Raw genomic sequence first — 280,381 nt, forward strand, 5'->3', positions numbered from 1 at the left:
ATGCCGCAGCGATGGGCAGATGCCCCTTGTGGCAGCTGTGACCGAGCACAGGGGCTGTGTCCTGCCATGGTGTTGGGGACAGGGCTGTTGCCAGGGCCATGGCTAGGAAGCAGACAGAGAGAATTCGTGTTTGTGTACAAAACAGCATGCAAAGGCTCTTTCATATGGTCCGTGACTGTCGTAGCATGGCACGGTCCCTGCTCCTTGTGGTCTGGTCCCGCTGGAGACCTCCAGCCTCTGGAGCTGTCAGTCGAAAGCAGAGGGGTGTATTTGTGGGGGGGGGGGGGGGGGGCTCGGACATGGCAACCAGGAACGAAATGGAAGAGCTGCTGTTCTTTCGGGGAAGCGGTGATGCAGCCCAGCCTCCCCACATCTGCCTGGGGTTCCGCTGGCAGTGAGCTCCCCGTCCACACAGGCTGCCGGGTGCCCCGCTCCTGCCCTGCCTGGGGAGCGACTCTGTCTTGCTTTTGATGAGTTTCCCTCCGTGCCAACTCGATGGGGTGGGAGGGAGTAGCTTGTTCCTGAGCGCTTGCCAATCCTAACAGAGTGAGTGTTTTGCATGGACTTTGGGGCAATCCCAGCTCCTGCTGGGCAGCAGCGTGGTGGGAGGCTGGAGGAGAGCAGGGCTGCGTCCTCCCCGCCGGGGCAGGGCTGGAGGGTGGCAGGCAGCCTTTGCCTGTTGCAGACCCTGGCTATCGGCTCCCCCAAATGCCTTTGCCTCCAAGGGACGTGGGGTTAATTCCTCTTCTTGGACTCTGGCTTGGGATGCCTGTGCTGGCGCAGCAGATCCTGCTGGCTCTGGTGCTGCCCGCTCCGCTCTCGGGGAGTGTAACCCATAGCAGACCAGCAGCTTTCTCAAACCAAAGCACCCTTTGATCTTTCCCTGGGGAGCAAAGCCCAGCCGACAGGGGAAAAGGTGCTTTAAAGGGTACATGTGTATCACTGTCTGGCTGATGTCTCGCCTTTCTGCGGTGGGTATCAAGGGGGATGTTGTGTTGTACGGTCTGTGTCCCTCCCGATGGACAAGTGCATCCCTGCTCCCGCTCTGAGCTGGGGGGACTGTAACTGGCAGCAGTCCCCATCCATCAGGTCCCCACTTTGAGCTGGCCTGTGGCTATAGTAAGAGTTTATGGCATTGCTCTTAATCCGTGTGAGATGCTCACCTGAAAGTTTCTGCTTATTTTGCTTTCACCTTTGTCTTTCCTAGCTGCCTGCTGTTGGAAAGGGTGAGGGGATGTGGCAGCTTGGGCAGCCCCTCAAGGGCTGCAGGGCTGTGCGGTGCACGGGCCACCAGCGCTGTCCCTACCCAGGGACACAGGGCTGCTCCCCCGGCTCTGTTCGCACGGGGGACAGGGTTTCCCCTCCTGCCTGATGTGGTGTGAAGCTTTGCCTTCTTACACGGCATCCATGTCCTTGCACCAGCAAAGGGGTGGCTGAGGGGGCAGCGGGGCGAGCTTGGCCACCGTACTGGTGGGGGTGGGAAGCCCTGCCCTGGGCCAGCTCCCGGCCAGGCTGGCTGCAGGGGTTGGCACAGCTGCGTCTTCCTCCTCCTGTTTGTGCCTTGGCAAATACCCCCCAGCAGTGAATGTGTAACTCTTGCTTCCTTCTCATTAAGGTGCTGATTTGGTGGCAAACTCAATAGTTAAGGGCACAAAACTCTTTCAGTGGCTATGAATTAAAAGCAAGAGCAGCCAAACAAAACCAACCCAAGCTCCCAGGAATTCCTGAATAGTCTGTATTTGTTCTTGGCAAAAGGGGATTTTCTTTCCTTTTCTTTGAAGGCACCTCCTGAAGCTGTTTACTTCCGCACACTTCTTGGCTGTGACCATTTTATGCAAAGAAGTCAAAATCATTAATGTAAAAATTAGTGGTTGCTCATGCTCATGGTCCTCACGCTGAAAATATTGCACAAGATTTGGCTAAAAATGTAATTACTTGAAACTGTATGAGGTAAACTCTTCTTTTGAGAGAAGACAAGCGTGGCTGTTTCTGTAAGGGGTCCTGTGGGGGCTAACGGGGGGGTTTGCATCTCTGGCCATCGGTGCTGATGTCCGGGTGTGTGAAATAAACCCCCTCCTGGGAAGCAGCTGCTGCAAGACCAGGGGACCAAACCTGCAACAAGCATCCTTTGGGTCCTGTGTGTGTCTGGAGGGTTTTACCTTGTCTGATCGAATGGTTCCCTGGGTCTTGTGGCAGCGTTGGGAAAGTGGAACAAGTAACCCAGGTTTTGTCATACTGGGGGTCCCTGCCATTTGGCTCCTTCCTGCAGTGGCAGTGCCCTGACAGCAAAAGGGAGCCTTTTCCAAGTTCTCTTTGTGCTCAGGCACCCTCTCTGCGGCAGGGAAAAGACTCTCAGGAGTCAGAATTGGGAGGGTTCACAGCTCCCCTCCACAGCACCCTTCTCCAGCTCGTGGAGGAAGAGGAGGGTCATCTGCTGGTCCCGGGAACCGTGGCTGCTCACCAGGCTGCTCCTGGACGAGTTCCTGAGAGCAAACCCAGAACTGGAAGTGCTGAAGCACGCTCTTGGCCAAAGGAGAAGCAGCATCCCACCACAAGCTCCTTCTCCATCTGGCCATAAAGGGCAAAAGAACATTTTCTTTCTGTTCGGTGAGAATTTCATTTACATTGTCCTGGCTGTGGAGAGATGCGTTGCTGCAGTAAAACCTGGCTTTGCATGGACTGGGGAGAGGGGCTGGGGACCTCTCCTTCCAGCCCCTGGGTGCTGTGGTTCCTGTCCACAGCCACAGGTGGGTTTTGCAGTGTTCAGCGCCCGCAGGGGCCCGATGGGTGGATGCGGTGCCAGCTCCTGGCCCCGCAGCAGCGAGCCCGGTACGGCTGTTGATACCGTGTGTGTGGCAGTAAGAAGGGATTTGTCCTCAGACGGGCCCTTCTCAGGGCACCAGTGACAGGACACAGGTAATGGGCACAAACTGAAACACAGGGAATTGCACTTAAACACCAAAATTGCTCTTTCACTGGTTGCCCAGAGAGGTGGTGGAGTTTCCAGCCTTGGAGATATTCAAAACTCAAGTAGACACCTACAGCCTGCTATAGCTGGCCCTGCTTGAGCAGGGGCTTGGACTGGGTGATCTCCAGAGGTCCCTGCTACCCTCAGCCATGCTATAATCTTTATTCCCGAAACACTACATGAAGCTGGTTCCTTTGGCTGCCACCATTTAAGGAACATCTTCAGCTGCATCGGATCTCCCTTGCCTTTTGCTCCTCATTTGTTGCCTGAGGCGGGAAGGAGATGAAATGGGGCTCAGCAGCCCAGATCCCGAGTGTCTGCTGGTGTGTGGAGTGGTGGGGTGGAGGTGGCGATGTGATGGGAAACCTTTTTCTTTGTGGTGAGCTGGTGGCTGGACAAAGCGCTGTCTGGAGGAGCCTGGCAAGGGACGGGACTGTCACAGGGTGCCCAGTTCCCTTCAGTGTTGTCCTCTCCCTACAGCAAACCTCCCGCCCCAGCTGTAAGAGCAGAGCAGCTGGAAGAGAAGTGATGGACAATCGAGGCTTCAGTTCTGGTCAGGATGCCCTTAATGGCGCTGGGAATTACACACGTAGTCTCATCCCATTTGCTGCACTCTTTAGCCTTTGAGAGACTCTTTGCAATCTGCTTGACTTGAGTACGCCCAAGTTTTCTTCCAGACTTTCTTCTTTGTCAAAAATTTGCAGCTTCCCCTGTATCTCGCGAGCCTGAGGATGCTCGGCTTTGCTTTAGCTTTCCAGGCAAACCAGGGAAGAGCATCCCTTGGCTAAAAGGTGTTAATTTAGAAAGCAAGGGCCGGGGGGGGGCGGGATGGGACAGTTTTGTAATTAAATGCCTGACCCTGTCCTGCATTCTGGGTGTTAATCATGGTGCTGCTGTGTTGTGAGGGTGACCAGGAGGGCCACGTGCAGGTCATTTTAAGGTAAATCAAAGAGCTGCTCTACAGGCTTGACTTTCTAATACCTAATTTGTCCAAGTGATCCTTAACATTGGGTAATGAGCTGGAAGATTTGTCCAGTGCTTAAGGGCAAACCCCATTAGCTGTGTCATAAATAAAATTTCCCTGGCATCTCTCTCTGTGTCAGACACAGTGATTAGAGCCTTAACTGCTTGGCTGAGGTTGCAGCCTCCAGTTTACAAGCAGAAAACTGTTTCGAGCTGAAACTGGGGTTTCCAGGCTTCTACCTGACAATTGTCCTGGATTTTGCAAGATTTTTCTGAGGGTAAATGATTTCTGCCCAGGTGCTTTCTGCTGCTTTAGCAGCCACAGCTGGAGCAAGGGGAAGCAGTTCCCTCGGCCATGTGCATTAATACAAACGCAGAGGCGAGGTCCTGGCTGGGTGAGAGCAGGTTTCCCGATTAGCTGGTGTGACTGAGGGTGCGGTTCAGATACTTCTTTTGCATCAGTGTCCAGCTCTAGTGAAGGAAAATAATGATTTGCAAATAATGTTCTTTGCTGTGTGTTTTCCCCCAGCAAATCTGCCTTGAATATGAATGCTGAAGCAGACAGCAGTTACGCGGTGGAGACCCGATCCAGGCGGGTGTTTGTCTGAATTTCAGTGATGCTGAAGACTGGCAGCTGCCTTTTGCTGTCTATCACAGGGGAAATCTGCAATAGGCAGCTTAGTGATATGCACATTAAGGTTTGGAGGCTAAAAGCAAAGGCTCTCTGAGCTCGAACAGATGAAAATGGAGTAATGTTGTGATACGGCAGAAAAAGCACCGAGATGCCTCCTCTTGGTGGGGGAGTCTCTATTATCCCTAATGGAGGAAGACTTTCTGCTAAAGCTTTCTCTCCTGATAGCTTTGTGCATTTCCCTGTCCTCCCTGGTTTTTGCTATCGGTATGGCTGTGGACAGAAGCAGGGAGATGCTCCTGGGCTCGGTGGTCACTGGGCTTGTAGCCCACACTGTGCCACAAGAGGGGCTGAGGGCTGTGCTGTGGGAGGGGGCTGTGGCTCCCCCAAGGCTCGCGTGTGCTGTGGGTCCTGGTGTGTGAGCTGTTCCCCTTGGACAGCAAAGGCTTCACCCAAAGGCAGTGTCTGCTGACGCTCTTACCCTATTTATTCCTTTTCCTTCCCGTTTCCATGTTGTTCTCTGCAGTGTCAGGCTAGCGCAGCACCAGGAGAGCCTCTACATGTGGTGGTGGGTCATCTCCCCCTCCGCCCCCCAGGGTGACTGATCCACACCAGTTCCCCACTCCTGGTGGAGGGTTTCTTTTTCCCCAATAATTCATGCTTCTGCCTTGGCTTCTGACTGGGACATTTCATCTCTCTTGCCGTCCCAGGTTGCAGGCTAATGAGAATACGTCCGTGTAATAATAAATGAGCATCAGCAGGGCAGTGAGTAAATGCACTGGCTGTTCTTGCCACGCCACACGTATTTACTGAGATCGGGAGGAAACACGAATATATTTTGGCTGCTAGTGCCAAATAGAGGGGAGGAAGGATATATGAAAGTAAAAGCCTGTAGTTGTTGCTCACATGCATCTACTTTTTACTGCCAAATTAATGTAATCCATTAGCTAATGTAATCCATTATCAATCCAGTGACTGATAATCATCTAGGAAGAGAACAGCACATCCCAGTTTAATGTCAGAGGTACCAAGAAAAAGAAGGAGGGTTTGTATCCTCACCGTGAGCGTGCTCGTGGTGGCTGAGATCCCTTCAACTGAGCTTGTTGCTCAGGCCCAAGGGATGGGATGATCTGAAGCCATTGGGTGGGACTGTGCTAGACCATATGTCTCTATGGTTCTTGGCCCCGTTGGGGTGGGAAGTGCGTCTCCTCTGGGCACGTGGTTGATCTCTGCGGGACTCAGGACCTCGCTCACCTCTGGGTTATGTGCTGACGATGCGCTGGGCTCCGTCCCTCTCACTAACAGGCAGGGTCTCCATCTCTCTCTCGCTTCCAGCGGTGCAGGGTGGCTAGAGATGGTGGAGCCTGGAGGTCTGCATCACGGCGCAGGATCTCTCGGCCGCCGGGAGCCTGGAAGGAGCTACTGTGGACCCTGAGGCGAGGGGCAGGATGGACCTTGTCAAAGGGTGAGTCGGGGCTGTGGTCAGCAGGGGAAGAGACATGCTGGTGTTTGGGGAGGCCAATGCCTGTCCCTCCAAGGTGAGCATTTGGTGTTTGTGATGCCTTTTTCCATTTTCATATTGCAAAGGAAACCTCTGCCTGCGGGGAGAGGCCGTGCCTTGCTGCATGGTGAGCAGTGAATGCCACGACTGAGGGCTTGCAGCCTTTCCCCGCGTTTCATGGTTTCATACAGCCTGACAAATACCTGCCGGTACCACAGCCGGGCACAGCACTGGTGTGTAGTGGTGGGAGCTGTGGGGAGTGCTGCGCAAGCGTTTTATTTTTTAATTGAAGTAATGTGATGTAAACCAGTTGTGACTAAGGAGGGTGTGAGTGACAGGGTTTGAACCAGTAGTAAAAACCTGGTGTGTACCGTCAAGCCCGACGGTTTCACTGCAGCAGTGGTAAAATACGTGTATTTATTCTCAGTCCATGATGTCAGCTTTCCAGAGTGAGTGCTGTGTAAAGAAAAAAAAAAATCTTTCTGGTTCCTTTTATATCTGGTCTTGTTTTTCCCATTAAGTTGCGGGGAGGATTTGCCTTTTCAGGGAGGTTCCTTTGGGAAGCATGGGCTGGGCTGGGCTGTCCTGGAGGCACAGAAGCCCAGTGGCCACCGCTAAATGCTTCCCACCTTTAGGATCTGTGCTGAGATGACTTGAGAGTGATTGTATGGACACCGAGAAAAACACAGCGCACGTGGTGGTCTGTGCTGTGGGCACGGGCGAGGATATGTGGCTGCTGCAGGCAGGAGCACTGCTCCCATCCTGGAGCTGGGGATGGGAGGAAATGGGAGGAAAACTGTTGTCCTTGGGGATTTGATCTTCTGCATGTGGAAATCATTGCCAGCACAAATGTGAAGTTCCAGCGCTGGGAAGAGACAGGATGGGCCAGGTCCGAGGGCAGAGGTGTAGACCCTGCTTGGCTTACCCCTGGAGAGGAAAGCTTTTGAGCCCCCAGCTTGGGGGCAAAAGAAAACCATAGGTAATAAATAGATTTAAGCTGGGGTTGGTCCAACCCCTCTTGGCTCAGTCTTGTTGCTGAGTGTGTGTTCCTGGACTGGTGCTGTGTGCTGAAGGTCCTTGCACAAGGAAGGGTGGGACCCCCAGCTCGTCTCACGTGTGGGACAGGCAAGAGAAAAGGGACTGTTGGAGGCTTCTGTCATCTGCACGTGGCTTAGAAACCTCCAAGCCAAAAGCAGCCAAAGCCCAGGCTCCAGTTGCTGAGCTATCTAGTCTCTTCCCCAAAGCTAACTTTGCCTTTGCAGATACAAAGGCCGGTTTGTCTCCCCAGCCTTGGCAGGGCTCACCATGGCCTAACGTTGTCTTTGTCTGCCACGGGCTCACGGAGCTGCAGATGGGCCGGGGCGAGCAGCCTCTCAATGCTGGGATTGTGTGCAGCCACCCCCACCCCGCCTGGGGGGGGACAGGCAGGGTGTGCTTGCCATGCCCCCCACCACCTTGGGCTGCTCTGGGTCCCCAGCACCCCCACGAGTGGCACAGAGCTGTTGTGCTGAGTCCGGTCCCGCTGCCCGTCTGTCCCTGGTGGTCCCCTTGCTCCTCAGGGGAGCTGTCTCCTGGGTGTCCACCTTCTCAGAGCAGGGAGGAGGATTCATCCAAAGGGTACGTGGTCTAGTCGGGTGGAGGTGCCTTTGCCATGTGCACTTGTGCCACGTGGGTGAGAGAAAGGGGTGCTGGTGGTCCCCACTTTGGAGCTCTGGCCATGGGAGAGAGGGATGGAGCCCCTTGCGGGGGGGTGTGTAGCCCACCATGTGGAGGGACTGACCCTCTGTGCCTCTACTCCCTAACTCCCTGCCCGCCTCTGGGCTCCATTTGTCCATGTCTGTCCTAAAGTGCAGAAGGAGAAGTTGGAAAAAACAACCTGTGAGCGATGAAGGGAGGTGCTGGGATGGGAGCTTGGTGGTGGATGCAGTAACTGCAGACAGTCCGTTCTCCTAAGCCCAGTGTGGGCTGCAGGGTGCCTGGCAGGTTAAACTGAAGGGAGAGATGTGGTGGTGTGATGCTGGGGAGAGCTTCTGAGCAGCTGGCTGTGGAGGACGCGGTCTTTGTTACTGGTGCAAGAAGAGGTTGCATAAAGCTGTGGTGGGAGGTGGGTGCAGCCACGGGCTGATTCCCTCGTCTGGTTCCTGCTGCCCTCCCTCTTTGGGGCTGCTTGTGACCACCTTGGGGCTGGACCTGTTGCCCAGAGGTAAATGGTAGCCAAGCTTGTTCGAACATGTGAGAATAAAGGGGAGAACAGGTTTCTATGGGGTCTCTCCACACCAGGAATCCGGTCCCTTTGTGTTTCCTTCCTGCACATCCCCGCTGCATGGGGACAGCAGGGGGGGTCCGGCAGCCGTCACTGGAGACCTCTGTCCCCTCTTCCATGCTCCCACACTGGAATTTCTGCCCAAACTCTTTCACCGAGAGGTGGGAGACTGCAAGCGCCGACCCTGTCTCTGATCCCCCACGCATCCCCCTGCTCCCTGGCTGGGGTGGGAGGAGAGGAGGGGGCAGCACGGTGGGAAACAGCAGGAGACTGGGGCTGGGTCCCTGCAGGAGCGTGGGTCGGGTCCCTGCGGTGCGTGGGTCGGGCTCCTGCCGGCCCGAGGGACGCGAGAGGGCAGTGCGGCACCGCAGCTCGCCCGACTCCAGCTCCCGCAAGAGTGGGGTGCGTCGCTGGTACCCCCTCACCTGCGCTGCTCCACCTCCCAGCCTGCCCTCACCCCCGGCACCCTCCTGACACCCCACTCTGTGTGCTCTGCCACAGCCCCACATCTTTTTGGGTGGCCAAATACCTATATCAATCTCAGGGAAGAGCCATCTTCTTAAGCAAATTATTATCTTACTCATTATTATAAGGGTTGTCCCCCAGGGAGGAGAGACCTAGTGCTTTTTGAGCATCAGATACAGCTTTTAGCTAAGGGAAAAACGTCACCCAGTGCCTTGTGGTGGCTGCTGCTGTCTCCTGGCAGGGCACCGAGGCTGGAAACCTGCTGCCCCTTGTGCTCTCGGGCATGGCCAGAGATGGTACCGTGGGCCGAGAGGGGATTCCTGAGGGGCTGCTCTTGCTCCTTGGTGCTGTGAAATGTGATGCTCCTGGAACTTTTACTGGGCGCTTCATCCCTGAGTTACAGCTTTGGGAAGGGGGAAAAAATCCCTCTGCAGAAGGTGACAGTTAAGACATCCCAAGCATTGAAGCGGGAGGGACATAAGTATAACTGTGATGCGGTGCTTTCCCCTCTGCTTTGGAAAATGAGCTGTGGGAGAAGAGACAGATGCTTTGCACAAAAACTTGCTCTTTGGCCATGTCAGAAGGCAGCTGCGGTGTCAGCTCTCATCAAGACGACAAGGTGTGATTCTCATCCAGGCTCTTGCTTCAGAGGTGCTGGTCCTGACTGGGTAAGGCAGAGTAGGTGCTAATCCTTTAGAAATGAACAGGAGAGAGAGCCCTAAAGCTCTTTTTTCTTTCCTTTATTATTTTTTTTTTTCCCAGCCCTCGTAATTCTGACCTAGAAGTTCCTCGCTCCATTTGCTGAGCTGGCTTACTTAAAGACTTGACTAATTTCTGGCGGATTAATTATTCAGTGAGTGTGGGGAGGGAGGGTAATGTCTGCTCCTGAACTCTGCAGACAACCGGTCACCTTCCCCAGGAACCCCCTGCGGCAGCGCTCACCCTGGGCTGGGCACATCCTCTGCCCAGGTGTACATCATGATGCATTTCTGTGTGCTGCTCCGGTCCTTTGCTTGTTTTCACTCCATTTAAGCAGGAAACAAAATTCTGGCCTCATGGTTTTCAGTGACATGTTTTCAGCTCACGCTGCTGTTTTGCCTCCTTAGAAGTCCCCGTGACTGATGTCCCCGAGGCCCCGCCATTGCTCAGCCTCCCTGCTCGGGGTGGGCACCTCCACCTTGGCCGGGGCTTGGCCGCAGGGGTCTCCGGAGTCCCCCAGAGAAGGGCTGTCAGCAGGAGATCGGCAGAGATCTGGTGACAGTGCTGGGGCTTGGGGATCCTTGGTCTCTGTCCCCCGGGGGGGGATGCTGCCAGCCCTCCCTGCAGCCGTGCCTCCCTGTCCTGGCCGGGGCTGCTTCGGAGTGAGCGTGCAACAAGCTGCAGTTCGGGTAGTACTTGTTCCTTTAAAGCCACGCTGCTGTGCTCAGGGTAATTCCTCAGATGTGCAACGACAGCAACTATTTCTCAGGTTGCAAATAGCTAAGTGCCCTGGAGAGTGTATAAAGGAATATATTTCCTTGATCTCCACAGGCTCTTGATGCACCGGTGAAAGTGGGTTCCCTGTTTAACGACAAAGCAAGGGTAGGTTGGCAGCTTCTATCCTTTATGTGCTCCTCTGCTTTCCCTGTGCTATTTTGGGAGGAAACTGGTGAAGAGGCTGTCGGCAGCACCGTGGGTCTGTCAGACCTTGCAATTTGTGTTTTGGACCCATTGCTGTGGGTTTATTGGGATGCTTTGCCCCTCGCGGTGGGTGTGGGAAGATGGAGATGCGACTCGCAGCCTTGCTGGACCAGCTGCAGCTCTGACACCAGGAGCCTGGAGCGACCGTGTGTTCCTCGGGAGAGTGATCCCGAGGGGGTTTGCTGCTCTGTGCTCCCCTGCGCGAGGGGTTTAGGCCGGAGGCAGCGTTTGTCCTGGGCACCTTCATACCTGTGACAGGCACAGCTGTGCCAGGAGGAGCCAGGGCCACCAATGGGGTCCTGTAAACCTGCTTTTTAGAAGGCAATACCCCAACCTTTTATTTCCCTGACACATTGTGAACCGGCAGGTTTGCTAGTAGTGACTGTAATGCTTTTTGCCTGTGTTTTAGCAAAATCATTGCAAGAAACAGTAAATGGTTTCATTAATAACCTGCAAATAGCTCTCACCAGCTGAGCCCTGGGGTCTCTCTGCGCGCTCGCTCCTCGGCTGAAGGGAGCTGCCAAAAAGCGCCGGTGTTCAAGCTGACACGTTTGGCGGCTAAATGCCGTGGGCGGAACAGCCGCTGGCTCGCTGGGCTGTGGTCACCAGGCGGCGGAACCGCAGCCCCAAAACGGGCTGTTTTCACAGGCTGTGTGGGCAGAAGGCCCCGCGGTGGGGCAGGCACCGTGGCTTCGGAGAGGACGGTTCTTTGCTGGAGCCGCAGCTGGTGCTTGGGGCAGAGAAGCCCAGGAGTGCTCTGCCTGCAGCAGCTCCCGCCGGGCTTTGCAGGTGCCAGGCGGAGAGACCAGGGGGGATGTTGGTGAAGCCACTGCTGTCACCCTGCTCCAGCTCAAGTGCCACGCATCTGCCCCGTGTCTCCTGCAGGCGCTGCAAGAGCTGGCGTTCCAAGCTGAGTCGTCTTCTTGGGCTGTCCGCAGCCATCTCTGTTTTCCAACTTTGCTCACCGCTGGAGTTTGGAAATCTCTGGACATCCTTGCTTTGATCACAGCAACTATGAATTTTAGCTTTTATTTCTTTCTGAAAGCCCACCTTCAACTGGGTTCTGCCGGGGCTTCTGTGCAACCTCCTGAGCCGTGAGGGGTTCAAAGGGGGGTGAGGAGGGGGTTGGGAGGCAGGTGAGGGGTAGGTGAGAGGCTCAGCTTCACCCTGCAGTGGGAAGCTGGGAAGAGCTGGAGCGGGACAGCAGGGCTGAAATGAGTGAAGGATGGTCCATGAAGCAGGGCCCTGCTGCTGCAACACCTCTGTTGCAGGTCAGCACACAGGGCTGTCATGGAAACTTTTCTGATTTACTGCACAGTTGTGTGTATCTTATAATGCGGATACCGGGCTGCTGGGCTGTGCTGATGGAATTGAGCCCAGCCCTGTGGCAGACCATGGGGACCGACACCGCGGAGCAGCGTTTGGCTGCACAGGGTGTTCCCAGAGCCAGGCTGGGACCTTTCCAGAGAGCAAGGCACCGCGGCAGGCAAGTGTTGGGGGGGAATTGCTTCAAGCAGCTTTATTCTAAGTGCCTGCAGCATGTGGGAAGCAAACCCCGCCAAAGAGGGGTGTTACCCCACGGGTGTCCACACTTGCCGGGGGGAGGATGGAGGAGCTCTGCGGAGATGTGCCAGTTGCCTGCCCTGAGTGTTTTTGAAGGCACCTGGATCTCTGTGGCGTGGAGCCTGGCATAGCATCCGAACCAATGGGTCCCCTCGGGAAGGAGTGGGAATTGGCAGCAGTGAGTCCAGAGAGCAGCATGGCAGTGCCAGGCTGCCCCTTCGTGGCTATCACTGTGGGTCACAGTCAGGACCTGGGAACTCCCAGGCTTCTGTGGTTCACGCTGAACGAGTTTGGGGGTCTCACCTCGGGTTCCTTGCGAAAATTATCTCCAGGTGCATCTTGCTGCATGGATGGGTTTGCTATACAAAAGGACTCTGTGGATACTGATCTGAGCTCTGCTACATGAGCTCTGTCCCTGTGTCTGTTTTCTTTGGCCAGGTCTGACGTTTTCCTGATCAGGCTCCGTTGTGGTGAAGCTGCTGAACACGCTGCGGAGATGTCGGAGCTGAATTGAATGTAGCCAGTGCTGCTGTCTGCAGCGCAGCATGATGGCAGCTTAGAAAGAGGCACTTGCTACACCCTGAATAACGCTGTATTAAACTGTAGCTAGCCCCCAAAAAGTAATAAGATGCTTTAGCGTATGGTGTTCCTGTTGCTGTGACAGCCTGCGTTCCTCCGGTTCCGTTGGCCCTTGGTGAGGGAGCTGGGGTTAATTCCTGCTTCTGTATCAGGAGAAGTACTAGGCAATACTTTAGGTTCTGGCAGTGCCAAGGTGCTGCCACCTTGGGGGGTACTGGCGTGTCCCTCGCTCTTTTTGGGAAAGCAAGTCCCCGTGAGGTGTCGGAGGTCTGCTGCTGCTCCTGGCCCCGGGCTGTTTGTCCCGCTCCAGCAGCCTCGGGAGCCTCTGGATGCTGGTGGGAAACAGTGAGCGATAGCTGCTGAGCATTGTTTTTCTCCTTCCCTCAGAAGCGGGGACCGTCTTTGCTCTCCACAGGCACGGTGCGGCTGGGTCTGCACATTTGCTTTACTGCTAATAGAGCTGCTGCTTTACCCATTGGTTCCTCCATCCCGAAAGGACTCACGAGAGCGACTGCAGCTTTCCCTTTGCTCTACAGAGCCTATTTAGTTTGCACGTATTGCTGCAATCATCGCTGGATTTCATCAGATGAGAGGCGCATCTTTCTTAATAGCCTGTGTAATTTCTTCCAGAGGGACGCATTGCATTAAATCTCTAATCCAGCAGGCTGCTGAGGGAGCACGCTCACACTCCCTGCGTTTGCCATTGATCTCCTACACAGCCCTAACGCCACCCCCGAGGCTTTACCCTTCGGAGTAGCTGGAGCTGGTGCAGTCGGAGCCTTTGGAGGAGAGCCGGGGTGGCAAAGGGCTGTGCTGCTCCTCTGCCTTCTCTCTGTCCTTTGCTGTAACGCCACGTTCGTTGGGTGCCAGGGAAAGCAGGTTCCTCTCCAGGCTGCGTGTACTCGGGTCACATCAGCTGGGGGCTGTGCAGCGTGAAATAAACTGCGCAGGAATTGAAATGTGGCGTTGTGGGGCTGCTGCCGACGGCCCTGTTCCGGCAGGTCGCTTCTGCCTTTGATTTCTTTTCTTCCCCTCCTTAAAAATCCTTCCTTACCCCATTTTCTTGAGTTTCAAGGTTGCTGACTCGTTTGGGGTAGCTTTTTTTTTTTTTTTTTTTATTTTTATAAAAGACCTTTTGGAAATCAGCTGGTGCATTGCTGAGCCTGGCGCTGCCTGCGCTGCTCCCTGGGCAGAGCGGAGCTGGGGCAGGGAGAGGGCTGCGCTGGTCCAGCGCACGCTGCCCCTTCCTCTTTTTGCTGAATTGCCTTTTAAGTCGCTTTCAGCTGCGTGCCCTTGCTTGCCCTGACCTTTTCTTCCTTCCTCTCCCCTGCTTTCTGTCCTTGCAGCCTTCTCTGCGAGGTGGGAGTAATTTGGGAGGAAAGCCTTGTTCGTTTTTCATGCTCAACCACCAGTGCAGCTGTTGACTGTGCTGGAAATTGCCTTTGATGTACATTTACAGAGACAGTGACCTGTAAAAGAGTAAATCAAAGACTTGAAGCGGTTGCCTGGGGTGTACCTTAATATGGTGTAATCTTCCCTTCTGTTCCTCTGCAAATAGTAGGCAGATAAAGACACATCTACAAATCAGGCAGAGTTCAGCCTCAAGATGCAGCTCTTGAGAGAGGGGCTGACGGTGGCTGGGACATCTTCAGCCTTGGGAGGCTGGAAGAAGGTATCTTAAGCCAGGCCTTGCAGAGCTTAGCTCCTGCAGCTTTACTTCTGCATGATTTTGATCAAGAGGATGGTTTGCATCTCTGTTTTATTTATTTTAAACTTTTTTATTTTCGTGTTATCTACCTTTATTTGCATCTTGGTGCTTTGATAAGTTATTAGTTCTCAGCATCTGTGTGCTTGTCTGGCTGGGCTCTTGGGATGCCAGGACATAGTCGAAGGCCAGAAGAGCCCCGTCCCTTATCCTGCTCCAGGGCAGAACTCGCTGCCCACTTCTTAAGGTGATTCAAAGAGATTTGGGCCATGACCAAACCTCACAAGCAGCGGTACCCGGTGCAGCAGCTCAGCCCCACGGAGACGCTTGGTACAGACGCTGACACTCCGGTCCTCTGGGCTGATGAAGTGACTGTAACGTGAAAGCTCTTCAAATTGCCAGAGCTGCCCTATTATCGGTTAATCTTATTCCTGAGCCCTGTGGGGCTTCTTGTGCTGTTACAAGTGCATTCATCCGTGAGGCTTTCACAGGTCTGGCTGCTCTGATGGCAGCTCACAGCTCCGTGTATCTTGGCCAATATTGGCTGCCGGCAGATGTGTGCAGTGAAAACGTGGCCTGTTTGATGTCCTCTGGTACTTCCCACCTTCACTGCTTATTTTAAACTTATCCTGCTCCATGCACTAGATGCAAAGTGACCTTTTAAAGCTGTTTTCCTGGATGCGTGTAAGGTTGTTACCTGGTTATTTTTATTGTTTTCCTCCCCAAAGCATTGTGGAGTGTCTGCTCTGCATCCCTGGGGGTGGCAGGAGAGATCCCAAGCCGTCTGCAGTGTGCTGGGGAGGACATGGGTCGTGCTGGCTCGGTGACTGTCCCTCCTGCAGGGTGAGACGATCCTTCCCCAGTGCATCATTCCTGCTGGCGTGGGGACCAGGAGGTGGCCCTGCTCAGCAGCGTTCCTGCCTGGTCACCCCGTCCCAGCCAGGCAGGAAGATCCTTCACAGCAGCAGCTGGTGGGACACCCTGCTGAAAGCACCAAGCCAAAAACCAACCCTTGACCTCTCCAGCTCTGTTGGTGTTCAGTTCCACTCTGTTGGTGGCCAAATCTCTTGGTGAAGCCAGCAGGGAGTCCCAGGTCCTGGCTTGCCACCATACCACTGTGGTGTCTGGTCCCGCCATGGCCCCATAGCAGAGGAGCACCTGTTTCACTGCAGATGGAGGGAAAATGAATGGCTGGAAAGACACAGCTGAGTTGGAAACATCACCCAGCTTGGGCAGAGCCTGGGGATATCAGCATGAAAAAGTCCCACATTGTTTCTTGCAGCTTGAATGCTGCAGAGCCACGTGGGGTGGCCCGTGGCCATCATGGGTGCTGGTTGCCTGCGCTACGTGGCCCTGCTCTGCAGCAGCTCATGCAAAGAAACCCCAGGGGTTTGCTGAGCATCCCAAAACTGCTGCACCGGGCTTCCCATGGGGATGCTGCCTGGACCCAAGCTGAGGGCAGAGCTCTGGTGGAGATGACCCACATGAGACCACACTGCTCTAGGGCAACCCATCGACCTTTGCTTTTAAACTGTGTCTACACAGGTTCAGTTTTTGCTTTTTATGTGTTGGCAAAGGGTTGCCATGGTCAGACTCCAGGAGCTTTAGGAAGACTGAAGAGAATGATGAAGGCTCCTGACTTTGGTGGGGTTGTGACTTCTTTTGGGGGTTTTGGGAGTGAAGGGTTTCCCCTGCCCAGGCACCAGCTGGCACACTGGTAGATAGAAGGTTGGGGGCTCACAGAGGCGCTTGCTCCTTCCCCTCGAAGTGCAGGCTGAGGTGGGTTTGGGGATCTGACAGCGGATGTGACCATGGTGCGCCAAAAAGGTTGGTTCAGAGGGCAGAGAGCTGCTGCCGGGGAACTGGGGACCAAAGCAGAGGCATCCAGCACAGGGACAGCATGGAGTAAGATGCAATCTTCCTTTTTCTCTTCTTTTTCTTGTTTTCCCTCTTCCTGATGATGAGGTGTCGCAGCTGGGAAACCTCTCCCGTGCCCCCAAAGCAGCGGCAGTCCCTCACACAGATGAGGAGCAGCCCTTTGTGAGGGGAGCTGCTGGGGCCTGGGATAACTGTGCAGCAGAGAAATAGCCTGAGACACCTTCTTGAGCCCCTCCTGGGAGGGAAAGCAGCACCTTGAGTTTTGCCTCCAGGCCTGTAGGAGGGGCCTTATCCCATTTTTAATCATTTGGGGATTGCACAATGCTGAGCTGCACCGCTGAGCTCTGCCTGCCTCTGGCAGCCCAGTGCTGATGACGTCCGAGGCAATTCCCTGGGGACCATGGCCGAAGGACTGGTCTCTGCCCCAGTTAGTCCATTTGCAGTTCTGCAACATCTGAGGTCGAGGGACTCGACCCGAGAAGGAAGAAGGGAGCTTGGGTCTGCTCTTGTGCTGCCATGGTGCTCCCCGTGACCTCCACCTATTGCTTTCGCAAGCATCGGGCGATAAGGGATCCCACGGTCCAGCCCAGGGCGAAGCAGACGCGTCGAATGGGGCTCATCAGTGTTTGGGAGGCCGTGACACAGCTCGGCGACCTGCTGGAGGTGCCAGCAGAGGCCTCCTGGCTACTGCCACTTGCTGCACGGGGTGGTGAAGCTGCTGAACCCCGCAGGTAACGTGCTGCTGTGTCCTGCCCCACGCGCTGAGGTGGGAGGGTGGTGGTGACTCTGCTCGTGCAGAGGTGCACATCGTGGCACTTCAGGGCATGCTCTAGTGCCCAAAATTGTTGGGTTTTTTTTTTTTTTGTGTGTATGGTTGGACTCGATGATCTCAAAGGTCCCTTCCAACCGTGAAGATTCTGTGATTCTCTGTGGCTCAGATAAGGTTCACAGAAATGTGGTGAACAAACCTCTCCATGGTGTATTTTAAGGGTTTTTGCCCTCTTTGGGGTGTTAAGGGATGTGCAGCTTTGGGGGTTGCGTGGTGTTTTAGCTTAAGACAACCCAAGGTATACGTTGATGCACGGCAGCGGTACATGCAGGAGATGTACTGGGAGGCCTGTTCTGTCAGACACCCTTATGATGATGGTTTTTAGATATTTGACATGAAGAACCGTTGACCTCAGTGCCTCGTGCCCCACCATCTCCTCTCCCGTGGTGGCTGGTAACTGCCAAAGAAGCTTCAATTTCCAAATTGCTTTATCTTTTAAGTGACAGTTCTATTTCCTGCCTGCGGGTTGTTTCCCAGCAGTGGCTGTGCAGAGCGCTTGCTGTGAGTTATTTTTCTCACCACGTTGACGTCGGGGGGGTTGGAGGTTCGGGGGGGGCTTTGCTGCTGTGAAGTGTGGCTGCAGAACTGGACCTCCTTCCTCCACGCTGCAGGCAACGTGCTCTGCTTGCTGGCTTCCCCCTCTGCCACCCCCGTGTCACAGCCCAGCTGGATGGACCCCAGTGGGGTGTTTGCAAAAGGTGCTGTTTTGCAGCCTCTTTGGGAGAGGGTGTTGAATTATGGTACAAATCTGGTGGATCCTTGACCTTGGCTGTTTGGCAGAAACACCCTTGGCTAAACCCTGTGACCAATTAGCCCTTAAATGTTTGTGGGGTTTTTTTTTTTGGTTTTTTTGTTTGTTTTTTTTTTTTTTTTTTTTAACGTGCCTTTTTAGACTGCAGTCATCCTGGACATGCAGTAGTTACGCTGCCTTTCCTCGTGGGGTCCAGGCTCTGGCAGGATCCCAGGACACTTTGCACAGGCTGGTGTGGTGTATCCCCACAGCTCCTCAGGGTGCATCTTCATGTCCTGCATCATCTGGAGGGTGCTGGGGAAAGGTCTGGACCCCCACGCCCCCGGACGGAGCCACCTCCTTCCATTGCCCTCCTGTCAGGTCCAGCAGTCGTGTGGCCATGGGATGAGTCAGCTGACTCCATTACTGAGGGAGTGTGGGTGGACCGGGTTGGTTTTTGGTTCCTACCAGACCAGCTCAGCTGACTCATCCCGGGGCTGCATGGCACCTTTCTGCTGATGCTGTTTGGAGTTTGCCGTTCCAAAGGTTACAATTTCTGTTCCCAGGTAAGTGAGTGCCCACAAACCTCCCCAGGGTTTCCTTCCCCTCTCCCAGTAGCGTGGCAGCATCCACTGGTGGCAGCAGCAGCAAGGTGAAGGTAGGGGTAGGGCATCAGCTGGGAAGAGCTGATGTGGGATGCTGGCAGTGTCTTCTTCCCCCTTTTCCTCATCTTTCCCCACCAGCAGAAGCGCTGGTCACGCCGTACAAGGCTGGAGAGTTGGGTTTGGACCATGTATTAACTGCGTGAGCATGAGACGTGTGGCAGAGAGGTCTGGAGGTGGTGAGGCATCCCTGAGGTCCCAGGGCTTGAAGAGCTGCTGTCCGTCCCCTAAGCAGCTCTTTAGTTAGAGATCTTTCATTGCTAACTACGTGGTGAGGATCTGAGCAGGGAAAGCAATGGCTTGGAGCTGTCTGGCGATGGAGGTCATCTCTGGTGAGGAGTCTTGATACTCAACATCTCATTTTGGTGGCGTTGACCATCTGCGTAATTGTCTTTGTTCTGCCCGGTGGGGGCTTTAAATATTTTTGCTTATATTGTGAAGGAGACGATGTGATCTGGTTTGTCAGTCTTTTTATTTTACGGAAATAAGTTGAAGTATTTGTTTTCCCTCGGGTGTTGTTTGGGCTCTGTAGTCTGTTTGGCAGTCCTAGAGGTTTTAATTTTACAACTAGCATTTTGGAAGTTTTAGAGGTTTGTTTTTACTTTGTTTTAATTAAATTGCTATAACCTGGGGGAAATCTTTTTGGCTTAATTTAAATGGAAAGCCTTATGCTGAGTAAATCCAACATCCCCATCTATCTGGTGGTTGTGTTGTTCGGAGCTTTGACATGAAAAGTTAAAATTTGACTGCAGGCTTGAAAGTTTGCAATCATTGACTGCAACAGGCTCGGCCAGCTCTGTGTCGTAAGAGGATTACGTTAATCTATTGTTTGGGAAAGAAGCTGAGGTTTTAATAGACTCTATTTTGATGCAGAAATGGGATAATTACTGGGTGAGAGGAGAAAAGAAAAAGGTTGGAAATAGAAATGTCCTTCCCTGGTGTGTGTGGGTGTCTGTCGTTGGACCCTTGGGCTGCGGCTGCTGGGGATGACTGTGGCTCTCTGGGATGTGTCCCTGGCCCTGGGGAGCCCTGTGATCCCCTGGGGGCTGCAGCACTTGTTTGGGGAATGAGGAGGATGTGAATTCCGATGGGATCTGAGCACCGTCTCCTCCCGGGCAGCACTGGGGCTGAGCAGCATCTCAACCGCGCGGACCCCTGTGTGCTGGGCTGGCTCTGCTGCCCATTCACAAAGGTCCAGGCCAGTTTGGGGCATGAAGCCCTGGGAAGGGGAGCTGCTCAGGACCACGCTGCTGTGTCTCTAGGATCGGTGGATGGACTTCATACAACTTGGAGGGAAGCTCGGGGGCACAGATGAGTAATTTCCCAGAGAGGTTGTTGCATTTATCTGTAATTCCCTTCAAAGCAGGCCACAATGAGTGCTTGAAGGGAGCAGGTCGCAGGCTCATCCTGCTCGTTCTGGTGCTTATGGAGGTGACCTCCCTTGCCTGGTGGTTAATTGCAATTTTGCCACTTCCCTCTCCATCCTGCGGCCACTGCGTGCTGCCTCCTCGCCCTGGTGAGCCCCCGGGAGGGGTGACCCTGCAGCTTGGTGTCAGCTCGGGCGGCATCCATCCATCACAGAGACAGTAGGAAGCTGCAAGCAGAGTGGCTAGGGCAGAGGAAGCAGCAGAGACACGGTGAACAGCCACCGTGGTGTGTTCAGGATCAGGAGGAGCGAGGAAAATACAACACGGAGTGAAAACTGCAGCTGGGATGTCTTTGCACCACAGGTTGGCAGCTGGGCATGACCTTTCCATCCCTTTTCTGCCTCTTCTGGGCTCTCTCTTTCTCCAACCGAACCCCTGCCAAGCCCTGGCACCTTTTGGGAAGGGGGAAGGAGATGTCCATGAGCAGCCTGGGGTGCTCAGGGGTTGTGTGCTGCTAAGGAGACCTGTGTAACAACACCCGGAGGTCTGACGGTGGGGAGAGAGACTGCTTGTGGGGAGCCAGGTGTAGGAGGGGGCTGCTCCTCGTGGGAGATCTGGGCAGACACAAATAGCTGTTTATGGACGCAGGCAGCCGTATTGATCGTAGTCCGGTGACTCTCCCAGCCTGGAGACTGCTTGCTCCGTATTGATTATTATTTTTTTTCTAAAGACTGATGAAGTTTGCTGGGCTGTAATTGCAAGAATTATTCTCCTTTCCATTTTCTGAAATTCTTGATCATGCTAATGCGTTTTCCAATTTTTGCTTAGGTTTTTGCCGGGGCTGGGTTTTAGGGAAAAAAGAAAGAGTGGTGAGTGCTGAGCTGTAGCTGTTTCGAGGCTGGCTGAGGGTGTGGGGATGGCACATGCCCTATTTTTGCCCCACTGGGGCAGAGTCTGGGGGTTTTATGTGAAAGAATCAAGCGAATTTTGGGTGGATTTCCAGTGGTGGGGGGCAGAGCCAAGTTAATCACTTACGGGCACAGTATGGCAGAAGCAGCGCCTCGCACCCATAAAATTTGGAGCCTTGCAGCTCCAAATGTCCTCAAGTTATTCTGCCTTTGTTTCTCCTTTTGCTCTTTCCTCTCATCATGTCGCTGTTGATGTTTTAGACTTTCTTCAGTCCTTTTGAGCTCAACAAACTATTTTTTTCAGGAGGGACCAAGCAATTTTCTCTCTCTGTTTTGCTCTTAGCGAGTATATAAAAGCCCCATGAGTCCTTCAGCTGGCCACGCTGCCGTCTGCTTTTCCCTGCCCTTGGCTTTCCCCTGCAAGCCTGAGCCAGGTTTTTGTGCTGCCATCAAGGAGCGGGCGAGGGGGATGTCCCTGCTGCGGGATGTAATCGTCCCCGTCTGCGCTGTGATTTAACCGCGTGCTGTTGCGTGTGGGGAGAACCTTTGTAAGTGGGATGAAATAACCTGGCAATGCCTGTCCGTCTGGGGGGTTAAAAAGGGAATTGGAGTTGGTGAACATGCGCATCCCGTGCTGCTCTGGGAAGGGGCAGGCACTGGTGGCAGGTGACCGGATCAGCGCTGGCATCTCTGTGGTGGCGACTGCGGCTGCCTCCACGCTGCCGAACTGACTGGCTTTTGGTGGTGGTTGCACCTCTGCTTCCCAGGGGCTTCTCTGCCAAGGCAAATTTTGAGCCAAACTCATGTAAATACAACGCTTTGGGCCCCTGGGCTTCACCCTGCGGGGTGAGGAGTTGGGTGCTGAGGTCCCTGCTTTTGCAGGGCAAAAGTGCATCTTAACTCTTTAATGTGGCAAATGCCCTCCCTCCTCCATGTTCCTGCACGGGAGAGTGGCCCAAATTATGAGAAGAATGTGTCTTTGAAGTTCTCTCCCTACGTAGTTCAGTGCCGTTGCCAAGAATGAGGGTGTTTTAACTGTACCTTGGGCAGCACATCTGGATTTGCTGCTGGAATTAGAAGATTGTGCTAAATGAGTTCTAATGCAGCAATACACCAGGCAAATTAGTAAATTGATGCGACTGGTTTATGCTAGGTATCGGCATTGAGATTTCTATGTAATGCAATATAACTGACAATTAAAGCAAAGTGCCTAGTTAGGCTGAAATTATAGTGCCTCTCCTATACGCTGCTATTTATTACAGCTGTATTAAAATACAGCACTTCCTTAAGGCTTCACGGCTCTGCCAGTAAGTGTGTTAGTCCCAGGGCTGGGCTGTTTTGAGGAGTTGGCCTCCAGAAGCCTCAGGCTATGTTTCTCCAGGGCTGTTGGCTACAGCAAGGACCCGCAGTTTGTTGTGCCACCCTGGCCCCGCGTTTGCACCCAGCACAGGCAGGGATCCCCTGCAGGGACACTGAAAAACCGAAACAAGTCTTATGTTTGGAACTATTAGTCATCTTGAAAAGTTCTCTGACCCCAAACTGGTTTCAGCAGAGATGTGAGTGTCTGTTCTGTTTGATGCTCCTCTGCTCCCTCTTTTCCCCGAGGCTTGTTGATGTTGCAGTGGGTGCACACCAAGGTCGACTGTGAGGCTGACACACCAGAAGGCTGTGCCACCATCCAGCGAGACCTGGACAGGCTGGAGAGCTGGGTGGAGAGAAACATTATGAAGTTCAACAAGGGCAAGTGTAGGGTCCTGCACCTGGGGAGGAATAACCCCACACATCAGTACAGGTTGGGGGTGACCTGCTGGAGAGCAGCTCTGCAGAGAGGCACCCGGGAATCCTGGTGGACAACAGGATGCCCATGAGCCAGCAATGTGCCCTTGTGGCCAAGAAGGCCAATGGTCTCATGGGGTGCATCAAGAAGAGCATGGCCAGCAGGTTGAGGGAGGTCATCCTCCCCCTCTGCTCTGCCCTGGTGAGGCCACAGCTGGAGCACTGGATCCACTTCTGGCCTCCCTGGTTCATGAAGGACGGGGAACTGCTGGAGACGGTACAGCAGAGGGCTACAGAGATGACGAGGGGACTAGAACATCTCTCTGATGAGGACAGGCTGAGGGACTTGGGCCTTTTTAGTCTGGAGAAGAGCAGACTGAGGGGGGATCTGATCAACACCTATAAATACTCAAAGGGTGGGTGTCAGGAGGATGTGGCCAGTCTTTTTTCAGTTGTGCCCAGTGACAGGACAAGAGGGAATGGGCACAAACTGGAACATAGAAAGTTCCACCGAAACATGAGGAGGAACTTCTTTCCTGTGAGGGTGTCAGAGCCCTGGAAGAGGCTGCCCAGAGAGGTGGTGGAGTCTCCTTCTCTGGAGACATTCGAACCCTGCCTGGACACGTTCCTGTGCAACCTGCTCTGGGTGGACCTGCTCTGGCAGGGGGCTGGACCTTGGGCAGAGGTCCCTTCCAACCCCTTATCATTCTGTGATTCTGTGATGGTGCTTTCAGCTGCCTTCCCAGGTGGCCCGGAGAAGCCGGTCCCTGCCCAGCTATCGGCATTAGAAGGCGGCACATGAGAAATCTCCAACCTGACCCAAAGGCCCAGCTGTTCCCTGGGGATTAGGAAGCTGCCCCTCACTCAGTTTTTGGGATCTCAGCCGAATTTTTTCCTTCTGTGGCAGAGGAGGAACTCTGGCCAAAACAGATGGGAACTGGGGTACCAGGACCCACATAGTCCTTTTTTTCTTGGGTTATTTTTTGGTTTGGTATTGTTCCCCCCCCCCCGCCAACTTCCCCTATGAGCAATAGCTCTGAGAAAGCTCTCCTTTGGCCATGGGACATCTCAGGATGAGGAGGCAGAAGTGCCTCCTGCTCCAGGCTCCATCCCTGATGAGCTGCTCAAGCTTTGGAGAAGAGCAGTCCTCCTTTGGCCGGACTCGCTGCTTTTCTACACTCTTCTGCTGTTGTCACTGCTTTAATTTCAAACCTGCTATCTGGGACTCTACATCCTGCTGGACTCCATCCTCTGCATTGCTGGAGGACCTCAAAAGAGGCAGGAGTTGCTACTCTCCAGGTGTCAGCCAGGTGTGGAAAGGGAGCCTTAAAACAGTCAAGGCTTTTTTTCAGGAATGGGGTGGCTACTCCCAGTCTGGCTTAACTCTGTCTTACCCGCTTCTCCCAGATACTGGGATGTCTGGTACTTGTGAGCATCACCTCTGCTATCCTAGGGGAGGGATGAGCTGCTAAAACCAGTGCTGATGGAGGAGCAGGAGTGGGCTCTGCATCACCTAATGTAGATGACGATGAGCTGCTTAGGGATGCAGCTCCCCGAGGAGCCAGGGGCTGGGAGAGCAGTTGTGTTTAACTGGTGTTGAGTGGTCTTGGAGTGGAGGAGTGAGACTGAAGCCCTGGAGAAACAGGCCTCTGGAATTATAAGAGCAGATGGAGAAGCTGTCAGCTCTGAAGAATGCCCTTTTCCCCCTTCCCTGCTCCTGCCTCACCACGCTTGAGAAGTGTCATCAGAATAAAAGCTGCCTGGGGAAGCCACAAAGATGCAGCAAGAGATGGTTTGCTCACCCAGGAGCACAGGGGGTGTGAGGAGTCCCCTGGGGATGGTGCAAGAGCCACCTTCCAGTGCCATCCGGCTTGTCTGGCCGTGCTGGCTGGGCAGGGGACCTGGCAGAGATGTTGTCCTCTGCACTTGGGCAGCCCTAGGACTTGTGAGGTTTGAGGTTGCTGTTATGACTTCTGCCTGAAAAAACCTTGTGGTTGTTTGCCAGCTGGGACTGGTGCCGATTCCCATGTCTGCACTGGCTTCACTGTGTTTGGAGAGTTTTGAAATGCGAAACACTGGTCTCCATGGCCCGAGCGAGCGTAGCTACAGGAATGTGTGAGATGGACCAAGGCAACCACACGGTTGCATTTATGACTTGGGTGGGTTTTGTCTCCAAAATGTCTGCAGACAAAGGTGTGTGAGATGCTTGTACAAAGGTCTCGGTGCTGGCCATGCGTGTAGCAGTGCCCTGCGTTACCCAGCACGGAGTCCCAGCACTCTACGGGTTTTGATTTCTGCTTCAACAGTCTCCTCCGCAGCTCCTCTTAAAAAAATCAGATTGTCTCCTGCAAATTAAACTACTGTTTCACTTATAAAGTGTTTCATTCTACTGTTAAGTGGAAGTGGGAAGCTGACTTTCGCATCACTGAATACATGGCTGCAAACCCCAGCACAGCAGACTGTTAATGTGAAAGGAGAGATATTTCAGCAGTATCTCAGTGGATTGCCTCTGCCGCTTCATAAAAAGCACGAAGCTCCTCTGGGAGACAGACTGGTGTGACAGCCCTGTCCTGGAGGGCTGACCACGTCATTCCTTAGCGGGGAAGGGCCTGAGGTCTCTTCCTTTGCCTCCAAGGAAAGGGGACCGCCTTTCCCTTGCCCCAAGTCACCACAGGAAAACCAGAGACTAAAACGCAGAGGAGAGACGTGGGAGCTTGTGCTGCTTCTGCCCTAGCACTGGTTGTGCTTCCAGCTGGATGGGTCCCCAGTGAGCCTGGTCCAGGGGACTGGGGTGTACTGGGGGGCTGTGGGGCAGCAATCCCCCCTGGAGTATTCACTTTTTGCCCACAGATGAAGGTCTTTATAGAGCTGTCTGAGCTTTCAGGCATTGGTACCTTGAATCCCACGGCCCCCAGCTACCCAGACTTAGGGTTTCATGAAGGCAGAGGTTCCTCCTGCTTGTTTTCCCAGTGCCGTCACTGTTGGGCTCACACAGTGAGCATCGCAGCCTGGCAGGAGGCCTGACTCTCCTATGAGAGCTGTGGCTCTACCTACCCATCCAGAAAGGGATTGCAGAAAAGTGGGGGTCCCTGGCTTGCGGGGGTGTTCCCCAGACAGCCAGGGTACTGTAAGACTGGCTTGCTCCTTGGAGCGTGTGTCTGTCTGTCTGTCTGCCTCATCCTCCTGCTGCTTTTTCTACAGTCTTCCGAATTGCCCTTTTGTCCCCAAACAATTCTGCTTTGCAAATGCCACAGGAGGATCCCTGGGGCAGCGTTTCTGCTCCTCTGCCTTCCCATCAGGTGGTGCGGGAGGAAGAGGAGAAGAGAAGGATTCAAATTAACCCCGCTCATCATCTCCACTGCTCGGGCTGCCCAGCCCAGCCCCTCTCCTGTTGCCTTTGCATAGCTCAGGAGCAGGTAACATCGTCTCCTCCAGGTAACCCCAGCTCCCGGGAGATGTGTGTGCCTTCACCCTGCTGCCTGGGCAGGAGCCGGTTGTGCCCTTCCTCTACGGCAGGGAAACAAGAGTTGTCTGTCCCCTTCTGTCTCCCGCTTGTCCGGTCGCCCCCTCGGCTGCTTTCCCGCTGCCTCCCGCCGGCCCCCTCCGCTCTCCCCGGCGCTCTGACCTCCTTTGACGTGTTGCGTTTCACGGCGGCCGGTAACGGGGAGCCGATGGGAGATAAGGGGGGTGACGGTGTCACCGGCTCACGCCGCGCCGCAGGGAGCCAGCGAGCGGATGCTCTGCTCCTGCCACAAACGAATCGGTTTTAGGAAGCACCCTGGATCCCTCCCCGGCAGCGGTGGAGCCCATCGGAGGGAGAAGGTGGGAGACGAAGGGGGGGGGGGGGGGGGGTGGCCGGGCGGAGCAGCGGGTAGACAGCAGCGTTTTCCCCAGCTGTGAGAGGGAAGCGAGCCCGAGCTCTCCCCTCCTGACGTGTGAACAGGAGGGAGGAGGTGCTGGGGGACCCTGTACCTGCCTGGCGGAGGGGCTGGCGGACGCCCCCGTGGCCACAGGGTCCCCGCGGTGCATCGCCGGCCCCCCTCTTTGTGCGCAGCTTTGTGCCGTTTTGCTGGGATGAATGTCAGCGCCCGGAGCGGGGAGGCAGGGAGCGGAGACGGTTCAAACACGTTAAAAGCCTCCCCCCCCCCCCCAAAAAGAACAGTGGGCAGGGGTGGTGACGATCGCTTGGAGAGCCACAGGCAGCCGGCGGGGGTGGCCAGCCCCCCGGGTGACCGTGGGGCTCACGCTCCGCGGGGCGCACCCGACTGCTACGGGGGTTTAATTCGGAGCGGGAAGCTGAACCGAGAGGAAAAGGCAGAAGATCAGGGAGGAGGGAAGCGGGGCTCGGTGGCGCGCAGCAGCTCCCGGCGGCAGAGGGTCGTCCCCCGGTGCGAGCAGGCTGCTGGCAGTGCACGGCTCCGAGCAGGGAAAGAGCAATGAATTGGGGGTTTTGTTTGGTTTTTAACATGGCATCCACAACGGAGGGAACGAGAGGACGCGAAGGCAGCTCGCTGCTCCGCCGCTCGAGTTAACGCTGCTTTGCTTTGCTGGTTCCTCGAGGGTCTCTTGGGGTGGCTGTGAGTCGCCGTCAGGCACCCCTTCCCCTGGATGTGCTTCACTGACTTAATCTGGCTTTGCTCTGTGGGGCTGTAGTGAGATTTTGGCTTTTTTTTTTTTCTTTTCTTTCTTTCTTTTTTTTTTTTTTTTTTTTTTTAGCCCTTGTTTTTCCTCCGCCCAGCTGGCGTCAGGCACCGGGGATGCAGAGACAAGTGCTCCTGGCTAGGGGAGGTTCGGCAGTAGGATTTCCCTCCAGGTTCGCAGCATCCCTTTATCTGCTGCCTGCTGTGGAAGGGCTTTGTGCCGGAGCTCGGGGAGCAGAGCCCCCAGGTGACCTCTAGCTGGATCAGACTTGCTTTAAATGTCTGTCCCTCTCCCGGCGCTCAGGTGTTCGGTGACAGGCTGGAAAATTATGTTAGGGAGATGCTGCTGGAGGCTAAAGGGTGCCTTCTGCTTTGGAAAACGGGGAGGGAGGAAAACTGGTGAACTCTGAATAGCTGCAAGAAGACGAAGAGGGGATCCTCTCCACCTCCTGTGCTGGTCTCTGTGTGCCGTAAGAACAGACCCTTTGGAAATTCGTCTGAACAGCCGATTTCTCAGGGTTTCTCATCACCTTCTGATCCCGACAGCATCCCCTTGTCTGGACGAGGGCCACCGCAGCCACCCTGGGCCACGTCCCCAGGGGCCAGTTCCTTCACCTGCCAAGCGGCCACTCGCCGTGGGGGCTCGCAGACCTGTGCCATCGCTACTGACAGATCCTTTCCAGTGGACACCATTATTTTTTCCCCCCTCCTCCTTAATTCAGCTCTGCAGCATCGCACTAAATAAGCGTGTAGACGCCAGCCGCTCGTGCTGCAGTTGGCTCGGGGAGGTGTCTTCCTACCCTTGAAATGTGAGGGATTGCTGTGGAGCTGTGGACTGTCCAACGAGTAATTCCTGGCTAAACTCCTCCTGCCTTGTGCTGTCTCTCTCTCTCTCCCACTCGCAGCGCTCCCGTCCTGGCCCCGTGGGCTGATGGAGCGCGCGGGGTGGCGAGCACAGCCGGGGTGTAGCATGCCATGAGCCTGCGGTGGGACCGGCGCCCGGGGACGCAGGTGGGCGCACGCCCGGACGGCGCGGGTGCCATGGCTTCGTTCGGGAAGCTGACGGAGTACTTCAGCCTGAGAAAGTCGAGGACGGAGCTGCGCTCCGGGCGGCGGGGCCGGCGGAGCGGGAGCTGTTGCTGTAGTGTCACCGAGTGCAGGTACGGTGTGGCAGTGACCCGTCTCTCCTGGTGCCTCCATGTGTGCCCGGGGGGCTGCGGGGTGGGAGATGCGGCCCTTGGTGCTTTTGCTTTCCCTTTCCCTCTCCTGGGGCTGGGGAGGGAGCTAGGAGCAAGCCGAGAGCTCTGGAAGTGGCCCCTCCATCCTGGCTGGGGCTCCTGAGCTGTGGGATGTCTCCGGCAGGCTCCGTGCCCCGGTGTCCATCTCCCTGCCCAGGGCACGTCCCAGGTGTCATCTCGGATGTCTGCAGGGTGACCACATGCATGTGTAACTGCTTGTCTCTGTCTTCTGCTTTCTGTGTTGTGCTGTTGCCCTGTCTCCTCGTTACAGTAGTGAGGTTCTTGTGCCACAACGGCCCTTCCTTCCCTCTGCCCCTTGTGCTGCTACGTGAAAAAACCCCGGCTGCCCAGGTGGCAAGAGGTGGCCTCGCAGGTGGAGTTGAAAGCCCGTGCATACGTGTGCTGATGGAGCCTCCTGGCACGCAGCGGCCAGGGAGGGCTGCGAGGGGTGTCTCGGGGACAGGGTGACATGGCGAGGGGACTTCTCTGGGCAGACAGACACACGGTTCATCATCAGCTTGGTTGTGGCATGGCTTGGTAAGGGGGACGTGCTGGGGATAGGTGGCATCGGGCTGACTGGGAGTCCCCTGCGAGTGTGCTGCCATCGGGGTGCTCAGGGTCCTGGTGGGGGGCAGCAGGGCCAGCCCCACTGTAAGGTACATGCATCCTCGTTTTGCAGTGTAAAGACAGTTATTGCAATTAAGAAAATTGCTCTGCGCCCGGGTGGTTTCTTCTTGGATATTACAATCAGCTTGTAGGACATGGCTAACACTTGATGCTGCTCTGGGCTTTGGCGCTGCCCTGGCTCCGTGAGGGCTGGTGGTGGGGCGGAGGAGCAGTGTGTCCCCCCAGATCCTCCCGCTGACCTGCACCCTGTGGCTCCCCCGCTTCTGAAGGGGCGCGGGTCTATGCGGGGACGCAGGGTGGGGAAAAAATAGCACCAAAATACCCACTCGGCTTCTTCTTCGGTTTGTTGACCATCTTGTACTCTGTAAAGGTTATTAAAGTATCTGTGCAGATCACAAAGAAGTTGGAGGTGTGTGCTTGGGCCCCTCCTGCTGCTCCCCGCGCTGCTGCTGAGGCAGTGAGATGTGACGTGCGGTTGCTGTCTCCCCTCTTTGCTCTGGTTACGGGAGACGGTCGCTCTTCCCCGCTCGCCCAAAGCACGGCACGGTTTCTCCAGAAACGCAGAAACATCCGTGGCTGAGCATCGCTCTGCTCTTTCTCGCTGTTGTGGGCACAAAGCAGGTTTTTGCTGTGCTGGTGCGCACCCGATGGGACTGGATGTGAGGAAGGTCAGTTCTATAGGTGCCACTGAGCCTGGCACGTCCCTGGGGTGTACCGGTGTGCAGCCGAGTGCCATGTGGAGAGTGAGCATATGCCACGTCCCAGCCTCTCCCTGGCGTGAGGGAATCAAGGAGGTGCTCCTGGGGCTCTGCACCATATTGATACCCTGTGTGCAGGGTGCTACAGTCCTGGACCTTGTGTTTTGGGGCGAGTTGGGTGTTTTCCCATGTAAAGGGAGGTGTCACGGTGCCTTCCTAAATCTGGGGCATCAGCCACAAAAGTGGCATTGCTGATATGTAGCTCACGGACAAGATTTTCTGGGGGGATGCTAGATATGGACGTGTTCCAGGACAGGAAGGACACGGACCTGGTGGAGCAGGGCCAGAGGAGGCCACAGAGGTGCTGGGAGGGCTGGAGCCCCTCTGCTGGGAGGACAGGCTGAGAGAGTTGGGAGGGTTCAGCCTGGAGAAGAGAAGGCTCCAGGGAGACCTTCGAGCCCCTTCCAGTCCCTCAAGGGGCTCCAGGAGAGATGGGGAGGGACTCTGGATGAGGGAGGGGAGCCCTAGGAGGAGGGGGAAGGGTTTGACACTGAAAGAGGGGAGATTGAGATGAGATGTGGGGAAGAACTTCTTTGGTGTGAGGGTGGTGAGAGCCTGGCCCAGGTTGCCCAGAGAAGCTGTGGCTGCCCCATCCCTGGAGGGGTTCAAGGCCAGGTTGGAGGGGTCTTTGCTCAACCTGGTGTGGTGGGAGGTGTCCCTGCCCAGGGCAGGGGGTGGGACTGGATGGCCTTTAAGGTCCCTTCCAACCCAAACCATTCTGTGATTTTACGTTTGAGTGTGTCCCTTGGTAGGTGTGTGGCGCACTGTGGGTCAGTCGCGGCTGTCAGGGTTGCTGCCTGGCGAAGCTCTGCTCTGTGTGGGGCTGGTGGACATGGATGCGCCAAGCAGAAGTTTCTCCATGTGCTGGGGTGGTCCAGTGTGGCTGAGCTTGAGATGCTGAGAGCTGGGCTCTCCCTGCTCCTTCGTGTGTTTTGCCCGCCGTGCCATGCAGATGCTCCCCAGGGCAGCTCCTCCAGGCTGGCTCTGAGCATGGAGACAGTGTCCCTGGTGCCACCAACTCCCCCAACGACAGGGCTCGAGTGCGCCTGCAGATACTGAGCCCGGTCCCTTGATTGTACGCAGTTGATTATGAAAGTAAAAATAAGTGTTGATTGAAGCAGGGGATGCTTTTGAAATCAGTGTCACTTTTCACCTAAGCTGCTTGAGATTTTGCCTGGTTTTCTCTCCGGTGTCTGTATGTTGAGAAGCCCCATTTGAGACCCCTGACCCAAGCTGAACTGGCTGGTGGCATCCAGAAAGCTGAACGCTTCATGGCTGGGATCCGAAAGCAAACGAAAGGCAGCTGCTGCCAAGTCTGACTCTGTCCTTTCTCTGTGCTTTTTCTAGCCCTGATGAACAACTTTATGGGTTTGTTTCATTTCCTCGTGCTAACATGGGCAAATTAAACGAGGCGATAAGGTGCTCAGACCCCACGTTTCCATGTGTGTGGCGGTACCGGAGATCCTGCATCCCAGGCTCAGCAGCGTGTTGGCCAAAGGACCCGACCGAAGCCCTGTCCTGGCCCTGGCATGCCTCAGAGCAGCCGGGTTCCCACCGCTCTTGCCGAAGCCGTGCAGTCCCCTGGGACCACAGCAGACAAATGTAGGCAGGTCTGCGGTAAAGAGGATGCACTAACTGGAGTTATTAAATTCTAAATATAGTGGTCCCACGCATTCTCACAGGACCGAAGAGATATTAGCAGGTGTGTAGTTACGGTTTTAAGTAATATGCCTGCATTTTTAAACTACGCCTCCAGATAAACCAGTGTGTACGAGGTGGGTTGCTGGATTTGGGAATTTGTGGGCTCAAACTTGTGTGCAGAAGAGGAGCCCAGCAACAGCATCATCTCTCCTCGTGTTCAGGTGCTATTGGCCAAACATGCTGCTTGCAGGAGCTCTTCAGCCTTCGACGTGCCCCATGCTCTGCTGTGACCTGTGGCCCCGAGCCACGTCATGATGCCCCATCCCTGGAGGGGTTCAAGGCCAGGTTGGACGGGGCTTTGAACAACCTGGTCTGGTGGGAGGTGTCCCTGCCCAGGGCAGGGGGTTAGAACAAGATGATCTTTAAGGTCCCTTCCAACCCAACCCATTCCTTGATTCTCTGATTTACACCTTCGCTGTTACATCAGCTGCAGGGTTTTCCAACCCCAAGCCTTGCCAGCCGTGCTCGGCAGGAGGATGGATGCTCTGCTGCCGTGCCATGGCATCGCTGCCCCGTGTTATTAAATCAATTGGACAGTCAGATCGCCGAGGGTTGAGAGGCTCCAGGTGCGAGAAGCTGGGAATCGGAGCGTCCCCAGCATGCACCTTGTACTGGTGCAGTGATTGAGTGTAAATGCACCATCCAGAGCCCATCTCAGCAAAGTGAGTGATTTATTTGCAGTAACTTTTTTCAATCTAGTACGAGCATTGATGGATGAACCCAACGCTCGACCGGCTTCGGAGCCGTACAGCTTTGTGGGGGATGAAGGCCTGGCTCATCACAGGGCTTGATTTCTCTGCAGCGCTGGATGCAGGTGCCCACGGGCAAAAGGTAGAAGGGGCTGGGGGGGAGTCGTGGAGGTTTGCGGGGGTTATTCTTTGTATTATCTTATGGTGCCAGCCTCAAGTTGCTTGTGCCCAGCTCTTTGTGTTGGCAGGAAGGGGAGAGAGGATCCGCTTCTGGCACGGAGGATTAATGAAAGGAAAAGACAGGTTATACAAAATAGCTCATCTATTTAGTTAGCTATTTTTAAACTGAAAGGTCTGGACGACTCATTTTGCATTTCTGCAGCTTTTGAAAAGCGGATGGGAAAAGGGAGGAAGGCTATTGTCTTGCAACTGGGCCGAGAAGACAGCCTTGCTCTGCTGCGTGTGCCAGGGGGGGCTCGGGGTGAGCTGAAGTTGTGGGGAGCGGGCTGGCACCTCTCCAGGCTGCTGGCTTCAGCCACGGCTGCTGGGCAGCGAGCCGGCCTGGCACGGTCCGGGGCTGCCATTCAGGGCACTTACACCAGCTCTGGGCACTGTTGTCACCTGATGGAGTTAACGGTTTCTGGAGAATTTCTCAGCGAGACTCTGGGGGCTGGTCTCTCAGCCTGAATGCGATGCCAGCGAGCACAATCTCCCCAAGAACACCAGTCCTTTCGTGGGATCCGTGACCTGCAGCAGAAACAACTGGGGCTTCATTCAAAATCCCCAATACTGCCCAGAGGTGGCTTTTGGGAGGCATTTTGTGCTCTGGGCAGGAACTTGGAGGCTGTTTGATTTTAGTGTCTTTCTCTGTTGGCCCAGCACTGTTCTGGGATAGATCTGCTCGCCTGGCTTCAGGAGGTTCATGCATGTTCCCTCTTTGGTAGCTCTCACCTCTCCCCTCCTCTGTTGGTCCCCAGAGCCCCATAGGGTCTCTGGAGGGGCTTCGTTGTGCTCACCTGGAGATGACTGCCTGGTTATGGAGAAGGAGACCTTCAGGAAGAGGAAGGGGGGAGATTTGTGCCTGGTTTTGTATCTTGCATCCTTCTCCTGGGGGAGACCTTGAGCCTTGGAGGCAGCAGAACTGCAGACCCCTAAAAAGTTGAGGGTTGAAAAGCCTGTGTCCTCGGTTGACTCCAGGAGAGGGGCTGGGGGGACAGTGGGGCGACCTGTGGTGAAACCCAGGGAAGCTGAGCTTGGGAAACGGGGAGGAGAGGTGCTTGGCTTGTGCTGAACAGGCAGGGTGTTCGCTTTAGGGTTTCAGTGGCTTTTTTTTCTCAATACCTGAATTGGGGATTGTAAATTGGTGATAATTAGCAATTAATTAGATTATGTAAGAATTAAGTTGCATAAAAATTCCAAATTGCCCAGCCTGTTTTGCCAATGTCGTGAGTTAATCTCCAGCTGAAGGGGAGCAGGAGATGCTTCAGCTTTGCAGGGGGAGCAGAGGTGGGTCCAGGAGTCAGGGTCGGAGCTTGTCCCAGCAGGAAATTGAACTGAGGAGCTGCTCTTTGCAACAGGGAGCTGTTACCTCCCCTCCTCTGGGGGTATTTTTCCCACTGATATCCTGATCCATGTTCCTTGCTATGCAGTTTGATGGGCTTCGAGGTGGATGAGTGGGGAGGGGTAGCGGGCGATGTTTTCCTGGCAGGATTGTGCTTGGTTGTTTTTGGGTGTTTAAAAATATCTCCGCAGCTCTGGCAGCATGTCTGTGTTCAAGCACGCAGTTGTGAGGGGGGAAGAGGAGGAAATGGCAATTTTTGGGGCTGGAAAACTGCTCTGAAGGAACAAATCCTGCACAGAGCATGAGACAGATAAAGCTGGGAGCAGGTCTTCCACCTCTGGCTTACGGCACAGCCTCGCAGGAGTCCCCATGGCTGGAGCGGGGCCGCCTTGTGCAGCGTCCCAGGGTGTATCGCAGTGGCACTGAGTCGCCCGATCTCATGTCGGACACCATGCTGGGGACTCAGCCCACTCCTTCCCAGTCCCAATCCAGGGGTTTTTTTAGTTGGTGCTGGCTGTTTTAAACACATGTGGGAGTTGAGAGCCGGTAAGAAGCCAGTCGGGGTGTGCAGAGCACCAGCGGAGCCTCCATCCGTCTGCCATCTGTCTTGTGCACCCACCTGCAGCGTTTATCTCACAAATGTGCACGGACCATTTTCCCCAAGTACAGGATCCTGCGGCTGGAGCTGGGTGAGAGGCTTTTCACACGTGGTAAAACCTGCCCCCAAAGGGGCACCTCTGGGGGACACTGAGGGTCTGACAGTGGCTGACAGTTTGACTGACTTTTCCCGCTTTGTTTTTTGACGTGTTTTGAACAAAACCTTTCTGCTTCCAGTTGGCACATCAATATGGTGAGATGCCTGCATTTTAAAAGAGAAAACAAGTAAGGAACTTGGAAGTGTTTTGGGTTAAGTGAGAAGTTTCCACCTGAAATTAGTCAATAAGGTGTTAGTGGCACTTGTATTTCAAACTTCCCAGTGCTGACACCTTCCTTGCCTGCCGAGAGGCCGGCAGGAAAATGTGTGTGGGTGCATCTATTCCCGTTCTTGCTGCAACAGATCATTGTAACCTATTTAAAAAAGAAAATAAATTAAAAAAATGATGTCCATTGTTACTGCGTGGAAGTGCTCTGGGCCGGTGCCTAACCAGGCTGAGCTGGAAATAGAGTCCTAAATCCAGCGTTAGTGACTCAGACCGTGGCCGGCTTTGCAGAGGTGCCGAGCGCCCATTAATCCCTTTAACTGTAAGAGGCAGCAAACCCTCGGCAGCTTCTCAACTTGGCTGGGGTCATTCGTGTGGCTGTGCAGGAGCGAGAAAGAGCTTTAGGAGCTGGAGCTGAAAACTTCAGCCCCTTTCGGGTGGAGAGATGCTGGGTTGGGGAGCTCGGAGGTGGGTCGTGAGGTGCTCTCAGGATGCCGAGCTGGTTGGATGGCTGTCCTCGCATATGGCTTGTGTGCCATTAGGTGACACTTCTTTGAAATCAGAAGCGCTGCTGCTCTTTCCCTCCTCACCTGGCATCGCCGCTGTGCGGTTGTGGCTGTTGGGGTGACCGGTGCCTTCCCTCTCTTGCATTTACAGCTGCCTCCTTCACCCTCCGCGCTGGTGGTGCATGGTGGGGTGAGGGACCGAGTCTTCCTCCCCTCTCCTCTGCCTGTGCGAGCGCTCCATCGCTCCATCCCCGGCGTCTCACAAAGATGACAAGCCGTCAGACGTAAAGGGTTCTGTTTTGTGAGCAGAGTGGCGGTGCCATGGGAGGAAATGACATTTAGCTTTTGTTGCTTGATTGAGCTGCCTGGGCTTTGTATATTAAACCTAAAAGAGGCTTTTTAGCTTTGCTCTCCCCTGGTGTTTGCATCACTGTGGCTATGATCTAGCGGGAAGGGGCTTGGGCAGCAGTGTGGAGAATAAATTTTGCTCCCCATCAAACCTGTCCTTCAAAGGGGCCTCTCCACCAGGACCTGACACATCCTGGTTCTCCACGGAGGTTTCTGTGCACTGGGGGACACCTGGGTGCCGTTCTGGTTCCAGCACCCAGTAACCTGGCCACAGCCCTGCAGCACTGCTGGTCTCAGGGTGAGCTGTTGTGGGGCCGGGCACCAGTACGTTTGCGGGGGGACAGATGTGGACAGAGCCAGCCATGCCTTGCTTCTCTGGTCCTCTCTGCCTCTTGATGCTCCTCAAAAACCTGCTCTCGTGGCTGTAGGTAGAGCCATGTTTTAACATCTCTCCCACGAAAGCGCACTCATGTGTAGGGCTGGGAGCCGGCTGGGAAAATCAAACTCTCTGGATCTGACAGGCTGGGAAGGCACGTCTGAGCTCTCGGTGTCATCTCTTTGGGTTTTGGGGCCACGTTGTGTCTAAAGCCACGGGATGTGGTTTGCACCCAGTGTCATTCCTTTACGCCTGGCTTCTGGCCTCCTTTTAAAGCTAATCTTTGGGACGGGAGATGAGGTTGAGAGCTGACTATTTTAGCACAAGCTGAAGCTAATCTTTGCCTGGATTAGACAGAAAAAAAATGGATAGTCATCCTTTATTTTGGAATGGTAGTTGGATGGGGTAGCAGGAGGAGGGGGAAGTTATACTGCTATTAAGGGGAATTACTTGTGTAGCATGACTGCAGAAAACTTCTTCAGCAGAAAGCCTTGGCCTGTGAGTCACGGTTGCTAGAAAGACTGTTTGATTCCGAATTCACCCACTGTTTTGGCACTGAGTCACAGCTGGGTGGGTGTGCAGGTAGGAAACAGAGGCACCGGCGATACACACCGGGACTTACGCACGGAGAAGGGGAAGGAAGTGATTTCAGACAGCGGATGTGAATTTTAACAGCTTCTAATAAAAGTGGTGGCTGGCAAGCGGAGGATTTCTGAATGGAGGGTTGTCCCCGGTTGCCCTTCTCAGCCTGCAGACCCCGGGGTGTGGGAGGATGCCAAGCAGCCCAGCTCCTGCCTTGGGTGGCCTGGGGGCTTTTCTCACCCCCCTCGTGGAACAAGCCCTGCTCTCCAGGTGGGAGTGGGTTTTGAGGTGGGCCCTGATGGGCACAGGGGAGCTGGGGGGTGTTGGCTGCCCTGCAAACAGCCGTCAAGATATCGCCCTAGGTCAGCATCGTTTGCCTTTGGAGGTGAAGGGAAGGGGCTCCAGAGGAGGCCACGGAGATGCTGGGAGGGCTGGAGCCCCTCTGCTGGGAGGACAGGCTGAGAGAGTTGGGGGGGGTCAGCCTGGAGAAGAGAAGGCTCCGGGGAGACCTTGGAGCCCCTTCCAGTCCCTCAAGGGGCTCCAGGAAAGCTGGGGAGGGACTCTGGATGAGGGAGGGGAGCCATAGGAGGAGGGGGAAGGGTTTGACACTGAAAGAGGGGAGATGGAGATGAGATGTGGGGAAGAACTTCTTTGGTGTGAGGGTGGTGAGAGCCTGGCCCAGGTTGCCCAGAGAAGCTGTGGCTGCCCCATCCCTGGAGGGGTTCAAGGCCAGATTGGAGGGGGCTTGGAGCAACCTGGTCTGGTGGGAGGTGTTGGGACTGAATGGTTTTAAAGGTCCCTTCTGTGCTGAACCATTCTGTGATTCTATGTGCCTCAAGGAGATGCTGAGCTGAAGGGCACGTGGGGAGCCCATGAGGATGGCGGTGTTGGAGCCCGTGACTGCCTGTGGGGGCAGTGGGCAGAGCCCTGGGGAGCAGAGGGGAGATGCCATTGTGATTTGGAGGGGGCACTGCGTTTCATCTGTCCGTCACCCACAGGCATCCTCAGGACCCTGGTGCAGAAGGCTGAGCAGGGGAGGACCTGTCCTGCAAACAGCCTCCTGGCCTTGGATGCTGAAGGACATCCTAAAAGTGACCAGCTCTGACCTGGCTCCCATGGGAGGGTGGGAAGTTGGAGATGGAGCAACGATGTTCCACACTCCTGTGTTTGGCCAGTGGGATATCTCCTTCCAACCCCTTGCTGGGGGAACAGCCACCCCCAGAGGAGAGGGCTGCTGCTCCCCTGCAGGAGGTGGGCTGAGACGAGGCTCCTGGAGAGATGGAGAGGAAGGGGAGAGGGTTGGGTTGACAAAGGAGACCTTTTCTGAGCCCAGAAAGAAAAATTTCAAAGAGGAAATTAAAAAAGGAGACTTCAGTTTAGAGATTTCAAATGGGAAGACCAGAATACTTTAATAATTAAAAAGCTAAAGTGTTTTTTCTTTTTCCCCCCAAATTCTGTGTTTTGTCCTGTAGGAATAGTTGGCAATTATACAAATTTATGCAAAATAGTTTTAGTTTGCTTTTTTCGGTGGGAAAGAATGCAGGCAGAAATCAGCAGCTCCTCCGGGCTGTGGCAGCCACTCTGGCGAGGGGGGAGCAGACCCCGGCCCCCACCCACGGCAGCCCCTGGGTGCGGGCACAGCCGCCCACAGCACCCATCTGCTTCCAGAGGTGCTGGCTGCTGGGAAGCCACCGCAGCTGGCGTTTGTGCCTGCCGGCTGCTCCTGCTGCCTGCCCTGGGCACGGGATTCGGGTCACCACCTCTCTTACATCCTTCTTTCTTGGCTGCAACTCCATGTTTGTAGAAAAACTGCAAAGCTTCAGAGCATTTTTCTCTTGCTTTAAAGAACAAATAGCTAACATTTAGATAATGGGAGGACTCTGTCCTGCTGCGTGTCACTGAAGTCTCCAGAGATACACCCACAGCTGACACCCCCGAGGTTGCAAGGGGTTGCCACTCGGAACAATAGAAACTCACGGGTTATTTATTCCTGCCACCTTGATGACCTTCCAAAGGCCTAAAAGCTATATCACGCTTATATTCACGAGGAACAGAGGCTGTTTTTGTCTGGGGAAGGTTTGCTGCTGAGGAAATGCTCTGTCTGTTGTCGGCGGGGCTGGACTGCTCGGGGTTTCGTGCCCTGGTGCGGGTGGATGCAGCCTCCTCCTGCACACACCACCCAGCGCTGGTGGGAGAGCGTTAGCAGGGAATGCATGGAGAAAATACATCCAGCCACCACAGCATAAAAGCAATTCACAAAAAAACATGCTTTTAACCCCTTGTGGTGCTGTTTGATGAGATACAAGTGGTGGTGGAGGAGAGGGAGGGGGAGCAGAGCCCAGCACTGGGATGCAGGGAGAGTGGAGATCACCGCGGGGAGAAGGGGTTTTGTCAGGCGGGTGTTGATTCATCCCCCCAGTGTGTGTGTGTGTGTGTGTCTCTGTGTGTGTGTCTGTGTGTGTATCTGTGTGGTGTGTGTGTCTGTGTCTCTGTGTGTGTCTGTGTCTGTGTGTGTGCGCGCTGGGAGGCTCTGAAGCAAGCGGCTGCACTGGCTTTTAATGCTCATCTTTTCCAGAGAGAGGTGGGAAGAGCCGGGAGCTTGTTCAAACTGATGATTTTAGGGTTGTTTTTCCTCTTGAGCAGCAGGTATGAGCTCCCCCTGGCAGAGCCCGTCTCTGCCTTCCTCCGCGGGTGCTGAGCTGAAATTGCTCACAGACACCCTAGCAGCTAAAGCTGTGCCTGGGCTTTTGCTTAGAAACGAGGTGCTTTTGGGCTTTGCATCTCTTGCATCCTGAGGGACAGCCCCGCGGGACGGTTTCTCACCCTCCGTGTGCTGGTGACGTTGTGCAGTGAGGTCCTGGGGCTGGCTGGGACCGAGACCTGAGCCCGGACCCGACGGCTCCTGCCTGGACAGGGCTGCTCTCCTGAGCATCACCCTGCTGCGCGGCCCGGGACTGTGCTTCCTGGTATTTTCAGGCTTTTTGCTCCTTGCTCTTTCCCAAAAGACAGATAAAACCCATTAACCCCCCCCCCCCCCCGAGCCCGGGAGGGCAGAGGCGAGCGCCTCTTGCTGAAAGCTCTGCTGCCAGCTCCTCGCAGCATCCATTACTCCTTCACTGAAAGCTGTTTTTTTAAGGGATGTTACTGTGACACGTCGGAAGCATAAAAATCTGTCTTGTTGAACGGGCTTGTTGTCCATCTGACCATGGTGGTGACCTGCCTCTTGTACTACTGATGTTCTGGTGCTTCAGAGGAAAATGAAAACCAGCCTCAGGCTCTGCATGAAAGGTGGTGCCCAGGAGGGTTTATATCAACAATATGCTGTCCAAGCCTATGATTATAAATATATTTTTTGACCAAAACATATGAAATAATTCTTTTTGCCAGGGGTTAGTAGTCAGAGCTAAGCCGGCTTTGCCATGGTTAGCTACAAGTGCTGGAAAACTTGGTCACGCTGCAGAAGTTATAGGATTTAAAACAAACCCAGCAGCCCTGACAGATGTCTCTGGTGTCTTGATGCTTTCTGTGTTGGAGCACGTAGAGTTCATGCCTGACGGGTCTCCCCCGTGTTTGTCAGGAGCAGCAGTGTCCTTTCCAAGATGATCTCAGCAGCTTTTTGTCTCCCCCATCGCGTGACTTGGATTTTGAAGCAACAGGGGAGACCAGCCCCGTGTCATGAGACTGGGAATGGGATCAGGAGCTGGCGGTGCAGCCAGTGGGCGTCCCTGGGAGGTTCTGGGCTGTGCTGGGGGGGGGGCACAGTGAACGAGTATCGCAGCTCCGGTCCTGCCTCGGTGATTTTGTGGTAGTGCAGGGTTGGTGAGAGGAGGGCGGTGGGTGCTGGAGGTGGCTGCGGTGCTGGGCATCGCACTGGACCCCTTTTGCATCCTCCCTGAAAGCTGTTTGCAGATGTAAAGAAGGCAGTTACATATTTATCTTGCAAGTTAGCCAGCCTTTTCAAATTGGAGCCAGGATGCTTGTCTTCTACGTTGCTTGTGCTTCATTAGCTTTTTGTCTCTAAAATTTTTCAAGGGCAAACAGGTAACGAGTAATCACCATGGAAGAAGAGCGGGAGCCGGGGCTCAGCGCCTGTGGCTCAGCATCTTGTCAACCTGGGAGGTGGGAGGTTTTTGCTCTGTCCCAGCCGGTGGCAGGTCACATAACCCCTTCTCGTCTCTGTTTTTCCCCAGCTTTAAACATCAATACATGGTTAATACTGTTGTGGATCTGAAGGGTTTGTCATTTAAAGCAAGGAACTGCATTGCTCTTCTCAGGGCCAGTTTGTCCTCTGACAATGTGCCCGTTGCACAGCGGCTGCGTCCCAAACACGCTTTGCTGTCCCTCACCTGCCCCGGGGCTGGCCACGTTTCTGAATCAGCGCTGTGTCCCTGGGGCTGGCATCCTGCCCGTGGGCTGAGTTTCAGTGTGCAAGATTTTTAGGTGAGCTTCCTAATTCCCCTAACATACCCTTCTTAGTAAGGTGGGGAGGGCAGCCTCAGCCCTCTTTCTTTTGGAGAGTGGTCCAGGAGCCTTTTGTGTTCCCTGCGGAGCATCCCTGATGCTTTCGCCCGTCACCTTGGCTTGGCAGGTGCCTGCACGGCAGAGCCTGGCTATGGGCATGGGGACCCTGCAGCATTTGCACCGCTGGTCCCTGAGGATGCAGGTCACGCTCTCGAGCTGCCAGGAGGGAGGATGCTCGCCCGCTCCGCTGTCCTGCTGGGATTCATGTGTTCACCTTTGTCTGCCCTCTTTCCACATTTATCAGAGAGAACTCCATGAGCAAGATAAATGTTCACACTCAGTAAGTGTTTCTGCTGTTTTCCCTGGCCCTGGGGACTTTCTGTCTTTGGGCTTTGTTGTTGCCGAGTAGGAGCAACTCCAGCAGGTCTGGGCTGGGCATCGCTGCCAGAGCCCTCCCGAGCGCCCGGCGCCAGCATCGTCCCTGTTAATGGTGTGCAGGTCAGCGCAGCAGGCGGGCAAGAGGGTGCCCAGGGCTCCTTTCCCCTGCGGGACATGGAGGGGATGGTCTTGTGGCATCTCGGGGACAGAGCGTGTCTGTGCGCTGGGGTCCGGTGGGACAGGGTGAGCGGTGAGGCCCCCGCAGTGTGCACGGGGACTGGGGGGGAGTTGGTTTGCTGCCTGCAATGGCAGCCAGAAAAAAGGTCCTTTTAATGAAGAAACCAACATACTTTGAGTAAACGAACAGCAGTGTCTGTCCCTAAAGTGTTTCCTTTTCCCTTTTTAACAGTTGCATTTAAATAAATGCTGAAATGGAAGTGTTGCTTTAAAACACAGCCATGGCGATGGGTTCAGAACCGCTGATGTGAAATGTTGGTATTTTTTTTTAAATTTTAAAAAAGCTTATTTAAATTTTTTGTTTCCCTGACGCAGCATGTGAGGCTGCCGGGGGTGGCTTTGCCTGTTGACCAGTTTGGCTGACGGGATGGTGCCGGGGGTGGGTGCCGGCAGAGCACCGAGTAAAAGCCCGGGGGGCGAGAGGCTGTCGGTGTTGTTGGCACTCACCGGGAGTGACGCTGGCTGTCACACACCAGAGCGCCCAGGGCTCGGCAGGCACCTGCTGCCACGGAAAGGCCTTTTGGCCTTTTCCTGGGAAATTTGGTAATAGACCCCGAGCCCAGCAGCGTGCTGGGAGCAGGGCTGGGTCCCGGGGCATGGCTGGACTGGGAGGGTGCTGGATGTTCTTCCTCCAGGTAGCTCTTCTGAAATGTTTTGCTGGTATGTGGGCTGTGAGACCTCCTCTCCTGCTCCTTCCGGAGACCCCTGGAGCCCGTGTCACCTGTCCTAATGGAAATGTGGTTTTGCAGGGACAGGAGCAATTATTCCCCTGGTGCCAGGGGGTATTTTGTTCAGCGCTCGGGCGATGGCCCCTGCTGGAGAGATGCACTTCAAGCTAGAGAGATGGCAGGAGAGGAAGCTTTTGCAAACCAGCTGGTGGAAATCATGGTATTTACCAGCTCACAGCTGAGCTTGGGAAGGTATTTTTATAGCTTCACATGGTTTGTGGGGTTTTTTTTTTCTCCTTTTCTGAACTTGCGAGCTGAATGCTGGTTTGGTTTTTGTTTTGCTCTGAAACTATTTCACAGCCATATAAAAGATGCTCTGTTTTCCGCTATCACCCTCTGTTCTTCAGAGAACAAGTTACCTTTTAACAGCGTGAAGGTGGTTTTGTGCAGCCTTGGCTTGAATTGTGGGGAGAGAGATGTCGCCCGGCTGAGCAGTCTGCCGCTCCTCTCTCCTGCTGAAACACAGCTCTGCGCGACGTCGTTGCTGCTCGTGATACAAGAACCGGTGCGGGTCTGAGGCTTCTGCGGTGGCTGCTGGACGGTTAACTCGGGTACAGATACTGGGCAGCGAGAAAAGAAGGGGTTTGTTTTTTTTTTTTTGAGTCGTTTTTTGGGTGATTTTCTCTGGCTTTGCAATTCACAGGGTCACTGGAAAAGTACCGGTGACTCACGGGTTTGCTGACAGTTGATAAGGTTTCCAGAGCAAACTGTGGTGATTTGAGCAGGCACGGATGCCCTGTGAAGGCTGCGCTCTCCCTAAATCCTTGGGCTCTGCTTTTTGAGGCCACCCTGTGTTTTACCCAATTGTATCATTTCCTCTCAGGCTCCTGCTCTAGGCTTCCCCACGGCTGTGCCATCCCCTTAACCCTCACTCCCTGCCCTCCGTAGGGCTCTGCCACTACTTTGGGCTGTGGACCACGCTGACTTGTGTCCCAGAGGCTGCTGTCACCTTGTGCTTCTGCCCAGAAGCGGCTTCTAAGGCACTTGCAGCCTCCTCTGCCTCCCCTCCTGCTGCTTCCTTTCCCTGCGAAGCCCCTCTGCAGAACCAGCTGCAGGCAGATGTTTTCTTCTCTCCTGCTGCGATCTGGACAGGGATGGAGGAGAGCGTGGCGCAAACCATGGCTCATATCCGTTTCCCTGTGGCACGCAGCCTCCCTGCAGCACAGCTTGCACCGCCAGGGTGCCGGGGGTGCTGCCGTGCCCCACTGGGGGCTCTGGGAGCACAGGGTACTGGGGTGTCCATCACCCCGCTCTGCTCCAGCTGCTTCCCACAGCAGCAGGCTCTACCTCTCCCCTGGGCATGGGCAGAAAGTGAGGTGAGGCACCGCGGGAATGGCAGCAAAAGATGAAACCTGCACCCTGGAGCTGAGCACCGCAGGGAAACCTCCTCCTGCCCTGCCTTCTGCACTTCTATTTTTGGTTTTTAATCCTTGTTTGCCTTTCGGGGCTGTGAGCTCTTTGGGATACACATTGTCCCCCCTGCGCCTATCAGCTTACACCCAGCTGGGTCTCCGCAAGCTCTTTCAGGGAACGGATGTAGGTGTTTTGTTTATTTTTTTCCAATTTTGCAGGCATTGCTTGTGGTAAGAGGCTGTGCCGGTTCACTGCCTTCGCCCTCCTCCCCGAGCAGCGGCACAGCTGCCCTTGCCCCAGTACCAAAAGAGGGTTGTAGTGGGTAATTGCTTCTCCTGGCTTGTAGCATCTCTCATTTTCCTGAATCCAGCTGAAACCTTTGCCGAGTTTTTAAGGTCAGGTTGCTAAGTTACACCTCCTTGGAGGAGCAGGCTGAGCAGCGTGCTACAGTCAGGAGCAGCCGCCAGTGGAGAAGATCTGGGAGCAGTGGCCCTTTGCAATAACCGGGCTCTCCTGGCCCTCTCCCTTCCATCCTCCGTCAGCCCCAGGCTCGCCTCAGTACCTCATTTAGCTCTTCTTCTCCAAACCTTCAGCTTTATAAACTTCCTTTGCTTGGCAGATTTAGTGAATTGACTGAGGGTGTAGAGGAGCCACCGACAATCACCCGTGAGATGCCATGCAGTCCTGCAGGAGGAGGAGCGGCCGTTTGGCTTCTCCACCTTCTTTTTTTGAATCCTCATTTGCCTTTTGGGGCTGTGAGCTCTTTGGGACACGCGTTGTCCCTGTCAGAGCTTGGAAATGGTGTGTTGGGGTGTATGGCTGTCACCAAGCCGCAGCTCTGGAGCCGGCACGCACCGTCTGGAGCAATTGGTGCCCTGTTCCTCTGCTGCTCTCCCTGGCTTAACCTCCTCTCCTTCCCAAGCAGCCTGGCGCTGGGAAGACTGGGGGGAGCTGGATGAGCACCGTGCATGCCTGGGTTTGTCTGAGAGCTGCTGGGTCTGGATGCCGTTGCAGGGCCAGGGCTTCCCCCTTGCCAGGAACAGGACATCTGCGGAGGGTCACCGTCCTCAGGCACTTTGAGGAGGTGCCTGGGAGGCTTCCTCGTTCCCATCCCTGGGAAATCATGTAAATCAGTCTGGCTTACTGGCGTCCTTTTTGGATTGTGTGAGAAGTGGGTTTGGGGTTATTTTTCCCTCCTGCTTGCTGTCTCTGGTGTGTTGCTGGATTTCTGCTGTGGCTGGCATTGGTGACACCTCCATCCTTACCCTGACTCAGGTGGACGCTGTTCTCTCTTTTTCAAACTGAGACTAAAATAAACCTTCGGGTTGGGCTGGGAGGTGCTCTCTGGAGACCAACTTCTCCCATATCAAAGTAAGCGGGGAGGACAGGCTGGGTGTGCAGTGCTTGCAGGAGGGATGCAGGATCTGGCTTTCCCTGGTTTATCTTGCATTAACCTTTCCTCTGTCCCTCCCTCCCCTTTATCTCTGCTCAGCCCTTTCCCTCTCTTTCCCTGGGGTGCTGGAGGAGCCATCCGGGCAGGACATCGCCATGGGGAAGGCGCCGGACACAGCACGTCTCTTGAAATGGGCTCTGCCTCTTTTTTTTTCGCCTTGTTTTTGGTCACAGTGGCTTTTTTTTTTTTTGTTAGTCCGTTTGCTTTCAGTAAAAGCCTGGGGAAGCAGCAGCCGTGTCCCCCAGGTATCACGGGCTGTGGATGCTGGAGCAGTCTCTGCATGGCCCAACCAGCTTGTGCCCTGTGGTTGTCCCCAGGGCTGGTGGCAGGGGACCTGGCCCTGGGGACTGTGCTCACATTTCCCCATCTGGCCGCAGACTGGGAGTGATGGAGCTGTCACTGGGCTCCTGCCTGAGCTCTCACACACAGCCAGGAGGATTTTTTCCACCCTTGTCAAGACCTGATTATGTGCTCTCCTTTCTACCAAAATGTCAACCAGCAGCTAAATACAGGCTGTAACAGCGTTGATTATGGCTTTTCTAATTGAGCTTTACACTCCATCAGGGATCTTTCCTAATGGGATGTGGCATCCTTGATACCGCCTGGCTGTGGGGACTGCTTGGGAAGCAAATGAGGATGCAGTGTGACTTCCCGGTGGCAGATGTCGGGTCCCGGCTGACAGTTGCTGCCTCCGGAGTCGTACATGAGATGGTAGAACCAGAGAGATGAAGTTTGGCTGGGAATTCGAGTTCGGATTTCAGATAGAAACAGGCTTCTAAGTTGCTTTGCTCTTTCTGATAGAAATCATTGTCTGCAGCTACACAACTTAAAAATTGCTCCTCTAAGGGTGTGAATTCTTCCCTTTTTATACCCCCGTGTGATGTGTGAGTGGCACTGTAGGCACAAAGGGATGTTAGCACTTAAAACGCTAACGTTGTTCTGCAGGTGATGGAGCTGTACACAGGTACGGTTAAAAGCACTGAGATTTACATGGAAGAAAAAAGGAATGTTTTGAACTCCAGCAGAGCCCTGGACTCGTTTATGCAGCACAGCGATGTGTTAAGTTACATCCCTGATGTCTTGTGCCAGTGAAATGTGTTACAATGAGAGGTACATACATTTTACTGAAATAGAATCAACTCAGGATGCTAATTCTGGCTTTGTATCTCCTGGCGCGGCTTGTTTTCGCATCGATGCAAGTGAAGCGTGGGGCTGGGAGTGGGGAGGATGGTGGTGTGCAGCTGGGGCAGTGCTGTCCCTGCAGCTGTCCCTGTCCCCCGAGCGCTCGGTGACAGCTCCATGGAGCAGAGCAGCATTGCCTGGGAATCAAGGGGGCAATTTTTGAACCTACAAGATGAAGTGTGGTCCCTCTCCCTGCCCCCGATGGATGCATCTGGGTAAGATGTCCCGGCAGTGAGCACAGAGGCTGCCTGGTGCCAGTGGTGGCTCCTGCCCTCTCCCTGAGCGCTGCCCGCATCCACTGTGGTGTCCCTGATGCATCCCTGTCCCGCAGGAGCCCCTTGTGATGCCGTCGCTCTGCCCCAGCCCCCCTGTTGCCACTTGCCCATGAATTACACCAGATGCCGGCACCAGTCGGGAGCTGCTGTCACATTTGTAAAGGGAGTGAAAAACGATCATAATAAACGTAGCGGTGACAGGCAGCCGCCGAGGGTCAGGAGCTTTTGCATGATAGACTCTCCCTGTGCGACCTTGAGGGCTGGCTTAGTGGAAAGAGGATAAAATTTAGTGCTGTTCCATGCAGGGAGGCAGAGCTCTCGCCCTGCCCGCCGCACCGGGAGCTCAGCTTGGCGAGATGCTCTGGGATGGGGGGAGGATGCCGGGTCCGAGCTAGAGGGAGGGCAAGGGAAGGGTGTGGAAGCAACCATGGAGAAGGGAAGCTCATTTTGTGAGAGGAGGCTGAAAGAACCTGCCTTAATCAACCTTGAAAAACGCAGGCCGAAGGGGGCTGTCACTGCGGTGTAAGGGAAATTAATCATGGGAGCAAACGCTGGAGAGGGGGAATAATTATTTAAGTTACAGGTTAATGTTGGCACAAGAACAAGTGAGCATAAACCAGCTAAGAATTGAATTTTGGATGGAATTTGGAAGGTTTCATACCATTCGGTATGAGATTCATGAACAGCCTTGTGTGAGGAGGGGCCCTTTGAGCCCCCTTGGGTTGTGCTGGGGAGCTCGGTCGGGCTCAGGTGTGGGCTTTGTGACAGCGGGGAGGGTCTGGACAGCCTTGGGGTGATCCCAGTGGCTTTTGATCCTGGCACAGGGGCAATCCCGCCACGTCTCCTCACACTGCGGCAGTGCTGGGCATCTGCTCCATTTTATCACGTTTCTGGGGTCTTTGCAGCATGGCCTGGGTCAGTGTCACCCCCGAGGATGGCATCTGAGGACCGTCCCTTGAGGGACACTGTGGGGTGAGGCAGGAGAAAGGGGACCTGCTCCTATGCACCACAGTGAGGCCCGGCGTTCTCTGAGGTTTTGGAGGAAGAGGAGAATAGCAGTCACATTTCTAGCACATTGGTGTCATCTTGGTCACTCCTGCAGCTGTGGAGCCTCATTGCCAGACTCAGTTGAATTTTGACCCCATAGAGAACTTGCAGTTGTGTTTCTACATGTTGTGTCATACCTTTGTGGCCTCTACAGTGGCTGCTGAGTGTGTCTGTCTTGGTACTAGGGCTGCACCTAGGGCTGTACCGTCTGTCTAGGGCTACAAAGATGATGAGGGGCCTGGAGCATCTCTCTTATGAGGAGAGGCTGAGGGACTTGGGTCTTTTTAGTCTGGAGAAGAGAAGACTGAGGGGGGATCTGATCAATGCTTATAAATACTTAAAGGGTGGGTGTCAAGAGGACGGGGATGGTTGTTTTTCAGTGGGGCCCAGGGATAGGACAAGAGGTAACGGGCACAAACTTGAATATAAGAAGTTCCACCTAAACACGAGGGGAAACTTCTTTCCTGTGAGGGTGGCAGAGCCCTGGAAGAGGCTGCCCAGAGAGGTGGTGGAGTCTCCTTCTCTGGAGACATTCAAACCCCCTAGACACGTTCCTGTGCAACCTGCTGTATTGGCAGGGGAGTTGGACTAGATGATCTCCAGAGGTCCCTTCCAACCCCATATCATTCTGTCATTCTGTCATTCTGTGGTACAGTCTGGACCTTCCCCATAGAGCGTGTCCCTGGGACCCTGAGTGACCTGGCTCCCACCACAAAAAGCGTTGTGCTGCCTCAGAGGGTGCTCAGTGCTAAGCGGGGTTTTTAACTCTCATAAGAGAATTTTTTAACTTCTCATAAAGAGAATTTGTATCACTTCAGTCTTGAACCCTCTGGTTTGTTTATTTGCTTAATTCTGATTATCCATGAGTGTTGAGGTGGGGTGGGAGTTGGAATGCTTTATCTGCTGTTTATGCTGATTGTGGCTTGCAGCCCAAGATGCAAATCCTAATTAAAATACACCGGTGAAGGTAGAAAGCTTTACTGAAATAGCAAACAAAGGGTGCAGTTTGGTGTTGGGAAGGACTGTGCGCTCTCTGTCCCGTGGCAGCCTTGTGTGTTCCAGAATGGTCCTTGGCTCCAAGAAGCCACCGGCTGAAAGGGACATGTCCTGTGTTTTCTTCCCTCAAGGTCTCTGGACAGAAAGCCGCAGCGCCCGCTCCTGGGGAAGTCCCGGACGCTGCCCAGCATCCCGCAGTCCCCAGTCCTGAGCAGGCTTCCCCTCCTGGACCCCACACCGTACAGGGAGGAGATGCCGGAGCAGAAGCCCTACAAGAAGCACTCAGCCTCTGACTGCCAGAAAGGCTGCACGGTCCCTTCTACCGGTGAGTGCCACGGAGCCGGGGTGAGCTTCCACCCTTTCTGCCCGGGGGCTGCAAGATCCTGGCAAATCTTTCCTGTTTCTCCAGGGGCACAAATAACAAAATAAATCCAACTCCACTCTGTGCAGAGTTTGTCCTGCTTCAAAACCAGCCCTTCTTGATGAGGTTGGTTTTTTTCCCCACCCCTCTCTGAGCTTTTCTTTGAGCCTGTTACTTAAACCTCCCCATCTCTCATATTACGCTGATGAAAAAGCGGAGTCAGCCCCTGGAAGCACCCCCCCGCCCCCGATGCAGGGAGGTGATGCTCAGAGCCTCCTGCCTCTGGGTGATCTGCGTCTCCTGACCACGTATGCCAGGGTGAGCTGCTGCCTCAGCAGCTCTGGCCTCTGCAATGGGCCAAGGTGCCTCTTTCTCTGGCGTGAAGTGACTTTCAGGGCACTTGTCACTGGGCTCCGTTGGGAGCAGCGGCACCGCTGCGCTCCCCCCACGGTCCTGGCCTGGGGTGGGGATTTGCCGTAGCAAATGCTCCCCAGCCCGATAATGTGCATTGGCCTTCAGGGCAGTGGAGCGTTTTTATCCTGTGATTCTACTCTTGTGCTGGTCCTGATGAAATACTAATGTGTTTGGGCCAGCTGCTCTGAACAAGTTTATTGGCAAAACCGTTGATGGCCAAAGTGTTTCAGTGCTTTTGGTGCCAGCGGAGTCATACCGGGGCCATAAAAATGATGGGGAAAGGGATTATTAGCATTGAAACAAAGATAAGGCCTGCAAGCCTGGGCTGACGATCCAGAACTAAATAAAATCCGTATAAAACAGCTCCCTTCAAACAGCACCCTTGGATTTTTTTATTTTTATTTTCTAAAATCTGTCTCACTCATGGTCACATCACTGTGAGCTACCAGCGGAGCGGCTGCCCAAACCCTGGATTAATTTGAACGCTCTGCGGGCTGCGTTTCATTTCCTGGTGCTACTAATTCTCCCAGAAGTCGTGCATGGAGTGGGTCTTGGCACATTGCTGAGCCCGTCCTGCTGCTCTTGTCGCAGCGGTGCTCCAGCACCCGAGTGACTGCTCTCCGCTGTGTGCCAGACCGGTGGCTTTCCCTTCAGCCCATCAAATTGTTAGAGCAGGTCTCGATGTGGGAGGGAGACCATTGGGAAAGCCTTGTGTAGCTGCCTCCTGGGGACACGAGGGAGTGGGACACTTGTGCGTATGTAGGTAATTGCAGGCAACTCCATTGCTTGGAGTCAAAAATGGCTTGCGACGCTCCGTGAGCCCTCAGGGTTTCCTGGGTCATGGTTTGCAAGGACAGACCTGAATAAATGGTGGAGGTCTGGGTAGAGAGCAAACCAAGGCTTTGCAAGCTGGTGAGGGGTCTGGAGCACAAGCCTTGTGAGGAGCGGCTGAGGGAGCTGGGGGTGTTCAGCCTGGAGAAAAGGAGGCTGAGGGGAGACCTTCTCGCTCTCTCCAACTCCCTGAAAGGAGGGTGTAGCCGGGGGGGGGGTCGGTCTCTTCTCCCAAGGAACAGGCGATGGGACTAGAGGAAATGGCCTCAAGTTGCGCCAGGGGAGGTTTAGGATGGATATTAGGAAAAATTTCTTCACAGAAGGGGTTATCAAATATTGGAAGAGGCTGCCCAGGGCAGCAGTGGAGTCACTATCCGTGGAGGGATTTAAAAGCTGGGCAGACGTGGTGCTGAGGGACATGGATTAGTGATGGGTTTTGTCAGGGCTAGATCGATGGTTGGATTTGATGATCTGAAAGGTCCCTTCCAACATAGACCATTCTGTGACTTGTACCTGAGAGAGCATCAGCCTGTGTGCATCTAGAGCACCCTTCAGCCCCCAGCAGGTCCCTGGTTGTTGTGCTGGTGCTTCCAGGAAGCTGTGCTGGAGGTGGAGGGAGGGAGTGGGAGGCTGGTGTAAGACCATGGGATGAAGTCCCAGCGTGAGTCAGGCCCACCCCAAACCTCATCAGCTTCTGCTGCAGACGCCTCCTCCCATGCACCGTGGAGCAGCCGCCCTGGAGCAAACCCTGTACAGAGCCCTCCCTGCACAGCGGGTGGAAGGAAGAGCCCCAGTTGCACGTAAAAGTGTTTAAGATGTTGCTTTATTCATGGCTGGAAGGTGCTGGGGATGCCAAGAAGAGGGAGGAGTATGAAAACCCTTGTAGGCTGGAAGGCTTCCCACAGCCAGAGCCTTGGATGAATGAACGAGTAGTTGTTTTCTGTCCAGATCCTCTCAGGTTCTTTTCCTGGCTCCTTGATACTCAATTAGGAGCTGCTAACTAGCTACTCATTAAGGCTATCAGCATGCTATCATGGAGGGGAAAAAAAAAAAAAAAAAAAAAAGAAAGAAATATGCTTTTCTCAGCATTGCCTGGTTATTGTCTCAGTCTCTCGCAGCCCGATGGCGGGTTGGGCAGTATGTACCGGTAACACATGGCACTACGTTTGAGTAAGAGCTGGGCTGCAGGGTTTCAGGAGGGAGGGAAGATCCTCTCCTTAAAGAACTTGTGAATTTGCTTTGAGCAGGTGCCACCGCTCCCCATTCGAGGGTGGGGGACACACAGCCAGCTGCAGTAGGGGATACATGGCCAAAGCCACCTCAGAAGAGGCTGGCCCACAGGGATGCAAGGCTTTGGCAGGAGCAGGACCATTCCTGGGAGAGGTGGAAAACTCATCTTCAGGGAGACTTCACTGCTCTGCAGGGAAGGAACCGGGCTCTGGCTCGCTACTGACCTTGGGGCCAAAAGCAGAAGAGTCACCATTGAGGTGGGAGAAGCCATCTCCTCCTGCATGGATGAGACATGACATCTTCATTTGACCACCGGGACATGTTCCCCAGCCTTTTGCTTTGTGTCCTGCGGTTCCAGTGTGGCAGCGTCGGAGAAGGGAAGTGCCCTGTCATTCTGTGGGAGGTCACAGGAGATCGTTCTGCTGTGGCACCACAGCTCCTGTGCAGGTACCAAGGTGTCTGGTGGGTAACTGGAGCCCCGTGGATGGCCAGGAGGGCTGAGGGACGGTGAACTGGGTTTCCTGTTGGTCTGGTTTTGTTGTTCCCCCCCAGGTAAGCTGCAATGTGGTGGTGTGCTCAGCTGGGTCAGGCTCCCAGCTCTCCATCCTTTACCCCTCGCCTGGAGCAGCTCTCCTGGGTTAACCCAAAACTCCTGATGGCCGTGAGCCTGGGACAAACCGAGGGGGAAACAACAGCAAACAGAGCTTGGTCAAAAAGGGCAGGGGCAGCTCCTGCCTCGTCCAGACCATTGTCTGTTTGGCATCATGTTTTGCAGCGTGCTGAGAGGCTTCACACACACTGGCAGCGCAGAGAAGTGAGCTGCCTTATGCTTTTCCTTCCTTCTTCTGTGCCCCTGTGAAGTTTTAGGGGTAAGAAACACTTTTTGTTACACTCTTCTTTTCCTTCTGCAGCAGCCAGGGGCTGCTTCTCCACCTTTGGCTGCCTGCCCAGCCTGCCCAGGCAGGTCACTGCCTGCGTTTTACATGTCTGACCCCTTGCAGTTCCCTCTGCCTTGCTCCTGGAAGGAGCAGACCACGCTGGAGCTCTTCACCTGCCTGCCCTCTCCCTCGGCTGCGCACAACATTCTGAGCTCTTCAGAAGCTGGCTCCGCGCCCCAGTGTGAAGCTGGGAAGAAGCTAACTGGTAGCACACTTAGTGTGAGCTTATTAGGAATTATGCCCACGGGAGGAAAAGAAGGAAGCTGAAAGGAAGTGGCTGGATTTGAGCTTAGACCAGGACTCTGGAATTAATTTTCCTAATGCTCACGGGGATGTTTTGGGTGGCCTTCCACAACATCTGGATGGGTGTCAGTCTTTCATCTCTGTAGAACTTAGCGTGGGCACATGGCCCCCTCCTGAAACAGGTTTGTGTGTGAAGATGCCCACCTTGTGCTTTCAGCTGGTTCCTGTGCTCTTCTCCACGGTAATGTGCTGTTGGACAAGGCGGCGGCTCCTGGCTCTGAGACTTCAGCCTGATACCTGGGCAATGTGCCACCCCCTGTGTGAGAGAGGAACAGCCCGTGCATCGGCATTGGTGCAGAGGAACACCTTCTGCGTTGCTCACAGTGGCTGAGCAACCAGCCTGTCGGTGCTGAGAGAGGAAGTACTGGAGAGGCAGCGGGTCTCCGTCCTCGCTGCCCCCTCTGTCCTTTGGTCCATGTCCTCCCCAACGCTTCACATTCACAAGAAAGATTGTGCAGTAATTGTTGTTGCCAAGCCCAAGAAGATGCTTTATCTTTTAGAGGTGCTGATGTTGCTGGGCATAGCTCTGGGTGGCAGAGAGATGAGCAGCTTCAAGGCAGAAGAGCATAAGGATGGTTGGCCTCCAGGCTGTAAGCTTGCTCCTCTCCCTGGTATTTTCTCTCCAGGGACTTCCTGATCTTTCCCTTCTGACTGTTCTGGGCTTGATCATTGATTTATTGTTTGATAGAAATCAGGAATGAGTTCCTTCAGCATGTAGAAAAGCTTTTTGGGGTAGACAAGGTCCTGGCTCCCTCTGTGGTGGCTCCCCATGCCCAGGAAGGAGGTACCATATCCCTTTTTGGAGGGCATCACCTCTCGGGCAGGTCAGGGAGCAGCTCTGCTGCTGGTCCAGCTCCAGGAGTGTGCTGAAGGATGCAGGTACCCCTTGGAGAGAGAAGAGACCAAAAGCAGCAAAATCCATGGGAAACTGGGATCAGTGAGACCAGATGCGGCCTTGTTGGTCTGTGGGGCTTTGAACCACAACTCCTTCATCCTCAGGAGAGGTGTCCAACCCGGAGGAGTGGGTGTAGCGGGTGGCTGTCCTTTCCCTTCTACCACTGCAGCTGGTCTACGTTTGTCACGCAGCCTTGGCCCTCCCTCATCCAGGGCAGCAGAGCAGAGGTGGCTGTGTCTGGGCACACTATGGGGCTGGGGAGGGATGGCCGTGGGGACAGAGGGTGGTGCAGGTGGTGGCTGAGCCATCGCAGGTGAACAGGGGGGTGCTGGGGCTGGTTCCCCCTTCCGTGTGCGATTTTCCTGCCTGCTGGGTGGGTCTCCTCCCAGGCTTGGTGCCTGCGTGGCGGTGTTTCCTGCTGCGTCCCCGGAGCGATGCTATCTGGCGGTGGCAGTCTGGATCTGGGCTCCGATTGACGTGTTTGTGCCTTGAATAATCACAGCTTTCAAACAGCAGTTCCTGTGTTGTATGAGTTGACATTTGGAGAGGAGCAGCAGCAGCTTATTAAATTGAAAGTAGGGGAGGGGAAAAAAAAAAAGAGGCGATGCTAGGTAGTGCTGTGGTCCAGGTTGCCTCTTTGTTCACATTTTTAAGCTCTCTGCCTTTCTCTTCTTCTGGTTTTGATTCGGTGTCTTCAGATCCACTGGCAGGACTTTGCACCCAGAGAACTGTCTTTACACCATAAATAGCTGAGGGAGCTCGGGCAAGAGACACTTTTGTTGAGACACAGAAGATGCGGTCGCCGGTGGCTGCTCTGAGGCTGCAGTGTCCAACCTGTCTCTCATCACGTTCAGCATAAAACCCACAGCCGTGCTGGGTAAAGTGGACTTCACTCCCTTTGTGACTGGTTTTTATCTTAAGACCTTCATTTGCTTTAAGCTCTGGAAGTATTTTACTCCTCAGCCCTGGCACAGCAGGGTCATGGTCATTTCTGCCCGAAGATGCTGGGTTTTGCAGAAATCAGAGATAAATGATCTTGCCTTGGGAAGAGGCTACAGGAGGGAAAGAATTTCTGAAAAAGATCATGTGAGATGCCCTTTTGGGCTGCAATGACTAGTAATTGATCATTTTTACAAGAATTGAGCAAGAGGGTTTTATTGTTTATTTGTTATGGCTATTGAGAAGTGATTTTGGCTCGGGGGTGGGAGGCAGGGCAAACTCCAGATGTAAAGACAAGACTGGCAACAAAAAGCACGCGGCATCCAAGCTGCTCGGAAAAGAGCAGAGTGGTGATATTCTGGAGACATTTCGTATTGTGTTTTGTTATTTTCCCATTTTGAAATATGGTCAGTCCTACCCCGGGAGCTCCAGCTCTGCGCCATCCCTACTGTCCTCTGCTGCCGCCGCTTTCTCTGTGTCAATGAGGTTTGGTCTGGGGGTGCTCCAGCCCCGCAGCACCACGTCTGAGGGTGCTGCTGGCGATGGGCTGACGGTGACCCGAGGGCTGGCTTCTGTCCTCGGTTTGGCTGTTGATTTGCTCTTGGCCATGCCATAAAGGGTTTTCTGGAGGAGGAGGTGGCGGTAAGTCCTTTTGCAATTTGCAACATTTGTGGTGCCTCAGTTTTCCCATTCACAAAGCAAGATTTATTATTGTCACCAGGTACAGAGCGTATAAATACTTAAAGGGTGGGTGTCAAGAGGACAGAGCCAGTCTTTTTTCAGTGGTGCCCAGTGACAGGACAAGAGGGAATGGACATGGGCATAAACTTGAATATAAGAAGTTCCACCTAAACATGAGGAGGAACTTCTTCACTTTGAGAGTGGCAGAGCCCTGGAAGAGGCTGCCCAGAGAGACGGTGGAGTCTCCATCTCTGGAGACATTCCAACCCCACCTGGACACGTTCCTGTGTGACCTGCTCTGGGTGGACCTGCTTTGGCAGGGGGTTGGACTAGATGATCTCCAGAGGTCCCTTCCAACCCCATAGCATTCTGTCATTCTGTGATGTGAATACTCGCGGGAGAGAGGTTTGGTGCAGGTGCATTGATGCCGGCAGCAAGAACTGTGTGTGGTTCTGATTGTTTTACTCCTTCGAAAAACCAAACCAAACCATTTTCTTTTAATGTGGGATGTCTTGTTGGACTCGGGATGATGAAGAACGAGTGAAATTTTTTAATTCTTTATAAATGACCCTTTTAAATGGGATAACCCTGTTAGAGTTAAATAGCAGGAAGTTTTTAAGTATTAGGATTTGGGTCTGCTGATTATCTTGAGTAATACTATTTGTACTGCAGTAGTGCCTGGAGGCCCTGACTCTGGCCAGGTCTTTGTTGTGCTCACTGTATCTGACCAGTTCCTGCCAGGAAGATGCTGGGGGCTGTGGGTACATGAGGCTGGGCAGGGTGGGCACAGGGGCTGTTGCCTGGGACAGGTGGGGACAAGGGGTCCACAGGGGCTTGTGGCAGGGACGTGCCCTCCGGGGAGTGAGTCCTGCAGCACCCATGTCCCCCATGGGCGAGGGGCTCCGGGCTGCCCACCGCCATCCCCACCAGTGGGCTGGAGGGGTAGGACACGGCCCAGGTTTTAACGCTGATGGGATGACATGTCCTTCTGCTCCCCAGGGGAGGCCTGGCGGCTGGAGGACGACTGCACGGACCCCCCCCGGGACGCCCAGCTTGGCACAGCGGTGGAGGATGCCCCATTCAGCTACTTCCGCACCCGCTCCTTCTACATGAGGAAGAGCCTGTCGGTCGACAACCACCTGGGGTCCCTCAGCTATGCTGTCCACCCGGCGGAGACGAAGGCCGAACGTGTCAAGACCAAGCTGCGGCGGCAATTTGTGAGTATCGGGGTGCCTGGCCCCCCCTGCATTCACACGGGCACTGCTTCCCAAAAACACCAACATGTCGCCGAGCTATTTTTACACTCGGCTTTACCAAAACAACAGAAAAAGAGGCCGCTCCAGCCTGGTGGAGCAGATGGCGGCAGCAGCTCGAGTTTTTGCCCACATGGCGGCAGAGCCCCCGGCAGGGATTCTGCCCCCCTGCTCCCCGCCGGGCTCTCGGGGGCGGCTGGTGCTCATCCAGGCGGTGCGCGGGGCAAGTGCCTTGTCTCTGGGTGCTGCTCCCCCAAGCACGAAACAAGGTTGAAAGTGGAAAATGAGGAAAAGGAGTTTTCCTGTCCTTTGCCTCATCTGCACAAGCGACTGGCTCTTTTGGAGGGTTTGCAGACAGGCGCAGCGAGGGGCTGGGGCGAGCGACCAGCCAGCGCTGAGACCCGTTTCTGGCCCTTTGGACCATCCTGGCGGCGGGACAGCGGGGACACGGCAGGGACGTGGCGGGGCTGTGCCGCTGCTGTGGGCAACTGATCAATGTTTAATGGGCTTTGCCTCTTCTCTGTCCCAGAGACACCTGATACAGGGATTCCTATGGCCTTCCTCCTGCCTCGTTACCGGCCTCAGGGTTGTAATGAAGGCTCGGGTGTCGCTGTGCTGAAAAGCAGTTGGTGTTGGTTGGAAATGGGTGAGAACATCAGTACGGTGGGAGCGGAGGGGGCAGTGGATGCCCACACAACCCAAAGCACTGCCGAGAGCTGCCGGCCGAGGCAGCGGTGCCCACGTTGCTGTAGGCTTCAGACAGAATCATCTTTTGAGACCCCTTTGAAGTCAGCGACTGACTTCCCTCCAGCCCGGAGGAGGGGCTGACGCCCCTGCCAGGTGGCACAGACTGGTGTCCCACCTGTGTCATTGCTGTATGGGGTGGTTTGGGAGACTCGCCTTCCCTGCCTGAGCTTGGACAGATTGTTGAATGTAGGCATTCCTTTTCTCCCCGGGAGGACGGTTCTGACCTCGGCAGCACGTTGATGCTTTTCCAGCAGCAGATGCCCTTGGGGTGAATCTGGGGGAGCTGCTCACGACCCGGCTGCTGCCAGTGGCTCCCGTGAACCGTCTCTGGGAGCTGCTGCCTCGGACTTGGGAAGCAGGTGAAAGCCTCAGGGCTGGAGACAAGCAGGCTGAGCGGCTGAAAAACATTGGAGGTGTTTAACATGATGCAGTCCTGCTGTGGGGTAAGGCATGGACATCCCCTTTATCTGTCTTTAGGCCTGGATCTGCAGCCCCCAGCTGTGCCCAGGAGAGTGGGAAGAGGAGGAGGTTGCTGAGATGTTGGGCGCTGTTCCTCTTTCAGAGGTGGTCTTTCAATATCTCTGTGGCACCCGGCACCCACAGCCTCCCTTCTGCAGCGGAGATGGGCGCAGGAGGGTGGAAGGACTTGGGCTCTCAGCCCAACCAGCATCCTGGCGCCTGCAGAGAGGTGGGCTCTGCTCTTCCCCTTCCCTTCTGCCCATGGGGCAATCCCTCTGTCCCCTGCCCGTGGGCCAGCCCGCTGCCTGCTCAGGGCCATGCCAGCAGCTCTCTGTGTTGTTTGCAGCTTTGGCCTTTGACTTCACGGGATTTTGGGGACCTTCTGCTTTCCTTGATGTACCCATGGAGCTGATCGTTGTCTGTCAAAGAACAGACAGGGGTTTTGCAGGGTGGTTTGCTTTTTTTTTTTTTTTTTTACCTTGCTATGTCATTTCTAGTTTGTTTTTGTTTGCATTTTCAGCAGCTAAAAGATGTTGTTGCTGTAGGCTTGGCCATGGGCTGTGACCTTGTGAGACTTCCTGAGAAAAGCAGACTCATCCTACCTGGAAGGGGTGGGAGCAGGGCCCTTCTGCGGGGGCTCAGGGCAGCCAGTCTGCAGGAGGCTGAGCCAGCAGCTCGTTAGCTGGGCTGGTACGGGACCAGTATTCCCCACACAGCTGGACAGCCTGGTTTGTAAATTCAAAGTAAAGGTCTTGCCAAGCTGGGGACGTGATTTCCAAGAACAGGTAGTTAGTGCGGGGCTCCACGTCCTCCCAAGGTTTGGTAATTACTCTCCATCTCTGCGCTGGAGGTGTTGCGGTTCCCCCCGGGATCGTGCTGTGCCCGCTCTGTGACGCCGGCTCTGCCCAGCGCGGCTGGCGGAGAAACTGGTGCCAGGTGAGAGCCGCTCTCCCTGTGTGCGGCAGGGAGAGAATATGATTTGCCTTTTCTGCAGTTGGCTCATCTGGGACCTTTTAGGAAAGTCCATATTTAAAGCTTGATTCATTTTTCCGGGCTGTTGCAGTTACCCAGCTCGTAACGTTAGATTTCTGGCTTTGGTCTTTCCGTGCTGACAGCCAGAGCTGCCTTTGCCTCGCGCTGCAGCTGCTCGGCTTTCTGGGCTGGGAATCGCTGAGGGAGGGGAGAGGGTCCTCATGCAGGGCTTTTGTGGGGGCGGCCGGGCCCCTACCCTGGCAGGGAGGATGAGGATAGGGCAGAGCTATTCCCTGTGTGCATCCTGTACCCTCCAGCAGTCTCGCATCCATTTGATTAGGCTCTGTCTAACGAAGGCTTCGTGTTGGTCGTGGGCATCGAAGCTTCTCCAAGGGAGAATTTATTGTAGCTTGTCTGAAAACATTTGAGGTTTGCCTCCCTGTCCCCCTGGGGCGCTGCCCGTGTTGCCAAGGCATCTTTCTGCTTCCCTGCCGGAGCGGAGGGAACCTGCGAGTCCTGCTCCGGCCCCGGGAGCGGCTGCCCTTCCCGCGCCTGCCGGGGGGAGCTCGCCTGCCTTCCTCCCGCAGTGCCGGGCAGGGCGGATGTCCCCCGGCCACATAGCTGGTGGGATGTGTCTGCGGTCCCACTGCTGGCATGTGATGGATCTGCACGTACAGATTACTTGAATTTGCATAATTTGAATTTTAAATGCATTCCAATTTTTGTGATTGTCAGAACAAGTTTTCTTTCTAATAAGCCTTTCCTTTTAACTCCTCCAAGGCTTGTAATGCTGCCGACGTTTCCGCCTTTGAGAAGGAGGAGCGTTTGATTGCTTCTGACGTGTGTCTCTCACACAGGTCCCCTGCCTTGCCCCAGTGGGCCCAGCATGTCCCTGCTGAGACGGAGGCGGTGGCCAGGGCTGGGGCTGTGCTCCGAGACCTTGCGCGTGTTGCTTTGGGTCACTGGGTGATGGACAAGGGACTGGTTTGGGTTTCATGCCCAGCCAGCTCTGCGCTGCCTCCCAGACGGGCAGCAAGGAGCAGGGATGGGACCTTCTGCAGCGTCCCTTGCCTGGGGGCAGGAGGGCTGGAGTGACGAGGGCTGTGTTCCAGGCTGTGGTGAAACTGCTTGTCTTCATAGGAGCCCTGAGCATTAAAGGCAGAATTAACCCTCTTACACTCAGCATTAGCCCTGTGGAGCATTAAAGGCGGTCACCCAGGACTGAGTCACTGTGTGATGACTGCTGAGACGCTCTGCAGATTGCAGCAGGACTCTGAGTGAGTTTGTGCTCTTTCTTTTTCCCCTGGGAATTTTGAAGTGCTCTGTATCTAGGCCAGTCGTTCTGGTGCTGCCCGCTGATATTTTGATGTTCGAAGGAAGCCCGTGAAGCTGATGGTGCGGATCCTGCTGCTCCCCAGAGAGGAAGAGCACCGGAGTCCCTGCGTGCTGGAGGTGGACGGGTCATTGGGTTGATTTGCAGCAGGTCTCTATTCCGCTCCCCTGAAACGAAACGTTCTCTGTGCTCCAGGCAGAGGTGGCCGGTTTGGAGGAGAGCAGCGGGTGGCATTGCCCTGCCACAGCAGCTGCTCCAGCTCTGCCCTCCCTGGTGCTGCCACAACTGCCTTGATGCTTCTGCTTGCTTTAGTTCCTGCATGTTTCAAGTAGGCGAGAGTCAAAGTTGTGTTGCTTTCCTGGCTGTGTCCTCAGGCACTGATTTATTTATTTTTTAATTAGTATTATTTTTTGTATGGTATTTTTTTCTCTGTTATGAAATGTGTATGCCCTCCAGGAAATATGTGTGCCCTCCACGGAGAAGCTGTGGCTGCCCCATCCCTGGAGGGGTTCAAGGCCAGGTTGGAGGGGGCTTGGAGCAACCTGGTGTGGTGGGAGGTGTCCCTGCCCAGGGCAGGGGGTGGCTCTGGATGGGCTTTAAGGTCCCTTCCAACTCTAACCATTCTGTGATTCTATGAAAGACTTAGAGTCCTGTTTGTCTAGGGAGCTCTTCAGATGAGCTGAGCAGAGGTAATCCTTGCCTTACAAAACCCGTAATGAAGGAGAAAAGGCTGACCGGGATGGGAGAGCCTGGGAAAAGGAGGCAGTGAGGAGACAAACTTGCTTTGTGGCAGAAACCTGTTCAAATCTGGTGCTCGCTGTAGTTACTAACAGTGCCTGGGCTATAGAAGGAGACAGGCTCTGGCTGACATGTACCCATCCAGGTTTTCCTGTTCCTCTGGATTCTGGATTTCAGTCCAGAAACTCCTCCTTTTCCTGATGGACACTGCAGTGGTGTTGGGGAGCTGGAGTGCGCAGGTCTGTGCAGAAGTCACCTTGCCCCAGAGCAGTAGAGGTCCATGGGGTGTGACTATCCCGGTCTGGTGCCAGGCGCGCTGGGCAGAGCCTGGAGCAGAATGGTTTCTGCTTAGTGGGACCCATCCCTGAGCGATCCCCAGGGTGCAGGGACTCACCGTGTCTGCCGGCTCAGGCTGTCACCTCCTGTGTGCAGCCGGTGCCCGAGGCTCTGGTGTGATGCTTATGGTGACAGCCACGTCAGGCTCAGCCCTGCTGTAATCCTACCAGTGCCGGTGAAATCACACTGGTGGTAACACTCTCCTGCCTGCTTTATTTTATTTGATTGTGTTCCGACACCGCTACAAAACCACGTTCTCTCTCTCACCTGATTTCAGAAAATGTTAGCAAACAGCCGGTCGATGCTTGTTTGTGCCTTGTAGTTCAGTGTAACCAAAACAAAGAAAAAAGAGAAGATAAAATGAGAAGCTGGAGGCATACGAGAGGCAGGTCAACTGTGCTTCATGAAGAGGTGGAGGAGTGTGACGAGCATCGTACTGGATCTGCGTACACACTGCCCTCGGGTTTGCAAAGCACAAGTGCAGTGACTGTCTTGAGGAGGTAAAGGCAAAGGTGGATGAAGGACGCACACTGTGTATCATCTAATTGTGCCCAACCCCACCTTGGCGAATTGCTCACTTGCTGACTATTGTTCATTGATGAGTGGTTAAAAAAATAATAATATAGGAACCTGATAAATAATGTGAGACTTGAGCCAGAAGAGCTTATTCACTGGCGAGCAGGCAGCAGAGCAGTCCCCGGGAGCAGGCGCCGAGTGGGAGAGGCTGCCTGTGAATCACTCGGCTTCGCAAATTAGTGCGGGAGGGAACCAACAAAAAACACCAACACCGAAACATACCCAGCTCATTTCTTTGATGACTGTGGTTTTAATTACAACAGCAGCTTGTAGTGTCCCAGCAAGTGCTTCACTGTGTCTCTAGTGAAAGCAGCAAGGGTTTGGGAAGAGGAGTGTGTGCTGTGGGTCTGCTCTTAGCACCCCCATGCAAAGGAAATCACAGATTGTAGTGCTTGGAAGGAAACTTCGTAGAACATTTAGTCCAACCCCCTGCCAGAGCAGGGTCACCCAGAGCAGGTTGGACAGGAACGTGTCCAGGGGAGACTTCACACCGTCTCTGGGCAGCCAGTTCCAGGGCTCTGCCACCTTCACAGTAAAGAAGTTCCTCCTCATGTTGGGATCGAATTTCCCGTGTTCCAGTTTGTGCCCGTTGCCCCTTGTCCTGTCACCGGGCACCACTGAGAAGAGTCTGGCCCCATCCTCTTGCCACCCGCCCTTTAGATATTGCTCAGCATCAATGAGGTCCCCTCTCAGTCTGCTCTTCTCCAGGCTGAACAGCCCCAGGGCTCTCAGCCTTTCCTCAGCCGAGAGATGCTCCAGTCCCTCATCATCTTCATAGCCCTTTGCTGTACCGCCTCCAGCAGTTCCCTGTCCTTGAACTGGGGGGGCCCAGAACTGGACACAGTGCTCCAGATGTGGCCTCACCAGGGCAGGGCAGAGCAGAGGGGGAGGATGACCTCCCTCAACCTGTTGGCCATGCTCTTCTTGATGCACCCCATGAGACCATTGGCCTTCTTGGCCACAAGGGCACATTGCTGGCTCATGGGCACCCTGTTGTCCACCAGGACTCCCAGGTCTTTCTCCTCAGAGCTGCTCTCCAGCAGATCACCCCCAAGCTGTACTGATGCGTGGGGTTATTCCTCCCCAGGTGCAGGACCCTACACTTGCCCTTGTTGAACTTCATAATGTTTCTCTCCACCCAGCTCTCCAGCCCATCCAGGTCTCGCTGGATGGTGGCACAGCCAAGCCAGGTGTCTCTGGCACTTGTCTCCCATCACACCATCCCTGAGCCATGGGGCACAGGCAGGGCAGCGGGGTCCCGGAGCACCAGTGGTTATTTTTCTCAGAATCTGGGTTAGACTGAAGCGTTACACACCCTCTGCTCACCTTGGGCATGGGCTATTTCACACCCAGCTGTGTCTCTGCTGTTGGGATGGGGGAAAAATCCCCCAGTGCAATCTAGGAATTTATTCTGCACCTTGGGCACTTAATATCAAATTTTGGTTACTCTGATGCTTATGAATGTAAATGCCTTTGAGAGCCTGGATGAGACAGGCGTGAGATGAGCAAATAATTATCTTTTTTTTTCCTGTTTCCACTGCTTCTGCTCTGCCTGCTGGCTCTCTGCGCAGTGAAACCTCCTGCCTGGGCTCTGCCAGCCCATGGCACACGGACCACTTGGAAGCAGGATCGTCCCCCTTTTAGCAATTTACCATCCCTTCCTGATGGATAAAGGTTTATTCTGTTCATCCCCTCCCACCCCAAGCATTCCCCAGCGCTTTCCGTGCACGTTGGGCAGCTTCATCCAAATCTGGACAAGGGCTGAGCATCTCAGAGGTGTTGCTACAGCGCTCTGGGGGGAGCAGCTGTGTGGGGAAGGGATGGAGGGATGGTGCAGCCTCACTCAGCCTTCCTGCCAGACCTCCTTCCTTGGCATCGTCTGCATGGAAGGATGGGTCTGGGCACACTGTGATATTTCACTGTACGCTAAACATCTCTGGGTGCGGCAGTGCCCTGCTCCACCAAAGGGCTTTCAATCCCCTGCTCCTGCAGAGGTGACTCTGATGGTTGGGAGGGGGAGTTTTGCTTGGTGTCAGCCGACGTGCTGTGCCGATGCTGTGGGGGAATCTGGAGGTGGGTTTCGGTGAGATGTATAAAGGTGCATTTTGTGTATATTAAATGTTCAAAATGCAGCTCAATCAAAGTCTTGTTTTTCCAGAGTGACATCTATCTGTATGAACATCAGACTAATATTGCTGATATTCCCAAACCGTGCTCGGCTGCTGTTTTGTGCTTACCTTCCTCACCTCCTCGTCCTCTCTGCAGTCAGTGGGGGACTTGTCTGTGAGAACGGGAAAAAGAAAATTAAATCCAAACATCACACAAAGCCAGATGGCCAGAAACCCTGACAGCCTGCTGGGACAGCGCTGGGCCGCGGTGCTTGTAGAGCTGATTCCCTGGAGCTCCATCAGCTTGTGTAGTTCCTGACCCTGGTTTCCCTGTTTCCCTTTCAGGACCGTATATTTGTGGCTGTGTTTCCAAACACGCTGCCGCTGCCGGGTGAGCACTCGGTGGGCGACTGGGCTGGGGTTGGGCTGTTTGCCTGGTGGCAGCTCTGCTCTGCCCTGTCTTCAGCTCCACGCTGGGTCTGTGTGTGTTTAACGGCCCGGCAGCCGCCGAGCAGGGCTGGGCAGAGGTGTGGGGAGTGACCCAGTGGGGACAGCACTAGCGACTGGACACCCAGCGGGGACAATTCACAGCCCCGCAGGAGAGCGAGGGGACAGGGAGCACTACCAGCCAGCGTGATGTCTCACAGCGAGCTGCAAACAGGCAAGAAATAGCGTTTCTTTTTCCTTTTAGAAAATACTGGCTCGGCCATGAATTCTCCTCCCGTTGCAGAGGTGAGCAGGGCACAGCCTGGGACCTGCCTGTGTCACGTTTTGACACCTTTCTGGTGCTCTCAGCTCTCTCGGGGGTGCCCGTGCCTGCCTGCCAGGACAGCTGAAGAAGCTTTTGCCCGCAGTCAGGGGGGGTTTGTGGCCGAAACCATCACGTTAGCATGGAAAGGTTAAAAGCTCCAACAAGGACACTGGCAATAGCAGAGAGGATCGCGGGTGTGAGCAGCGCTCCATCAGCCGAGGTTTAATGGCTTTGCAGAGGGGCAGCTGATGACACCCTCATTGCTCACCTCCGTCGTGTGCAGTATCTGGTCAGTCCGACACGTGACACGTTCCCAAAAGCTTGCGAACGCTCTCCCTCCTGCGCTCTGCAGACCCTCGCTCCCTGGTGGCAGCATTCCTCCCCTCGCAGCTAAAAACCTCGGTGACCCATGAGGTGGGGGTGCAGATGCCAACTGGTTGTATGAAGGGTTCACAGCCCGGTGGGGTGCCCCAGCCTCCACCAGCAAACCCTCTCTGGTCCTGGGGACCCGCGGGCAGAACAGCAGCAGGTGCTCCCTCTCTCGGATGGAAGGGGCAGGAATTCTGGTGTTCGAGAGATTTTCCAGTTCTGTGATGGGAAATTACTCAGTAATTGTCTCTTAAACCTGTTTGTTGATATTTATTTAATGTTTAATATAGGGCAAGCTACACTGCATTTTTAAATCACCTGACCCTGGTTTATTCTTCATTTATTGTAAGCAATGAGAGACCCTCTGTTAGACAGTCTTTCAGGGGTCTGAGAGTACAGTACTTTAAAATAAATAGACAGCAGCTGTGGGCCCCTCTGCTTGAATCTGGGAGGTGTTTATGGCTAAGGGACAGACTTTGGGTTTGCTTTGAATACTGCCATTTTGCAAGTTAGATACTAGTGTGAACTATATATCATTTTCCAGGGCTCTTATAAGAGAGGCTGCCGGCTGGCTTTGGTCCTAACTTGTGCTAAGAAACTCTAGGAAATAACTGCTAGATTCAAAATATAATAACCCAAATTAAAACCTGCTGCAATTTCCCTGCAAAGCCGCAGTGTTTGCTCCCTCTGGTGGCTTTGCATTGGGAAGGAGCAGCCTGGGTTCAGCCCTGTGCGGGGATGAGGATGCTGGTGGAGCGAAGGCTGGCGCGGGAGGTGGTGGTGGGAGCATCCGACGAGCTGGCAGAGAGAAAAGCGGTGACTTTCCATTTTGAGGAGACGTTAGCATTTTGCTTCTGGGCAAGGAGCATCAAGTGCAGAGAAAGCAGTGGGCCTGAGGAGGAGGAAAGCAGAGTCCTTTGCCAACTTCCAATTTTACTCTGCTTCTCCGAGCTAGACTTGCTAAAAAACGTGCACTGTGTCCTTTGGCATTTCAAGTTTGTGTGAAAGAAGAAAAACTACGGTGACTAAAAATAAGTAAGAGATTATTTTGTGTGCTGGAGTACTCCTCCTCAGCGGCAGGACTGGTGGTTCACAACGTGAAATGTTTTCTTGTTAGTGCTGCTGCCCGGGCTGGGATCTCAGCGATACAGGGTGGGCTGGGGGTGCTCTGGGATGCAGCCGGCACTGGTCCAGCTGCCTGGAACAGCAATCACTTCTGGATGGCTCGATCCTGCTGAGCACAGGAAGGCTTCTGCTGGCAGGGACCGGGCCAGTTTCTGGTCAGGGTGAGGAGGTGCCTCTCCCCAGCACAGCTTCTCCACCTGCCTTTGGCTGGTTGTCCCCTCTCAACAGCTGGGTGTGATGGTGACAGTGGCCACACGTCTGCTGCCCAGGTCCTTCCTGGCCTCTGCATCCCATCAGAGAGGTCCTGGCTGCCAGGGTTGTTCCTGTTAGTCCCAAAGCACAGAGTCTGGTGGGTTTTGTCATCCTGATTTCTTTTTCTTCTCACTTCTGTCTCTGGTTTGCCAGCAAGAACGGCTTCGTGATTGTGGGACCCTGGATCCCAGCCTGGTCGCCGCTCAGACGAGGTATAGTAAATGACATCCTCTGCTGACCACAGGGCCTCTTGGTCCACCTGTGGACCTTTTTTATTTCCCTTGGTAGATGTGCTCCTCTGCTCTTCCTCCTTCCTTCCTGTTGTTTTCCCAGATACCAGACAGCAAATCTGGTTGCTGTAGTCTGTCCTCTTGCAGAGCTCACAGTCTGCAGGTCTTTGGGTCTTCTCTGTCTGAGAAAGGCAGGTGCCCCGGGTTCATGAGCAAATGGTGCAGCTCTCTGCAAATGCAATTGGAGAGTGCCAATGAAGGAAGCACATTTACAGCCTGAGGTTTAAATCTTCAGAGTAGGCAAATTCACACAGGGAGGTGTTTGTGCCTCAATAAGCCCTTTTGGACATGGTTGTGGCTTCATACAGATGCAAGAATCTGACAAGTGGATTCAGCTGCAGAACTGGGAGCAATTTAGTGTAGTGGCTGTCTGTAGGTGGCACTTTGTGCTGGATGCCATCAGCTGGGTGCTGTGAAGCCTCACCAGGTGCAGCCTGCCTGGGGAGGCACAGGATAAATCACCGGTGTGCTGTGAAGCTCGCTTTTTCCGTTAGAAGCCGTGGGGCTCCAGCAGATGCTCGGTGGTGTCGGGGTGTGGGTGCAGTAGCAGTTGTGTGCTGCAAGAGGTCTCTGCAGCACTGTGCTTCCGAGCACCGGTACCCACCGCAGAGCAGTAGCTCTGACTTTTCTTCCCCCGTCTCTGGAAGAAGGGCTTCATTTTACCCATCCCTCCCTCCCTGGAGAGGTCGCAATTCTCCTCAGCCTCTGAATCCTCATGGTCTCCCCGCTCCTCCACCACCTGGGAGCCTGGGGAAAACTGCCGGAGTTCCCCAGAGCATTGGGGGGTCTCTGTGTCCGAACGTGGTGGTCACATCTGCTTGTTCACTGTTAACGAGCACTGTTGGGGCTCTGTGCTCGCCCCTGCAGCTCCACCTGGAGCTGAGGCTTGGCTCTTTGCTGCCATTCTCTTTCCAGCGTGAGCCGTGACGGAGAGTGCCAGGACATGATGCCAGTGCCACCCAGAGCTCGTACTGCTGCAGGCACTCAGGGTCCCAGCACCTGATGTAGGGTTTGCTGCCTTTGCTGGACCTCAACTACGGAGCAAGTGACTTTGGGGGACGTGCTTACAGACTAGAAACCATATCTGAATAGAGCTTTTTCTCGCACACAGACTGCCTTCCCTGCTCCTTCGTGCCTGCAGGTTCCATGGGAGCGTGGCAGTGGCAGAGCTGGTCTTCAGCCCCAGCGCTTCCCTGCGCGAGCAGCATCCCTGGCAGTGCGATGTGGCGGGACGACTGTCACCTGCTTCATGACACACTGGGGAGGTGATGTGTCTAATTTGTGTTGCCCCGTGTCTCCTTCCCCCCTCTGTGCATGTGCGTCGGTGCCCACCCTGGTACGTGGGAATGCTCTGGGTAGCACTGATTGAGCTCCTTGGGCAAGGGTGACAGTGGAAGGCAGAAGGTCTGGTGAGGCCATGCCTCCAGCCTTCTGCAGAGGGGCTGGGGAGAGCTCTCTGCCATCACCAGGGTCCTTGGCAGGCTCTCCAGGGTGCTCTCGCTGGCTGAGAGGCTTGCGGTCACGTCTGGAACCTCCCAAGGAGCAGAGCGAAGCAGAGGTTCGGAGAAGGAGGTGGCAGTGACCTCAAAGGGGATGTCGGAGGCTGAAGATTAAGCTGGGCATTTCCGGTGGGAACAAGACGATGTCTGGGGTCGGGTGTCACCTCGCTTTGACGGCAACAACAGCCCTGCTGCTGTTGGGGTGGATGGAAAAAGAAAGGATCCTGAAACCTAAGAGCTGTTTTGCTATTTACTTTGGTTCTGTTTTTACTCCAAGAATAGAAACAAAGACGATGGATTTGCATCACCAGGAGCAACTTGAGGAGGGAGGAGGAAGCGGTGGGGCCTCATTAGCAGCAGGAATGTGCTGGCGAGAGGAGGGCCTCGGTGACAGGGGAGGCGGTTTGACCTGGGGGTTCCTATTAGCATTTTGTTCATTTCTCTTCCCCCCACCACCGTGTTTTATTTTTTTAGTGACTAGTTTGTGAGCTTCAGAAAGCTGAGCCTTATCTCTATGAGGGAGCATTTGCAGAAGCAGAAATAGCCCGGGCTTCAACAGAGAGTCAGGTGCCTTTGGAGGCTGCCCCATTTGCATGGTTGGGTCTTGATCTCCTGGAAAGAAAAGGAGATTTATCTCTTTCTGCACTGACTATTTAGAGGTCTATGCCTGTCACATGTAGAAAGCTGTTTTTCCTCCCTGCTGCTGCTGCGGGCGCATCTCCAGTCATCCTGGTCACACCAGAGGACTAAGAATGGCTGCAGAGGGGTGGCGGTGGGGTGGCCCTATGGCCCACAGCTGTGAGACCTTCAGCCTTGCTGATCTCTCCCTGGAGGAGGAGGAGGGCTGGGCTGAAGAGGGGTGGGATGGATGCCGAATCTGGTTCATGCTCCTTCCCCCTTGGCGAGGATCTTTCCCTTTCAATAGTTGCCCTCTTTGCTTTTGTGGGTGGGTTCCTGTTTCAGTCTTGAAAGTCAACAGCACATCCAGCCCACAGCTCAGCTGTTTCATCTGGTTTCTTGTTCAAACGATCATTTGCTGTTCCTTGTGGCCATACTCTGGTAAGCATCTGTGACACTGGCTGTGGAGCCACAGGTGGTGCAGTGGCTGCTAAGGCGGTAGGACAGCACATTGGCTGCCCAAAAAAGAGAAAAAATAGAGTTCTGGTGCCTGAGGTTCGCTTGAGAGGGGGTTCATTTTGACTTGCAGACCTTTGCTTGGGGTAAAAAGGCACCAACTCCTCTGCATGGAGATGAAGCCTCGTGATGCTCCAGGAGGAGCGCAACAAACCACACAACTTCCCTGCGGGATTTTCCGTTGTTAACCCCGTTCTGGCGCACAGGGAGGATTTGGGGCAGGAAGCAGGACATGCGCTTGAGACTTCCAGTGGGGCTTCAGGTGAATCCAGCCTTTCCCCCAGGCCTCTGCCTGGTCCTCTGTGGAGGGTGTCTGGTCCTGGTGCGCTGTTGTCAAGTGCCTCAGGGTGACAATGTTGGTTGTCGGACACAGCATTCCTAACCTTTCTCCATCGAGCCTGTGAGGATGCACCTTCTCAGGTAGGTGCAGGCCTTTCTGCCATCCTTCCGCCTTCTTCCTGAGGGATGGCACTGGCACCAAAGAGCCATTCGACGTGATGGTGCATGGCCTGATAAATCAGGAAGCTGCTTTGTCACCTGAGAGGCCAAGTGGGGAACACTGCAAGTCTTCAGCTTGAGTGTTGCTGATGAGTGAATTAATTAACTGGAATGTCTTTTGACATTGCCTGTTTCAAGCCCATCCGTTTGGTGGGTCATACCCGAGCTGCCGCTGGCTGCAGCTCAGCACTGCACCCATGGGGGCTGTGTTAGTCGGGCACGTTCTCCTGGGGCTTATACCCTGATTTAACACCTGCAGGGTAGAACGCACTGGTTTTAGTTCCTGACACGTACAGCAGATCAAAGTGTTTTTCTTTGCTACCTGTGGCTGTAGGCACCCGCAGATGGTACAGCTGAGCTTAACCAGCAGCAGTGCCCGACCTCTCTCTGTCCAGTCGTGCATGTGTGGCAGGGTCCTGCTTTCTGGATACCTTTTTATTGCATATGTGTGGGGACTGGGAACGCTGAGCTCTGGCCATCTGTCTGTTTGGGCTAGATTTTCATGGGAATACTTTGAAACTGGGAAGCGGTGAAATAGATACACCCCAGCACGTATGCCCCTGGGGTATCGACGGACCCGTTCATTTTCGGTGGTTGGTTTCAGTTTTACAAGGGTGAGCCTGCTCTTTTCAAGCCTGCAGCACTCGAGACGGTGATACCCGCAGCTTCATGTGGTGTTGGGCTTCATCCCACGCTCCAGGAGCCCTTCCTCGTGGGGGCAGCCCCGGTAGGAAGTTGGGGTGGGCAGCATTTGGTGTGAACAGAGCCCCGCTGGCACTTTTCCTTCCCGCTGGGGCCACTGCAGCTAGATTGCGTTTGTGCTCCTTGTTTTCTTAGGGTTGTTCAGCCTGGAGAAGAGAAGGCTCCGGGGAGACCTTCGAGCCCCTTCCAGTCCCTCAAGGGGCTCCAGGAGAGATGGGGAGGGACTCTTGGTGAGGGAGGGGAGCCCTAGGAGGAAGGGGAAGGGTTTGACACTGAAAGAGGGGAGATGGAGCTGAGATGTGGGGAAGAACTTCTTTGCTGTGAGGGTGGTGAGAGCCTGGCCCAGGTTGCCCAGAGAAGCTGTGGCTGCCCCATCCCTGGAGGGGTTCAAGGCCAGGTTGGAGGGGGCTTGGAGCAACCTGGTGTGGTGGGAGGTGTCCCTGCCCAGGGCAGGGGGTGGCACTGGATGGGCTTTAAGGTCCCTTCTGTGCTGAACCATTCTGTGATTCTATGATTCTGTGTGTGGGCACCATCACGGGACTCGTGTGTCCGAGGAGGACCAAAGCCCAGCAGCCTCCCTTGTGAGAGCATCGGGGAAGCTGCCGCTGCAAGCGGGAGCTCCAAGTGTGCTGCAAATACTTTATTGGAGAAATTAATGACCAAGCTAGGAAAAGGCAAATTTTTCATCCTGGGAAGGAAATAAATGAGTAAGTTACTGTCACAGAGTGGTGGGCAGGCTTCAGTAAAGGGGCCTGGGAGTTCCCTGGGGCAGATGGAAGCCTGGGGGAAAGGAGAGGATGGGATCCAGCCCTGTTCATCCCACGGGAGACCCAGTACAGGGAGCCATAAGCTGGGAAGTGGCTCCTTCCTCTCCAGCTGGAGCAGGGATGAAGTAACCCCTTCCCTGTCCATCCTTTGGCTGGCGGTGATGGGAGAGCCTGGCAGAGGGTGGAGGGGATGAGGCTCTGGTTTGTTTTAAAACAGGGGCGGTCGAGGTCCTGGGCCGCTGTGGGTCGGCGTGGGGCCACGGAAGGCTGTGAGGATGGTGAAGCTCAAAGCCTGGTCTAAATATTTTTAATTACCCTGCATTTGGAGACCTTTTCTAAACAAACCAGCAACAAGCCACCACTTTTTCTGTTGCCAAGGCCTGTGCAGAAAATATTTAGATCAGCGGCAAAGGCAAATAATCTTGGTGTAGGGACGTGAGGGGTTTTATTTTGCAGGTTCTTTTTGCGTAGGCTAGATCTTTATTCATTTTTGGTTTTGTTTAGCATACATAAACTCGGGCCCTGTTAATGCACAGACGTGTCTCCTTTCTCCAGGACCATCCAACGCCCCCATGAGCATTACTCCCCCTTCCCAAAAAGTTATTGTTCCTAGAAAGCAGAGCAGCGCCGCTGGAATGTTAATTGGGGGAAGTGAATAACCACCGCTACCCTCCGCCTAACCTTCCCCAGCCCCCTCTTAACGAGCAAATTGAATTTATTTAGGCATTGAAGGTCCTGTCTCTCCCTCCCCTGGGCAGACTGAAGTGTCCATTGTGCAGCTCCGCATTGGGATTTGCTGCCATTTGTTCAAGGATTTTTTTTTTTTTTTTTTTTAAAGAAAGGCAATTTTTAAAGAGGCGGGGGTGCCCTTTCTCTCTTGCTGTGGGCAGAGGAGATGAGTTGTGGCGCGCAGAGGTGGGCAGGCGAGCGGGTTTGTCACCATCGTAGTTCCCAGAGTGACTCGGGCTTCGGGATGCGTGTGTTTTCCCGTCTCTCCTTGTGGAGCCTGTGGAAGAGACGGAGAACACGAAGTCCAGCCCGTGTCTGTAGCGGGGAGTAAAAGCCACCGAGGGTGCTCAGGGTGCTGCTCCCCACCAGCTCCCCACGCATCCTGGGGCCTCGTGTCCCTTGTCCCGTCTCCGGCTCAGCCCATCCGGTGTGGCACTGGTGGAGAGGAGGGCTGTGGTGGGTCCGCGTCCCATCCTGCTCTGCTGGAGGGAGGTTTTGCTGGTGAGGGAAAGGCTTTGAGGCTGCCCGGGAAAACCCGCTAATGCAGCCGCAGCTGGGGGTCTGCATCTGCGTTTCTCAGTTGCAAGTACTTCATCAAGCGCTGCTCTGACACCTGGTCCCAGCCCCAAGCTGCGGTTTTATGGCTGAGATTACGGTTTCCACAGATGTGCACAGCTGGCCAGGGAGCCCTGGTTGTGGGGCTGGGATGGGGCTGGGGACAGCCCCCCTCATCGGGGCTCGGACAGCCCACACTGTAAAAGCTGTGGGTTTGAAGGGCTCGGGTTTGCCTGCAGACTTGAAGGTGGCTTTGTCCACGCAAGCATGGTTATATTTTGTTTTCCTGGTCACTGGGCTTTGGATTTACTGGTTGAACCATTGGATGGGTTTTGCTGGTGGCTGTAGGGATGCGAGTGTGCCGGGATCTCCATCCCATGCTGGTAACGTCACGACTGTCCCAGGTGTCAGAGCCAGCTGGGCTTGGGCTCCCAACCCTTCACTGTGGGGTGCAAAGGCTTTGCTTGGATTAAACCTCAGAATTTTAAGTACAAACGAGATTGGCTGGTGGAATATCTCTGGTGCTGTTTATTTTGCCATTGAATTTGTCATACAAGGTCTTCACGCTGTTAATTCCTGTCGCTCAGCAGGCTGCTATTGCCGGTCTGGCTGGTTGTCAGCCACGGGTGCAGGGCTCTCGGGGCGGGGGGGTGTACATGGCCAAGAGGGGGGTCCTGGCACTGCCATAAGGTGCTTCTGCCAAGAGGACCAGGGCTGATGCCCTTATAAAATCCTGGAGGCTTCAGAGCTGGTGGTAGTGGAGGGAAGAGGTTATCCCTGTCTGCTTCCTTGCAGAATTAGGAACTGGACATATTTCTTACACATTTTTATTGTCAGTGTTCTGTATTTAGCGTTCCTTGGTTGTCCCAGGATTGACCTGGGAGCCTGACCTAATGTTTGGAGGGAGCCTTGTCTGATGGTCTTGGGGTGGAGATGGGGTGTCAGTGGTGGGCTGGACCCGAGACGTGGGTGCTGCTTCCCAGAGCTGGGCTGGGGACAGAGTGAGCACCAAATATGTCGCTCTGGTGGGATGTGCACCTGATGCGGCTCTGAGGGTCCCACCAGCGATGGTGACTGGTGGGGTGACTTCCCTCTTCCACCAAGATCTCTGTGCAAGAGGAGATGAGAAATCTCCGGGCTGTGTTAAAGCACAAAGCCCCAGGCTAGCAAGGGCAGGGTTTTGCACTGGGCAATGTCTTCGTGAGGACAGGTGAAACTGTCTTGCACACCGTTTCTTGCAGCCTCTGCAGGGTCTCCCTGCTTATCCCCGTATCTTTCTCCCCAGACCTGCTTTGTCAGAGTGGCTAGGGCTGCTGCAGCTCTCAGCGGGGAGGACTGCAGAGGAAGGGTTATTTTCATGCCACAACACAGGCATCGTCACAGGCAGAGTGAAATACCAAACAGACTCACCCTGTGGAAGAGAAGAGGATGGATCCCTTCCCAGCATGGGGCAACTGGAGCACCACGACCATCCCTTCTGGAGCAGGAGGGATGTAGATGCTGTGTTTGGGGTCCAGGGACCGCACTGCAGAGAGGAGAGAGGGCAGGGAAATGGGATGCCATCCTCCCTCTGCTTGAAAATGGTTTTGGCTTCAAAGCCTGATGGGGAGCAGTTTCTTATAGGGCAGGAATGTGTCTCTGGGACTGATTGCTGGAGCCATGGCTTGCACAGAAATAGGTCTTGCAGGCTGACGGGGACTGTCCATCTGCTGCATGGCACCCCAATGGCCCACCTAAAGCCCTGGGTGCAGCCTGGCACCCCAGGGGAGAGGCTGCCTCCACCCCAGTGATGACTCCAGGATCAAAAGCCACCTTTTCCTCATCTGGTTTGATTTTTTTTCTAAAGCTTTCACTTTAGAAGCACATCACCTCCATCCCCCATCACTTCTAGACAAAGGATAACACAGATCAAATCACATGGAATAAATCTGCAGGGTGGTTAAAGTAAAAGAATATAAATTCTGCAGAGATAGCATTGGGGTGAAAACTGAGGGCTTGGTCCTTGGCTGCTGCTGGGTGGTCAGCTGTCTGCTGCGATGCTCTGCGGGATCTTGGGCCCTCAGAAAGCAAATTCCTTGTCTGTTGTCTGCTGAGTTTAGGCAAGTGAGCCCGGCAGTGAGGAGCAGCTCCCAGCTGCTGGTTTGGACTGTGCTGATGCTCAGCCCTGCCTCGCGCTCGGTTCCTGCTCTTTTTGCAGGAGAAATGAAATAATCTGTTCTGCAAAGCAGCACTCTGGCAAGCTTTGAGTAGCTCCTTCTTCCTCTCACAGCTCTCTCCTCTTCCAGATGGCCTGCAGTGCTTTGCACTTATGGGTATTGATTGCTGCCTGCCCCATCTTCTCTCGCTCACCAGCTTCAGTGCATCTTGATGTGTGTGTTCATGATAGGGCAGAAAACACCTATGACATGGCAGAAGGCACGTGCTGGATGTCTGGGAAGGTGCTCCAAGCCTCCTTGGCAGCAACAGCATCTGCAGGACCCTCCTGCGGTAGGTTTGGTGTTCGATGTTAAGTGTAGAATCGTAGAATGGTCTATGTTGGAAGGGATCTTTCAGATCATTGAATCCAACCATCAACCCAACACTGACAAAAACCACCACTAACCCGTGTCCCTCAGCACCATGTCTACCCGGCTTTTAAATCCCTCAAGGGATGGTGACTCCACCACTGCCCTGGGCAGCCTCTTCCAACATTTGATAACCCTTTTCGTGTAGAAATTTTTCCTAATACCCATCCTAAACCTCCCCTGGTGCGGCTTGAGTAATGGCATTAGTGCCTGCATGGGAACCTGCACTCCTTCGCTTTGGTATGCGAGGTGTTCACCGGGGGACCCCTCTGTGACCCTCCAGGTACCGGTGTTACCCCCGTGCTCTGCCCTGGCCAAGGCTCAGGCAGACGGGAGCAATTTCCCATCACTCGGTGCATTTGTTTTGCATAAATTAAAACCTTTGTTTTTCTTTCCCAGCTCCCTGTTTGAGTTGTCTGTGCTACTCGCTGTCCCCCAGCCTCTCCTTTCCACTGGCCCTCACCTCTGCTCACCCTCCCTTGCTTCTCCTCGCTCTCTTCTCCCCTTTGCTGTCCTCTGTGCAGCTGCAGCCTCCCGAAGGGGCTTTGCTGGAGGAGGGAGAGGTGCCGGTTGGTGTTCCCATGTCCGGCAGTAAATGGGAGAGGCGCCGCTGGGCTGCCTGGGTGCGTGGTGGCAGGAGGAGGTGGCAGGTCCTGGCTTTACCCATCCCCTCCTTCCTTTCTCCCTCCAAGGAGGGAGAGCGGCAGCCAAACCAGACTGAATTCTGGGTCTCCCCATGTTGCATTTGGAGACTCTTTGTTGTTCATTTATTGCTGATTTGTATATTCATGATTAAACCCACAGCTGTCCAGTGCCTGGAGGATTTGGAATGAATTAGAATGACAAGAGACATGGTCTTTACAAATAAAGTAATCATTTTTCCCTGCACTTTGCATTCATCCTCTTTCAAAGGTTCTCTGTGTGACGCAGATTTGCTGCACTTTCATGCCGGGACTGTGGGGAGATGTCTGGATCTTGCAGTCCTCTTTATTTCTGTGGCAGACGTGGGTGTGATGACGTGGGAGGAAGGGGCAGTGTGTTAAATGCTCTGATAGTTTTTAATGGTGTCAAAGTCTGCCATTTAAATTGGGACTTTCATGCTAGAGAAGAATTGAAAGGGGAAGATGGGCGTGAAAATCGGTGCCGTGGGCCTCCGTTCCTCTGCAGCGTCCCTGTCGTGGTGCTTGTTGATCAACCTCCCCCCCACAGTCCCGCTTCCCCTCCCGCTGGAGCTTAATCCTCTGCTGATGGCATCCCTGCGTTGCCATGGAAATTGCCATCCAGCTGGTCTGGACTTCACCTCTGCCTGGTGTGGAGAGCTGGAGCTGGATCTGCTGGTGCTGAGCCTTGCTGGGGAAGCGGCCACCGTTCCTGCTGAGTCAGTGGTCGGCACCGTGGTGGCTGGAGGACACCTGCAGCAGCAGGGTCTGGGACGTGGGTGGCATCAGCAGTGTCCCAGTACAGCATGGTATAATTGTGGCTTTGACTTTTTATAGTGTGTCTGAAGTTTATAATTTGTAAGAAGTGGTGGCCTGTGCTGTGGATGGGAGTGTGGATGGTCAGTCACCTGAAGGTCTCTCCCTGGCCACTGTGACCTGGCTTCCATGACCAAGTCCTGCTCGTGGAAGGTCCTCCTGCCACTGTGTGATCCCAGGAGTTGTACCCTACACCCGCACTCCTGTTGCCCTAGTATGCAGTTCTTTTCATAGAATCGTCTAGGTTGGAAGAGACCCTTGGGATCATTGAGTCCAACCATCTACCCTACTCTACAAAGTTCTCCCCTATACCATATCCCCCAACACCACATCTAAACGGCTCTTAAACACATCCAGGGATGGTGACTCAACCCCCTCCCTGGGCAGCCTATTCCAATGCCCGACCACTCTTTCTGTGAAAAATTCTTTCCTAATGTTCAGTCTAAACCTACCCTGTTGGAGCTTGAAGCCATTCCCTCTCGTTCTGTCATTAATTACCTGTGAGAAGAGACCAGCACCAACCTCTCTACAGTGTCCTTTCAAGTAGTTGTAGAGAGTGATGAGGTCTCCCCTCAGCCTCCTCTTCCTCAAACTAAACAGTCCCAGCTCCTTCAACCGCTCTTCATATGATTTGTTTTCCAGGCCCTTCCCCAGCTTCGTTGCCCTCCTCTGCACTCGCTCCAGCACCTCGATATCTCTCTTGGATTGAGGTGCCCAAAACTGGACACAATACTCCAGGTGTGGCCTCACCAGTGCTGAGTACAGGGACACTGTAAACAATACCACAACTCATTGTGAAGCGACCTGAAGTGACTGCAACTTTTTGCTCCTCGCCTTCCTGGAGCTACCAGTGTGAGATATTTGCCCATCAAACTCCTCAGAGATGCCTGAGATGTCTCTCTTGGGTGCTGTGCTGGCTCCTGGTCCCTTCCTGAGGACAGTGACGGGAGTAGATGCTCAGCTCTCCTGGCATGTCAAGAAGGGCATTGGTGGAAGTGGTGGCAGAGGGTAGCTGTAACATGGCCCAAGGTTGTTTGAGAGCTATGTCCCCAGGGCTGTGGGACCTGCCTGGCTATGGAGGGATGGGAGCAGCCTTGGGAAGCGGGGCTGAGGTGGGCTCACGCTTAATGTAAAAGAGGCAATGAGTAAAGCCATAAGTACTTAGGTTAGGATTCCCTCGAGCTGAGGCTTACATGGATGATGGCTGTCTTTGGTCCAGAATACAGGCATGGTTTAATTGGGGATCAGGCTGAGAGGAGGACCATGGTGAGCAGCAGCTCTGTGCCCTCAGGAAAGATGGAGGAGGAGGAGGAGCTGTCTTCTTGACAAGCTGCAAACATTAATCCTCATGACTTGGCCAAGGACAGGCAGGCTGCCAGCAGGTCCTCAGAAGGTTGGTTGGTAGCTCTGACCTCGTTGGATAGTTTTCATAAGCTCCAGTAAGGAACTTTGAACCTCCCTTAACTCCATTGTGAGAGGAAGGCTTGACGGGTTATGGTGGAATTTCTGCGGGTCCTGCTCTTTAGGGATCGCAGTGTCCTGGGACCTCTTTGGGGTGACACATGCTGCGTGGTGGTGGCAGGGGGCTCTTGGACACGGCTTGCAGGAGGTTGGCTGTCAAGCCCAGAGGCCTGTGTGTGAGAGTCCTCACTGGACTGTGAAAGAAGCGCTGACTCCTCAGACACTTTCTTAATTGTGTTGTTCAAAACCCACTCTCATTACATGAATCATTACATGTTTGAAGGTGGCTGCTCAGCTCTGGGTGAAAGCTGAGGGTGCATCAGATGGCATTTCGTATTAAATGCAATATTTGGGTATACCCATCAAAGGCTTCAACCCATGCTGATGTCTTAAATGTCTTCTGATAGTTGGCGTGTCTCGAAAACTTGCTGGTTGTCCAGGCCTTGGTCTGGCAAAGTGTGGCAGCAGGGTGTTGGGTGGGATGGATGCTGGTGCCAGATGGTGCCGCTGGTCTCAGCTTTGCCCCCTCACCTTTCTGGGGCTCAGGGTGGGAAGGCAGCACATCGTAAGGAAAGCTGCATCTCGAGAAACAGGTTGGTGGCTCCCGTGATTTTCTATAGGAAAAAACCCCGTTCACCTGATCTGATTATAAAGTAAAAATGGACTGGGCTGTATGGAGAAGCTGTAAGTCGGGTAGTAGGTAGGACAACCTGGAAAGGGGGTTTATCTCTGTGCCTTGTAATTGAAAAGCCAAACAGATGATGGTTGTGGGTTCATCCAACTGATTTAAATGAAGCCATAAAACATCAACATTTCCCAATGAAAAACTTTTGACAAAGTAGCTGCTGGTCTCCCAGAAGCACAAATACTCTTTGAATTAAATGCAGGGCATGCATTTTGGCAACAGCAGGCTGAGCTAACTTTTTTCTTTCCCTTTAAATACCACACTTGGAAGATAAAAAACTAGAAGAAACATTATTTGGTAGCAGGTCCGTTTCTGGTGGGGGAAGCAGCTGGGGGATGCGGGGTGGTTTTGCCGGGCCGGGGTGTTGGATACGTGTGGGACCAACGCGTGGCTGGGAGGGCTGGGCAGTGGCGAGTCTCTTCATTCCCTTTTTTAAGAAGCACGTGCGTTGTCATTAGAGGCTGGCTCGGTAAACTGTAAACAGAGCAAAGTTTGCTTAATTGCCAATCCAGATGAGATAAAATAGTTTTACAGAGATTTATGGGGACAATAAACTATTCAGGGAAATTTATGACATGTCTCGCTGCAATCAGTGAACCTTTAAGGGGTTTATTGGGTAAGGATATTGTCTGCCATGGACAACCCATGTGTGGTGTTGGAGTAGTTGGACTTGTGCTGTTGGCTTAAAATATTCCAATTTAAGCCATTTATTTGCCAGCTGATGTCTCTTCCCGGAGCCGCTCCATAAACGAGCCTGGCAGAAACTGCACCCTGTGCACAGGGAGAGGGCTGTGGTCAGTAGCCTCCTAATTTTCATCCAAATGAAGAGAGTGAAGAAGCTGAGGGAGGTCATAGAATCATAGAATGGTTCAGGTTGGAAGGGGCCTTAAAGATCATCGAATTCCAACCCCCTGCCGTGGCAGGAACCCACTGCAGAGCACCTTGTGCAGTACAAGGCTGGGGCATCTTCTAGTGTTTGTGAGCTTAAAATTGGGATAAACTGAATTTCTGTGCCCAAGCCATTGTCTTCAGGGTTTCTAATAGTCCAGATGCACACACCTCTTCCTGCCAGCAACTGAATAATGCCGTAAACAAAGTCCTCCCTGTCCTGGGAACAATGGAAAGAGTTGAAAAATGTGGAGGTTGTTGGAGGGCAGGTGAGCATCGTTGTGGGGAGGACCCTGGTGTGAGCATCTCGGGCTGTGTCCGGGGGGCGCAGCTGTAACGAAGAAACGTGGATTCTCTATGCAGGGACCTGGACCAGTCTTGCACAATTTGTAGGAGATCTGAGAGCGCAAGATGGAAAACCACTGACCTTAACTAATATGGGTAAAGTGCATGCCTGTGGGAGAAACCCCACATCTCCATTTACTTTCAGAAAAGTACCACCTAGATATTAAGACTTTTTATAGACTTTGTCTACTAAATAGTCTCAGAAATCTTGAGGTAAAAGCAGGCTGCTTTGGGGTTTTAGGCAGGTTGTGAGTAGCAGAAGCTGCTTCACAGTTAACTTAAATGATCACAGAAAATACCAAACCCTCATGTTCGTAAACAGCATCTCTACTTTGCTAACTCTAAAGTGTGTTTTTCTTTGTAGGTAGCCTCTACCAAAGGCTTAGAAATGCAACTTAATCCTTTTTGTATAATATCCGTGCGGTGTGTCCAGTTATGACCAGGAGGCGTGTGAGGGGAAGGATGGAGCTGCCTGGGCTTTCTGTGGGAAGCAGAGTCATGTCAAACATCGTATGGCCTGTCCAGCCCTGCCATGTCCCCTGGGTGCAGGTCCTTCACAAGCCCTTTGCAAAGTTGGTTAAAACCAAGTAAATAACCTCTCTCCTTCGCCCTCATTAACTGTGGTCAGGGACAACCATGCAAACAGAGTTTTTTCCTCCCCAGCCGTAGCGAGTTTTGCCCTCCCTTAGCTCTCTGTCAGCCCAAGCAGCATTTGGGGTGACTGGGTTGGAGGTGGCTTTGGGATGGGTCTGTGCCCTGGGGTTTTCCCAGCTCCTTCCTCTCTGTCCACCAACACAACTAAGTCCATGTGGGACCTCTAGGCCCTGCTGCAGCCTGGCTACGCAATCTCTCAGCTTCCTCATTTGTGTTTCATGCCCCAGCGAGCGTGAAATAAAATTAATTGCATTGATTCTTGCCTGCAGCTGGAGGAGTTCGGGGGAGTTGTGTTCCTTTCAATCTCTTGCTGCCAGGCTGAGTAGTTGCCCAAATGCAGAGCAGGTACATAAGTCATGGAGATGGACTTAATTTCCAGTTGTGCTCCCAGTCCCCTAACGCAGGCGTGTGCTCTCCAGGTCTCTCTACGCCATTTCAGCTCACTTTTCTTTATGCACATACTGAGTGTCTCAGGAAACCTTTTTCCTCCTCTCCTGGGCTTTTCAAGCAACTGAAAGCAAGGGAAAGCTGGAGCTTCATGCCCTGATGCCCCCAAACTGGGGCAGTCATTTTACATCACGTTGTCATTTCAGCGAGAGGGGGTTTGTGTGGATGAGCCTGTCCCTCTCGCAGCCACTCTCTGCCCAGGGCTCAGCTCTCTGGCTTCCCATCGCCTCTCACTCGGCGTCTCCATCGCAGGGGGGCATGCTCTGTGCCTTTCCCTCTGCTCTCACACCGTGCCCTGTTTGCTTGCTCATCTGTAGCTCTGCAAAATTCTTGGTGCCTGCTCCAAGAAGGATGGCTATATTTGCTTTCCAAGGTGAATAAGACATCTTTAGTTTTCTTCTCTACCAAGCGAGCACAAAATCAATCTACATGAGAATTTTTTCCCTATGGCTTTGTGAGCCTGGTCTCGACCGGTGGCCTGAAACCTGCCTGGAGGGTGCTGCGACGGAGCCACATCCTCTGTGGGGCAGGACTGGGCCAGGATGCTCTGCTCCAGGGGATGCTCCAGTGTGGCTGGAAAGACACTGGGAGCACTGAGGCCAGCAGGCCTGATTTTACTTTAAGGTCTGGGTTTTTTTTTTATTTTTTATTTTTATGGACTTGGCTTGTAAGAGGATTTTCTCTCTTTGCAATAAACAAGGATTGTATGAAATGCCTCCTATCTGGTGGTCTCTGCAGAGAGTTCAGTGTGTGCCTTGTAAGGGAACGTGGTGGTGGTTTGCTTTTCTTGTGTTGTCACGTCTTCCCTCAATTATGGGATAAATATTAATACCACAACCACCCACTGAACAGGCGCTGCCTGCCATGTCTTATCGTCCCATCCCTGGGCTCTTGGAACAACTTTACAACACCCTTAAGTTTAAAACAAGCACACGTGAAAACCAGTCCCTCCGGGTATATTGGAGCTGACCAGCAAATGTGCATTTCATTACCTAAAATATGCTGGTAGACCCAGAAGAGCGAGTGAGCCAAAGGGAAGTGGACCTGGAAAAGGCTTTGGTGCTAGATAAAATAAGAAAAGTTGTTTTTTTTCCACCCCTCCCCTTTCTCGTCTTGATTTCTCCTGCTGTGAATTCCTGGTTAAAGACTTGCATTTCTGAGGGAAGCCCGGTGCCAAGCTGGAGGATGTGTTGCAGCGCAGGCACAGAAATGGCAGGGCAGGAGCGAACCAGCAGACGGTTAGAAGAACGTTGTGTGTTTTATTTTTATTTGTTTTCTTTTTTTTTTCTTAAAGGCGTCGGTGCTTGGATCCGAGTGCCTGGGATGGATAGCTGCTTGGTGTCATCCCCCCACGTGGTTCAGAGTCTCACCAAGGTCCTGCAGTGGGAGTGGAACCACTGCTGGGCTGGTGTCCCGGGGGGACGTGGACAGGGTGTTCCTCCTCCAGTTGGGGTGGTGGGCACAGGAGGGCAGGGACGATGGGGCTGTGTGGAGCCTGCGTGGCTGGGGACCAAGGAGCTTAGCGCTGCCTGGGTCTGGCTTGTCCACCACCACCAGGAATCCACCATTGGGACCTCTGTACATGCATAATCAGCAGAAACAGCTTCAGGGTCAGCCCTGTCCATGTAGAGGGATCTCAGATGAGGGCTGGTAGCACCCACCCCTCCACTTGTACTGCTCGGTACAAATTACAGCCATCAGGGCTCGCCTTTCATCCCTTCTTGGTGGGCTGTGGGCTTGGCAGGAGAAGTGCTTGCCCTTTCCAGTGGGATTTTGAAGGCATCCATTAGGTTGCAGTGTTGATGATATCTTCTTGTGCTTGGAAGGATTTTGTCATCGGAGGCCAAGCCGTGCAGCACAAGGATCCTGTGTTGGCCCTGATGTGCAGGGGAGGCTGGGGGCAGCTGATTGCCATGGGCTTCAAAGAGCCGCGCAGTGAAGAGGTGTGTAAAGAGTTATCTTCTCTTTTTTTGACCAACGTTGTGCTGTTGAATGACTGGCTCGTTGTTAATGTGGAGCAATGATTTTTATTCAGTAATGTCCACATATCCCACTGCTTCCTCTCCAAGAAAAACACAGCAGACTGTCTCACCAGTTCCACCAGACTGGTCTCATGGAGCAAAACCTGGCTGGTAGCTCCATGCAGGGAGTGTTTTTGCATGTGAGAAGATGAGTCACCATCGGTTGCTTGGTCAACAGTAACTGTGTGCATTTTCTCTGTTTTTGGACAGTTTAAAAGAGGTGTACCAACTCTACCCCCTTTTTAGATGAAAAAAGGGTGGGGAAACCATACTTGATCAAATTAAAGAAAGTTTTGCCATTCCAGGTAATATTAAAGAATGATAGCATTTGCACTTGTAAGCTCTAAAGTCAGTTCTTCATCGACCACTTGATGGACTTCTGTCTGCCCTCTGTCCCCAGTTCTTGGGGCTCTGTTGTTGTCCTCACTGCAGTGTCCACACCAGATACTTCATGCTTCACATTTAAGATAGTCTCTTAATATTTCATCTTCCAGGCTAAAAAGGAACAATGTAAGCTGGATGTTAGTCTGAAAGAAAAAAATGCTTTCTCTCTGTTAACAGCCATGGTTGATGCTTGTACTGCAGGCTGGGGAAGCAGCAGCTCCCTCCCTTCATCCCCCCCTTCACCGGCATTTGCCGCGATGCCGGCAGCCTGAAGTGAAGTTGGTGGATGGGTTTTCATCTTATTTTACCAAAGGGCACACTCTCTGAAGTGGCAAATTACCTACTGTGCTGAGTAGTCAGGTCCCTGCAGATGGGATGTTCTCTGTGTTGCAGGGAAAGGTGGGTTTTGGTTGTGATTAAGGACATGAGGACAGGCTGAGAGAGTTGGGGTTGTTCAGCCTGGAGAAGAGAAGGCTCCAGGGAGACCTTTATATGGCCTTTCATTACTTAAAGAGGGCCTGCAGGAAAGATGGGGACAGACTTTTTAGCAGGGCATGTTACAACAGGACAAGGGGTAATGGCTTTAAACTAAAAGAGAGATTTAGACTAGATATAAGGAAAACATTTTTTACAAATTTATGAGGGTGGTGAAGCACTGGCTCAGGTTGCCCAGAGAGGTGGTAGGTTCCCCATCCCTGGAAACATTCACTGGCTGTGAGCAACTTGATCTCGTGGGAGATGTCCCTGCCCAGGGCAGGGCAGTTGGACTAGGTGGCCTTTAAAGGTCCCTTCCAACACAAACCATTCTATGATGAAAAACTGCAGACGAGTGGTGATGGGGGGAGCACCTTGTGAGGGCTTTAGGAGAGGCAAAGCAAAAGCTCCCACCACAGGTGGGTGTGCATGATGGAAGGGTGCAGACAAGCAAGTCAAGTGTCCCAGTCCCTTCCCATCCCTGTGTCCCAGGGCTCCTGGTGCTGCCAGCCTCCCCAGTGGCGGTTTCAGTGCCCCGTCCTTCCACTCGCTGACCTCTCTCTCCTGCTTCCCTTGGGAGTTTCTCAATCACTTCATCATTTAATGCAGGTGCAGAGCATGGGGTGAAGCCTGACCCATATTGCCAGTCTCCCAGGTTGTGCTTGCCGTGCTTGACCCTTCCTCGTCCCTTCTCTGTGCCACCTGATGCGTGCTGCTGACCATGGAGAGGACCTCCTGTCCCCCATAGCCAGGGCTTTCTGCGCGTGTTGGGGCTTTGTATTTTAAGAGAAGGGTATCCAGGACTTTGTCCCTGGTGACAAATGCTCCTCATGGTGACTATCTGCATTACTCTGTGTGTGGTTTTCCTGGGACCAGGGGGAGCAAGGGCTCATCCCAGTGGTGTCTGGCTGATGGGAGTCAGGCAGATTCCTGTTTAAGACAAAAATGTTTTACAGCTGCAATTAGTCCTCGTTCTTCCTCCCTTGCAACCTGGCTGATGCTGTGACACCGTAGCCAGGCCACACACAAGTACCCTGTGTGGGGGTTCCCCTTGCAGCCCCCCCATCTCTGCCAGCCCTCTGCCAGGGCATGGCCACGGGGGCTGGGGAGGGCTGCAGGGACAGGGGTCACGCGTCCCTTCTTCCCCCTTTTTCTCTTAATTTCCCTGTGGTCTTCTCCAGCACCATGCCAGGCTCAGCTGGGTGTGATGCTGGGGCGGGGGGGGCGGGTCAGGATGTACTCAGGGTTTGAGCAACCCCCCAGCTGAAACACTGCGGGTTTGGGGGTGCTCGCTCCGCTCTTCTCTCTCACTGTCAGGGGCAAGTCCATGAAAGGTTGGTGGTGGTCAATCCTGATTCACAGGAGGTGGTGTGTCTTTGTCCAGGGTAGGACAGCAGCCGAGTCCCAACTCAGGGGGCCTAGAAAAATAGCAAATGTCAGTCTCTGAACCGCTGATGGAAAAGCCCGATCCTCAGCCTTTCTGGGTGTGGAGAGGTGGCATCACAGCATCTTCACGTACCCTTTGCAGTTGGTGACAAATTAGCAGTGCCAGCTTGAAAGCAGGTGTTTTGCTTTCCCCTCCGGTGGTCCCTTTCCACTGTTGGGAGCTCTGAGAAACCTAGGGATGTAACCCAAGAGAAGACATTTTGCCACCCTGTTGGCTGCAGGTTGAGTAAGGTGAAGGGGGGAGCAGACAGTGGGAAGTACCACAAGAAGCTGAGTCGTGATAGTGAAGGTTTAAGGGAAAATGAAGAAGCGTTTGGGGAGAGCTGTGGACGTGAGCTGACATTTAAGTAGCAGGGGTCAAGAAAAAGCTTTCCCCAGGGGCAGATGATCCTGTAAGTGCTGCTTCAGGGCTGCGGGAACCCTGTGTGTGAAACACCCAGTGCTTTTGGCCACCACGTGGAGATGCTGAACCAGGTGGGTGGGCATCCTGTGTTGTCCTGTCCTGGGGATTTTGGATTTCTGCTTTCTGGGGAGGCATTTGCTTCGAAGATCCAGTAGGATATGTTGGATCTAGGCCATTGTGTGTCCCGCCGGCCACATCCCCCTTTGAAGCACGTGTGCCCTTGCTGCCGATTGCCATGAAGGCAGGCATCGGTGTGTCCCACTTTTGCTGGCCGCCAGGACCCCGCTGTTGGGGATTGCTAAAGGGCAGGTATGTAGGGAGGGTGCACGGGTTTCGCTTTTTTCCCTTCCCGGGAGGCATCCAGGAGGGGAACCTCCCTGCAGCATCTCAGTGTGAGAAGCAGGGGAAGGGGCTCTTCTCCATGTTAACATGATGCTCCAAGCTTGCCGTGTGCCCCAAGGTCACTGGTGCGCCTGGTCACCTCCCAGCTGGTGCTTCCATCCCGATCTTCCGTGTCTTTGCACTGGTGGCACAGCCAAGGCTCCTCCAGGTCACAGTGACAGCAACCAGGATTTTTTTTGGCTTTCACCTTTGGTGGTGGAGATGCTGAGCAGCAGCAAGACAGAACAGCCCATCCCTGTTATAAGAGCAAGGCCAGCCCTCCTACAGAGTGTGAATCTTTCGAGAGAGACCCTAGTTAAAGCTGTGAGCTTCTTGTGACCTGTGGTTGTCACACAGCACAGGCAGGACAGGCCATGACCTACACCACCATCCTCTGGTGGGAGGAGACTTGCTGAGCTGAAGATTTGCTGGGTCTGGTTTTGAGGTCCCACGCAGCTGCTGCAAATGGTCCAACCCGAATACCGATAGCTGTGCATGAAAAAAGCACCAGGACGTTTTCAGTTGTGTGAGTGGGATGTATTTAATTTGCTTTATTTTTATTTGTAGGCGTCGGACGTGCCCGCTGCTCTCTGTGCTGGAGCTGCCTGCCACACGTGGGGTTCAGCTGCGGTGGCTGAGAACTGTGCCACCGCTGCCAGGCACGTAAACCTGCGGATCAGCACAAGGGACAATAAACTGTTGTTTTGTGGTGGGCTGCGAAGGGTCCCTGATTCAGCACCAGCTGCATTTGTTAAAATGAAGGAGTCTAATCCAGGATGCAAAATTCTTGACAAACGGCTTTTTCACATTTGCCTGCAGGATGCGATAAGGTGGTGATCTGCACACGTTAGCGGGTTTCTTTATTCAGAACGAATTAATTTGACTCATAGTGTACGTCTCAGTATATACCTCAGCCTAAAACCTCCACACTTCTGTATTTAGCGATGTGCACCCTTGTGCAAGTATCAATGATGTTGGTTTTGGGTGGCCCTATGTGTGTCTGGCCATGGCTTGGTCTGGCTTGGCCGGTCCCTGAGCTGCACCAGGGTCAGCAGGAGGTGCTGTGCTCTTTCTTTTCCTTGTAGAATTTTAGGATTTCAAGTGTGGGGGTGTTCAGAAATAGAATTTATGGTTATTTTTTTCCTACTTTTTTACTGTGGAGCAGCTGTGCCAAAACACTTTGGATGGAAGTAGGAGGAAAATGGAGACTGGGTTGCTTCCCCGAATGAACAGTTGGGTGGAGGACAGAGCCTGGGGATGGAGGGTGCCCTGTTCCCTCTTCTGTAGTGGAGCAAAGGAGCTTCATAGAGGAGTTGTGGGACTGAGGGAAGGAGTACAAGTCTGTGAGGCTGAGCAAGGGTCCCCAGCCAGCACCTGGGGCTGGAGGTGCTGGTGCCACAGGCTCGGATCTAGGACCAGGCACCACCTTGATGCAGTTTGTGGAGGTTTTTTGAATGACGTGCACCACAGTGGTGGGAAGAGATTCTGTTAGCCCTGGATTGCTGGTGGAAGCCCTTGCTGTGACTTTGGACATGTTGTACCTGTTTCTTCCCTCACTGTCTTCGCTCCAGTCGTGCTGAGACCAACGTGCACATGTGGGCATAGCCTCTGCAGGTGTGTTCTCATCGGCTGCTTTTCTATGGCCTCTTACCCTTTTCCTGCGTGCACTGGTAGAAGAGGAAAGGTTTAACCCACTAAACCGGTTTGTGCAACAAATGGTCCTTCTTTCTTCTCGTTGTCTCTTTTCATATCCTTCAGCCATCCGGCAAGTCCGTTCCATCTGCCAGCCCATTTTAGGGCGCTGGTCTGGTCTGTGTGCTGGGAGGATGATGGCTACGTTGGAGGAACAACGCTGGTTTCTTTTCTGCACTCCTGCTGCAGCTGATCTCATTAGTTCAGGTCACCACAAGTCGCTATAGATCAACTGGGCTAACGTTGAACTTGGGCTTGTAATCTGGCTACTCATATTGGCTACTCATATCAGCATCCCCCATATATGGCTGTTTTCACAGAATCACAGAATCTTCATGGTTGGAAGGGGCCATTGAGATCATCGAGTCCAACCACACACACACAAAAAAAACCCCACCCAACAATCTCGGGCACCAGAGCATGCCCTGAAGTGCCACCTCTACACACTTCTTAAATACCTCCAGGGATGGTGACCCCACCACCTCCCTGGGCAGGCTGTGCCAGTGCCTGACCACCCTCTCAGTAAAGTCATTCTTCCTAATATCTAATCTAAACCTCCCCTGCCGCAACTTTAGACCATTTCCTCTGCTCCTGTCATTATTCCCTTGGGAGAAGAGGCCAACACCCACCTCTCTACGACCTCCTTTCAGGTAGTTGTAGAGGGCAATGAGGTCTCCCCTCAGCCTCCTCTTCTCCAAACTAAACATGCCCAGTTCCCTCAGCTTCTCCTCATACGATTTGTTCTCTAGACCCCTCACCAGCTTGGTGGCTCTCCTCTGGACACGTTCCAGCATTTCAATGTCCTTCTTGTAGTGAGGGGCCCCTTTTTTACTGGAAAGGCATTTTAGAAGGAGCACAGAGTGTTCCTGTGCTGGTGCACTGACCTCATCTTTCCCAAAGGGGTGGGATGAGCATCATGGCAAAGGGTTAGACTTGCTGAGAGCAAAAGGCCCTCTTCTGCTTGACCCAGAGGTCTTTGAAGCTCAGCTGTGGAGCTTCTGTGCCTCCTGGGATTGCAGCATGGCTGCTCGCATGCTTCTGCATGAATCTTGCCGACTTCAACACGTGGTGCTTGGAGAAGCATGGAAGCTGTGCCTGGGTGACTGAGGAGCAGCCCTTGATAACCCCCTGTGCCAGCTGGGAGTGGTACCAGGTACCCATGTCCACTGAGACACATCCCTTGGTACATTTTAGCTGAGGAGTCCATGGTAATTGAGTCTCATATTCCTCAAGCCAGGCAGGTCACCGATAACATTCAATAGATGAAATCCAGAAAGACGAACAGATTTCCCTGATTTTGCACCCAGGTAGTGACAGACAGGGCTTTGTAGTATAAGTTCTGCAGGTTTTTTGTATCAGGTGATGCTCAGAAGGGCTGTTTTCATCAACTACCTGTCTGAACCCAGAGAGCAGTATAGCCCCGGTGATTGGGGAGGGCTTCTGAAGCCCAGGAGATGCACTAGAAGCAATACCCGAATACACGTGTGCACTTAAATCCAGTTCCAACGCGATACCAAGAGGCTTTTTGAAGGAGAGGGCTGGGCAGGGGCTCAGGCTCAGGACACCGGTCTCATGGACCATGCGTGGCTGGAGCTCTGGTCTACACCATACCCTGTAGGTCTGTTCTTCCTGCAGCATCTCCATTCTCTTCTCCCCAGTCCCACCAAATTTTAGTTATTTTCTATAAGAGCCTTTCTCTAAAGCCTTACTTTAGAGCTTCCCCAAATCTCCTGCTGGGATTAGGAGCCAGTGTTTCCTCTTATGAAAGTAGAAGGGATGCAATTTTCCATGGGCTGAACCACAAAATCTCTGTCCCTGCTCAAGGTGGTGTCTCAGCAATCTCTCCCTGGGTCACTGTTCACAAATGCCACCACTTCTTGGGTTTTAATGCTTTTGCTTCCCATCTGCATCTCCTGCCTTACACTCCTCCTTGCTCTGGATGGAGAAAACGAACCTGTAGGTGCACAAGGAAAGGTGGAGGTCCTGTGGTCTGGCCCGTTGTTCGGGGTTTTCCCCCAGTAAATACGCTGCATTGCGGGTAGTGGGTGCCCTGTTACAAGCTGGGGAGAATGGAGAAGGGATTTCTTCAAGGGATACCTGTGGCCAAGACCAGTCTGTAGCCTCTGTCCCCTGGGCTGTGCTGCCCAGATGTTGTCATCCCTCGTGGGGGAACATGAGCTCAATATCTTGCCTGAGACCACATGTTCAGAGAGACCAGGCTCCGTGTCTCCAGGTGCTCCGGATCCAAGTTTGACTCACAGTCTGTGCTGCCTGGGGGGAGCTCCCTCGGTGAATACAGAGTGGTTTTAATTAATCATCCTCCTGTAGAAGCTGTGTATGTAGCTGCTTATGTTAGCAGGGTGAGTGTGTGAGCGAGGGAACTGCGTCTCCATGGGTGTGTTATCCTACATAAATATCTTTCTATAAATAAATAAACAGATAAAGGGATTGCTGCTACGGGACGTCCCTACAAACGAGCTTTCTCTATGCCTGCGAACCCTCTCATATAAATAACCTCATTCAACAAATCCAGGGCTAAGTGGCCCATCTGGGGACGGGTGTGCTGTGCCTTTGAAGGGAGACTGGGGATGGTGGAGCAGACGGGTTCCTCCAGTGCCTGCAGCCAGGCGTTGATCCCCCTCCTCGCCCCCGGTGTGCTGGGGTGGATGGAGGGTTTATCCACGGGGGCACTGGGCTCCAGTGGTGGCCCTGCCTGTAGTGGCACGATGGCTCAGGCAGATCAAAAGGCCCCAGGCAGATTTTTTTCTCCCAGGCAGATCAGAGCATCATGGAACAGGGAGACAGGGCTTCTGATGTTCTGCTTTGCTACATAAGGAGCTGGTTTGTTGGGCTTTCTGCTCCTGCTGTCCTGGCTCTCCAGGGACATGGCAGTGGCTGTGACTCGGGGTTCAGCAAGCTCCCAACTCCAGTCTGGATGGGGACCCCTGGGCTGCCTGGGGACACTCAGGTGGCTCTGCTCCCAACAGTGGCTGGTGGGTCAGGAGAGAGCCAGCTCACAGGGCCTGAAGGGAAACCCTGTTTGGTTTTGAGAAGCAGAGCTGAACTTGAAGACACAACAGTGTAGGGTTGCTTCAGAAAGGTGAAGTGAAGGTTCTGGAGATGGCAAGGCTGCTTCTGTGGTTCCCCTGCTCCATGCAGGTGTTTGTGCCACTGAAAATGGAAATGATGCCCTTGCCTGGTGCCTGAGGGCAGAGCCCCGGCCCTGAGCCCAGAGAGCTGTGATGTCCTGGTGGCTCCTCCTGAAGGGGCTGAAGATCACTGAGTGGAAGCCAACCAGACTGTTTAACAAAACAAACAAAAAAAAGACTGCATAGAACATGGCCTGCCATGGGTGGTTCTTGGCTGTGCAGGGGAAAGCTGTGATACTCTGGTGAAGGGAGAGAGGGGATTTGGATGAGGAAGAGTGGTAAGAGAAGAGGGAAAAGGGGGAAGAGGCCTGAGAGAGCAGAGTCCCCAGAGCAGGAGGAGGACAGGAGTAGAGAGGGGTAGGGGGCAAGCAGGAGGAGCACACCATGCCTGGGACACCCCCGCAGGGGCTCCCACCACTTCTCTAGTGCCACTTGTCATCGCATCTCGAGTCGGGAGTTTGCAGCTCCAAACTGCCCCATCCCCTCCCGGGCTGGTTTGGTCCCTGCTCAGCGAGAGGAGCTGCCTCAGCAGCTTGGCCCCTTTTTCCATTTCCAGGGGCACAGATGGGACCTCTCGCAACGTGAAGCTCCCCGCAGAGTCGTTCGCGACTCGTGTGTCTGTCTGTACGCTGGGGAGCACTCTTGCCTCTCCATGCACATCCCATGGCAGATGCTGGGAGCGTGTGTGCTGTGCAGCACGCTCAGGAGTCACGGGAGACCTTCCCATCAGTGGTGCAGCTTTTCCTCCTGCCACTCAGGCACTCGGTTAGAAGTGATTTTGTAGACAAGCCGCAATCTCAGTTTGTAACCGTGATTTATCAGTGGCTACGTGGGCCAGAGTTGCTCCATCAAATGCTTTTGCCCAAGTGAGTGTTTTTGTGTCGGGGCAGAGAGAGAAGAGCTGACGGTAAGGCAGGGCGTGAGCTATGCAGCCAGATGCTTGTAGGGCATTTTGAAGATATCTTACCCAGAGCAACTGTTTCATTTCAAGATTCCATGTTTTCAATGGGAACAAGTGAAGACTTGCTTTGGTTTCTCTTCTTTTTGTGGATGAAGCTTTCAGGAACAAAAATGTCCCTTTTTCTTTCACCTTTCTCAAGAGAGAGAGAAAGGAGGGAAGGTTGGGATGACCACTGGTGTGCGCAAGTGGTTGTGGAGCAAAAGTACCTCTTTGGAGGAGCTCATAGACTCATTTCCTTTGCTGGAGCTGCAGTTTCCCCACAACCCTGGTGGTGCTTGGGTGCCTTGACACATCAAAGCTCTTGCTTGTTTTAATGCCTGCCTCTTCCTGAGCTGCCTCTCAGGGCCCTGTTTCAGAGGTAGCTGTCTTCACCCCGGGACGAGTCTGAAACCAGGGTTTTGACTGGTGTGGGCCACCCCTGCCCTGGCTGGCAAAGGGCAAGCACCGGGCTCCGTATCCCCAGGCTGCTCCCAGCCAAGGAGGATGCTCAAGGCTGGTGTTTCTTCTGTGGATGTACTCTTCTGCCTGAAAAAAAAGCAGCAGTGAAGGCAGAAATGCTAAATTAAATCGATCTGTGGTTTATGGCTAATTGATTTGACTTTGCCTGGGCTCGCTGGAGGAACACTCCTTGAGCTGGGAACAGGTCTGGGCTGGGGGACAGTGACCCATGGGCATTGCCACCTCCGCTGTGCCTGAGGAGGCGTGGGGCAGCTGGCTCTGCCCTGGTTACACCGAGGGCATGACACTAAGAGGGCTCTGACCTGCTGGTTGGGGAGCTGGGCTGAAAGCAGCGATCTCAAGCCTGGCATCCAGCATCTGCCACCTGAGGTTGTGGTTATCACCAACCCAAAAATGCTCCCTTGCAGGAGAGCAGGCAGGGAGGGGCAGTTTGCTCTTTGTAATGTGTTTCTGTAATGTGTTATGACCCCAGGGGTCAGTACTGGGTCCAGTCCTCTTCAATATATTCATCAATGACCTGGATGAAGGGATGGAATGTACCTTCAGCAAGTTTGCTGACGATACAAAACTGGGAGGGGTGGCTGACACACCAGAAGGCTGTGCCACCATCCAGCGAGACCTGGACAGGCTGGAGAGTTGGGCAGAGAGGAACACGATGTACTTCAATAATGGCAAGTGTAGGGTGCTGCACTTGGGGAGAAATAACCCCCTGCACCAGGACAGGTTGGGGGCTGACCTGCTGGAGAGCAGCTCTGAGGAAAAAGACCTGGGAGTCCTGGTGGACAATAGGATGCCCATGAGCCAACAATGTGCCCTTGTGGCCAAGAAGGCCAATGGAATCCTGGGGGGCATCAGGAAGAGTGTGGCCAGCAGGTGGAGGGAGGTCATCCTGCCCCTCTGCTCTGCCCTGGGGAGGCCCCATCTGGAGCACTGCATCCAGTTCTGGGCTCCCCAGTTCCAGAAGAACAGGAAACTGCTGGAGAGGGTACAGCAGAGGGCTACAAAGATGATGAGGGGCCTGGAGCATCTCTCTTAAGAGGAGAGGCTGAAGGACTTGGGTCTTCTTAGTCTGGAGAAGAGAAGACTGAGGAGGGGATTTGATCAATGCTGATAAATACTTAAAGGGTGGGTGTCAAGAGGACGGGGCTGCTCTTTTATCAGTGGTGCCCAGTGACAGGACAAGAGGAAATGGGCATAAATTTGAATATAAGAAGTTCCACCTAAACATGAGGAGGAACTTCTTTCCTTTGAGGGTGTCAGAGCCCTGGAAGAGGCTGCCCAGGGAGGTGGTGGAGTCTCCATCTCCGGAGACATTCCAAACCCGCTTGGACACATTCCTGTGCAACCTGCTCTGGGTGGACCTGCTTTGGCAGGGGGTTGGACTGGATGATCTCCAGAGGTCCCTTCCAACCCTATGTGATTCTGTCATTCTAAGCACACGCAGGGGGTGCAAACCCGCATGCTCCTCAGGCAGCGGGGAGAAGGGGGTAAGGTGTTTTTTCCTCTGTCAGTGCCATCCGTGGCAGGAAGGAGCAGCTTCTGAGCCCACCTGCTAATGCCAGCGATGTGGAGGAGCCAAGCGGTTTATGCTGCCCTGAGTCGGACAGGGGTCTGGGGACCTGATGTTCCCCATTCATGGAGTTTTCTGAATGCCGTTCAGCTTTCGGCAGCTATTCTGGGTACCTTTTGAAGAAGATCAGCAACAAGTGTGCACGCCCATGTCTTAAACTAATGCACAGTACGTGGTCTCTGGAGCAGCATCACGGCTGGGCCTGTGCGTAGCTGCGAGTACAAAAGTAGTTTGGTTGTGGCCAAGGAGACAAGAAGCCTCCCCAGTGTTGGCACGGACTGCTGGGGTGCTCTTGGGGGGGCAGCAATGGGCTGAGAGAGGTCTTCTTGGGCGAGGGTCTCCTTGGGCGAGGGTCTCCTTGGGAGAGGTCTCTGGTCTCCTGTACTTCCCGAGACCTGGCAGCCCTTTCTCTGACCACAATATTCACCAATTGCTCTGCATAGAATCATAGAATCATAGAATTGTCTGGGTTGGAAGGGACCTTTCAGATCATCAAGTCCAACCATCAACCCCCCCATTTTGGAGAATATCTAATGACAGAGGTCCTTGGTGGGACCAGAGGCTGAGGGCAGACGGCAGTCCATGGGTCTTGGTGAAATACTGAGGGGATGTTTGGGATACAAAGCTTGCTGGAAGCCCTGAAGAGCTCTAACTGTGATATTTGGAGCTGTCATAAGCTGATCAAAACCAGATTATCTGCATTCATCAGCTATCTTAAAGGGACCTTCTCACTTCTTGGGACATCATTCTGAGGCTGTCACCACCACGTCCTCCTCTGATCCAGGAGGAGGTGGCTCTGAGCTGAGAGGAGTTGGGGTGGGAATGAGCAGCCGTGGGGAGAAGCACTGGTGGTCCCGCTCAGCGCTGCCGCTCAGAGGTGTTCCCGGTGGCCCAAGGGAGCAGCACGGTGTTAAATATCATTTTAATGTGGACAGCATCCCCCTAAATGAAGCAGAACGCAATATGAGATGAATCAAAACTGTGCTAATGGTGGAAAATGTACATGGTTTTTAAAAACTAATATTACTGTGGGACTTGGTCTGTGCGTTACAGGAGACCTTGAAAGGTTGGCCCTTTGCTCAGCCAAAGAAGACGGGAGAAAAACTCCTGGCTGCTGAAATGTCCCCTGTTGAACTTACGGTGGTGGGTCAGAGGAGGGAGGGAGAGGGAGAGCTTTGCCGAAGGGATGCTCAACCCTTGCTACCCTCTGATGGGCAGCGATGGAGAAAAGGGAATGGGGGAGAGGGGAGGGAGAGATCTTCTATCGCCATCATTGTGTGGGATAAGGGGAAAGTCAGACTTTCCCCCTGCTTTAGAGCACCCCCATCCCATGGATTTAAACACTGGGTTTAAAAGGAGAATAAAAAATAATGAGGGCATGGATAGATGGTTTCTTTTTATCTCTACAGCTGAAGAGATAAATGTGACATTAATTATGTGACAGCTTTGAAAATCATTATATATCTCTGTTTTTTTTAAAAGGGGGTTTCAGATTTCTGTCTGGGACTAATAAAGAAGGACAATTTTTAAGAAACTTTAAAGATGATCTGTAGGGAGAGAGTTTGCTGTCTTAATTTTCTTTTCTGTAGATGAAGCTTGTTCAGCTCTCCTGTCTCTTGCCTAGAGTGAGCGTGTCTGTGTGTTTGAAGGAGATGCTGAGAGAGGGAAAACCAGGGCGGCTTGTGAAGTTTAATAGGAGAATATGAGCTTTTGGATGGGGGGGAGGGGGTGTGAGATGGGGCCACGGGAGGGGGAAGCATTGAACTCTGCACCCCTCTGTCCTGAGGAGAGAGGAAATGAGAAGGGTTAGCATCACTGAGTAAGCAGTTTGCATGTTTTTTTCGAGGCCTACAGACATCTGTCTCCTTAGCTTGGTTGCAATAGAGTGGGCAGAGCATCAGGACGGGTGAAGTTAAGGACAGCTTGAAGTGGTGGGTTAGTTGCCATCACTGTCCCGGCTGCAGGCTGGTGGCTCCACTGACCCTGCCCGGGGCTGACCGGAGGAGCTGGAGGTTTTGCTCTGGGCGAAGCCTTGGCAGGGGCTGGTTTCTCCTCGAGGTCTTGGCTGGGCGTTGAGTTGCTTTACTGCTCTGCAAAACAGCCCGTGCTGCTGGCAAGGTCACCCATGGTCTGACCATGCTGGCAAGGTCTGACGCACAGGCCAACACCCGGGAAGGTGCCTGTGGAGCAGAAGGTGGTTCCCAGTTGGAGCTGGGGCTCTGCTGGTCAAGAAACATCTCAAAAGTGGGAGTTTCTCATTGACAAGTGGCTCAGGGATCACTGGCCCGAGACTTTGTGCTTGCAATATCAAATTGAAGGTTTTCTGGTTGGGTGTGTTTCTGGGGTAGAAACAAACCCGAGAAGCCTTATTTGACTTTACCTTCTCGACGGTGGGTTCAACACGATGAGGAGCTGCTGCAGCTTGGGTTTAGCCGGGGTTTCCGTGGGAGAGGGGTTGGAGCAGGCAGCCTGGTGTGAGGGCAGTGATGGCTGGGGGTTAGAGGGGATGCACACTCACTGCCTGAAGTTAAGCGTGTCTTACAGCAGTCTGTTGGTGAGCATAAAGGGATGTGGCAGTAGGACAGGCAGGGGAATTTGCTTGGGATAGAGTAAAGAGGCGGAAAAGGGTGAGTTCAATCCCTATCTGCAGTAAAATCCTCGTGCCAGAGCCAAGCTGGGGCCAGGGCTGTTCTTGGGGAGCCAGTAGCCATGGAGTCTTGGGCACCCTCTGGAAGGAAGCCTTGATCCACAAAGAAGCTGTTTTTAAGTAAATGTCTTGTAAAATTGGAGTCCTTAAAAAGGGATTTCCTGCAGATCACTTGGAGGATGCCATGGCAAGGTCTCTTGTGTCAGTGACTTTTGGTGTCAGGTCAAGGTGGGGTCCTGCAAGTGGGAGAGGAGCAACACCTGCGTGCTTGCTCCTGTTTGCAGAAACCCAGTGGTTTTCCTGCTTTGTGGATCTTTGGGATGCTGACCCAGGCAGGGTGTGCACAGCAGGGATTTTGAAGGAGTAACAGGTGCTTTTTGTACCAAGAAGTGGTTGGAAATTCATGAGTGTTAGATGTCTAGCTGCTGTGAGTGCTGCAAGCATCCCCCATCACCCTGCTGCTTACCTGGCCTCCCCCCCAGCGCTTGGCAGGGGTCTCGGGGCAGTGGCCGCAGGCAAGGGGCTGCCTGCAGCAGAGATGGGCTCCGGGGCTGCAAATACGCCTGCTAGAGAGCAGAAAACCACGCAGTTTGCTGATGCTGAGCGGCTGGTGTATGGGCAGATGAAAGCCATGGGGGCTGTGGCTTTCGTAGTTCATTTGGGCTTTAGAGGCACCTCTTTACCCTGTGTGTTTCTCCCCAGTGGCTGTGCTGGAGATTGGAGCGGTGGCTCAGATGGAGGAAGTAGCCGGTCCGTGCAGCTCTGCTGGGAATTGGTGCCCGTGGCTGGGGAGCTCTGCCCTTGCAGTGGGCGCTGGATCTGCGCGGTGCCGGGACGCACACTGCAGGTCTTGGGGTCTGCAGGCTGAGTATCTGCAGGGCTCAGGCTTGCAGGGCCTGATGCTTCTTAAAAATGAGCTTCCTGCGTGGTATGCCAGAACTTCATTGAGGTTGAGCTTGGTTCCTGCGCTGTATTCTGCTTCCACCACTGCAGGTCCTGCTCTGCAACTGGGACTGGCGGGGGGATGTGGGAGCTCTGACTTTCTCCCACCCAGGGACGTGCCAGGCATCTATGGCCACACACCACAGCTCATCTGCACAGAGTGCCTTTCCCGTGAGCTCTGCCTTGAATGTGTCCTTCTGGCAGGAGCTTCCACTCCTCTTTCTCAGTTTCTCCGTGTGATGGGCATTTCTCCTGGGGGAGTGGGTACCTGGGGTGAGGGGTGGAGAGGGCTCTCCGGTCACTGCTGCTGTGCCCATCAAAAACTGCCTCAGCTGGTGGCGTAGGGGATATTGTGCTTTGCAGTTGCCATTGGGCATGTACAGGGGAAGATGGGGAACACAGAGAGGTGGCAATGAGGGGGACAGCATGGCAATGACAGCCACCACATGGAAAGGCAGCAGGGAAACATCCTCATGAGAAAGGGGGGAGGAGGGAGGCTCCTGCTGGTGTCAGGGCCCTCCCCCTCCCCCTGGCACAAAATAAATTTTGGAAAGACATCCCAGAGAACCATGCTGTTGAGTTCGGGTGGGTTGGGTGTCTACAGTACATGGTGGCTTTGTGATTTTTATAACATTCATCTGCACACTTGCTGATGAAAGGCTAATAACTCCCGTATGGGATCCCTTGAGGGGATTGCATCTTGCTACCAGAGACGGGCTGCAGGGAAAAGCCAGGCGGCTCAGACCCCTTCTGAGGAGGGGGATTTTCTCCTGCCTCACGTGTGGTGGCCAGGAGTCTGACGCAGCCCTTGCCCGTCAGAGCCTGTTGCGTCTTGGCATCTTCCCAAGGCAAGACGATGCCATGGTCCTCCTCCTCCTCCACCCTGATGGATGGTGGCTGGGCCGGCTGGAGGACCTGCCGGTGGCAGAGCGGGATGAGGTCACCCTCGGCGGTGGCCCCTGCTGTGCGGTGGCTGCGTTTGGCAGCAGTGGCCCTGCATAACCCCCACCGCAGGTCCTGCTAATATTTGCTTTATGTCATATCTTTGATAATGTTTCGTGTGTGCCCAGCGAGGCCCAATAACTCAGCCGCGCTGTTCCAGCCAGCATAATTTTAGACCAACAATAACAAAAATAAATCACTCCACACTTTCCATCAAGTATATATTTAGACATTACTGTACATGAACCACCAAGAGAAAACGATGTGTTTATTGGGGGCCAGCCTTGCACCTCCCGGCAGATGCCCCCACGCCGGTGCTCCCTGCGCCCCGCAATGCTCGGTCACGCTGGGCTGCAGACCCCAGGGTCACCCCTGCGGGTGCCTGTCAGCATCTCAGTAAATCGTGGAGATCCCCGTGCCCTCGCCCAGCGTGGGCTTGAACTTGCCCTTGAACACTGGGGCTCAGTTGCGATCAGCAGAGCCCACCCAGAAGGTTTTGGCAAGGGGAAGGGGGGAGGCACGGAGATGCCCCCCACGTGGGGGTGGGAGCCGAACACAGGCTCTCATTTACGCTCGGGAGCAGCGTCCTTTCTCCTCCCAGCTGTTATTTTAAACATGCCAACCTCGGTGACCACCTTTCAGCTCCAAAGTTTTCTGAGAAAATAAAAGCGTGTGAGCCCGCAGGGTCGTTCCTCCCCGCTGCTCTCGGGGAGGCTGCGGGCTGCCCTTCGCCACTGCTCCCAGCCCGTTTGCTGGGGCAGCTCGGGGCAGGACCTGCTGATTTACTTAAAAACCTCAAACGTGGCCCTTGTCGGTGGATCCAGGGGGTGCCTCCTACTATAAAAAGGAGGATGCTGTTGGGTTTGCAGCATCGTAGGGCAGGTGATGTGTAAATGAGCACAGAGATAGATGCACACACTGCTCTTGTACTCGCCTGAGCAAAATGACTGCTCTCAATGTGGCCAACCTGGTCTTTTTTAAAGGATCTGGTTGTGTATTTTTTTTCTCCAGTAGAGCTGGGCATGTGCAGGAGGTGATGGGACCCCTTGAAGCATGGAAACCCCAGTGCTCTAAATCTTCTGTTGGTTTGGGATACGTGGATGGGGGAGTCTGGGAGAGGAGGTAAGACGTGGCCATCCCTGTGGGCAGCAGCTCCGTGGGGAGAAGCTCTTGGCTTGTCTGTGGTAGTGCTTGGGGATGCAGGGACTGAACCTTTCCCAACAGTATCTTTATTTTTATTATTTTTAAGACTCAGTGTGTTATTTCTCCATACAGACAGAGCTGTTCTTTAGTCTCTCTCCCATGCATGGGTCTAGTCCCAGTGCTGACACCAATCCCCTACCCCATCTCTTCTTGTCTAAACCCCTTATTACCAGTTCTTGGTCTGGAAGCGTTTCCGGTCCCCAGTCTTTGGGTTCGTGGTGCTTAACGTGTTTATTTTGAAATAATCTCCAGGTGGTTGCATCCTCTTGCACACGTGGCTGCGATCTCTGTGCCACACCATCTTTCACCCCCTTCCTGTGACGTCAGAGGCTGGAGCATTAATTCGGGGCTGAGCTCTGCTGCTCGGACTCCTTTGAGCTGCCATGAGCCTGGGGGGCTGCAATGGGCCCTTTTGCTCTCCATTGCCCCCCTGCCTTCCCTGCTGGGGCTGAGGAGGGGGAAGCCCCAGCCCTGAGAGCGCTCTCAAGCCACCGTTGTTGATAGTTGTGCCTGTGCTCAGCTCTGTCTGGAGGCAGGACCGGTCCCTTTTTCGCTTCCAGCTGTGTATGGATTAACCCCTGTGTGTCTGGAGGGAATTCCCACTGTTCCCAGCCCAGAAGCTGCAATGTAGAGTGGGCAGAGCGAGGCCTTGGGCTCCTTTCTGGATGCTGTTCCCCGCAGCAGGGTGCCAGCAGGGCTGAGCAAGGGCACAGCTGCCCACAGCTCTATGTGCCCTCTCCTCCTGAGCCCATTCGCACATTGCAGGGCGAGCCAGGGTTTGGCCGGAGTTGACTTCACCCTGCCGCGGTCCTCCGACAACCCTGCAGCTGCCCTCTGGAGCTGGAAAAGCACGGAGGGTCAGGAACAGTGCAGGATGGAATGGCAACAGGATCTGGTTCTGGGGTGTTGCAGTCTAAACTTCTGCCTCCAAACCAGCCCAGTCCCGGGGTGCTGTGCCTGGGGAGGGGGCGGCAGGCCCGTGCTCTGAGGGGACATGGTCTCAGCCAGCTTCACTGGTGGCCTCGGACAGCCGCTTGGTCTCTATGTGCTGGAGAGCCCTGTCTCCAGGCTCAGATGCCAAGCCCATGCGAAGTGCCCAGCTCTCCTCCTGTGTGCGGCCAGCCCTAGAGCTGCTCCACGCTTTGCTTGGGTGGAGCCATGCTGGAGCATGAGTAATAATCCAAACCAAACTAGAACTTGGCTCTTCTGCCTGCAGCAAGTCTTTGACCTGATCTTGCTTTGCCCCATGCAAAGTCTGTTTTCCACTAGGACACCCACCAGAAGAGAACACAGGAGTGGTTCTCGCCATTTTAAGCCCAGGGTTAGATGTTGCAAAACTTTTGAGGATGCTTTCCCCTCCCTGCTGTGCCTTGAACAACCCTGGCAGCCCTGCTGCTCTTGTCCCACGTGGGCACGCAGCGGTGATGAGAGCTGCCAAAGATCTTTTGAGTCAGAATGGTCCTCCTGCTGCATTGCTTCTTAGCGGTGGAGATTGTCACCTGTCTTCACTGACCCCCAATGGGACCTCGCTTTAAAATCTCCTGGGTGTCTGTCCCACCGGAGCATGGGGATGGTGAGGGCAGGGTGGGCCTGGGAGGATAGTGGCTCCCTCAAGGCAGTCGGAGTGCTGCGGGGACAGCAGACCTGCCGCCCAGGCGGGTGTCCTCATGGTGGGTGACCAGCACAAGGAGAACAAATGCGCACCAAGGAGGATTTGCTTGTGGGAGCATCTTTCTCTGAGGTCAGGGCAGAGGTTGCTGCAGGAGCCCAGTGGAGGAGAAGGCTGTGGTCTCCAGAGCACTGAAGAGCCATGCGTGGGGTTGACTTTGTGTCAAAGTGTCTGACCCCTGTTTCCCTTAGGGGCCAGCTGGGACACTCCTGGCACATCATCTGGAGCCAGGAGATGTGTCTGCTGCTGCAGGATTCACCCAGAAGTTAGACCACATAAATGATGGGTTTTTCAAGTATCTCCCCCTCTAGACAGCTCAGTCGGAAGCACTCCAAGGCGCTCTGCTGGTTATAGGGATCATCCATCTTGGCTTCAAGGCCTTGACAAGGTGGACAGAGGCTTTTTCACAGCAGCCTGTGGAAGCCAATGTCAAGGTTTCTTTTGGCATCAGTGAATTTCAGATAAGGACTGCGATTGCTGCTCAGCGCTGTCAACCAAATCTCTTTGCTCCTGAGCCTGAACTTGCCTGCCTTGGACTATAAATGATGCACAGCAGTAAATCACATGCACGTCACGTTTGCTGCCGGGCTTTTCCTGAGCATTTGCAATCAAGTATCATTAAGTCAGCGCAGTTCACAGCCTGCCAGCGGGGAAGCTGGTCAGGTTTGGAAGCAGACTGTGACCTGGGATCTGGCTGTGCAGCTGCTTATGTTCAGTAAATGCTCCACTGAGTAGGTCTTTTCACCTCAGCATCCCTGGATGGGTGGAGCTAATGCCTGGTGGCAGGAGTCCAGGTTGCACATGTGGCCTTGGCCACATCGGAGCATTGCGCTGGAGAAGCTTGGTCGTGCAGGAACGGCAGCAGTCAGCAGAAGACCTGTGGTCTCTGCATCTGGCAGGAAAAGTAGCCCCTGATGCAGCGCAGGGAGCTATCCTGAGATGTCCACTGGTCTCTAAGATGTCCATGGAGCCTACTCTCGCTGCTGCCTTGTTGGCTGGGGCATGGATGATGCTGCATGGTCTACGTGGATGATGCCGAGTGCGTTTGTGTGGCACCGTTGTGGGAGAGCTGGTCTTTGGCTCTGCCCTGCCCAGCTGGGGAGCCTCTGGCTCCATCCCACAATAACGGGCTGACTCCCAGAGTGACCCGTCTCTGTGAACCAACCCAGTGAGCACTGGGCCTGATCCTGGCCCTGATTGTGGGTTAACATCCCAGCGTGACCTCAGACTTGCCTCATCACCACCAACTTGCTGGTGATCTGGACTCTTGCCTGAACTTGGCTGTGTTCTCTGGGTCTGCCCTGCTTCTCGCAGGGGAGAGAAGGTCATGGCCTGCTGGCCATGAGGTCCTCTCAGCTTCTGGCCCTTGCTGCACCCCAGCTGTTCCCACCAAGGCTTGGGAGCAAGTTGGAAGCACTGTTCGGGGTTGGCAGCGGCCTCCTCAGCATCTGCTATAGCGGGAAAGCTGTGAAACCACAGAGCTTTGCAGGGATCACCTTCAAAACACTTCCAGACGCCTCCGGTGTCGTGGGAGAGGAGGTTCTCACGCTGGGTTGTGGTGAGGTCTTCCCATCCGGAGAATGATGTTGCAGGTTTGCTGCGGTGCTTTCTTCCTGCCAGGAGCTGTGCTGGACACTGAGCTGGTCACTGAGCTTGGTCACAGCTGACCAGAGAGCAGCGCAGAGGGGCAGCTGGAGCAGGGTGTTCTCTACCCCAGAAGTGGTCCCACCTCCTCAAGGTGCAAGAGGATGCTAGGCCACCTACAGAAACACATGAGCACCTAAAGGCCACATGGAACAGAATGGCCCCAGGATACCTGCTGGATCCTGCTGGCCTCCTCTGGAGCTGCCCTTGGCTTCAGCTCCTTCTGGGCTCTTGCCTCTCCCCTTGGAAGGGGTGCCCATGCTGGAGCAGGACTGCTGCTGGAGAGGCAGGGACTGATGCTGCTGGATGCAGACCTTGAGTTTTCCGGCTGCTCGAGGTTTTGCAGCTGACAGAGAATCCCACCAGCAGGAGCTGGGATCAGCAGACCCCAGCTGAGCTCTCGGGGCTGCTCACCTTCATCCAAGAGCTCAGGAGCAAGAACCGAAGAGCTGGGAGTCCAGCCAAAAGCAAACGCCGCTGAATCCACAGTGGTGTGGTGGCTTTATGGAAAGAAATGTGTCCTTGCGGGGGGAGCACAGAGGCAGGCAGGGTGCCACACTGCCTGGTGCCTCGGGCATGGCATCCCCTTGGCCGGGTGGCCGCTGTGGGGAAGGGGCCAGCACTGATGGTGCAGCACAGAGGTCTCTCTTCGGGTGTTTGGGGTGCGCGGAGAGGACGAGTTTGCTCCCCACTGCAATGAAGGACCAAACCATCCAGCTCCCTTCCCACCTGCCAAGCCCAGGGCAGGGGGAACTGGTGCCTCCTCCACAGCCGTCGCTTCTCAAAAGAGCAGATAATGAGTGTGCAAACCCAGGACAGCCTGGTGTCTGGTCTGTTTTAAAAATAACCCTCATTGAGCTCTGTTCCCATACTCTCCTTGGGAGAGGAATTTATTACTGATGTGCCTATGAAATTAGTTGAGCATTTTTTGTTCTCCCCCTCATTAATATGAATGTGGCAATGACAAGCAGAAAGGTTTAGTTCCCTCAGGAGGAGAGATCTCACAGGCGTCCTCAGCGAGTCTTTCAGATGGTACGAGCGCTGATCAAGGAGCAGGGCAGAAATAAGTCGCTGTAATTCTGCCTCTGCAGGAGGAAATGAGTTTCTGCCTCTGACGTGACAACATAAACCCCAAACCTCCAGGGATGCCCTTGTGCTGCCGCCCCTCCACATGCACCATAGCGGGGGGGGCTGCATTTTGATATATGTGTAGATCATGGATCTGGGTGCAGAGGGTGTAAATATGTGTGTATTGGTGCATGTATATGTGCACGTACTTGCTTTTTTTTTTTACCCTAGAAACATGAGTTTTTATCTTTTTTGGCAGATCTCAGTAACAGAGAGAGAGGAATCTCTTATTTTTTCAATTTTAGGTTTAAAGAATGCAAGTTCTTAATTTTTAACATTTCTTTCTTCTTGAGCCTGGGTTCTTTGGGTCTTTAAGCAAAACAAAACTAAAGAATAAGGCTTTCCCTCCTGTTCAGTGGTTCATGGTTGTGTTGGGATGGTCGCGCCTGTTGGCTCTTAGGAGTCTTTCTGGTTTCTAAAGCATAGATAACATTTGAATTTCTGCTGTTGGAGGACAAGGAAGTGGAACAAGATGTGTTTAGAGAGCAAAAAGAAATCATGTGTGTTATGCCTTAAAATGTACTCCATTGCCCTGGATTAAGCCAAGAGATAAGGTGGTGGCCATCAAGAGAAACAACTCATCCATGGGAGGGTTTGGCAAGTGAGTTGTCTCTTAGCCAGGCAGTGACTGTCACATTCACATGTGTTTCCTGGTCTGGGGTTTTCACCAAAGACCTGGAAAGTGGTGGCTTTTGGTTTCCAAAGCCACAGAAGAAAGGTTTCCTCCTCGAGCTGCTTCTGTTGATGCTGGACGCAGCAAGCCAGTGGTCGGTGGTGTGAACTGGTGCTCCTGCTCTCCTGACACGTTCAGGCCCAGCCTGGGGCAGACTGCAGCGCATTTATCTCTGGTGTCATTCTGCTTTCCACAGCCTGCTTAGCAGGACATGCACTGGGCTTGGGTTTACTGGGTGTTTTGAGGTCCAGGAGGCTCTTAGCTGAGGAGAGGTGGTATTTCAAGCCTTCTTTGCTTGTTCAAAGATTGTCTGGGGCAGCAGGCAGAGGTGTACTCGCTTGGACAGAGGAGGAGAAGTGTCTCACCTGGCTGTTGGATTGATCAACCCAAAGATGGGCTTATCTGTTCTGCTCTGGACACAGCTGCTCTGTAGCATCCTTTCTGCATCCCTGGGGTTTTCAGTGGTGGTTTTGGAGTTGTCAAGGCACTTGGGGCACCCTGGCTCTTAGCCAGAGTTAACTGCGTGTGGGCAGAAATGGGTGGCCAGGCTGAAGACGCCTTGAGAAAGGAAGCGTAGTCCTATGGCTGAGACAGGGTAGCTCAGGCAAGCTGGGACTGACACTTCTATAAATTTGTTTAGCATTCAGCCCAGTGAGACCCGGATTTTAATTTAGAGCATGTCACCTGGACATCCTCCCCATGCTGAACCCCGCAGAAAAGCAGGGCTCTCAATTCACCCCTCCCTGCTTGGCGGTAACGACTCCTTGTGCCTGTGCCCTCATTAGTCGTGCAGATTTGTACTGCAATTATTTTTGTTGCAGTAGTTCTTGTTCTTAATTAAAGGGGAAACCTGTAATCAAAGCAAAAAGTGTCATAAGCTTTGTTGTTGCTGTTCTCATCTATGACAAGCACCAATGACAGCAAGGCAGCTTCTGGTTCCACTTTCCTCTGGTGGTCAATGAGAAGTGCAGGGAAGTCCTTTGTCCCCCAGGCTCTCCTGCATCTGGGTCACTGGGACCAGCTGGAAACCAGGCACACACCTTTCCCGTGGTGCTCACACGTGCCACATTGGCAAGAGCTACGCATCACCCAGGTGAGAAGGAACCAGCTGTTGGAAGGAGCTGCAGGACATGCAGACGTCTGAGTGGAGATGATATACGTCCTGCTGCCATGTCCTGCAGCACTTAAAGATTTGGGGTTAGAGTGATTGATGAGCTTAATTCAGTCTGGTGTTCCCATCCGGATCTCAGCTGCTGGGTTGCCCCGTGCTAACCACAACGTGAGCTGGTACCCAAAAACGTCTTGCTGTGAAGATGGAGAACCAAATTTATGCAGATAATGAGAGTCTCGCATGTGAAAGCAATGTGTGCTTTGCTGGGCTCTTCGCGCTGCCCATGGGTAAGCAACCAGCCTTTCCTTCATTTGATGGTGCCTCTGATAGGATGGGCGAATGGGAATGAAAATAATTGCTTGGTTATTATTTTTGCACAAACAAAATTTGACTGCTGGGTAGCTGCAAGATAATCAACAAAATTTGGTGGTGGTATAAGGTGTAAATATCTTGCTCTTCCAGATAATGATCTAGAGAGCCCCTCCCTGATTTAGACGCTGGTATCTCTTCAACTCAGCTTATGAGGTACAATGCTTATGTTAATTTTAAAACCGATAAACAGGAACGTTTCATAAATCCTTCTGACTTCAAATACATTCATGCTTTGTGGCAGTGTAGTGGTACCTTTCATCCGAGGAGCTCCGAGCCGTCAGCAAGAATCGAGGCAGCTGGAATCGCTGCCCTCCCTGCTCAAGGAGGCACTTCTGCATCAGGAATGGGTCTGGAGGGGGTCAGCAAACACGGGCAAGGGCCCAGGGACGGGGTCTGTCTTCTCTCTTCAAGTGTATGGATTAACTACTCACGGTTGTCACAGAGTCAGCAAATAGAGCAGATAAAATAATTCCAGATTTGAGCAGAAATTATGAATGCTCTGCTCTAGTTATAGGCTTATCCTCACTGCTCAGAGGTGAAGATGATCAGAAAAAAGGCTCTTGAGGATGCTCTGCTTTCTCCCCAAGTGGGCTGATGCTCGGTGGTTGTCACTGGCTGTGGGAAGGTTTGAAGGCAGTGGTTTGTACCTCCTTAAGCCTCCCTGCGAGGGATGCTGCCTTTGGGTAATTGCATGGAGGTGGATCAGAAGCAGCCCAGCGTGGTCTCCCTGCTGCAGTCTGATGGCTGTTTGGCTCTGAGCAGTTAGTGGTGACTGTGGGGAGACACCCTGAACCTTCTCCTGCTCCGTGGGTGCCAGCACAGCCTTTCTCTTCAAAACAGCTTCCCATCAGAAACTCGTCCATAGGCTTTTAGAATGACCTCATGCACTAGTCTGAAGCAGGATTAGGTTTTGCATTTCTTTTTCATCGCCACTGAGTGTCTGCTCAGATTCCAGGGTTATCAGACAACAGCAGCTATGTTCTCCAAAATGGGACCACATCCCTGTCTTGAACGTTGCAGAAAGTCTGGTATTTCCAGCCTGTTCCCCCTTGGGCAGCAGCTGCCGGGAGCCCCAGAATGAAGTGGGACAGGATGACAGAGGACTGGTAAAAGGGACGGAGCTCTCCTCCTGTAAATTAGTGCTTTGAAACCTGGATGGCCAGGAGATGAGTAATTTCCATTCGTTAGCATTGGGTCTTTATGAAAGCAGGTGATGGGTTTGCTCGCTCCACATGGGGGACAACCGGTGGAGCTGTGGCTCTCCCGGCAGCAGCCCTGAGGACTGGGTGGCCAGGATGTCCCCACAGTGCTGACATCGGGGTTATGCAGTGTCTTCTCCCCACTGCATATCAGCCTGCCGTGGTGGTCACCGCATGGAGGGTCCTCTCCGGTGCCCCGTGCTGTGCTGCACGGGGCTGGCCGCGGCGCAGAGCTCAGGGCTGGGTGGCCGAGCTGCTGCCACCATGGAGGTGACACTGGGTGTCCAGGGGTGACGGGGCATGGCCAGCTGGCTGCTTTGTAAGTAAAGGCAGGGAACCGTGCTGCTCTCTGCTGGGCACCCCGCCTCCTGCCCCCAGTACAGAGCCATCCCAAGGTGACATGGTCCTCAGTGCTGGGATGGAGCAATGCTGCAGCATCCAGGCAGGACCCTGGGGAATTTCAGGCTTATTTTGCATTTTCCAGATACTTTTCAGTGGAGGTTCCCAAAGCACGTTTCAAATAATAGGCAGTTTGTCCTTTTACTGCCCCTTTCAGGCTTGCAAATGCTATTTTCCTTTTCCACAGAAACAATCCTGTGTGCAGAGAAGCCGCTTGGCCTCTGTGAACACACACGGTGCAGCCGAGGCTGGAAGAGGATTTATTTAAGAGTCCCAGTCCTGAGTTCTCCTTTTTGTGCTGTTTCTGCTGGATGGGGGTGTATGGCTCTCCATGAACCATAGCAAAGGCAAAATAGCAGTGGAAATAGATGCTACATGGAAGCACACTGGGTGATGGGTCCCAGCCAAGCTTCAAATCTGCTCCTGGTGTCAGGGTTTATGAATTGCTGTTATTTTGAGAGGTTGCTTTGTACACTTAATAGGTGTGTGATTGATCCTGGTTCCCAGGAGATTGGCTGTTTTCATCAGGTCATTTTTTATTTATAACCTAAAGCAGCTGGAAGTTTCCTCCTGGAGGGAGCGGAAGTCCCTGGAGCCTCATTGCCCGATGGCAGGGATGGGTCCTTCTGCCATCTCCAGCTGGCTGTGAGCTGGCATCGGGGTGAATCCTGGGAGTGGCAGTTCGAGCTGGGGGGCTCCTTCACCCTGGTGTGGGGATGAAGCTGGGGAGAGCCCGGTGCTGGTGAGGGAACCTCTGAGCCTCCTTTGATCTCCCCAGGAGCAGCTCAGGAGAAGGACCTCCAGCTCCTCCAAGCCCGCGGCTCCCCTGCGAGGAGAGGCTGTGCTGGGCTGGAGCCTGCTGTCCCAAAGGAACTCCCCTGCCTCTCTCGGGCCACCCCCTTCCTCACCCATCTCTCAGGTTAAAAATAGTTTTTTGGGGTCTTTCTAATCTGGAAAGCCTCAGGCTGGTGGTAAGAGTTGCTGGGAGAGGGAGGGAGCGATGTGGTTGAGTGCACACGCAGTTCAATTAACCAGCACGCAGTTCAATTAACCGGCACGGTGTAAGACACCAGCAGGCTCCTTGTCCCCCTCTCCGGGCTCAATCAACTCTCTCTTTAATGAGGGCCTGCCTCGTGCCTCGGTCAGCTAATTAAAGAGACCATGCCAGTAAGCCGTGGCACCAGGTTGACGGTGGGGAGCTTTTCTGAGCAGGATGTGAAGGGAAGAGGGATCACGCTGGCAGCAGCTGCTTGGCTGGGGGCCCTGCAAATTCAGCTCGCCCCCACCAAGCTACTGGAAATGGAATATCAGGTTTTAAAATCCGGTTATAAATACGAGCACAGGAGCTGATGCAACCCCGGCAGACGCAAGCGAGGTGTTTAGAAACAGGAGCTGGTTGGCAGGGAGGGCAGAGCTCCCCCTCTCCCCCTGGCCCTGCAACACCAGGTGCCCCCCCCTGCCCTGGCTGCCGGGGGGCTCCTGGCCGCCTTCCACTCCCCTGCCAAGACCGCGTGTGAGGGACAACTCCGGCCTTCAATGGGTGAATTAGCCCGTGTAATTAGCCAGATTCACTCTTGCTTCTCTCCCCCTCTAGTAAGTGTGGGGCTTCCCCTTGTCAGCGTATATATTTATATATAGGTACACTAACGTATGTGCGAGCCGTTGGCTGAGCAGCGGGGTGCCCGCTCAGCTTGGACGATGCTTATGGATGGATTTTGTTGGGTGCTTCTTGTTCCGTGCTTGTCAGGTGCTGAGGGCTGGGGTCAGCACTGCCCAGCTCTTCTGCAGGACCCCAGACCGGCTCGGGAGATGCGATACTTCTCCCAACAAGGCACAAAAACCCGCTCCTCTCCCTCCACCCGATAAGATGCAATATGCAAATAATTCCCGTGGTATTTTTATGAAGATTTCCCCCTGCTCAGAAAGGGTGGTTTTGGTGCTGGGTGTTGTTGCTCAACCCAAGTGCCATTGTCTCCGAGTCTTAAGAACAATCCGGGGGCATCCAGGTTGCCCCAGCCTGCGGTCGTTCAGCCTGGGGGTGGATGTACCCAGACCAGAGCACCTCTGCTCCTGGGGCCTGGTCTGGTCTGAAAATCCCATTACCTTTAATAAAAATAAAGTCCTGGTCTGACTGGGGCAAGTGGGGTCCTCAGTGGATTTAGATGGGATGAGGGCTGTCACCTCTCTCAGTTGATTAAAAGAAATGACTGTAATTTGTTAGGAATAGATCTTTGTTTGGAATTTAGTGAAGAAATTTCCACCTGCCAAAGAATATTTCGGGCTGGTGTAGAAGGCACACGGAAAAGACTCATGAGAATAATCAACTCTATAGGTTTAAAAATCATTTGTTGAGCAGCTTATTAGTGTGATACCTGCGAAGGTCCATGCAGGGCTTTCCCACGCGGCGTTTAGCAGCGGTCGGAAAGGTGTTGGGAAGCGATACCTCATTGAGGCAGGGAGCAAGACCAGTGCTCAGGTGCAGGGGCTGCTGCCTCTTGGCTCTGCGTGCACTGCACCTTCCCATCTCACCTGTTTTCCTCCTCAGCGTATAGTTTTGTTCCTTTACAGCAGATACTCCCTGAGATGAGAATGTGGCACCAGCCCACAGGTCTGCATAAAATAAAGCACAATTCTGGCTGTGGCTCCTGCAGCCCAAAGGCTGCCCCTCGTGCGTGGCACGTGTTTGTCTCGCACAGCGTCCTGCGACTTCACCCCCCAGCATCTGCTTTGGGACGCCTTGGCCAGGTTTGGTTGTGTCTGCGAGGGGCAGAGCTGCTGTTTCTGCAGACCCTGGGGAGGGCAAAGAACCGACGAGGTGTTGGTGCCAGCCCCAAACTCGCTTCCCCTTTAGGGACATTGTTGTTGTCCCCCCAACAGCGCTGCCATTGGGAGCACTGGGGGCAGCATCCCTGCACACCCCCCATCCCCCTGCCCCATCTGCAGGCACTGCCTGCTCCTGGGAGCACCAACGGCTCGCTGGGCTGAAGAAGATTTGCTGGCAGAGGTGAGGCATGTGTGGTCGCTGGTATTTTGAGCCCAGCATCACCTAAATCTCCCCTGAGCCCGGGCAGGAGCCACGGTGCTTAAGCCGCCCGTGCCGGTGTTAGACACATCTCTCCGGTGCCTGCGGCCAGAGGGATGAAGCAGCAAAACCCTCCTCATGTACCCATGTGCAGAGTCCTTTAGGTGTCGCGCTGGAGCGGCGAGTCCCCCTGCGAGCCCTCGGCCTCCTCCTCCTCCTCCTCCTCCTCCTCCTCCTCCTCCTCCTCCTCCTCCTCGCCTCCTGCCTGGCCCTCCGGAGACTTCGGTCACTCTGTCTCCTGGTGTCTGGCTCGGGGCGAGTCACGAGGAGCCTGGCATGCCACGGGGCCACTGCCGGCACCTTGGGAAGGGGCTGGCATGGCTTTAGGCTGCGGGTTGGAAACAGTAAACAGTTTTGGGGATCTGTTGAGCTCACAGGGACTCCTGGGGTGCTGTTCCCCCCAACCCCGGGGGGCTCACACTCTCCGGGAAAAGTATAAATCACTTTCCCTTCGTTAGCCAGCCGGGTGTCTGGTTTCCCTGGGCTCCAAAGCATCCTCCTCGCGGGGCCGTGCTCCGTCTCACATGCCGACGGTTCGCTCAGGGCTCTTGGCCGGCATTGGGGAAAATCTAAGTTTACTGGCGGTGACGCATTGTGGGTAACGTGGTTGGGGCAGAGGGCTGGGAACCCCCAGGGCAGAAAAAAGTACCTCCTGCTGCTTGGTGTCCTGTGCCCTGGTGATCAAGAAGAAATGCAGCTCTGGGGTGGGATGGTGGCTTGGAAGGGGTCAAAACTAGGAGCTATGCCTACTCTGTATCTGCTCCTAACCCTCTCCCCCAGGACGAGCTGTGTCCTCTGCTGGCTCCCTCTCATCCTTGTTTTTTTTAAATCCTGCTGTTGCTTTACCTCTCAGCTTTCCATTCGCTTGCCCTAACTTTTCATTCTCTTGTTCCTTTTGCAGCTTGATTCTTGGTCCTTTCTCTTCCCGCTGCCAGCTCTTCTGTCCACCCCTGGGTCCCCAGATGTCCCCTGGGACCCCAGCCAGTCCCTGGGTCACTCTGCCCCACTGGAGGGGAGAGCCTTGGGCTGGAGGAGAAGCTGGGAGCTCACTGTGGGGTGCTCCTCTGGCTGGGGGGACACGTGGGTCTCTCTCCAGGAGACCCACAGCCCAACGCGGCACCGCTTTGAGCAGAGTTGTCCAGGTGTAAAGTGAACTGTGTTTCTGCTGATGCATTAAATCACATCTTCAGTGCTTCTTCAGGGCCTCTCTGGCCGGAGTGGGACATGTTATGGGCCCAGCCTTGCGTGCCCAGCCTGCACCTTTGTCACGGCTATTTTCGGGCTGGCTCATTTTGTTCCTGCCCTGGCATTTCCAGTGTGAGGGACATCAGAGGCTCCGGAGCGGAGCCGCTGGAGGGGAGGGATTCAGCAGTGGAGCACTTGTGGAAAGATTGGATCATTCAGTTCAAAGGTAGAAGATCCCTCTTCTCTGGAGGCAGTTCAAAAGGCCCAGAATTGCTTCCAAAACTAAGATTATCTGACCTTGGGCATAAGTGTTTTGCCCCTGTGCAATGCTCTGCATTCTGGGAGGGAGGAGGACCCAGCTGGGGTGCTGCTGTGGGGGGCTGACCCTCATACCCCCAACCTCATGGTGGCCTTTGGAGCTATCTGATTGGCAGCAGCCCCGGTGCCAGGTGCCATGCCTCTTCCTTAGGTTCCCCTCCTGCGAGGCAGCTCATGTGTCCCGTTGTCCAGCCGAGGAGTGCGAGAAACACGTGTGGAGGTGGAGAGAGCACGGGGAGGCAGAAGCTGCCACCTCCCGGGGTGGTGAATCCAAGATGCCCCTCTGTGTCAGCAGGGTGGCTGGAGGAGGACACAGCAGGTCTGGCCCCATCACCCTTCGCTCCGGTGATCCCAGTAGGCATCTCTCCTGCTTGCAACCCGCCTGCCTTCTGCCACCTCCCCTCTCCCGATGGACACGGGGTTTGCTGAGCTCTCTCAGCACCAGCATCCCTGGTATCTGCAGCTTGAATTCTGGCCTTGCAAGTCCGATCTCTCTCTCCAGTTGTGGTAGCTTTGTTTCCCCTTGGTTCACACCAGAAGATGGATGTGGGACAGCTGCTTGCTGGGGGAGGCACGTCTAGGTGTGGAAGGGGCAGACAGGTCCTATTTGACTTCCCCTTGTTAGTCTTTGTTGGTCCCTAGAAGGGCCACCATCAGCAGGAGGTGTCAGTGCTTGAGAGGTGATGGATGTGTCATCTGTGAGCCAGGCTGGCTTCAAGGACCTCCTGGATGTCTGTCCCATGGACCACAGCTAATCCCCCGACTGTAGGTCAAGTCTTGCTCCTGCTCGGTGGGATTTTTACCATGGGTTTCAGCAGACAGCAGGGGCTGGGGCTGATGCGGTTAGGAGAGGGAGGAACAGAGCAAGCAAATAATATTTGCAGCTCCTCCGTGGGTCGTTGGCTGCTTGTGAGAAGGAAACTGTTGTGTTGGGGAGCAGGATTGTTCCCAAGGAGAGGAGAGCCCCATGGATTTAAGCCCCTTTCTGTGAGGCAGACTATGGTGAGAGGGGAAAGCAGAGGGGAGGAGAGAAGCCGCATGGAAGCAGCGCAGTGAGGAGCGGTACAACACCTGATGATGTCTAAGGTGCTCCCAGGGCTGGAGCAGGGTCCCTCCCAGTCCGACTGGGTGCGCGAAGCACCACCAGCAGCTGGAACATGGGTGAAACAGAGAAGACATTCCTGTTCCCCTTCCCCAGCAGGCTGGAGGAATGGAAAGAAGCAGATTCGGTGCTGGGGATGCAGGAGTGCAGATGCCTCTCCCCTCTTTTCCTTTCCTCCTCACTTTATAGTGTTTTATGGGGTCAAGCAGGTCCCCCAGTGCCTCTCTGCCAAGGGGGGGCTGTGGGTTCTCCTGTCCTTTGGGAGAGGGGGAGGCCAAGCCCGGCTCACTGGGCTTTTGGGACCTGCGGGCACTCCCAGGGTGCAATGCCTGATCCGTGGGAAATGTGGGGCGGTGGTGGGAGGGGAAGGGGAAAGGAGCAGGAGGAGAAGGGTGTCCCCCCTCGCCCCCCCGGCCCGCCGAGCGTGCAGCAAATTCCTGCCGGCTGGGCTCATGCGAAGGTATTATCCCCGGGATGAGCTCACGCCCGAAACGCGCGGGTTATTCGTGCGATTCCGGGTGCTGGGGGCACCGGTGGCGGATTCCCCGGAGTTATGCGCAGTTGCCATTTCCACGCATTCCTGGGTTAACGGCCGATCGGATTTCGCTGTTCACAACCCCATTGAGCGCTCAGGGCAATGGCTCCCGACGCGGGCAAAGTGGAGCAAAATCCCTTGGCTGTCTGGCTTCTGCCTTCCCAAACCTTGCCTTCTCCCTTCCTCGTCCTTGATCTCCTCCAGACCCTCCCTCCTCTCTCCCATGGAGTTGAACATGTTGCAGGTTCTCCTTCGTCTTCCTCGTTTCTTGTTGAGCTTTAATTTGTGATGCTGGAAGAAGCTTAGTTGAGGTCATCTCTGTGTTATGATGCTCCTGTGCCCTTGCTGGCATGTGGACCAGGCTGGTGATGAGCCACTGCCCCCATCAGTGCCCTTGCTCTGCTCCCATGCAGTGGCCTGCTCAGCGCGAGGCAGAAGAGCAGAGCTGGAGTAGGGTAATTCCCTGATGCCCCTTCATCTTTGTTTTCTCAGCTCACAAGAAGACCTCAGAGAAGGTGGACAGCTGAGGAAGGAGGCTTAGCTATGATCTGCTTATAATTTAGCCTCTAATAGGTCAAGGATGGGTCCAGCTCAGTTAGACCGCAAGTTGGAAGGTCAGGTCATCTCAGCCTCTCCCATGAGAGGGTCTGGGGTGTCTGCACGCAGCTCTGTGCCACCCATGGCAAAGGACGCTCTTCAGAGCTCAGCTCGCTTGGCTCTTTTCCCAGTGAGGAAGGGGCAGGGGAACCAGCAGGGCCATAACTTGCAGAAAAAGAGCTCTTCTGGGGCTGGCGGGTGCCCATGTGCCAGAGAGGCTCTTGTCCGGCACCAGGCTGGGCTGTGTCCCAGCCTGCAGCTCTCCTTGCCAGCCAGGGTGGTGCCCCCCCTGTCTACATCCAGCCACCAGCTCCACAGGAACACCTGGGGAGAGCTCAGTTGCATCCCCCAAAGGGGTGAAGCCAACGTACGTAGATCGATGAGCATCTAATTTAGTAGCAAAGTGTTTGGAGTCTGTTCAATCGCTTTTGAAGATCATGCCAGTTTTGAGAGGGAACATCTGCATGGAAGCTCTTGGCTACGCTGGCATCCACCCTGTAACTTCAGGGGGTGAATTACTGCGACCTCCTAGTGCAGATGACCCTCCGGATCAGTGGCTTGCTCTACCAGCTTTGGAGTGACCGTTGCCAAGCAGGGAGACCATGGAAGTGATGGTGGGGAGACATCACTGCTCAGATTTCCCTGATTCCAGGTCATGGAGTGAGCTGAGTGAGGAAAAATCCTGGTCACCCAAAATGAGCTTCCACCCTCAATCCAAGGGTCTCTGAGACCTGCAGGGAGGAATCACTTATTCCTTGGGGCCATGCAGAGGAGCGCTTGGAAAGAAAACCGTGGGAGGGTTTGACTAGTGGGGACTTTGTGTGCCTTTTCCGCTCTCCAGACTATTGGAGGTGTTGGGTGAGCCCCAGGAGGTGAGTGGGCAGGTGCTCTGCAAGTGGAAGTGCTGGTGAGAGCCGTGAGCGTGTCCCCTCGCTCCCGGTTGCCTCTGCAGGGATGGGAACGCATCCCAGCGCAATAAGGGAGCATTGCTCGTCTGAGCCTGCTTTGGAGGCTCTAAGAATAAGCCTTTTCTGAGAAAAAGAATGCACGCAAGTGATGTTTCTGTGCTGCTGGTTTGTTAGGATGTGAACAAGAGGTGTTTATAACAGCAGCCTCGGAAAAAAAATGCTGAAACTGTGTCAAAGGACTACACTCACAGAGACTGATTTTACTGTTTTTTCATCTTCTGTGCCTTAAAAAGCAAAAGATGGAGCGATGTGAGTAGATGGGAAACGTGGTAGTGGCACTTCAGAAAAATCTCCTGGTGAAAACTGGAATAATCCACCTGTAATTGTGGCAAACACGTGCACTGCCTTCTGCCTCTGCTGCCTTCTGCCTCTGCTGCCTGCACTGCCTGCGCTGCCTGCTGTCTGTGCTGCCTGCTGCCTGTGCTGCCTGTGCTGCCTGCTGCCTGCTGTCTGTGCTGCCTGCTGCCTGCGCTGCCTGCACTGCCTGCTGTCTGTGCTGCCTGCTGCCTGTGCTGCCTGCGCTGCCTGCGCTGCCTGCGCTGCCTGCTGCCTGCGCTGCCTGCTGCCTGTGCTGCCTGTGCTGCCTGCGCTGCCTGCGCTGCCTGCGCTGCCTGCTGCCTGTGCTGCCTGCGCTGCCTGCTGTCTGTGCTGCCTGCTGCCTGTGCTGCCTGTGCTGCCTGCGCTGCCTGCGCTGCCTGCGCTGCCTGCTGCCTGTGCTGCCTGCGCTGCCTGCTGTCTGTGCTGCCTGCTGCCTGCACTGCCTGCACTGCCTGCTGCCTGCACTACCAGCGGCTCAACCCGTGCTGTTTAGATACAGGCATTAGTGTTTTGTGCTGCTCTTCTGAGGGGATTGTCTGGCATGTTATTATATATATATATACACACACACACTAGCTGTGCATTACAGCTGTGTTAATGTTGTTACATGAAGCTTTTTAATTTCCTGCCATTCATTTTTTTTTCTGGGCAACTTCAGGATGCTGTGCGTGAAGTTTCCTTTGTGTGTGTGGGAGGCTGTGGAGAAGGAGAGAGGGAGGGACGTGGACAGGAGATGCTCGGCAAAGCTCCCTTGTCAGGGAGGAAGGCCGGAGGAGACAGGGGTAAGCTGGGCTCCGGCTCGTGTCCAGAGTGATGGAGGGGAGGAAGATGGAAAGAAAACAGAGCCCGGGATCAAACACAGGAGCGCGCGCCGAGCGGTGCCCCTTCAAACCTTCTCCTTGTTCAGCAGGAGGGAGGTGAAGGGTGTTGACATGTTAAGTGGTCGCAATTAGGCCTGGGAGTTAACACCTTATTAAGTGGGACTGGGGGCAGTTGGCACCTCCACGCCGCTGTGGCTGTGAGCTCAGCCAAGACACGGGCGCAGAGAGGCTTGTTCCCAGGCTTTGGGGCCACGCCGTTCATTTTTGACATCAATAAAACTCTTCTGGCTGGCGGGCAAGGCAGCAAACCCTGCCGAGGGCAGGGCGGGAGTCCTTTGGCTGTCGGAGGAGGTGAGGGCTGCAGCCCAGCACTGGCTTCACCGGCACCCAGGTCCCTCCCCAGCACATCCCTCCCTCCGGCCAGCTTCGCCGCGGCACTCCCGGGGCAGGCGCTGCTCTGGCTCAGGTTTTCTGTTGGGGTTGCCAGCACCATTCCCCGACACAGAGGGCTCAGTCCCGTGCCCACCAAAATCTGGGGCAAAGCTCCTGGGGGCTGGGACACGGGGACCTGGGTGGTGTGACCTGTCCTTACCCTGCATGACTCCAGTGGGTAAGGGACTGCGCGTGTGCCAGGCACATGCCTTTGCTTCTCCATCCTCAGATACGATGAAGTTGATGTAGAAGCATCAGGCATCAGAAAATATAGATGTTGTGGGGCTCTTTTTCTCTTCTTGTGCTGTGTTTTCAATTATTTGCAATCAAAAGGCTAGAAAATATGCTTAAAATTTTTTTTTTTTAAAAGATATGAGATGGTTGGGGCATAGGAGGGATGCTGGAGCGTGAGATTTAGAGGAAACATCAAATACCATGAGGCCCGTGGCACAACTGTGTGTGCTGGTCGGGCTGCCCAGAGTTGCTCTGCTCCTGTTTCCTGATTCAGCCCATCTTGGTTTGAACTTTGCTGTGGGAAATTCCCAGCACGCTGCTGGACTTCCTTGGGTTGTTGCCCCGTTTGGAGGGTGAACCCCCCCGGCCGGTCAGAAGGTCCGGGATGAGGACTTCCCCGGTGCAGACTCTTCGTGTGGAGCAGGACGTGGCTCCGTATTTCGGAGCTGGATTCTCCTCCCCAGCCCGGCTGTGCGTCTGCCGAAGGGGCAGGGAGGGACGTTGTGCCCTGTGAAAGGGTGGGGGATGCTGCAGGGCATGGAGTGGCACTGGGGGCTCTGGCTGCACTGCGGGGAACAGGGGCAGGGGATGGGTCTGCAAAGCTAGAGAGTCCTGCCCTGTGTTGCACGGGGCTTTGCCACTTGGGACCTGCACCTGGTGGGTCCTTGTGCAGTGTCGTGAGCCCGTTGCCTGTCCCGGCTTCCCCTGTCCCTGCCATGCCATGGAGGGGACATGGAGGAGCAAGGGTAGTGTGTCTGTAAGCTCCCTGTGGAGAGGAGGTGTGTGAGTCTTCTGTGGTAACACGGACCACAGCTGGTGGGACCATGGGGGATGCTGGAGCATCCCACCGCCAGCCGAGCACTGCGCAGGAGGAGCTGTGCCTGCTGGGATATAGCAAGGAGATGGGATTTTCCTACACAGGGGATGGCTGGTGTTCTTGGATGCAGCCAGGGAATGTTGGTTCGGCTCCCAAGGATGCTTCTAGGCCCCTTCCTTGCAGGTCCCTGCAGGTGAGTGGTGGCACGGCCTGGGTTTGGGGTGAGGTAAGTCCCTGCTTGGGCAACCCGTTGTGTTGGTCTGCTCCACATCGTCCTCTGCCACCACATCGTGCTGGTGACATCTCCACATCATCCTCTGCCCTCTTCCTTGCTTCCTCTCCCTCTTCCCTTCCTTGGTTTGCCGACGTCCATGTGAGCCTGTGACCTCACTGCTGTCACTGTGGCGGAGCAGCATGAGGTCACAGCGCTGCAGATGAGGAGGAGGAGGAGGAGGAGGAGCCTCCTGGCAGGCGTGAAGACGCAGGAGGGGTGGGTGCGCCAGCTGCGAGGGGGGAACCATTTGACTGGATCAGAATGGAGCAACGTCAAAAACGGAGACGGCATTAAAGATAAACTGCTGTAAATGTAATGGTTTTCAATGTTTGCTTTTATGTGACAGCTGCTTTTAAAAGCTGGCGGCTCTCCAGGAGGCGAGGGCCGGGGGTGAGCAGAGCGGCTGGTCCTCCGGCAGCACGGCATGCTCTTCAGAGAGAGAGGCTCTGCAGTGTGGAGAAGATGCATTTTTGTGGTTCCCTGTGTTTTTTGGGGGAAGGGAAGAGGCAACTGGAGCGCAGATCCATGGCTCGGGCGTGCGCTGGGGCAGGCGACCGGCACCGGGAGGGTTTGCGCTGCCTGCGCCGGCGTGGTGCCCGCAGCCTGCGCGCCACGGGCACTGCTACCAGGGCCCCCGGGGGGACTGGGGGGCTGTGACCCCTCTCACCAGTGCTGCTGGCTGACATGAAGCTCCCTAATGCGACGTCGCTCGGCTCCGGCGCTCGCTGTCATCCAGTAAACCTGCAAGCGACGGGACAGGAGAGATGGCTCCATCCCTGTCTCGCCAGGCCGAGGTGCGGAGCCCCGGGGGCCGGGGTAGCCCAGGACATGGGGGTTTTGCTGTAGCCTGAGGTTTTCATGTCTGCTGCTTTGGCACGGGGCTGCGTGAAGGCATCTTTTACCCTGACAGCAAACCCATGGTGACAGCTACCGCGAGGGGTGAGATTAAAACCAGATGCACCCCTCTTTCCCAAACGCCGGCTGAGCCAGAAACAGCCCTCTGGGGACGGATCGTCTGGGAAGAGCTTGGCCGGTCTCCTTGGCCCGTGCTCGGCCCCCGAGCAGGAAGGCAGAGCCCTGCCAGCCCTGCCTGCGCCGGGCAGGAGCGGGCAGCCCGCGGGGCCCTCGCCCGACAGGCAGCATCGCCTGGAGCTCGCGCGCGGCCCCGGCTAACTCAAAAAGACATCTTTAATTAGAAAAAGGCAGCGCGTAGTATGTGTGGCGCCTGCTTTTAAAGGGCTTTGCGTGTTGTCTTCGTTATGGGTGTGAGAATGCAGCTCACTCTCTTTTTCTTTTAGAACAAATTAAGGACACATTTCACCCATCAGGAGACGAAATAAAATATGAGTGGGGAGCAAGCGTGCCTGGCGAGCTCCCTCTCCGAGTCCTGTCTCATGCCTTGAGCCTTCTCCACCGTGCCCATGGTGGACCCTGTGGTGGGCAGGTGCTGCCAGGCTCTTGCCTCCGCTGCCCGCAGGCAGCATTCTGTCCCCTGCCTGCCGTTGCAAGGGACCTTCCCATCTCGCCTGGGCTGCTCCTACACCGGGGTTGTGCCAACCAGCCACGGGTGGTCAGGGGTACACACTGCAGTTTAGGGTCCTGTAGGGTTGGCCTGGGTGGAGATGCCCATGGATGGGGGGGCCGGTGGAGCCTGAAGTCCTCGATGGAGCTTTGATGGGAGGGAAACACTTCGTGGCAGACCAAGGTCTGTAACGTGATGGCATTCTCCTCCTCGGTGCTGGCTGTAAGGATGGGATCCCTTTGTGGGCACCTGCTTTTCCACTGTTGTGGGCTTTTTTTTTTTTTTAAATTTTCTTTTTCTGCTACTTGGTTTGAGCTCCCCAGAGAGGGGACAGGGCGCAGGGTGGAGGGTGAGGTGTGGTTTGGAGGAGGGGATGGGGAATAAATCTGTTCCTGTGAACAGTTTTGATGTTGGTGCTCTGTAGCAAATGGTTCCGACTCGGCTCCGTGTGTTCGGTGGCGGTGGCAGTGCTGGGCTGTGCCGTGCCATGGGGAGCCCTGACTGGGGACACGTGTCTGGCAAAGCATCCTTGGGGCAGCCGTGAAGGGACCCTGGCACCACCATCCCGGTCCTCATTTCCACCACGGAGCAGCAGAACTGTTGAAGCCTGAGAAAAACCCCCCAGTGCAGCCATCCCTCCCCCTTCAGTAATCCTTTCTGTGAGCTGGATTTAGGGATTCACTGTGGCATTAAATGCAAATAACGAAGGAGTGGGGTTTGCACCAAATGGGGGGAGGAAAGCGAGTCTGGGAAAGGAGTTTCTGTGCGGTAACGTAACCGTAGCTCAGAGGGGCCCACGTCTCCGCGGTGTGTGTCTCTCTCTGCGTGCCTCTATTTTCCTCTTAATACTCGTGGACTGCTGGCTTGTAACGTGACGACTTTTCAACGTCAATAATGTATTGAATAACAGTGTAAGAAACTGGGGGAAGCGTTAACTCTTTCCCTTGCTGCAGCTGTGGTCCCGTGGCCAGGGCTGGGGAAGGTAAAAACTCCACCCCTGGGGGGGTCCCTCATCCTTAGATTGCTCCCCCCACCCCAGCCGCAAGGGTGAGAGTGACAGGCACCTTATCCCTCCCTATCTGAGGCTGCTGGTGAGTGCAGGGTAGTGGTTTTCTCTCAAAACAGTTGAATTAACTAGGATTTTATCAATGCAATCCCCTGGAATGAGAAGGCTTTGCTCACTGTTGATATTTGGCACATCTCTGATTTTTTTTTTTCTCCTGTCCTGGTGACGGAGGAGCAGCTTTTAGCACTTCCAGAATGGATGTTCCCCACCTGGGAAGTGCCTCTACCTCTCACCTGTACCTACCCAGCTGGGACCACCTTCCACGTTGAACTGGTGCATGTTCCTGCCTTGTCCTTGTTGACATCTCCTGCTCGCCAGGACAGCGCTTCCCTTTTGGCAATTCCTTGGTGTTGAACGTAATTTTGTCCCCATCATGGAGGCTTCCTCGCTACAGAGCCAGCTCTCCAGCAGCGCTGAGCAATGGCTGATACCAGCAAGCAGCAGTTGTTTTGTAAATTTGTAAGCGCTAACACCAAGGAAAGGGCTGTTACAATAATTAAATCTGTGCTCCTCTGGTTCAGACAGAGCATTTCAGCTTTAGCTTTTGCAGCAGGTACCCCAGCCGGAGGGCAGCTCTGCACGGAGTGGTGCCCCGCGCCCTGCTCATGCTGAAAGTCGCTTTTCATAGCACTACCCACCATCCATGGGTCCGACAGAGACCCATCATGGCCTCTTAACCTGATGAACTTCAACAAAGGCAAGTGTAGGGTGCTGCACTTGGGGAGAAGTAACCCCCTGCACCAGGACAGGTTGGGGGTGACCTGCTGGAGAGCAGCTCTGAGGAAAAAGACCTGGGAGTTCTGGGGGACAATAGGATGCCCATGAGCCAACAATGTGCCCTTGTGGCCAAGAAGGCCAATGGAATCCTGGGGGGCATCAGGAAGAGTGTGGCCAGCAGGTGGAGGGAGGTCATCCTCCCCCTGTGCTCTGCCCTGGGGAGGCCCCATCTGGAGCACTGTGTCCAGTTCTGGGCTCCCCAGTTCCAGAAGAACAGGAAACTGCTGGAGAGGGTACAGCAGAGGGCTACAAAGGTGATGAGGGGCCTGGAGCACCTCTCTTAAGAGGAGAGGCTGAGGGACTTGGGTCTTTTTAGTCTGGAGAAGAGAAGACTGAGGAGGGGATCTGATCAATGCTTATAAATACTTAAAGGGTGGGTGTCAAGAGAACGGGGCCGGTCTTTTTTCAGTGGTGCCCAGTGACAGGACAAGAGGAAATGGGCACAAACTGGAATATAAGAAGTTCCACCTAAACATGAGGAGGAACTTCTTTCCTTTGAGGGTGTCAGAGCCCTGGAAGAGGCTGCCCAGAGAGGTGGTGGAGTCTCCATCTCTGGAGACATTCAAACCCCACCTGGACACGTTCCTGTGCAACCTGCTCTGGGTGGACCTGCTTTGGCAGGGGAGTCAGAGTGGATGATCTCCAGAGGTCCCTTCCAACCCTATGTGATTCTGTGGTGGGAGCGCCATGCCAAGGCCCTGGGCTCGCCCTCTTCCTGCCATCCCCAGAGTCCCTTGGCATGATGGCACCGACGTGCCCACTGACCATGTTGCTTGTCGCTTGCTCCACATGGGAAAACTCAGCTCAGCACCATCCCCTTCCCCCTGCCCAAGCTGGTGCTTTGAAACAGTGGCTTCTGAAACAGGCTTATGGCTTCCAAGCTCCGCTTTAGCAAATCACATGTCTTCCCAGCCAGCTTTTACTTCTTTGAGATTTGCAAAGCACGGTCCCCACCCTGGGGCTGCTGTTGAGGAGGGGGAGCAAGAGAGCAGTTGATGGGCATTGGGCAACCAGCCAAGGTCAACCCGGTCCATCCTTGGTGGTTGGGGCTCCTTGTCACCTTTTCCGGCTTGGGGACAGGGCCAGCATGTCCCCTTGACCCAGTGTTTTGGAGAGTGAGGCTGCTTTCCAATTCTTCTGCCCAGTTGTGTTTCAGTGTGCCCCATGGCATAACGGGATGGCTTGGGATGGTGGGTTCGGGTGTTTGGTGAGAGCAGAGAAGCTGTGCCCCCTCCTGGGACCCTGTCCCATGGCTGCCTGCCCCACCGTGGGACGGAACCCTCGTGTAGATGCTGCGAGGCTGTTGGAAGGCAGTAGACGGGGATGCAGCAGCAGCACTCCTCTGGGCAACACAACCGAAAATCGCTCTGCAGCCTCGGGGTGCAGTTCCTTCCTCTCCTCCTGTGCCCCATTTGCTGTGCTCATGAACACCGTGCTGGGGACGGCTTCCAGGTCATTTTCCATGTTCCTTGGAAAGCCCTACAGCTACTGGTGTGTCCGCTGGGTAACGCAAACCCAACTGGTGTTATTGCTGGAGCGGCACCGTCTCTCCTTTCCCTCACTGTTCTCGGGGAAGTTTCTAAAGCCCTATAAAGATGGAGGCCCTGGCTCCCCACCGGTGGCAGCGTTTCTCCGGCTCCGCTCAGAGCAGCACCAATTTCCATGAGCCAGGAGCAGACAGCCTGTTCCTATGTGCTCACTGCGTGCCCTGGCCCCACGGCATCGCCCCACGGACCCCGCTCGCCTGGGTGCTGCTGCAGGGAGGGGGCTGCAGGGGACGCAGCTGGGAACGGTGTTGGGAACCGGCTGAGTTTAGCTGGTTTCCAGCCAGCATGACTTCGGCTAAGTACTGTGGGGGGACCCCCTCCTCCTGTTTGGCCTCAAGGAGAAGAGGGAATGAATAAAAAAAAAAAAAAAAGAGGAAAATGTTGGTTTTGTTTTGGCTGGGGAGCTGGAGCCACAAGGAATGTCGGGTAAACCGCAGCTCGGGTTACCCCCCCTCCAGCGCACGACGTGACGCCTGGCTGGGCGGCAGAAGGGGCTTCTCTCTCCTCACCCCTCTAATCCTGAGCAGAGAGGGGAGCCCGGCCCTGCCCCGCAGGAGCTCTGCATCTGGAGGGGGTTCTGCCGAGAAGAGGCAGCCCCCAGGCAGGGCAGAGGCTGCTCGCTCTGGGTGCCAAGCGGGGCAGAGGGTTCACTGGGAGCAGAAACCAGTACAGGTGGCACTGGGAGAGCAGTGCTCTCCCCGCTATCTGCTGTGGCACACCCTCCCTAAAATGGCCAGGGCTCTGTTTATACTCTTGCATTTGAGCAATTTGCTTGTGGGTGAAACCTCTCAAAGAAACCAGAGCTACAGGGGAGAGCATTCGGGCAGGAGGGAGATGTTCTCCTTCGATGGATGCAAGTGGGATCTGAACCTCCCGAAGAACGACCCTGGAGTCAGTGGTTCCTGGAGGGAGCCGACGGGTATGCTTTTGGGCACCCTATGCCAGACACCCTGGCCATTGCTAGAGCTTGTACTAGTCAGGACCCTTGGAGATAGCCAAGGTGGGCAGTGGTATCACAGGGGATGGGAACTTCACCTTTGTATGTTATCCCTTGTGATGCAGGCAACTTCACCAGGCCAAATGCTTGGGCACCAGCTCCATGCAGGATCAGTGACAGCTCATGCAGAGCCTCAGATATCCCACTGAGGCTTTTCTGTTGAAGAACCAGTATTTTGGCACGGGATGCAACAAGAAGCCTTTTTTCTAGAGTGTACACTAAATGCGAAGACAATGGGGACCAGGGCAGGGAGACCAGCAGTTTTCCTTGGTCAGGAGCCCTGAGTGCTTGGGGGCAGAGACTGCAGCTGAGGGGCTGTTCCAGTGGCACAAGGGTAGAGGAGGATTGTACAGTGATGCTATAGACTTTTTCCATTGCGATAACCATAATTCAGAGCAGGTCACCAACGGCATATCCCTGGATATAAAGCTGCAGAAGCTGTGCCATCCAGTGCAGCAGAAGCGCCAAATTCATAGATTCATAGATTGGTCCAGGCCGGAAGGGACCTCCAAAGGTCATCTAGTCCGACCTCCCCGCAGTCAGTGGGGACACCCCCAACTAGACCAGGTTGCCCAGGGCCTCGTCGAGCTTCACCTTGAATATCTCAAGGGAAGGGGCCTCAACCACCTCCCTGGGCAACCTGTTCCAGTGTTCCACCACCCTCATGGTAAAGAATTTTTTCCTAATATCCAATCTAAATCTCCCCTTTTCCAACTTAAAACCATTGCCCCTCGTCCTGTCACTGCAGGCCTTTGGAAACAGACCCTCCCCAGCCTTCCCGTAGCCCCCCTCAGGGACTGGAAGGCCGCTATGAGGTCTCCCTGGAGCCTCCTTTTCTCCAGGCTGAACAACCCCAGCTCCCTCAGCCTGTCCTCATAGGAGAGGTGCTCCAGCCCCCTGATCATTTTGGTGGCCCTCCTCTGGACCCGCTCCATCAGGTCCATGTCCTTTCTATATTGAGGGCTCCAGACCTGCACACAGCGCTCCAGGTGAAGTCTCACCAGAGCAGTGTAAAGTGGCAGAATCCCCTCTCTCTTTCATTCTTGTCCTGAGGTACAGCACGGTGTGTGTCCATCCAGGTAGGCTGCAGCAAGGAGAGGGATCTCCTGTGGCAGGTACAGGCTGTCTCCTACACAGTACTTGGCCCTCCGGGGTGTGACACGTTGGATGACACCAGGGACACTCTGTGGGACAGCTAGCTCTTCCACTGTGCGATGCCTTGCTAGAGGGGCATAGGATCTTGTAGAGGGGAACGAGGCCTCATGTGCTGCTGCCCTGCTGCAGGGGAGCAGGCAGGGGGAAGCAGGAGCACAGGCAGGGTCCCAGGAAGGCCCCCTGAGCTGTGGGATGTGGCACCTGCCCTGGGAATGCCCGTCACCTCCCCGCCCCTTGGATGCCGCTGAGAGCTTTTGGAGAATGACAGCAGGGACCTGAAAGCCCCCTTTCAGCAACAGAGAAGTGAATTATGTTATTCTTTGGTCTCCGAAGCCACCGACTTCAGAGAGGACAGCTCGGGAGGAAGGAAGAGCGAGCTGAAACCGGAGCAGGAAGTTCCTGAAACACGAGAGCAGCCTTCATCCCGATGTGCTGAGCCTCTCCTCTCCTCTCCTGACGCTTTTGGCTGAGCACTGAGTGGTGTTAAATCTTAACTGCAAACTCTTTTGGTGTTCAGTTCCTCCCACCTAGTGATAAATCCAGCCGTGGCAGTTCCTGAGCTCCTGACGTGGATCTTCTGAGTTTACCATATCTTCTCGCCTTTGGTTTTGTTGGGTCTATTCTGACTCTTCATCACTGCAGGGACCTCCCTGAGTCTGTTGGCGACGGGCCTGTCCTGCTGCAGGCTGGCTTAAGGTGCAGAGCAGGTTAAAAGCACTCTGAGCTCCTGGTGGTCACAGAGGCCCCAGGGTGCAGTCCCTGCAGGTTTTCTAGGCTCCGTAGGTGCCCTGGCTAAGCCCGTCCCCACAGTGGGAGAGGGGACGCTGCAGGAGGCTGCGTCAGTGTGGCAGACACGGGGCAGCAGCTGGAGGCAGTGGCTGGGGAGACAGCGAGGCGGCAGGGCTTAGTGCCGGGAGCTGGGGCTCAACCTCTGCCGAGCCCTGGGAGGGGACCGCGGGATGTGCTTTGGGGTTTTCCCTATGGAGAGAAGGGGACAGGCTGAGAGAGTTGGGGGGGTCCAGCCTGGAGAAGAGAAGGCTCCGGGGAGACCTTAGAGCCCCCTCCAGTCCCTCAAGGGGCTCCAGGAGAGATGGGGAGGGACTCTGGATGAGGGAGGGGAGCCCTAGGAGGAGGGGGAAGGGTTTGACACTGAAAGAGGGGAGATGGAGATGAGATGTGGGGAAGAACTTCTTTGGTGTGAGGGTGGTGAGAGCCTGGCCCAGGTTGCCCAGAGAAGCTGTGGCTGCCCCATCCCTGGAGGGGTTCAAGGCCAGGTTGGAGGGGGCTTGGAGCAACCTGGTGTGGTGGGAGGTGTCCCTGCCCAGGGCAGGGGGTGGGATTGGGTGGGCTTTTAAGGTCCCTTCCAACCCAAACCATTCCGTGATCCGGACAAAGCCATTCAGCACAGGAGTTTTCTGGGTGGAGAACGCAGTGGCGAGATTTGCCATGCCCAGGCTGCGGACGAGGGCTGTACGGTCCATGGAGATGCGGTGTGGCAGGATGACACCGTGGGCACTGCCCATTTGCTGGCATTGCTGTATGTTGGCACCGGCAGAGAGGTGGCATAAGCTGACCTGGCTCCAGAGCCAGCTGATGCCTCACAGCGTTTCTTGCTGATTCAAGGGCAGGCAGGTGGGGATGACTGGACGGAGAAGATCTGATAAAGATAGCATGGTTTCCAGCCTGGCGGATTAGGCTGGGGCTGGATGTGCTCCGTGTGAGCGCTCCCAAGCATGCGCCTTTCCCAGTATTTCCCATGGCCGGAGCTACTGTTGAGTGACTGTGGAATTAAAGTATCATTTGCAATTTTCTACATTCCAGAGCGGTGTCAGGTTTTGGCGGAGGGCAGGCTCTGTGGGTGCCTGTGTGCTTCACTTGGCCTGCAAGCCCCCGAATGTCTGAGAGGCCACGCACATCGCTGTCATCCTTGCAAACTCCTGCTGGAGTCCTCCTGTCCTCCGACCGGGAAGTGTAGAAGAGCCAAAGTGAAGGCAGGAGGGAGCCCAGCCTCCTGGCTGGTTGGCTGGAAACCCAGTTGCCCCCAGTCTAAAACTCATACCCAAAACAAAAGTTTCACCCCAGCAACATCTCTGCGTTTTCCCAGGATTTTGAATGCTGGGAAGGTTGGAATCCAAATAAATCCCACTGCCCGTGATTTTTCAACATCTCGTGCTCCCCCAGCATCAGGCGGGTGGTTGTCTCCAGAAAGGCTGGCCACAAAACGTAACCGAAATCCCAGTCTAGCCCCCAGTTAACTCCAGCAAAAAGAAAGAAGGAAGTTGTTGTTTCGCAGCAGCTGATCCATCTGCCCCTGTGGGGCCGGGGCCGGCTACGAGAAGGCAGCGGCGCTGTGGCTTTGGGTGCCTGCCTCCGTCTGCACGGCGGGGTTAAACAAATATCAACGCAGGATTCATATGGCAGTGGAGGATCTCAAAGCGGTTTGCAGGCTGTAATGAATTAAGCCTCACTGTGTTGCTGTGGTTGGGTTGGGATGTCGTTCCCAGCCTGTTTTTCTTTTGCAGCGGAGGAAACTGAGGCATGGAAACACGAGGGGTGGGATTTCTCTGTCCAAATAGACACATGGCGATGAGGACGTATGTGTCTGGGCTATATGTCTGGGGTCCCTTCGTTAGATGATGGAGAGAAATGGGCATCACCAGAGTGTCTTTAGCTCGTGGGGAAGGGTGTGTAAAACAGAGGAGAGGGATGGTGTCTTTGCAGATACCCCTGTCTTGCCATTGAATGGAGCAGATGCTTCCATTGCAGACATGGAGAGGAAGATGTGCCTGGCAATATCTCTCAAGTGACATAAGAAATCTGCAAGAGAAATGGAAGTGGAATTTGGCTGTCGTGAACCCTGTGTGTGTTCTCCTTTGGGCCAAGAAGTGTTATGGAGGTAAACTTGCTAAGGGATCTTTATGGGGGTTGCTTCAGCCCATCTTCACTTACTAATCCCAACAGTGCCCACCCAGCCTGTTTCACACGTTCAGCTGCGTAGTGTTCTCCTGGCAGCACTTGAACTGAACAGGACATGGCCTGGAGCCTCAGCTGAAGATGTGCATGGGACCATATTTCTGTTGGTGGAAAAAGTGCTCCTTCATCCTTATGAAGAGTCGATCAAAAGCGAGATTAAATTGCTTTAAGGTGAGCAAATGTTCCTGACTGAACACGAGGGGAGAAAGTCCATCACAGTCCAGTAAAGATGAATGTGTAGGGAGCAGGTGTCTCCTCCACTGGACTAGGGAGACACCTCTAGAGGCCTCCTCCTGATTCTTCACATCCACTGACTTCTGAATGAGACACGACAGATCAGGTGTTGAGTTCCTTCCACAGCATGGTGGGGCAATAGTCAGTATCCCAGCAAGGTCTCCGAGGCTGATTTGGAGATCGAGACATCCTTAATCACCATATTCCTCAGACAGACACCTCTGCTATTTACTTAATCAGCTGCATGGCTTTAAAGCAACTCAGATGGTATCTCCTATGGACTGTTTACCATTGTGGTGTGGCTAGTTCATGGGAGGGATGTTGGGAAGAGTAAGTAGGCCATTTGTGTATTTGTATATATACATATACACAGCAGCGCTTGGAGAAGGAAATAAAGACCAACTGGACTTTCCTCCTGGTGCTCAGATTTGGGAGGTGAGAGAGGTTCTTCAGTGATGTGGTTATTCCACTACTATCCTCCAAAGAGATCCTTCTCATTCATGTCCTCTCCTTGGAGCATCTGCGGAGGCTGCCTCTAACTAGCCTGCCTGCAAGGCAGAGGCAGCTGCCCAGGTCTTCTTTGAAACACTTCCTTCTGGTTAAGGTGCATGGACTCCCAAGGTCTCTTTGTTATCCGAAACACTGGATAACATGGAGATTTTCCTCCGACGATGCCTGCTTGATGTAGATGTTTAGAAAGCCCCTTCACACATAGCATGGTGCCTTGTCAGACGCTGGGAATGTTTTCTTATCCCTTTGGTATGTCATTCATGGCAGGATGATGATTCACTCTGAGGACATGAGCTTTGGTTATCTCCAACCCCTTCCAGCCGCCCAGCTGGGGGGAGCAGCTCCGTTGTGACGCTTCCTTGGTGCATCTCATTAGAGGACCACAAAACCAAGGTCTGACAGGCCAAGGTTCCTCCAAGCAAAGCGGGTGAGCTCATAGCACGGTCGCCAGTGGGTTTGCCCGGTGCTGAGTGCACGTTCCAGGCCCTGACTCATTTCCCACGATGGGAGCATGCAGCCCACTGTCTAACCCCGATCTCACCAGTGTGCCAGAGGTTGGGAGGGGAACGATAGAAGGAAAGGACGTTCTGGATTCCCTCGCTTGGTATTTTTCTCTGCATTCATATTCATTCTCACTGTTTCTATTTTTAAATTGTTTTCTTGTGCAATCCGTGTGGGTATGTGCTGCTATATTTAATGCTTTGCTAGTATCAGATTTTGCTTTTAAGGGCTTTCAAAACAAAAACAATAAAAATCAAATCCTCTTGCAGGAGGTCACTGAGGTGGAATGGCTTTTTCCCAATTGCTGACATGCTTTGGACTCCTCTCTGCTCCCCATACAAACTTCTTCCCCCCCTGCCAAGGAAAAAGACCAAGAGGTCTTTTTCCTCTGTCAGCTGTCCCCATGCCCAGTGATGAAGATAACAAGCGTGTGGTGTGATGTGTGTGGTGCTGTGAGTTTCTAGGGCTGGGCAACTTCCATTAGGTGAAATGTTCTGGAGGGCATGGAGGGTGCTTGTGTGGAGCAGGGTGAGAAGTGTCCGTCCTTAGTCTGCTGCTCTCGCAGGACTTGTGCTTCTGGGCTACCTGACCTTGAGAACTCATTGGTCCCTTAACCTGAAAATGCCTCCTGGTTTTTAATGTCAAGGTTTTGGATCATTGCAGCAAATCTATCTCCAGCTTTTTCCAGACACGGTTGGTTTCTGCTAGAGAAGCTGGTGTGTGCAATGAACGGCTGAACCCACCAGCTGCCCAGCCCACACAGATAGGAAGCCGTTCGCAGTCCCAACTGGAATTGTCCCATCAGGAGTCCCCCAGCTACAGAACTTCTGCATCAAAGCTGGGGCAGAGCCAACCTGGACAGGTCCTGGTGATGGCCTGGCCTGCAAGAATGCCCCCTTGGTGGCCAGATCTCTGAGTGCAGAAGAGCGGTGGTCCCGGCTCCCTGCACTGTCCAGCAGGCACTGTGGAAGCGGCTCTGCTTTTCACTGAATTTTCCAAAGTTGGGTTACATAGGAGCTGAAGCTCCCACTGCTCTGTTTTATTTTTATTAGCCAAACTATTTACCCGGCAGAATTGTTTGCAGAAGCAAAGCACTTTGGTCCCCAAATCGTTGAGCTTCCGGTTTCCATCCGCTCTCAGTAGGACAGCGATCATGTGCTAAAGCCCAATTAATCATTAAGAAGATATTTGAGGTTTAGCAGCTGTGTTATAAGATACAGTTTTTACTGGTTTCGACCTCAGTTAAATATGTTTTTAATAGTGGATGGTATTTAATTAAACATAAAATAACAGAGGCTTATTAAATCTAGAGAGACCTTTCTTAGCAATGGATATTGAATGTTAAGTAAATACCAGTTGGTCATTAGAAGCATATTCAGTGTGGTTTCACAGCTATGTAATAGGCAGGTATCTTATTACCCATCTACCCAGTTTCAATGAATACACTCTTAATAATCAATTGCCATTCATTTAATATATAATAGTAACAGTCCTATTAGAGCTGAATTAGATCCTTGTAGGAGAAAATCAGCGTAACTGGGTGCTTGCTGGTTTTTTGAGCACTTTTTGTTTTGTTTTGAGTTGATGGTTCACTGAGATTAGCATTTACTAGGGTCGCTGAAGATTGGATGACACTGGATTGGATGATGGACAAGTAGGCGTTGCATCGTGTTCATGTTGGGAACTGCCCAGAGCCACCACCACCACCGCAGCCAGCCCGGAGCGGGGCGCAGGGTGACAAAGCGGGGATGCTGGCAGCGCTCGGGGCTGAGCAGAGGTGGCTGCGACCATCCAGGGCAGTGGTGGAGTCACCATCCCCGGAGGTATTTAAAAGCTGGGCAGACGTGGTGCTGAAGGATATGGTTTAGTGATGTTTTTCGTCAGTGTTGGCTTGATGGTTGGAGTGGATGATCTGAAAGGTCCCTTCCAACCCAGACAATTTTATGATTCTATGATCCATCCGGGACGCAGGGGGCTGGCAGAGCTGCGCTGGAGTCTCGGCACGGCAGGGTTGATCGTTGTGGGGTGATGCCGTGAGTCACAGAGTATCCTTTGAGGGCTTCTTGGTCTTTCTCTGAGGCAGAAGTACAGGACAAAGGACTGCAAGGGAGGAGCTGAAGTGCTGCCGCGGGGAAATGCTTTCTTACAGAGGAGGCATTAACCTGCAGAACTCGCTGCCACGCAGTATCTTCAAAGCCAATTCATTAGAGGGTGTCAAAGGAAGATGAGACTCATTTGTTGATGATATGATCAGAAAGAGTGGCTTAGGGCACAGCAGGTGTTTCTAGGGTATATTCATGTTCATGTTTAAGGACAGATAGCAGCTGACCCCGTTTCCCAAGCTGTTTCTCATCTCTCTGCTCCATGAAGTCAGATTCAGGTCCTCTGTTTTTCCAAGTTTCTGTAGCTTTGTCTTGTGTATCAGCTAAGCACTTTCCAGGTTGCAAAGCATGTAGATTGTTGGTGTACATAGACCCTAAGAGGACCTGAGACCCTCCATCCCAGGTTAAAAAGCAGGTTGCTGCAGCAGTTTGGAGTGCAGGAGCCCTTTGAGGTGAAGTATGGTTTATTTTGCAAGGTCTCGCGTGTAGTTGCTGTTTGCACTGGTGATGCCTAACTGGGTGGCAGTTAGGAGCTGTTTTGGGGTGGGAAATTGGGGCTAACATGCTTGGGAAGAGCAAGCAGAGCTTTCTCCTTACCAGGGAGAGATGCAGCAACCCGGCTGCTTGGCAGCTGGGGAGAAGCCGAAGATTTTGGCCCTTGACAAGGGGGATGGGCCCCCTGCCCTGAGACAGAACTTGCTCTGGGAGTTACTGTTTTCCTCCTCCTCAGCCTTCAAAATCCCATTTTGTTCTTCGGGAGGAAGCGATAGACCAGGGCTGTGAACTGGGGGGCAGCGGGGAAGGCATGGGCTTGTGTGTGTGCAGCCAGGGCGGGAGGTACAACTGGGCCACGTCATCCAATTAACATTGTACGTTTAAAATGATAAATACAGAGGTGGCAGCTTTCAAACAGAAAGAAAACGGGTGCTGCAAAGCACATTGCCCATGCTGCAGGTGGGAAGCCTGCCTGTGATGGAGGTTTGAGGGTTTGATTTCTGGTGGGGGGGAAAGCTGGAGCACAGAGCAACTCTTTTCGGGGACTCTGTGGGTAGTCCTATTAGCTTTCTTACAGTAGCACTTCTTTTTTCATTTCTCAGTGCTTCTGCATTTCACAGGCCGTCACTTTTAATTTCTCCCTTGTTAACCTGCACAGCGGTACTGACTCAGCGCGGGAACAATAGAGGCGACGGTGAGGAGCAGCAGTGATTCACGCTGCCTGCTGGATGGGATGAGCCCGTCTTTTCTGCTCGCTTATTAATTTCTTCTAGCGCGTGAGTCAGGCTCTCCTCGCTCCTGGGCAGGAAAGCAGCCGTGGTGAGTTTTAAACGGGGAGCTGGGAAGGGGGCCGCGGGGAGGGTGACCAGTAGGGGCTTCTGCTGGTGGCCACTCTGCTCCCCGGGTGCTGCCAGCGCTGAGCCATCCCATGTGTGTGGAGGGACATTGCCGTGACGGCATCTATTGCATCTCCTGCCAGATCCTGCATAGCTGAGGTCCCCGCGTTCTCTTTTCACCGGCTTGGGCGTCTTGCTGCCTTCCCAAGGACTCTCCTGGACATGGGGGACAAGTTTGCCAGCCAGGCTTGTGGCCAAGCCAGCCGTATGCAGTGTGTGCTGTCCTGCTGCTCGGTCACAGGTTTGGAGGCACAGAGCCAATGCAGCCATCTCGCCCTGCACGTCTCTTTTGGCATGTGGCACAAGGCTGGGAGCCCCTTTCCCCACCCCTGGACCTGTTCCCCACCCCTGACAGCCATCTTCTTGGCTACCGCTTGTGTCCATGTTACCTCTGTGCTCCATGGCTTGGCAAAAGCTATGGGAGCAGTAGGACAGAACTGAGGCCGAGCACGTTCATCACATGTGCAGCAGTGGTTACTGAGTGAGCAAAAACTGTCTGGCAACCTTGTGTCCCGGGCAGGATCCAGGCCTGGATTGCTGCAGGGTCCCTGACCCCCAGGATCAGCCCCAGAACAGCCCCAATTGCAACGTTGCCAATTAATGGCAGTGATGAGTCCCTGAAAACAGCTGGGCTCCATCTTCGCAGTAGGTAAAACCATGAGAGCAGAGGTGGGGAGTGCTCGGGCTGCTGCCTCGGGCTGGACTGTGGCCAGGCAGCTGCAAAGGGGCTGCAGGTTGCCCAGTGAGTCACTAGAAACGCATCTGGGGTGGTGGAAACTAGAAAAGCCAAAGCTTCCCCAGCCTTGCAGGCGTGAGAGTGGTAAGAGGAATGGTGGGAGAGCAGTTGGTGAAGTCCTGGTTGGCTTGGATGGAGCTGCTCAGGTTGGTTCTGATCTTGGAGGACTCGTGTTGAAAATAACCCCATGGCACCTGTGTTGGGCCAGGAGCTGCCATTCTGGGCAGCCCGGCTGCCTTTGGGGCCATCAGAAGGATGGGGACATTGTGGGTGCTGCAGAGATGGCTGGGGCAGGAGGGTTGAGGTCGACTAGCTCCCACTCTCAGCTGGACCATGGTGGTGCAAGTGGGCACCTCCACATGTGCCTGGGCCAGCCTCACCAAAGGGCTCCTTGGGCCATAGGGCGTTTGAACGGCGGCTCCTGAGGAGCATTGGTGATGCTGATACTGGTGGTTTGGCAGCATTGCACAGGGAGATGCAAGTGAAGGCATCAAGATGAGTTTCTCCCCTCTGGCTGGCACTGCTGTGGCAGAGAAATCTCTTCCAGAAGAAGTTGTGGTGTTTGTCCTTGATGTCGGGGTCCTGTGCAGACCCCAGGAGGATGCAGAGACCTATGCTGGACTCTCCTTGCCTGACATGAGGGCAAATTGATTCCCTTCCATGGTCAAAGAGCTGCTTGCTCACCAGGTTGTCCACACAGCCAAGAAATTTCCTTGTTCAGAGTCACCCTTGCTGTTGAGTCAGCCTCCCTTATCCAGAGGCATCACAGACCCTGGGTGAGGGGCATCACAGCCCGGCCCCGCGGGGGTTCACTCTGACTTCCTCTGGTTTTGTTCTCAACTCCCCACAAACAGCCCTGAGTCCGCCCAGCCGCCTTGGCAGCCCCGCCGCGTCCTCCACCCCCGGCCAACCCAGCCATAAAACCCTCTAATCCGAACAGGCTGGGGCAGAGCAGCGCCGCTGCCATCAGGACAACTCTCTGTGTGTGGTTTCCATTTATTGCAGATTTATTTCCTCTGGGTCGCCGTCTCTGTTGTTGCTCACTCCTTGGCTCCGCTTCTTGGGAGCATCCAGCATTTACCTTCTTGCAGAAAGGGGCTTTGGGGACTGTAACTTCATTGTACGTGTCAATTAGGAAAACACCCTCAGGAATTTCCTTTCTGATGCTGCCTGGCTCTACAATAACCTCTGTCTCCGTGTCTGCCGGCTCTCCTGCGCCCGTCCCGCCGATGCAAACCAAAAGGGAGCAGGCTGAGCTCCCCAGACCCTCCAGGCTTCTGTTCCAGCTCCCTCCGAGCACAGAGCCCCATCTCCTTTCCACTTCTCCTGCGCTTCTCACTCCCTCTCCGGGTGCTGGGCTCGGGGTTGTTTTGGAAACCGCTGCAACTCTGGCATGACGTCACCGCGATTTTGTAGTATCTCTGTCTCCATCCTAGTTAGGCGCTTCCTGCTTGCTGGCTCTCGCTCTGGCTCGCCTGGCGTGTCTACGCTCTTTCTTCTCCTCCACAATTCCCCAGGGATTTCTTTTCAACTCTTTTTTTTTTTTTTTTTTTTAATTTTTCCTTCCTCCATCTCTTACACAGCAGTTTTTTTCTTCTCTATTTCTTTTTTTTTCTTGAATTTTTTCTTCTCCCCTCCTCTCCAAAAAGGGCCTTTTTGCCCCAAAACTGCCTTTCCCAGCCATTTTTGTAGCAGGCGGCCAGGCCCGCTCTGCTGTTACCAGAAATCCCAGGGTGCTGGGATGCTCCCGGCCGGCTCCCGAGGGCAGGGGATGGGCAGGGGTGCGAGTGACCCCCCCCGGCTGCAGCAGCGTCACGGTGGCTGTGTGCCAGGTGCCAGGCGGTGGCAGTGGGGCAGGGATGGGTTTGCAGTGGGTATTTTCTGCTGTCCCTCTCTGTGCTGGCGGTGGAGCTTGGGCTGTACCTTCCCTCTCCTCACCCAGCTCAGGTTTTCCTGCACAGCAATTCTTTTGCCTTACCCCGTCAAGCCTTCTGTCCCCACAACCCCAGCCAAGCTTCCTTGTGCTCTGATGTCCCTGTCATCACCCCTCCTGCCCTGGCAGCGCCTGTCCCGCTCCCCTCCCGAGCACCCACATCCCTGTGCCAGCCCAGGGCTCCCGTCCCACCCTGACGACCAGCATCGCTCTCTCCTGTATGGGGAAGAGCATATGCCAGGTTTCATCATGACTCTCTAGTGAGTGTTTGCTGAGCACGAACAAAATAGGATTTATTTCTTTAATTTCTTCCCTCGCAGCAGTTTAAGCGCTGCCTGATGGCAGCCTGACCTCCCCGGGGCCCGCTGAGGGCATGGCCTTTCTCCTGCTGCCCGCGCATCCCTGGGAGCAGTCCCAGAAACTGCACTTTTATACAAAACATAAAACATATACATACATCTATATGAGTATATATATATATATGACCTACCCAGGCCCTGCAGGAACTCTGTGCCTGCCTGTACAGAGTGGGTAAGCGGAGGCACATGGTGTGAGTGCCAGGAGGGTTGTGTGATTGTGCCACTGCTGTGAGACAGACTATTAGTTTTCCATCCCTGGCTGTGGCTTGCCAGGTCGTTTAACCCCCCAAGTATCTTTTTAAGGTTATTTAGATTAAAATTGATTTCGGTCAGTGACTGTCCCTTAACCGTGAATACACGGTGCCCAGTGACGAAGCCCCAGCAAAGATCAGAGGCTTTAATACAAACTCCTGTTAAGGTTTTGGCTGTTGCTGGGGTAAAATGGTGTCTGGATGCAGGAGCTGCTTTATCTCAGTTCAGTCGGTTCTTCCTCTGGCTTTTACCCCATCACCCTGCACAAAGATTTATGCGCCTCTCTCCATCAGTGGATGGTGCTTGGTGGACACCAGTGGCCAGCAATATTTGGGTGCTCTTCACTTGCCACAAGCTTGGGTTGGTCCAGAGGCTCCTGCATCCTCCCTGAGGTGCCTGGAGTCCATCTGCCTCATGTCCCTCATGGAAGCGGGCAGGAGAGCAGCAAGGGACCCGGGTACCTCCTCACAGTGGGACTGCTGCTGCCTCCTGTGGATGGGCAGGACTGGGGTCACTGGGTGCCCCCGCGTGGGACCCTCTTTAGAACACAAACCCTTCCTCAGGTCAGGGGCTGCTGGTAGAGCAGAGGGGAGCTGTGATATTGCCCTGAGCATTAATCTGTCAGGGCTGGTGCTGCTGCTGGGCAGGACTGGGAATCACTGCGGCGATAAGGCAAGGGAAGGGATGGTGAGTTCATTAGCTCGTGCGGGACAGGGAGAACAAAGTTAAAAGGTCATTTATTGCTTATGCAATATGGAGAAGTGTTTGGGGAGAGGAGCTGTAAATCTGTCGTGCCTCAAAAAAGCAGTTTCTATCACTACTGTGGTTTGTGTTGCTTCTGGAGCTATGAATTCCCAGCTTTGCCCTTTGGATGGGGTTTCTGGGCTTTGGTGGCGATCGAACCTGAGAGATCAGAGGTGGAGCAAGCCCTTCATGAGAGCCGCAGTGCTGGTGTCCCTGCCAGCATCAAACACGTCCCCTACTGCCGTCAGCCCCCCCAGGCTGTGCCTCTTTGGGATGCAAAGTGCACCCACATCTTCCCACTGCCAGACAGCACGACTGTGCCTGCCACACATTGTCCTGGGAGTGAGACAAACCCACCAACCAGTAACCATTTGGATGTAGCATTAAAGGATCACTTTATCTTCGCAAACGCAGGGCTCTCCCAAGCTCTGGGCTGGTTCCAGCCATTACCCCGCTGTCAGGGCGGCCACCCCGGCCCCACAGATCTGCCCTGGCTGGGAAGGAGTCAGTGGGGCTGGGGCCACTGGGGTGACACGGGGTCCCAGGGGATACCTGTTCCCTTGTTTTCTAGGGACAGGTTGAGGTCATTTTGCTGCTTTCCCCCCTGGCTGTTTCAGATCGCTATGCTGCTGGTGCATGTGGGATGCTCTTCTCCAGGCAGGAGGAAGCCGGGGCAGATAAACCTGCCTCTGAACAGAGGCATTTCCCTGGAAGTTGCCTCGAGGTTTGTCATTGTCGCTTATTACCCTGGGACAGCCGCGGAGGCCTGTAATTGCAGGGAGAGGCTGTGGGCGGCTTGATGGGAATCTTGGGACAGGCTGCTGCCCTCCCAGCAGGGAGAGCCCCGGGAGGGAGGAGAGGAGGAGGAGGAGAAGGAAGACGAGAAAGAAGGAGAGGGAGAAGATAAGGACGAAGCAGGGGCCCCTGTGCAGCTCTGAGCGTTATGGAGATGGTGAGTGATTTAACACTAGAACTAGGGGGGTACCAATGAGATTAGCTGGGAAAAAGCCAAAATGAATCCAAGGCAGCTATTTTTTTCACATGGCTCGTGAAGACGCTGTGCATCTGGCTGTGATGAAGGCCAGGGGAGGGATGAAGGAGCAGAAATGGGCTCAGCAAGCAGCCTGGGGGGCTGCTGGGCTGTGCTGTGCAGAGGCGACTGGTGCCCAGACCCCTGTGCGCGGGAGGATGTGCCAGGGGAGGGACCGTGCCAGAGGAGGGACTGTTCCAGCGGGCATCGTGGCGGCTGGCCACGGGCCACCATGGCTACCCGCTCCGAGGAGCCACTTGCTAGGCGAGATATTGGTTTGGCCCAACACGTAACCCAGGTTTTGAAGGCTTCCCCATGCCCACTGGTGTGGAGGTGGGCAGGAGCTGGCGGGACGGGGTGAGTGTGAGGACGTGGGTGGGGACCAGGGAGTAGGTGCGACAAGGAAGGGCTGTGGGTGGCGGGAGGAGCGGCGGGGACCTGCCCAGCCCTAGAAGCCCCAGCAGCTTGTAGAGATGTACATTTTGCGCGCAGCATGTATCGCCCACCACCCGAGGGTCCTGCCAGTATGCATCACCTGCCATGGGAGGATGCCCTGCGTGAATGTAAGAGTCGCTTTTTCGCGTGCTTGTCCCCTCGCTCCTGGGTGCTGCCGGGCTTGGCTGCCCTCCCTCGCAGCAGCCCAGCTCGGCTGAAGTTGGCTGGAGTCTTGCCTGAGCCCAGATGGAGTTATCACCATCGCCTTTCTCCCTGGTCTCCACATCTGCGGGGGCACAAGGACCATCACCACACTGTCCCTTGGGTGACAGTGCGCTTCCACAAAGGTCCCCTGAACTGGGGCGGGGGGAGTGTCTCTGGGCGCTTCCATCACCCCACCACCCCACAGGGATTTCTTAAGCTTGTTTGATTACGCATTAAAACTGGTCCCCAGGTCCTGAGTGATGGAGGAGAGGGGTCTGGGGGGCTTCAAAAGGGGCCAGGCCACAGCAAGGTGCGCGGGGTCCAGCTCTGGGCAGGTTGATTTCTGGCTCTGCAGCACCTCAGCGAAACTTGTTTTGAAGGTTTGCAAAAGGGAGATGCTGGAGCTGAGGGGCTCTGCAGAGCCCTGCCTCTGACAGAAAGCATTGTATTTTTATGAAATAAGATGCGGGTATTATACCATCTGTGTTCTTTGCAAGGATTTACCGAGGGTGTATGATGTCATATGTTTTGCTCTTAGTTCCCTGACATATGTTTTGCTCTTAGTTCCCTGAAACTGGTGTTTGAGATGAAGTTGGATGTGGTCTCGGTGGCAGTACGTTTATTTAGAGCTCTGCTGTGCAGCATTTCTCCAGGTTGTGGAGAAGAAATCTCCTTTGCCTGCAGGCAACAGATGCACAGCAGTGTTTGGGGCACCCAGGGAACCCCGCGGTGCCCCGGGCTCTGCAGCCTCAGAGGGCTGGGAGGGGGCTGGGGATGCCCCCGCTGCATTCCCTGAGCGTGGCCGCCACTGTCTTGGGATTTTGTGGCACCTTATGTGGTGTACATGGCTCTGAGCCTGGCCTGTGGAAACAGTTTTCTTGAGGCCCAAAGAGAAGAAAATAAATAAAAAGGCTGTTGCTACTGGTGATACCCCACACCCTCTGTGCGGGTGTTGGGGTCACTGGGGTGTGCTGGTCCCTGCACCCTGGGCGCGGAGGTGCTGCCCTGTCCCTGCTGCACGTGGGGACTGTGTGAGAGTCGTGGGTATTTGAGCACCATATCACATTTCAAAGAAGTTTGGAAGAGCTTCCAAGCACCGAAGGGTTCATGCATTTCTGTTTCTTGGTCTCACACCTCTGGGTGAAGCTCACACATGCCATTACATTGCCTCCAGAAAGGGGTGGAAGGTGGGTGCACCATCATGCACGCTCTTAGTCTCTGTACTGACAGCAGTAGTGCCAGTAAAACAAATTTTTGTTTTCTGTGTTCATTTGATCTGCTGCAATAACAGCCTGTGGGGCTCGCACAGCCCTCCACCTCCCCGGAGCGCTGCGTGAGCATGACGTGTGTCTTCTCACGACCAGTAAATAGCATTTGGGGAGTGAAAAGAAAAACAGAAAGGTTCGTTTGTTATTCTTTGTGATATATGAAAGAGCTGTCAGCTCCCTCCTGAAGTCATGAATCCCCGGGTATTCCTGGGACAGGGCGAAGGAACGCATCCTGCAGTATTTTTTCACTTGGAACAACCATTTGGCTCTTCTGGGTCTGAAAAGTTTTAACTTTGGCTGAGTAACAAATTAATGCAGTCTCTTAGTCACTGTCTGGCTTGGATGGAAACACTTTGCTGACCTGCTTTATCTATGCATCCATCCCGACGGCCAGGACAGGTCTTTGCTGGCTGCTGCCCTCGCTCACCGTGCCGCTTGCCTGCCTCGGTGCCGGCGATGCCCGTGGTGCCAGCGATGCCCGTGGTGCTGGCAATGCCCATTGTGCCGCTCGCCTGCCCCAGCACCGGTGATGCCCATGGTGCCGGTGAGGCCCGTGGTGCCGGCGGCCAGAGGGGAGGGTCGGACGTGGTGCTGCTGGTACCCGTCACGATGTCAGCATAGGAGCAGAAGTGGTTTCTTCAAGAGCAGTTATTTTTTAATTTTTTAAATTATTTTTTATCAGACTGGTAGAACTGGAGGAAATAAGCAATTTCTTCTTCAGGCTTCTGCTTCAGGTGGGTGGCAAAGGGGGGCTCTGTGTGGGTTGATCTGGTAAAAGCTGAGCTCTTGCCCATCTCCTGGCCCCATGCCGTTGGCAGGGGATGCCCATGGCGGGAGGCAAGTGGAGATGCTGGGGTGCTCCTCAACTCTCCGTGTGCCTGTTGCTTCCGAACTGGAGCTTGGAAAGATCCCTGCTGAACTTCATACGTTGTTTGTTTGGGTCAGGCGAGGAACCGGCTCGTGGTGCAGTTTCAAAGGCGACGATGACGCGTTGGTCGGGGCTTGGGAGTGGGCGGACAGACGCGGGGTCGCATCCTCCTTCCCGTCTGCTGCGGCACCAGTGACGGCTGTGAGGAGCTCACAGCACCCGGGGCGCTGGTGGTGCGGCTGCAGAAATCTGTGAAAAGGCAGGGTTTTACCCACCTCGGCTCCAACGCAGGGTGAGGGGGAGCTCAGGCCGCCTGTGAGGGGGGACACCGGTACCCACATGGCTGGGTGCTGCGCACCGGCGCCCGCATCCCTCCCACGCTGGCATCCCCAGGTGCTTCGGGCCAAGAGGAGCCTGCCAGGCTCCAGACCCCACATCCCCATGGAGCTGCCCCTGAACCATCCCCGCTCTGCTGCCGCTCAGGACAGCCCAAGCAAGACGGGCTGGGGAGCCCATCAGAAGCAAAGTTAATTTAAAAAACCCTGATGAAGAGCTGTTTTTCTTGTGCCGGCCAAGAAACGTGACACTGAACAAATAGTAGAAAATAAAACAAAAAATAAAACTCACATTGGATTGAGAAACAGCCTTTTAATTTGCAGAATCTATGAAGTCTGCGTGCAGAAATCTTAATTTCAGATCCGGTCTTTCAGTGCAAATGTCACTTTAAATAGATATTCCTGTGCGCACGTTCTGGTGCCTTTTGCCATGTCGTTAATGAATTGCTCATTCTGTGAGTACATTCTTGTCTCATTTTGTATCCCCATACATTAAATTGATAGTTCGGGGGATTATTGCTCGTTCCAAGATTACATGGGTGGAGTCCCCTTTATATGGCCATGCTGGTATGTAGTGAATTTGAATTGGCGCAGCAGAAAACTTGAAAATTTGGAACAGATAACTGTCTCCTATCTTTATATGGGAACATCAGAGTTTCTAGCTTTATTCTGGGGTTCTTGCCATTCCAAATATAATTTATTCTTTTATATAACTGTTTTCATATGATACACTCTGAAGAGTGGATAATGGTTTGGGGAAGAATATAATCTTCTTTTTTTTTCCCCTCCAAGGCTGTCTTCCCAATTAATGAGATTGAGAACACGTTCCAAAAATCTATTTTTCCCCTCTGGGCTTTTTCTAATGTACTCAATTTATTCTTTAGTGTGTCTTGCACTTCCTTTATGGAGTCTGATGCCTAAATATCTAGTGGTGGTTGGCTGGCTGGAGCCGGTGTAAATCCTTAGCGTGCTGATCCGGGCTCTCGGTGAGCTCGGGCAGCCAGGGCAGGTCTGGCTGTCCCGCTCCCTTTGTGCCCAGGCAGGTGGGCTCGGGGACATGGCAAGGCCCCTCTGGCCACCCCCTGTGCTGACCTGACCCTTGCTGCCCTGGTTTTGGTTTTGCCAGCTGGGGTTGGCTTTACGGGGGAAGATGCTTTGCTTTTAGGGGAATGGAGGGGTGTTCTCGACCCCCTTCTCCGTTTTACCGTCCTGTCTGGAGGAGACGCGGGTGCCCTGGAGGGAACCGGTGCCTCCTTCCCTCAGCCCCAGGGTGACAAGGAGAGGATATTCCTAGAGAAACGTGCGAAGCTCAAGGGGCTTTTTCTACTTAAAGCCTCACCTGTAACATACATAGATAATGTTTTTGTGTGTTTTTCTCTGTTTAAACATTTTTAGGGGTATATCCGTTTCTTACAAACCCATCCAAGTGAGCAGCCCCAGGCGTTCTGCCCTGCTCTGCCCTCTGTGGTGGTTGGCATTGCTTTCTGGAGATGCTCGTTTTCCAGTTTTCCCGGTGCCGGTGGATGCAAATTCAGCCTAAAACCCCTGACTGTGCTGAGCCATCCCAGTGTGGGATTCAGTGTCCCGGGGCTGTTCTCCTGCAGGCTCTCCCAGGGCACTTTGTGCTCCCATTTCCTTCCCCCGGCACTCCTGAGCCCATTTTTGTGCCCTGGGGCAGTGCCGGGTGAGAGGGGCCACCTGGCAGAGCTGCCGGGCACCACAGGGCTGCAGGGAGGAGGATGAGGCTGAAGAGCGGGGCTGGTGTCTCTGGGATCCATAGAGGGACAAGGGCTGCGTGGTGGCAAGGTCCAGAGGAGCATGGACATTAGCATCTGCTCCTGAAAGCCTATAGCATATTAATTTTGGAGAGTCTTATAGCTCCAAAATGGTTTGGCTGATATGCTTCAAACCCTGTTTTTAGAAGAATTGCTTTTGGTTTGAGACTAAACATGAAGTTTTGGGCCTGGAGGAGTTATCTTGAGTTGGTGATGATGGGAAAGGGGTGCTCAGCAGGGACCTGCAAGTGTTATCCTGGGCACTGAAGTCATATCCGTTCTCTGTAAGCATGGGTTTTGCTCCATGAAGTTTCTGTATAGGTATCACCTCCTCACTCAGTGTCTCCGCTCCTCCTGAGTAACATCTTTGCATCCCGTGCACACCTCATGGAGTTCATCCAGGCCAAGTGCGGCGTCCTGCACCTGGGTCGGGGCAACCCCAAGCACAAATCCAGGCTGGGCCAAGAATGGCTGGAGAGCAGCCCTGAGGAGAAGGGCTTGGGGGTGTTGGAGGATGAGAAGCTCAACACACCCCAGTAATGTGCGCTGTCAGCCCAGAAACCCCCCGCACCCTGGGCTGCATCCCCAGCAGCGTGGCCAGCAGGGTGAGGGGGGGGATTCTGCCCCTCTGCTCCGCTCTGGGGAGACACCCCCCCAGTGCTGCCTCCAGCTCTGGGGCCACCAACAGCAGAAGGACATGGAGCAGTTGGAGCGGGGCCAGAGGAGGCCACGGAGATGCTGGGAGGGCTGGAGCCCCTCTGCTGTGAGGACAGGCTGAGAGAGTTGGGGGGTTTCAGCCTGGAGAAGAGAAGGCTCCGGGGAGACCTTGGAGCCCCTTCCAGTCCCTCAAGGGGCTCCAGGAAAGCTGGGGAGGGACTCTTGATGAGGGAGGGGAGCCCTAGGAGGAGAGGGAAGGGTTTGACACTGAAAGAGGGGAGATGGAGATGAGATGTGGGGAAGAACTTCTTTGGTGTGAGGGTGGTGAGAGCCTGGCCCAGGTTGCCCAGAGAAGCTGTGGCTGCCCCGTCCCTGGAGGGGTTCAAGGCCAGGTTGGAGGGGGCTTGGAGCAACCTGGTGTGGTGGGAGGTGTCCCTGCCCAGGGCAGGGGGTGGCACTGGATGGTCTTTAAGGTCCCTTCCAACCCAAACCATTCTGTGATTCTATGATCTGCTCCCTCTCCTGACCAAAACCAAAGAGCACATTGTAGCCTTCTGTGCCCACCCAAAGCCATCAGCTCCCTGGGGACAAGGGGGGCAAGAGTGTGTTTCCTGCTGTGACAGGCCTGCTGCTGGCCACCAAAGAGGAGGAGGATGATGATGAAGAGGCTAACTGTGAGAAGCATCATTATTGTGCAGTGGGCATGTTGTTCTGCGAGTGTCTCCACTCTCCCTCTGAGGTCTCAGTGAAGTTCAGAGCATATCACGGTCGCGTTTGCATCATTGGGTGGTTGATGGGTGCGGAGCCGTCTGCCGGCAGCCAGGTTCCCAGGAGCGTGGGTTTGTATGTACGGAGCTTGACTCAGATGTTTGTAACCTCGGGGAGCCACTTTCTGGGCCAAAAGAATGAGAGACCTGCTCTCCGATGGCGTTTCGAGCTCTGGTTGGGTGCTGTCCCGTGCAAGGGCTGGGTGTTACTCGGTGCCTTGCTGACAGCCTGGTTTCTGTTCCTGCAAGTCCTGCGTGCACGGGGGTCATTAATAGCTCATCAGTGGCTGGGTGACCGGACAGGTTGGCCACATCCCTGTTCTGATCAGATCCTCTTCCTGTTCTCGGTGTGTTACCCAAAGGAGTGGTTTGATGACAGAGGGCCCTTCCCGAGGCTGCTGCTCTGCGGTGGCCCTGGTCCTGCTCGCAGGGACAAAGGCATTGCTACCTGGACAGGGGCTGCGGTGCCCGCACTGTACCGCGGGGAAGAAAACCCCAGGCAGTTGGGGAGCACCCTGCTGTGGGGAAACCTCACACTGTGGTCCACTTGCATCTGGTGGCTTGTCCCTACAGAGGGGACGAGGCTGCTGGAGGAGAAGGGGATGTGCCCACGCATCTCAGTTTTTCAGGCTGAGTGGAGGGGTAACCCCCAGACCCAGTACTGGGGGAGCAGATGAAGGCAGAGGGAGAAGACAAGGGAGGTGCAGAGATCTATCCAAGGAGAGGTGGATTGGCTGGTTGGAGGGCAACTGGGCTTTGGATGGAACCGGCCACACTCAGCCTGCTCCATCAGTGGGGTGGTGGGTGGCGAGCCTGGTCCCTACCAAGGTGCTCCGGGGGAATCAGGACCCTTGGACACCACCTGAAGTTCAAAACACATTTGCCCAGAGAAGCTGTGGCTGCCCCATCCCTGGAGGGGTTCAAGGCCAGGTTGGAGGGGGCTTGGAGCAACCTGGTGTGGTGGGAGGTGTCCCTGCCCAGGGCAGGGGGTGGCACTGGATGGGCTTTAAGGTCCCTTCCAACCTGAATCATTCTATGATTCTGTGATTCTCTCCTGGAGACCCTCATCCTCGTGGTGCCCACCTTGTGGTGCCTCTGGATGCCTCAGGGGAAGGGTCTTTCCCAGCCAGAGCTGCAGCCCTGGCTCCCTGGGAGCATCCTGGGAGGCTGCAGCTGACTGAGCGGAGCATGCGACGGGGCGGGCACCCGCTCGTTAGCTCCGCACACTATAATTAGCTGGGTTGGCGGGCAGAGCTGCTGTCAGGCTGCCTGACACCCAGCCAGGCTGCGGGGCTTGTGATGCAGCATGCAAAGTACATGCTGGAGGACAGGGTGTAATTAACTGCAGGCCCTCGGAGCTGAGAACTAACTACTCGGCTTCCAGCCTTTTTTTTTTTTCTGTTTTTTTTTTCTCTCGGTGATGAAATATATAACTTCACCTATAAACCAGTATAAACATGTATGAGCTGGTATGCCTAGAGATTTTAAAAAAAAAAAGTGTTTGAAAATACCAGGCAGTGCAGGAATGTTAAGATCAATATTACGATCAGGCAGCTGACACCGCCTTAAATGAGGCAAAATTAAAAACCCCAGAGGTTCTAGCCACATGGCGGGCTCCACCGTGCTGCACCCCCCGCGCGTGCTGTGCTCAGGGCTTTAACACTATAAATAGCAGCATTTTCAGCTACACATCTCGGCCCTAATTCTGCAAACGCTTAAGCCCGAGCACAGCTCCTTCCTGGCGTGCTTGAAGTTGCAGTAATAGTTTGCAGGCAGCGATCACAGAAGAGAAGAGCGAAGGTGGAAGGCACCCTGGGTACCCACCTGGATGTCTGCTGCTCCTCCCTCCCACCTCCTGCCCCCTCACCCACCTAATTAAGGGTCTGACTAATGAAAACACGGAGAGAAGGTGCCCCTGCCTGCGTGTGCATGTCACCCTGCCTGTTGCTGTCGAGCTGGTGGAGTTCACAAGCTCCGGTGGTATTGCCAGCAATTTGACAAGTTCTTTCATCCGAGAAGCTGGGATGAGCAGCAAGTGCACGGCTCGGGCTGTGCCAGCCCCCAGCACGGCTCGGGGGGGTCCTTCCAGAAAGAGAAATTTTTTAATGAAGAGGCTGTGCGTGCATGCGTGTGTATATATGCATAAATTAATTTTTACAGGCATGTAGCAGTACAATAGAAGTTGAGAAAACAAAGTTTCCTGGATGAGCTCTGAGCAAAGAAAATTACTTTGAATGCAAAGAAATGCTCTGAAGTCCGGGTCTGCCTGAGGGTGGTGTGAGCTGTGAGGGGGTAGGGGTGAGCAGCCCCCGCAGTGCTGGGAGCATGGCCCCGGGAAGAGGCTTGGCTGGGGCCGGCAAGGGTGGGGGGAGGCTGTGGGGGGGACACTGCCGGGGGTGGGAAGGCGCAGGAAGGCATGGGTGCAGGGGAAGGAAAGATGAGTGCGAATGGACTTGTTTACTGGGGGGTGGTGGCAGATGCTCGTTAGCAGACTTGCTTTTTCTCTGTCCTCGTTACCCTGGCTGCTGAGGAAGACAAAGTCGGTTGCGAGGGTTTGTGCTGCAGCCAGCCCCGTTGTGTGTTTTAATTTCCAAGTGGAAGGAGACGGAGGGAGGAGGGGGGTCCCCAGGTGCTGCTGGGGCTGGTGGGCACCAGGGCTGAGCTGCCATTGCTTGTGGCACTGGGGCTTGGCTCCGTTCTTCCTTGGTCCGACATGCAGGTCTCTGCTCCTCTGTGCAATGCACCTGCAAGGGTGTGTGCTGAGGAGGAGGAGGAAGAGAAAGCAGAACATAATGGTGTTGGGGAGTTTGGCACTGCTGTGGCTTGGCCTGGCCCTCATGAGTACAACCTGTCGGCAGGGCCAGGGTGAGCTGCTGAGAAGTGCTCTGGAGTGAGGGGCCGGTATCGGGGCTGCTGTCCAGGAGAACCCATCTCATCGCTTTCCTGGGGTCAGACGTAAGCTGGCTGAAGATGCAGCCCATTTTGCAAAGAACCGGGTTTAGGTTTGTATTTCAGTCCCTGGGAAAACACCAAGGTCTTCCCTCCTGGGTCCTGGACATGGGGGTGGATGAGCAACCAGAGAAGAGCGTTCAGCCTCTGGTGAGATGAGCTGGTGGAGCGTTGGGTGTCCACCTGCTCAGAGGGCGATGTCCTGGCATGGTGAGGTGGTGGGTTCAGGCTGGTGTCTTGGGCAATGCTGTGATGTCAGGATGGACCAGAGAAACACGGGACCTCTTCCTGGTGGGTCCATGGTACCTCTGGTGGGGAGAGCTGCTGGGAGGACACCATGAGCTCCTCTAGCTCCCAGGTGTGGGCTGAGCAGCTCTGCTGGAGGAAGGTGGGGTGGCTGCAGGGCTTCATTTCTGTTCCCTGGATTACCTGGGAGTACCTTGCATGCATAGCCGTGCATTTCCCTTCTCCTTCCTCCCCAGATGGTCCAAAAGCACTTTTCTCTAGTTTTCGGCATGTTTTTCACCTTCCACCAGATTCAAAGCCCAGCTTGGATGCGCCCCGTGTGCGTGCACGGGGTCAGTGCTGTTTGCAGGCGAGTGCGATAGCTGGGTTAGACTCCCGCTCCAGAGCGGGGCTGGGATGAGCTAGCTGCTGAAGAATGAACATTCGAGCCATTGGCATCCTCCCCTGGCCGGGTCGGGTCTGCGGGGAATCGCCCGCCCCCTCCTCGGAGCCTTTGTAGTTGAGGCAGGAGGAGGCAGGATCAGGACGGGGCTGGCGCGCAGGAATGCTGGCAGCTCACGCGTCCCCCCATGGCCCACCAGTGCTTCCCCTCTGCCGAAATGCCGTCCTCCAAGAGAGCGCGGCCCTTTTCTGATTCCCCACGGCATATGTCCTCCCTCCTTCACTCCCTCCATCCCTCGTGCCAGCCCCTTCCATCTCCATCTGGGCAGGGGGTGCTGCTGCCCCAGCCTTTCCCTTCCCCTGCCACCAGATTTTGTTCTGCCACATGTCCTACCCTTTCTTAATCACTTCAGTTCTCTATTCCTTAATCACCCCTGACCTCAGCACGAAGGCAAGGATCTGCTCTCCAGCAGGGCTTGCCTTTGGAGGTCCCAAAGCTGTCACAGCTGGGTGGCCCGGAACTCCCCTGGGGCGTGAGCTGGTTTGCGGCAGCACTGCCACATGGAAGGCAGGAGCTCTCACCCTGATTCTCAGCTGAGCCAGCTGGTTCATCCAGCCTGAAATTCAGGTTTTAGGATTGAGGGTTCACCTGGCTTCAAATTCAGGTTTTGGGGAGAATTGGGGCTGTGTTAGCCTGGGGTGCTGGCAGTGCCGGGGCAGGGCTGTTTCAGGGGGTGCTGCCTGGGAGCAGGTCGCAATGGCAGGCAGGATGGGTGCCAGAGCCCACGGAGGGGAGGAGACAGGGCTCCCACAGCCCTTTGGGTTCTTGGCCAAGCCCCTGCCAGAGGCTGGTGGCCGAGGGAGAGGTGGCGCATGGTGCACCGAGCCCTGGCGTGCTCCAGGGGGATCGGCCCCTTCTCAGAGGGATGCTGCTAGCCGGGGCAGGGGGGGCGACATCTCCCTCCTCCTCCTTCCAAACAGCCCTCTCGCATCCCAGGCTCTGAATTTTCTTCCCTTTCCGACAGTCAGGCATCAACTCCCAATTACTCATAAATGCAGCACGTTGCAGATAATGCCAAGCTTGACAGAAAGTTGCGCCCGAATGTACCAAGCGCCAGGATCCAGGGACGAGAAGAGGGGGATGGGGGTGAAGCCTCTGTCCCCCCTCCCCATGCCTGGCCCTGGGGGCTGAGCTCCTGCTGCCCATGCCCACATCCCCCGGGACTCTGCCCAGCCCGGCGCGGGGGCCAGCGTGGGGATGCTGTGGCTGGTGGGGCCGGTGCAGAAGTCCCAGCTGCTGACCAGGCAGGGATGGCAGGTTTGCAGCCTGGACCACTCTCAGCCTTGGCCCACCAGTTTGTTTTGCAGAATCCTCTTCTAGCGTGGAAAAATAACTCATCCCTCGGTTTTTATCTCTTTTGTTTGTGTGGGCATTGATTACGCTGGGAGTTACTGAGCCGGATTTTATTGGAATGACTTAGAAAGCTGCCACCTGCAAGCAGCCGCTTGTCTCTGGGGATTATTCTGGTGTAGTTTCTAAATAATTGCATGAAGCTTCTTCAGCCTCACTAATAACTTCTTTCTCCCAGGGACACTGCCCAGAAAAAGATGAGCTGAGATTGCACTTGGCAACATTTAGGAGAGGAAAAAGTACAACAGGATTGATGTCTGCTGGCACGAATAAATAAATAATACAATAGCTCTGCCTTAGCCCCACCGTGAGCATCCTTCTTTCCAACCCCGTGTCTGTTATCTCCCCAGCTTGGCTGAAATTCGGAATTCAGAGCTGTCCTTTAAATTGGTCTCATCTTTTCTGGCTGTGGCGTGTTGTGCTAATTCTTATCAGGGACCAGCAAGGCTGGCTCTGGAGATGAGCTGTCCTAGGGAAGCCTGCCTGGTAGCTTATATGTGTTGTGTAACTTGGGCTTGTTAAATATATGATTTAAATAACTTGCAAAACAGTTTACTTAGTGCCTGAAATGTGAAATTAAGAGAATAATTTCATGCTGGCCCGAATTCTCATAGGTCTGCGAAGGCTTTGTGAAAATTGTGGGTTGTGTTTTAAATAAAGCGACAAGCCCATAACTGTCCTTGGCATTTTGTACCAAATCTGGTGTGTAAAAGCCACGTGTTTTGCAGTGCCAGGTCGTTGCGTGCCTGTCCCTGTGATGGCCCTGCCCTGGCGAGGAGGGTTGGGAAGGGCGGCACTGGGGACGCCACCGGGAAGGCGAGAGGAGCCGGGTGCCTGGGCTGTGGCTCCGGACACTGGTTTTGGTGCCACTGGGCAAGCTGTAGCCATGGCCCAGGTACAGCTGGGTGTTGCTCTACTAGTTTGGGAGGCTGCATTTTTATAACTTTGCAAAGGTGCTTGTTGAGGACCTGGGCATGGGCCCTTATGGCAATTCCTTTATGGCAAATGAAACTACTCTGGCCTCCCAGTTGGTCTTGTTTTAGTGTAAAAGCACTGGGAGAGTGGGGGTCCCGTTGCCTTCCCTTTTCTATTGTAGCATTCCTAAGGCGTTTCCTATGACGTTACACTTTCAACATTGACGTTGCGCTTTTCTGCAAGAGCAGAAGGGCTCTGAGCATCACATGGAGAGGTCCTTTAGTCAAACCCAGGGCAGTGCCAGCCTGGCTCAGGTGTTCTTGCACGGGGAGGGGCAGAGGGTAGCACTGGTAATGACCTTGAGACAGCACTTTCTTAATCGTATTGGCAGGCAATCCCCACTTCTTGGCAGGCTGCATCCTGGCTCCCAGGAGCTGTGGGCTTGGCGTCAGCATCCCCTTCTGCTGCTGCCTCTGCTCGGGTGGTTGTTTCCTCTGGGGAGGAAAGAGATTAAAGATGGTGCCTGGCCCCATTCACAAGGGCAGGGGCTCGGAAGGCACAAGCTGGGGGGTACGAGGTGCTGGGGACACCGCCAGGCTCTAAGGACATCACCTGGGACATCCCAATGTCCCACCTTCCTCCCCTGGCCCTGCTGGCAGTGGGAATGCCAGAGGGATGGAGGGTGTAGCCTGGCAGTGCTGGGGCAGTGGGGGCTGCTCCTGCCCCTCCGGATGCCCCCATGCTGCTGGTCCCTGTGGCCACTCACCTCCCTGTCTCGGGAGGAAAGGGTGGAGATGGGCGCAAGCCTCAGTTGAAGTCTTTGTTTTAAAAATACATGCCGATAAAAATGACTCTCTCCATTATTTCATTAAGGGATTTGAAATGTGCTTCCTAAACCCTGAGTCATCAATGAAGTGAGCAAGCGAGAAGCAGCGCAGCGGGTCCCGCTGGAGGGTGACTCACACTGCGGGGGGGGCTTGGGGCTTGCAAGGGACTCTTTGAACTGGGGGATGCTCCACTCCCTCCCTCCCAGGAAGGCCAGGATCTCCCCAGCATCCTGAGCAGCAGCAGGAGGTCTCTGGGAGCCTCTGGGCCTCCGCGATTCATTTTGGGAGCCGAGGCATCACACTGGAGACCCCCGCTATGCCTTGATGCACGTGAGCCACCCACAGATAATTCTCCTGGAAGCCCAGAGATCAACCAACAGCACTGCATGCATGCAGGCTGGCATTTGCTTTTTGTTGTATACCTGCGTGGATAAAAGCCTTCAGATTCCATATCAGTTCAGGAGGAATTGATCTTTCCCCCAAGAAGGCAGGGGAAAATGCCAGGTCACCCTTTGCTCATTTTTGGGATCTCTGCCTCTTTCAGTCCCCAGGCAAAGGCACAAAAAGAAAAAAGCCAGTCCCAGCTCCCTGTAAGGCCAGGAACCATCCTCTCTTTGCTGGTTTATCTGGTTGGCTTTGTAAAAGCCCTTAGAAATGCTGCTCCATCCCTCCCCCTGGAGCTGGTTCAAACTCTGTTCAAGCTTAGTGCCAGGATGTTTTTCCTGAGATCCAGGCTGCGTGTTGCCTGTACCCAGCTCTGCTTCTTTACATCCCATCCTTCCCTTGACCACTTCTCCATAATCTTCCCCTCCTGCAGATGCCAGCTGAGACTGCAGTACCTGGTGTGGTGGGACAGGGGTGGTGGCTGGTGGCACCATCACAGCCCACACTGCTGCCCCAGGGAAGATGCTTCAGCTGCTGCCCCTTCATGCTCCATGCTCGGTCCTGCCCTCAGCCTCCCATCACCAATTCCTTAAGTGCTTTCTAATTAATACCTTTAAGCCACCAGTAAAGGCCAGCTCCCCTGCTTTGGGGGATCTTCCAAGTGCTGCCCTGAACTTTCCAAGAGCTCCCAGCCAGTCACGTCAGGACGGTGTCGTGCCAGGACGGTGTCGTGCTCCTGCACTTGGCAAATGCCTCGGGCATTTGTCTTAAAATACAGCTACGTCTTATAGTGAAATACTGCACAAAGTCAGGTCAGCCCCAAGGTGCCCTGTCACCTCTTAGGGCATCACTGCCTTCTTGCCTCCCTCCTCCGGCTGATGGCTCTGGGCTGCTTTACGTGCAGTTTTCAAAGCGAAGTGTTGTTTGGTTTATCCTTTACCTGGTTTATTAACCTCCTCCATGGACAGTCCCTGTCAGTGGCTCCTGCTGTGACACCATGTGTGCCTGCGCTCACTTCTCCTTCCACTGTTTCATGAGAATCTTGCTCAGAGATGGTCAAAGACGTCCTTGCCTTGCATCTTGCTGCTGGCCCTGACTACCTTCTCCTGCCCAGGCATCACCTCTGCCAACCTCCAGCAAGCTCTCCTCCCTTCACCAGTGATTCTTGTGGCCAAGTGCTTTCCAGCCAGTCTCCGGGATCCCTCTGGATCCACGGCCACCTTGGTTTTGTGTGTGCTCAGGAGAAAGAAACAGTATGCATGGTGGGACTGAGCTATGTAACTTCATTGGCTTGCTGGGCATGGTCCCCTTCTCTGCTGGGGAGAGAGCAGAGGGGCAAAGGGCTGTGTAGGGGCAATATGGGGAAACAGAGGCATGAAGAGGGAAGAAAGGGATCAAGGCCAGACCTTGGGGTGGTGGTAGAGCCAGGAGCTGATCCACAGCTCCTGACCTTTCTCCAGGCTCGATTCCTTGGACGTGTTGCTATCATTCTGCTTTTCCTCCTCATTTGCTATTTTCTTATTAAGGTTTAAAATTAGCTATTTTGGCTAATCATTGCTGTGATCGCTCCCCATTTTATTGTTTTGTTTTTCCTCTCTGCAAAGTTAGTGCCTCATTGTTTTGTTCCAGATATCTAAAACCTTCTCAGTTTTCCATGACTTTTAAAAAATAGTTGCTTGATAAGCTCAAGGTAACCCCTTCTCTTAGCGTGCTCCTGTAGCTCATCCCACCAGCAGCTTGTGGACTGCACGGGCTTGTGATCCATGGACACACGGAGGGCCGGGATGTGCCCATGATGCTGCTCCCCTGTAGCCGTGGCACGGTGCTAGCACAGAGCACGCAGCTTCACTAGAGCATCTCCACCTCCCTTGTCTGTAAGAGCTGACCTTGCAAGGCATTCTTCTCTTGTTCCCCAGGTTTCCATGAGGTTTTCCCTCGTTAGGGCTTGATTTCAGAGACCTGCACCCCGACCCTAGCAAGAGCTGAGGGGAGGTTAACGCTCGTGGTACCCGTGACCGTGTGAAGGGGCTACTTCAGGTTTTACCATCTACTACACTGCAGATATGGGGGACAGTAATAGTCCCCCCAGCATTTTAGAAAGGTGGAAGAGTGTCAGTGTTGTTCCCTGCCATCAGTTATCAGAAAGGTCAGGTACTGTCTGGAGCTGGCTATGGAGTCACGATCCTCAGCTGGGAAGGGGTCTGACTGTGCGGGATGCAGATTTTCCATGTGTCATTTCAATGGTGTTGAGAAAGCTGTTTGCAAGTGGTTTCTCTTTAGATATCAACAGTTCTCCATGATCCCTGCTAGCACAGATATCAGATAGAACTGAATTTGTTGTGGCTCGTTACCCTTTGCAGTGGGTCTATAGTCTGGGAACTGATACCCTGGGGTTTAGGTGTCAAGTTTAAAGTAAGGAAATAACTCATGGCAATGCTGTTCCTGAGGGAGTGGAGATGTTCCCGGATGTGCTGTGGGCTTGGAGGATGGGTCCCATCACTCAGGGCATTCGCTCCGTGCAGTTACTGCTGTTCTCGTTTCTCTGCTGCTTCAGGAAGCACAGAGCAGTTGAGGAGATCACTCATTCCAATCCCTTGCTTGCAGGGTCACCTACACCGGGTTGTCTTGGACACCCAAGGCCATTCCGGGTTTTGAATGTCTCCAAGGCTAGAGACTCCACCACCTCTCTAGGCAGCCTGTGCAAGCATTTGGCCACCCCATCCTGGTGTCTGGCCATCAGTCCCATGGGACTTTGCCATAGATTCTGTTCTGTCAGAGGAGGGGAAGCAGTGAGGGCAGCTAAAGGGTGCTGCCATCACTGGCCGGTGGGGATCACTCAGAGCTTTTTCATGCCGACATGGCAATCTGCGTATGGGCAGATGAGATCTTCCTACCCCACAGGGCTGCTCCTTGTGCTGTCCCAGCTCTACCCAGGCTGGAGCTTAGGTGTGTGTCCGTGGGATGTGCAAGAGGGTGGCACACATCCAGACCCGTGTACCCCGTGCTGCGGGTTTGGTGGCAGCCTCCCGGTGCCAGTGTCTGGACCAACGCTTCCACACCGGGGAGAGGGTCAGCCACCACTGAACTGCGGCCCCCTCTCGCTGGCTTGGCCAGAGCTCCCGTTTGCAGGGATGCTTTGGTGACAGTGGATCCCTGCCTGTTTAAAATCCAGGGCCCTCCTCTCTCCACTGGCTTTTCAGTCCCAGGGTGGGTGGGAGCACCCGGTGGCTTTGGCCGGTGAGGGGGAGCACGGCGGAGGGCGCCAGGAGAGCTCCTGAGCCCCTGATTAGCATTCGGCCCGGCTGCTTTGGCGTTCCTGCTCGCCATTGCCTGGCAACCACGGAGCAAAACTACAACAGCAGCCCCGGAGCTGAGCGTGCTCCCCGCGAGCGTGCATGCACACCGGCACACGCCTGCTGCCCCTGGGGACAGGGACGGGGCAGGTGGTGTAGCCACCCCACACTGCTGCCCTCCAACCCCCATCCCCACGAAGCGCAAGGGTGAGGACTGTCCCCGAGAGGAGGAGGAGAGGGCTCCGGCGATGCAACAGCTTCGCTGACACCCAGGTTTGGTGGGTCTGTCTGTCTGTCTGTCTGCCCCGGTGCTGCTCGCCGTGAGCATCCCACTGTGTCCGGTGCAGCCTGTCCCTTGGTGGTGGGGACCCTTCTGTGCTCAGCCAGCACGTGGGGCTTCAGAGTGGGGCAGGGGGTCAGCCTCCACCGCAGGTGCCTCCAGGACAGGGCATCTGGGGGAGAACGTTGGGTGTAGTTGGGTGTATCTGGGTGTATAAGACCCCATTGGACATGGGGCATGGCACAGTGGTGCATGGATGCTTTCCATGTGTGTCACACACAAGCCCTGCCTTGCACCCGAAGCGGGGTCTGGGGGTTGCCCGTCATCCCCGGGCCCCCCATAGGGAGGCTCAGGCTGGCTGGGTCTCCCAGGGGACCCTGGCGCTCTGGCAGCCTGGGCTGGGACACTGCCAGGCTTTTACTGGATCGTGCTTGTCGGTGGAGTTGGCAGCACGTGGGAACCTGAGCGTGCATCGGGCTGGCTCTGCTTCAAGCTTGCATGTGCTTGGGGTCTGGTGTCGTTTTTGGCAGAAGAACTTTGTGGTCCTGACCCCAGGGAGTGGCTGTGGGCCTCGGGCTCAATCCCCTGCCCTATCAGAGGGTCTCTGCAGGCGGTGGTGGCTCGGTCCCTCTGCCAACCCTGCACTTTGTTCTCTTCCCAACTGGGAAGGCTCGAGAGGACACGAGTCCCCTCCTGACACGAGGTGCCATGCTTCTGCAAGTGATGGGAGAGACAGACGTGCCCAAATACATTGGATTCAGACCTAACACATCCCCACACCTCTGCCTCGACTCTTTTATCTTTACATCCCTGGCCACTGTGGGCTCTGCCTATTGTGGGTTTGGTGGCTGGAGCCAGCCCACACAGACCCACCAGGCAGCAAAAAGCATAGGCATGGCTTTTGATGCTCACCAGCATCTTCATCAATGGTACTTGCTTGGCAAAGGGTTAAAGAAATTAATCTGTCTTTTGTGTCTTGCAGAGCCTGGGGTCAGCAGACAAGAAGGACTTTTACCAGCCAAAGTAAGTGCCAGTAGCCGTGGTGAGTAATTGCATGGAAATTCCCGGTTGGTCCATATTCCCGAGCAGCTCTGTGGCTTGCTAAGATTAGACATGTCAACGTACAAGAATAGCTGCTGCAATTACACAAGTGAGCATAACAGTGGAAGGGCTGTCAATCATTTTGGCTTCAGGACATATGCAAATCGTTAAATCAGGTCAGGAGGAATCACGACAGCTTGGCTGAGCCTGAGGGACAGAGCCAGGACCTGGTGGCCGGGCAGTGGGGGATGCAGGGCTGACCTTTCCCACCTCGGCTTCCTCTGCTCTGGGTTTGCACGGCTGAGCTGCTCTGCGGAATTGAAGGGGTTCGTTCTGTGTCACAACAGGCTGATCTTGAAGCACGTCTTCCACAGCCTGCGCTTTGACATTGATGCCTGTCGTTTTCCACCCGTTGTGTTTTGTAAAGCACGGGATGAGGGGAAGGGAAGAGGCTTCTCTGGAGCTACCATATTCACGAACATGAACAAAGGATCTGCAGATCACCCCAGCAGCATAAGCGGTTGGCTACTGAGCACGTGCCCTTGGCCATGGCTCTGAGCTGGCTGCCACCATCCATAAGTGAGCGAGAGCACTTAGAGCTGCCAACCTCTGGGACCCCTATCAAAACGCAAGCAGAGCTTGCGCTTACAGGGCGGTTACGTGCACCGGCATTTGCAGAGCCTCTTGCACCTTCGAGACAAGAGGGTTGTCTCTCTGCTGGAATACCATCAGTATTTGGATAAGGGCAAATTATTAAAAGCCGTGCTGAGAGGTTTGGCTCTGGCCCTGACCACTGAGCAGCCACGCATTTTGCTGCTGAGCGGGTTGCACGTGGGACCTTGTGTTGCTCCTCCTCTGTCTGGGGAAGTGAACATCTTTATGTTAGCGCCTTTTTTCTTCTGAAAAAAGTGAGTTTGAAGTTGTGGAACAGTGCTCTGACCTGCAGCATTGTCAGAGGAGTGTGGTTTCGGAAGGTTCAGAAGGAATTGGGTTGAGGAAACGTCTCCTCCAAAACTCACTGTCCTTCCACACTTGCTCTTTCTTTGCTGCTTTCCAAAACGTTCCTGCAGAGCTGCTTCCCAGTGCTGCCCGAGCAGGCAGTGAGCACCAAGGCAGCATCCTTGGTCTGAGTTACTCTCAGCATCATGTCCGAGGCACCCCGGGCTGTGTCACACAGCACCTGACAGAGCTGCCAGCTCGCTCTCTGTGTGTCAGGTGCAAGCCTGCTCTTCAGTTACCTGCTGGCTCCTCTTCCTTTATCCCACCAAAGGTTTTTAAAACTCAGCAGTAGTCTCCTAGGTCCATGCTGAAAAGACTGGTTTCAGGGAGCTCCTCCGTCCACTCCCCCCAAGGCAGTGCTGGTCACCGGCTTCCCAACACCGCTGGCAGCTAAATACCTCTGAAAATACAGCCAGAGCCTTTCCCCAGGCTGTTTAATCCCGCATAGCTTTCTGGGAGGTCAGAGGGATATCCCAGGAGGATATGGAGTTATTGTGGACACAACGACAAGAACACACGTTTGGCAAAGGACTTACAACCGAGCTTTTGTGACCTCTACCAACAGTTGTCCAAGATTTCGTTGGTTCTTACTGAGCACTGCTGTGTGCTGATGTGCAGCCTGTGTTTTGACAAGCAGCTTAAAAGGGATTGAAGCATCTCTGGTGTCCTTGTTACAGCTGAAGCTTTTGTGGGGCTTGAAGTAAGTGATATGGAGGAAATATGTAAAGAGCTCATAGTCTTTGGTTTCCCTGCAGGGTGGTTTTGGCCGTAGGTAGCAATAATTATAGTGCTGCTTTTATAGCTCATCTCATCAGAGAAATGAGGGATGTTTCTCTGCCTGAAGTGCGAGAACATGGGCTTCCCGTCTCACTGAAGTTGAAGAGCAGTTGGGTCAGTGTGGTAGGTGCTGGTGCAGAAGGTCTCATAGATACGGGGTGTCTCATCGGTGCTCTCTGATTCTCCTGTGCCACGAGGCTACGGGACCTCCATGGTTTGGCCAAGCAGCTTGTGATATCAGCTGTGGCTAATGATAATATTATGACTTTGGTTAACGCCCACCCTATTGACATTCCCCAGTGGCTGTTTTGGGGTTGTAAGTGGTAGAGTTTGTGGCCGTAATGTTCCCTGGTACCGCTGTCTCCCTGCGATTTGGCTTTTTGATCACCGGCTGCTGCCAGCACCGTTGCTCTCGCTGCTGCAGCCCATCTGCAAGGCTGGGCCAGGCGCCCTCAGCCTCTGGCAGGGCTGGAGCTCGTCTTCCTCAGTAAAGAAAGATCCCTGGCGGCTGCCAGAGCTCTGGTGGACCTGCCGAGGGCTCGGGAGAGCTCAGCACTTCTGCAGCACCTCCACAGACGTGTTCCCCCAGCCCTGGGCAAGGCGGCAGCGAGCAGCCGGAGTGTGGGAAGCAGCTGGTTCCTGGAGCTGAGCTGAGCCATGGTGGGTCATGAACACATCTGTGCAGCAAGGCTGGTGATCTGAGAGAAGTCTAGCAGCGGATGGCTGGCCCTCCAGCTCCCATGAGCCAGAGCAAACTTGACTGTGCCTCTGCTTTTCATTTTCTGCGCTTCAGAGGCACAGCTCACCCTGCCAGCCAAACCCCTGCACTGCGGGAGCAGGGTCAGAGCATCCCTGCGCTCGGGTCAGTGAGTTTGGGCTCTCACAGGAAATGTAGGTTATAGAGGAAGAAAAAGGACACAGGCACTAGAAATCTGAGCAGTGGGTTTTATCACTGCTTGTCCTGGGAGTGAATCTTGCTCTGTTCCAGCCATATTCAGAAGCTTTCTCTGATCACGTGTCCTCCTATTCCCTGGCCATCAGGTACTCCTCCTTCTGTCACCCTGAGTGACTCCTTCCTTTGTTGCCTCTTCCCTTCAGAAATGGAAATGCTTGTCATTATGTTCCCTCACCCTGTAGTTAGCATTGGTCCATCTCAGCCAGCAGTAGGGTGTTTCCTCATTGCCCGAAATAGTCCAGTGCTCATCAAGGGTATGGAGAGGTGCCTGCCTTCACCCACCAGCCTTTGATGGCCTTTACATTCATCTCTTCCCCTCTGCCCAGTCCATCCAAGAGGTTGTAAAGTACAGATCTCCTGCTGGGTTGCCTCAGATGTAGTGTGGCCAGCACAGAGGAAAGCGCAGTGAAGGTGGACCTCTGCTGCGGGAAGTCAGAGGTACCTGGGATGGAGCCACAAGAGCTGAAATGATGTTGCTGCCTACTCTGGGGGAGACAGTTTTACTTCCAAGGGTTTCAGTGAAGGTGGTTACAGACGTACCTGCAGGAGTTGGCCCGTGTCAGGAGTTGTGACTCCCGGCTTTTTGTGTGTCTGGGAGGTAGCATTCCCTCTTTCCACATTAAATAGAAGGATGCTGCTTGGGTCAAGAAGGCTGAAGCGTTAATGTTTTAAAAAATTACATTACCTGAGACCTGTATGGGCTAGAGACAACCTTAGGAAGAATAGGCAAAGAGCTCCTGTAGCAGAAATTCCTGAGAGGAGCCTGGCATAGGGGAAATGGCCATGAGTCCAGCAGTGAGCCCACATCTGCATGGGTTTCCTCACCTACAGCAGCTGCTTCAGCCTTGTGCTGTGTCCCATTTCAACAGGTACAGATGCCTTCCTTGTGCTGAGTTTCCAAAGCAGGTTGGTCAGATGTCAGAATGCTATATCCTAACTTAATATTTCTCATCTGGTGCAGCTTGGGCATGTCCCTGCCCCATGGCAGCCCTGCCTGCAGCCCCGCTCTGGGGTCTGGCCAGCATCTGTAGGGACCAGGGAAGAAACACCCCATGGGCCAAGTCCAGCCCCTGAGCTGCTTGCTCCTGTGTCATCCCGATTTTGGAAGCTGCTAATGCAGCTGCAATGTTGTGGGTATTTCTGGGCCTCCAGAGGTTCTTCTACATTTCTGACAGAGGGCCCTTGACTGCTTTGTCAAGGCAGCCTCCTGAGCAAGGACCTGCTCGCTGAAGACCCAGGGACACCGTGCTCAGAGACAAGAATAGGCTCTCCTGGGACTGGTGTTTTTTACTTAATAACTCTCCTGGCAGGGCTGGTTGGAAGTGTCTTGACAGGAACCGAGAAAGGCTGGTGTGTTTGCTAATTCCCAGGGGCATTTATTTGCTTTTCAGTGTCAGGCACTGACTGGAACTCAGTTTCTTCGAACCCAGAAAGAAATTTTGGTAGTAATAATAACAATCATAAAACCCCTAGCAAATGTGGACTGAAATACCTGGGTTTAATTAGAGTGTCACTGATTTGTTGCGGGAGCTGCTTGCGCTCCCTCCCTGTGCTGTCTCCTCTGCGGAGAGCAGAGCTCATCTGTCAAGAGAGTCGTCACTCGGGAGTAGTTAATATTTGCCAGGCACTTTGAGGTGTCAGGAGAGACACTGCTGCAGTGACACAAAATGCTCTCCATTGATCCGCTTGTTCAGCCCCTTGGGGTGATGTGACCATGCTGAAGAGACCTGATGTCTCGGGGCCCACGTCTTGCTCTGGAAGAATCCCACAGCCCCGTAGCACCCAACTGGGTACTACATATAGGGCTACAGCTTGATATATCCTCACTAGATAAAGGGGGGGTGTGTAGAAAACAGGCGCCTCATGGCTCTGTCTCCGTTTTGGATGAAAGACCGTGCTTAAGCCTCAGACCTGTAAACACAGGAGCAACCTTTGAAACCACCTTACATAAAGCAGCAGCACATGTTTGTTTTGCCTTGCAGTCTTCATTACGCCAAGACGGCTCTGGAGCTTATTTGTTGTCACCCTGCTTTTAAGGGAGAACATTTCATCTCTTAGATGCGTGCAAGCACTTAGATGAAAGTGAGCGTTTCATTGCTGAATCATTATCTTGTAAAACCGTGGTGTTTTTAAGCATCTAGAAATCCGTATTTACATCTTGGAAGCATTAAGGGCCATCATAATAAGGTAGATGTGTTCCAAAGCTGGGTGTTCATTTCATTGCCTCCTTAACTCAGACATTATTGTTATAGTAATGATAATAATAACACCCATATATACTACATTTGACTTCTTTTGCGGTGGCTGGGAGTCATTCAGCTGGGATGATCTTCAAGTAGCTCAGGATCACCTGCAAAGTGCCAAGCAGTGGGAGGAGGGCACACCGAGAAAGTGGGGAGTAGGAGACAGTGCAGATGATGGGAGGGAAGCGGTGGGGTAGGAGAAGCAATGCTGAGTCTACCTTTCTCTACTGGAGCCGTGGGATACCCAATGCTACAAAAAACTGCCCCAAAACTACCTTCACAGGGTTGGAGAAGGCTTCTCCCAGCTTTGGCTGTAGGAAAGGATGAAATGCCATCACCAGTGTCTCTGGTGGCAGTGGGATGGCAGAGTGGGGGGTGGAAGGGAGGTGCTGCGGTCTGTGGGGTGGGTGCCCCTCAGACGGGTGCAGGTTGGCAGCTGAAAGGGAGCAGAGCCCTCCAGAAGAGACCACGAGCATGGGCTCAACCTTCCAACCCCAAATCCTGGCTCAGCCAGTTTGCAGGGGAGTCAGGGAGTTAACTCCTCCACACACGATGAAATTAAGTAAAGAAGATGAGGATGCTGGTCAGGGTACCCTAGCAGCGGGGGCTGGGCCATTGAAACTTTATAGCAAGCTTAAAAAAATATTTCCCCTGGGGTTTGGACAGTGGATTTAGAGCCTGGGTTCCAGGCAGGTGGAGGGGCTTTAAGCCTCTCTGAGTGCTGGGAAAGGAAGGGAAGCCTGAAAAGGTACTTTGGAGAAATGTGGTGGTTCAAGAAATGCCAGTGTGGGGATGGAGAGCAGAGCTGGGCCACAGAAGAAGGGGAGCGGAGGGTCGGCAGAAACGGGTAAGAGTGGTGGGAGGCAGCTGACGGCGTGGCAGAGGGTTGCCGTGGACGTTTGTAGCGGGTGCAGGACACCGGCTGGTGCTCCAGCCTTTGAACAGTTCTGCAGCTTTCCTTCTGGCCTTCAGAAGGTCTCCCCTGCCCTGTGGTGTGGCCCTTTCCCAGTAATGCCCAGAGCCCAGAAAGGCTTCAGGAGATGTGGCTGCTCTGGGGAGGGGGTTGTCCTGGGGGGCTGGTGCTGCTCCTTGCCCCGGTGCTGTCTGGGGGGAGGTGGGTGCTGCAGTCCCTCCAGCCCGGGCAGCTTCCCAAAAGGTGCAAGTCTATCACTTTGGGGCTTTGCAGTGGGGCAGGAGGAGAGTCTACAGCATCTTGGGAATGGTTTTGTCCTCCCAATAAAATTTTTCCAGCCCCTTTTAGCTCTGTGGCTGTGGAGGGAACAGGACGCAGCCTTGGCGAGAGCAGCGCTGGCAGAGATCGGTTGGAAGCTCACAGACCGAGGAGGCAGCAGTCCCGCTGAGTCACCCTGGGACCTCTGGGCTACCTGCCCAGGCTAGCTACCTGCTCTTTGCTTTTGAAGCTGGGAGGACTGGTGCCAGTGGGTGCCCAGTGATGCCCCGTGGTGAGGGCTGGCTGTCCTGCTGCTGCCCCCCTCCCCAGGCAGCCCGGGAGGGCAGCACCAGGTTACCTGCCCGATAGCTCCTGCCAAAGACCACCGGTTTTGTAAAGCGTGAATGAATACAATTTATTCATTTTCTTTTTTATGGCTTGTTGTGTGGAAGTGCTTACCCTGGGCCCCTATGGCTGGTGGGACTGGAGGACCATGGTGGGGTGCTCTACACCCAGATTTATGAGGATGGAGATGCCCTTTCCCCCCCCGTGCATGGATGGCACCAGGACCCTTCATACCCAGAGTTAAATATCTTGGCCTGAGGGAGATCGGGACAAGGAGCCACTTGGTTTCAGTGGTCCCTTGAGCCCAGGGGACAGGAGGAGGGGTTGTTGGGGCTAGTTGAACCCACACTGCCCTGCTCTGGGTGCCCAGGCCAGGGGACCACTGGGCTACCCCCTTGCAGCATGCTTGCTCTCTGGCTGCGAACGGTCCTCCCAGACCTGATGGTAGAACAAAGTTTTGATTTTTGTTGTTTCTGTGCAGCTTTTAATGTGTTAAATGAGGTTGCAATGTAGGCTCTTACTGTGCCGGTTGTCATAGAAACTTGAAGGGCTTTTTTCTCCTATCCCCCCAGCCCCTTTCTTTAAACCAAAGCTGGTTTGGGTTTTTTGCCCCACCTTGTAATTTCAGTTCCAGTCCAATTAAAAACCTGCCTGGCCCTGATTCCCCATCTCTAGCACTGTCACGTAAGAACTTGGTGTCTTTATGCTATTCTTTCTCTTGTCTCGACCAAAGGCTGCTTGTTTCCGTGAACCAAGCACTTTCCTGGTAGTGCTGGGTGGGCTTCTGTCTCCACGGAGCCCTACCAAGGTTGGGGCTGGTCCTCAGCCCATGTCCCTCTGCGGTGCCTCTAGCTGGGAGAAGATCCCCTCGCTCACCATGGGGTTCCTCTCCCTGCTGCTGCTTCTGAAACCAGGGAGATGAGGGGACATGGCTGCTTGGTGCCTGCTCACTGGAGGCCTCCAGTCCTTTGGTGGAGATATTGAAATGGCATCTGCTTGCCCCACTGGTGTGAACCCAGGGCTGCCTTCCCTTCTCACAGGATGGGAGGACAACACTGCCAGCTCAGAGCCAAGACCGGCACAGAAGCCACCTATGCACCAGCTGCAGCCCTTCCGCATTTGCTGTGCTCTGCATTAATCATGAAAAGGGAATCGAGCGTAGGAAGATGGGCATTTTTTAACAAATTAACCAAGGCTGCATTCTCCCCTAAGCAAGAGAGCAAAGCGTTTGCTGCAGTGAGTCAACACAGAGATGCTTTTGGCATGGGAGGTAACTCTCCCACCCACAGCAGCCATCACTCCCGCAGCCAGGTATGAGAAGGGAGAAGTGGGTCAAGGTGATTCCCGAGGTGTTTGGCCAGCACGCTCTGCTGGTGTTGCTCCAAGAGCTGTGAGAGGTCCTTTCCCACATGCTCTGCTCCTGACGGGGAGGCACAAGACCTGACGGGGGCTCCTCACAGCTTGCAGGACTTCTAGCTCTGCACATCCTCTTTGAGGAGCTAGCACCCATCTTTGCTGCTCAGTGCCTCACCAGCTCCAAGGCTGGTGCTATCTATCTCCTGAGTCGCCCATCTTCACTGTGGTGTGTGGCAGGGGCTGGCGTGGGAGCTCCAGTTGTCTGCTGGGATTCACTTCTGTGGGATTTAGGTATGAAAGGGACTATTAGATCACGCAATTTGGCCCCTCATGTGCTGTAGGGATATAAATGCTGCCCATGTGCTCCTCAGTGAGCTGAAGAGGTTGTGTTTGCCCTCTCAGAGGTACATAACCCTCTGAGCATCTCCAAGAGGTATCTGATCCTGACCCGAAACTCGTTGGAGCTTGTTGAGTTTCAGCTCCCGGTCCCTGGCTCTCTGTGTGTCTCGCTGGATGAGTGGTTGGCACCGCTCTGGTTTGGGGGGGCAGGGGTGGCAGAATCGTTGTCAATAAATTCAATACAGCTCCCATCTTTTGCAGCAGGATATTTTCTCCAGTCCTCGCATCAATTTTGTGACTCATCCCTCCAGCCTCTCTGCTTTTTAGTGTCCCCTTTTAAACGCGGGCATCTTAATTGCGGGCATGTTTCTGTGCTGGTCTCAGCAGCGCAATACTCTCCCCCCAGAACTGCATCAGCTCTTTTCATCCCAGCATCACATTAGAGCCTTGTGTTGGGTTGGTCACCCGTGGTGACCCTTGAGGCTTTCTGGAGGCTCTCTCTTGTCTGGGATACAGTCCCTGTTCATAAATATGGCCTGAAATCCCTCTCGGTAGGTGTGTCATTCTGCACTGGGCTGCATTAACATATACAGTGTTTGAATGGGCTCAACATTACCAAGCAACCCACATTTCACTCTCTCCTCATCAATATTTACTGTTACATCAATCTTCCTGTCATCTACTAATTTTTTTGAGCGAGGATTTTGTATTTTCTTCTCGATCATCGATGAAAATATCGACTGGCATGCTCCCCATGGAGCCTTGCTAACGATTCCCCATTGACGACTTCTGTTTGAGACCTGTCAGACGGCTCTTAATCTGTTTAACGTGCTTTATTGATACTGTATAGTACTGTCTTCTAAAATCAGAATGTCAAGAAGCACTTAGCGCTCCGCCTGCACAGCCGTAACAGAGACGCTGCCTTTTTCAGCTCAGCCTGTACTCGCTAGTGACATCGGGCTCATTTGACAAGATCTCTTTTCCACAAAGATACACCAACTGACTTTAATTATAACTTACATCCTTTAATTATTTCTTAATTTTATTCCAGATGAGGCCTGTCTTCTGGGTCAGGCTGACCATTTAGTAGTTAAGTTGGTCATCTTCACTGCTGGGTGTGGATGTTGCTGTGAAGGAGCCATTTACCATCTGGATGAGGCAGCCCAAACTTTGCTCAAAACAGGCAGCAGAGCCCAGAAAACTCTCCCCGGCGCTGGGTACACGTTATCTGTGCTGGCTCGTTAGTGCTGTTTGGTCACCTTAGATGTAGGTGAAGATACCGATGGTTTGGGAAAGCTTCATCTCTCCTAGGAAGTACTTTATTCTCCTTGTTTGCCCAAACACAGAGTAAGTCTCTGTTGACTATGTTTGCTTTTTCTGCATCATTATGAGCGCTGCTACAGCCTCTGCTTAAACATGGTCCTATTGCTGCTTACAAAGGGACCCATTGCTAGGGTTTGTTTGGCTCCCACCAGTAGATTTTGCCCGTCCAGCCATGTATTTTCCCCTTCTTTACTTTCCGTTATCAGTTTTCTACACGTAATTTTTCATTTGTATTGATCACCCTTCATTATATATCCCATTTCCACTCTGGGCCTTCAATTAGCAAAAGGAATTTTTAAGCGTGTTGCTCATTTTCCTAACTATGAAATGAGGACTTTACAGACATTCGGTGAACTCCCATTAAAGATCTCCTCTTTTTTCACTCTACTTTTTCAAAGTCTTTCTTGACAGTCAGGTTTATCCTGTCTCCCAGGATGTGAAAATAGCCATTTTGCAGTACTGAGGGTGCGCAGTGCTGCCTGCTCCCCTCTTCTCGTTGGTCCATGGGGATTGCTGCCAGCCTGGGCTGCTTCTCCGGGCATCCAGCATCTGCTCAGCTTTGTTTTTTGCTTTTGTCGCCTGCTGTGCATTAACCCCTGCGTTGTAAAGTTACCAACTGTAGTGTTCAGAAATGCATGTGGTATTTTACTGCTGGCTGTGAGTCTTCTAGCATGCGACTTCCAAACCCAAATCCTTCAAAATTCAGTATTTTTTCTTTCTATCCACTGAGAACATATATTTAAGGTTCGTAGAATCACAGAATGGTTTGGGTTGGAAGGGACCCTAAAGCCCTGGGGACACCTCCCACCAGACCAGGTTGCTCCAAGCCCCGTCCAACCTGGCCTTGAACCCCTCCAGGGATGGGGCAGCCACAGCTTCTCTGGGCAACCTGGGCCAGGCTCTCACCACCCTCACAGCAAAGAAGTTCTTCCCCACATCTCACCTCCATCTCCCCTCTGTCAGTGTCAAACCCTTCCCCCTCCTCCTAGGGCTCCCCTCCCTGATCCAGAGTCCCTCCCCAGCTTTTCTGGAGCCCCTTGAGGGACTGGAAGGGGCTCTAAGGTCTCCCCGGAGCCTTCTCTTCTCCAGGCTGAACCCCCCCAACTCTCTCAGCCTGTCCTCCCAGCAGAGGGGCTCCAGCCCTCCCAGCATCTCCGTGGCCTCCTCTGGCCCCGCTCCAACAGCTCCAGGGTTGAGCTCCTGCAGTCCTGTGCTGGCTCAGGTAGGATGTACCGTGCCTCTTCCCAGTCTCCTTGGTGGGATGGTAAATCTGTATTTCTTCAAGCACTGACTGCTAAAAAGTCTGTAATTCTAAAGAAAAAAATAGAATGGCATGTATTGTGAGTGTACAGTGCCCTCCTCTTCCTTCCCTGCCACCCCTCCTACACAGAGACTTCTGATCACGGAAATCATTGTAGCAGGTTTCATAGTGTTGAGTGTGTTAAATTTCTGCTCGTGAGTGAAAATTTCCCGTTCCTCATGCTCCTTTCTCAACCTCGCTGCCTCACATCGTCTCAAGACCTTGCTGCTTTGCCCATCAGCACAGCACAAGTGAGATCTCTCATAGTCTTCCCTGGAACAACCACAGGTGAATCTGGCTTTTTCTTCAAATACTCAGTCCTGGTATTTTCTCTCCATGATTTCACCTGCGGTGCCAGACAGACAGCTGGGCCACAGAACCATCAGCAGCTACATCACCCTGCACCCTCTTCAGAAGCTTATCCTCACCTAAGACCACCTTCGCTGTGGCCAGTCTGGCTGCTATCTGAGCTCTTGGCTGTGTGGCACGACCGGAGGTTGCCTTGTGCTCGCCTGCCCACGATGCTGTTCTGTAGAAGAGCGTTGCGTTGTTCTGAGCCCACTGTCAGGCAGCACCTCCTAGCAGCATCTCCTGGGATGGCCCTTTCCAACATCCTTCCAAACCTATCCACGCTCTTCCCAACTCCCCATTGTCTCCAACACGGTTGTCTCCAGCAGGGACTGTGTCCACAGCACAGTGTGGTGGCTCTGCAGCCCTTCTCCGAGCCGCCTGAGCTCCCCAGAAGCAAAAATTGCTGGCAGTGGTGGAAATGACAGTATTAGCCTTGAGAGCAATCGGGCAGGTCCCTGAGAGCTGCAGCACTGGAGCTTCTCCTCTGGCTCTTTGCTCTGGGAGGGATAATCAGGCTGAATACACTGATTTACTTGGGCTGTACTGAGCAGACTGTGGAGAGACATGTAGATAGCGCTACTTTGCTCAGGGAACAGTGTGTCTAAGGACATTAAAGGAGGAAAATGCATTGTCTTTACTGCATCCTGACAAAGCAGTTCACACAGAGGTGAGAACTACGGCTTTGAGCTTTCCTGCAGGTTTCTGGCATTAACAAAGATGGGATTCAGAGCAGCGTGGTGTCTCCCAGGAGATGTACAGCGGGAAGGAATGAGGGTGCTGGTACTTGGTTGTCTCTTCAGACTTGGGACATCATGTAAAAGGGCACCACCTCCACTGTCACCATCTAATTTATGGGGAAATGAATTTTTCCTCCAGAAGTGCCGCATCTCTCCGTGGACTGCACAGGGAGCCTGGGCAGCCAGCTCAGGTCTCTGCTGTCAGCCTGATGGCTTCCAACACCTCCAGAAGGTGCAGCTGAAGGTAGGATGAGCCTATAATAACTACTGAAGAAATACTGGATAATGGTATTTATACCTAATTAAAGACTTGACTGAATCAAGCTGTGGGCAGGTTGACTTTGAGGAGACTGGGGCATTTTACTGAGTGGTTGTAGGAGATCTGCTAAACCCCCAGCCACAAGAAAACACCTTCTTGCCCCACAGTAAATGGAAATGCATGCAGTGCTTTGAGGAAACAGGCTGGAGAAGGAGGCAAAAGCAACCTGAGTGCCCACAAAATCCCATTTTTACATTTAAAAATAGGAAAGCCAAGCCTTCCAAAAAGCTTGAATGCCTCCAGAAAACCTCTGGAGCTGACAGTGCTCAAGCAGGGGCTGTTACAGGTTTTTCTTTGCAGTATGAGGTAGGAAGGAAAAAGCACCCAGGGAGGGAAAGCTCAGCTGCATTCACTCTCCCCCTCAGATGTCAGAGATGCTTTGTTTTCCAGAATTGCTTATTATTCATACAGCTCTCTCATTAGACAGCTGAAATACAGCTCCAGCCTGGGGCTTGTCATGGCCCAGGCCCTACCATGGAGCCGGACAGCGTCTTGGTTTTCCACCCCATGGGAAGTCCCACTGGAGCCAGCAGGATGGTACTTGGTGCCTGCCTTCAGGCACCAGTGCTGGGGTAGTTGGGTCATCTTTTCCCACTGCGTTCCGCTTTTCTCCCTCTTTTAATCAAAGGTTTTGTCCTTTGGCCATGATTTTAGGTCACCATCTAGCAGATGTGTGGGCTTACCAATCCTTGTTTCCTGAGGGTCCTTCAGCTCTTGGTAGCAATCTTCTCGAAGAAGGTACGCACAAGGAGCTGCTTTCTCCCAATATTGCCCTTGTTCCCAGTTGTTTCCAGTAAGCCCCTCTTCCTGCATGGGGGCCAGCTTGCCAAGCCTGGTTGTGCCGGACCCCTCTTCTGCAATGTGGCTGCTTGGCTTTGCCATTTCCATACCAACAGGACAGCTCTGAGGATGAGGAGAGCTCTGCTTCTGGGCTTTTATTGAGCTTCTGTGTCCCCTCGCCTCTCCCTAGCTGGTGAGTGTTGCTGGAAGCTCTGGTTTGAACCAGAAACTAGTTTCAGACTTCTAACCAGTTTCTAACCATCTCAGTGTGGTTTCTAACCATCTTGTTTTTACTGGCTTTACAAGTGATGAAGCCAATCTCTGAAAGCAGGGGAGGAGGCAGCGTGGCTGCTGCTGAAGACGTTGGTCCTGCTCCATTGAGAGCATCCTGGGGTGTCCCACCTTGGGATTTTGTTGGCTGGCTGGAGCCACCAGTGCTGTCACCAGGAGGGACCACGTGCATCCCGGCTCACTTCGCTGCAGTCATCAGCGAGTCCAGCGTAATGGATCCCACCTCCTGCCACTGGCGCGGAGCTCCGTCCTGGGGGATCTTCCAACCACAAGCCCCTGCTGGCCTGAGCAGTGGGGATGCTGGAGGGGTATCAGCCCCAGCGAATGTGAAACCCCAAATATTTGTACACAAAGACCATGCTGAAATCCCCGTCCTGGTCCAGACATCAGAGGTGTCATTTTTGATTTCCCAAACACAGAGAGAGCCCTTTCAGCCCTGGCCTGCTCAGACACTGCAGCTTTAATGTCCAAGCACCCAGCGTGTTTCCATTCCCCTCAAATGCATCAATCAGGTCTGGGTGAGGCTCTGAAAGAGCCAGTTTGTTAAACAAACACACTTAGTGTAAAAAGTTTATTCCAGTTAATTAGGACTTCATTGCAATGGAAACAAATTACCCAGCTGTCATCTGCCAAGGCAAACAGCAACGGGGGAGAGGGGGTCCTGGCCAGGCGGGAGACAAACAGCCATCTCAGGCAACCTTATTTATGGCCTTTTTATGTATTTCTGTATTTATTTGGACATTCCTGAGCTGGAGAGCTGGGTTATGGCCGAGCCGCATGCCCCAGCACTTGCACGGCATAGGCTGTCACCAGCAGCAGGTTATTGGCCTGCGGGGCTCCTGGGACAGAGCCGTGGGGACCCAGGGGCTGGTGTCTGTGTCCATATGCACATCCTTTCGAGCTTCTCTGGAGCTCTTGCTTCTGAGACGGAGGTGCAAGTGATGGGCAGGTCAGGGCGAGCTGGTGGTCCCCAGTGGAGGTGGAGATGGGGGACGCAGGGGTCCCCGAACGGAGCAGTGGGGTGGGGAGGCACTGGGGAGGGCTGGGGGCTGGCGGGAGCTTTGTCCAATCCAGGGATCCCCACACTGCCCTGGTTCCCTGCCCTCGCAGTGGGGTGCCCTGTGTCTGCATCGCCCCTGGATACAAGTCCCCATCCCCGTTACAGCCTTATTCTCCCCTCCCAGCCCAGGTAATTCACTTTGAGGCAGGAGAGGTGTAAACACTGCCTGATGTGGCTCCCACTCATTTCCAACTCATTTTATTTAAGCAAACACCCTATCAACACCCTTTTTTTCCTCCTAGAGCTTTTATTGAAAAAGATGAAGAAAGGGAGGCTGGGAGGCAGGCAGGGAGCATAGCTGGCAGGAGCTGAGGCCGTGCCATTCCGCGGGAGCTGGGCAGGACAGTGCTGGCTCCCAGCACATGAAAGTGACAGATAAACCCACGGGATTAGCAGCGTGTATCGTGTCAGGAGAGCAGCATCCCCTTCCTGCAGCATTAGTCACCCGAGCCCGACGCCGGGGCGGGGGAGGCCAGTGCAAGTCATCAAATTACCTCCTCCCGCCTGCTCCCGTCCCCCTGCTCCCAGGTGGCCTGTCCTTGCTTCGTGTCCATCCAGCTCTGCCCTTCAGAACCAGAGGGACAGGCAGGGGACTTCGGCCCTGGGGATGGCTGGGTGCAAGCAGCACATCTCCACTTGGCTGCGGAGATGGTCCCTCCTGTTGTAGCCAGTGTGATGGGCTGGGGTGGCACAAGCATGGGGGCTGTCCCAGTCGCCTTTAGGGATGCAGTCTCCCTTGCAAGCCTTGGGGATGTGGAGGACCAGAGCAGGCTTCTGCCCTTGCACTGGGACCTTCCAGTGGGTTAGATTTCTCTTATGTGCCTGGTGGATAAACTCAAGGCTCTTCCACCCTTCTCATCTTCTGTGATTGCATCCAGGCCAGAATTTTTCTGATCCTATGCAGTCCTGAAATTTAGATTTGAATTTTGCGTTGTGAGGTGAGTTGTCATCCAAAGCCTTTTATCCACTTTCCAAGAATGTTTCTGTTGCCTTATAGCTGTGAGATCACCGTGGCCCATGCTCTGAGGTTTCTATCTGTGATGGCACACATTCAGGGGGGTGAAAAGCCTGGACTGGGGCACGCATCCTTGGAGGGGCCGGGAAGGGGGCGAATAGCAGAGCCGAGCCCTGATAGCTACAGAGATGGGTCCTGAGACCGGACTGATCTCATCTGAGGGCTGTGGGAAAGATGGTGACCAGCACTGGAAAGGACAGATTTGGCTTTGTTTCTGGAGCTGGGAAGGGAGCGGAGGAGGGATTGGGGAGTTTGGCACAAGCATCTTGGTTGCTTGGAGTCGGCCCATCCTGAGAGGTGATTTGAAAACGCAAAGATAAAAAGCAGCAAGGAACCTCGGCCCCACGTTTCCCTGCCCGAGAGCTGGGCTGTGTTGCAGGTAGCCCACCATCACTGCAGATGCAGCGATGCCCCCTCGGTCCCACAGTGATGTGCAGGGGGGTCTCCATGCCCCCCCTCTCTGTGGGAGCCTCGGCGGGCAGAGCCGGAGTGCGGGGTGCTGGGCATCTCCCTCCTCCAGCTGGCAACCCTCTATGATTAGGGGTTTTAGCTTTCTGTTTCTAGATTGATTTGTTGTCAGTGTTTATTTTTAGCTCCTCCGGTGCCCTGCAGATTCCTCGAGGGATTCTTTCTTTCCCTCTCCCTCCTACAGGTTTGTTTGTAATGTGGCCGCCTTGATTTGAGCCCCGAGCAGGAGCTTTCAGCGCTGGCAGGGGCTGCACTGTGGCGCTTGCAGAGAAAATTACCTTTTGTGAGTTTGTCTAAGGCTGATGGGTCTGTGGTGGCAACCTGGGGGCAGCCACCCCTGCAGAGACCAGGGTGGTGGGAGGGAGCGTTGCTCCCACCTACAGCCGCTGGCCTGGACGCCTTGTGGTCATCACTTACAATCACTGTCAAAGCGCTCCGGGTGGCTGCTGTCCCCCTCGCTCTTCTCAGCACTGCCCTCCCCGAGGTTTCTCTCTTTCACTACCCAGGGGAGAAAAATTAGATCAGCACCACTGTGCTGGCTGTGTGGAAACAAAACCCAGGCCCCCCCTGCAGCTCTGCAGCCAGGTTGGATGGAAATTTTTAAGTTTTTTTTTTAAAGCCCTGCATAAAGTAATTCAAAACAAGTTACAAGTATATTTTGGACTCCGGCGGAGCTGTCGTCGTCACCTCTCTTCGCCCACTGGCTGTCCCAGACAAGGGCTCACTTTGAGCGTACCCTTCTGCTGAGCAGGGGGGGGGAATGTTTTCATTTCTAATTTAGAGCATCCATCCCAGCGGGGTCCAGCCCCCTGTCTCCCGCTGAGCGCGGGGGCTCCCCGCAGCCAGGTTACCTGTCACCACCAGCTCCAGGGCTGCGCGAACGCACTCGTTAGGAAAAGTGACTCTCTTTAGACTTTGCCTCCTCCTTCTCGACCTGGGTTGGTGCTCGGTGGGGGATGTGTGGAAGGTACAGTTTGTGCTCTGTTTTTTCCAGGATTACTGTTATTTTGTAGAGGAGGGTAAGTTTGCTTATTTTTAAACACCTAAAATATAGGTTGATATTCAGTATAGGTTTGCTATTTTTCCTGGGGAAAGACAGCACTGGGAGGTCCCGTTCAGGTATGGCTTTGGTGGTGGTAGCTCCATCACCATGGCCCCAATCCCAGAAAGCGCGTTTTCCTGAAGGATTGGTCTCCACAGGCCACTCTGACCCTGGGAGATGAGCACATGCTGAAGGGTTTCATTGGACCCAGCCCTGCAGAAGCAGAGTCCCTTCAGCAGCCTAGGGAACCAAAGCCAACGGTTCAAGCAAACCTGAAAGCAACTCACAAGGCCACAAGAGTTAGATCTCATCCCCTGGCAGCAGCAAGGCCTGAGCATCACGGTGTGGCAGCTCCTCTTCCTCCCCATGGATTAACCAGCTGCAAGGAGAAGTAAGGACAGCAGGCACGGCAGCCACATGTCCCCAAGTAGTGGGTGGAGGAACGTGCTGAAGGAGAAGACGGGGACCAGTGCCTGCGGCGGTGCTCTTGGTGGCTCATGTTTCGCAAAGGCATCGATCAGGCATCACCTAACGGGGCTTTCTGTCACGATCGGGTTATGGCTGGCTGAAACCATGCCCAGGATTAGCAGAAGGGCTCAGGGTACCTCTGCAAGGAGCCGCATGTCAGACTCTGCTTTAATTAGGCGACTTGGTGCTGGAGGTGAGAGGTTCTGAATGTGGTCCCAGGTGCTGCGAGATGCTGGGGCCATCATGGACTTTCCCCTCTCTTAGCTGTTTTGCTTTGGTGTCTGACTGCAGCTTTTCTAGGGTTGAAGTTGTCATTTAGGCTTTTGTGAGCTTTATTTTTATAATGTTCATTAGCACAGTTCCTATCAAAGAACAGCACGTTCCTTCCCTGTCCTCATTTTTCTCCCCGGTTAATAACCCTTTGCTGCTTTGGCTCATTTGGAAAAAGAGACAGTAGCTTTGGGAACGACTCCTGGTATAATAGACAGACGTCAGAATTTTCAATCTGATCTGAGAAGTGGCGTTAATTCAAAGCAAGAGCTCAGTGAAATGACTGCAGAAGGCCCACGTTATGTGTCTGGGGAGCATTGAGCCAACCTGTATCAAAACGTGGCAGTGTGCGTGTGTTCCTCCGAGCTGACGAGAGATGCTCTGAACCCATATGGTTGCTTTTCCTTTCAGAAATGGGCTGTAACAGCAGCCTCCTGGTTCTCCCTTCCCTCCCCAAGGCTCAGCTTTGGAGATACTCGTTGCTGAGGCTCACGGTGCAGTGAAAACCCTTATAACAGGGTCAAGTGGTGCAGGAGAAGACCTAAGGTGTGAGAGATCATACAGCAAAGACTGAGCTGTTGGAGGCACATGCCGGGGAGCCGTGTTTTGGCTGCAGTTGGATGGGAGGTGGTTATGGTTTCTGAGCATCTGCTCTGCTCCTGAAGCCCCCACCATCTTCCTCAGCTGGGTTTTATCGGTGCTGAGGAACAAACCGAGAACACCAGACTGAGGTTTGAAGCGAGCAGGGACAACCATTGCAAGACCATGCTCCAAATTTTCTGCCTTCGAGGGGTGTGGGGCAAATGCTGGCACAGCATCCCAGATGGATGGGTGTTAATGGCATCCCGTGAACCCATGGGCGTTAGTGGCACAGCCCCATCCCAAGGACCTGCGGGTATTTGCTGGTGGTAGGGAGCCTGCTGCTGGTTTGGGGAGAGTCAGGAGACCACCTGCCTGGTGCAACCCTTCCCTATGATGAAGGGGTACTTAGTGAGCAGGACTGAGTCACCTCGGAGCAGGGAAAAGGCTGTGTCCATCACATGGTTTCAGTAAATCTGGGATTTAGTTCCAGCAGAGATGGGGATTGTTGTGTGAGTCAAGGAGAAGGAAGGAAGAGGCACCAGCGTGATGCCCTAAATCTTGGGAGACAAGATATCCCTTCTTTCCTGTTATGGTCTTGACTGTTTCAGGGCACCTTTTCCACTGTCTGTGAAAAGCACAACTGGCTCAGAAACATCTCCAGCCATGATTGTCCTCCAGCAGCACTAAAAAAAAAAGAGGCGTTTATCTGCAGAGCCTCCAGAAACTCAACTCTCAGCTGCAGTGTCCTGTGGACCTCCTGGCTGGTTGCAACAAAAAGCAGTTTGCTCTGAGAAGCTGGAAAGCAGTAGCTCTGTGACAGCCTGGATGGAGTTGCAGTGAAGTGTGAAGTGTGCTGTGTCCTGGGGGACCTGCCTCCTGTGGTGTCCCCAGCCCACAGGCAGCATTTGCCGTGCACCAAGATGTGAGTTTTGGCAATGATCTGCAATGTGTTCTGTGCTGGAGGATGGAGGGGGAGGATGAGGCACCTGGAAAGCATCCATGCTGCTATTGCCAGTGTGAATAATCCACCTATTCTTGATTCTTCAGGGCTACAGGTTTTCTCCAAAGACAAACGCTCCTGTGGTTTATCTTTCATGGCTGGCTCTTCACTTTCTAAGTGTCTGAAAGCACTTTTGAAGACCCCAAGCTCCTGGCAGCCGGCACTACAGAGCACACCACACTGGGGTTTTAAGTCACCTACTGCAAAGTCTTACCTCTTGGGTTTGTCATCGCATCTCTGCATCATGCTTGCATTGGTGCGCAGATGTTGTCCAGTGGTGGAGAGGGCCTTGCACAACCATGGAGGAGTCTCGCGGTCTGATGTGTGAAGCCCAAGCCTGCAATGAAAGGCAGATAGTGAGAAGGTCACCCACCATGGCTCACATCTCTAGCGTTGGCTTTGCCCAGTGGTTGTGGTCTTTACTACAGGATTTTTTCATTGGAAATGAAAGTGTTTCGTCTCCTGCATCACTCCAGGCTCAGTCCAGGGTGAGATGCAACCCTCTCACATCTCTGTCCCCCCACCACTGCCCCCAGTGCAGTCATGCATGAAGGGCATTTTAGGTGCGGGAGCTCTGCTGATGGGTTTCATCTGGAGGACGTCAATTGTCACAGGTTCTCCTGCTGGGAGGTGACTCTCTTGTGTGAACAAGCTCCTGTGGTGGAATAAAATGCCTTTCACTGGCCTGGCTGGCACAGCCATCCTTCATGGGGTCTGAGGAAATGGGCCTGATGGTGATTTAATGATGCTGGGCATGGTGCGGTGTAGACAGCTGGCTTCTGAGGAGCTCATCTCCCCATGGGTGTTCAAAGAGCAAAGGCCAGTCCCTGCAGCCCTTGGGGATAGGTGGATAAGAAGAGTTAATGGTGAAACTGAGGCACAGCGCCTTTAGCTCACGGGTGAGGCCGTGCAGCCCAGACAGGTGCCATTTGATTTTCATAGCACCAGAAACAGACAAAGCCATTGTGCTGGGTCCTCTCACAGCCTGGCCTGGAGGAGGACCCCATCCCCATGCTCTGTCCCTCGCTGTGCTCCCCACCTGGCTGGTCCTCAGTAGGATGCTGGCTGGAGATGTGATGCCCACAGGGACCATGTCTCTGACAGATCACAGCGAGGTTCCTGGCCCTAGAAATGGCTTTGGCCCATGCCGCTTGGCTCCTGCTGCAGCACATCCCTCCTCCCAGTCATTGATGCTTGGCTTTTGGGTTGTTCCTGTCGGAGCCGAGGCAGTTTACTTTTCTCCGAGGGCAGCGAGAGCCTCTCGCTCTCCCTTGCTCCGTTGCTGGAGTCCCTTGTGCCCCAGGCGCCGAGGAGCTCTCCTCTCACTTGGCTGCAGAAACGGGCTCAGCATCCCAGAAATGCAGGCTTTCATGTGGGAGCCAATAGTCACACAACCTCCATCCAGAAACCATCATTATCAGCCGCTTGCTTTTTCTTGGTTTCTTTGAACTACAGCTCCCAGGATGCCTGAAGATATGCAGACATCCCGAAGACAGTGGTTTCCCGTAAACTTTTGGGGTTTCATGCTTTGCAGGCAGGAATGTTTTTATTGCGTTGCAAATCCCTTCAAGTCCCTCAAAACTCCGTAGCGCTTCCCCACCGTGGGACAGACGCAGTGGCTGGAGGCAGCTGGGAGGAAGGCACGCCAAAGGCTTTTCTCTCCTCCTTTTTTCCCCTTCTTGCAAGAGGGACCTTTGTAAATCCACGTCGTGCCTTTTCAAGGGGGCTGTTGGACTGGGAGGAAGTTTGGACGAGCTACAGTTTGCCTGTAAGGATGTGTTTCCTGCTCTCCTTGTCTCCATTACTTCAAGGGCTATTAAGCAGCATCCTGCATCCCTGTGGACGTAGCTGGGCGAAGCAGGGGAGATGCCAGTGGGCAAGTGCCTTGGGCAGGGTAGTGAGGGGTTTTTGCCAGACTGGGAAGAATTGGGGATACAGGGGAGAGAAGAAGATGCAGATTCATGCACTGGTGCAAGAGAGCCCAACAGGCTCGGTTTTAAATCCTGAGGTGCTCGCTCACAAGACCTAAAGGAAAAGCGTGGAAAGACATGGTTGTAACTGTGAGCTGGTGGGTCCCCATCTGCCAGCCCCCAGCGTGGATCTGCCCCTGGGACAGATCAGGGGACATGGCATGTGCTGTGCCCACGTCCCACAGGTGCCACCCTGGCTCCGCATCTTCCTGGGACCAGGAGGAGGGTGCTGGGAGCGGAGCAGGGTTCATGGCATGGGCCCAGCTGCCCCTAATAACCACTTAGTTTCTGTAGGAGAGGAAATGCAGGGGTAGAATGGGGCTGTGTGTAACGCGGTGGCATTTTATGGTACTGTTCTTCTGACTATAAAAATACTTTAATGAGTTTTTCCCATTTGGTGCTGGTGAACACCAGTGTTGTACTTTATGGTCAGACTCATGGCATTTTGCCTTCCTCGTTTTTCCCTTTGGTAGGTTAAAAAAATAAAGGCGAAAAAAAAAAGCTCAGGATCCTCCATGGATTGGATTTTTATATATATTTATATATATTTCTTCTATAGGTGCTACTTTACCCGTGTGAGGAGCTTTGTGAATGAAACACAGAGGTGCTGGATGCCCTTTGGGGGCCACCAGCACCACCACCCACCTGGCTCTTGCAGGAGGATGCGCAGGTGTGAGTTGGGCTGTGTGTGTCCCCAGGGGACATATCCTGGCCCCGCTCTTCGCCGTCCCCACGGGATGCTGCTGGGGGGCCCTTCCTGGGTGGGCGTCCTGGTGCCCCTGGGGTCTGAGCTGGTTCCCTGCCACCCCTCTCCCATCCCACCCTGCACAAGCACACCCGTGCACACCAGCACACCCGTGGGCACAAGGACACCCGCGGGCATGCAGGGCTGCTGGCACCTGCCCTCCTGTCCCCACAGTGAGTGGTGGTGGCCCGTGGTGTGGTCCACTGGAGGAGGTGGGTGCCAGCCCAGAAGGGAAACCCATGGAGGCTCTGTGGCTGGCTGGCGTTAACCACATCACTCTTCTCCTGCACTTGGAAGAGCCTGGCCGACAGGCAGCCCAGAATAACAAGCTTTTCCATTTGCGGGACGCGGGGCCATTTAAAACAAGAGCCAGCTCCAGCGGGAGAGCGGAGCTCAGACTAAACACCGGCATATCCCCCCGGGCAGCTTGTTCCCTGCAAAGGGGGATCAGGCTGAAGTCATGGCTGCTGGGGTAGATGGGGATGGCACAGCTGGGGTGGCATGATGGTGCCTCGCTGTCTGTGGGCTCAGCCTGAGCAGCAGCTGGAGCCGGTGGAGGAAGATGAAGGTCCTGGGTGGGCTGAGCCCCACCAGGGACCTCCTCACCCGTCCATGCTGGTTGCATGTGAGGAAAGAGATTTGTTGGGTTTTGTCCTTTTCTCTATTTTTTTTTTTCTTTATTTTCCCCATTAGCTTTTTTAATTAGGATAAAAACTTTAATTGCTGGGGGAAGTAGCTACCAGGGCTGTATGCAGAGCTCTCCTGTCCCCTGGCAAGAAGGGAAAGTGTCTGCACGTCTCTGCCGTGGCAGACGTACGCTCACACAGCACAGTCGGAAGAGCCCAGCTCTCAGTCCTGCTGCTCAGGAAGGAGCGATATCTTCATTATAAACAATAGTAAAGGCAAATGACAGAGTCCTTAAAAATAAACAAAGTGATGGGGATTTCGCCCGAGGAAAGTAACATTTGCCCATTTTTTGTAGGTTTTATTTAATTGTTGGATGTAGATGGTTGGACTTTCATTTTTAAAGTAGATTAAGCTAATTTTGAGGGTGAAGCATATTGGTGCATGCCATTCATGAAACGGTGGTCGTCAATTATATGGTTTATGGCAGGGAGTCAGAAAAAGATCTGAAAGATCCTTGCTTAACTCTTCTTTTAAGCTGTTTTACAGCACCAAATGGAGAAAACGGGTGACAGGAGCGGAGAATGGCTGTGACAGGGTGGCAGGAGTGGAGAATCCCACCCTAAATATTGTTTAGAGTCTGGCTAGAGAGGAAACTTCCAGATCATCTTATGTTGTCTTCAGGATCCCACCTCTTCCAAAGTTCCTCAGCCCCACTCACAGGCCACGTTCATATCGGTGGGCGTGGGGTCTCTCAGCAGCGTGTCCCACTGCCTCCCCATGGGATGCTTCCTGGCTCATACCCACGTGGGGATGGGTTCCCAACAGGATTGTGTGTGCCCATGGGTGATGATGATGCCCAGGAAGGGGGATGATGCTGGTGCACGTCCCAGTCCCCCCAGCAGCATGGGCTGGGGGTCTGCAGGGCACAGTGTGACTCTCCAGGCTGTGGGCACGTGTGCCCAGCATCTCTGTTCCTGCGCGGACAGCTGTGGGTCAGAGGGGGGACAGTTGTTATTGTCAAAATGCAAATGAATAAAATCATTGTTTTGGCAGAGAATTTTTAGGGGAAGGACATGCAAATTTACCTTCCATTCAGAGTGTACATTGGTATTAAAATACAATGTTTGAAAGCCAAAACAAAGGAACATTTTAATTTGGGACTCATCAGATGGTTCCTTCTGCTTGGATTAGCATCAAATTCTTTGCAGCAAATGCTGTAAGTTTGACAAAACTCTGGTTTTCAAAGAAAACAAGAAAAAAGTTCTAAAAATGCCATCCATTTCCAGGGGCTGTTGCTGCTTTCCTTTGCCTCCACCGTTGTGAAGTGACTGGTTTGGTGCCGAGTACTGGACAGGCCAACAGGGACAGGCTTTGGGAATTGCAAGTAGGATGCAAGGGTGGGTTTCTTCCTGGATGTTGCTTTAATCTGGCCTCTAAATAGCTCAGAAAAGTCAGCGTTGGGGTTCTGCTCAGAGTCACAGAACCCAGGAGATCTGGTGGGACCTCGGAGCACATCTGAAGGGTGCTGGCAGACCTCGTGGGCAGGGTGGGAATGGGTGGGCAGCAGGGCCAGGAGGCTGCTGAGATCGCTGATGGCGGCTGGGCTGAAGGGATGTAGTGTGTTTCTTTCCTTGGCTGCTTTTATAAATGCCCTCCATCTAAAACCTGCTCTTCCTCAGTACTTGGAAATGCTGTGCTGCTTTTTTGAAGGCACCCGTGAGGTATCTCTGTCCTTCTCCCCCTGTTTCCCTTGTCCTTTCATCCTTGGGTGTACCTACCCACCCCGTGTCGCTGATCAGAAATAGAGACTAGCCACTGACTTGCTAATTGTAATGCAGCCTGATAATGCCAACTATAATTAGCTGTACGTATCAAATTGGTTTTGCTGGCGGAAGTTTTTTGTGACCCTGTTAAATGGAGGATCCTGTCTGCTCTGCCTGGCTCCTTGCTGCAGAGCCAGGTCCTGCAGGGTCCAGCTTAGTCCTTCCCCGGGAAGCCAGCCGGTGTCAGTCCAGGTGCCTACATCTGCCAGGCTTGTGAGGAGCCAGGCCTGGCAAAGCAGTGCTCATCGGCAATCTTTAAGCACTGCTTATGCCCCTCAACATGTGGCAAATGTTGGCGACCACCAAGAGATTTGCTGCCACAAAGTCCCTTCCCTGAGCCCCAGGTCACTGCGGCCGGCCGGGTGGCTGTGCCAGTGACACAGGGCTGCCCTGGGTTGTGATTATTGGGGTTTGCAGCTCTGACCCGTCTTACGGCTGTAGGACACTCATCAACCCATGAGGCTCACGTTGGTGTGTGCTGTGGTGCAGGGAGGAACAGTTCAGGGTCCCAAAAACGGCATCTTGTCTTGAGCTGCAGCACCATGTCCCAGGGCTGTCCCTTTGTTCCTGATGTCAAGACTTCTAGCTTCTTTCTTTACTGTCTCCTGCCACTCCTGCCACTCTTTCCCCATTTGCAGCATCCCCACTGTCCCTCTCCTGTTCAGAACCCTGGTTGGGAGACAATCCTGCAGGGCAAAGGGGTCCAGGAAGGCTGGACGCTCTTCAAGAAGGAAATCCTAAAGGCCCAGGAGCAGGCTGTCCCCATGAGGCGCAAAATTAAAGGGTGGGGAAAATGGCTGGCCTGGTTGAGCAAAGAGCTTTTGATGGGACTTAAGGAAAAAAAGAGGGTTTACCATCTTTGGATGAAGGGACAGGCAACTCAGGAGGAGTACAGAGATCTTGTTAGGTTATAAAGAGAAAAAATTAGGAAGGCAAAAGCCCAGCTGGAACTCAACCTGGCCATTAATATAAGGGACAACAAAAAAAGTTTTTATAAATACCAGGTATGCACCTGGACACGCATAAGTCTATGGGACCGGATGGGATTCACCCAAGGGTACTCAGGAAGCTGGCGGGAGAGCTCACCAAGCCTCTCTCCATTATCTATCAACAATCCTGGTCAACAGGAGAGGTACCAGATGACTGCAGGGTGGCCAGTGTGACGCCCATCTACAAGAAGGGCCAGAAGGAGGATCCGGGAAACTATAGGCCTCTCAGCCTGACCTCGGTACCAGGAAGGATCATGGAGAAGATCATCTTGAGTGAGCTCTCACAGCAAGTGCAGGGCAGCCGAGGGATCCGCGCCAGCCAGCACAGGTTTATGAAAGGGAGGTCCTGCTTAACCAACTTGATCTCTTTCTATGACCCTGTGACCCGCCTGCTCGATGCGGGGAAGGCTGTGGACATTGTCTACCTGGACTTTGGTAAGGCCTTTGACACCGTCCCCCACAGCGTTCTCCTGGAGAAGCTGGCGAATCATGGCATAGACAAGTGTACTCTTCACTGGGTAAAAAACGGGCTGGATGGCCGTGCCCAGAGAGTTGTGATTAATGGGGTGAAATCCAGTTGGCGGCCGGTCACCAGTGGTGTCCCTCAGGGCTCAGTTTTGGGGCCAGTCTTGTTTAATATCTTTATTGATGATCTAGATAAGGGGATCGAGTGCACCCTCAGCAAGTTTGCAGATGACACCAAACCAGGTGGGAGTGTTGATCTGCTGGAGGGTTGGAAGGCTCTACAGAGGGACCTGGACAGGTTGGATTGATGGGCCAAGGCCAGTGGGATGAGGTTCAATAAGGCCAAGTGCCGGGTCCTGCATTTCGGTCACAACAAGCCCAGGCAACGCTACAGGGTTGGGGCAGAGCGGCTGGAAAGCTGCCCAGCAGAAAAGGAGCTGGGGGTGTTGGTGGACAGCCGGCTGAACATGAGCCAGCAGTGTGCCCAGGTGGCCAAGAAGGCCAACGGCATCCTGGCCTGTATCAGGAACAGCGTGGCCAGCAGGAGTAGGGCAGTGATGGTGCCTTTGTACTGGGCACTGGTGAGGCCTCACCTCGAGGGCTGTGTTCAGTTCTGGGCCCCTCACTCCAAGAAGAACATTGAAGTGCTGGAGCGTGTCCAGAGGAGAGCCACCAAGCTGGGGAGGGGTCTGGAGAACAAGTCATACGAGGAGAGGCTGAGGGAACTGGGCATGTTTAGTTTGGAGAAGAGGAGGCTGAGGGGGCACCTCATTGCCCTCTACAACTACTTGAAAGGAGGTCGTAGAGAGGTGGGTGTTGGCCTCTTCTCCCAAGGGAATAATGGCAGGACCAGAGGAAATGGTGTGAAGTTGCGGCAGGGAAAGTTTAGATTAGATCTTAGGAAGAATTACTTTACTGAGAGAGTGGTCAGGCACTGGAACAGCCTGCCCAGGGAGGTGGTGGGGTCACCATCCCTGGAGGTGTTTAGGAAAAGTGTAGATGTGCACTTCAGGGCATGCTCTAGTGCCCGAGATTGTTGGTTTGTGTCTGTTTGTGGGTGGGTGTGGTGTGTGGTTGTGGGTGTGTTGTGGGAGGGTGTTTGTTTTGGTGGGGGTTTTTTTGGTTTTTTTGTTCTGTTTTGTTTTGGTTTTTTTTTTGCGGTTGGACTCGATGATCTCAAAGGTCCCTTCCAACCATGAAGATTCTGTGATCCTCTCTGGCCTCAGGAAACCTCAGCTCACTGCCCAGGTCTCCTCCCCTTGCAGCAACCCCCTCATTGGGTCAAAACGGGCATCTCCAGCTTTGCTCGGTCCCACCAGACTGGCTGGTGGAGCTTGTGAAGACCCATCCCTGGCAGGAGGGTGAGCCAACGCAGTTGCAGAGCTTGTCCCCTTAGCAGGGCAAAAGCCTTTGGCTTCTCTGCAGCGTCACCCAACCTCGGCACATCTATCAGCTCACAAGCTCGGTGTGACAGCACATGGAAGAGTTTGACTGGGTGGATATGCCCAAATTCATCACTGGAGCTGCCCGCAGCTGCGCTGTTACACTGTCTAATCTGTTCTGAGTTCCTCACGGAGGTAAATGAACGCCTGTTGCACTGACGTGCTGTTCAACACTGCCGTGTTCAGGGGGGGAGAGATTTCCTAATGCAATGGCCCACGGGCAGACCTCGGGCTGTAACGGCATCAGATCTCGCAAACTAACTGTGGTTGAGTCAGCACAAGAAGTGGGATGCTGAAGTTCAGAAGGGGACCCGGGGAGTTGAAGAAACTGTTGATGAGCTCTTCTCCATGTGCAGAGCCGATGCCCTGCTCTTTGGGTGAGGGACCAAAGCTGCTGAGATGCTCTCTGTTGCCCTGCCCTAGGCAGTGCAAGCCCAACCCAGTTCCCGTGCTACTGCCTTGGGGAAGGCGCCTCGCTGCTCTTTGGGTTGAACGGTTGTGTTCCGTCAGGAGATCACCCAAGCTTCCCATTTCCAGCCCTGGGGGATTGGGGGTGAGCCCCCAGAGCTGTGGCAGAAGGGCAGTGTCCCATACAGATACAGGGGTTCATCAGTAGAAGCCCTGGGTGGGCAACCTTCGCAGGCAGCGGTGGCCATGTCCAGTCAGTGTCTGTCCTTGAGCTGAGGGAAGGCACTGAGGGCAGGCTCCGGTCAGGGGGTCCCTCGTGCTTCCCACGCACTCCTCACCTGGAGCTAAAGTGTGCAGCATCCATTTGGGCTTGGGAAGTCCCTGTGGACAGTGTCCTGTGCCTGTCACCCGATGACCCAAAACAGTGGTGGAATTACTCAGTCTGTGGCTTGTGTGCCCCAGCCCAGGACATTGCTCATAGATTTAGGAGACTGAGGAGGAGGAACATGAGGAAAGTGGAGTATGTGGCTGCTTGCAACTCACCAGATTTCCTGTGTTGTCACCCATGAACCCACACAGTGGCCAAAAACACTTCCCTGAGTGGTGAGGGCAGGACAACCTGGAAGCATGGGAGGGCTCTTGGGGCCTCCTCCTCCTCAGCTCACCTTGGGGACCCCAAAAGTCTTGATGGGAGTTGGGCACTTTTCAGTATCACTCCCTCTGCTTTCTTCCCTTCTCAACAGGAGCAGGTAGCAAAGCAGGGCCGTGCAGGGTGGCAGGAGCTCGCGGCACCCTCTGGGGATGCCAGTGGGATTTGGTGGCACGTTGTTGCATCAGGAGTGCCACAGAAAGCCCAAAGTCAGTGGAGGTGAGCCTGAGGCACTGCTGCCTTCTGCCTGGTGGTCCCTCTGCAGCTGAGTCTGGTCCCTCCATCCAAGCCCGGTGCCCCTGGCTGAGCCCAGTCCCCCCCTCCAAGCCCAGTTGCCCAGTCCAAGCCTGGTCCCCCCGATCTGAGCCCGCGCAGAGTCGTGGTTATGTAAAGCCCCAGCGAGTGTGACCGGGAGATTCTTCAGTGTTGGAATCTGAGTCACATGGGGCTGTTTTATTTCCCCCTCTGCTAATCTCGTTTCTATAGAAACAAGATTGGGAGGAAAAAAAAAAAAAAAAAAAGAAAAGGAGAAAAAGAGCCAAGCACAGAGCGAGCGAGAAACCTGAGGTGATGGGTGAGGGAAGCGGAGGTGGTGGATGAGGAGGTCGGGCCGTGCGGGTGGGAGCAGGGGATCCCAGCCGGGATGGGAGCGTGCCTGTGGTTGTGTGCGTCAAGGGGACAGGGACTCTCCCAAAGAGCCACTCTCGGATGAGCTGCTCCTCCGGCGGTGGGCAATTGGCAGAACCTGGAGGGAAGGCAGCAGGGGCTGTGCAGGTGAGTGAACATCACTCGCGCGGCTCCCGGGCATCTTTCCCCAGCATGGCACGGCACGGCACGGCACACCGGAGCTCTGCCCGGCTCACCTGGGTCCTGTCCCCACCTGCTGCCTTGGGGACACGCTGGTAGCTGGAGCCGCGGTTGGTGGGCGCTGTGCCTGATGCATACCGCTGCAGCGGGCAAGTGAGCAGGGTTTGCCGGAGCAGCAGTTGCGGTCGACGCTTGCCTGGAGGCTGGTGGTGTGTGTGTATGTGGCCGTGCACCTTCCCTTTCTGAAGCCTCTCTCTCCCGAAAGGCTACTGCCTGCTCTGGAGGCACCTTCCCAGCTTTGATTATTTCCCCCCTATTTTATCCTAACTGCACCTGTGTGAATAAAAAGCTCAGAGGAGCTGAACCCCGCAGCTGCAGGATGTGCAGGGAGCTGTGCTTGCTCCCAGCCCTGCTCACCCTGAGGCAGCGGCTGGCTCCATCCCAGCGGGATTGCCCTTCCCCAGCCAGGCTGCGGCCAGGATGCCGGTGGGGATAAGCCCACCTCGAAAGCTGCTTTTGCAATGACTGTTCCCAAAGGGAGGACAAGATCAAAATGCTGCTCCTTTTTGTGCTGCCGAGTGCCTGGGCTGCCTGCAGCCACCGCACGGCTTGTCCCGGGACTTTTCCTTGCCTGTGCTGATTCAGGAGGCTGGCAGCTGCTGGGAGCTGGGTTAGTTGGGAACCACAGAGAAGCACGTGCTGGCTCCCGAGTCTCGGGCTGGGGAGTGCAACAAGTGGGAGTTATTCTTGCCTGGACTAAGATGTCTCTGTCTCTGGGGGATGGATGGCTCATGCCCGTGAGGTGACGAGGCCTCTGGCTGGGTATGTTGGTGGAGCAGGAGCGTGACGCCGGTGCTGCTGTTCCTGTGCTGGTGTCCATGCCAGCACTGCTTCCTGACAATGGTCATCCCACACCGGTGGCACAGTGTGGCTGTGCCTGCACAGACCGCCGTCTGTCCTGCAGCTCCGGCCACGGCACGGCCAGGTCTGGCAGTGCCAGCAGCCGGGTGAGATGCCACACGAGCCCCTGGGCTTCTGTGGGCACACACTCACCCTTGATGGCTGCAAACTGCTGAGACGTGCTGCTTTTTGCGGAGGCAGCCCACGATCTCCCTCAGAGGGCCACCACAAGGAAGAGGGAGGGCCACTGAGCCAAGGGGACAGGGATTTTGCTTGTCATTGCTTTCCAGTTGTGGTGTTGGGGACACAGCAGTGAGACACTGCAAACCCCCAGCCGGATTCATGCCTGTGCACAGCTGGTGGAGCTGGAGGGATGAATCGAGTCCCTGTGTATTTCTGTACTCAGTCATATTTGGGAAATGTCATTGCTCATCCGCCAGCCTGGCCAGCGAGGGGGTGGAGGGCGGCGCTTCAGACCCTTGTCCTCATCCGAAAGGGCAGCTGAGAGGATTTTTGTGTGGGGATGCTGTGTCCTGTGATGGCTTAGTGAGGTGGCCGAGCCACAGGCAGGATGGGGACGGGCTGCTAGCCCGACATGTCCCTGCTCTGCCTGCGTTCCCACTGTCTTGGTGAACCAGGGGCTTCGGCAGTGCTGGAGTTAGACCCCCAAAAAACGTGCCTGGTGAAGCGACGGGCATCAGGCTGGTGTGACATGGCAGGTGTCACCATGGCACGCAGGTGGCGTGGGAGCTGTGTCCCGTGCTGAGCTGGAGTCTCCCCCCTTGGCTGGGCTGGGCTGTGGTGGCAGCGAGGGTCCGAGTGCCGCTCTAGGCACCCTCCGCTCATCCTGGTTGAACACCAGCACACACCAGGCTGGGGACAGCACTGTCCCCGTCTCCCTTTGGCAGCAGTGTCTGGCTCTGTGCTCCCCTGCCCGCTCTGTGCCTGTGGCGAGGGCTGGGTGCCGTGGCTGATGCCGGGGGGGGTTTGCTGGGCCAGGTCCTGCTGCCCCCACACTCATGTGAAGCGGTTGGTTTTATGGGGGAGACGTCGCCTGTAGGTTTTGCATCCCCATGCCCCCCCCAGCAGCGGCGGTCCTGCCTCCCCAGTGCTGCTCTGCTCTGCTGGGGGGTTTGGAGGGAAGGGCTGAGGATGGGTATTGCTGCACGAGTCTCCAGGGCCGATAATTATTTCTGGGGAAAAGATGCTGTGTTTTGACTTAAACGCTGACATGGGACTCTGAACATGTGTAATCTGGCTGACAGATGGCAAGTCATAGAGGTGTGATTTATGATACAGCACAGTAGCTGAACAACCTTCTCTGGTTGTCAGGAGACGATTCTTCCCAGCTCTGCGGTTGATGTTTCAATTGATGGCTTTCCCCGCATGTCCCCTGGGCTTCTCGGCAGCGTGCGGGGACCGCTGACAGGCTGGGTCCGCTGAGGCCGGGCAGCACCGTTGCTGAGCCACTGCAGAGATGCTGCTTCCTATGGTGGGGTGGGCAGGTCACCCCAAATCCTGCCCGGGCTGGACCATGAGACCCCCTGTGCAGCAGGCAGGGATGGGGGAGTGGTTGTCCCTGTCCCTGTCCCATGGCTGGGTTGAAGCTGGCTCAGGGTGGCAGTGGCTCTCTGGAGCTGCCTGTCCCCACAACCGGCACTTGTGGGGCCAAGCGTGCTGGTACTGATGGGAGAAGGCACGAAAACCTTGCCCATCAGAGAAGTGCACAAAAGGATGGATACCGACAACCACAGGAAATGTACCTTACTCACACAGCCTCTCCATGCCTCAGTTTCCCTGCCTCTACTTTAAGATCCCTAAAGTTGATCTTTCTCAAGGAAAAGAGGCACCTGTTAGCATTTTGTAAGCGCTTGGGAAGTAAAAGTGTGGTCCCAGCAGCATCCCCCTCCCCATGTTAGAGGCTCACTGCTGCGGCCACCCACAGAGCCCGGACCCCGAGCATGACGCTGCTGTGGGAGCATCCTGACCCCGGGAGCATCCCAACCCCAGGGGACCAGAGCAGCCCCAGCACAAGGAGCTCGGGGAAGCTGACCCACAAGCAGGGCCTCAATGGGGCAAGGGGAGTGGGGCAAAGCGTGCTGCCGGTGTTGGGCTGTGTTTGTCTGCGTGCAGCCACAGCAGAGCAGGTATGATTCATTCCCTCTCCTGCAATACAGTTTATGTAAAGCAGCACTGTATAAATAGCCAGATGATACAGTAATGTGCTCCTGGCTCTGCAATTAGTGATGCTTCTGCTGGAGCTTTGGGTGTGGTGGAGGTGAGAGGAGCTGGTTCATCGCTGAGGGCTGGATGAGTTGCTGACAGCTCTCAAGGGGGAGGCACCAGCCCATCAGAGCGGTCACGGCCATCTCCTTCAACCTGGCTGTGAGCAGTTGGAGGCGGTGGGTGAACCGGCTGGGTGACCAGTAGGCTGGGAGGTTGGTCGGGGGGTGAAAACAGCACCAAACATCTCAAGATACTTGGTCACCTTGGCTCGTACGTGGCCTCACTTGTCCACCATGGGTTTGGGGAATCAAGACAGCACCTGCCCTGAGCCAAAGAGCATCGCCCTTGTCCCTGAGCCTTCCCCTGCGATGCTGTGCCGAGGGGAACTCATGGCAAGGCCACATGTCCCCAGGCACACAGCTGGCTTCTCCAGCCCCACCAGCACCCTGTCCCCAGGGGCTAATGCTCCTTCATTCTGAGCCCTGTTGGCACATCACCCTGTTTTGCCCCTGCCAGCTCTTCTTGGCAGACGCTGTTGGCTCTGTCCAGTAGCTGCTCTTTCTCTGCTTTGGGCAGGTGGACGTGTCTGAGTAAACCTCCTGGGTGGGTAATTGTCCCAGTGGATCGCAAGAGGCATGTCTGCCATGGCAGAGGAACTTGTTTGTTGCAGGGGCCAGCTGCCTTCCTGCATCTGTGCAGGTTGTTTGGGATTTCCCAGCCCCCCATCCCTGCTGGGGACCAGTTTGGGAGAGCTGACTCTGACGGTCCCCGGTGGGGACAGGGCATAGCAAACAGGATAACGTTTTCCGGGCAGTCCCCAGATCAACTTCCCTAGCATCCTGGCAGCTGGGGATGGAGCCCTCACCCCTGCAGGATGGCAGGAGCCTCTCGTGGGGAGGTGGGGAGCTGGGGAGCATTAGGGCTGCCCCAGCGGGAGAATCAAATGCCGCCAAGGAGATGCTGTAGGAAGCCAGCAGCACTCACTCCTACCACCCAGCCCCATCCCTGGGTCAACACCGAGCCCTGCTCACCCCGGGGTCCACACCTCCCCCGGGGGCTGCTGAGAGCATCAGTGGCCAGTGCCCATGCCTCCCTAAACTGGGATCTTACTCCTTACAGCAGCGCTTTGACACCAGATCAAAGGGGAGGCGAGGTGACGGGGTGGTGTTAGTGCTGGGCTCTGCTGGAGGGGCTTTCACCAGGCGCCTGGATCGCTCCTCTTCAAACGCCTCTTCCTCCGGCTGCGAGCGGAGGAAAGCTAGGGTTTGGGTTTCTTGTTGGGTTTCTTTTAAGGCAAACCTCATCCTTTACATCAAAGTAGTATTTCTTCTCAAGAATGTAAAGAATGACCCTGGAAGGTCTGAGTGGCTCTTTCCCGGCGGTGATCGGAGAGACGAGAGCCTTCTCCAGAAAGCTGTCTCCACCCTGTCCCCAGCAACAGCAATTCATAAGCTGAAAAATAAATCAATAACCAGAGTTAATGAATTGAAGATGTCTGTGTTTAAAATGTATCAGGGAAAAAACTGTTAGCTGGTCGTGGTTGGCTTAATTATTGTGAGGAAAGGCAGAGAACTCGCGTTTCTGAGAAATACCTTCTTTTTTTCTTTCTTTTTTTGGAGGTATTTTGTTTGGTTGAAGCCTGTCGGGACTCAAGAGGAGAGGAAGATTGGCTTTAGCAATGTGTGTAGGTTCAAAGCCTCCCCCCAGGTCTGTCCCTTATCCCCTGGGACCTCTGTCAAATCCCTTCCCTGCCCAGCCCAGGGCTGGCTGAGCGGTGGGAGCAGGTCATGCCAGCACAGGAGTAAAGGAGGAAGAGAGGCAGCGGCTGTGCCAGTGTGCGTGGCAGGGCTGGGAGGTGGCATCAGTGCCACCAGCCTGGTCCAGTGTGTCCGAGTTGGGGTGTTCCAGTTCCCCAGTCGGCTCCTCCTTTGCTCCCACCTCTGCTTCCAGTGAATTGGCAGCGGGGATGGGTTGTGGCACTGTGTTTGGCTACAAGCCGGGTGTGCTGGCCCTTGGGGTGGGCACTGGGAGCTCCACGTGCTGCCAAGGAGAGCAGAGGCCTGTGTGTCTTTGAGGGGCAGGTGCCTCCCAAGCAAATCTCAGTGCCAGCTGTCTATGTGCCCTCGGGCTTGGAGACCATGTGGTTTTCCCTCAGGACAGCGGTTCTCTTATGGAGAAAGCTGGTGTGGAGCATGGCCCCAGAGCCTGGGGATGCTTTTCTGCCTGGATCCAGGAACTGGGAGCAGCACTGGAGCATCCCACACAGGCTTTGCCGGTGCAGATGGGTCTTGCAGCTGAACCCACTTGCTTGCAGGTGTTTCTCTTTCCTCCCCTGAAACATCTCCAGTGTGGGCTGATTTCCATGTCAGCCCTCATCAGGAAAGCCCTCCTGGTGTTTGAGGCCACCAGCCTGGGAGACCACAGGGGTCTGGGATGTCTCTGAAGGAGTGTGTGGCCATGGCACAGGTCCACTTTACTTCTGTCCGATGATGGTTCCCTGGCTGCCCGACCCCTCTCGGGCAGGCACTGCAAGAAGTAGAAGCAGCTGCTGTTTCTCCAGTGTTGACCATCACTGGTGGCGTTTAAGCAGGAACATACAACACAGGAAGGAGATTTCGCTGCAGCAGGAGGGCAGGACTCGGCGCTGACTCAGCCTGCCAGGCTCCCAGCTTTGGTTTTGCTAACGGCATGCCATGGACCTGTGCTGGTCCTGGCTTCGCAAAGTGATGCTAAACCTGCTGCTGCTTTGCTTCTTCCCCCTGAGTCTGGTGCCACCCTATCCCAGTGCCCCCGATCCTCTGGGAGCCCCCTCCTTTCAGCTCTGAGCATCACCTGGCTTTGTGCTGTGGACCTGCTGCTGGGAGCCGGGGTGCTTCAGTGACATTAACGCCTCTCCTCTCCCCTTCCCCAGGTCGGAAAGCAGCCTCTCTAGGTTTGCCCACCGCTTGTCGGTTAAGCAGAAGCAGGAGAAGAGAAGGAAAGCTGAGTATGCCTCGGCCGAGCTGTCTGCCTTCCGGCCCAGGTCTCTGAGCATTGAATGGTAAGAGCTGCAGGACAGGGCTGGGGGAAAAGGAGCTCCTGCTTCTCTAGTCCCCCTCCTGTCCCTTGTCCCCACCACTGCCACTCTCTGTCCCTGTCCAAGCAGTGTCCAGTGGGAGAACACCCCTTCAAACCCATCCGTCTGCTGCAGAAGCTCCCCCAGGGTATTAAATCAAAACATCCCCCCTCGCCCCAGTGCAGGGAGCAGCGGGGAGCCCCGGGCGGCTCCTTCCTTGGGGGGCTGAAGGAGACCCCACGAACTGAGCCATGGGGGTCTTGCAGAGCTCATGTGGGACACAGACACATGTGTCTGCTGGGCCAGGGCATGTGAGTGCACAACCTCCAGCAGCCCCCACTGCCAACTGCTCTCTCCCCTTCCCTTCCCACCCCATGCTGCTTATCGGAGCTGCTGGAGGATGCATCCCACGGCCCCTTGCTGCCCAAAACACCTCCATCGGATAAACCAGAGCCCAGAGCCGCAGTGGGACGGCTGCAGCCAGCATGGGGGCACCGGGAGCCATGGGGGCACAGGGAGCCACAGCGGCTCCCCACTGGTGCCATGCCCGGGCTGAGTGGGGTGAGGGAACGGGGCTGCCCCAGCATGAGCCACCCTGTGGGGCAGCCCCCTTTGCCCACCCTCCCAGGGACACAGTGCTCACTCCTTCCCTGCTGCAGCACCCGGGGGGGCCCCTCGCACCGAGCACAGGTCTCAGGCTGCAGCCCCTGCTCGAGCAGGGAGTCATTTATCCTGGGTTTCTAAACTCTGATGCAACAGCCTTGGAAGCAGATCACAGTCAACCCTCCCAGCATTAGAGGTGACCTGCTAAGGATATTTAAAAGAGCTGGAAATTGCATTGCTTTCTGCTTCCTTAGATGGATAAAGGAGGGTAAAACTTAAAAAAAAAAAAAAAAAAAAAAAGGAAAGAAAGAAAGAAAAAAGAAATGCTTAGAAATTGCAAGAATGTTGAGTTTGGTTTTCATTTTCCCTGCTTTTTTTGGAGATCTTCCTGGCATTTATTGTATGTTCTAACACTTCAGTGTGAGGTTGTGGAGTCCTCATCAAAGGCTTCCTCTATCTGTGAGGTTAGTTAGGCATCAAAGCTAACTAGGTATTAATGAGGCCAGACAAAGAATTTAAGCTATTTGGTGACAGATTGCTTTCTTCTCCAGTTGCACAACTTTCTTCCCTTTGCTGAAACGATGTCATCAGGAAAGCTGTTCTGCCATTACTATAAATCTTCCAAATAGACAAATATGTGAATTTGTAATATGCCAAATAGGAAAAGAAGCAAAGAACTCATTAAAAACAATCAGGGTTTCTCTTTATACGTAATAAAGAAGCAAGAGAAGTCATTAAATCTCTTTTCTCCTTTTAAATGTCTATTTGAAGCCCCCGGATCCCATTCTAGCCCTGCTGTGTCAAGGTATATTTGTGGTACATTTTTCACTTGCTGTTTCCTGGGGGAAACCATCTGTCTTGGGTTAGTTTGCAAAGCACCTTGTACAGCAGCGACACCACAGCAGCGATAGATGATGCTATTTTATGGGGTTTTTGTAAGCCAGCTCAGAAGTGAGCTCTTGGTGAGGAGGTATCGCCTTTGCCTTCAGTTTGAAATATGCCATCGTGCTGGAGATGGAGGTTGGAAAGCATGAGGGGGAAGGACCTGATGTCACCGTTCCTGCAGGGACACAGGCACGGCTGGTCTGGCCAGGGGGACCATAACTGCCCTGCGGGGTTTTATCCATGTCTGGGGACACCTTGAGCTGGATCAGACATCTGACCTGACACCCAGACTGGAGTGGGCTGGGGTGCTGGGGCTGGGGTGCAGGGGCTCGCTGGCAGTCAGCGGAGGGGCGACCCAGGGGGGTTATGGTGACAAGGACTAGGCAGGCAGCAGCGGGGCAAGGACCTTGCCCACTGCCTGCTCCCCAACCATCTCAGTGTGCTCCTCTCCCTGTTGCCGTGGTCAAGCAGACGACCCAGGTGTACCTGCGTTGATGCAGTGCAGGAATTTAATTGGCTTTTAGGTGGACACAGCCCAATTTCCAAAGAGCGGCTGGAGACACTTGCTCACGGAGTTCTGCCTTCCCGGCAGGATGGGCATGCTGCAGGCAGGTTTTCATGCCTGCCGGTGGTGTGTGTGCCTGGTCCACACATGCACGTTTGCACTCCGGGAGGCACCGGGAGGCTTTTCCCACGTGAGCACCAGTCTCCTCTGGGGCTACATCCTGCAAAGGGGGCACGTGGCCTTTTCTCTGGCGTGAAACATCATTTCTCTCCTTCCCCCATACGTCTTCAGGGATCCATGGTTTTTGTAGCAGGATGAGCATCCTCAGATAGTTGCTCCAAAGCATTGTGAAGGGCCTTTGGAGCCACCGCGGGTGTCTCTGCCCCTGCTCACCCCACATCTTGCCCCTGGAGGGCAGGCTGGGTGCTGTGGCCGATGGAAAGTGGCTCATGCCCTTGCAAATCTAGAGCAAATATCTGCATGCATCAAATGTGTGCGCATTTATAAGCTTAAGCTAAGGTTACCCATGTGTCATTTTGCCTGTCTGTGTGTGGAGGGTGAACATCCCTGCTGAGTGTGATGGGGGCCTCAGCTCACTCCACGAGGGCAGAAGGGGAATGGAAAAATGATGGACAGTGTTTTCCCAAATCAGTGGCTTCTGAGAGTCCTGCCCATCTTAATCCCAAGTCTTGAAGGCAAGGCAGGCCTCATGGACATGCCATTACCTGTTACTGAGGAAGATGTAGAGATTATAAGCACAAAATCATCACTGGCCATTGCTTTGACAAGCTGGCTGTCAGTCGGGTGGAGGGATTAGTGTTTTGTGCCTGAATTTCCTACCACAACACCGTCAGTCCAACCCCTTGTGTCTCTGCCATAGCAGAAATCATCTTTACGTCTCATCCCCACGCAGGGCAAGCTGAGCCAGTTTTCCAGCATTCCCGGTTGTTCGGGTGCTCAGGTAGGGCTGGAGGGAGCTGAGGTAGAAGAGAAGGAGCTGTGCAGCGTCACAGTGTCTGCCTGACACCATGTCCCCTGCCCTGAGTGCTGCCAGGTACAATGGGGACAATAGATCCCTTCATCTCCCCTTGGCCCTTCTCCCTGTCCCTGGGGACACCTCGAAGCCCTGTGGGAAGGGTTGCTGGGTGCTGGCATTTCTCTGGGCCAAGAGATGCAATTATTCGCTGCCACAATAAATAAGGTGTTGAATGTCCCGCGCTGCCTACCCGGAGGTGCAGGGATGCTCCCGTCACAGGTCCCTGCCGTCCGTGCGTCTGTCGGAGCACGTCTGCCCACCTCGTGGGGGGGGCCATGCCAGCAGGTCGCGTTTCTCCTCGGGCACAAGGGAGGCTTTATTCACCCAGCACGTGTTTATGTGCTGCACCGGGCGAGCAGAGCGCGGTCCTGCTTCCGAGCACGGCCGTCGGTGAGTGAAGCCTCATTAGTTCCACTTATTAAAAAAAAAAAAATTGCTTGGGGGGGGGTGGGTGGAGGGAGAGAAGGGAGGGGAAAAGTGAAGTATTGAGAAAACACTTCTCACATTCATATGTTGTTTACTGAAATAAATACTTCATTATTAGGCTTTTTATAGGCTATTTTTTTTAAAAACCAGCACCACAAAGTCCCCAGTGTTAGGGCCCATGAATGTGCTGTGTCACCTCAGCCCATTGCTCCCGGGAGCCGGTGTCTTGCTGCCGGGAGGTGCCTGAAGAGAAGCGCCATGGGGAGCTGGGCAGCACGAGGCTTTCCTGAGCTTGGGGAGAAGCCTGGGGGCTGCTGCTGTCCTGTTTTGTTTCAGTTTGCTGAGTCTTTTCTCCTCCTCTTTGCTGGACGGTGCCTGCTGAGGCTCGTAGGGCACCGAGGCAGCTTGAGCTCCAAATGAGGAAAAAAATGGCAATTGAGGGAAGGAAGGATTTTGGATCCGATTTATTAAAGCTCTGCTTTCTGCTGGTCTGTGATACTAATCTAGCTCCAAAGCCTAAATAGCATGAAGGCGTGCGAGACAAAAACACTCTTTATTTGATGCTCGCCACCTTCTGCTTTTGGAGTGAAGAAATTGAAAGCTGGTGGCTCCCATGGAGCCTTCCTGCTGTCCCTACAGCAACCCCAAAACACTAGCAATCCCTTTTCTCCCCCCGTAGGGCGAATCGAGGCAAAGAGAACCAGCCTCCTCTCCTCTTGTGTGTGTCTCCTGAGAAATGACCTGCATTTGTCTTTCCTCTTGAGTGAGTCTTAATCCAATAAAAAGGCTGTGATCTGCTGGTCCAGGCGTGTGCGGAGCCTGGGAGCCTCTGTCCCCCTCTCACATCCTTCCAGCTCTGGTGCTCGCCGGGAGTTCTGGCCCTGGCAGGTTTGTCCTCCTGGCATCCATTTGTCTCTTCCTTCTCCTTTCCTATGTCTCGATCTGGTTTTCCTTCTTCTGTTTGTTCCTCTCTTGCCTTCCCCACCATGCTCCTTTTCCCAAACCCACCTCTTGTTGTCCACTCTGATTTTCCTCTGTTTTCTTCTTCTTCTCAATCGTTTACTTCTACTTGCTGCCTTTTCTATTTGGGCTTCTGATTTTTTTCCTGCTGACCGGCCTCCCTGCGATCCATGGTCAAAACAGCCTATTCCCATGGTGGCTCAGGAAAAATGCAGTGCATTCCTCGCTTCCCCCGTCCCCTTATCTCGGTTCTGCTCGCTGGCTGCCCACCACGAGCTGTGAAAGCAACGCTGGCAGGAGCATGTTGTCTGGTGGTTAGAGAGGCGAGGAGGCAGCCAGGCGGCTGGGCTTCAGCCCTGCCTGTGCCTTGTTTTGCTGCCTGACCCCTGGCGCGTTGCTGAATCTCCGCTCCTTGCCTCCCTTCTGCAGGAGAGAAGGATGCGCAGCGACCCGGCATCTCCCAGTGTGGACCGTGCCCAGTGGGATGGGGAGGTGTGGAGTGGTTATCCTGCAATGTCCCAGGTGTAGCGGCATCCCTCTGCCATGGGACCGTGGGGCGGTGGCAGCCACCGGGCACGGGAACCACGCTGGTACCGTCGGGCTGGCAGAGGCAGCACACGTGGCTCCGCTGCCATACTCTGCCTTGTGTTTTGGGTTTGGTTATAAAGCAAAATGTTTTTTTTAATGGAAGTGTTTTCATGAAAGTTATTCAAAAATTTTATAATGTAGTAATATTTCCCCTTGGTGTAGAAATTCTCCTGAAATTGCTGTGCTGGGGCGTGAAATCCGTGCCGTGGCAGTGCCCGGCAGTGCTCAGCCCCCTTCCTTTGCTGCTGCCGGCTGGCGTGGGCAGGCAGTGGGGACGACCTGGCCCCATCGGCCGGCTCCTCACGTCCCACCACCCGAACGCCCCTGCAGTCCCGTGGGAGGCGCTGAGCTGCCGGCTGATCCCTCTGACTGTTCCCGAGCCAGTGCACTGGAGGGTTGCTACCTCAAAGCTTGCCCAGAGCCCTATGCTGCTCCCATCACAGCAGTCTATGCTCCTGCAGGACTTTCCCCAGGACTCTTTACTTGACAGTCACGTGTTTGCAAGGGGGAACCAGCAAAAAAGTAAATTATCAGCAACTTTTTGGGAGGTGGGAAGGAGTGTCACCATAAAGACAGAAGGCTCAGAGCTCCTCTGGGTTTCACAGCCTTACTCGAGCTGGTTTACTCCTAACTTAATTTGCACGTCCAAGAAGAGTCTTGGAGCCGCTGCTCTTCCCAACCAAGGAAGGTCTTAGCCTGGACGAGGGGAAATAAGAGGAAGAACCACCCTGAGCCTTTCAGTGGTGGGGAGGAGTGGCACAGCCTGGGAGATGTGTGGGCCTCTGGGAGCCAAGAGATGCTCTGGGCAGGCTGCAATGTGGGCACCACATCTGCACCGGCAGTGGTGTGGGGCAGCCAGCCTTGCCCAGAGCTTCACCTCCCCCATCCCAGCAACCCCAGCCATCGATCTGGGGTGAAAGGCGGCCACCCCCGGCTTGGTTGTGCCAAACGCAGGTCCTGGATGGGCCAGTGTGGTGTTGAAACGAAACGCAAGGCGCTTTGTCTCGACTGGGAGCACTTTAAGCCCTCGCTCGGGAACAATGGCCAAGCTATGGGGTCATTTGTTCTGGTATTTCAGCAGCTCCTCATGATTTATGGGATGTTTTGTTCTGCTGCTTGTCTTAGCTTCCCCCTCTCCACCCTCCCCGTCTCCATCCCTTCTCCATTTCAGCTCCTCCTCCCCCCCGCTCCCAATTCCCCTAATAGCTGTGGAGCCTCTCTGCCTTATGAAGTCATGGTATCTGTGACTTATTGAATTAGCCGTATGGGAGCTGGACTTTCACACCGTGCTGTGCTCTGCCAGGGCGTCCCGGCTGCCCGGGAAGCCAGCCCGCAGCAGGGCCCCTTGCCCCAGGGCTCCGGCCAGCCTGAGCTTCCCCCCAGCCTGGCAGATGGACATTGCCATCAGCCGGCTGCAAGAAAGTCGGTTTACGGGTGGTAAATGTGGCCGAGAGGAGCTGCAGCCCCAGCGAAAAAGTCTGCAGAGGCTCCCCTGGACCAGGGCAGGACCGGGAGCTGCCAGCTGCTGGTGCTGCCATCCCCCCACCCTCCCAAGACACCTCTCCACGGGCAAGATGGGCACCAGTTAGGGAGCCCCAGAGCTTTTGGTGTTGAAAGGGGATGTGGTTCAAGAGCTTGGCTTTACTCCCAGCACCCTGAGGATGGCCATGGTTGGTGCCTCTGGGTATATGGGGGGGAGCAGGAGTTCATACACGGAGCCCCAGAGCTGGTGGGACATTGGAATCAGTGACTGTGAAGGATTCACTGATGGGGATGGGGAGGACTGAGCCCTCAAAATACCTCCCTGAAATTTGGGTTTGCCTTTAGGAAAGCATTCAAAAGGAGTAATTTATTTGTGGAAAAATCACCTTTTATCCTTGTTGCCTGTGAGTCAGCCACAGATGGATAGAGGCTGAAGGGTAACTGCTGTTCAGGGTGATACTGATGCTCCTGCTGCAGCCAGTCCTTAGCCCGGGGAGGGCTTTGCAGTGGCAGAACAGTCCTGGTCCATGCAGCTCTGTGTCTGCTGCCCCGTGCTGCCGGCAGGGAGCTGGGAGCACCCGGGCTGGGGGTCACGGGGGAGTTCAGGGCTGTGCAAATCTGTAGGGTTTGTGCAAGGCTTGTTCCTCCCCTCCTGATGCCACAAGCCTCCATCAGCCCAGGTTTCCTCCTCCTCTGGGGAGAGGCAGCTCAGCTTCTGCTTACGAAGAGGCTGGAGCAGTTGGGAGAAGACCAAGGGCCAGATTCTCTCTCTCTGCAGCATCGTGATCTGCCACCGCCGTTGCTGGCTCCGGCAGCTCCAGCACTCCCGTCTGCATTTGTTTCTCCTGTCACTTCAGTGGGAAAAATTGAGCCCTCTGGGAAAGTAACAGAAGGAAAATGTTCAGAGAAGACTGATTTCCAGGTTCTCCCTGTCTGGGACCAGAGCCCTCAGCCAGATCCCTTCCTCACTGAGAACACAGGAAGTAAATATCATTTATTTAAAAGACAAATTTAAAATTTTGTGCCCATGCATTGTTCTGGCCACTTCCCTCTGCTGGTAGCTGATACCTCCAAGCCCCTCTAAGATTATTTCTCAGTGCTGCATATCTATTATCTCCAGCACACTTTGGTTTCTCTCAAATAGCCTATTTGCCTGATTTGTTTCTTTTATTCTCATTGTCTCTCTGACATTTCCCGTGGCCTGGATCTGCAAAGCAGGATGGATGCCTTGGTCCTTACTGAGACATGTGGAGGATGCTGTTCATCCTGCATGATCTCAACTGGTTCTTCCCCATGGCAGTGTCCATGCCCAGAAGGTGCCAGTCACCTGGATTTGCACAGCAGACAGCCCAAGCCCCGTGGTTATGCTGGGAGGAAAGTGCAGAGATGCTGCAATCCTTAGTATGAAGGGGAAACCTCATGGATGTCTGAATCGTAGTGTGAGTCAAGCCCTTCCTGATGGCTCATGGATCCTCCACACCAGCTGGTATTCCCATAGTGTCAGTGTGCTGGATTTGGAGGGTCTTAGCTCTCCCAGTCCTCTTAGTCAGCACACAAAAAAAAAAAAAATATCTCAATATTTTTCTTTTAATGAGAATATCCATTCAGTCATGGTTTCTTACTAGTGGTCGGATCTGCAGACCTGCCGACTTTGAACCTGGCTTCTCCATGAGCTGATGTGCACCAGGGGAAGGGCAGTTTGTGTGTCTGGAGCAGCCCCAGCAAGACGGGCAGTGTCCCCCAGCCCCCGGGCTGCCAGGCTGTGCTTCCCCCAGCCCGGAGATGGCTTTGCCCTGGGAGCAGAAGGGATGGCTAGGCTTGCTGCTGGTGCTGCTGGAGACACTGGGGTTGGGAGCTGCAGAAGCATCAGCATTTCCAGATAGTCCTGAGAGCTGGCACTTTCAAGATATTTGAGTGCTTTTAATCCTCCTTTGTCCCTTAAACAGCAGTAGTCCCTGCTGTGCAGGTTTTTGCTGCTCTTAGTTTCCTGCTGGCTGAGACACTTCTGCCTGCCAGAGCTTCAAGAACCTCCTGTTTGTCTTCCTGGAGAGCGTCTCTCAGTGCCAGGTCAATATTGGACCTACTGGCTTGAATGCTGGCAGCATAGGCAACACTCAGCAGGATGGCGAAACTGGAGGTGGGCGTCAGCCCAGGACACTTGGGATATCAAGGACCAGGTCTTCAGATGTCTTGAGATCTCTCCCCATCTTGGTTTGAGTCTTTCCTGCTGTCTGCATGCTCACTCTTCAGACCTATCCCTCTTACCCACCTTTCTTCTGCCAACTTGCTTAGTTTTCAGAGGAGGCTTGTGAGCCCAAGTGAACTCCACGTCAGCTGAGCCTGGTGGAGGTCAGGGAAAAGCAGTTACAGTCCCCTCTGCTCCTCACTTCCAGATTTCCTCCCATTCTCCCAAACATCGAAATATTCATCCCAGTGCATCCTGCAGTAGCTCACTCTCCAGGGACATTCCTTTTCCTGTCCCACTTTGCCACTGTTGCCTTTCTTTGCACTGCTTACAGGGCAGGTGGGATGGGGATGAAGATCTTCTGCCACAAAGAGCTGTTGGGCGATGTGGAGGAGGTTCAATGCTTTGCTTTGTCCAAAGTGGAACTGGACACCTGGCAGCAGTTGCCAGTGTCATCATGAGAAACTGCACCTTCATTCTTCACAGGGTCTTCACTCTGCCCGTGGTGCAGAGGTTCACCTGAGTCCCCTCCAGGTCTGTTCAGACAGAGTCTGGTTTCCACCCAAGAAATGTTCCAATAGGGCCCATAAGAGCTCACCAGTTAGTAGCTGGGAAGTAAATCGCTCCTGCTGAAGTCAGGGCAGGCTCCTTACTGATGGTCTGCTGTGAAAAGCTGTTGTTTCTGAGCTTTGAAAAACAAACACATGACATTATGTGGCCGCACTTGCTAAGCGTGGCAGCAACAGCAGCTGCTGAGCTGAATGGAGCTCCAAGAAACAGCTCTTCTTGGCATTATCAGGGTTGACTCTGGCCCACTGCCCCAAGAAGAGCCACTGTCACCTTTGGCGGGATGATGTGGTTTGTTGAGTTGTGTTCTCCATTCAAACCCTACAGGTGTCCAAGCGCGTGGCTGTTGCAGACTCTGAGATGGCAGGAACTGCAGGTAGATCCTGCAGCGTGGTTACTCGGCTCTTCCCACAGTCTTGTTTCTCCTCTTCGCTCCAGGGCTCCACATGTAAGTGCTAAAGTGGCCAGGGGAGAAATGACCCAGATGAAGAGAGTTCCCAAACCCAGACTGACTGATCAAAGTTTCTGACCTTCACCTATTGCAAGGAGAGTGCCCTGGGCTGGGGGCCAGGGATGAAGTGCTGGCCTGTGGCATAGGGGACCTGGCTTCTCTGTCCTGCTGAGTGACTGAGGGCAAGATCTGCCCCTCTTTGTGCCTCACTCTTTAAAAAGGAGCACAGCAATGCTCACCTCTTTTCTCAGGCACTTTGAGATCTGCTGATGGAGGAGCTGGCATTTAGGACACTTGGTGACTGAGGTCTTCTGCTGGCAAACCCCTTCCCCCAGCCCCAGGGACAAGATGTGGGCTGGCTCCGAGCTTGGAGCTGGCAGGTCGAGCTTTACTCTTTGGCTTTGTAAGTTTAGGATTGCGAAGAGGAGGAAGAGTTGGTTAGAGCTAGTGGCAGGGATGGAGGTGGCAGATGAGTCTTTCTAGGTCTGGGGAGATCTGGGCAGGTATAATCTTAAATTCTTTTAAATGTCACTGTGCACTGCGATTGGGAGTCAGAGGGTGCTCACTCCTGTTGTGTGATGGAACCTTCAGCCTATTTACAAGTCTGGCCTATCTCAGAAGAATCAAGCCTTGAAGAGGAGACTCCTCGGTGGGTCAGTACCTGCTGCCTCGTGCCAGGGAACAGCCTCGAGGGAAGAGACAGCCCGGCGAGGCTTGGCTGGGTTCCTGGTGCTGGGAGGGACTCCTCAGCCTCTGGGTCTTGTCAAAAAGTGAGGTTGGGTGAAGGTGTGGGTTTGCTGGCGAGCAAGCAGGTTATCTGAGGTCTAACGTGTCAAGGTGCTGCCGGGGACTTTGTCACCTCCCTGTGTCCCTCGCAGGCAGCCAGCCCACCTCCCGCTCCATCCTCCCCATGGTGAGCCAGGCTGCCAGCGCTGCCACACTTTGGGGACAACTCGGAGCCAAGTCCTGCCGTGCCCCACACCAGGTGGGTGCTTGTGGTTTGGGGGAGCTGTGTCAGGTTTCCATGTGCACTGAAATCCCGCAATGCAGCAGGCCAAATCCTGGGAAGCAAGGAGGCTGCTTCTGGAACAGATAAGCCGGCGTGACAGCTAATGCTCCTGCTTTCCTTGTCTACTCTCAGTGTCTTGCTGGCTGTCCAAGGGGCTGTCTTCTGAGGAAACCTCAGCTGTGAGCCTGTTCTTGGAGGTGGAGAAGCCGGTGCAGCACTTGCCTGCTTTCTGAGCAAGTGGAAGGCTGATGCTGCCAAGATGTCCTGTCCTCCCAACGCTCTCCTGGCCCTGCTCTGCCCCAGTCACGAGCTCGGGAAGGTTCGTGGCAAGCAGAAAAGCAGCTTTTCTCATGAAGCAGAGCTCCACTCGGGTGAACTTCACATGAACTCCTGAAGTTTCTTTGGCCGTTTTCTTTCCCGATGATGCAGGCAGGTCAGGAACAGGATGCTGGATTGCACAGGTCCGTGAGCATGTGTGTCCCAAGGAAGCTGTCTTGCAGCACACAGCCAGGAGAAGCAGGGTGAGGAGCATGGTAGGATGAGCAGGGTGTCTCAGGAGCATAAGGGTGTCTCTGTAGCCCCTCTTGCTGTCCAGAGGATGGCGAGGGGGAGGAAGGACACAGCAGCACCCACTGTGTGTTGACACCACCAGCTCTGTGAGGTGTTTCGCAGCCTCTTGGTGATGGAGGAGACCAAGCCATTTAGGTCCAGCTCAAAGCTCCTGCTTGGTGTAACCATGTGAACAGGCATCTCCCAAGTGCTTTGAGAGATCCCAAGTCTCAGAGGTGCTGGGGTCAGAGTGGCCCCTGCCACCCTTGCTCTTCTGTCCTGCAGTGCAGTCATGCTCGTGTGCTGCCATGGAGGGGCGAGGAGGGCACCTCTCGCCCAGCACGTTGGTGGTAGACAGAGCCAGGAGCTGCCTGTTGTTAAGGCTGTACAACACTTTCCAGTGGAAGTTTGTTTGCTTATACCTTTGCCAGACTTCAGCTGTTTGGGCTGAATTTTTCCATGCTCGGTCTGTCTCAGGCTGAACTTTCTCTTTTTTTTTTTTTTTTTTTCAAGTTTCAACAGAAGGTTGGGGGAAAATGATGGTTTTGCCATTTTTTTTTTCTTTTTTTCTCCTGTCTCTTTGTTTGAGGACTTCTGGTGCTTCCACGCTTTGGAAAAGAGACTTGAAATTTGGCAGGGTTGGTGCATTCCTGGTGGAAATCAACACAGATTTGGTCAAATTGTTAGCCTCTGGAAGGCATGATTGTGCGTGCTTGGAAGAGCTCTTCAGAGGCTAGCTGCTAAAGTCCCCATCTGCAAAGAGACTGGCCCCTGCGCCTGCTGCTCCCCAGCTGCACCAAGCACCTCCCAGTCCCTTCTCTAGAGGCACCCCCTTGCCCACGCGAGTCCAGGTCATGAGTGGTGGCTGCAAGGAGCCTCAGCTCCTCATTAGCAAGTCTCAAAGCACTTTACAAAAGATGACATTGTCTTTATCCCCATTTCCCCTGTGTGGAAACCGAGGCACTGGCTGTGGGCATCACCTGCCTCTCACCATTATTGGTGGAGCAAGGAACAGAGCTCAGCTCAACTTGGGCAGTGTCTTGTCTCTAGACCAGGAGAAGCTGAGGCAACACTCAATAAGAGCAGAGAGCGTTTCCTAGTGCTCTCATGTCCTGCAAGACCTTGGGAAAGGGCATTTGCACCCCTGCCTCTCCCATGGGTGTGCTTAGCAGCACTGGTCACATCGATGCATGGATGGATGAATGTGTCCTGATGGTCAGAGGTTCGACCTGGTGATTACTATGGTTTTACTGTTGCTCTTTTATATTAGGGTGGAAATCTTTTCTACTTACTGTCCTGGGGGCTCTGACAACTCCTCCACAGGCTCCATTATCCTCAGCTTGAGCTTCTCCACCTGATGGTATCTCAAAGCTTTCTGCAGCTAGAGGGAGAATAAATTGACATACAAGGTGGGAAAGCTCTGGTCTGATGGAGGCAGCAGGCAAACTTGGCTGGAAGGAGGCCTGGCTGGTGGTGAGGTCTCCCCAGCTAGTGCCATTACAAGAGCACTCAAGCAAGCACTTGTGGATTTTCTAGCAAAATGACAAAAAAAAAGTTGGCTGCTTCTCTTGGACCCCAGCCTTTGAACCTTGACTCCTCTGGAGATTCATGGAGGGAAGGTTGGCTCTGGCATATGTGAGTGCTTTTGTAGTTAGGTGGCAGTGAACCAGCTCCTCTGGCATTGCCCTGGGTGGTGCTGGCATGAGACTGGCACTAGGTCTACATGGTGGGGTTGGTCTCTCACGTCAGAGGAGAAGACCCCAGTGGGTACTAGGCAGGGAGCTGGTTATGGAACAAGCCGGGAGCAAATCCTGGCATGAAGCTGTGCCGAATGGGAAGCCAGCCTGGGACATGCCACCAGCAGTCCAAGATGATCCCCAACGGGGAGGTGGCTGTTCTTGGTAGCGGTGCCAGGGACACCCTGTGGGTAGCGGCCAGCATGCCCAGCGCTGCTGGTTGCCTTCCAGCGGGAAAGGGGTTTTCTGACTCCAGTAACATTTACCAGCTGGGCAGCAGCTCTGGAGCCGGGTGTGTGCATTTGTCTGTTCTTCCATTGTGTCTTGGCCGTCGTCTCCTCCTCCCCGCTGAGATCAATGTCTGTGGCCTGCCTTTTATAACCCCTTTGGGTGCAGCTCTGGAAGTCTTCAGCCAGTGGTGCTGGTTTTCATCGTGCAGCTTTGCCGTGCTTGAGTAGCTTGGTCCTTGTCTAGCTGGATGGCTTGGGTAGGATGATGGACTGGAGGTGGGTTTCCACCAGAAGGGACATCCCAGTGGTGGGTTGGGGAGGTCCCCTGGAGTGCTGTGAAGCGCAGGTTGGGTGTAGTTGGCTGGGGATGGAGACCAGCCACAGATATGGGCATGTGAGCTCAGGTGACCTCCAGAAGTCCTTCTTCGATCAATTTTCTCCAATTTTGTGGTTTTGGAGAAGAGGTTGATACCAATGAAAGCCAGATCTCACTAGCGTATTCTTCCTGGTGGCAGCAGGTGGCGCAGGAGGTTAAAGGATTTGCTTGTTATCTCTGCAGGTCTGGGTTCAAATTGATTGCCTCTCACTGCTGTAATGAGTCTGTAGGTCTCAGCCTTCACAGCATGTGACTGTGCCCCCATGCTGGGGCAAGCTGCAGCCCCAGGGACAGGAAGGGGGGATGCAGCTCCCAGGAGGCCTCTTTCCAGTGGAGCTCAGAGCTGAGCCAACATTTGAACCATAGCAGTGGCCCTGGGTGCATGGGTGCTGCGGAGCCCCACCATCCCAGGAGTGGGGCACAGCATTGTGGAGGAGCCGGTCTCAGGGAGGAGAACCCAAGTGGGTCTCAGCGGGGTGAGGAGGAGGAGGCAGCATGGGATGTTGTCCCAGTGCGAGGCCATGTTGAAACGCAGAGCATTCCTCCCTCATGCGCTTGAGCCATCATGGGAGAAGACAAGTTAGTGCTTCTTCCCGCTCCTGGGGTGTGCCGCGTGTTCACCGGGGTGCAGTATGTGGTGGCAGCCCTCAGAGGAGCTGGGGCGATGCCATCACGGCACCCGTGGCCCCTTCTCCCATTAGGAGAGTGCTCAGATGCAGCTGCTGGCCCTACGCAGGCTGAGGTTGCCCCAGCAGCTTCTCCAGCAGCCTGCCCCGCTCCCTTCCAAGAAGTGGGTGTCAGGGCCTGAGCGAAGCGATGGGACCAAGCTTGGATAAGAATGGTCTTACATCCCTTCTCACTCCTCCCAGCATAGCAGCCGGGCCCCGGCCGCACGGCTGAGCATCCCCACACTGAGCACCCACCTTCTGCTCCGCCTGGGTCCAAGCTGGGGCCCTGTGACCCCATAGGGATATTTTTTTCTCCCTCCTTTTGCCTTCAGTGATCTTTGAGACCCGGCGTCGTATGACTCAGCTTCTGCATTTGATACCCCCGAGAAGAGTTTGCACACATGCATCTGTGGCACAGAGCGGTGCTCGTTCCTGGCAGGCCAAGCGGGGATAGGATTTCTTCCTGAAAGAAGGGCAGTGAGTCCCTGCTGCTCATCCGCTTTTAATATGCGGAAGTCTGATTTAGCCGGGATGGTGCCAGCAGGTCGGGGGTATCTTCCAGAGCACTGTTGACCTGCTCCAGCATCTGGGCTTGTGGGATTCTGGAAGGATGGGAGGAAGCACTGTTCCAACACAGAGCAGGGGCTGGGCTGGTCCCTCTGTGCTTTGGAAATCTCTCTGTCCTCCTGTCCCTACCTGCAAAGGTCCAGCTGGTTGCGGGTGCCAGAAGCATCGGGCACATTTTGGGTGCTGGGGCTGAACTCCTAGTTCTGGCAGTCGGCACGGGGCACGGTCAGCAGAAGTTGACACCGACATTGATCTTGTGAAGGGCACTTTGGGCGCTGACCTTTAGGTCCTGTCCATTTCTGCTGCCTGGTCCCTGCGAGCAGCTCGGGGCTTGGAGGCAGCTCCTGACTGGAGAAGGAGCCCCCAACCAGCCCTGGGGCTGAGCTCCCTCCCTGGGGTGCTGGGGGGCACAAGGTCACAGACCCTGCCATCCAGAGATTTGCAGGGAGCAGGGGTTTGCAGGACGCAGGGTTTGCAGGGGACAGGGATTTGCAGGGGACAGGGGTTTGCAGGGGACAGGATTTGTAGGGGACAGCTTTGCAGGAGACAGAGGTTTGCAGAAGACAGAGGTTTGCAGGATGTAGGGTTTGCAGGAGACAGAGGTTTTAGGATGCAGGGTTTGCAGGGGACAAGGGTTTGCGGGGCATAGAAGTTTGCAGGGTGGCTGCAAGCCCCAGCTGAGCTGGGCCCCAGGGCTGCGCTTGGCTCTCGGCACCGCAGGACTGGCTCCGTCTGCCTCCTGCCTGGCAGCGGCAGGGTTTTCGGGTGGTCCCAGGGCTGTGGTCGCACCCGGCGCTTCCCATTGCTGCCGTGGGTACCTGGCGCCAGGACGGCCGCGCAGGGCTTCCCCATGAGCTTTGGTCATGGCTCAGGACAGCCCATCCTGCTCAGTCCTGTCTCCATCAGGTTCCAGTTAAAACCAAATGCATTCTCCAGCCTAAGCTGCGCTGCCATTTAAGCCCTTCCAAAAATGAAACAAATACCCATGGACTGCAATTCGAATTGCAGCTCAATTAGGGCTCGTTCCCAATGCGATCATAAAACCTCCAGTACGAAAACAAACAACCCAACCAAACCACATCCAAGCCTGACAGCATCCTCTGGAATCCTCTGGAATGCCTTTAAAATAACAAGGGGGGCAGAGGAAGATGAAAGCGGCATGGCTGGTGGGAAGAGGGCTCTTTGGCCCTGAGGGGCAGCCCGGAGGTGGGCCGAGCAGGTGTGGGGCAGGGCGCTTTGGGATGGGGTCCACTGTGGAAGTGATGGGTACGATGGGACGGGGTGGGTTGGGGATCAGCGTGGAACTGGTAGGTAAGGTGGAGATAGGGTTGGATGGGGACCAGTGTGGAATTGGTGGGTACGATGGAGACAGGGTGGGATGGGCACCAGTGTTGAACTGATGGGTACAATGGGACAGGGTTGGATGGGGACCAGTGTGGAATTGATGGGTATGATGGAGATGGGGTGGGATGGGGACCAGCGTTGAACTGATGGGTACGATGGGATGGGGTGGGATGGAGACCAGCGTGTAATCGATGGGTACAATGGAGACAGGGTGGGATGGGGTCCATGGAGTAAAGGGTGAGGTTGTGTTCCCAGGAGGATTTAGTGGGTGAGGAGGAGGAGGATGCATAGGTGTTCTGGAGCGCAGTGGTTGTGCTTTGAGCCGCTGTGATGGTGGGTGTTGGAGCAGGACTGGGGAGGCGTGGGGCCGGAGCAGGACTGCGGCGGCTGGAATGTGTGTCCCACGTAACCCTGGCTTGCACCGCGTCCAGCCAGTCTGGTGCCGCGGTTCAGGTTTCACGGCGGACTTAAAACCCGGCCATATTTAGCGTGTGCTTCGCTGGCCTGTCAGGGAGGGGAAGCCACAGCACAACTAATAAAAAAAGCCAAACAAAAACAATATAATTAAAGAGACTCAGCACTGTGTGTTCCCATAGCAAGAACATTTACCCAAGACTTCCTTGCTCAGATACTTAATGTCAAGCAGCAATTAAAGGCTGGCATTGTGGGGAGCACAGCGGGGAGGGTTTACCCTGGCTGGGAGGTGGGAGCCCAGGGCTGAGCCCTGCTCCCGATAGCAGATTCCCAGTGCCCGTGCTGGTGGGGAGGGACTGGGGGCTTTTGGCACTGGGAGGTGCCCCAGGGACAAGTGGTGCTGGTGACAGGGGGATGCTGCACCCCGAATGGCGGCTCCTGACCTGCTCCAGGCAGGGACACCCTTGTTCTGTAATGCACACACCCGCATAGCTTGAGCCCCATGGAAATTTGGGGGTGCAAAAGCAGAAAAGCAGATTTTCTAGGTGCAAGCCTCTGGGCAGGGTGGGCCAGGAGCTCTGCTGGGGTAAATTCTTGTCAAAACAGTGAAGCCGTCAGAGCTGGGCTTGGGTGTAGAGCCGAGGGCCTAATGTGGACATTACTTTTCCCCTCCACCGTCTCCTTCCTGACCCGGATGTGCGGATGGGGCCTGTGTGAGCCTCAGGTTTTGTGTTTCCCCTCCCTCAAGGGATGACTCCGGGTGCCCAGAGCCAGGCTGTGCCATCCGGTGCCCCCTGCAGAGCAGCCCAGGGCTGGCACTCATGGGCTGATGGTAGTCAGCATCCTCTGCCTCGGCTAGAGAGCCAGCCATCGCAAACCGTCCCTCACTGCGGTCCCCAAGGAGAAGTGTCCCTGTGTCCTGGCAATGCTGGGTGAGCGGTGTGTGCAGGCAGGGCAGGAGGGACACGCATGTGCGGACACGGCCACAACGGTGCCGCTTTGTGACTGCGGCATGTGCACAACAGCAGTTACCTCAGGGGATGGTCACGGGGGCCACAGGAACTGGAAGTCTGATTTCAGTCATGTTTCAGTGGGGTTGAGCCACAGGCTTCTTCTGGGCTCATTTGAAAAATGTTATTGGGATGCTTAATTAAAAAAAAAGCAAAAATAGAGAAGCATCAGCAACATGGTGTTGCAGCAGAATTTGCTCGAGCATCTCTGCTCCCTTCCCCCCCAAACGTACTGCTGGGCCTGCAGAAATGGGGTGTTTTATGAGAGGCCTCTGCAGACTGTCAGCGAGTGATCTACTGGGTTGGCTCTGAACCTCTCTTGGAGTCCTGAAGTCTCCGTCTCTCCCAAATTCAGATCCTGTGATTTAGAAGGGGGGTGAGGTGGGGGTGAGCCATGCAGGCAGGCTCTTCCCTGCTGTGCTGCACCAGGGGACATGGCTGTGCCTCAAGAAGACACCAGCAACTCACCAGCCAGCCCGTGATGTGGGACATCGCGTGTTCCCCACTGCCACGGCCCCCACAGCGGCTGAGCTGGTCCCGAAATCCCTGCACACTGCAGCTGCTGCACTCCCAGCACAAGCGTTCCCCAAGGGATGCAAAAGCCTCCAGATTCAGGGAACAGCCTGGCCGGCAAGGCATGATGCAGTACCCTCCTGCTCCTGCCGGGGAATCCTCCACTTCTTCCCCTGCAGAGGTGCAGGGCGCTGAACACTGGTGGGACGTTCCAGATCTCGCCCAGGATGTGCTTTTCTCCTCCAGCTTCTTTGGGTACCAAGCTGCTGGGAGTCAGCTTTCTAATCCAGCGCTGTGCCATGGTGCTGCCTTGGGTCACAAGGTCCTCAAGAAACACCTACATGCACTGCGGGGTGCCTACTGTGGAGACAGCGGAGTAAACTGGTGCCTGATGCTCAGGAGACTGCACCGACCCGGGTGCTCTGCAGCAGCTCCTGGCCTCGCACCGCGCTGAGCTCCTCCGAGCATTGGGCTAATAGCGCTGGGCTTCTGGAGCTCAAACAAAAATGTCCTGGCAGGAGCGGGATCTATATAAGTTAGTTGTTATTGCTAAACAAAAGAGGCATGCTCGTTGCGGCTCCATTCAAAACAAAACCCAGTGGGTTTGCCAAGTGGGGAAAAAAGAGAAAATCTGTAGGAAACAAACAAACAAAGCCCTGGATCTGGTTTGGTGCCTTTCCCTGGACCCAGGTTTCAATAAGCAAGTGCATTTTCCAGGCACGCAGATGTTTCCACGGATCGGGAGTGTTTTGCTCCATCTTTGCATGGCCAGGTCACCGCATGGTATTTAAATACCTTGGAGGTCCACACACCTCAGGATGGGTAACTGATGTGCAGGCTTCTCCTGGGAGTCCTGCTGCCTTGCAGGGATGCTGAGCACAGCGTTTTGTCCTCATTCTGAGTGTGCCTTTTGGTGGGTTATGAAATCCCACTCTTTTGGAAGGGCTCTCTTACTCGTGCTCTGTTTGGGATCCAGTCTCTGTGTCCCCAGTCCTGAAAAATTACTTATGCTCAGGCAGAAAGAGTGGAAAATGCGAGTGCATCAGCAGCTCCTCTTCGTGCAGGACACAGAGCTTCTGGTTCGTGTCCCCGGGAGCAGAGAGGAGGTCCTTTGGGTGTTAGGAGCTCAAGTGGTCTCTGCTGTGGAGTATTTATTGTCCCAGTGTTTGTGGCCATAACGTGTGATTTCCTGTGCACCCCCAGGGCCGAGTGTGCTCAAAGAGCCATCGTGCCCAGATTCCTTTGGTAACAGGCTGTATGTTGGTCTTGCTTGGTGCAAGCTCCCAGTCTGGGGGGAGGTTGGCTGGGTTGGGTTGGTTTTTAGGCTTCTCCTGTCCTGGGTAATCCTTCACTGGATAATTGTATGGACTGAATTGGACCGCGGGTGAGGAAAGCGTCCCTGGCAGCTTGTGCTGACATGCCACTGACACCCACAGCGCCACGAGGCTACAAGGAGCTCTGCAAGGACCCAGTCCTTCTCCTCCTTCCCGCTCCAAGCCTCATCCTTTCAAAGCATTAACACCTTTCATCCTCCATCCTTTGGGCTCTCTTTTCCTTGTGCACGGAGCCCCGCGGCTTCTCTCAAATGCCTCAGGCTGCAGACGTTGGGGAGCAGCAAAGTGACAGCCACCCACGTGGACCCCAAGGAGGGAGCATGGTGCTGAGCTCATGTCTGCTGCTGCGGGCTGGAGCCTGTCCCCTCGCTGCCAGTGCAGGCAACCACCCATGAGCCAATCCTTACCACAGCCAGCGTGGGGGGCAGCAGGGACTGGGCAGCCTCCGGTTTTGGCTGGAAGGCCAATGCCACCAGCAGCAACATCGCTTGCAAATGAGCCTTTCGCAGCCCGGGCTCCCACTGGTGGGAGGTGGGGTGGGATGGCCATCATGGTTCCTAGCAGCCACATCTCATGACCTCCAAGCGGGACGGTCATTGCCTGCCTGTCCAGATACCTCCAGCCCCTGTCCCCGCGATGACAGTGCGTGGCGGCAGGGAGGACGAAGCCCCTGGTGCCCCTGGTCTGGTGCTGCAGGCACCTGGTGGGCCATCCCCGTGGGTGCCCAGGGAAGGACAGTCAGGTTCTGCTGGGCGCGGGGCATACAGGGCTCCTTCCAGCCAGCCCAGGGTATGAGCTCCTGTCAGCGGGACAGGGCATCCCTGTCTGACATGGACTGGTTCTCTGCTGGAGGCTTGGAGAGGCTACGCCCTTAAACAAAATGCACTTAAAATCATATAATTACAATTATTAGCACTGTTTACTACGCCAAGATCTGTGGCGCTGGAAACATTAAAACCCAGAATATGCAGAAACCACAACTTTATGAACTACCCAGAGGATTTGCTTGCGTGCATTGCAGGAGGGATAAAATGAAGTTGTCTTATGCACATCCATCCTCATGTCCTTTAAAAAAAGCCGTTCTCATTGTATTGGTTTCATGAGATGGGTCTGGCCAGCCTCAATGCATCCTGTAGCAGAACCTCAGCCTTTTCCATGGGGTTTCTGGTACATGGATTTATGGCATTGCAGACCTGATGTCCACACCACCTCCCTGATGGTTGCAAACACAGCCAGAAAGCTGAGGACAGGCAAAGCACCCGTCCCCTGCTGCGGTGTTTGAAGTAGGAAGGTAAATAATTAGCAACAAGAACTGATTGTGGTTGAGATAAATTTAGTTGGACTGCACTGAGACTAAGGCAGAGGAGGTGGGACCTCCTCCCACCACCTCCCTGCAGGATGGGGCTTTGCCATTGGGGCAAGCTGGTGTTGGCTGGTGGTACCTCAAGGGCATGACATCTGTGGGTGTTGTTTTCAGCTATTAGTTGCTCCACCTCAGGCAAAGTTTAGCTCTAGATAAATCAAGACTATTTCACTGAGTCCAGATGACTCATAACCACAGGGCAGGAAACTCTTTTATCTTTGGGGCAGCCAGTTTAATATAGATAGATGTTCACTCCTGAGCTCTGAATAATTTCTGTCTCTTTGCTTCTCATTAAAAGCAAATCAGATGAGGGGAAAATAGTGTGAAATTTCTCTGTGTCACCTCTGTTTCTACCATCTCTGAGAGAACTTCCTCCAGATTGTCCAGGCTGCCTGTACTGGGTCGTTTGCCATATATTTTAATTGGCAGAAAAAAATGCTTTTGCTCCAAAGCACCACTCCTTTTTTAAACCTTGATTCTGCAGGCATGGATGGAGCGGGGATCTGTTACAACAGGGTCTAACCCAGCTTCCAGAGAGGTACTTTTGGGGTCTTCCATCCTCTCCTGATGTGGGAGAGCATTGTTGCCTCCTTGGAGGAAGGGGAATCACAGAGGAATTGGGCATCTTGCTGATGAGCCTGCTAAAAGAGCCATCTTCACCGCCGAGCAGCAGCTGGGGTGGAGAGAGGAAGGCTTGGGCAGCAGGGAGCTCTTAAACACAAGAGTCAGTTATTTCTCCTTCCTAAGTATGTCAGATAGCACTTAGCTTCTCGGGCTTGGTCCATAGCTCAGGACCTGCCTTTCTGGTTGCCTGTTCCTGCCGGAGTGCCCTGTCACCACAGGTACGGGTGGCTTTTCTCTCTGAATTTCTGTCTACCAGTGACAGCAGAACCGCGTGATACCTTTCTTCTCCTTTGATATCTGATGTCCTGTATTTGCTGTCTGTAGAGGCTTGTATGTGTCATGTGAGGAGCCCCTTGGCATGAGGAGCCTTCAGCAGTGGCTGTGCCAGGAGCTGCTCCATGTCCATGATGAAACAAGATGTGCTCAGGCTGGCATGGCCATAGGTAGGTCCCAGTGAGCCCAGGGCTAGTTCTCCAGCACTTCCCTGCATCATGCAGGTCTCTCCTCACGGGGTGATGCTCTCCTGGTGGAGAGCCACTCCCCTTTCTCCCCACCAGAACCAGCAGGATCCTACTGCACAGATCTCACCCACCTCCACACGGTTGCTTAGGGGTGTCTTGCTACCTAAAGCTCCTGTGGTTGGTGTTCGCTGTCTGTTCAGTCACTGAAGCCCTATGTTCAGCTAACGCCCATGCCTGGAGGAATCCAGGGCAGCAACCTGATACCACGGCTTGGGCCACACTGGAGACCTCTAAATCCGTGGGCTGAAGCCAGTGAGATGAGTGATTGGCAGGAGCCAACCTCCCCACCATTTTCCGCTTTTAAATATCACAGTAATAAAAGGTAAAATCATTAAAGGGCTTCTGCAGCCCACTGTGCCTAATCTGAAATGGGGAGGATGAAGAGCACGTAGTGAGGTTGTTATTAATATCCTCCCTCCTGATGATGGCTTTGTAAACATCATCATCGCAGGCACAGCTTCGCAGTAGCATTTTGGCATGACCTTCTAGACAACTGTCATGCTTTTTGTCATGCTTACCCCTTGCTTGATATTTAACCCATAAAGTGATATGGGGAAGACCTTGCTCCTAAATATCTGACCTTATACGCAGGGCTATGAGGTCAAAACTGAGAGAAACTGTATTAAGCGTCACTTTGCTAAATGCTCTTTAGACCCGATGCTCCTTGTCTGGGCACTGTGCCACGGGCTTCGGCAAGAAGGGGATCAGATGTTTGACGCCAGTGAAAACCCTCGGAGCTGTAAGGGATGACTCATGGGCAAAAGCCCTACGCAGCAGCGAGGCCACGCTCGCACTGAAACCGGGGACTTTGCTGGTGGGGATGAGGTCTTGGTGGAGACATGAGAGTCATGGCTGCAGGGTGAGGGGCAGCTCCCCCTCTGCAAAGCCAAGGAAAGATGCCAGCTTTCCCAGTGACTTGTACATATTTATCATGGTTATTTAACGTAGACGTCAAAATCAGAGTGGAGAAAAGATTTTGTAGCTTAATCAATGTGGATGGAGAAGGTGAGGAGCAGCTTTGGAGCCTGGATCTGCTGGTGAGCAGGAGACTGGGGGTCACTGGTCCCCATCGGGACCTGGCATTGTCTTGGTGCTGTGAGAAATGGCCTTTTGTCCATTCCTTGCTCTTGTTTCGCTTTCAGAGGGTGCTCTTTGCTGGAATAAAGACCTTGGGGAAAGTAACGTACCAAGGGGCTGAGGGATGGTGGTAAGTGCAGGAGATAGGTTCCTGCTAGAAAGATGGATGTGGAGAGGGTGCACGAGGCCATCTCAAGCCAACTGCATGGTGGGCAGCACTCACCGAGCATGGGGCTGGGGGGCTTTCAGTCCCCGCACAGCCCACTGCCGAGGGTGTCTGGGCAGCCCTGGATGGGGCAACCAATCTCTGTAGGAGCTGGTTGGCAGAGACTGGGAGTAAGGAGAGGTTTCCCCAGTGTGATGGATGGGGACTGGTTGCAGAGCTGAGCTGCATGAGGTTGCTTGGGGCATCCCAGCTTGAGGGCATTGTGGACCTGGAAGAAAATGTCTCACCCGCAGCATTCATACGAGCCCCTCAGGACCCCTGCAGGGCCAGCAGCAGTGATGGGAAGGCAGATAACAGATGGATGAGGGCATTGCTGGCACCAGTATCCACCTTGCAGCCGATCACATCGGTGCTGCCCCGGCACAGCTTTGGCTCTCCTGGGTCATGCCCCGGTGCCTTTCTGGCACATCCTCATGTGCCTTCTTTCCCCACACCTTCTTGCCCTCTCCTAGGTCATCCTCCCCTAAAATGACACAGCAGATGCGGGACCTGCAGCTGGCGCAGGCCAGGAAGCCACCGGGCCCTTCCTCGCCCAACGCAGCCAAGAGGCTCTACCGAAACCTGTCGGGGAAATTCCGCGTCAACTACACATCCTTCGACGAGGGCAGCCTGGCGGGACGGGGCGAGAAGGAGAAGCTCCGCAAGTCCAACTTGGTCAGTGCCTGCTGGCTCCATCCAGCACTGCCATGGCCGGGAAGATGGGGATGGAGGGTCCATGCGTGGGCAATGCTGTCACCTGGATGGAAGCCCAAGAGTGTATTAAGTGAAGCTGCCCTGGAGGAGGTTCAGCTGGAGCTGGTCCAGGTGTTTGCTCAGCATCACCCATTTGCTCAATTGTGTCTGCAAAGAGCTGATGCTCCTGAGCTCCTGGGACCAGGGCAGCCCCTCCCCATTCGGGTTTGTGGGGTGATGGTGAAGGGCTTGGGTGGAGGAGGGTGCCCTGTGCTCAACTGACTTGCATTTCTCCTCCCACCCAGTTCCAGAGCAATGCTGCCCTCTTCGAGGCTGTGGAGCTGCAGGACCTAGACAGGGTCCAGGAGCTGCTGAAGCAGTACAGCCCTGAGGAGCTGGACCTCAACACCCCCAACAGTGAGGGGCTGCTGCCCCTGGACATCGCCATCATGACCAACAACACTCCCATCGCCAGGGCCCTGCTGCAGGCAGGAGCAAAGGAGAGCCCGCACTGTGAGTTGGTATGGGGAAGCCATGCCGTGCCCATCACCTGGGTCTCCAGCCTGGTGGAGCGGGCCACCCCAGGCAGTGGGGTCCGGGTGAGGAGTGGTCACTGGGCTCTGGGAAACTGGTGCAGGCTGTAGCCGGGGCTCAAGTGGAGCCATGCACTCAAATGGAACGTGGGAGCAGGACACAGAGGGGAGGATGGGGTCTCGGGGTGGGGACTTGGTGTCAGCAGAGCCTGGACTTGCCCTAACCACCTTCTCTTCACTCCTTCTGGCTCCCCTCCCGGGACCCATGGACATGTCCACCTCCTCACAGTTGTGAGCCTGGAGAGCCGCTCGCTGCACCTCTCCACGCTGGTGCGGGAAGCGGAGCAGCGTGTCAACGAGCTGACAGCGCAGGTGGTGAACGAGGCGCCCAACGCTGACTGCTCCGAGAAGGAGAAGCAGCTCAAGGCCTGGGAGTGGCGATACCGGCTTTACAAGCGCATGAAGGCAGGGTTTGAGCATGCCCGTGAGTGCCCGCAGGAGGGCTTGGGGGTCTGGGGGGCAGCCCCTGCACTTGGGGAAGGAGCAGAGCTGTGCGTGGTCCAGGCATGGGGCAGCACCAGCACCCATCCCCATACCCTGTAGCCAGGGCTCACTGTATGGGTGCATGGAGGGGGTGAGCGCTCCAGGAACATGTCCCTGGGTGCAGGTGGAGGCCCAGGAGCGACACTGAGGGGTTCAGAGTGACCATCCTCGCTGTAGTGGTCCCTGTGCTCTCTGTTTCCAGGAGTGCCAGATGCCCCCACCAACGTCCACCTCTCTGTGGCCAGCAGCTCCTCGGTGCAGGTGACCTTCTGGGAGCCCCTGAGTGTTAACTCAGCCATCGTCACTAAGTACAAAGGTAATGACCGGAGACCCTACAGCAGTGCAGGGGGACACGCAGCCATGGCAAGCACGTCAGGTGTGCCAGGGGGACGTGCTGGAGCGGTCACCCTGTGTGTGCCATTCCAGGGTGCCAGGGGCATGGGCAGTACTGCTGAGTCCCTGCCAAGCCACCTTTGTGCCAGGGCTTCACACTGTGATGCCACCCAGCTGCCACCCAAACAGTCCGAGCCACATCAAACCAGCCTCCTGCTCCAAGGCAAAACTCAGAGTGCCATTTGTGTGCTCCCCACAAGCAGTAGGGCTTTGCCATCCTGTCACTCCTGCGCCCCTCACCCATTTAAACCAGACTTTTTGGCTTCTGGGAGAATTTCCTCCATTCCCAGCTCCTGACCCATCGCCTGAGGGTTCTGGCCCTGTCTGACACGGTTGGGTGAGGAGGACCGCAGCTCCCCATGCTGTCCCCCCCGTTGTGGCTCCCCCTCTCCCCTGCCTTCCCTCTGGTGCTGCCCACGGTCCCTCTGCAGCTGCTGGCCCTGACACGCTGCAGCTGGCCCTGGTAGCCTGTCCCCGCTCCAGGGCCACGTGGCAACTTGGGGTCTCTCTCCTTTCAGTGGAGTGGAGCTGCTCCCCAACCTTCTCACCGCTGATGGGGGAAGCCGTCATTGACAAGCTGAAGAATCTGCATTTCACCATCCGGGGGCTGGTGTCGGTGAGGTCTTAGGGTGCCCCACGGGGGTCCGGGCTGCAGGGGGACAGCCCATGGCCAGGAAAAGCTGCTGGCCACGGTGCAGCCCATGGGGTCATTCCCTGCAGCCAATGCAGGAGGGGATGGGGCTTCAGCCTGGAGAAGAGAAGGCTCCGGGGAGACCTCATAGCAGCCTTCCAATATCTGAAGGGAGCCTACAGGAGAGCTGGAGAGGGACTACATCTCCTGACTCCTGTCAGGAGATGTAGTGACAGGACAAGGGGTAATGGTTTTAAATTGGAAGAGGGGAGATTTAGATTAGATATTAGGAGGAAATTCTTCACTGTGAGGGTGGTGAAGCACTGGAACAGGTTGCCCAGGGAAGTTGTGGATGCCCCATCCCTGGAAGTGTTTAAGGCCAGGCTGGATGGGGCTTTGAGCAGCCTGCTCTAGTGGAGGTGTCCCTGCCCAGGGCAGGGGGGTTGGAACTCGATCTTTAAGGTCCCTTCCAACTCTAACCATTCTATGATTCTATGATCATCTCGAGCAGGAGGAGTAGGGTTGTGCCACGGTAGTGTTCAGCACAGCCTGTGGGCAGAGCTAAGAGCATGGAGCCGGGAGAGGCATCTGTCTGTCCCTGCATGGACACGTCACCCTGGTGATGTGGCCAACCCCTGCACAGGATGCCTGGGGACACTAGAGTGAAGGGCAGAACGGGTCCATTCACCAAGTGCCTGATTTATCCTCTGTCCCCCACCCCACTCCCGTCTCCACCCATGCTCCTCCTGGGCAATAAATCAGTGGCTCGTTCCTCTGCCACCTGCACAAACCAAGCCCCCACACCAGCCCCATCGCTCACTGGAGAGGGCTGGGGACCAGCCCTGTCTCTCCACCTCCAGGAGCTCAGCAAGGTCGTGGGCTGGTTGGGGCTGGGGCTCCCCACTGTTTTATCTTCCTGAGAACCACAGGGAAGCGTGGCACTGCCTGTCAGCTGTCCCCTCCCCGGGGACTGCCATCCTGTCCCCAGCATGCATTGGACTGGCGGGGGGGAAGACAGGGCAGGATGGGAACTGTGACAGGATGGAGCTTGGGTTAGGAACACGGAGAGATGCTGGGATGGATGGGGTCACTCTTACCAGGGACGTGAAGCCCAGAAGCTCCGAGGCAGGCAAGCAGGCAGGGACCACTGGCTCAAGGAGCAGGGAAAGACCTCGATATGGCTAGAAGGGCTTAGCCCAGGCAGTGGTGTCAGAGCTCCAGAGCTGCTGTCAGGGCAAAAGAGCTGCCCTGGTCCACAGCAGGGCAGGGCTCGAGCAGAGCCTGGAGCAACACCGCTGCAAGGGGCTGGCCTGAGCCCATCAATCATGCTTTCAGAGCTGCCTCACAGGCTCCTGTCCATCTTCATGAGTGCCTGGAGGCCTTGCAACATCTGGCAGCTTGAGTGGGCTTTAATCAGAGGCCTTTAATCACTGTTGCCGTGCCACAAGCCCTTGACAGCATTGGGCCAGCTCCCTGTCTCCAGGGGCTGATCCTTGTGCGTCCCAGCGGGAAGGCAACATCCCCACTCTCCAGGCTGCGGAAGCCCCATGTCTTTGGGGCTGGAGCATCTCCTGGCAAAGGGCATTCACAATGTCCCCTTTCCTCTGCCTCTCCTCAAAAACACCCACCCATGCTGTGGGGATTCTCTAGTGTCTGATAACAAGAGCTTTGTACAGCTGGGGGAGGTCAGAGCCACTGACCCAGGCTGCAGGCCCCCAGTTTAGTACTGCTCGTGGTGTGCTGGTATACTGGGCTGGGTGGGTGGGGGATCTTAACTCTCAAACTGAGCCAGGAGAGGTGCTGAGCATGGCTTCCCTCCTCACAGGGCACAGCTTACTACGTCCAAGTGTCTGCCTACAACATGAAGGGCTGGGGTCCCCCGCAAGCCTCCGTACCCCCTTTCGCCATCCCTTCCAGTAAGTACCACTGGGAACACCCACAGGAGCCGGCACCAGCTGTGGGATGAATGGGGGGAGGCAGCAGCTCCCTGTGCTGTCTGGGGGTCCCTCTCCGGGGGTCTTCCCTGCTGGGATGGGGTCTGGTGGACCCAAGAGCAGAGGCAGCATTTGGGGTCTCAGGCCAGGCAGGGAGGCTGCCTCCGGCCAACAGGAGCTTTGCTAAATCCTAATTTTTCAACCTGAAATTCTCCTTGTTGCCTGGTAAAGGCTGAGCCATTAAAACAGACACCTGGATCAGCTCATCCTAAGGAGGAATTAGGAGAGAGGATGTTTTGCTTTCTTAGTTAAAAGGAAAGTAATGCAGCCATCTCCTCTGAAGGAAGGAAAACACCCCTGGGTGTTTTAGCAGAGGTTTGTAATTTAGCGCAGGGCAGCTTTTGGGAGGGGTCACTCCGTAACCCCTCAATGACATCTGCCCGAAAGCAGCCAAGCTTCTGTAAGACCACCATTGGCACATGCTGAGGGGTGACATGGTGAGATGCCCCAGCTCAGCCCCTGGAGGTGCCCCCCCAGGGCTCAGAGCCATCCTGGTCCTAGGTGGCAGTGGGCCTGAAGCCCTCCCTGTGCCACCACATGCCCCAGCTCCAGGGACCGGCATTCCCTGGCATCGAGCTGGGATGGGGGTCACGAGCCCCACCAGAGTCCAGCTCTGGGTTGTCAGCACTCGCCTCCCCACACTGGCACCAGGGCAAGCGGCGGGGAGAAGCCCCGCAATGTCACTCAAGGCATCCCCCCCAGGGTGCTGGGGGAGACAGGCCAGGAGGGCTGAACTGGAAGGAGCAGCCCCAAAGGGTGAAGTTCAGGGCTGAGCGGGCTCCGAGGTGGCCACTGCCCCCTGGCACCAGTCCCCAGCTGGGTCTGGCTGCGGCCATGCACAGTGGTCCCATGGGATCCATACCAGGGGCTGTGTGAGGAGCGGCCCCATGTGCCCCAGGGAGACTGAGCCTGTCGTGACGAGCAGCAGCAGGGCAGTGGGATGCGTCCCTGCCACTGCGCTTGCAGGCAGCGAGGGACCAGGGATGCTGCGTGTGAGCAGTGGATGCACCACGAATGGCCCGAGGAGATGGGCCCAGATGCCCTGCGTAGCTCTGACTGCAGATACACAGGTGCTGTATAGCACTGGTTGGAAAGATGCAAAAATACATTTGCATGTATATGAAGGCGTAGAGCGAGTCTGCGCCTGTGCTGCATTGCCCTGGCTTTACCCTGGGCTGGCAGCGGGTGTTGGTCATATTTGCACCCACTTTAAAGCCCCTTTGCAACCCTGCACAGGTCACATTCCCTGTGACCAAGATCTAGCAGCATCAACACAAAGTGCGGCTGAAGCAAATCGGACATGAGTGGGTCTTATTTATTTTTATCTCCATTAATATTTCTCCCTTCAGTAAAGATCCCTCCCTTGCCCAGCAGAATATAATCAGGCACCTCCCTGGGTGTTTTTAAAGCTCCTAAAAATAGTGGTGAGCCCCAGCCAAAGTTAACAGAGCTGAACTTTCCATGGAAAACAGCAGCAGGCAGGACACAGGGTTGTTTAAAGCAATTAATGTAAAGCTAACGTAGAAGCGCCGCCAGGTCCCCAGTCCCACTCCTGGTCCTGCTGCTGTCTCACAACGGGTGGAGATGGCAGAAGAGCTTATTTATGTATTTGCTGAGGGGAGCCCAGCTCTCAGCACTCACATGAAGAAAGCTGCAGCTCTGGGTAAGACCTGGAGGAACACACTGGAAAGAATTTTATTTTTTAAGGCCAGTGAAGTGCGGCAGCGACAGACGGGACCTTGTTCTTCCCCTCTACCATGCTGCATGGTGGCTGGTGGCTATGGGGTGCTGTGCAGAGCTGGGGTGCTCCTGGAAAGAGGGCCACAAAACCGGGGATCTCCCAGAGCCCAGCCCAACCAGAGGAGCCCAGCACCCATGTCTGCTGCCATGCCATGCCATGCCTGTGGGACACATAAGGGGGTGCCAGGAGGCAACCTGCCGTGTAGAGGAGGGGACGGGAAGTCCTGTTTCTCCCAGGCTGACGGGTAGGTGCTGGGGGTGATGCTGGTCTCTCCCTGACAGACTGGCGGGAGTACGATGGCAGGGCTCCTCGGCGAAGGGGACAAGCTGAAGCTCTGGACCATCTGCTGGGCCAGGTGAAGACCGTCCACCAGCATTGCGTTTGCCACGGTGAGTGCATGGCACAGCAGTACAGGGAGGCTGGGGTGAGGGATCCCGTCGGCCCCCCAGGGTTGTGGCATAGGCTGGGGGGGTTCCAGGAGTAGGTCTGCCCCATGGATGAGCATAGCAGGGAGACAGCTCAGGCAGACCTTGGCAGAGCCTTCTCACCAGGTTGGCAATGCCATGCCATGAGCTGCTGGTGCAGCCCTTTGTCTCCTGATGCAGCAGCCTCTGCTCTCTGCTCCCCAGAGCCCTGCAAGAACCAGCCCCAGAGCAGGAAGCATTCGGTCTCCAAGAGCCTCAAGCACCTCTTCCACCCCGGCAGCAAGTTTCTCAAGACGCTGAAGCGGTGAGAGGCTGGTGCGCGGGGGTGGTGGAGAGCCCGTTTCCCAGCAGGGACATAAGGCTGCCCGTCCTGGTACGGCCGGGAGCTGCGTCCCCAAGCCCGGGGCTGGGGCGTCCTCAGAGGTGGGTCCTTGCCTAGAGCAAGCTGGTGGTGTCAGTGGAGATTAGTCCCATTGCCCAGAAATCAAATGGTTCTACTTGGTGTTTCATTTGGACTGGCTAAGCTTCCCCCATACCCAGATATCTGCACCATCTCCAAGCATCACCCAACACCCCACCTTCCTCTAGACCCCACCACCCTCTCACCTTCATGATTGGCCTCCAGACACCCCAGCGTGTCTCCTGCACAGGCCTGGCCCTATTGCCCTCCCTTGTGCTGGCAGGGGCATCAGCTGTGGCATTGGCCAGGCTGGCCTTGCTGGCAGCGTTGGGTTCCTCCTGTACTGGCTCTGTGCATCTTCTGCCACGGGCAGTTGGAGAGGAGCTGAGACCTGGGGCAAGCCATCTCATCTGCCCTTGGGAGAGCAACCTTTTGGGAAATGAAACTGGCAGCCAGGGATGACACTAAAGTCTGCCTTCCCTCCCATGCAGGGGCCTCTACCTGACAGCCATCTTCTACAAGGATGACAACATCCTGGTGACCCATGAAGACCAGATCCCTGTGGTGGAGATTGATGACACCTACTCCTGCCTGCTCATGCAGGATTTTCTCTGGTTCACCAAGGTGGGTAGCCCAGGGACCTTGTGCTGTGCGCTGGGGCATGGCAGCAGTGTGTCTCCTGAAACACCTCTGTCTGCCTGGCCACCAGCCTGGCTGCTGCTGAGATGATGGCCACCACGGTCTGCAGAGCACCTTCATTGCAGCACCTTTCCTGGTGCTGCCCATGCAGGCAGCAGTAGTCAGGTGCTGCAGGGGTCTCGCCGGGGCTGGCTGGGTCTCGGGCTGGGAGCAGCACCCATGTGCACAAAGGGAACATAGCCAGTCCAGCTGCTCGCACCAGATGACACAACATCTGGCAGTTCCTGGACTTCCCAGCATGACCTCACTGTGCCGCTGCCATCATACACTCCATGGGACAGAGTGATGCCAAGAGCAGGTCGCAGCCCCGGGAGTGCTGGGCTGAGCCAAATGGGCATCATCCACCACTGCTGCCTTGGGCTGGCAGCTTCCCTCCACCCTGGGCACTGAGGCTTGGCAGCACAGGTAGCCCACAGGCTTGCTGCTCACCGGGGTTCGACATGGACCGACAAACCACCAGGAAATGGTGCTTCCGTCCCAGTCCTGGAAGCCCAAAGGGTGGGTGATGGGCCGGCGCCGTGCTGTGCAGACCGCGTGCTGTGATGGGTGGGCGCTGCCTCACAGGGATGCCAACATCTTCTCAACTGTTTAACTGCTTCACCGCAGCATCATGCCGCGGCAGCTCTGTCTCTGTCATACAGAGCAGGACGTGCAAGGTGCTGCTGCCTGGTGCACTACTGCCAGTAATGACAGGTGGGCAGCTCAGGGACAATACCTTTTGCTGGATGGTTCTTATCTACTGAGGGAGAAGGCTGTCTTCTCTCTCCTTCTCTTGGGTATCTTCCATAGGACAAGACAAAATGGCCTCAAGTTGTGCCAGGGAAGGTTTAGGATGAATATTAGAAAAAATTTCTTCAACAAAAGGGTTTTCAAATGTTGGAATAGGCTGCCCAGGGAAGTGGTGGAATTGCCATCCCTGGAGGTATTTAAAAGCCAGGTAGACGTGGTGCTGAGGGACGAGGGTTAGTGGTGGTTTTGGCAGTGTTGGGTTGATGGTTGGACTCAGTGGTCTTAAAGGTCCCTTTCAACCTGGACCATTCTATGATTCTACTCAAACTTAGGAAGGTCTCAGTCCTAGATGAAGACAGATATCTGAGTGGACACGGCATGGTCCTTCCCTCAGTTACAGGCTCTGGAGGCATCTCAGGGTGCCTGTGGCATAGGAAATCGCACCCCTGCTGAGAGGCGATACGAGCCCGTGCACATTCCCAATCCAGCTCAAACAGAAAGGGAAATGGATTTCCCCAAAACACTGTTGTGTAAACCAGCTGCAGGCAGCGGTGGCCGGTGCTGACAGATGGCCCTTTGGCGTGCTGCAGGTGTCATGCATGTGGGATGAGATCCTGTGGCTGCGGCAGTGTGTCACCGTCTCCCAGTCATCCTGCTCCTGCATCCTGCAGACGCGCTTCAAGATGCTGCTGGCTATCTCACAAATGCAGGTGAGGGTGGGCATGGGGGGAGAGCGAGTGCTTTTTGGGGAGCTGAGCTCCCTTGGGAGCAGCACAGGGATGTGCCATGCCCAGGAAAACCCCAGGCTCTTGCCAGTCCTGCCTGCAGCTTGGTCAGCAGCAGAACCAGGTGCGCCTGCCTTGTCCTCCCTGGCAGGACCCCAGTTGTGGGGCAGTGGGGTGTCAGGCTTTGTGGCAATCTCATACAGAGGGGCTGGGGGATGTCAGTGGGTACTTTGCTGGGCAGGCTGGTTCCCAGCTGGCAGAAGGAAGACCCCCAGCCATGTCCCAGAGCACTGTGCCTTGACCCGCTTGACCCTTGACTGTGTCCCCTGACCCGCTGCTTTCTCCTGTCCTCCCCTCTGGTCACACAGGGGCTGCTGGGCATCCACGACCTGGGGCAGGTCTTCTTCGAGCCTGTCAAAGACAAACAGGGCAACATCCTCATTGTCACCCTGAAGGAGGTGAAGACCAACCAGACCTTTGAGAGCGTCCGCTGGGTTCCCATCTGCAAACTGCAGACCAGCCGCAAGTCCGTGTCCTCCCCAGAGGAGCCCACTGCTCTGGACACGCTGCTGATCTCCGTCCAGGTGCTGCGCTGGTGCCATTGGGGAAGGGGATTACAGGGGCTCCATCACAGGACCACCAGCGCTCCCTGCTCCTCCTCGGGCTGGAATGGTCATGACAGAGCCCGGTCTACCAAGTGTTTGGTCCTGGCCGCAGGCAGAGGGGGAGCAGAGCCCAGCCAGCCTGCAAAATCCCTGTTGCTTTGAGGGGAGGCATCAGGCCAGTGCCAGCTTCATCCGGGCAGCATTGGATTGTACCTGCTCTGCCGCTTCCCTTCTGCCAGCTGGGCTGGCTGTGCCGTGGCACCCAACGGGAGGGCAGGAGAAAGCCCCGCTGCGAGGGCTTGCCCAATCCAGCAGTGCCTTTCTCCTCAGGACAAGCTGGCTTACCACCAGCGGAGCAGCCATGCCCTCTCCCCAGGCCTCTACCTGGGCTACTTGAAGCTCTGCAGCGCCGTGGATCAGATCCGAGTGCTGGTGCCCGAGCGGCTCCCCAACATCCTCTGCCATGTCAAGATTCGCTCCAATCCCAACATCTCCAGGTGGGCCTTGCAGGGCAGCTCATCTGGACACCCCATGTTCCTCTGTCCCATCCAGCCTGAATGCACCTTCATGGCTGCTCTTCTGTGCTCAGGCTTCTGGCAGCAGCATGATATTCCCTCTCAGTCCCACTGTTTGCCATGCAGCCTGGAGCTGGGGCAAACCCCTCTGCCTCTACAGCTCCCACATCCCCTGGGGTGCTGCACCATCTCAGGGGGAACAGCTGAGCAAACACAGCTCTCGTAGTGATTGCACATTCAGGTCCACCCCGAGTAGCACGAGTCTGTCTCTGCCCTTCTCCAGGGAGGAGTGGGAATGGCTGCAGAAGATGGCCAGCATGGAGGAGCCTGTTCCTGTGGAGCCAGAGGCAGAGACCTCCCAGAATCACTTGTTTCAGGAGCTCCAAGTGGCCATCAAGGAGCTGATGACCCTGGTCAACATCCCATTGCCAGAGGTACAGGCAGGTGCCAAGTTCTGGGGAGGAGGGGGGAAAAGGAGCTGTGCACCACCATGCTGGTCACCGCAGCAGGGAGGGTACCACAGCCCCTGGTCCCTCTTTGGGGGCCTGAAGCATCAATCAGATTTTAGTCGCATGCAAATAGAAAGCAAGTGGTGGACAGCCAGCATCTGAAACATCTGCCTGCCCAGGGACAGTGTCCACAGGAGCTGTTTGTCTTAACCTCACATAACCCTTTGAAGCAAGGATGGTCAATCTGGGTTTGCATTATTGCCTGCCATGGGGTTTGGTCCTGGGCTAAGCCCTTGCCGCACAAGACCAGCCCAGCTCTGCCCCTCCAAAGCAGGGTGGGCCCTGGCCAGCCATGGGATGGAGATGCAGCCTCCTGGGCCAGACTGCATGGGGAGAAATCCCTCCTCCACCATGCTGAGTATTCGCTGGGAGGGTGTCCATCAGCCCCAGTGCCAGGCACGTGCTTCTGGCCAGGCAGTTGTGAGGGCACCTCTCTGGGCAGGGCTGAGGCTGTCAGTGGTGGCACTTCTTCTCTGAGACCAGTGACTTTGACCACTTAGTTTAGAGGCTTTTAGGAGAAATAAGACAGAAAGGGCAGTGTGCAGATTATGTCAGAAGCAAGGAGCACCTGGCTGTGTGCTGAAACAGCAGTGTCCCACACCTGCAGGTAGTCCCTGAGGACTCCTCTATGGATGAGGACTTGGTGGAGGGCCCACCAGGTGATGTTTTCAGCTGTTACCAGCAGTGTCTTCTTGCAGGCCAAAGATTTCCGTCTGTACAGCCAAGAGGTGCTGGACTTTGGGGGCCAGGTTTCCTTCTTGCTGCTGCTGCCTCCGTCAGACGACGTCTGCACTGCTCCGGGCCAGAACAACCCCTACACGCCTCGTTCCGGCTTCCTCACGCTGCCGCTGCAGATCTTTGAGCTAGGTGAGGAGGGAGAATGCCAAAAGTCGTCCTTGCTGGTCTCCTTGCCATCTGATAGCTTCCAAGAGCCAGGACGGGTGGTGGGGTGGGGAGGTTCCTCACCTTCCCCAGGAAAGGAGAGATGGAGGGGGATGCTGAGGACTGTCCAGGTAGGGTAGAGGGGAGCGTTGCCTCCTCCTTGTGTTGGGTGAGTGGGGAGGAGCCAATAGGGCATCCACAGCAAAGGACCTGATATTTTTAATTCCTCCCTCCCTCTTTCCTTTCCAGTCCACTTCTTCACATATGACCGGGAGTTCATCACCCAGTACTGCCAGGTGTCCGCCCTCCTGGAGCTGGAGTCGCTCCTCTCTCAGCAGAGCCTCAGGGAGGCCTTCTCCGACACCGAGCTCTCCACCGCGAAGCAGAGGCACCAGCAGGTTCAGGACTACATCCAGGTACACGGAGCGGGAGCACACTGGGAGGGAGCCAGGCTCGACGGTGACCACGGGACGTGGCCAGGACTGTCATGCCCTGGAGGAGCTACAGGAGCATCTCCACCAGGGCTGTTCACTGGTGTAACCTCATGGGGTTTCTCTAAGGTGGCAGATAAGCAGCAGCAGGCAGGGCTTCATCTAGAAACTTCTTACTGCGATGATTGCACTAAAAATCCTGATTAGAGAGCTGAGGACTCCTGCTCTGCAGGTCCCCACCTTGCTGGAAAAGGGCCTGGAAGTGCATTTTGGGATGGAAAGAGCAGCCCACGGTACCTCCTTTCCCAGCACTCCTGCCTGCAGCAGGCAGGTCCTGCTGAACTGGCACTTGCTGGTGGTCAGAGCAGCATCTTCCCACCCCAGAGCACTTTCTTGGGATTTCCTGCCTTGAGGATTCCCCTGAAGCTTTCACTATGTGGGAAAGGTGTGTGGGGAGAGCCTGTGCTTTGCTGTGGGGCTTTTTTGTTGCTGTTGTTTTGCTTTTTAAAGGATCCTTCATTTCCTATTTTGGCAGCAAATGGAGGAGATCTGGCGTGAGATGCGCTGGATTATGGATGCCCTGCAGCACGCCCGGTACAAGCAGCCCTCCTGCGGGGTGTCTCTCAGCGGCTTCCTCAGCGAGGCCGGCGGTGCGATGAAGGAGAAGACCCGATCCACCTCGTCCCACCTCGACTACTTGCCCTCCCCAGCACCCTCGCCAGAGACCAGCCGTAAGCTCAACTCTGGTAAGGATCCGGCGTTGCAAAGCTCCTTCCTGGTGGGCTCAGGGGGCTGCCTGTGCTCAGGGGAGTTGGGACCACTGCTAGGGGCGCAGGCAGGGCCAGTGTCGGGAGCATGGGCAGGGCAGTCGGTCTCGGTTGGGGCAGGACCTGCTCTGCCGGTGCCTGTGTGAGTGCAGCACGGGTGTACAGAAAGGGGATAAACGCCCAAGGGCTTCCTTGGTGCAAACCCTCAGCTGGGGTTGCCGACAGCAAGGCTGAGCCCGTCTTTGCTTCTCTTACGCCCCTTGCAGACTCACACGGACTGTCAGATGAGGAGGGTTCCTCGGAGGTCTTCCTGGCCACTGACAGCGACTACGACTCCAGCAGGGCACAGAGCCCGAAGGAGCTCGACCTGGTGTACTCCTCCTCGGGGCCCGAGTGCTGCAGCAGGAGGGTTGCCCGCACCCTGCGGGACAGTGCCCCGGACGTCCTGCAGACCCACGAGCTCAAGACACCACCACCACCTCCAGAGGCGCCCCGGCCACCCCCCGAGCTCTACGACAGCGACTTTGTCCTGCCCAGCCGGCAGATCGAGCTGCTGCGCATCACGGAGAAGCGGCAGGCGTACTGCGTTCGAACCAGCAGCCTGGACTTCCCCAAACCGCTCTGCCCAGCGGCCAGAAAGTCCTGCCCCGGCTCTGTCGACAGCTCCCCGACAGAGAGCAGGACCGCGGGCCACTGTGGCCAGCTGAGGCTGGGAACTGGCTCGACACCCAGCCCCGAGCGCGGCCGGGGCAGGCAGGGCTCTGAGCCCGTCTTCCGAACACGCTCAGCCGAGTGGACTCAGGGCTTCCAGGAGCAGGCGGAGCAGTCTGGGTGCTCAGCTGACCGAGGGAAGAAGCCGGGCTCTGTCACCCTGCGGGTCTGCCCGCAGTACGAAACCGGACTCTCCAAAGAGACCAGTGTCAAGGTACCAGAGCCTGCTGAGGGCAGCAGCGCGGCTCTGCCGTGCCTGGACGGAGAGGGCAGGCAGGATGGGGAGGCAGGCAGCGGTGTGGCTCACATGCCCCTCACCTGGCACTGCCCTCTCCATCCTTCACCATCCCAGGGATGAGGTCCCCTGCCAACCCGCAGCACTCCTGCCCTGCGTCCCTTCGTCCCTGCATTAGTGATGACACTGCTGGCATCACAGGACAGGGCACGTGGCTCTGCAGGAGCAGTAGCCACTGCTGCAGAGGGAGCGAGCCAGGGCCATGGGTAGGGTATTTCCGGGGGACAGGCCAGTGAAGCCAGGGTTCAGCTCTCGGTCTGTGGTTCAGTGGCTGACAGTAGGTTAGTGGCACCCAGCATAGACAGGCAGTGAGCAAAGGTGACATTGATGGGTTTCCCTCACCATGTCCTGGTGTTCAAACACAGCCACCCCTGCCAAAATCCAGCCATCCCCCACCGCCACGTCCCTGGCCCTCCCACAGCCTCCACTCCCTGGGGTCTGTGCTCCCCCGCTGTGTGCCTTTGGGGAGGGGAGAGCAGGAGCTGCTTGTCTCCAGCCTGTGGAGGCGACCAGGCAGAGCTGCCTCCTCACAGCAGGAGCTGGGGTGCGCTGGAGCCTCTGTGCAACCCGGTTCCTCTCCGCAGGGGCTTTGCTGCTGAGAGCTGACCACCAGCTCTGACCATCCTCACCTGCTCCAGGTGGGATCCCCATGGAGGAGGTCCCCCAGGGCTCACATCTCAGGCAGGTCCCCCCCCAGCTCTGCTACCTCCTTTACTCCCAGCCGTGAAGCTCCCTCCCCTGTTGAAATTTCCCTCCCAACATTCCTGGTGCCCAGAGCAGAGGCTAACGGAGCTGCCCGGGCCCATAAAATGGCAGAGGAAGGACAGAGCTGATGGGCCGATGGTTTTTATTGCTGGGGAGTTTTGATAGCCGGTTTCTCCCACCCAGCAGGGACATTAGAAGCGGAGGGGAATCTGACTCGCAGTATTTATTTTCCATTTGAGAAATTACCATAGATTTCTATGCAACTGAAGCGCAGCCCTCGGGTTCCTGGCGGGCTGCCCACATGGCTTTTGAAGTTGCAAAGCTCTGGACACGCCTGCTTGAAAGCGTTTTTATGATGTTCTTCTTGAAGAAAGCCGAATTCAAAGGAAAGGCTCCTCGGCTGGCGTAAATCAGCTGAGCCCTGCGATGATTATTGGGAGCTGGCGGGGTTCACGTGGGCCGAGGGCTCGGACCACCCTGCCAGGGCACTGCTCGCCACGCTCCGCAAGCTCCCACGGATGTGCCAAAGGAAACCGTCGCTTTGCCTGGGCGAGGATGGATGTCCCGCTTTGGGGCCTTTGAAGTCAAGTAGTGGGCTCCCGATGGTCGTTAGCAGCCAGAGCCCAGATGAGCTCATTTTCTCGGTTGTATTTGGGGTTCAGAGGGCAGCCTCAAGGGAGCGGAGAGGGAGAGTGAGGGTGGCTGTTGGTGGGAGAAGCCCAAGCTTGTGAATGAGATGAAATTTAGTGCCGCTTCCCAAAGAGGCTTCAGCTCAGCACCGCTAGTCTGGCAGAGCTGCTGTGGTTCCGCTGGTCTGATGGTCTGGATCCTGCTCGCCAGAGGAACTTAGCAGAGATCCCTCCACGATGCCAGGAGCAGGGCTGGGACTGTCCCTCTCCAGCCACATGTACCAGGATGGTGGGACAGCCTGAGCGGAGGGGGTGAGCTGTAGGTGACGTGGAGCTGTAAGGTCTCAGAGGGTGCAATGGAGGCAAGAAAGCAGTGCATGAGTTTGGGCCCCAGCATGCCGGCCATCCCCAAGCTGCTGCCAATTGTTCACTGGGCAACACTGGGTCAGCTGTTCCTCCACCCTAATGATCACCACTGTAGGACATGCTGTGTGCTGCCTCTGGCCCCCAGTTCCTCCTGGTTCCTCCCCCTCACCATCCATCTCTCCCACCTTTCTCTTTCCGCAGCTGCACATCACCAGCCAGACGTCCGCTGGGGAGGTGGTGAAGCTGGTGGTGCTGGAGATGAACAACGTCTCCCGCAGTGTTCTGGGCAGCTCAGCCGCCTTCTGCTATGGTGAGGAGCAGCTGGAGCACTTTGGACTGGTGTTTGCCTCTGACGAGAGCGAGCAGTGGCTTCCTGATGACTTCTTGCCTCTGTCCCTCCAAACAACCCAGCCCGAGGGACAATTCTATGTCCGGATCAAGGAGACGTCCCCTCTGGTGCTCCAGTATGGGCCAGCGACCACCGTATGAGAGGAGGAGAGCCGGCCGGGTGGCGCGGGGACCTCAGCTTCCAGAGAGCAGACAGCTCGTCTCTGATGCTTCCTTCTTCCACAGACACCCTCTCATCAGGCGTCCGCGGGGTGGAATGGGATCATACTGGGCTGTGTGTTATTTGTTTGTGTTCTTTTTTTTTATTTTTATTTTTTAACCAAAGAGACATCGAGACTCAGTTTTTCTGACTGCAGAAGAGGAGGGTGGAGTGCGGAGACCTCAGAGCTTGGGAGGAATCTCTGCAGGAATGGAATTTTTGAAAGTAAACATTTTTAAGGCGAAAGGGGGGGAGAGAGAGAGGAAAAATATTACAAGAAGAAGCAGCAATACCTTTCTTTTTTCTTTCTTCTTTTTCTGAAAAGCCTTGTTTAGGATTCACTGAAGGCAAAGCCGCAGAGGATTGCTGGGGATGGTTGTGGTGTCAATGAGGAGAGGGCACAAGTCACAAGGACAGCACTGAGAAGGGTGTTTTCCTGTCTGCCCTCCTCTGACTGTACCTGGAGAAACAATTGCACATAGTTCTTGGAACAAAATTATATTATTATTTTTTTCCTGAAAAAAAAATAATAATAATTGTGCTTAGAGACACTGGAGTCGTGTAAGAGGTGAAGACCCTTTGACTTGTTTTTAAGGGAAAAGGAACCCACTCAGCCAGCCCCATGCACACACAGATGTACGCACAGCTGTGTTGGTACCACCACTAGAGGTTTGCTGTAGGGCATCTACTGCAGCACCCTGCGCACCACCCTGGGATTTCCTTTCCTCCTCAGTTGCCATTTTGTTCTGGTGATTGTGCTTGGCCTCTCTTGTATGTCCTATAGCATGACATTTTGTTAGCCACTAGGTCTCTTGTTAACAAGGTTATTTTTCTGATCTCCTGTGGTCCATAGTAAAGATGACTGCTGCTGACTGCGTATCACTCTTTTCCTTCTTGTGGCTTGATGTGTAGTGCTCCTTCATCCCCCATGGAATCACAGAATGGTAGGGGTTGGAAGGGACCTCTGGAGATCATCTAGTCCAAACCCCTGCCAGAGCAGGGTCACCCAGAGCAGGTTGCACAGGAACGTGTCCAGGCGGGGTTTGAATGTCTCCTGAGATGGAGACTCCACCACCTCCCTGGGCAGCCTGTTCCAGGGCTCTGCCACCCTCACAGGAAAGAAGTTCCTCCTCATGTTTAGATGGAATTTTTTATGTTCAAGTTTGTGCCCGTTGCCTCTTGTCCTGTCACTGGGCACCACTGAAAAAGACCGGCCCCATCCTCCTGACACCCTCCCTTTAAGTATTTATAGGTGTTGATCAGATCCCCCCTCAGTCTGCTCTTTTCCAGACTAAAAAGACCCAAGTCCCTCAGCCTTTCCTCATCAGAGAGATGTTCTAGTCCCCTCATCATCTTTGTAGCCCTTTGCTGTACTTTCACCATCAGTTCCCTGTCCTTCTTGAACTGGATCCAGTGCTCCAGCTGTGGCCTCACCAAGGCAGAGCAGAGGGGGAGGATGACCTCCCTCCACCTGCTGGCCATGCTCTTTTTAATGTACCCCAGGAGACCATTGGCCTTCTTGGCCACAAGGGCACATTGCTGGCTCATGGACAACTTGTCCACCAGGACTCCCCGGTCCCTCTCTGCAGAGCTACTCTCCAGCAGGTCACCCCCCCAACCTGTACTGGGGCATTGGTTATTTATTATTGGCACTGGTTTATTCCTCCCCAGGTGCAGCACTCTACACTTGCCCTTGTTGAACTTCATAAGCTTTCTCTCCACCCAACTGTCCAGCCTGTCCAGGTCTCAATGGACAGCCTTCTGGTGTGTCAGCCACCCCTCCTAGCTTTGTGTCATCAGCAAACTTGCTGAGGGTACGCTCTGTCCCCTCATCCAGGACATTGATGAATATATTGAAGAGGACTGGACCCAGTACTGACCCCTGGGGAACACCACTAGTTATGGACCTCCAACTAGACTCTGTGCCACTAATCGTGACCCTAATTAGCCCTGATTTCAAGGCCTGGGCTCACCTTTCCCAGGAGCCTTTAATGGGATGCTTTCCACTCCGTGGAGGTTTACGTTAACATGTAAATTGCATGTGTGAGAGCAAAATGCAAGTCAGAAATGTTTTTCTGATTTTCGTTGCTCTGTAAGGCAATAAAATAAGCTATGGCATGCAAAGGCAGTCACCTTCACGTGCTGTTGGAAACCCGATGGTTGTAGGGCCCAGGCATCTGCAGTTAAATGCATTGATCCTGTCCTGCAGCCTCCACCGAGGGAAGAACACCAGGAGAAGAGTGTGGAAGGCAGTGAGAGCTCACAGCTGGATTGCAGCTGGCGCAAGCACTTTTGAGCAAGCAGCAGCAAGCAAGGTTCGAGGCTGGGGGTGCATGGCAAGGTGAGGCCCATGTTGCTGATGCCCCTTTAGCAGCCGCCTCAATCCCCTTCTCTCCGCACAGAGGGGTGTGGGCTGGGCAGCAGACCCTGTCCCTGGGTGCTGGGGTGAAGGCAGGGGCTCTGCGAGCCGGGGTCTGCTGACCTCCTGCTCCTCTGGGTTTTGTGGTTCCTCGCCATGCTGCAGAGAGCCAGCGGCAGGCTGTGCAGCGCGGGCAGGAATATATCCCAGCACGAGCCCTTCGCCGCCCCACGTCAAAGCCACTCTGAAGGGGAGTATCGTGTGCCAGCCCCTCAGCTGGTGCAAATCAACGGCACCGCATTGACGTCAGCCCAGACACCGCCATGGGACGTGGAGGCGAGCGGCAAAGGAACATTTAAAAAGGCACTTCTCCCACCTCCCTTCCCCTTTGCTCATCTCCTTCCTCAGGTTAAAACCCATCCCGCTTTCTCTGGTCAAGGAAGAAGCAGGTTGGTGAGAGAGTCCCATGGAGCTTGTCCTTCTTGGCCATCCATGGGCATCGATGTCCCAAAGAGACAGGAGCTGCAGGGTGGCCCTTCCCTAGCCAGAGCCTGTCCACATGCATCACCTACTGGTGCTCAGAGCCTGGGGCAGAGGAGATGGAAGGCACAACTGGTGGAAAACTATTAAGTGGCTTTCTGGAAATCACAGAGTGAATTCAATACTAGAGCAGGGCCACGTACAGAAAGCTACATCTGTGTTCCTGATGCTCCTGAGCACGGATCCATGCAACTCTTACTGCCCTTTCATTTGACCCTGGAGGGGAAAAAGACCTCCCCTTGTCTTAAACATTTGTTCTCCCTTCCTAAAATCCCTGCTCCACCAACAGAGATGGAGTCGTGACCCAAAGCCAAATGCTGACTCCTTGGTCAGGGTGGAGATGGGGCAAGCTCTGCAGCTAGACCCTGCTGGGATCCAGTCACCCACATTTCTCAGTGCAGAGCTGCAGCCCATGAGAGGACCTCGTTGGCCATACGGTGCTTTTCTGTAGGAGTTTCTCTGTCTGCGTAGCAGGATGTATCACTTGGCTGCAGGGAACAGAAGCAGTAGGTGGTTTCATGGGAGCTCCTCCCCTTGCCTGGAAGAGGAAGAGGGAAAGAACAGGGGCCTGGGTAGAAGCAGAGTTGGATGCAGTCAGAGTGGGAAGGGTGGGTGCTTCATAGCAGTAATTCATACCAGTAATGTAGGATGCCCTCCCTACCAGGGACACTGGGGTGCATGATGTCCTGATGAAAACTTCCCTTTTCTCTCAAGCACATCTTCAGCCCCATGAGATGGACTTACAGACACCTCTGCCCTGCCCTGGAAAATAGCATATGATAAGGTGGGACCACTGTTCAAAGCAGGACTGAAGGGCAGAGCAAAGAGGGCCTGGGTGAAGAAGAGGGGTTTCTGGGGCAGGTTCTGATGCACAACATTTCTTGAAGAATGGCACTTGCAAGGTGGTTGTATCTTCTTATGTTCTTCTTCTCTCTCTGGGCAGTTTCATGGGCACATTGCAATGTCTTCTTCCCAAACAGGTCTTGAAGCCTTCAAACGGTCTCCCGCCATTCCCTATGGCCAAGGAACAGGAGCAGAAACTGGGTAGGCTTTGTATAGAGCAGTCTCTCAGGCTGTAATCTCAGTCACCTGTGTACATGAAGGTTGGTTTTTAATTTTGAAGGCTTCACACATGCTCTTAAACCAGGTTAATACTGGGGTTTAGTGGCTCAAAGCCCTAAGGGGCATTGAGGCTCTGGATTAGGTGGCTCAAGCTTTGCTCTGTCACTTCTTCACTGCCCTGTGCCTCAGCTGCTCTCTGTTCCTTCTTTCTCCAACCCAAAGCCATGCACAGGGCAGCAAGTGGCCCGAGCAAGGCTGGTACGGGGCTGACAGCCTCCCACCAGCTTCAGCACCACTCTCTGGCAGCTGGCACGGGGTGGTGGGGTTCTGCTATCAGGAGAGGAGCCAGGGCAGGCACTCTCAGCAGCACAAAGATTAACAGTGTTTGCCCTGGTCGCTCTCCTGGCACTCTGTGCAAATGCACTGGTGACAGAGGGTTGGCGAAGGGGGTGTTCTTGGTGGGGACCAGCCTGGCACTCACTCCAGCATTCACAGGTGATGGGAGAAGGTCCCCATGGCACCTGGCCTCAGCCCTGCTGTCTCGTGGTGTGGGGGAGCAGTGGAGCTGGAGCTGGAAGGGGCATCAGTTTGCTTGTAGCAATTCCTTTTCCCCAGTATTTTAATGAGCAAAGCAGTTTAGAGTCCAGGAGGGGCTGGGGGGCCAGGACTGTGCCTACATGGACCTGTGTCGCAGGCACAGGCACAGACACCACCCTCCCTGCAGTGCCCATGTCCCCGGTACTGACAGTCTCAGGCACTGCCAAAGCCCAGGCCCAGCCACCACTCTGCCCCTCCATGCGTGCACCCACCCACGTGCCATACACCCTCCTGAGCCCAGGCAAGCACCCCCTGTGCCCACTAACCCCCTCCAGACCACTGTGCCACCTAGACACCCTGCAGGGACACACCATCCCTACTTGGGTGCCATACACCTACCTAACCCAGGCAACGCCCCTCCTGGTGGATGGGACACCCTTAAAAATCTCCTCTGGGTTAGGGCAGATGTAAGCAATGCTCGTCTGGGAGGTGGGGCAGAAGCAAAGGTCTGGGAGAAATGGAGGGCAGCCCGCTGTCCCCCAGCCGCAAGCTCAACAGGAAAGCTCACTACACCACCATTGCTCATCTTCTGCTGGCCTTACACCGACAGCAGACCCCATGGGCGCGGGGTTTCCCTTCCAGCTGGTGGCACGGAAGCACCAGGCTCTGAGGGCAGCAGCAGGCATCACATGGGGATGCATTTCCTACCTTGCCTGGGAGGCAGGGACCAGTCGCCTCAGCTGGGACGTGTGGCCCCCTTTTCCAGGTCCTATGGAGCACCGAAAGATGACGCTGCAGAACAATTTGTACTTTTCATCAGGGTTTTTTTCATCTCTTTGTGAACATTACTTCCGTCACTAACAGCATTTAAATGCAGATCAGTGTATTCATTTTTGCTGTTGGGGACAGTCAAAGCCAAACATCATCTTGTCCGGTCCAGCAGCCAGGTCTTCTGCTCCAGGTAGACTCAGGTCCAGAAGCTCAGCAGGAGAAATCTGGCTTATCTCTATGAAGGTTAATGGGAATGTATTAATTTACATCACCAAAAAAGCCATCCCTGCATGACATTTTGCTCCCATTGTATGGATTCATAGAATGAAACATGAATTGTGACACTCTGAATTTCCTCCCCCAAATTAGGAGCTTGTTGGCATCAGTTCTAAAGCATCTGCATTTCTTTTCTCCTGTCCAAAGGGAGTTACTCAGTTTATCAGACACGAATCCAGTTTTGTGTTTCCCAAAGTTTGGCTCTCTTGGTCTGAGAAATTTTTTTGTTGGCTTTTTGTCCTTTTTTTTGCCTTTTTCTTCCCCCCCCCCCCCTTTTTTTTTTCCCCTGGGACACTTCTCCATCGTGTTCCTACTTAGAAATTTCTTTCCTTAGTTCTGGTTACAGGGGAAAGCCATAGAGCTACTCTTTTCTACAAAGTAGATGCAGTGTCCACAGAGATGCTCTGGTGCTCTGCTCTGATCTTCAACAGATCTGTTGAAGCAGAGAAAGCCTTTCTTCTCTCAAACAGGAGGCGAGAAAGCAAGCAAGAGCCATACCAGCATCCAAAACACAGTGGAAGTTCCAGGGCTATTCCGGCACATGCAATTATTAAGTTAATTATTGCTCTATCATCTGAAGGAACTCTGTACAATTACTGTACAGTTACATGGACTGTTTACCCACATAGCTTATAAATAGAGTTGCCATATAATTGAAGTGTGGTGTGATCAGATTTATGCTGGGTGACTCAAGGGGTTGCCCACACTTTCCATCCCCAGCACAGATGCCCACTGAGGATGCAGCTTCACCGAGCAGCCGCTGAGCAAAACACTGTTGGCCTGAGGCTCCCCATCAAGGAGCCTTTACTCAGGCAGTCCAGGTTCCTCCGAGAAACCTCATGCTAGTCTGTGTGTGCTGTGGGCAAAGCCACTTCCCATATGGAACTGGACTGGACAACGCAGATTTTAGACCGAGATTGCAATTTCCCAACCACAAAGACACTTGGATTGGAGGAGATGGGAGTCCTCCAGCTGACTTTAGTGTGTCTAGGATTTTTTTTGGCTTGAGGTTCTCCAAACCCACCTATAGACCAGGCAGAAAACAGATCTTTCCACCCCATGAAAATTCCCAGGACACAGGAAAGTCTTCTGTTCCCAAAGCTACCTGAAAAATAAAACATCGCAAAAACAGGAAAATACAAAAGTAAAAACCCATGAGGAAGCACTGGTGCTTTGTTTTATTCTATTTTCCAGTTAAAAAAACCAACCAAACCCACTAACTTTTTTTTTTAACCAAACTAATTTTCACTTGAAAAACCAAAACACCAGAACAGGCCAGTGTGAATATCTACAAGTTTGTTTGAACTCCAGAATTTTGGAAGATACCATTTGTTGAAACCAACAATCTATTATTCACATTTTTATTACAGCTAAAATGGCATTTTTGGTGGGAAGTAAAAAGAAAAACCCAACAGATGATGTGTTAAAATGTTTTTGTATGGTTATTCCCTCAAGCTCCAGCTTAATCCGATAGACTACAAACCACATACTTAAAGCTGAGCATGCGCTCAGCTTCAAAGGCTCAAAGAACTTCAGGCTTCAAAGAACCTCTGGAGATGCGAACACATTTATCCTGTAGCTGGATTTGATCTATAAATTAAGATAGCAACGAAAGACCAATTTTGCTCTTCTTTGCTGGACCACATTCCTAGACTTGCCATGAAATGGGGTGGTGGGCAGCAGGAGCTCTTGCCCCTGGTTGAGAACAGAGCAGCATTGGGCATGTCCTGCAGCTCCTTGCTGGGCACCAGCCGGCCAGTTTCTGCTTTTCACCTGCCTCATGCCCTGGGAAATCCCGGGCTGGAGCTGGATGTCCAGCCTGCAGGCAATGGCAGCAGCTCCGTGTCGAGGTGTGGTTTGCTGTGGCAGAAACAGCGGCAGACGCTGCTCCTGAGCCAGCCACATTCCAGTCTTCCCCCAAAGCCCCATGTGGTGCCAGCCACATCCAAACCACAACACAGCACTCTGTGCAGGACAACGTCGCAGCTGCTGCTTGCCGTTGTGGAGGGCCCATCACCATGGGGGTATCAGTTGACCTGATTCCCAGCATTTTCCCTGAGAGAGTTTCCAGCAATGCCTCAAAACTGGAAATTAAATGCACTAGGGGCTTCCACTAAGGTCATGGAGAGCTGTCCCACCAAGCTCCCAACCGTGCTGCCTCGAGAAGGCAGAGAGGCGTGAAGTGTCCTGGGAAGGAATAGCAGCATTTGCTGTGGTTTATGGGGAGTGTTGTGGTGGGGGAGCGCACTGGGAGAAGATACCTCCCCAAGTGGTAGTGTCCAGCATTGCTGTTCCTGCTCCTTCATAAGCAACACACTCAGTTAATTGATCTACATTAAGAAAAAACCCAGCCCGGTGTCCCACAGTGCCATTCGTTCATGGAAAGCTCAGCAGGTCACAGGGTGGAGATTTTCGTAGAACAGCACAGCTTAGATGGGGGCAACACTTCTGTGCACGCTGGGTTTTCACCCTGACCACAGTTTACCCTGTAATGACAGCAGAAAGCTGTAACTAGGCACTAAAGTCTACTAAATTTATCCCAAAGGATGTGGGAAATTACCAACTAATTATAGATCCATATATCTTTAAAGAAAACGTCCCGTGGGTGGCACTTGGTAAAGCAGCCACAAATACCACATGTGTTTGGGCACAGAAGCAAGGGAGGGAGAACGCGCCAGGGTCCCACTGTTGCACGTGGGTAAAACGTGAGTGTGGCTCACACCACCGGGCTGGTGGGCAAGCCCTGGCGGTGCCCGGCTGCCACCTCTCGCAGGGGCTGCCTGCTCCTGCCACCCTGCCCATCACAACACCCAGGAGAAACTGCAGGGAGGGGGTGGTACCCAGCCCTCTCAGACCAGGACAGAGGGTGGGAAGAGAGAGGCAGATGGCCTGCCTGCACGGTGGGACCCAGTGCTGTGTGGTTTTCCCAAGGAGTTCAGCTTTCTTGGTATCTACTGAAGAGCTCTGCAAGAGGAAGACCCTGTGGTACGGTCTGCAGTCACCCTGCTCCAGGCTGAGCACTGAGCATGGATTAACCACGCACCCATGCTGCACAGGGATATAAACCCCAGGTTTTTTTGTTTTGACTGTAAGTGGAAATGTGCCTTTTTGCACCAGGCTGAAGCACAAATATTTTTACAAAGTCTAGGATGCGGGATTGACCGGCTCAGGGCCAGCTGGTGCCGTGTGATGCCGTGGCAAGCAGAGATGGAGCCAGGCTAGAAGAAGACCGTGGCCCCTTCCTGGTCAGGCCAGATGGCATAAGGATGTGCGTAGTGCAGATGGGCAGTTTGTACACTGCCAGGGGTCAGGGTTCCTGGATGCCTGCAGGTTAAGTGAAACAGAGGTAGAAGATATGTTGGAGAGTCTCTAGAAAACACCCCTCTGGACAATTTTGTGGTGGCGTTTCCTTCCAGATGACCTTCCCAGTCCTCCTGCTTTGCTAGGTTAACTCAAGGCCAAGTCTCAATGAAGTCAACTGGAGAGTTGCCCTTGGCACTGGTGGGACCAGAAATTTGGCCTGGGAGCAGGTTGCCAGGCAAGGTTGGTGATCCACCACTGCAGGGAGTGCCTTTTCCAGCAAGTGCACATGCAGCAGGTCCTTCATCCCTCACCATGGCTTGGGTCTTGTTTTCTGGTCCAGAAGGAGCCAGGGAAGAACGCTCACCTCCTTCCATTGGCAGTTTTCTCCTGTTTCCATGTGTGGCTGGTACAGGACAAACCAAGCCCTTTTTGATTTGTCACCAATTGCAGGTGACTTCACAAAGCCAAGCTCTGTTGCGCCGTCATGCTCTGGCTGGAAGTGGCTTTGATCTGGGTGTTTAATGAAGATGTTAATTGATAGCACGTGGGGAGGAATTTGAGCTGCTCTGAGCTGTCTCCGAGCCCCTCAGATCCCAGAGCCATCATCCCCTTCAAAACAGAACAGAAGAAGAGTTATTACAAAACAAATCATGTTTGTATAGGCGCTTAAAAAAAAAAAAGTCTTCTCCAGCTCTGTTAAGCTCATATTACTGGCAGGACTGAGCTGGAGAGACCATGTGCACCATCGAACGCCTTCAGCAAATTAAACCGGCATCAACGAGAGGAGAAACAAGGCACTGCTGTCCAGATCCTGTCCAGACTGAAGCAAGACATGACGTGACATGGGGCGGCCGGGGGTCCCGCTCTGCCTGGCGAGGCGCCCAGGGCACAGATCCACTCCTGGAAGCGCCCGTCCCCAGCGGAAGGAAGACTTCTGCCCGCTGGGAGCCCACGCCTTCCGGCCAAGCATCCCTCAGCCCCAGCGCTTCAGGGAGCTGGAGGCTTTTCAGCGCTCGGCTCCACACGTTCTGGCAGCCATGGCTTTGCTGCAGACTCTGTCCTCCTCTGCCCAGACATGCACTAACTGCAGGCAGCACCAGGCCCTGCATAGCTGGAGCTCGCATCCTTCCAGACACGCATGTTTCTCCCAGCTGATGGTGCGTGTCCAGCTCTGGCCACTGCTGGCGAGGTCCTCTTCCCAATGGGGCTATGGGTTACCTACTGGCAGCCAGCCACGGCCTTGTTGCTCTTCTCCATGACTTTTCAATGAAGATGCTTCCGTTCCTTGCCTGTTCCAAGTTACCTGCACCCCAGCTAGCCACCCAGCGTACTGCTGGGAGACTTGGGAGGACACAATATTTTGAGACCTCTCCCCCTCTGTCAGATCGGATTGGAATTGGCTGGTGGACTGAGAAGTTATTAGGAACAGACACCCCCAGACAATGTGATTGCACAAGCTTCATTTCCTTAGAAAACCAGGCCAACAGAGCAGGAGCCTGTCAGTAAACATGTTGATTCCAGGGTCTCTTCTGCGCTGCTTGCAGGAAGGAGCACACAGCACTGGCACCCAGCCTGCACCACCAAACACTGCCTTTTGAACAGGGATGTCTGGACACAGCTCGTCTGTCGGAAGACCGGCAGCATTTGAGCAGAGGGTTGCATTGCCCATGGCTCTTGGCGACCACCAACAGCCCAAAGTTCTCCCAAGGCAGGCAGGGTAGATGATGTGGGGTAAGCTCCCACCATGCAGAGTGGGCACCAGTGAAGCTGAACTCAGTTCAGCCTGGCAGACACATTAGACTCCACCGCTGCCCAGAGGTGGGATGAGAGCAGGACATCATGGTGCTCAAATCCAGAGCTGTCCATCCTCTGCGCTCAGAAAGGTGCAGGAGGATGAGGTCTCCCTGTGGTATATGGTCCCTGCAGCCCAGCCTCTCCAATTTCCAGCTTGCCTTCCAACTGGGACTCAGAGCTGGGAATCTTGGGGAATTTTCTGCCCTTCCTTCACCAAGACACTAATCGCTGCGCTTCCCAGCCCCTGGAGTTACAGCCTCCCTGCAGCCAGGCTGCAGGAAGATCTCTTGCAACACTGGAATGCTTTGCAGTCATTACCTCCCTCCCTAGAAATTTTTGGGGTCAGAGGACATAAGTCTTCAGTAATCATCCAACAACGTCAATGGAGCTCCACTGATTTACACCAGCTGAGGATCAAACCCCTCCCTTTCCTCTCCCATATTTAAGATATTTTCCAGACTTCAGACATATACAGAAGAGGGAGTTGATGTCTTCTTGACTGTTGAAGAGGTTCCAGCTTTGGTCCTGGCCTGCAGTAACATGAGCATGGTGGCTACCCTGGCTCTGCCTCTACATGGAAAAGCGGCGCTCCCGCAGTTTGGTGGCCGTCGAGCTGGCAGACTGACTGGGACAGGCATTAGTGAGCCCACACACGCTGAAGGTCTCTTCAGTCTGAGATGTGGCTCCGTCACCATTTCTCTCGCGGCCAGCACAAGCACGCTCCCGCATAAGCCATCGCTGGTCAGTACTGTGCTATGGATCCCACCACCTCAGTTCTTCATTTCTCCAGCTGCAACAAAATCCAGCTCACTGAAGCTTTGCATGGTCCATCTCAGGGCTCACCACATCCCTCCTCAAGCCTTTGCCAATCAGGGCACCACTGCCACGGAGCCAGCAGAGCAGGAGCAGCACTGCTGAGCTCAGGATGCACTCACCGAGGACCAGAAAACCCACCCACCTAGACCATGGACTTGTCTATCTGCAAGAAAAAAGACACCCACGAGCATCGAGGCAAGCTCAGTTTCGATGCGTAACAGTGAAAGTTTATTCTGAACCCAGTGTTTTGGTCTGGGCGGCTGGGCCAGTCTTGAGGGGAAATGCAGTTAATATCGCTGATAGCTGGATCCAATTTATAAGGCGCTCAGCAGAGACAATCATCAGGGAAGGAGACAAATAATCTTCAGGCAATTAAATTTAATTGTTCCATCTGAAGATTATTTATCTCCTTTCCTGATGAATGTCTCCTCGAAGCGCCTAATAAATTGGATCCAGCTATTGCTGATAGTGGCTGCTTTCCCCTGGCAGTGGGGAAGGGTGTGGAGAGCAGAGCAGCGCGCAGCTCTGTGTGTTGCTTAAGATCTGTCACCTCGAAACATCTTTTTAGCAGACTTGAAAGTGTCCACAGGCTTTATCAATACACTGCTCTTATACAGAGAGCTTGGCAGTGCTGGGCTAGATCGTGCAAAAGCTCCCGGACCAAGGTGCTGGGTGGAACGAGATCCCACATACTGGGTTATAATGTCAGGCACCAATGAAGACTTGGAAATATCTCTATCTGTCTGTCTGTCTGTCTCCACTTCATTAGCTTTTGGCCTGGCTGTTTGTGCAAAGGGCTGAGGAGGAGGAAGCCCTGCAGGCTGAGAGCTGATCTGCCACAGCATCAGCATCTGGAGAAGGGTTTCCCATGGGATTACGGAGCACAGCACCACTCCTGTGAACGCGCCCGGGGCTCTCCATCCCTGCCAGCGAACATCTTGAGCCCCAAGGGGGTCAGTTTAGAGCTGGGGCAAGACCTGTCTCTTTTAACACACTTCTCCCATGGCAAATATTGGACTTGTCATTGCAGTTGGTGCTTTTTCATGCATTTGTTTGTTTGTAGCCTGGGTGGAAATGGGTCTGCGCTGGTTGGAGGGCACAACACATGCCTTCCAACAGGCAAATCAAGGTTGGCCCAGGTGAATTAAAGTGAAGAAAGTCTTGGAAAGCAGCACAGCCAGGAGATCATCCCGGGAAGGGGGAAAAGGCATTGGTGAAGAAAGCGTGGAGCTCTTCTCCCAAGAGAAAAAGAGTAACTGTGGAGCAAGTTATGCTCCTGATGGTCTGATTTCCAGGAGACAGGATGCGTAATCCTCATTTGAGATCATTTAACCACCCAGAGAGTGCATTGCAGATGCGCTGATGTTCCCAGAGCTCCTGACGGACAGGTCACTTACCCTGTGAATAGCCTGTGCTCAACCTGTGCTCGGCCTGTCCTCAGCCTGTTATCAGAGCTGATTGCGGATTTGGGACAGTGGTAAAAGCCTTGGGAGTCTGTGGGTGTTCTGAGGAACTGTGTGGCTTTCTAAAATCGGGTCTCTATTCACCATCCAACCGTTGAATAGTTCAGTAGTATTTAATTAGCATACAATAACTGTCCCATTGAATTTGATGGAATACATCATTTTGGAATGCTATTTACAGTGCTAGTTTTCTTACAGAAATCCATGTGTCAGAGCTTTATCCATTATTATAGTCTTTAAAATAGGCAGATGTGCCTTTCATGGCCAACTGCATGTTTTATTAATGGGTTAGAACTATCAGATGTATTGTAAATCATGGGATGTAGCCACCAGTCCAGTGTTCCTCTCCTCCAAAGCCCCAAGGCAAGTGAGCTTAATTGCCTGAAGGGCTTGTAATGAACTGTGGGGCACACACTCACTTACCAGCTGTAAGAGCAGGTTCTCCCAGCCACTGGTGATCCTCTCTGCCCTGCCATCACTGCCTCTCCTCCTGACCACATCTGGTCCCCTTTGCCTGCTCTGGAAGGCAAACAAACCTCCGGCTGGCACATGCAAGCTCTCATATTTATATATAGATAATATAATTAACGTGGGCTGTTCTACTCCTTCTACTCCCTCTTTTCCCTCCTGTGGTTCATCTATCACCTGCCCCTCTCCCCTCCACCCTCTGCCTCCAAAGTCAAGGGCAGGAGCAAGAGACTTGGGACCTCTCCAGGAAAACTGCATTCCCCAGGTCCTTTCTTCATGCAAGCCCTCACACTTTGTGCACATTGCACACAACTGGGTCCTGTCTTGCTCAAGCCAACAGAGCAGCATCTTGCTTCATTTGAATATTCATTAACAACTTAAACAAGCTCTTTTGGCGGGATTGAAAATACTGCATGGGCAGTCACACCATTGGAAATAACCAGGAAAGGCAGGGGAGGGACATGCCAAAAGCAAAAGCCGACATCAAGCTGAAGGTTTTGTTGAAAAGCATTTGGCAAAGACACGCTGCCCACAGTCAGAGCCTGCCCAGAGATCTCCAGGCACATGGCAGGGCTAGCAAAGGACTGTCCGGGACTGCTGGCCTCCGTGCAAGTGCCAGGACTGTGCCCAAGGACATCCCAACCAGAGGCTCAGCTCAGTGTCGCTGTCATCCCGATACAACCAACTTTTGTCAGGAGCAGCCTCCTCGCATCCCGCACCCTCACTCCAGCACAGGAGTTCCATCAGGATGCTCCCAGCAGTAGTTCCCCGGCAAGTGGCTCTGCTGCTCTGCACCAGCGGAGGCACCAGCAGAGTGCCCGAACCCTCTCCTGCTGACAAGTCTGGCAGGTTTTACGCCTGGCTGATGACAGAAATGCCCCATTGCTGCTGACAGGGAGCACAGCCAGTGACCAGGCTCACTAAAGAGGGGTTAGAAGGTTTTTAGAGGGCGTCTGTGACTAGCACTTGGAATGATGTCATCTGCAATGACATCTTATCTGGATGAAGAATGAGTCTGCAACCTCTGAGGGTTGCTCCTGAAAGAGACTGGGAGACCCCGGGTCTGCAAAGGGAGATGTTCTCCATGACTGGCTTCGTAGAGATGTGAAGGACCAGTTTTTGGCCCAGGCAGTGGCATGCTCCTGACTGCTGCTCAGGTGCTGCTCCCCAGCAGCATCAATGCACAGGAACAGGGATGGGGGAAGGCTGGGAGGATAACGTTGTGGTAGGAAAGCACTCAAAGGTCTGGACTAGCAGGAGCAACCCATGGCCAAGGCCCATGGCAGATTGCAGACGAGGAAGACGGCAAGGAGGAGGGAGCATAGGGTTGCACATGACCATCTCCACTCTGTGCATCTGTAATGATAGCACTGGACGTGAGCGCAATACTAAAATCCTGGATCTGTGCGTAATACTCCACTGGGGACAGATGTCCTCTCTTGTTTTGCACACTGTAAATACAATATCGGTCCCAAACCCAAATGATTCCCTCCATCCAGCACCGTCCCCGCTCCCATCAGCTGCAAATGGCACAGATGGCTGGAAAAAAAGAATAGCTATTTTTAAAAAACAACAAAAAAAAAAACCCCAACCCTGTTATTTCTGCATTTTTTCTGTGTGAGGACACTTCCTTCCTTCCAGGAGAAATCAATCCAGTACCAAAGTGTTAACCGCTTCCCAGCCGTCTCCTTCATACAAGGTGAAGTTCTGCTGGCCCCTGGCAAGCACCTCACCTCACTGCGCTCCCAGGCTGCCCCTGCTGGCCCTGTGACTCGTGAATGGCCCCTTGTTTCCCCGGGAGAGGGACGGAGGTGGCTGGCAACCCCAGGCAAAATCATGGCGAGCCTTGAGGAGGGCGGTGTGGGTTGCAGGAGGTGCTGGACAGAGAAGGCTCCAAGTGGCACAGCAGAGAAGGAGAGGGTGAAGAAGCTCAGCCTTGTTGTCTGCACAGTTGGCTTCCCGTTGGATCAGGAGCAGGATGAGTCCTTGGCAGGGACAGACCCTGCTAACAGCCTAGAGGGGCTGGACGGGCTTGCCAGCAGCCCGTGTTCTCGTGGGACTGCAGTGGGCTGGCAGGACATTCCTTCCAGCAGTGGCAGGGACCAGCTGAGTGTTACCTGCTCCTGCACAGGGCTCCTCATGTGTACGCCTCCCCCAGCTCAGCAGACTCTGACAGAGGCTTTGGAGTCTCCTCTTGGAGGTGTTTAGGAACCTGAGAAGGGGAGTGGGGTGTGGAGATGGCTTGGATGCTTTGGAGAGCCTCTCAGAGCTTGCTGGTGCAAGTCTGCTGGCAGGGTTTGTTTCTCACCATGAGTGAGCTCCTGGTGGGATATGGAGTCTCTCTAGCCATGCCCCAGCCCTCTGATAGTCATTGAATCCGCCACCTGGAGAAGACCCACCAACAAGAATTTGCTTTCCCCTTGCCTTGGAGAACAATGTTTCCATGCAGCCACAATGGAGGAAGATCAGTGGTCTAGAGCTGCACTGGATCTTCTGCAGGACCCAGCCCCGGGCAGTGAAAGGAGCTGGAGCCACCCAGACACTGTGTTGGAGGTAGGAACAGACATGACTCTGGGGGTAAACAAGGCCAGAGGCAGGCAGTGGGACCTGGCTGTTCTGGTGACCGGGGAAGAGGGATGCAGAGGGATGCATGGGTGACAGCCAGCAGCGCTGTGCTGAGAGGTGTCCTGCAGGAAGGAACAGAGAGGCACCGGCAAAAGTGTGTCAAAACACAAACCAAAGCATCAGGTTCAAACACCTCCATTTAAAGAGTAGCCATGAAAACCAAATGCTCCTCCAGGCTTTGAGACCCATCTCTTGACATTGAGGAGGAAGAGGGGATGCCCTTGTGATCTTAGAGCTGCGGGGAAGTGCAGAGAGGCTCTCAGCCCTTGGGTCCCTTGGACTGCCATGGCAGGGCCCCTTGGGAACCAAATGACAAGTGGTTTGCTTCCATAGGACTCTGGAGGTGATGCTGCTTGGTGAGCATAAACTCTGATTGCTCTCCGGTGAGGGAGAGGTTTGCGACCCTGCCCCAAGCGTTGCCCCCTCCCACGTGCCCCAAGGCGCCTGGTGGCCAGACCCCATGTACAAGAACGAAACTTTGCAGCTTTGCAGGGGATGTGCTCCTCCCGCATGTCCTCCAGGCACCACTTCACAAGGAACTCCAGGAAAAGTTCCAAATACTTTTATTTTGCAGGTGGAAGAGCAGTTGGCAGAGAGGTGCTTCCCGCAGAGCTCCTCAGGACCCTGCCTGCAGGAGGCTGTGCTCAGGGACCCCATGGTGCCACAGACCTGGGTGGATGAAACCCCCTACCTCCTGAATGTCCACTGATGCCCAGAGGGAGCCAAGGGATGTTGAACAGGGGAGGAACAGGGTAGGGGGGGTGGGAGTGGAGAGTGCTGCAGGGCTCTCCAGCATGGCCAACCTGCTTGGGCCATGTGCAGCTCCCTTGGAGAGATCTCCATGCAAGGGGAGCTACCTGACTGGGATACACCATCCAAGGAGAGCTACCTTAGTGGGGTCCTCCATCCAAGGAGAGCTATCTCAGGGCATCCTCCTTCCAAGAAGGGCCTTACTGGGATTGAAGAAGAGGTCCCTCGGCAGGGCTCTGTTGTGCCCCTCCTCGGGATCCAGCTGCCCTTGGGGCAGTGCCTTGGCCAAAGGGATGGTACCTCTGCCCGGCTGCCTCTGACTTGGGAGGGTGCAGGAGATGGGAGACGACGGGGAGCTTGGGAGGAGCAGCATGGGTGTGGGGACGGATGGGGATCAGGAAGGATCAAGCCAGGCTGAGGGGATGGGGAGGGCTGGGAGGAGCAGGGCCGGGGGGGGCTGTGTGATTTGAGCTGGGACTCGGGGCCAGGGGCCAAAGCCGAGGGGGTCGGGAGCTGGACCAGCCGGAGGGCTGCGCGGCGGCTGGGGGGGGACACAGACCGAGGTGCACTTGGGGGCTTTGTGTGCACAGCCCGCACAACAGCTGCCGGCAGTATGGTTGGCTCCAAAGCTGGTGTTGACAGTCCTTCACTTTTATGGGAACTAAATTTACCCAGACACACGCAAAATCAAAAAAAAAAAAAAAAAAAGAAAAGGGAAAGAAAAAGATGGGGGGGGGTTGGAATTAAAATAAATTGCAGCAGCGCCAGCATCTGCTCCTTTGTGGTGCAGTCTGGGTTACGGAGAGGGGAGGAGAAGTCCCCGAAAGGGAGTAGCACTGGTGTTTACTGCAGCTCTGAAACATCCCGCGTTTGCGAGCCGAGTGTGTTTTCACCGTGTTGCCTCAGGAATGCCTGACATCCAAGATGCCAAAGAAATGTACCCGTTCGGTGGAAAATGAAAGCCCAACCATTTTCCATGGGTTGGTCAGGAGGCATGTTTGCAAGCGTATAGGGGCAATAATGTGCTGCGTTGTCAAGGGAGATGAGATCTGCTGGGAGCAAAGAGGCTCCAACAGCAGAAGGACATGATACTTGAAGCTTTTCCCTCCTTCCTTTTAAGATGACCGAGAACTTCTGCTTAAAAGTTTGGTTAATTTTTCATTTCTTTTCTCTTCCCTCCCATCCCCCCAAGCCAAAGGCATGCACTGTGGGGATGGTGTTTTCCTTTGGTTGGTTTCTTGGATTTGGATGTCTTGTTTCCTCCAAGAGCAAGGCAGCAGACCTGAAGCAAAGGCTCAAGGCAGGACTGTCCATTCAGTTGGCTACAAAGATTTCCAGGTTGAGCTTCCAAGGTGGTTCTTTTAAAGGCAGGGATACTCTGGAAGATGCTCTACCGTTTAAAAACATGCTGCGCCTGGTGCCGTGTGGGCACATCTGCCAGCACAGTGAGTTCTATGAGAAAGAGCCATGCACCCCAGGCGTCGCACACTCATGTCCCCATCGGCAAGCACTGCAGCATGGGCATGCCCTGCCGGCTGCACATGCAGGCTGCAGGCATCAGCAAACCTGCATTCCCGAGGTGTGCACAGCCCAGCCAGTACCTAAAACTAAAAAAAAAAAAAAGATTTAAAAAAACCACCTAAAGACCTAAAAGAGACTGTCTCTTTGTGCAGGGTGGCTTGGAAGAGCAGGAATGGTGGGAGATCACAGTCGGTCCAGTGCCGGCTCAGGCACGGAGGCAACCGGGAGAGGGTCCTGGCACAAGCATCTCTCCTCCTTGCCGCGGAAGCCCACTGCAGCATCCCGTTCCCTCTGCAACAACACAGGGCAAGCCCAGACTTCCATTCAGAAGATGAAAAAAACATCCTTATTTTTAAATATCTCCACCACTTTCATGGGCATTTAACACTGTAAACAAACTTTGCAGCCCTGGTTTACAGAGAGCCTACTTGTCAGCAGGGTTTGTCTGCCAGCCCCCCCGGCAGTTGCAGATGCACGCTGTTCCCCGAGCTGTTTGATTAAACTGGTGCCCAAACAGAGGAGCAGAGGAAAAGGTTTTGATGGTTTTGTGTGTGGTGAGAGCGGAAGAAAACCAGCGCAAGTGGGCACAGTTTTCAGAAGTTCAGGAGATCTCTGTTTTTAGCTGCCTGCCGCCTGATTTTTCCAGATGACAAGTGTGCCGCTCTTTCTAAAAATTGTATTCTTCTCGGGTGTTTTTAGTTTGATCCCTAATTTTTTAATTAAAAGGGAGATGCTGAAAACAATTAGTCACTTTTTAAAAATTGTAGCCAACAGTTTCTTTTGCTTCCTTCAGCTGTGATGTGACTGGGGCCAGAAGTTACGCTCTGGGCGGAGGTGGGAAACCGGGGTGGCTGGCATCGATTTGGCATTTAGTGGGTGTGTAAAATGAGTGAAAATTATACCAGTCTGGGAGTTATTCTCCAAGGAGTAAGTGCAGCCTCCGAGATGAACTCTGAAGTCAATCGGAAACGCTTCCAGTCCCACCAGGGCTGGACTGAGCTGGGGATGCAGTTCGCAGTGCCACAGCCTGTGCCGAAGCGTGTGCATATTTGAAGTGCAAGGATGGGAGCTCTTCCTGTCCAGCAGTTACTGGTCCTGCTCTGTTGCCCACACAAGTGGCTGCTCACTGCTCTTCTACCCAGCTTTCCTGGGCCACGTAAATCATCTCACTGGTTTGTGGCACTGAGAGGGTTGGCCTGGGCTGTCCCATGGGCCTTATATGCATTTACTTTTTGCAGTAGCCAGCAGGACAGAGCCTGGTGACTCCAGTAATGCCACTAGTTGGTTGAAGTGAGAGCAAGATGGATATGGTAGAGAGTGATGGGTGCCTCATGCTCCTTCTTTTGTGGATGGGAACCATTGCTGTGCACAGCAAAGGAGAAAATCCAATGGTAAATTCAGTTGCTGGTACATATAGTCTGTAGCATCTAAATAAGCCTGCATCTTTTCTGCTTTACAAGGAGCTGAAGGCTGGTCACCCACCTGGTTACAGCAGAGGTGTTGCCAGCATGTGTGCTGGTGCTTTCCCATCGAAGCCCCAGCTTCTGGAGTCATGGGATTCAGCAAGGGTTTCCATTTTTGCTCGGTAATGTCCCAGGCCTCCCAGTTGTGGTGAAAAACCCATCAGGAAAGAAATGCAGAGAACCCAAATGTGTTTAATTACCTCCTGTAATCAGAGCTCTGGTTCTGGGTGGCCAAGTGAATCCCTGTCAACGCCGGCTGCAACTCCTCAAAACCCATTAGGGCGGTGTGGGTAACACAGAGGTCCGTGAACATCTCTCTGGCCACAGAAAGGCCGGGTCTTCACAGCCCTGGGAAGGCTGGGGAGGCTGGAAGGCTGGGGAGGCTGGAAGGCTGGGGAGGCTGGAAGGCTGCTACACCGCCAGGGCTAGGGGAGGGCTCAGGTGTGGACTGGGCTGTGGCAGGCATAGGAAACCAAAGCCTCCATAGGCTTTGCATCCTAGGGGGGCAGTGGATGCTTATGGGCTCCAGCCCTCACATCCAGCCGCTGTGGGCACCCACCCACCCCTCCATGCCTGTGCGCCCCGGCCCCATTCACACCCACCTGCCGCCCGAGCGCTGGGAGGTACGGGCAGCCCAGAGGCAGCAGGCACGCTCCTTCGCAGGACTTCAAAGCGGGTTCCTTTGTGTGCGTGCGTGTTTGTTCCCCTCCCCTCGGTACGGCTGTTCTGATCGATGTGACATCACCTAGAGACAACGCAGGGGGACCAGACCCCGCCATTGTCCCCGGGCTGGGAGGCGATGTCCGTCTCCTAGGAGGTGGGAGCTGGGGCTCGCAGGCATGCTTTCATCTCCCTGACCTGCCCCGCTGGCGAGAGGGCTCTTCCCAAGGCACCGGCCTGGGGAGAGGCGTCCCCACTGCACAGCAGAAGGGACACGAGTGAGAGACAGACACGCTCACAGTGTTTAAAGACATCATTAAACACCCCCACCCTGGAAGCCTGCACTTGCCAGTTACACCCATCTGTTGCTTTTCATTAAAGAGAGCCCACTCCTTTCAGAGGCAGGGGGGTGGGTGGGTGTGTGTGTGCAAGTGTGTGCGTGCCCGGCCCCTCCTCAGCATCCTCCACCTCTGCACCCAAGGAGAAGGAGGGCAGGAGGCAGCCCGCAGCCTCCTGCTTGCTGGGAGATGTTGGGTCGGGGCTGGGAGACATCCCAGGCACACAGGGACAGGGATGTGGAAGCCACCAAAAAACCCGAGGGCAGCAGGGAGGAGGTGGCAGTCCTGCCTGGATCCCACAGAAAGCAGACCAGCGTCTTCCCATGCTGGGAGAGAGAAGGCACCCCAAGAGATGGCGGAGGAGGAAGACTCCATCTGGGTGGGATGGAGGAAGGCCAAGGAACCCGGCCTTCTTTCTGCAAGGGCCAACATTTTGTAGCTGGTCTTTTTTTAGCTTTATAGGGGCAGAGGACCTGTGGCCCAGCTGGCAGTAGCCAGGAACCCTCAGACTTTCCTGTGCTGTAGCAGGAGCAGAAGGGTCAGCGAAGGGCTGACCCCGCACAGCCTCGACCCCTTTCCCTTCCTGCCATGGAGGAAATCCCCCAAAATAGCTGACAGGATGAGTTCCCCCACTTTTAGGGAGGCAGGAGGACGGGTGGGACTGGGAAGAGAAGAGAGCTTTCTCTTTCAGAAGTTGGCTGGAAGGGAGGACCAGGCAGTTCCTGCCCCACGGGCAAGAGGAGACGATACAGACGTTGTGCATCCACCTTGGCCACGGCCAAAGGTGGGCTGCCAGCCACCACAATGGAGGAAAAGTGGCATTTTGATAACTGGTCCTTGTCTTGGGTGCCCACCACAGACAGCTCTCTGGGAGAAGCATAGACCACCGAACTGGCCAGGATGGCCGGTCTGCCCCGTCATCTCCCAGTTGAAAGGAAAGACACCAACACCCCTGTGCAGTGCCTGGCTCACCCCAGTGGTGTTGGGGCAGGGTCCATCCTCCTCCGGAGGGCAGGGCACCCAATGGTAGCAACCAGCCCTGATTTTGGGCAAAATGGGTGAGGAGGCAATGGAGCTGGCCTCTCTGGTACCCCCAGTGGGCTCCCACCTGAGTCCAGGTTGCTGCATCAGCACAAGCTCCCTGCAAAGATCAAACACAGCTGAACAGAAGCCCGTGGGTCCTATCCACCAGCAGCAGCCAAGCAGGCAGGGACCCCACTCCATTGTCATAGCCCTTCACCTCTTCTTTGTGCTTCAGCCCCAGGGCCACCACACCAGCAAGAGGGTGACACTGGCAGGGAAAACAAGCAGAAACCAGTCTTGAACCACTCTGTTCTAGACCTCGGGGTTCTGCACAGCACATCCCTGGCCCTACAGCAGGAGACATCCCTGTGCCCACCCTGTCTGACACAGCTTTGGAAAGCTTCCGGATGTTTGTCACCTAGGCTGGAGCCAGGCACAAGTGACTCATGCTGTCTTCTGCCAGGCGGCACCAGGTGGTGACAGGTCCCCACTGACAGGGCAGACTGGCAGAGCTGAATTCCCCTCTTGCACCCACCAAGGCCCGGCTAGCTTTGGGGCTGCACTGTGGAGGTGAGCAACCCCTAGAAGGTGGCATCTACAAGTAGCAGGCTCAGAGGGCTTGGCCCTAGCAGTGTCCCCATCCACCCAGAGCAAGGAACAGGACAGGTGGGTTGGCATCAGGTCTGGGGGAAGTGCCCAATACACTGCCAATACTATGGGTGCACATCAGGGGGAAGATGGAAAGGTGGAGAGGGCAGGACAGTCATTTGAAATCTCAAATGCAAAGGGATTCCTGTTCCTGCCATGGTTATCTGGGACCATCCATAAAGAGCTGCTGCCACTGCTGGTCCCGTTCCCCGTTTCCCCACCAAGAGCACCACTGACTTCCCTCAGCATCCTAGCTGTGGGCAGGAAGATGGGGTCTGGGTTTCCACAGTCTGTGAGACAAAGATCCCCTTGATTCTAACCATAAACACGTGATGCTCTCAACATGATGATGGGCTTAATGATAATAACTGAGGCTATCTCCTGTGAGCATAAAGGCCTGAGCTGAAGAGACCACTTCACTCTTCCACCCCATGTGGTGTCTCTCAGAAACTCATGCCAAGGACAGGCAGTTGCTGGAAGCAGATGGGGGCAAGGCACGGCAGGACTCTTCAGGCTCCCACCAGAAGTCGGAAGCTCTTCACCATCAGCTGGAAATTTTTCCATGTCATTCCAAAGGGAGATCTAGCATGCCTTGCCATGTGGGCAATCTCCCCAGGAGGGCTTCATAAAGCAACCCATTTTGCAGTGACTTGGAGCAGTGTGGGTTTTGCCCCACTTGCTGAAGCGGTTTACCTGCAGAGCCGTGCAGGGAGAAGGGCCAGGGGAAGGAGAGGTGAGCTCTGGCCAAGTGACCACATCCCCTGTACTCCCATGTGTCCTGCAGCCCTATAGCCAGCATATCTCTGTGCTGTGCTCTGCCTGATGTGTGATGGTGAAAACTGAATTTCACTGAATTTCACTGAATTTTTAGAGTTGGAAGGGACCATAAAGATCACCTAGTCCAACTCCCCTGCTGAAGCAGGATTGCCCAGAGCATGTGGGCAGTGGTGAGATGTCCATGCTGAGCAGGGGTCAGGGCTCTTCGACGCAGAGACAAGTCCAGAGGAGGCCATGGAGATGCTGGGAGGGCTGGAGCCCCTCTGCTGGGAGGACAGGCTGAGAAAGTTGGGGGGGGGTCAGCCTGGAGAAGAGAAGGCTCCGGGGAGACCTTAGAGCCTCTTCCAGTCCCTCAAGGGGCTCCAGGAAAGCTGGGGAGGGACTCTTGGTGAGGGAGGGGAGCCATAGGAGGAGGGGGAAGGGTTTGACACTGAAAGAGGGGAGATTGAGATGAGATGTGGGGAAGAACTTCTTTGCTGTGAGGGTGGTGAGAGCCTGGCCCAGGTTGCCCAGAGAAGCTGCCCCATCCCTGGAGGGGTTCAAGGCCAGGTGGACGGGGTTTGGAGCAACCTGGTCTGATGGGAGGTGTCCCTGCCCAGGGCAGGGCGTGGAACTAGATGACCTTTAAGGTCCCTTCCAACCCAAACCATTCTGTGCTCTGTGATTCTATCTGCATCTTGCACAGCCCTGGGGAAGGCCTCGGAGTCTGTCATTCACCACTTCCTGGAGGCACAGGGAAAAAAAATTGCTCAGGGTCTGGGCTTGCATCACTCTTCAGGTCTGCAGATGATGCCCAGAGTTGGTGTCACTGGGAGGTTCTAGAGTCTTTTCCATGATCCAGGGGAGGCAGGTCTAGAGAGCTAGAGCAAGGTCTCTAACCACAACAGCATGTGCAGCAGCTCCAGGATGGGCTCAACACGCAGTGGGGGGGGTTATCTACATCTGAACCTGGCAATCCAGCATTGGAATGTCACACTGCCTGGCACATACCTGCAGACAAGCATCAAAATGTCCATCACTTGGCTCTTCTGCCCCCATGGTAGAGTGGTGCTCACGTGCAGAAGGAGCAGGGAAGGGTGGCAAGAGCTAAATTGCTCCTCCAGCCAGACTGTCCCCCCAGGTGCATGCAGCCCTAACAAGCCCAGGCTACCCCATGGGGAGTGGGACACAATCTGAGGGCTCTCTGATCTTCCTTATTGCACCCCAGGTCTACCTTCCTGGACCACCATGATGCACTCCCACTTCACGCCTACATGGCGAGCTGGGGCTGTTCCCACACCCACCAGCTTGTGAAGGGGTGGCCAGACCCCCAGCTGAGCTTGCACATCACCGAGGCATTTTGCACCTTCTCCTCACCCAGCCAGCCCTCGGGGTGCAGTGGGGACCGGTCCACACTGGAGAGCGGAGAGCTCTTGTATAGAGTTGTGATGGCCAGTCCTGCATTTACAGACCAAGACAAAGTCAATCTACATTATTTGCTGTTGGGATTAACTGGTAGGGGAAGCTCTTCTAGGAAAGGACTGGACTTAATTATCAGCACATTGTTAACTAGCAAGCTATCTCCTAAACCAGGAAGCTCTGAGCTGATGCCATCAGTCACTTCTAATGAGGTGGACTGTAGTTTACCTGGAAGATTTGCAGTTTCTGATGGGTAGTGCAATTCTTCGTGGCATGAAGGAACTGAGCAATTGCTGCTATGTAATGCATAGTCATGCATAGCTGCTATGTAATGTATGTCGTCTGCATCTGGCAAGAAAAAGAGACCCAATACCTGAACATGGTACTGGAGAGGCTGCTGCACGTGCAGAGTGGAGAAGTTGGTGATCCAGCCATAATGTGCAGGATATATAGTCAGAGTACACTTAAATGAACATCTCACGTCCAACCTAGCACTCAAAAGATTGGGATGCGTGAACATTGTTTTATGCTGGTGGCTTCAGCTTCCACGCTGCATGCTTCAACTGGGACGGCATGGACCAGCAGTGAGCCCATGTATGTTGTCATCTTCTGAGGGCACGGCACAAAGGTCTCAGAAGCTTTGAACCATTGCCCTGGGGTTTGCTGCTGTCCCCCCGCCCGGTTCTGCTCTCTCCTGACATGCATGGGATGAGGTCTGCTCCCAGGTACAAGTGCCTGGGACGCGGCCAAGCAGCTCCCATGCATGCCAGACAACTGAGCTCTGTGTTGGGCTCACAGAGAACAGAGACCTTTCATGAGTCACTTTGAGGAAGGAAGCATTGTGGTACGGTGTTATATGTCCATCCTGGAAGGAAGCATTTGGTTACCAAGGTGCAGGAAGCTGCGCTTCAGTGACGCCAACACAAGAGGAAGCCTGAGCTCAATGGTGGAGAGTTGGACTCTGTGGTACAGGCACATGGGAGAGCTGCCAGCCTGATCTCCCACAGCAGAAGCAAGCAACAAACTCTGAAGATCCAGTCTGGAACGGGGCAGACATGACCCTAACAGGCCTGGATGAACTTGTCTGAGCCAGCACGAGCAGGGCCAGCTCATAGGTCATTGGACTCCAGAGTCGCAGCAGGTAATGCAAAATGATGCCGCAGGACAATGGGCTCTTCCCACCTGGCCAGAGAAGACAGGTTAAAACCAGATCTCCCATCATGTACCACCACACCTGGGCAACTGGCATGGCTATTTGATGTTGCAAAGAGTTCAAAATAATGAGCTTCATCCTTATGAGTTGGTCCAGAGTGATTGGTGCTTCTGACACAGCTGCTGTAACAAAACTACGACTGAATTGTGGGGATTTTCTTTTCATTTTTTCAAGCCAAGAGAACCTAAGAGACAATCAGGCTTCAGGGAGCACCTCAGCTCCCCAGGATCCTGACACCCCGGCTCCCCAAGCCCAGCAGGGTTTCACAGGATTCGCTGCCACAGGGGCATGTGTTGGGATCTGTCGTTCTCCTCTTTCTGTGCAGCGGAAGGACGTTAGAGGGACAGGGATTGGGAAAGGCCCCGTGTTTTTCTTGGCTTGAAGGAGGAACCCTTGTAGTGAGGGAAATCAGGGCAGTAAAAATGACTGCTTGGGTAGAGAGGGAGGCGCACGGGCCAAGGAGCTGATGTCAAGGCACTGGGGGCCGTGGGAGTCTTCCCCAGGCTTGGCTGGGCTTTGCTGGAGGAGGAGACAGGCGGCCGGTGGCGGTGGCAGAGCCCAGGAGACTGCGCTGGCAGCGCCCAAGCTGCTGCCCTTGGAGGTGATGATGTCTCCGGGTTGTGATTCCCAGCAGGATCCACAGCCCTGGCCCTGCCTGCAGCAGCGCGCTCCTCTCCTCCCCTCCTCTCCTCCCCTCCTCTCCTCTCCATCTGGTCTCTCCTGAGCTTCTGTTTTGGCCACCACTGCCTTTCCCGGTCCCCCCCAGCCCCGTGCCTGCCCTCCCGGGACAGGGGCTGCGGGGGCAGCGGCAGGCAGCCATGGGGGGGTTAACTGCGACGCAGCCCTAATGCAATCCAGCGCCTCTATCTAGAGCTCTGGTATTACTGGCTGCCGTTACCATCCTAAATTGTATCTGCACTTCAGGAAAAAAAAAAAAAAAATAAAAAAAAAATAATATCCCATGCTGTCTCTAGAACGGGCTTTAAAAAGGATTACACATCAATACCCAACCACCCTGCTCACCCCCACCCTCCGCCACCATTGTTCTTTCTAAGGCGCTCCTCTCACTTTGATGATGATCACTGGCAGAGTTTCAAAACGATGTATTATAAAATCTTCAAAAAAAAAAAAAAATCCAGTTGCCATAACGTAATGCAGATTTTTGTCACCGCTCCACGGCTTCTGCTTTCAATTTCCAGTGAGGGGGAGAGACTCGGTCGCAGTCAGATGGAGACCAGCTCGCATCCCCACTCCCTGGGCCCCCAGGCAAAATCCCTGGAATTTGTTCCTTACTGTTTGAAGGCAAAGCGGAGGGAGGAGAGTGCAGAGGGGAGAGAGCAGGGAGAAAAGGAGGTGCCAGTCCCTGGGCAGATGGGCACAAGCCCAAGCTGTACCCAGGTGGAAGTGGCTGTGCATCTCTGGAGCTCACCCCGGCTCAGCACACCTGAGCAGGGGTGGGAAAACTCAGCGGAGGAGCAGTTTTTCATGGAGAAGTTGGGATTATCATCCCACAAGGTTTTGAGCACTGGTGCGGGGTGTCAGCATGGCTTTAGGTTTTTGATGTAACCTGTCTGTCTGTCTGGCCTGCCTCAAACCAAGCATCCTACCAAGGGGCTGTGTTTTGCTCCCATTGAGCACCTGCCGCTGGGAGCAGTCGAGCATCAGCCTGGCCATGGCCCTCCAGTTCAGGGACTGGGAGGTCTCCAAGGGCTGGGGAGGCTGCAGGCAGGACAGGATGGGGGGATCCAGTGGGACTGGACTTCGCAGTGGATACTTCTGCCCTCAGACACCCTTGTCCTGAGCTGGGTGCCAGGGCTGGGGCTACCTGCAAGAGCCCCAGCCTGCCCAGGCAACCTGTGCATGGCCTAGCTGCAAGCAGGCAAGAAGGGCCAAAGCAACCTCTTCCAGAGGTTCCACCTCTTCCTCCTCCAGCCCTAGTAGCTGAATTGAACTGTTTGCCACATCTCTCATGGGCTGACATGGCGCTGCTGTCACAAGCCGAGCACTATGCTGCTGGGATCAATGAGAAGAGCGAGCCAGGTGCTCCAGTGCATGACATCACTACATTGGTTGCCCAGTTTGCCCCCTGTTTGCTCTCTCAGGAGAAGGTTTTGCAGCTGTAGAGGTTTGGGAAGGTGCTGGGATAGTATCCCTGAGCATAAAAAGACCTAGGACACTTCTGATAGAGCAGTGACACCGGGGTTATAACACTGCAGTCACCACCTCAGAGCTTGAAAATCAGCTGGGCTTTCCCCAGGCTTGCAGCCCAAGTATGAGGTTGCCGCACGCTGTCACTGCCGTGGTGGGAGGGACGGTATGCAGCTCTCCAAGTGAGACATGCCTCGAATTTTTGGAGAAAAAGAGCTGTTTCTGAATACTTGAGAAGTTTCCAGGATTCATATCACAGTACTATGAGAGCAGGGCTCACTCTGAACCAGGCAGCCAGGGTCAGCCCTTGTCACAGAGCAAAGGAACCTGGTGGTGTCCACAGCTTGGGTGCACCTTCTGCCATAACCAGGGTGGATTTGGACTCGGTCCATCAGGAGCTTCTCAGGCTACAAAGGTTTCCTGGGTGCTAAAAGCGATGTACAGCTTCTGTGACTTTTTTTTCCCTGGTGGCGCCCTGCACCTGAAGGGACCGCGCCTGGTAAAGGGGAAGCTCCCTGAAGTTTAAGGGTGTCCTGAGGGACCCTCACTCCTCTTGCCTCCAGAACAGACATCACTGGAATTGTAGCTTCCCAAGCGGGAACTGCATCCAGTAACTGGAAAACTCAAGCAGACTGGGGAGAATGGGTGAACATTTTGGCTTCACTCTTGGAGAACATCCATGAGATTTTGCAGAGGCTTTTGTTTTGGAAGGGTTAACCATCTTCCCCTGAGAAACGGTGACCCAAGTGTAGTGTGTGAATGCAGACAAAAATCATCTCCAAGCCCAACATCTTCATATGTGGATGCCTTCCACAGATTTTACAGGGGACAACGGCACTGCTGGGTCTCAGTGCTCATGAACAGCTTCAATGTAGAGTACTTGGTCATCCCATGATTGATTAAGCTATGAATTTGGTAGGCAGCTGAACACATTTAAAAAACACAAAATGACCCCCCCCATCCATTGCCGGTGTCAAGCAAGTCCTGACTACAGCTGTCACTGCTCCTTGTGGCCCAGGAGTGTCTTTAACTGGTCTTCTATGGTTGCCATCTCTTGGCTGGTGGCTGAAATGTCCAAATGGTAGTTATCTGGAAGGTCAGTCTGCCCTCTTGTTTCCTGGGTGTCTACCAAGGACCACAGAAAACCGCCCAGCCTGGCCATAGCTGATCTTCTCCCCCTGAACCAGTGCTCCTCCATCCCTCAGCTCCCTGCGTGTCCTCCACCTGGCCCTCTCCCCAGTGCAGATCTTGTGGGTGGGAGCAAAAAGTATGGCTGGGAGGTAACTTGGTGGAAAGCATCGGCTTCATGGCACTAGCTCTTAGAGCTGTCTCTGCCATCTGATCCTAAAAGGGAGCATAACTCGGAGAGTTATGAGCCTCTGCAAACAGGCCTTTATAAGGCGGCATCACTAATATGGAGTGTAACCTTCCTGCCCACAAACATCCTGATACCCTTTCTGGTGTGAGTTTGGCTTTGTGAGCCAAGCCAATCTGATCAGGAAAATCCTGGGGAGAAAACAAACAAGGAGCCCCGGGAGGAGGCTGGAAGTCGCTTTCAAACGTTAGAGCAGATGTTGTTTAATAGACAATGATGCCACAGATGTGCCTTGGCTGGCTGATCCATAAGGACACGGCAGCCTGGCCGCGAGGCAGAGGGGTCTTTGTCCCCATGCTCCTGCCTGCCTCAGCCTCACTTCAGCCCCTCTTCCCTCAGCAGACACTGGGACAGGTTTCAGGAGCATCAGGGAGATGGGGAGCCCTCCGTGTCACCCTCAGTCACCCCTCCTTCCCCCTCCCCAGGCCATAAGATGGCATTTCAGGGTCAGCTGCTTTTGTCCTGGTGCTGGTGCCAAAGGTTGCGGAAAACCCTTTTTCCTGACTCGGCAATGCCCTGCTCCTCCCAGCCCCGACGTCTGCAGCTCCACACAGGGGGGAGAGGCCGAAGCCCCAGGGAAAAGACTCCTTTTTTAAAAATTTTATTTCCCTTCCCCTTCTCAGCACTGCCTCAGCCGTGTCCATCCCGTCCCCCCCCATCCCGATAATGAGCTGTTGTCTTGTGCAGCATTGAGAGCTAAGTAAGCATGAAAAATTGGAACAATAAAGAAGTAGTTCTGGGACAGCAAAGCCCCTTGTTTGACAAGGCTAATTCCACACCCCCCAGCCTCATTTTCTTTCAGCCACCTTCCCCCTCCTTGCTCCTCCTTTATTAAATGAACTGGCTTTTATTGGGGTGGAAGCTGGGTTTCCTTTTCCCCTCTCGTCTCCCCCTCTGTTCACATGTAATTTGGAGAGTTAATCTCCTCAGGCAGGAAATGTTGTTTCTTTCACTCTTTTTCTCCAGCCCTTTCCATTTGGCTCTTTTAATTGGGGCCCAGACCAAGGAAATGGCCACACCACGGAGCCCAAGCAGGAAGAGGGTTGTTTCTGTTGAGGGGCCCCGAGCATCCCTTCCCACTGCCCCAGCTCGCATCATCCCCTTCAGCAGATGTATCCTTCAGCCAGGGATGGGGGCAACCAGTTCCCCTTGGCCAGCTGGACACCTCAGCTGGCCTGGGGAAAGCTGGACTGGAGACGTTGGTTGGCATTCCTGCTTCTTTTCTGAATTCCTCTTCCTGCTTCAGGTCAAGTCACCCAAAGGTTTCAAGACATGACATCACCCAGGGCCATCTCCCCCAGCTCTCCAGTAGTATGAAGACACTTGGATGCTAATATTTTCTGCAGAATCTCTTTGAAAGTCATGACGTCGTAAAACCTCATGGAAGTTCTCCAGATTTTTTCATGATGCTTTTCCCCCAGTTTCTTTTAAGGAAAATAATTCAGTTTTAATGACAAATAGAGAGCTGGGTTTCTCCCCCCGCCCCCTATCTCTCTTGTCTCTTTAGGCTGAAGTAGATTTACAGCAGCCCCTCTTACTGGCTGTATGTGGGGCACGTGGCCCAGTGTGGGCATTATCGTGGGTGGTGCCGGTGAATACATCTCATAGTACAAGAAACCATGATTGATAGTACTATGAGACCTGATTGCTCAACATTCACTAGATGAGGGCTTCCTCCAGAAAAGACATGTAAAATTGCAATCCATGCTTCACTTAAAGGCAAGGCAAGACCATGTTGAGCTTTTGGTTTGTTGTTGTTTGGTTTTGTGTTGTGTTTTTTTGTTTGTTTGTGTGTTTTTGTTTTTTTTTTTTTTTAATGTGGTTGGACTCGATGATCTCAAAGGTCCCTTCCAACCACTAAGATTCTGTGATTCTGTGATTCTGTGATTTTTTTCAATAGAGAATTCCAGAAAGCTACTGGAAACTCATGGGAGAATCCCTTCCTAGAGCAAAGCTGGGCAGGAATAGGCATGCGGAGCCTGCAGCAGCCTCTGAACATGCTGTCTTGGTGTGCACCAGCATGTGGTGAGAAGCATGAGCAGGTTTGAAAGGTTTGTGATGAGAACAGCCATTGGAACCTGGTCTGCTGCTCAGAGCAGAGTCCTGCTTCCACCATGCCCTTCAGATGGCAAGGTGGACTGGGGACAAGGCTCTGGGACACCCTTTGCACCTCCTGCATCAGCCTTTGGCTGCTTTCAGCTCCTCTGGAGACCCAGCCAGGAAGGCTGAAGCACGGATGCTCCTGGGCAGGGAGAGGCTGGTCAGCCGCTGATGGGCTGGGAAGACTGGAGACTGGAGGAGACTCCAGTCTCCTCCTAACCACAGTTTGGCCGGAATGTTCCCAGCTCTCTGGCAGCCAAAAGCTTTTGGATTGCTCTTTGGCATCGATCATCACTCCCAATAGGGCAGTGATTCATGCCAGGAGGTTAAGTATCGTTGAATTCACTCATCCCTCTGTAGATAACCTCTGGAGGAGGTGATGGGCTGGGGCTGCACTTTAATCACCTGTCATCACCCATGGGACTCAATCCCAGTGCAGATGGCATCAGTGTCCTGTGTCAGTAGGGACATGAAGGACCCTGTCTGTGTTCTCTGGCTCCAGGTGCTCCCTAGGAAAGAGACATGTGGCAGGCATCACACAGCCCTGCTGCAGGAGAGACATTGCCCTGCTGCAACATGCACCATGCATGGGCCGATGGCCACGGTGTGCCCTGCTTAAGTGGGCTGCTGAGTGTGCCACGCACAGCAGAGGAGTCTGGGCTCCGAGAAAAGCAGCTGGATTTTCGGACTAGATAACCAGAACCTTGGCATGAATTGATGCTGTCCTGGAGTGAGCAAAGCTTTGTTGATCCATACTGGATGAGTGTCCAGTCCCTGGAGTAGGAGGCCAGGTGGCTGAGGCCAGGGATACCTGGAACCGGGATATCCTTGCTTGAATGTGAACCTAGATGTTTCCGGCAGGAGCTGGAGGTAGAGAGAGATGTCACTCCAGGCAGAAGTAGCTGTGACCCACAGCCTATCTGCCATCTCCTCTTTCACCTATTTGGAATCACTCTTAGTGCAGTGAGGACCTCAGTCTCCAGGAAGCTCAACTCCCACAGAGTGCAGGAACCAAGGGGACAGACTTTGCTGGAAGTCTTTCAGGCAGTATGGGCAGTCCTGCTCCTCACTGTGCCCCTGTGCTCTGGATGGGAACTCAGGAGTGGTCCCCAGGCTTTGCCCAATGCTGGCTGTGGAGCAGACACAGGCCATGCAGGGGTCATGGTTCACTGACCCGGCTCCAGGGCCGCACGAGAAGCTGTTCTGCAGAAACAGGTTGATCTGTGCACGTAGAAAATAAGGGGCCATACGCTGCCTGCAGTGACACTCATGATGCCCAGCAGAGGTACTGAGGAGTGCTACACCTCTCTGTGTGCACCTCAGTATCGTTTGGGTGGATGTGGTTCCTTTTGTTTAAAGCAAAGCAAATTATAGCAGCCTTCCAGTACTTAAAGTGGGCCTACAGGAAACCTGGGGGGACTCTTGATCAGAGTAGAGTGATAGGACAAGGGGGAAGGGTTTGACACTGAAAGAGGGGAGATGGAGATGAGATGTGGGGAAGAAATTCTTTGCTGTGAGGGTGGTGAGAGCCTGGCCCAGGTTGCCCAGAGAAGCTGTGGCTGCCCCATCCCTGGAGGGGTTCAAGGCCAGGTTGGAGGGGGCTTGGAGCAACCTGGTGTGGTGGGAGGTGTCCCTGCCCAGGGCGGGGGGGGTTGGAACTGGATGACCTTTAAGGTTCCTTCCAAATCTAATCATTCTATGATTCTATGAAATTAAATCCCAGCAGCATCCCCTTGGGCCAGCCAAGATGTCTGGCTCTGCTTCCAGTGCAGCCTCACCCTCCAGCAGCCTCAGATCTTCACCTCCATTTCCCCAAAGCCTGACCACTTGGAGCCTGGTAAGAGTGCTTGTGCTGGGCTTGGGTCATGCTGTGGAAAGCAGGGAGAGGCAGCATGCCCTCTTCGGGGCCTCCTGTGCTGGGCATGGCAGGCAGGAGCCTCCCCTGGGCAATGGCAGGGCTGGACTGGACTGGATGGGCAGCTGTGGTCCTTCCGTGGTGTCGCAGCATCTCATGGAGCTGGACCCTGGATTATAGCATCCAGGCACAAGTGGGAAGCTGAGTTCTTCGGCCATTCCCAGCTGCCTTGGGAGGCTGCTCATAGCTCAAAGCTCAGACTGGGAACAGGCAGCCATGGGCTCATGGGCACAGCACAGGGACAGGGACAGAGGGGCTGTCCAGGGGCTCACAGGGATGACATGGTGCTGCGGAATACAAGCAAGGCCTTTTGATGCTACCTGTGTGAGATCAGGAAGGGAGATGGGGATGGAAAACCCACAGCAGAAGTTTCTCCTCTCAGAGCCTGGCTGAGATGGAGTCAGCCCGGGGTGGGGACGGCGCTGCTGAGCAGGACCTGTAGCACGTGTGGCTGAGTATCACTGCTGTGGGGGACCCCAGGGCCTTGCCCTGTTTCATGAGGGACACGGGATGATGTGTGTCGCCCGGCTCACCCACCCCGGAGGGTGGGGAGGAGAGGGTTAACCCGCTCCCCCAGGTCCTCGGCTCTGGGAGAAGATGATGCCACGATCTCCAGCTCACCGCCTGCCGCCTTCCCCCTCCCTCCCACTGCCCGTCAGAGCTCTGAATAGGGAATTAGTTTTGCCTGCGTTTAGACCTCTTAATTAGCTATTCTTTTTGCTGGGCTGGGGAAGAGGAGGGGCGAGAGAAGACCCTCCCGCAGCCCCAGCTGAGCCCTGGCCCCGCTCCTGGAGCAGCACAAAGGAGCCCAGCAGGCAGAGCCATCGGAGGGCGCTGGGGACGCCAGGACCTGTCAAAGCTTGTTTCCCACCTTCCAGAGCCAACCTTTTCTGTCCCAGCCAGGAGACAGCCTGCCTTAATTGGGCTGAAAATCTAATCATTTGTACCTCCGGGCCTGGGAAGGGGGCAGGGGCGTGCGTGCGGAGCCCGCAGCCCGGAGCGGGGCAGGGCGGCCGGGCAGGGCTGGAAGGATGCAGGCGGCGGGAGGAGGGACGGGAGGGAGGACGAGGGGGAAGCATGTAATGGGGAAAGGCAGGATGGACATGAGGCAGGAGAGGGGTGAACAGAGTCCCAGAAAGTGCATAGGCTTGCAGAGGTGCTGAGAGGACAGATTTTTTTTTTTTTTTTTAAATGGGGGAAACAAGAAAAGAGAAGAAAAGAAGAAAAGAAGAAAAGAAAATAAAAGAAGAGAAGAGAAGAAAAGAAAAGAAAAGAAAAGAGAAGAAAAGAGAAGAAAAGAGAAGAAAAGAGAAGAAAAGAGAAGAAAAGAAGAAAAGAAAATAAAAGAAGAGAAGAAAAGAAAAGAGAAGAAAAGAGAAGAAAAGAGAAGAAAAGAAGAAAAGAAAATAAAAGAAGAGAAGAAAAGAAAAGAGAAGAAAAGAGAAGAAAAGAGAAGAAAAGAGAAGAAAAGAGAAGAAAAGAGAAGAAAAGAGAAGAAAAAAGAAAAGAAAAGAACCAAAAGTGGACAACTGAAGGGTGGAAGGGAAAGAGAGCAGCAAAACACGTTAGCCACTTTCCCTGATTTCCATCTGCTCTGGTAACTCGACCAAGGCTGCCCTTGCTGTCCTTACGTGTCCCACCAACACCCAGAGCCTGGTCAGCACCCAGAGATGCTCCTGTACCACAAACATCATGGGTGCATGGCCCTGCTCCTATCTTGGCATCTGCTTTGTTATTATGGCTTTGGCACTGCTCTCCTGCCCCTTGGGTGCTGGAGACTTACCTCTCCCGCTTCAAAATAACATGTGCAAATCTTGCCCAAAAGAGAAGAGCAGGGAAAACTGTTCCCAGGAAGGGCCATACGGCTCTTGCCATTGCTCACGCTTGTGGGCCAATGACTGCTCCAGCAGCTCTGCTCCCACTTTATTTCAGCTAAAGGTTTTCCAAAGCTCAGGCTGCCCGTGACACCAGGGTAGGGTGGGGAGGTGCCAGCCAACGTGCTAAACTGTGTTCAGCTCAGTCCCCATGGCTTTGTAACCCACCTGGAATGTGCAAGTCAGGTTTGTGGAGTGAGGACCAGTCCCAGGTCTCTTGCATCTTGCCAGTGCTGCTCCTCTGCTTACACCGCTTACACCCTCTCTGCTTTAAACACCTTTGCACAGTGGCTGGAGGCCCCCCCATGCTCAGGCTGACTGCTTGCAGGCAGTGTCAAGGGGCAGCAGCGGAGGACAAGCCTGTGAGCAGTGCAAGCACGTGCAGGCCATCCGATTGCTCGTGTCTTTTAGCACAGTTTCTTTAGTGCTGGATGTTTTCACTAATACTCACAAACCACACTTCTCTAACTGTCCTCTGTTTGACTTGGGAACACCTCATGTCTCCAGAATGATGCACACAGACCAGGGTTCTTGCGTGCGCATGGTCCCTCTCCCGGGTTTTATATAAAGAAACAGCATTCTCCCCATAGTTCCTTCATCAGCTCCTCCAAGCTTTGGGCCTTAATCCTCAAGACAGCAGGAATTTCTCATCTTTTTTTCCTGACAATCTATCAAAAAAGCAAAACAAAACCCCAAAGTCAAAGTCTTTTCCAGAATTTTATTCCTTCTCCTTCCGTGAGGGATTGACCTTCACACTCGTGCAAGGGAGGGCAAAGGAAACACCCCAGCGAGGCGACTGCACACTGTGGCTCTGCCCCATCCCACACCACCAGCCTGCCCACACACATGGCACCGTGGCCATCCCAGCAGCAGGATGGCAGCTGGGCAAACTGGTTTGAGCCACAAGCACCAGTGCCCTGTAATCACCATGGGAGCACGCCTGCTCCCATGCTCCCTGCCCAGCGTCCTAAACCAAAGGGACAATAACAAGTGCCAGATGGGAGGCTGCAACTAGATAAGCAGGAAAGATGGAGGCATCAGAGTATCCCTGGCTTGTGGAGCAATGGATACGCTGACAAGGCATTACTGTCTGACACAGCGTGGAACTAGACTCCTCGTGGACTCCTTGCCAGGGGATGCTGTAGAGATACAGAGTAAACAGGGTCAAGAGCAAAGACTCCAGCCAAAGGAACTCGGGGCAGAGAGAGAGACTCCTGAAACTGAGCCCACCATGGTCCAGTGGATGTGAAAAACCTCCAGGGTGCAGGAAACAGGACAGAGCGCTGGGGAAGAAGAGGGATGAAAGAGCCTGGAGAAAGCCCTGGGGTGTGCAGGGCCTGAGCCCCGCACGGATGGAGGCGGGCAGTGATGTGACCCCAGGGCGAACGGTGCGGTGCCCACTGCCGTGACCATGGCACAGCTGGATGGGCTGCCCTGGGAGGCTGCCAGGCTGCGCAATGGTCTCAGCCCGGGCACTGACAGAGCACCAGGCATCGGTTCTGCAACAGGAGCACCACGGAGCGGGTGGTAACATGCCTGCAGAGCTGGAGATTTTATTGCTGGGAGTCAGGAAGAGTAGATGTTCAGTAGTACCACTCCTGGCTGGGCAGGCAGGGAGAGCAAGCCAGGAATTAGATGTCCATTAGGTGCCCATCCATCCCAGGAGGTCCTCACTGTGCAAGGAGAGGACAAGCCCCAAAGGGTTCATGGGCTTGTGAACAAGTCCAGGAACAGAGGGCCAGAAGCTGCTAACCTTGCAGCAGTAGCATCTCTGGGCGGCCATGTGCAATGAGGAGGGTTTTGAGCTCTGGTTTCAGAGGGTTGGTTTGGGAGAGGCTGCTCGGAGGGTGAGGTGAGGCAGGAGAGCACGCGGCTGAGACAGGGCAGGGTGCCGGGGTCCCCAAAACTCTGAAAGCTCTGCCGGGTGCCATCCTTTGCACAAGGCAGCTGTGAATGCAGCTGCAGAGAGCAGCAGAGCAGCTCTGCAGCGGGTCAGCTGAGGTAGCTCTATCCCAGCCAGTGACGATGACAAATTGCAGGCAGATAGAGGCAGGCGAACTGCCCTTGCGATACCCTTCCATTTTCTAGCAATTGATGCCTTAGTGACTTCCTGAGCCAGGAGCGGTATGCGCGCCATCCCATGTAATAGCCACCGCAGAGTCTGCCCTCCGTGAATTTGTCTAATCTCATTTCAAAGCCATGTGTATTTTTGGCCTGTGCGGCATCCTGTGGCAATGAGGTCCACAATTTAATTACACGTCGCGTAGGATAGTAATGCCTTTGGTCTGCGTGGAACCCAGGGCCAGCTCGTTTCATTCATAACTTCTCCTTGTAACCTCAGCTTCCTGATTCCAGTGGAAATTAGTCAGCGAAATGTTGGGACTCCCGTGACTGGTGTCCTTTTAGCTGGAGGAGTCTTTGGAGGCAGGCAGCCAGGGCTGACCTTGATGGAAACCACGGGGAGTTTTAGGGGAGTAGGACGCTTGTGCCCAGCAGGGACAGAGGGGCTGGACTGGGTGGTGTTCCTCACCAGACTGCTGCAGCAGGGAGAGGATCTGAGGGACCCATACGGGGCCAAGGAGAGCAACCTCAAGGGGTTTGTGGTCACTGGGGCTCCTCAGGCACCTCATACCACCGGTTGGAGGCATGAAGCTTGGGGCAAGGGGTCAGTGGGTGTATGCCATGGGAGTGAGGACGTGGAGCAAAGCAGGGTCACAAGAGAAGCAGAAGGGCTGCAGCTGCGCTGGAGCCTGCACCTGAGCTGAACAGGGCTCTAATGGGAAAAACCTGGAGCATCTCCTGCCACATTGCCCTGCAGTGGGGCTGCCTTGAAGATTCCAACAATGGGGATCCTCAGAGGTTGATGAACATGCTCCTCTTTAACATTGCTAGCTAAAATATCTAATTTAAACTTTTGGTGAGAACAGGGGGCATGCCAACATACGAAAAGTGAGGCCTAGAATAAACAGGGTCCAAATCTTTCCAGCCAAGCTGAAAAGTTACAAAACATGACAGACAGATGATGAGCTATGGGATAAGATACTGGATTTTAGTAAATTATCCCATTCAGTGTGTCCACAAAGCCTGGCTCCAGCGAGGCTCCAGCATGGCCAGTCTCCAGCCAGGTCCCAGTCAGTGCTACACACCTCCTGGCACAGGTGCAAGAGTCGGGCTCATCTTCTCTCTCATTGGTGCTATTATTGCTTGTGGCTTTGTGTAGGAGTCAAGAGTGCAAGAACACAGCAGGAGCCCTGGTGGTGACCAGGAGGCGATGAGACAAGGACTGTGGATGTCTGAAGGCATTGAGAAGCGCAACTGTAAGTTGAGTTGGATAATTCAACTTGATTTGAATAATGAGGAACGTCCTTTGGCACAGAAGGTCAATAAATCACATTCTCACTGGGCAAAAACTGCCAAGCCCCTGCTGTGACCTGGAGCAGCTTCAGGTCTGGGCTTCACATCAGTGTGGAGGGAAGGGCAGGATGCTCTCATGCAGCAAGTGCTGCCTTCCTCACTCTTCTCCAGCCAGGAGCTCGGGCCCTCCCTGTCCACACCACCCTGCCTTCAGATGCCTGCCCTGCCGGCGCAAGCCCCGGACCCAATGCTGTAAGAGGTCACCTCCTCGCACCCCTTCCTCACCTTCTCTGGCCAAACCAGCGAGGTGCTGAAGAAGGAAGGTCTGGATGGTGCTGAATGAATTTTTTTTAGATGAATAGTTTATTGCTTTTTTCATTAAAGGCAGATTCAGAGCAATCAAGACTTTTCCTGAATTTAGATCAAATTAAGCAAACGGTTTCCTCTGGAGAAAAGTCTGGAAAAGTTTCATTTAGACACGGAAAAATGAAATAATTCCTGTGGACGTTTCCACCCAGTTGGTGAAGCAGAGCTGGGCGTCCTGTGCAGAAGCCGAGGCAAAGTCCAGTTACGAGGGTGTGTTAACAGTTGTCCCTCCCCAGTGCACTCCCAGCCTCCCGCGACTGGTGCTTGCGTTCCCTCTCCTGTGGCACCTGTCCTGGCCCCCACGCCACCCTGCAGCAGCTGGCTCCATGGGCAGGGGCTGCACGATAGTCTCCTCCGCTGCCCACTGAAGCATGGGGTGCAGGGGAAACCCCGCCTGCCGAGGAACACCAGCAGGAACCCACAGGGTGCGGGGGCTTCCTCCCCTCCTCTGGACACTGCACAGCCAGGTGCTGCCCTCTCTGCCTGCCAGCTTCTGTCCCCAGATGAGACACCCCCTGTTCGGAGGGCTCTGCGGTGATGATCCAAGTCTTAGGGTTTATTTACCAATTTTTGATGAAGAAATCACTGTTTCTCCTGGTGGAGCCCATAGCCCGCGGAGGGTCCAGCCCAGATGGCATGAACAGGAGGGATTTCTCACCTGGGAGAAAAGGCACTGAAGAGCCCATCCTCACACTGGAGCGGACATTTCACAGCTCTCCCTGGCTCAATATTATTCCTTCCCTCTGCTTCTTCTTTACTGCTGCCCTCTGAAAAGTCCATCAGGACAAAGGACATGTCAAAGTGTCAGCTGTACCAAGAGCGTTTCTCTCGCTCCCTTTGTGGTCCCCTCTGGGGCTGATAAAAGACCCACGAGCTTCTGGATGTGAATCCTAGTTGCGCTGCATCTTTTGCAAGCATTTGCATGGGGCGGGAGGGGGAGTGAAACACCCCAGGTCAGGGCAGCAGGGCTCCTTGCACCCACAAAGGGCTGCACGGGATGGGAAGGAGAGTGGGAGCCAGGCTCGGCTCCACCGTGCCTGCATTTGAACTCCTTTGCCACTAACGTTCCGGCCAGAGGGAATGACTGACAGAGACTGATGGTGTCTCTGCCTGTGTGTAATCTTAGAGCCGGCTGGATTTGGGAAATCTCTTTCATTGCTTTAAAAAAATAAGCAAGCGACTAGACTGAAGGGTCCCGATTAACCAGGAAAATCTGGGCAAAATGCAAACGCCTTCTCAGGTTCTCGCCCCTGCGAACCATGCGGTGCCTCCCGGGGGAGGGCGGTGAAGCCCAGCTCTGGCTGCGGCACAGGAGGCACACACCGAGACCCAGGGAGGGACGAATCCTGACCGTGCCTCAACCCTGTGAAACAGGTCCTGAACGCAGAGCCGGAGCCTCCCTCCGAGCCACCCGGAGCTGGAGAGGGCTTTGGATGACAACTGCTTTGTAGGCACTGCTACAAGCCCTCCCCTGCCTGCTCCTGCCTGCCCTCGATGGGCCGTGCTCTGGGATGCGCGAGCCCTCCACCCTGCAACAGCTGCCTTCCTCCTGGGCTTCACACTCCTCAGGACCTGAAGGGAGAGTGACAACCGGTCAGAAATGACGTTATTACGTTGAATTATTTATTCACAGGCAGGCTTTTTCAAACAGGAATGTAGGGAGGATTTGGCACCCACCTCCTGGCTCCCTGCTCCCTTCCCATGGGGTCCCTGAGTCACCTGGCCCGTGTTTATCTCCCTACATCTCCACAGCATCTTAGGGACAAGTAAGGTTGGAACTGAATCAATTGGATTGAAAACAAATACACTGGCAGGACACAGCTGAGGGAAAGCTGCATAGGTGCAGTATAAACTCCCCCAGGGGTCGACCAAAGCCTACGGAAAGCTGGAAAGCTGTAGTTCCTGCAGGTTTTGAACCAAGTAGCAGGGATTCCAGCCCGTACTCAGGAAAGCTGGGATACTGCTGTGTGTCTTGTATTAGAAAGACCTTTGTCAAACATATAGCCTTGTCTTCTGTGGCTCAAATAAATTGAATTTGCAGACTGGAGTGAGAAATGGCAGGTGGAGCATCTGCAGCAGCACATTTCCCGGCTGCCCGGTAATAGGGCTGTGGAAGACAAGGGGAGGCTGGAGGCAGCTGGCTGAGAAGCTACAGCTCAGAGCTGGAGCAGCCCCCAGCGCTCAGCCACAGAGAACACTCTGAGCCGGCATTGTGGTCCCCTGTTAGACTGTGCATGGAGTGTTCCAGGGTGAAAAGAAATCTCTGCCATGAGGAGAATCACCTGGACACCAGCACCCCTGCTGTGCCCCTCCTGGCTTTGGGACAGGCTATGTCAGCAAACAGGGTGGCTCAGTGCTAGTCACTCTCAATGCTAATCACTCTCAGTGCTAATCACCCTTAGGGGCTAAGCTCAGCCCAGTCCCTGGGTTCCCTGTGCTTTAAAGACAAAAGGAATTTGTCCTGAAGTCGATGCAGAGTGGACCCTGCTCGCATTGTGGTGCAGACGTAGGGATTGGAGGGAGAGGTAGATGGGAGATCTCCACAGCAAAGCTGTCTTCCTCAAGGTAAACATGAGGCCACATGCTGACACAGGATCCCATTTTCCCTCCTGTGTCAGCCCATGCCTCCTGCTGCCTTCCATTAGCTTCTCTTGGACTGTGACCCATGTCACTGCAGTGAGAAATGTCCCTCCTGGAGCTACATGAAACAGGAGGAAGCAAACCCATGGACCTTCTCTCTGACTGACCCTTGCCCCTTGTTGTACAGGAGAAGCACCAGGCTTTGGCAGCATTAAACCTTGCCCACACACTCCTAGGATTGATCTGGCTTCCACAGACCCCAGCTTAGTGGGCGATGAGCCCAGCTCCTCAAAGATGCTGAGATTCCCTAACTCCTGGTGATTTAAGCTGTCCGATCCTCCTAGCCCTGCTCTTCTCTGATGCCCATGATAGGGGTGGACAGTGCTAGCAGGAGGAGATCCCTCTTCTTGGGTGACTCTCTGGGATGTAGCTCCTCAAAGCTGGCAACCAGGTTGGAGGGCTCTCTAAGAATGACCCAGCAACAGCTGTGCTGGTGCATGAGCCTGGAGCAGAGCAAGGTGCTCCAAGACCCTGCAGCGTGCTGGAGAGAAGGGCACAGGCCACCCTCTGAGTCCCATGGGCATGGCAGCATCACAGCATGGTTATGGGAGCAAGTCTCTGCCTCCTGAGGCCACCCGCCTGGGCAACCCTTGAAGATGAAAAAATCAAAGATAAAAAAATCCTTGAAGATGAAAAAACCTTGAAGATGAAAAAAACCAAGAGGTTGAAAAAAATTTGTCCATGCACCTTTGCCTTCAGTGCAACTCCCATGACACAGCCCCTTTGCCAGGGAAGGATGGTGTGTGCGTGGGGTGCCAGGCTGGGGAGCAGACCTGGGCTGCAGATGCAGTGTGGCAGGTCACCCGGGTCCCCTGGAGCCTCAGAACGGAGGTGTCCCGGGGTAGCAGTACATTAGCTGGCGCAGCAGCACTTCAACCTCTGTGGAGCTGAGGGCAGGTGATTGAACCACTCGAGTTCTCCCTGTGCACCCTGGGGGGGTCGGCAGCCAGTGCTGAGCCCTGTCCTGGCTGCCACCTGAGCTGGAGCTTCCTTGGGTCCCTCCATCACACATCAGTTACAACCACAAATCAGTGACCCGGGGAACATCATCGCTGTGGTGCTCCCTTTGGCCTCAAGTTCACCCTGGTGGGACGTGGGCTTGCACCTGGGTGAGAGCCCAGAGCACGTTGGCTTGGGGAGAGGGTCAAACTGGGAACCAACCTGCCTGGGCCATATGGGAAGGAGAGCTCGAGCCAGCGCTTGGGGCAGGCCAGAAGAGGCAGCACAAGGAAAGCGGCGTGTCCTCCAGCGGTGTTTGCTGTGGGATGGATGTTTGCAAGAAGAGGCGCATGGGAAGTGGGCTGAGGATGGGCTGTAGCTGGATTTTTGGTCTGGCTGCAGCTGGAGGAGATTCCTCATGGCTGGGTGCATTGCACAGGGCTGCGACTTGTCCTCTTCATCTGCATGGCAAGAGTTCCCATCGCCGGCTGCTGGGCTTCCTGCGTTTCAGAGTGGCACAGGGAAAAAGGCAGGGCTTGGCAGAGCAGAAAGGAAGGGGTGGCAAATTTGGCAAACTCTTGTGTCTCCAGGTTGGTCTGGGGCTGGTCATTTGGGTTTGGTTTACACTGGCAGTAACATGTTGTCCCTGGAGAGTGTCTCATGAGTCCCTGAGCCAGAGCTGCTCCCTGGCGTGGCCACCCTTAGAGGTGGACCATGTCCCCAAGGCATGCTCTAGCCCTTTTTATTCAGGACATTTTCGAAAAATAGCTGCCCTGAGCAGTTCTCTCTGCCTTGGACTAGTGTTGACAGCAACTGCCACGTACAACATGACGTGGCAGCATTGCTCCGTGTCAACACATGTGGTGACAGATGTATGCCAAGCGGGTAGAAATCTCAGAGCTCCATGTTGTTGTTTTTTAATGTTGGCGGGTGTCCAGGGATCGTTCCTGGTCTTTCTGCTGAGGAGCATTCCTCTGGGTCCCCTGGGAGAGGAGAGCTCACCCTGGCAAGTTTTTGAGGACTCCATCCTGACATCCTGGCTCCTGCAAAGCCACCAGGCTGTGCAGTGGGTGCTTCAGGCTGGAGAGGGGTCAGGAAGATCAAACTGCTCCACTGAGGACTTTCCTTCTGCAAATTCCCTTGTTGGAGGGTGAGATCTCCTGCCTGCCAATGCTGGGCCACAACAACTAATGCATGTGGATATTTACAGGACGAATGACAACAAAACCGCTGCTGCTTGTTTTGAAACTGCCCTCCTTCTTCCTTCCTGCAATGCCAACACCTGCCCAGAAGGAGCTGTGCAGCGGACACCAGCCTAGTCAATGCGGTCCATCAGCTGGCAAATGTGATAGTCACTATGAACAGATTGAGAGCAACCAAACCTTTTGCTGAGTGCAGTCTTCTCCACCACCCTGGGCATCACCTGTCCCCGTTGTCTGGGCTATAGGCCACAGCAAATGGGACGTAATCAGCCCCAGGCTGTAAGGGAAGAGGGAGGAACCCCCCTCCTTGGACTTCTTCACATGTAACGGCAATAGGGTAGGTTTTTTTGAAGCATTTAAGACATCTGGCACTACTGGAAAAGTGCCAGGATTCGGGCAGACTGTTAACTGGAACTGGTAGAGCAATTGCTGGGCTCTCAGGGGCCGCAGGGAAATGGGGGGCTGCAGTGAGCAGTGTCGGGTGTGGGAGACCAAGGTGGCCAAGACCGGCATGGGCATCCGCAGCGCAAACGTCGAAGGACAAGCTCCAGGCAGCTGACGGGGACTGTCAGGTACAGCTGCACAGAAAACAGGGAGCCACAGGGCCAGGCACACAGCAGGAAACCAGTTTGGATCATAAATGGGTGAGGCAGCAAGGGACAAGGCACAACACCATGGTGCCAAGAGGCAGAATGTCACGAGGAGCCTGAAAAGCAGAAAATACCTTATGATAAGGACAAAAAAGGATGCCAGAAAGCTCAGAATAGCAAAAACACCCTACCTGGTATAGAGAAAATGTATTTCTGAGGCACAAGTAATCCCCTCCTTGGGGCTTCAGGGGTGTTTTTACTTTCCCATCAGCTCTGAACTTGGTGTGGGGTAAGTGTTGGGGCAGCACTGAGCTCCCAGGAGCTGTGAGGTCTCTCTGGGGGGCTGTTAGCCTCTTAGCTTGGCTTCTCACAGGAGACCTTTCCCAGATGCTCCTCCACGGCCCCACTGGGGAAGGGCAGCACTGGGCAGCCGAGGGGGTTTTGTCGTGGCCTGTGGCTCATGGCTGTGGAGGAGGGAGCTGGGGGGCAACAGGACAAGTACCAGACCTGCACAGATTTAAGCCCCCAAAGCAGAAGGTGGCTGGGGCCACCTTTCTTACCATCCCATTTCTCTTCGCATTCCACTCCTGATGGGATGGGAAGAGAAACCTGTAAACTGGTGACTAACTTCATTAATATCGGGACTACCGAACCTCTTAGAGAAGTTAGCAGCTCTCTGATGAAAAGGAGAAATGCTGTGTGTGTTTGTCTGATCTCATGTCCTATTCATTTGACGGTCACGGTGACATCTTTGCCCCAGGGGAATCCGGCTGAGTGGGGACCCCTGGGTCCTGTTCCCGAGCCCCACTGCGCAGAGGTGCGTGCTGAGCCACAGCCAGCCCCAGGTGGCTGCGTGGGCTTCGCTCTCTCCCTTCGCCTTTACCAGGTTTTGGGGCCAGCCAACCGCTCTCAGCCTCTGAATTCCTCCTGCTTGCAGCAGACTGCAGGGAACCGGCGAGCCCGTGAGCTGCTGCGGGAGGCTGCACCGTGGAGCCCTGCCAACCACTTGCCATGGCATACTTTGGGAACCGCTCCTTTAGACACACTGACGAGAGCAGGGTAATGTATTTCTACTGGAAAATAAACATATCTCTAATGAAAACCTGGTGCACCGTCGTTTAGTCCTTCTTTTTTTTTCATTCCTTAAGAGAAAATTAGGGCTTTTGTCTTGTCAGACCCAAGCCTTTCCCCATACTTGCCATGCCAGCCCATCAGCATTATTTCTCAAGCATAAAGAGAGCCTGGAAAACTTAAACAAGCAAATAGAAAGCAACAGAACAACCCAAAAGAGACAAAGGACATTTAGCTGGGAGTTGGGGTTTCTCTTCTCTTCTCTTCTCTTCCCTTCTCTTCTCTTCTCTTCTCTTCTCTTCTCTTCTCTTCTCTTCTCTTCTCTTCTCTTCTCTTCTCTTCTCTTCTCTTCTCTTCTCTTCTCTTCTCTTCTCTTCCCTTCTCTTCTCTTCTCTTCTCTTCTCTTCTCTTCTCTTCTCTTCTCTTCTCTTCTCTTCTCTCCTCTCCTCTCCTCTCCTCTCCTCTCCTCTCCTCTCCTCTCCTCTCCTCTCTTTTTCATCCACTTTTTAGGTTTTCAAGCGTGGTCTTCCAGCTTTCCTGGATTGGGCAAGAGGCTTTCTCATAGTTTAAGGTGTGGATTTCATGCTTTTGTGCATGCAGCTGAAGGAGTAGGGATGACTTTGCAACAAAGATAATTTTGTTCTGTATCTCTGTCTCTGGCTTTGACTTAAATTAGTGTTGTCCAAAACAAGCTAAAGGATAAAAAACCTTGTCAGCTGAATAACGGTGCTGCTAAGACAGTATCACTGATGTTTTTCTGCTACTTGGAATTTACTTGCTCTTGGAGCCTTCCAGCGAAAACAGAGTAGGCACTGCCTAAGTTTCAAATGTGAAATAGAAATGCCCTTTTTCTTTTGTCGCATTTTTTTCAGGTCTTCTTTAGATGGCAGAAGGATGCCAGATAAGGGAAAGAAGCAAAAGCAGTTTGCAACCATTTTAGCCTTCAGAAGGTGCCTTTAACATCATGTCTTTCTTCTTACAAAGAATTGTTTTGATAAGGCTTTTCTGTATGTGATATGTGCCCTTTCCAACTTTAAATCCCTTAATTAAGGGCTAGATTCTGCATTGGGCTGCATGCCTGCAGAGAGCAGTAAGAGGGAGGTATATGAATGCATGGCACTGCTCAGCCTCCTAGTCCATGCACACAGCCATAAATAGGATTTTGCCCCAGTGCCTCTGGTCCCGAAGAGAAGAAAATGGGAAGGGGCTGGAGAAGGAGCCTTTGGCTGGTGGGCTCTGCAGGCAGAATTAAGCCTTAAATTTCCTACCCAGGGGCTTGTCTTTATTTCTGCCCCCGCCCCTTGAAAAGCTCAGAAGAATGCCAAATGAAATGCTTCATGCTGGCTAGCACAAGAGCATGGCAGTTAGACCACTGTGGGTTGCCTGCTAGAAAGGCTGGTAGGGTCTTCCAAGCCCCCTGCAGACCTTGGTGCCTTTCCCCCCTGCCCCAGGGACGTGTCAAGCACCACTTTCCAGGGATCTTGCCTCCGAAAGGGGAAACCTTCTCCAGCCCACCCTGGAGAGCCTCTCCTCTCCCACGGGGGACCTGTCCAAGTGACGTGAGCGTGCCCAGAGCAAAGCCATCTTCGCCTGCTGCAGGATGATTAAGAAGCATGTTTATAAAGTCCAGGAGACAGCTGAAGGAATTAAGTTACTTGAGTGCTTTGGGATCCTTCAGGATGAAAAATGCTGTATACATGTCAGGTTTTATTATTACAATTACAGTCAGATGTTAATCCCCTCACCGGGATTTACTAAGGCAGCGGTGCCAACAGCAGTACATCTCGCTGAGTAATTGCCCCGTTCCTGACTCTTGGGTGTCTCTGCCCTGAGCTGCTTCTCGTTACTGTTTGCTTTAATTCTGACACTCCTGAGAGACCCACGTTTTCCCACCCAGCAGTGAGCGAAGGCAGAGGGCACGTCTGCCTCTGTATCCAGGCTGACTTCAGCTCAAGCATCGCATGCGTACTGGGGTCAGGAAATCGGTATCAAGAAGGAAAATATCCAGGGGTAACAAGACGCATCTCTTTGCAAATTGTTTTGAGAGCTAATGATAAAAGAGCTGGGGAGCAGCAGTGTTGTATGACTCTAGTTGCAGAGTGGGTGTGAGCCAAAGGAGTGAAGGAAGGCTCAGGGTTCAGCAACCAAGCCGGGATCATGCCAGCAGAAATCCACAGCAAGGAAAGAAAGGCTGGATACGTTCAAAGGTGCACTTTAATCCTGCACACCATAAATAACGGGGACACACTGTGACCGGCTCCTGAGCCGGCGCACAGCAGCTTTGTCTCCCTGAAGAAGATGCTCTGACTTCATGCAGACTCAGGCAGGGTTGGATCTCTGACCTCTCTATTTTTTTTTTTTTTTTTTTTGGGGGGGGGTGTTTTTGTTTCCTGTCTAAATCCAACATTTGGCATTTCTGGGATAACGAAGAGACAAAAAACTGGGGGAAATGTTCCGTTCATTAGTCTGCTGAGCAAAGCCAGCTTCTCACATGCCCATCATTCACCAGTGGGGTGCTCCCAGCTGCCCTGCTGCTGCAGCCCCTTGCTTGGTTTGGTGGGTTGTAAGCACGTTGCTGTGAGAAACTAGCCCCATGATCTGCCTGGTTCCCTCCGCGCCCTGCCTTGGCCCCGGTGGGTAGCTGGTTATCTCATGCCTTTGGGAGGGAGTGACTGGCATGGGCAGGAATGTTCTTACACACTGTCAGCCTGGAGGAACCAGCTGTGTGTCCAATTTCTGGACATGGTTCAAGTGTGAGCTCAGTGCCGAGCAATGCGGAGGTAAAGGAGGTGAGAAGGGTTTGGGTTTTTGCTGTGTTGACACACACCAGGCTCCCACCCTCTGTGCCTCAAAGGTTGTGGGTCCAGCTCTCCGCCAAAAGATTTAGCCCCACACTCCTGAGAAGCAGGTGAAGAAAGACCCACGGATTTAACCCGGCTTGCCACCACACCATGTCACGCTGAGGGATGCGGGGATACTTTCTCACGAGCGAGAGTGATGCTCCTGGAAGGCTGCGGCCTCCTTTGCTGAAGGTGCTGAGATGCTGATGCCAGAGTGCATCCGTCTGGTGGTTACACTCCAATGTGCTGCCCCAGAGTCCTGCCCGGGAGGGGCTGTTGGGACACGGTGCCCTACTCGTCCTTTAGCTCTGCGCGAAGCTTGAAGAGGGCTTCGAAGTTGGCATGGGCTCTGGTGGAGAAGCAGACACGGTGGGGCAGCAGGGTGGTGGTGGAAAGCTCGGCTGCTCAGGAGCTCGGCGCCGGTGCCTGGACCGCCCCGCGGCGGGCAGAGGATGAGAGGATGCCGAGGGCTCCTTCTGCCTCGGGGGCCAACGCTGCGAGCCCAGCGCTGGGGTGGTGGCCCCGGCGCCTCCCCGTGAACGGCCCCGCCGCACCAGCGCCCCAGGCCGGGCCAGCGCCCCGCGGCCCCCGCTCGCCCCGGCGCTGAGAGGCGCCGGCCGCTCCCGGCGGCGGCGGCAGGACCCGGCGGCGGCCGCGTGAGGAGGGGGGGGGAACGGGACGGGGGAGGGGGGGGGGGGGGACGGGGCTGTCACTCAGCGCGCGGCGAAAGTGACAGCGGGGGCGGGGCGGCCGCGCGCCGGGCGCGTATTTAACTTGGGCGGCGAGCGGCGGCGCGGCAGTGCGCGGCGGGCGGGCGGCGGGGGCGGCGGGGCCGGGTGCGCGGCTGGACCACACCGAACCGGGCTGAACCGAGCCGAACCGAGCCCCGCCGGGCTGGGCTGCACCGCGCCAAGCCGGCGGCAG

General features: G+C 54.4%; 1 protein-coding gene across 1 annotated transcript; it reads left to right on the forward strand.

Annotated features, from left to right (window-relative positions):
• The first annotated feature begins 28,083 nt into the window (after positions 1-28,083).
• Positions 28,084-232,116, forward strand: LOC141471832 (ankyrin repeat and fibronectin type-III domain-containing protein 1-like). Its single transcript, XM_074158551.1, has 23 exons — positions 28,084-28,268; positions 48,656-48,849; positions 56,116-56,333; positions 156,187-156,227; positions 191,399-191,527; positions 215,244-215,445; positions 215,769-215,976; positions 216,286-216,480; positions 216,742-216,855; positions 217,451-217,548; positions 219,389-219,479; positions 221,580-221,687; positions 221,928-222,027; positions 222,615-222,747; positions 224,142-224,261; positions 224,645-224,860; positions 225,212-225,378; positions 225,680-225,830; positions 226,604-226,772; positions 227,037-227,203; positions 227,754-227,964; positions 228,252-228,910; positions 230,893-232,116. Exons 1-23 carry the CDS (start codon positions 28,084-28,086, stop codon positions 231,178-231,180), a joined length of 4,164 nt encoding a protein of 1,387 aa, XP_074014652.1. The 3' UTR covers positions 231,181-232,116.
• Positions 232,117-280,381: the final 48,265 nt, after the last annotated feature.

The sequence above is a fragment of the Numenius arquata genome, chromosome 14 (genome assembly GCF_964106895.1).
Source record: "Numenius arquata chromosome 14, bNumArq3.hap1.1, whole genome shotgun sequence".
NCBI classification, from domain to species: Eukaryota; Metazoa; Chordata; class Aves; order Charadriiformes; family Scolopacidae; genus Numenius; species Numenius arquata.

What these genes read in the sequence shown, in the direction of transcription:
- LOC141471832 (XM_074158551.1), top strand. Translation starts at nt 28,084, where the DNA reads ATGAGCCTGCGGTGGGACCGGCGCCCGGGGACGCAGGTGGGCGCACGC. An exon ending in AGGTCTCTGAGCATTGAATG is followed by an intron (nt 191,528 to 215,243) that starts GTAAGAGCTGCA and finishes GCCCTCTCCTAG; the next exon opens with GTCATCCTCCCCTAAAATGA. An exon ending in AGCTCCGCAAGTCCAACTTG is followed by an intron (nt 215,446 to 215,768) that starts GTCAGTGCCTGC and finishes CCTCCCACCCAG; the next exon opens with TTCCAGAGCAATGCTGCCCT.